The following is a 288,358-nucleotide window of genomic DNA, read 5'->3' on the forward strand; positions in this document are numbered from 1 at the left end:
TGCTGTAAAAAGGGTGTCATGTGAGTAGACCTTGCAGAATAATAGAATGATTTCAGGTTCACTATTGGTAAAACACCGAGATTTGGAGAAAGTCCTTGTTAACATTCTGATTTCATTTTGTTTTTAAGTCTTTGTATTGCTAATTATTTTTAGATAGTACAAATGAGAAGTATGTGTTATTACATGGACGTCACCTAATGAATATAACCGATTTGTCGGTACTGCTAAAACGTTTGGTAAAAACAAATATGTTGAAAGGCAAAAAAATCTTTAATTCAGAGTAACTTTTTCCATGTCAAGTGTTAATTGCAATGCAAAGTAGCAAATATAGGCAAATTCAGCAAGATATCTATATACAGAGTCAATACATTGTCCCCAGGGCAGTGCTCTTTGCACTGCATGCTTCAGAAAAATCGAATCCATTTCATGGTCGAAGACAATGTACTTTTTTTCAGTGCAAGCCTAAGCAAAATACCAGTCCCCATTCATCAACATGACAAATGTTTGGAATGTTTATTGTTCGTTTCTCTTCTGAATCTTGGCTCCTAAGACACTATGAAAACATGGCAAAGAGCACTTCTTTTAAAAATCGGGAAAGCAGGCACAATAAGGCAGACTTTTTATTGAGGCCAATAAAAAAACACTTTGCCACAATCCTTTGCGTACAAAAATGCTGTTTCTGTAAGGCTTGCTGTAAATGACGTTTGTTTCCTGAGATGGGAGACTGGCTCTGGTCTCTCTCTGTGTGTCATCAGTGTGTGTGATCAGAGCTCTGGTCACTGTCATGGCTGTCGTCATGTGTCAGGGAGTCAGCCGTGTGCTGGAGTCCCACTGCGCCGATGCCAGATAGTTCAGAGGGGAGCAGGGTTCCTTTTTTCACGTTCACAAGTTCTTTTTCCCTTGCCGCGGCGCCTTGCTGCCCACCTTTGACTCGCTTCCATTTCATACGACGGTTCTGGAACCACACTTTGACCTAAAAAATAAAGAAATAGAGTTTATAGACAGGACTTGAGATGCAGAGATATAAGGGTTGCACGTTTGCTTTTGAACATAAAACAAATGAAAGTGGAATCCCACGTATTGCTCAGTATGTGTAATGTCCACACAGTAGCATCCAAGCTTGAGCTGCAGGTCCAAGGAGGTACATGAGCCAGGTAACTGTGTGTATAGATCAGTGGCGTAGCGTGGGGGGTGCACGGGGGGCCGGCCGCACCGGGCGCAACATCTTGGAAGAGACTAAATCCACGGGTTAGGGGGCGCAAATTACTTGCCTTGCCCCGGGTTAGGGGGCGCAAATTACTTGCCTTGCCCCGGGTGCTGACAACCCACGCTACGCCACTGGTATAGATACATATATAAAAATGTCCATGTAGGTAAGGCTCACTGGGACTGATTACGAGTGTAGGTGCTATTTAGTGCATTTGATAAATAGCAATGCTACGGGTACGTTATTTATTGGGTTCAATACATAGCATCCATTAAAGGCTTCTGGGAATAACATGCGGATTTGGGTGCTTAGCACACCAAAATCTGCATGACGCGCGCAAACGCCATATTGTCGTGTATATAATTATTGGATATGTTACACTCAACTTAGAATTCGGACCCTTTGCAAACAAAGGGTTTACGCAGGGTTTGGAAAATAACAATTTACTCATAATCACACCAACACTGTCTAAATGAATGACCACATTAGTACATTTAAAAAGCTTTTTGAAATGTCACATTTTACAGGTTTTGGTCGAGTGGTGCTCAGAAATAATTCCAGTGATCAAATGTACTCCTATGCACCAGCATTGACAACATTAAATCTGTTGACACTATTGAATCTGTAGTCTCTGAACTCGTCTTAAAAAGCAGGCTGTTAAGATTAAGAGCCTCATTAGGAGTTTGGCAGACGCTTTTCACCGTCCGCCGAACTTCCGACTAGGAGGTTGCGCTGCACAGGCAGACAGTGAACATTACAATGGTGCTGGGCAGCGGGGGCTGCACTGCCCATGGCAAGTGCATGGGCAGTGCAGGGGCCCTCCTGTGGCCCCCTGCACCTGTTCTCTGTTCTCTGCCAGCCTTTTCATGACAGTGAACAGATGCCCTGGCGGATTAGGATCTCTGCCACCGCCAGGCAGCCGGGATCAAAGATCATGGCGGAGCTGGGGGTCTGACCTCCAGGGTTCTAATGTGGCGGTCGGGCCGCCGCATTGGTGTAAGACCACCACACTCGTAATGAGGGCCTAGGTGTCAATTGGAAATCAGCACATTGCAAAAAGTTAGAAATGTTAAATTAAGGCAGCTCAGATGTTTGTTACCTCATGTTATTCACAATTGTACAGCACACATTCTCCTGATAGAATGGCCCTATAGTACACTTCTGGGGCTTCCCATCTAAGCCTGACACTTTTATGGCAGATTGGAGTTTCAGGCCTCCTATGATGATAATGTTTCGGTAGATGCTTAGCTTTTTCTCAGTTGGGTAGGACTTTTTAGGTAAAGAGTTGTGTGTTTATGTTTTTTTAGGGCCTAGGCCTGTAGCTTGGAGGTATCTATCATTTGCTTATGCATTTCTGCCATAAAAGTCTTGAGTAGCATTTGTTTGTGGGTGGTGTATAGTTTTCAGAAAAACAGCTGAATGCTGAAGGTGATAGCTAAATCCACAGCAGTGCTGCTTTTTGAAGAGTGTATGTGAAGTAATCTTATTGATGTTTGTATTTATCAATATAGGTTTCAACTGCATTTGGGAGCCCTCTGTTAACCTAACACATAGCATATCTGATATGTATTAACTATAGGAAGTGTGAGGTATCTTATGTGTTTTGGACATTTGTGTTATTACTTGGTGGCAAGTAATGTTTAACACGTATGATAGCCAACTATATGGCACATCTGAGATAAGTGAAATATAAGAGAGTGTGGCTGTTTAATATGGTCTGTTGTGCAAGTGTGTTGTTTCTTTGTGACAGCTGCTATTTGGAGCTACATGAAAGCCAACTATAAGCTGTATCTTCGCTGAGAGATGCTTTGCCTTATGTGGTCACCTGGATGTTAGTTCAGATCTTCTTCGTGATAAGTTTCTGTTGGGAGCAATATGTTAGTCAACTATGGTACTTTTTGTGCTTTGTTAGCTATATGTGAGATGTTCTCTGTAATGTGTTTCTGTAGGATTTTGTATTGTCCTATGGAAAGTGCAAACCAAGCATACAATGTCATTCTTACATTATTATACAATTTGGAGTCCCTTTATGTGCTCGACATTATACATACTGTTTTCCTACAACTCAGGACAATTAAAGACTATGCACCATGTTGACTCATAAGCAACATATGACAACTATCTGCCTCTTTTCAGGGAATCTCACTTGTCTTTTTTTTTAAAACACATTTTTATTGCTTTTCATTTAACTACATTCATGCATGACACATGTGGCATTTAATTTACATTTTACATGGGTACATGTAGTACTATTTTACTGGGAAATTAAAAGTAAACTAAATATGCCAAATTAGGGATAAGCCAATGTTAGCATGTTTTCAGGAGTGAGCACTCTTCTCTAGTTGTGGCTAGTGCCTAGCTTAAGGATGACGTATAAGTATTAAAGTATTAAAAAGGAAGGTTTAGGTCTGGCAAAAGGTCTATTCTGTCAGGTTTAAATGGCAGTTTAAAACTGCACTACTGGCTGCAATGGCAGGACTGAGACATGTTTTGCAGTGCTACTCTAGTGGGTGCCACAATGAGTAATGCTGTCCACTAGTAGCATGTAATTTTCCAGCCCTGGTTACATGTGGTACCATATCTTAGAGACTTACAAGTAAATTAAGTGTGTCAATTACGTGTAGGCCTGTTTTACCTTGTTTAAGGATAGAGCACTTTAGCACTGGTTAGCGGTGGTAAAGTACACAGTCCTTAGGCCAGCAAAAGGAGATCAGCAAAAAATGGAGGAGGAAGGCAAAATGTTTGAAGAAGGCCATCCTAATGCTGACAGGTCTAACAGTAATGTATCAACAGCAAATGTGAAACAGTGTTATGTTGATACAAGATACATGGCAGGTTATCTTAGACCGTCTATCCTACAACAGTGCATATTCTTAGTACAGTATAGAGGGATAGTTTGGTATTGAGTGCAGCAGTGTTCCTTTTCATTCATATGCATTATTTCCATACCAGATTCCCTCAAAAGCCCAGTCTACTCTCACACTCTTGCTTTCCCTCCATCTTCTGATGAAAACTTTGTGTCTCTCAATTGGGTGTGCTTGTTGCCATGGTCCACTGTCAGGAGGGGGGCAATTTTCTCCTAGATTTCCAAATCACCCTCCGCATTCCCATCCCTTTTAAAATTATTTTTATTTGAGCATAATCCATCAATGTTATAATTTAGTACAATGAGTCACAAATTCATTTAAGCATTTGCCATCCAGCCAGATGATATGTCATGAGCAATTCATTAATTCTTGATTGTTTCATACAATTGTTAACAATAGCAGGTATGCTAAGCATCCTTAGCAGTATAGAGCACAATGGGCAACCTATATTTTTCACACCCCAAGAGTTAGTCCATCCCTTTACCCATAATTTTTTGCCAACCAGTTGGTCAAAGGGACCAGATCATTATCCCCTGCTTCCTTGCACTCTTCCCCTTAAAATTGTACGGTGCCCTCTTAGTGTTATCCATATTAACTAGCCTAGAAAACCATTGTTGTATAGTCGGTGGCTCCACGTCCTTCCAGGCAGTGGCAATTAATAGGCATGCCACCGCTGTAGACGTAAACAAGTCACCACAGATAGCATAAATTGCAGTGTAAGATAAGCCTTCTACTTCAACAGCTTAGACTTCCAAGCCTCAATACCCTCCCTTAATGGAATCAGTTTGATACATCCAAAGGATCAGCATGGCTATACCCGCATCGAGGACAGTTACTATCCACCCAATTGCCCCAGTTGAACAATTAATCAGGGGTATAATACAGTCTGAAAATTATTTTGTAGTGCTGGGCTTTCAACCTTGCAGTCAAGAGCACTTTCATTGCAACATCTATTGAGGCCCGAATATTGAAGTCCTGACTTCCCAATCAATTTTGCCACCCACTTATCCCCTTAATAGTCTAGATCATCTTTTGCCTGATTGTTTAAACTACATAGGTTTGGCCATTCCTATCATTGGGGCAGAGCAACAAGTCTATCAGAATATTCTTCTTGAATGATAATTGAATACCCAGCAGTTTCATTAAACAATTTCTAATCTGTACGTTTTGAAAGTATGATCCTTTTTCAAGGTCATAATCCTGTGGTAGATCTGAAAATATAGAACCCCCATCCAGATTATCACTGCCTTTTCCCACCTGCTAAAATGTCATCATGAAAAACTGCTGAAAATAGCTGGGAATGCCACAAATGAGTATATTGATTTTATTTACTTATTTCAATCTTTTTTTAACCTGGAACTAAGGGCCAGATGTAGCAAAGGGTTTTTCCCATTCTGTGTCAATGGGAAAATGTGTTCGTACATATGGCCCTAAATTTTCACCACTGCTCCAATCACCATAAACGTTACCTTTTTATAATAACTGGGCTCAATCTGTTTTAACAGACACCCAGCTGCTGCGTCACCCAGAACCAGTTTGTGTATATTCGGGGAGGTGTTATCTGTCAGGCCACTTGAGCAAGTTTGATCTTTATGTATGAGTAGAACTCCTATAGGTTGCAGTAATGAAGCCAAATAATAATAGGTAAAACAGGGCACCGCACAGCCTCCATGATCCCTTTGGAGAACCATATATCTGAAAGCCTGACTAACCCGCAAATACTGACATATAAAATTGATGCTCAGACCATCCAGCTCTTTCAACCACTGTCCTTCAAGCTCTAATTGAATAGTTCTAAATAGATACAGTATTTTTGTTAGCACAATCATTTTTAAAACATTGCATTGACTGACTAGCATCAGATGTAACACATTAATCGTTCCTAAGACCTGACTGGTTTTCCCTAACAGGGGTTCAATGTTCAGTCTGTAAATAGACTCTACTGTTGCTGAGATCTTCACCCCAAATAAGAGGCATTGTCCACCTAGCGATTGTCTACCAGTTCCACATTGCTAGTACAGATCAGCTGAGTCTATCCCCTATTAAGGTAATAGCATCTTTCACATGATCCACTGTGCCCCTTTCTAGGATAAACCATGCTGCCATGGCAAGATGAGCCTGCCTATAACCACCCGCAGGCGTATTACTAAAACCTTAGAGTTTACCTTGGTGTCTGCATTCACCAATAATATTGGTCGATATCACACAAGTTTTTCTTGAGGTTTCTCTTTTTTCCTGAATTCAATAATATTAGTGCCCTGCCAGGAGCTGGTCGGAGCTCCTTCCTGTTGAATCCAACAAATCAGTTCCCATAAATCTTTAACAAGCACAGAAGAAAATATTTTATAAAAATCTACTGGGATTTGGTCTTGACCGGCCGCCTCTCCAGAGGACAGCTTCGAAAGAGCATTCTCTACCTTCTCCATTGTGATACCCATATCAAGAAGTTCCGCTTCACCATCATCTACAATACCAAATTCCCCTGTTTGTAGGAAACCGTTTACTTGTTCTTCAGCAGATTGTACATCTCCTGTGTATACTTTTGTGTAGTACTCCTGAAAAACTTTTGTGATATCTTTCGGTGTAGTAGCTCTATAAAGCTAAAACTTCCTTGCCAAAATTTCTGAATAGTAGCCACTAATCTTAACTTTTTTAATGGTAATCACCTGCTGAATTTCATTCCTGTCTTGACCTGCCTGAACCAGGGCCACATGTTGCGGCTCTAAGCATGCTAAGTCAGTGCTTAATTCCCTTATCTCTTTCTCCTGCTGTCTACAGGACTGATCAAAAAAACTGATTGTATTGCCTTTTGCAGCTGCCTTAAATGTGTCCCAAACCACGCATTTGGGAGCGCTACACCTATTGATATTCATGAATTCCACTATCCATTTTTTCATGTGCTCTACATAGTTCACATCTGGAAGCAAACTTCTATTGAATGTCCATCTACCCTTAGACAACCCCATATCCAAACCTGCAATTGCCAATAAAAGTGGATTATGGTTCTAACAACTGCATTGGCAACTACCTCTACCAAAACCAGAAAACAATCCAGCCAGGCATAGTTGGGCCCTGATTTATACGTTTTTGGCACACTGGGAGCAAGCCCATTGCTGCAAACGTACCTAATCTTCGTGCCCTTCTTAGGCCTGAGTATTAATGCCAGCAGACATTGCATTACTATGGTACACCAAAAAAACATGGTGGCTGCCGACAGAGTACAGCAACCACCGGTAACCAGTAGTCTGACACCCCGCCAAAGACCCAGATCATATGTATAAAGGATGCTGTTGCATCAATGTAACCTATTTCATTAAATCTTTGGGGTGTAAAATAGATCCGGTGTGAGTAGAAGAAATGAGATAACTTAAACTTAGCATTACTGGCCAAGAAAGATAACTGTATGAAGGCATTTTCAATTTGCGTTCCACAGTGCAAATAGATATTGTCGTTCTTTTGCACTTTCCTTTATATGAGAGAGTTTTCACAATAAAAGACCCAACTCTGGGAGCAAAATCTGGAAGCAAGCCTTTTCTTTGGGTGAATACTGTAGTCTATATTGTGAGTTCTCTCGTTAAAAATAAAACAGGATATATCAACTTATTGGAGTCGTAAAATTTTCCTGACATTCATATTATTCCTTCTATTCCAACGCTGTTCTTCAGTGCCAGAGATGTGTTTCTTCGGTTATTTCACTGTATTAATTTGAAATGTTTTTCCTGCTTCAGGTTTCACACATTGTCCGGAATGATACCAAATGTAACGTCCTTAGTCTCACATTAACTATTCATCTTCCTTTCTCAGAAGTTGCCCTTTGCAATTGTCCTGTTTTGCACAGAATAAAGTTTACAAAAAAATAGGACATGTACCCACATTGTTGTCTTAAAAATCACACTGTTTCTTGAAGGAAAATTTATTTCGCAAATAATTTTCATCCTGAAACCTGATAAATAAAAAATAGGGAATACGAATAATGGCTGGCAAACACACATGAGCACTTAGTGCACTCTCCCCTCCTTCCACCTCCTCTTTCCCCGTGGCACAGCCCCACCCCTCCCTGCACCTGCTGGCTGAGCTAGGAGATGAAAAATACTGATGAAAATGTAAACAATAGCAAGCTATTGTTTTATTTTCCTCTGCTGGCTCAACCGGGGGTTGACGCCCCTCTGTCACTGCGGAGGAGCCACCGCTAGACCATAGGTGATTTATTTACATCAGCATTATTCAGTCCCGATCCTCTCAGACTTTCAGGTCACATTCAGCATTGTTCAGCAGAACATTTTCCTCAAGAGGCTGTCTGAGATAAAATTCCAGGTTACCACCTTGGCTGGATTTCTTCGTATTTGTCTGATCGAGTTGAAGCTCTTTCTTACCCTCCTTAATTGTAGTGTTTAGTGTTTCCTAGGGTTCTTCGCCTTATACTGATTTGCTTAATGCCTGTGTTGCACCTTTACCTTCTCTTATTATTCTCTTATATTCATGCATTAAGGCTGGACCTTGTCACTTCTGTTGCCGACTCTGAGGGATCCTTAATTCAAATTGTGTTCTGGCTGGCATGTTCCACAAGTTTTCTCACTGAATGTGAAACATTTCCTACTGGATTCTATTGTTTCACATTTTCAAAGACTGTGTGAAGACTCCTTTCCACATGGGCTTCTAGCTCTCATTGGGTTTCTGACTAGAATATTGATAGTCACCCCCTTCTGTACTTTGAGACTTGTCAAAAAGGTTATTTGACTGTTAGAAATTCCAAAATAGGGTTAAAATCTTTCGTTTTCAAATTATTGTAATGTTTTATAGCTCAGTGTTCTCACTGTGCCTATCATCAGCATGCAAACCAATCTGCTGCTGCCCATTATGGCAGACAGAAAGCGCTCCGTCCATTCTGTAATCTCTCTTTGGGCTTCAAACCACACCCATGTCACCTCAGTCACTTACATTGGTTCGTGGGCTTGCCTTTCACAAATGAAATGCTTGTTTTCTTTTGGGGTTGTCCCACAGGTACTCAACTGCTGAAGGTTTTAACATCTAGTATCGACTTCCTTTTGCTGGAGGACCTTTCTGTAAAATTATGGTGATTTCTTATAATAGCTCAATAGCATTAGCCTTCCCAGCTCTCCTCAACTCTGCACCACGCTGATTCAAAGGAAGGCCCAGGCTGGCCCTACTGGTTGTCGGATGTTTGGCCTGTAGGCTAGGAAGGTGGGGGTTGGCTTTCTGCTGGACAGATCCGATTTTATTGCTGGGAGCTAGGCCAGCCTTATTTCCCACAGGCCACGCTTGCTTCGAGATCATTTGTTTTTGCATTTGGTTGGTTGATTCCTGTCGCCTTCAGGGTCACCGTAAGCAGAGCTGACTTTTGGGTCTTAACCCGGAAAAGGGCTGAGGAGTCTGCTGTTGCTTGTCTCAAAGAGTCCAGTACACGTATTATACTGACAGTGTAATTATTCATATGCATTTTAGTTTAATATGATTTCAGTTTAATATGATAAGTTATACCATTGCAATGAATGGCAGTTTTTAAAAGACATAGGCCCTCATTCTGACCTTGGCGGGCGGCGGAGGCCGCCCGCCAAAGTCCCGCCGTCAGGTTACCGTTCCGCGGTCGAAAGACCGCGGCGGTAATTCTGACTTTCCCGCTGGGCTGGCGGGCGGTCTCGTTCAGACCGCCAGCCAGCCCAGCGGGAAAGAGGCCTCCACGATGAAGCCGGCTCGGAATCGAGCCGGCGGAGTGGAAGCTGTGCGACGGGTGCAGTTGCACCCGTCGCGTATTTCACTGTCTGCGCAGCAGACAGTGAAATACATGTAGGGGCCCTCTTACGGGGGCCCCTGCAATGCCCATGCCAGTGGCATGGGCACTGCAGGGGCCCCCAGGGGCCCCGCGACCCCCCCCTACCGCCATCCGGATCTCGGCGGTCCGACCGCCGGGATCTGGATGGCGGTAGGGGGGGTCAGAATCCCCGCGGCGGTGCAGCAAGCTGCGCCGCCGCGGAGGATTCAATGGGGCCGCGGTACACTGGCGGGACCCCGCCAGTGGTGCCGGTCCGACCGCGGCTTTACCGCCGCGGTCGGAATCCCCATTGAAGCACCGCCGGCTTGTCGGCGGTGCTCCCGCGGTCCTCCGCCCTGGCGGTCAAAGACCGCCAGGGTCAGAATGAGGGCCATAGATTTTAATAATAAACTTAGAAACAGTTTTGCTCCAACTGCCACTGCCCCGACGACAAAGTTCTCAGTGAACCAAGAGGAAGGTCAGTTTTTTTTTTGCCCCTATACATGGCCTATGGTGTTAAAATAAATGGCGCAGCATTATAGTCTTTTGTCTTCATGCAGCGCACACCCCATAATGATGTATTTCAAGATGCTCTGGTGTGATGGTTAAGCAAAAGGAGGCACTGTGTAAATAGTTGCCTAGGATCACACATTCTTAAGCGGAAGGCAGGATTGATGCAAGATTTCCTAGTTTCAAGTTGTGCTGTTCAATTACTATATGGTTATCTCTGTCTCCTGTTATAGATCATAGCTGAAAGCTTTGTATTTAATTTGCTGAGACATTAAATCAGTGCACTATGTTAAATGCACCCAAGCTATGAAGGTATGCAAGCTTCACAGGGATGGTTGGTGATAGTGTTTGGGGAGGATCATGTTCCAGTGCAGAATAGAAAATGAAAACCAGAGCACCCAGCCTTGGTCAGTGTAAAGAGACCGTTTGCTCCATGCAGCTAAAAGTCTTTATTCATTCTCATTGAATGACTTCATCCAGGCAATCCTCCTGTGCATCTATTCATTCATTCTGCCATGCAACCATATCTCCAATCTTCATCTATCCATTCAATGATTTCACAAGGTTCTATGACAACAAATGTGCTACAAAGCTACATTTTATTTTAATTAAAAAAAATCTTTGGAGCGGGCACCCTCAAACCTCCTTTCTACATTTGCTTACTACGAGCAGTGTGATGGTTGGAGTGACAAGATTTTCCAGGGCTGCTTTTGGTTCTCAGTCTGCTCTGTTCAAAGAACCCGAAAAAGTGCTGTTCCTTCTCTTAGCAGGTGAAAAAACTACTTTCTTTCTTTCTATTCGGCCGCTGAATCACTTTGTGCTTTTAAAAAACAATTGATAAAATTGACTTGGAAGAACAATTAAACGTGCGCTTTTCGTTATTATCTAGTTCAGCTTTTGCTAATCTCCTTTCACCAGGTAGCCTTGTTTGGCCAGGAGTGTTCTTTACAAAAAAATCTAAATTCCATTCAAATTTCTCACTTTCATCTTCCCCTAACTACATATTCCTTGATTCCACCATCTTACAATATTTTCACCAGTCACATGCACCTCGGCCTCCTTTTAGCTCCATATGTTCTTTCTCTGCAGCACCAGCTCCCTGCCCTGTTACCTCTCTTTACTTCCCATCAGTCACCGGGCTGCTTGCGTCATGAGTTTGCAGCAATAGCAGCAGTCAGGTTTGATGAGAGAGGGCATCAGATAGCCCTGGCACAGCCACCTCCAGCTCTGATCCACATTGCTGTGCTGGAGAGACCCTTTAAGGAGGAAACCGGATAGTACAGACACACGCTTCATTTTTAGCTCTCACTTGAGTCTCGTTTGTGGCCTGTCCTCATTTTGCCTTGTTTCGTATTCAACAGATAAGGCCCAGTACGTACTAATTATGCACCCGGCCTCGCCTTTGAGAGTTTGAAAGCTAATATCCACAATTACCCTTTTGCTGGGTGTAAATTGTATAATGACCCAAAATAAAGCTTCACTACTTTAATACCATCCACCTTCGGCTATGCAAAAGCCACACGTGTTAGCATTATTATTGTTTTCAAGTTGAAGATAATAGCAATTATGAGTAGCACCGGGTGAGGAAAGATGTCAATCTCAACACATCACTGCTAACACCTGGGAGACCCAGAGAGTAGACCCCTCCTTCTCTCCTCGCCTCCCTCCTCTCATTTCGCACATGCCAACCTAGGCTTGCACTGTCACAACACTCCCCTATGGGCAAGTGCTCTATGCACCTCAACCTCCGTCCATGTTGAATTACCCAAAAAAGCCCCCTGTTGTGAAAGAGGCAGAAACAGCTTGAGACTAATGGTGCTGTGTAAATGTCAGCCATAGGCCAGGATCTAGGGTCTGGGTGGCCTACAGTGCAATGAAGCAGGGTGGGAAAGGGCTGGTCTGACAGGCCAGTGTGTGTGCCAGTTTGCTTATGGGCCTATTTTTTGTCTGTTGGGTCGATTTTAATTGTTGATTTCCCTGATATTACCACAAACATTGTCTGCAGCAAGCACAAATGCATGCCGTTTCCCATGCGGTCCAAAACTCCTAAAACTTGTCTTTCCACGTTGAAAACTTCCTGGATTTGCAAATTAGGACCCCATTTTAGATTTCTGGTTTGCTAATAGTGGGGTACTTATAGTTTAGTGAATATTTAATGATGCCAATTAAATAACAAAGATATACATGGGAATTGGATGATTCTTCCCTATCTCCATGGACAATTTTTATCTAAGCGCAATACGCAAAAACAAATGATGTGTCTGTGGCCACTTCTCATACGTTCAGAATGTCAGTTGGGGTAGACGGGGTCAAAGTTACGACCCCTGGCTCCCCCTTGTGACCTCTCATGCTGCCTTTGCGACCACTGGCATCAGAGGTGGCAAAACCAAGGCCAGCAATACAAAGGCAGTTTGTCCTTATGGACCATTGGTCGAGCCTTCGCTTTCTTTGTTTTCTGTCCATTAATACACGGATAGTGTATAATAGGTTATTCACTATTAGTGTAATAAAAAATGTAGTACAGTTAGATGGAATACGACCCTCTCTGGCAGCTGAGGAAAAATGCTTTTTCATGTGTTTTGTGTGTGTGCCTTCAGGTAAGAGTGTTTATCTGAGAGACAGTCTGTGAATGTGTGTGTGTAGGTGTGTGAGTGAAAGTAGAGGTTAAATGGTACATGATGTCACTTCCGCTACCTCTGGCATTTTCGTGCCAAGAGGTTCAGTCCAAAAAAACTGCCTTGTGTTCTCCCTAAAATGTACCAACATAACTACTACAAAAAGTGGTATATTTTTTGCTGTAAAATGTATATTCTCACTCCTTTAATGGTCACAAATGTGACATGATCAAACTGCATTTTCTTCACACACTTTCTGGTAAAAGGAATTGTTGCTAAATGAAGTATTTTTATCATGGGTAGGAAGCAGAACATGGTAAGTAGGTTGGCATTGCACATTTCTTTATGTGTGACCAGGCTTGGGCAGATGGCAGCAGAGATTAGCAGCACCATGAGAGAAACATGGGCAGCTGCACACTAACCCTACCCTCATGAAACAAGGGCAGCTGCACACTAACCCTACCCTCATGAAACATGGGCAGCTGCACACTAACCCTACCCTCATGAAACATGGATGGCTGGACACTAACCTGGTTTTGAAGAAGGGCGGATAAGTAGGCACAAACTCACCTTTATGTAATCACTACTTTTGACTTTACTTTACCATTAAAATAATGCTACCTTATTTACCAGTACTATACAACCTCCCCTGAAACAGCCAACTGCTATAAAGGACCAAACCTATTGCATTAGTAAGTGCTTGTTTTAAATGAGTGTCATGGGGTGTGCAGATGAAAAATATCACACATTAACACACGCCTAGGGGCAGATTTACTAAGTTTTCATGCAACACAGCACAGCAGCAAAAGTTGCTGTTCTGTGCTTTCTTGCATGAAAGGGATTAGATATTGTGCTCTTTCACCCTCCAGCACTGGCATGGTTTAGGCTACCTTGTGGCAAATCACACACCCTTGCACCATATTATACGGGTGTTTGCTGGATAGTCAAGCATAGGTTTTGTACTGAAAAGGTACACAATACTAAACTTTGACATAGTTTAGCACTTTTCTCACTTTGTATTTTTCTAAGTGCAATACACATGGAAGTTGGGAAAGTCTTTAGAAAAGAAAGCTTTCTCCAACTTTAGGCCTTCTTAATATTCTTGCAAATTCATGTTTAACTTTTTTAGTAGACATTGCTTTGCATCAAAATCCATGAGTGGTGGCATATGAGAAAACATGTCCTTCCCATGAAATGCCCCCTCGATCCAAAGTAGCGCATTGAAATACTTTGCTTTACATTAGGCTTCTTTCCAACACAAATCAGGCGTTGTGCTGGATAGTAACTCCCAATATAAAAATTTGTAATACGTTTTATTCACTTTTATGATGCAGACCAGTGCAACGTGTTAATTCTGCCCTCTAGTTTTAATGCTTGAGTCTACAAATTCGTATGCAATGCTCCTCCTTTTTCTTCATCGTCGTGGGAAACCCGGTGAATGGAAGCGTCTCTGTCCTGTACTTCAGATAGTGCAAGTGGAAAGCTGTATAGTTAAAGAAAGTAATTTAAAAATACATCTGGCTTCCATTGGAAGAATTAAAGACTGGTGTGATGTGTGCTTAACAGCAGAGACCTGAAACTGTCCAAAGTGCTATTTGGATGGTTGCCTTTATCGGAGATTTTCAAGAAACTGTCAATTTTGCATTACTGTGTTCCAGACTGGAAATGGCATATGTTAGTTCATAGTTCAGTTTTGTTATGGATGTAAAAGAGCGAAGATTTTTGCAGATTTAACTGTATTTTTGTTGTGTTGTCTCGGACGCCATTTATCATCAATTTATTATCAACTCGGACGCCAAGAAATCTTGTTCTACTTTTGGGGAAATCCTTTCTCCAGCAAAAATGTTTAACAGTCATAAAGGAGGATTTGCAAAGTGGATAAGGCAACAAACAAGATCAGGAATGTGGGCATTTAAATTGGATAGTTTTAAGAAATAAAAAGCGACCTTGTATTCAGGCACAAAAATATCAAAATAAGTGATGCTTCCTCTCATGTGGACATCCACATATAGAATACAAATAAAAAAAATCACCTCTTTCCGTCTCTCACACTGCTCCCCTTTACCTTTCATCATCGCAAGTGCTGACCAGATTTTCTTCCAGTGTAACATCTAGGCTAGGGAAACAACAATTTCAGACTTACATACCAGAAACAAATTGACACTCAGTGGTTTGTTAAGACTAAACGTTATGTTGAGGTTCCAATAAAAAGTGTATGGCACACTGCCATCGAGGATGAACTGCCACTGCCATGCACAATATGGGAAAACAACCTTTCATCTACCTACTTTGCAAGGTTAAAAAGGTATACCTTGAGGATGTGGCCAAGTCACTCAAGATGGTGGCTGTCCCTCTGTGAGCTCCTGGCTTGCTGGTAGAGACATTACTCTCTCCTTGAAGGAGAGCCATGGATCTCTGTCAACCCCCGATCCCGACGGCACCACCCGCTTTCCCGCTAAGTTATGGGGCAGCATGGGAGGCTTGCAGGCGAGTGTGGCTGAACGTGGACCTGTGGTGCCACTATGATTGCCTACCAGATTCGAATGACTTACAACACCAGCAGCATAATATCCTTTTCAATGAGTACTTTCCAGTGGGGTGAAATGGTTTGATTTGCTCCAAATGTTGGTTTTATGCAGTTTGTAATTTACACTATAGGGGTGAGAGATGCTTTTGTGTTGGAAACGTGGAGGGAGGGCATTGGGGTTTTTGGTTGGGGTGGTTTGTCCTTTTGTTTTTGTATTCCATGCACCATGCCGTTTACACCAGGAGCTCCTGAGGATGGCCATCTTGATTTACAAACGCTTGCCCATGATGGTCTCATCTTATGTGTCAGACTTACAGGGTCTATATATCATGGTGGAAAGGGTGATAAGTGGGCAGATTTATAACCTCATGAGTGTCTATGTCTCGTCCCAGTTGGCAGGTCTCATACTGGACGCAGTGAGGGAGGTTTTAGAAAGCCTTCCCAAGGGTGATGTACTCCGCCTTTGACAGCTCTAGGATACCGGATGGCTCCCCATCTGTGGCCTCTCGCCTGGTGGATTAGGCATCCAGTCTTGGACTCTGTGATGTCTGGCGTGTCTGGAACCCTCTCATACTAGTTTATACCCACACCTCAGTCGACCACAAGACCAGATCGAGTATTGATCATGTATTTATGCCTTCCACTGACTTGCTGCACATCACGGTGTCAGTTATGCTCCTCAGGGGGATTACAGATCACACTCTGGTGGCTATTCAACTGGAGGGGTGCACAAGGATATCACCCTAACTGACGACTTACTGCATGGTGTCACATGGATGCTGATGCCGTTGAGTTTCTACTACTGGAACTCAACACCTTTTTGGCACTGAATGTAGGCTTGGTGAACTGCCTGGGAAAGCTCTGGGTGGATGGAAAGGCTTTCATGAGGGGGACTGCACGTACACTTGTCTGCTCCTGGGGTAAGCAGAAACTATTGCAGATCAAGGGGCTGGAAGCTCGTATAGCCTTGGAAGACGAGCATTCCACCACAGATGAAACTGAACTGCATCAAGTGGCATTGGATAGGCTGGTGAGACAGGTTTCTCTTGACAAAGCCAGGATGTGATTGATGGCATCCTATAGTAAAATCTTTAGTTGTGGGGATAAGTCAAGTAAGCTTTTTTAATGGCTGGCTACTCATGACCTAATGGATAGAGTGGTCCCTAGCGTCTTGGACCCTGACCAGAGACCAGTTACAGAGGCCCATGATATTGCCACCACGGTCGCAGATGAGTTCCGCACTCTAAATGCACATCACCTGAGACCTTCACACTAATGCTCTTCCCCATGGACCTGCTGCTGTGTGCCCTCATAGGCATCTGATGCAAGGAACCTCAATGAAATCGACATGGCCCTATCAGACATGAACCCCAGTGAAATACCAGGCCCAGACGGCTTCCCAGTGGAGTACTACCAGAAGTTCTGGAAATCACTGCTGTCCCATGTACTGCTGCTATATAATGATGCCATAGTGAAGTCTCACTTTCCTGTGGAGCTAAATAAGGTGATCATAGTGGTCCCACATTAGGTGGGTTGGACCCCAGTGAACTGCACATCATATCACCTGATTTTGCTTATTAATTCCAAATGTAAGGTATATGTCAAGGTAAAATCCAACAGGCTTCTTAAGTTAGTCCACCCTAATCAATGTAGGTTTATGCCACACTGCAGAACGTAACAATCTATTCATAGATTGCAGGCAGCTGTGGTGCAGCAACGCTTGCTACCAAGGTCTAATGTTTGTCTTTACAGTCTTCGAAAAGGGCCTTAACTGGGATTTTCTGATGGACCCACTTGGTCGCTTAGGCTTTGGCCCCCATTTTATTTCTTATGTGCGGACCTTTTATGCTGGACCCACAGCTCAGAGATGGATGATTAGGGTCCTCCTGCAGGTGTTTCTGATTCAGTGGAGTTGTCCCCGTCTTCTCTTTTTTTTGCCCTCTCAATCGAGCCCCTAGCAACATGTGTTTGCTGTGATGCACGGGTCTGGGGGTTCTAGTGGCGGGAGGGCCAGGACGAAGATCACATTGCCCTATTTGCTGACAATGTTCTGCTCTTTCTGAACAACCTGGCGGAGGTGGGCCCCAGATTACTATCATGCTGGGCCTATATAGCCCAGTCTCCGACCTGCTTGTTAATCACTCTAAGTCCTGACTTATCCCCCTGACGGGTGACCCACACAATCACAGAGGGCAGGCCCACATACCACTCTGTAGTTTAAGCTTTCTTTACCTCTGCATTCATATTTCACTCCTTCCTTCTATTGCTTGGTCCCTGAACCTGATGCCCTTTGTCACTCACATGAAGAAACATCTGGAGCATTGTTCATCACAGCCACTCAATATTATTGGGAAAATAGCCCTGTTTAAAATGATGGTCTGCTACGGTTCCTGTATGTTCTGCAAAACTTTCCCCTTTCCCTCTCTAGGAGCTGGTTCCCCACCATACAGGCCGTGGTGCGTTCCTTCTTGTGGACTCACTGGGTACTGTGCATTGCCTTTGACAAGTGTGTGAAGCCAACCTTTGATGGAGGATTGGGTGCTGTGGACTTACAGCTCTATTAGTGAGCATTGCAACTTGTGGTCCTGAATGATTGGCTATATAGAGACCAGGACAAACTAAAACACCATGTGAAGCTGACATTTATGTCATAAGAAACAGCTGTAGACCACCTGTATGGCTCACCTTCCCTCACTCTCTCCCAGACCTCACAAGAGTGCTGTTTGAGATGTGGCTGTCAGCTGCAAGGTGGACCAGAAAAGAGGAAAGGCTTACTCTCCTGATTTCCCTTTGGAGGGGCACATGGCTCCGTCAAGTGACTGGCTTGGTGGGGGTTAGGAGGTGGGACTTTATCAGTATTTCCTGCTTAGGTGACATATGGCAAAAAACATATGCTGTCCTTTCTGGATTTACAGTTTGAATTCCAGCTTCACCGCTTCCTGTTTTCCAAATTTCTACAGCTCTGTTATGCCCTGCTGCTCTATCAAAATTAATTCTATGGAGGCCAAGTTACTCATTAGCCCCTATTGCAAGGGACGGGTCTCCCATATTTATAAATCGCTGGTAATCAACTCCCCGAGGTTGCTCTCCTCCTGATGTGCATGCTGGGAATCCTGGGTGGGTAGTCTAGAAGATGGGGAATACAGGGAGGCTCTCAGGGTCATAAGGGAATCGGCTATATTCTCCATGCTATGTTTGATCCAGGTGAAATTTCTACACAATGAGTACTTGACCCCGTTGCAGCTTTGGAAGGCAGGTTGGTTTCCATCATCTGCTTGTCATCGCTGCATGACGGAGGGGTCTAACTTTTATCATGTAGTCTGGCTGTGCCCTGTTGTGCATAGCTATTGGTCCCGGATAATGGGAGTTTTGTCCAATGTGTTGGAGAGAACAGTGGATTGCTCACCTCACATTGCCCTCCTTGGCCTGTTGGAGGTTTTAGGTGGTAGCTGATCTGACAGGTATCACGTGTGCCTGGTGACTCAGCTTGCTAAGCGAGACATTGCCTGGAATTGGACCTCTGCTTCTAGCCTGGAGTTGAACATCTAGTTCAGGGTTATGTACAGGTGGACTAAGATTGAGGAGTCTGTGTACACAGCATGATGCTGCCCCAATAAGCACCACAAGATCTGGGGTATTTAGTGAGATGACTTTGGATGCCAGGGATCAATCTGACAATCATGCCAAAGATGTACAGCTATGAAGTCATGGTTTGGTTGCATTGCTCTGTCATGTTTTTTTGCTTTATGTTTGAAAAATCAATGAAAATAACTTATCAAAAAAGTACACCTCTGCTACTGTTTGAAGCATCGGAAGAAAAATAAATAAAAGAATCCCCTCTCCTGAAGTTGGATTTTGGTTATGAGTACCAACTTGCAGCAGTGATTCACCTGACCTCACTGTCAACCAGCTCACCCAAGACAGCCCTTAGAGAGCAAATAAACCCACTTATTGTGTCCTCCTCTTGCAGTAGAAGAGTTCCCTCCTACCCTCACCTTTTATCCCTGAATACAAAACATACCTGTGAAGGACTAGTCGCCCTCAATCCACAACTATGTGCCCCAGTCATTTTACTATGACCGAAAGAAAATAAAACTGTGGTTACTAACAATCTTCTCTTCATTTCCTGTATCCCTATATTAAAAAAAAAACTTCTAATGGGTTTCTGCCAATAATTTTTCTTGGTCTCATTGTAGTATCACAGAATTATAACTTCTTGCCCTGAGGAATACCATTATAAAAAAAAGACCCCCCACCTCTAGAAGGTTGAAATGTGTTAGGGTATAGATGTGGGTTGGGGGTGACTTGTTTTACACTGGTAGAAAATTGATCTAGAGAAACAATAACTACTGCATATCCAGAAGAGAATTATGTGAAGCTTTTTTGCTACAACTCGCAAAAGCCTGTGGACTTTGTTGTTTTCGAAATAATTCCAGAATCAATATATGTTGGACACTTTTAACTGTTTTTTCTGTGTGAAAAATGTGATGTAGAAATTGGGCTAGTTTACATGTATTTGTATTTGTGGCACCTTTGTTTTCTCTTTATTTGTTTTGTTTTTCATTTGTCACTATATGATTTCTGTACTGTGATCATTTCTAAATGTTGTATGCTCCTAGGATGGTACATAAAGAGATTTGAATAAGCCAATATACAATCCTGATGTTTGTATCATTCCAAGATTTTTTAAACTGAAAGAAGTTAAGCTCCAGAAAAACCTCTAGGATATTAGAGAGATTAAGCAATGTGAAGTTGTATTGAGTAACTGGTTACATATACCCACATTAGGTACAAGGTATATTGAAGATGGACTTGAATTTATGATTGTTGAGGGTATCTTTGATGTGTTCTTTATACTTTTAGAATGTTGATTTTACTTGTTCCAACCAACGGTGCCTTTCTGCTAGTGTCGTGGGTCATATAACTGTGAATAGCTCTGCTGCTGGGCATTGTGTTTTGCTTTGAGACAGTGACGCAAATGAAACCTAAGTTTGAAGGGAGAGGGTCTTGCTGACAGGATAGCTGGAGAGGAGCTGCTCCCTGCGCTGATTGCATTTCAGAGGACCCTGCCTGCAGCATACACAAAGGATCTGTCCCCAGGCCTGCCCTTCCTTTTGTCACCCTAGACCAGGACTTTTTAGAGCCATGATCCAATTTTTAAAACAACAAACTTTTGCGACCTACCTATCTTTAATGGACATGAGGTAGATGATTTGTTAATGTAACTGAAGCACTGTGTGGTATCACTCTGTCATTTACCGATGGTACATTTTCCATTGAAATGGTTATTAAATTTGCACAGACATACAGTTTTACTGATATTGCACACAAATGTTACAGTGTGGAGCTAGGGATTCAGTTAATATTTATCACTGTGCATCCCCAATTAAAGTGTCTTTATACTGTTAAAATCCTATTGAAATCTTTGTTTGCATCACACTTTCTAATAGATGAATGTGTACAGTTTATTTATAGGTATTTACCTTTTGTTGTGAGTTAAAAAATATCTTATAGTTTTTCCTTTCACACTCCTTGTACCCCAGTAAGATTGTCACATGCCTCACTTTACTTTTCTTTTTCTGACTGCAAAGTGAGAGGAGGTTTGAAACACCAATCCTCATGTTAAAAAAACATAAGCACAAATTTGCCAAAAGACATGGCCTGGCACTCAGCCTCAGTTTTTAAAGAGAATCAATTGTGACAAAATAAATACAGATTTTAAAGACATCCTTATTTGTTACTTGAACTTCCACAACCCATCAGAAATCATCTCTCACAGGCCACCAGTTGATCACGACCCACAGTTTGGTAAACACTGCTCTAGACGGATTGGAGACAGAGCCAGAGAAAGGGGAAGAACCTGCCTGGATGTTTGTTAGCCCTGCTGTTGGCCTCTGCTATTAGAAGTCCTGATCTCCAAAAGGTGACCCCAAGGTCCTGGACCCTTGGATGGCATCAATGAGAACTCCTCCTCAAGAAAGATTGGATTCCTCACAACAGTGATGTGACCTCTTTGTCCCAAGAATCCATCACCCGCAAAAACCGACATTGTCACTAAAAACTTTGAAATTCAATAAGTCTGTCTCTATTGATTGGATTTTGTCATTCTGGTATTATTTGATTTCTTAAAATGTGATTGGTTTGGAATTTTTCTTAGGTTGTGATTCCACTTGATTACTGATTGTTTGCTGCATACATACTTTACACAAGGCCTCTAAGTAAAGTCTGACAGCTTTTGTGCCAAGTAATTAGTGACTTTTGTGGTTCACCCTCAGAAGGACTGTGGTTGTTGCTTGAGTGGGGCTTCCTCCCATCTCAACCAATAACCCAATTTTTTACAATTGTCTCATATAATTTCCTGTAAATTGTAATGTGACCCTGAATGCAGTTTGCTTTAGCACTTTACACAGCTAGCTTATATTGGTTTTTTTTGCTGCTTATAGTCTTACGTTTGTGTTCAGGGATGTGACTGATAGCCATTTACTTTCTGGAATTCTGATCATTCTCCTGTGTGCCAAGAGTCTCACATTTGATCTGTGAAGTTCCAATTAGGGTGCGACTGTATTTATAAGATCATCATTCACTTCCTGTTATAGGGATAGTAGGTTTTCTGTTGGGTCCAGTTTTTGATTCTAGGGATAAGCAGACTATATTGTTGTGTCCTCGATGTTCTAAAAAAGGCTAGTCCAAAGTCCTCAAAGGGATCTTGGTGTACAATTTTTGCAGATTTTTTTGTGGGTGTACTAAACAAAATAGGTTATTGATCATACTAATCACATCTAATGGGTTTATTATTATTATATTCACATTTTGCAAGTGCAGTGTGGCAAATGATTGAAATGGTTCTTCTCAGGTTTGTGTGTGCTCATGGTTGATTATCCAGTCTGGACATCAGATAATGAAACAGGTAATCCAAGCGGGAGGGGAGAGCAAATATCCTGATTCAGAAATGGGTTAGGCTTTGCTGTAACTTTGCTATCACCAATCAAAATCTAAACATGGCTGCCAGATTTGTGGTATACTGTAGTGTTGCAAATATTCATACCAGCTTCATGAGTACAAGTAGCTACTTGGAGGTGTAGTGGGCCTGTGCTGAAGGAGCAAATTGGTGTATTTCACATAGTCCAGTCCAGACACTAGTGTACTGCTTTGTACCTTTGCAACAACGCTCTTCCTTGTCCACCATATTTTCAGTTAGTTTAATTGAAATGGTCCATTTATGTGACATGGAGAAACTGCTAGGGATTGTTCTTGCCCAGCTGTCTTGGAAATGTGACCACAAGGCTAATCTATGTTTGAGCAATCATTAACTTGTGTTTCATATGCTAAAGGCTGTGTTCCAGAACCTGTTAGGGACCTCAAGGCTGCCACCTCAAATCTTCTCCAGACCTTCCTAGATTGTCTCGGGCCACAGGCACTATTTGGGGAATGATAAGGGGAGTCATAAGCCATAACTCAGACAAAGGAAAGATGGTCCATTGTAAGATTATCAAAATACCTAGGCCTCATTTACAAGAATCTAACACATCGGCCCAGTGTGTCTGATTTCTTGTGTTGCCCTACGATCCCCTAACAACGTCATGGATGTGCTGTATTTATAATACAGGGCTCCATGGCGCATGTTTTCACAGATGTGTCAGAGATTTAGACGCATCTGTTGGTGCTAAACACACGCATTGCTGGACTAGCATCAAAAAAATGATGCTACTCCAGCAGTGCGAGGAGGCCCCCATTGAAAAAAGCCCAGCATCAATTTTATGCCCACAATTGGCAGCACAATTCTGACACAGTGAAGTCGCAGAATGACGCAGTGAAATATAAATTTTGCTGTGTCATTTCTGCATAGCTCTTCCTGTGGGAACGCCTGCCCAATATACATTAAACCTGGCACAGGTATAATGTTATGCAAGGGATTACAAACTGACGCATTGGGCCCAATGCGTCAGTTTGTAAATCTGGTGCAATGTAGAGCACTGGTAAGGCCACGGCTGCGTTGACAAAAAAGTGACGCAACAGTGGTGAAAGGCCTTGTAAATGAGGCCCTTTGTCTTAAGAAAGGGTGTCTCCTCAGATATATACAGTCTTCCTCAAGAACTGGGCCACTTATCATAACAAGTGAGGATGTTTGCAGTTTCTTGCTTGCTGAAACCGTCATGGTTTACATTGTGGACCTAGAAAGGTAAAATGGCAGTGGGAATGTCATTGGAGGTAATGCCCTAAATATGGCATCCCTTCTAATGCCATTCTTTCTGGCATTGAGTTTGGTAAGAGAATTTTCTCATTGGTGAAGCCTGCAACAAAGTTCCTGCCGGATACACCTCCAGGCCCTACACTCTAAGTAAGGTGGGTGATGCAAAAGGAGGACTGATAGAGTACCTTCTAATTTCTTGGAACTGTCCTATTGCTGCCATTTGTGAGAAAGGACCTCTTCTAACATGGTTAGTCCCCCACATTTTGCCTGATATTTGATGTGGTTTCAAAGTTGTTAGTGCCCAGGGCCCCTTCTTACCAGGTTCCATGGGCCAGATCTCTTTCCCAGAAATGTTGTGATGCATTGGCACAATGGGCAACACCTTTAGCTGCCACTATAAGTCCCTAGTAAGTGATACTTAGGTACCCAGGGCATGGGCCACTGAGGATAGGCCCCTGAGGGCAGCAACACAGATTGTGCCACACGTAGGGACCATGTATCCAAGTGCACCCAGCACTGCCATTGCAGGCTGGATGTCCTGGTGCAATCCTAAAATGCATCACTGACATGGCACACAGTCTGTGTGACCTGTCCACTATACACTGATGCAATAAAGATAAGCCTCTCCTCTGGCAGGCCTTCCAGCCCTAAGGCATGGTGCACTATAATGCATGTGTGGACATAGGTACATGAGCAATATGCCCCTATTGTGTCCTTGCCAAACCTGGGATATAATAAGTGAACAGAACAGCTATTTTAACAGCGTGTGCTGGACACTGGTCATTATGAGTTCACCAGCTACATGATGGCCACTCTGAACCCTGGGTTGTTTGGAAACAAACAGCTAAGAACAATAAATCCAAACTGGTACCAACATTGCATTTGTTGCAAAATGTACCAGGGACCACCTTAGAGGTGTCCCCTGCAAAAGCTAACTAACCCTGGCATGGTTTCTGGCTGGTCCCAGATTCTGGAACTCTGGGCTGAGAACCCTTGCTCTCTGGGTTCAGAAAACAAAGCCCTTTCTGGGCAGAGGTGTTACCCCGCCCCCCCCCAGGAATGTGCACTGTTCTGCCAGCAAGCTTCAAAGGGCTGGCCGCCTTTGAAACTCGCCCCCCAGCCCTGCTGCTAGCAGCAGATGGCTGCCACCATTGCAAACCCTCACTTTTGGCTGGAGCAACAATGGGAAAATGCACAAAGGACAGGAGGAGTGGCCATCCCCAGCCTGCACCACCACTAAGGTGTTGCATGCGAGGTGACCCCACCATTTAATTTTCCTCCATTTTGCATGGTAGGAAAATACCCTATCAGGAATAGGGAAGTGACCTCTGCCATAGTAAGTGGTCACATAGTGGGTGTAGCCACCCTAAGGTAGATGACCCATTGGTCACTAATATGGACTCCCCTAAACACCCACTAATTGCAGTATTTAGTGGACACCCCCATACCTGCATATCAGATTCCAAGTACACAAGAAGGCCAGCAACAAGAAGACCGAAGACTCGAGAACTGCATTCCTGCTGCACATAGAAAAAGCAGCCAAACCCTCCCTTCTGCACTCAGGACTCGACAATCCCCACGGAGGGATAGGACGGACTCTACAAAACCCAAGAGGACCTCCCCCCTTCTGAAAATTGCCAAAGATCTCCCTCCAGAGTGAAAGCATCACTCCCTGCAACAAAGAAGCAAAATACCAGGGAATTATAGTTCACTGACTGGCTGCTGACCAAGGAACCGGACATAGCAGCTAAACCAAATTCCACTCAACAGACCCAGAGGACAAATCCTGCAAGTGTGCCAAGTTTGGTGGGACTGTGACCTCCAGTGGCTGAACCGTGCAATAGTTAGGGGTACTTGATCCCCAACATCGAATACCCAGAAGGAAAGTCCACTCTGGACTCTCAAAGGACCAGGAGCAAGCCTCAGTCAAGAGAATTCAGGACATATAGGAACCATCCCCCAGAGTGGCCCTGCTGACCTGCAATCCTCCTCAAAGTGACTTGCCTCCTGCTTCCAAGGGCACCTTTTTGCACAGCTCCCTGCTCACCTATCTGCACTGCACTGAGCCTTCCTGAGCTCTTCACCGGAGAACCAGCTGCGCTCTAATGGTAGTCTACCCCTTGCAACCTTTACGCTCCAAGGGGACCCACTGGACTCAACTTGAAGTCCGCCTGTGCATTGCTTTTCGAAGTGGTCCCCTGCAGTGGTCTTGTACCATCTCCAAGGACTTTTCAGCAGCTGCTCCCACTGAAACCAGGAGCAGCCCGAACCTTACCAGCTGGTTCATGGGACATCTCAATGACCTTGACCTAAAAATGAAAGGCAACATTGGTAACTGCATTGCCTAATTTTATATGCATTTTAAAAGTTTTCTCCCATTGATTCCTCTGGTGTATAATTACGCACAAAAAGACTACTTTTGGTAAACTTTGAAAAATCATAACTTAAAAAGTACTTACCCGATTTTGATGATCTTGGCCTTAAAATGTTTATAAAAATCTGAAGTATTTTTGTAAATTGGTATGAAGTTACTCTTTTGAGTGTGTGTCCACATTTATTTATACTGTGAGTACAACAAATGCTTAGCACTTCTCCAAGATTGGCATAACTGCTCGACTAAGCTACCATAAAAAGTAGAACATTAAGTGGATGCACCTTCCATCTTGCAGGCGCATTGCCCACCAAACCAAGTGCTGCTGGCTAGGCCTGCAAGCACTTCCCGGATCAGGACCAGGTCAGTTCCAACAGAGGAACATCACCAACCACCCCAGGCCCCACGGGTAAACATTGGTATCAACCCACTTCTGCTCACTCAACCATATCTGCCAGACCAACCCCCGACAGCTAACCATACAAACCCCAGGCATTTAGACAGGATTGTTCAGCCACAAACTGGGGTACGACTTGTTTCATGGAACGTGGCAGGTTTGAAATCTATTCTTCCCCTTCCATCCTTCTCCTCCTTTATTGACGAACATGACATATGTCTCCTCCAAGAGACATGGTCACTCGATCCACTTTTTCAAACAGGCTATACAAACTTCCACATCCCCGCTGTGGCCAGCACGAGAGGCAGGCCCTCAGGGGGTCTGACCATCTGGATCAAAACATCACTTAGCTGCCATATATCACAGCTACCTACCGACTCTCCCGACCTGTTAGGCCTTCGTCTATCCTTTGGGCCCGACTCTGTGGTGAACATCTTTAATATCTACACTCGAAGGGTCAGGGGGGGTCAAGTCTCCAAAACCCTCTGTGCCCTCGTAGCCCTCTTACAAAACTACCCCCGCCATCACAAAACCATTGTGGCTGGGGACTTCAACGTCACATTCGAACCCCTTGACTGGGACGATCTCAGGTCCACCAACGAGGAGGATCAAGCCTGGTCTATCCCCGCCCTGTCAATCCCACCCATCAAGAGATGGACGCAGGTCTCTATCCAGGTCAAATCACTGACCATGGAGTTCGGGCTCAGGGCGTTAAATGGCAGAACCAAATCAGACACCAATGGCAGTCACACGTTCAACAAAACCAACCACACCAGCAGAATCGACTATTGTCTATTCGATATAAGACTATGGCCTCTAGTCATCGACATGATGATCATTGAAAGGACTGAAAGTGATCACAACCCTCTCTCTGTCCACACATTAGCTCTAGGTAATCTCCCGTCCACGTCTAACTCCCCAGCAGTAGCACCCGAGGGTATTAGCCTGGCCAACAATAAACAACACCTAAAATGGGACAAGGTCGTGGCTCGGCCCGCACTCATCAACGCTGCCAATAACACCCTAAAACTCACACTAATGGGCCTACAGGCAGGTGCTGCAATTCCCTACCAGGAAATAAGCCTAATTCACACCTCCTGCTTTAGGGATATCGCAGCCCACTTCTCAGTACCCCCAGCCCACGATGACAAACGACCCACAGGTAGGCACCGCTGGTTCAACAAAACGTGTCGGTCCCTAAACAAGCGCTTAGTTCAAGCCATTAAATCCAAGGACCCCGCCGCCATCCGCGTAGCTAGGAAGTCCTATAAATCTGCAATACGCATAGCCAAGCGTGACCAAGATAATAAATGGTGGACAGCACTCAGTGACGCTGTGCGCGAGAGGAACCATAGTCTGTTCTGGTCCCTGGCAGCGCGAGGACCAGAAACCAGTGGTTTGGACATCACAACCAATATTGCCCAGAGAGACTGGGTAGTTCACTTTAGCAGCCTGTACTCCCCTGATCATGATAGCCCCATCCCTGTTTGCACGGGCCCCCACCTAAATCACCCATTAGCACCCACCACCTCAGCACCCCTGTTGTTTTCCCAAAGTGACATAACCTATTCTCTAAGCACCTTAAAACGCGGCAGGGCCCCTGGATCAGACTGCGTCCCAGCAGACCTGTTCTCAACAGACCTAGCATCTTGGTCAAGATACCTCACCATTATAGCTAACGCAATAGCATCTGGGGCACCAATTCCCGAGTCTTGGAAAGCGGCTATTGTTATTCCAATCTTTAAAAAGGGCGACAGATCACTTCCTTGCAACTATAGACCTATTAGCCTAATCGACTGTGTCCAAAAAGTCTTCTGCCACTGCCTCCTAGGAAAGATCGAAGAATGGATGACTGAACGCGATATCCTTAGCCCCCTCCAAGCCGGTTTCCGGAAGAAAATTTCCACCACTGATCAAGCCCTCAGATTCCTATTATTATATTGGAAAACAGTGTTCATTGGTAAAGGCAGCCTTTATGTAGCTTTTGTGGACCTCAAATCTGCTTTTGACTTAGTACCTCGCAACAAACTATGGGACACTCTCTTTCGGCTGGAATCCTGGAGCACATTCTTGCCATTTTGATACGACTCCACGAGGACAACTACGCACAAGTCAGGTGGGGCGACAAGGGCCAATTAACTGATAGAATCCACGTTTCCCGGGGTGTGCGGCAAGGGTGCGTACTTGCCCCGACCCTCTTTTCCCTGTATATCAATGAAATTGTCCCCTCCTTCCTCAGACTGCAGGCTGACGCACCTTCACTCGGCACACAAAAAATCCCAGTCTTACTCTTTGCCGATGACACTCTTCTGATATCCAAGACCCCTAGTGGTCTAAGGAAACTCCTTGCGTGCTTCGAGCATTTCTGCTCATCACAGGGACTCGAAATCAATGCCTCGAAAACAAAACTAATGACCCTCAATCCCCACAGATCTTTTAAAGGGAAGTTTACTTTAGAGGGCTCCACACTTGAGGAGGTGGGCATTTTCAGCTACCTGGGCATAACATTCACTGACAACATGTCTTGGAAGCCACACATAGGAAAACAAGCCCTAAAACTAAAACAAACAACAGGGGTACTACTAAAACATTTTCAACTCTCACACACAAAACCAATTCGCCCAGCATTACAGTTATACGAAGCCCAGGCCGTTTCCTCAGCGCTTTACGGGGCTGAACTATGGGGCTATACCAAAACCCAAGACATAACCACCGCTGAAAACAACTTCCTAAGAAACCTTGTGTCCCTTCCGCTAAGCACCCCACTGTTCCCCCTTTTCAAGGATCTCGGTATCAAACGCATTGGACACAAAGCCCGCCTGCGACCTCTGCTGTACTGGCGGCGTCTCTGGACCACTCTGGAGCTCGACATCTTCACTGAAGCTCTACAGGTCATCCTAAAAGCCGACCATCTTCACAGAATCCCCTGGCTACGATGCATCAAGGGTTCACTGTACTCACTTGGGCTCGATGATCTCTGGAACTCACCAACCACGTCAGTCTTCCCCTCGAAAAGCGAACTAAAGAAACTATACTGGCAAATGGCAAATTACGAAGACACAAGGGCTGCACTCCACACTACACTATCTTGTGACTTTGCCAATCTAAAAGAGTCATGCAAGTACGAAGCTTTTTGGGACCTAATCACGGCGCCAAGGGAAAGGAAACTGTACTTCCAGCTCCACATTGGAACACTCCCATTAAGACTTCTCACCAGTAGCTGGTCACACAATGAATCAACCGTATGCCCAGCTTGCAAAGCCCCCGTCGAGAATCTCCCTCACGTCCATTTTGCCTGCCCCGCGTACACCGCCCCCCATAGGAAATGGCTGGCCCCGGCATGCAGACTACTGGGAGTCCCCAGCTCTGCGCTAACCCTGCGAATCCTCAGATCAGACACTAGGCCAACGCTAGTGATCGCCGTCGCCAAATTCCTCGGAGCTAGTTGGCTTGTTAGAGGGAAAACCCTTCTAGATAAAGACTCCAAATAAGACTGTCCCATCGTCCTGTGCAGCACATTTTATTCCATTTTTATTCCATTTTATTCCATTTTTATTCCACGTTTTTCCATTTTCTCTTATCTTTTACTCCCTTTTATCATTATATTTACTTGTAATTATCATTATGTGTATTTATTTGTATTTATTACTGCTTTTGCTTTTTTGGCTCTTGTAGCCGCAATAAAGCTCCTTTGAATTGAAGTGGTTTACCAAGGCAGAGTTTCTTGGACTCTCTGCACAGTGCACATCATTTTTGTACACTATATAAAGAGACAGCCTACACCAACTTTAAAAGAGGCCGTAAGTGGAGAGAATCATAGAATAAGTTAAGTTAACTGAATCAAGAAGTACATCCACCTGTCTTCATAATGACTCATTTCTCCTACCTCAAACCCAGTGCTAATAATCTTCAGCGATAATCACCTACATTGTTAAACTGTGCTGCTTATTTCTTACAGATGTATTTCTTTTTTTTCTATAAAAGACAGCAAATAGGGGTCTGTTTGTTCTCTGCTTGGTTATCATGATGCCTGCTTGTGAAAGACTAGATGTGTCTGCACACTGTCAACAGGATGAAGCTGTTGAGGCCTGCTGGTCTACATATTGGTCCAAGCGATCAGTCCTTTTACATATACTTTCAGTCAAGGTTATATTAGTTTCCTACTAGCTGCATTATTTTAACCTTTTGTGCATATTTATAGAAATGAGTGATTTACTCGAATCTGATTCAAACGTTTTGAAAGAATAATGATTCAAACTATTTGGAAACATTTGACTCATTTAGAATAGTAACTCAAAGTAGTTCTAGAGACTCGAACCCTCACTTGAGCACCTCACTGAGATAAAATAACGTGTTGTCTCTTCTTAGCTCAAATTTCAAGCTCAAATCACAGCATTCACCTAAAGAACTTGGGTTCTAACTAACCATTGGAATGCGGAAGTATTAGGATTCCTGCTACTCAAGTCACCTGTATAGTCCTTCAATTAGCTAGGCACCATTGTGGTGACTTTGTAAGTGAACACAGTGCTTGTCTGAGATGTTACGAATAGCAAAGTGGGGAAGGCCCAAAAATATTCTGTATCCTATTATAAATTAAAGGAATAACTTATATCCGGGTGGGTGTACTTCCAAGGCATTGGGGGCATGCAGAGGCCCATGTGTCTACTATAGTTTTGCAAGACCCCACCCACTATATTTACAGATCCTTGCCAGGTTAGTTGGGATCTCTTTGAGAAAGTACTCAGGCTAAGACAGTGACAGCACTTTTGGTGAATGTGTAATTTTGGCAGCACCACCACATGAATGCGCCACTGTGAGTTTTTTTTTTCAGCTCCCATAATGGTTTCAGTAAATAAGTCACATTCATATAGAATCTGAACTGACTGCACTATCTATGGTTTATAAACAAATTTAAGCAAACCTCTGTGAAAAAATGCAATGTGTGTGGACAAATGTTTCATAGGGAGAACATTTCACATACAGAGGGACAACCTCATGTGGCAGAGCAGATTTATTGGTCTTCTTCATGAGTGCCTTCTACGACGTCGAGGTAAAACACAAGCCTTTTTAGACAATTTTGTGGGGAAATATGCGTAACCCAACATGGGGGGCGAGCTGGTTTAGCGCATATCATTTTCTCTTTGCTGTTCAGTTAATTCACCAGCTTGCATTGAACAATACCCATATTAACATATGTATCACTGTTAAAGACCTCAACCTTATGCAAAAAAAGAAAGATCTGGGATTTAAAATAAATGTATAATTTCCCAGCTCACAATGTATTTACAGATAATTATGTTTGCTGCTTTTGCCGGGGACTTCTGGTGTGCACACATTCTGCTGTCTCAAATGAAGGCATATGACTGCAATTGCAATGTCATTAACTAAATTAAAATTAGACATAAGCTATTTAAGTCTGCCCAGCTGCACACATTTTAAAATGTCTATAGACTTACACACCACTCAAAGCAATATGCTACTCCTGCTGTAGGAACACCGAGCAGACATCTAATTTCCATACCTCTAACAATTGCACAGCATACCATTGATGGGATATTTCTGAAATAACTTCAGTGCATGATATTCCTTTGGACTACGGCATCAAGCTATGAGCCATTTAATAAACAAGTTTTTATAAAACCGAAGATTAATAAAATCCTTTGAAGCGAGTACTTTGAGATGACTGGTTAAGGTAAGTCGATATTCTCTCCCCCACGAATTTCATTGATTGTTACTTTGGCCTACACAATCTTTAAAATGGGCAACCTCATCATTTTGACACTAAGCCTAGAAAATATGGCTGAAGCAGCCATATTGAAGTAATGCTCAGTATTTGTCATAGGGAAGTTGAGGCAAAGGCCAGTTAATGTAATAACATTAATTGAAGCAGTAAGGCAATGAAGGTGGGCAGATAATTTACTCGCACTATCTTGGAAATCTTCACTAATTCAGCCATTTGTTCCTGGACCACATCATCTTCTTTATTAGGGGTATTAGGGGTATCAAACATGTACTCTGAGCCCCACCTACCAGGTCCCCACTCTTGTCTCTGCCATGTTATAATACCTGCGGTACTAGAGATGTTTCAGCGCTATATAAATATGCTGATAATATCAAAAACACAATAGTTGTTCAGAACGCTCCCACATTTATTTTCAGGTGAAGAAGGCAATAGCCATCAGGTCACTCATTGTGAGATGCCTCAAAAATGAAAGTTAAGCTACAGTACATGACAAATTGCTTTTGGTAACACTTTGGACAACCAGCTGTTGCAGCTTTTCTACTTCTTGGACACATCTGCTTACCAGTATGATAAGATAACTTCCTCTCCCTGAGTCGACAAGTATGTTAGCGTGTGCATCTCCCAGACTGATGATTAAGCTGTTGCTTAAAACGCTGGAGCAATATATATCCTCGCGCTAGATCCGTCCCCCGGAGCACACGCGGACGGAAAGGGATTTCTCCGGCAGTTTATTTAAAGCCACGCTCAAGAGATCACGGGTTTGAAAGTGAGAGGGGCAGTTTGAGAGCTCAGGTTTCATTCATGCACATAGGGCCTGGAACAGCAAGCCCCAGCAGGAATGAAGACTCTGACCCGTCACCTCAAAGTTTACACAGCAAAGCTAGACTGTTACGTGGCTCTTGTACTCAGGTTCTCTCTTTTGTAGGTTCCTGTACAATTACTGGAATTCTTCGTATTAAAATAAGTGTCCTACAATTAAAATCATAAGTGATTTAAATTGCTCCAAGCACATGATGGCCAGGCATGCGCTTTTTCAACAAATCATTTCATGTGTATAACACAAATGATTATTATGTTCGTCATACCCTGTTACATAATTATTTACTGGTTTTCTTTGCAATAAATAGTAGATTCAGGTTGAAGAAAGGACTTTTGCCAGGGGCGTGTGCTCGCCAAAAGACATAGTCAATAAGGAAACTATACGCAGCCACTTTACATAGATTGCGCAGTTGTTGGCCAATTTGCACGACTTCAAACGCACCCTAACTTGCACCGTTCGGCTTCTGCAAGATCAACATTTGCTTCAGCACAGCAGATCGATGTTTGTGCGTTGGTTATTTGGTTTTTATATAATATTTAATCCTGTCATTCGGTGGTAAGGATGGCGCGAAACTGCACTGTTGCACAATTGACCAGCATCTGAGTAATATGTGCAATCTCTGCCCTGGAAAGTGTAAATTAATAAAGAATTTGCTAATAATAATTTAAATCGGATAAAGTAAAATTACCTAAATTAAGTTCCCAGGTTTGTTACCCTAAAATCTACCGACTTTCATAATTAGTAATGTTCTAAATATGTTATGACACCATGCACTTGTCAAACAAAAAGTAACTGATTTATTGATTTTAAAAATGAGCACCCTAAACTTTCGAAAATGGCTGCGATGCTGTACTGATGACAGTTTGTGTGGTTTACATATTTAAAAAACAACGCCCAAACGACCTATTTGTAAATTAAAATGTTTCTAAATAAGTAATCAATAAAGTTAGCTGTTCTGTGGTCCATTAATTTGCTGTTTGTAATCATTTGCACAAGTTGCAGTGTTTGTTTCATTTATGTGTATTTTCCTCGGAGGTGCAAGACTCGTGACCGGCTGGATCAGCTCAAATGGAAAGGCAGAACAGAAGGTAATAGATTACATTGTATTGAATACTACACCGAGTTTAGCCAATCAAATCCAATTAATATGCTGTATCTCCTATATAATACAAAACGCCAGTACAAATATAAAATGCAGCAGCTGGACTATATAAGACTATAACCACAACGGATATTTCACCAATATTTAGACAAAGTTATACATTCTTAAACACGTTTTAAAAATCTTATTAACTTTACAATACTTCTCTCTGCATCTGCACAAAGAATGTGCTAATTCGTAAGGTTTTGTTTGTAGCTTTAGCTGGGGTCGATGGAAACTTTGTGACTTCATGCAGGTTGCAAAATCTTTTTGCTGGGCCTTCCTGAAAATTGTGAATGTTGCCACAGTTTTTATAGTTAATGCCCTCATGATGATTTGCCTCAGAAACTGATGTATTTCGTTTGTGCTCTTTGTACAGCACACTTTCCCATTTGTGGTTGCCTACGCTTAGGAATTTGTACTGGAAGGTTATGTCTCCAGCACAAATCTGACACCAGACTGTACACTCTCTCGGCTCCACCATGACGTGACCTTGCGTGTTGCACAATGCAGTCTGTGAACCAGCACTAGGGAAGAGTCCAGTAGGAGGGCGATATTTGTGGATCTAGTACCAGGCTGTGTTTTTACCTTCATGCAATTTAGTGCTCAATATTTGGATGCTACCTTGCATTGCATGAAATGTTAGAGACTTTGGGTTGTGTGTTATATTCCTGTATAATCCATAGAATAGGTCTGTCAAATATATGAAAACACCTTTATACATTTGGCTGAGGTTTGGTTAGAGCAAAATAACTCACAACGCCAGAAAAGTTAGTTCACAAACTGTGAAGGCCGTAAATTGTGAATTCACAACATTTCAAAACTTCACTAAAGGAAAAAATGCAATTCACTGATATACATGGAGCTTTTATTTAAATGCTTAATTTGGAATTATAATCCCTGATTTCTATCAGGAAGGATTTTAAATATCAGCATGGCAGCTACTTCTGATTTGGACAACTGAGGAAGATCCAAAAAGATATTTCAAAAGAAGTGATACAAAATCTAGAAACTCCATGACTCCCGGATGCTAACCCACTAGGTCGTCACTTGCATGACTGGGACTAAACACCAATGAAAGTATGAAAAGACGTGGAATTACTTGTAGGGTCCAGCATCAAACACACCAGTAAATATCACATGAAATGTGGAAATAACCTCACCAGCATTAATTTCCACACTATTTCAAGCTTATTACAGCATTAAAGGTCTTACCATATGGAAACCCTGTTTCTGCTGTTCATTTCCACAAATGTTTAGCGGCAAAATCCACCAAAATGTGGTAGATGTGAAGTAGTACCAGGGCCCCATCCCTCCCAGTATTACCACATCTGCTCCTGTTAACCATTCGATGTGTTTGATTGCTTTGGAGAGGAATTTTGGTCTGTATTCTTCATTTTTGGATGTTTTTCCTGGGAGAACAGTCAAATACAGCCACAATTTGGGCTCCAAGTACCCCTGGGCCCCAGTTCCACTTCATCTGCTACACTATTGATAGCTATGCTCCTGTCCACGTTTCAGTGCTTTTTCCACATGTATTCTTGACTGGACCATTCCCCATTCTAAGCTAATTAGCGACACTATTCTTAAAGCTCTCATCGTGCCATAAATTGCATATTTTCTATTCTACGTACAATTTTTGATTGAAAACAACAGACATAAACATGTAATTGTCATGGGACACCAGATTGTGAGTAAACCGTGCTAGTTACACCCTGCCCAGTGTAGAAAGTACCATGCCTCTAGGGCACGATCTCAGAGGGTTCTGTCTCTCAAGTCTTTGAAAGTTGAAAACATTTGCCTGAGTAGCAGCTGTGTTTTTATTCCATATTTTCAGATGTGCACTTATTTGATGTTCACATTCTTCACAGTGAAAAAAAAACACATTTTTGCGGGCTGATAGTAATGGTGGAAAGATGGTTTCCAAATGTGACGTGAAATGCACAGTGAAAAGCAAACTAAATCATTAGCAGGTCCTTTCAATGTTTACGTGGTATCGATTATGTCATCATGTTCAGTTTGTCAGAATGGTGACTCTAACAATTTCTCAGTTACGATCGAGGCATTCCTGATAATTCAATTGACACCCAATCTGTTTGTAAAATAGTCCATGGAATAGTTTACGTGACCCGAATGATCAAGGTACAAATTGCATTGTTTGTTAAATCCATTGTTAACTTTCGTTTTTCTTTTGGGTTATTTTATCCAATATGTGATAATCGTGACTTTTAGAAGTCATGATACAGGAAGGAGACATTTTCGTTGAAAGCAGCACATTTCGAATAGTTAACAACCTGATTGGAACTCCATAGAAAAAACACGATAGTAATGGATGTCGGGATTATACGTGGCAAAGATTGCAAATATTTTACATCATGAACTGGGGCCGAGAGCATTAGAGCGTTATTCAAGGGAACCACACTACCTTACACAGTTTCACTTTTAGCCACAAGGAGTTTAAGTGATTTGTCAAGAGCCAAAGCCTGGATTTGAACCTAGTCCAGGAAACTGAGGCCCATATTTATACTTTTTTAGCGCCGTTGTTTGATGCAAAAGCGGCACAAACTTACAAAATACAATTGTATTTTGTAAGTTTGCGCCGCTTTTGCATAAAAAAATGATGCAAATGCGGTGCTAAAAAACTATAAATATGGCCCGAGTTTTTCAACAAACTCTTTTTAATAGCATATATATATATGGGTAATTTTAGGGTTTAGATGTGGGAAGTGGTAAAGGGATGCAAAGGTAAATTTAGAAGGTGGTTGCACTAGGTAGTTCTGGGGTGATCTGGGGTGATCTATCCGGGGGGGACAAGAAAAAGGGGTCCAAAAAACACATTTTCCCTATTCATTTTTCCATAGGGATTTTGAACAGGAATAGTGCAAAAACTACTGGACGAAATTATACCCAATTTAGCAGGAAGGTATGTCCTGGCCAAAAGGAGAGCATTCTCATTTGGTGTAATTTCTTTCAGTGGTTTTAGAGAAATTAGAGAAAATCTGAATTTGTATATCTAGGGACGCGAAAGATTTGCGACCCATCGCAATCTTGTGCAGACATCTGATTTGCTGATATCACTTCAACAACTAAAGCCATTGAAGTGTTGTCAGCTATCTTGGGACTCAGCTGAAGCTGAGTCCCCAAAACAAGTAAAAAAATTAAAGGAAAGTGGCCAGGGTAGAGACACCCTGATCCCTTAGCTCTGGTGGTGGGGTCCAAAGGGACCCCCATGGGTTAAAAAGGCTTTTTTTTAAATTTTACCAGTGGATTTGTGGTGGATCCACGGATCCGTCGTGAAATAAAATTGTAAAAAAAAAAAAAGCAGAGCCTTGCTTTGTTACTCTAATACTCCCAGGTGGGCAAAGTCCAGGGGGCTTTTGTAAAAAAAAAAATGGGGGAGGGGCTTAGGGCACAAGTTATAGTCACTTGAGATCACTTTAACTATAACTGGTGAGTTTCTATGGTTTGGTACGTTGAAAATGTGAACCTAACTATAACATCCCTGTAGCCTTTGTTTTTTAAGTGAATATATATATGTATATATATATATATATCTCTATCTATATATACACATATACATATGTATATATATATATATATATATACTGTACATTCACATATTCATATATGCATTGAAATAAAAAAAAACAAAGGTTAAAGTAACATCATTATAGTTAGGATAACATTTTAAACTTTCAGTGACAACCTAATGCTTTAAGAATTAAAAACCACTGAAATTCCCAGTTCCATTTATCTCAAGCAACTATTACTCGTGCTCAAATGTTGCTATAATTCACCCCCTCCCACCCTATTTTGTGTTTTTGCTAGGTCTCGATCCTGAGTCCTAAGATGGCTGTAGTATGACGGCTGTGTGAAAAAGGCATGCGTGGTAAAGGCATGTGTTATGTTTATGCACAAACATCCCATTTAAACTGCAGTTTGACAAGACAGCTCCTCACATAACGGATGAGATTATGAAGTGGTGCCTACTTTACTTGGATTTTTATTTGTAATGTAATTCTACCCAGATGCTGTTCCCGATATATTAACCCACTGAGGCCCTATTCATGAAAAAAATTATATAAGTGGGAACGGAAGGTACCTATTCAAAGACATTCCAGGACAGATGCACGTTTCCAGGTATTCTTCTGGGTCCCAATTTATCTCTTCACAGTTATATGTTGAATTCTGCAAAGGAGGCCCTTTGCAAAGGCACACTTTCATTTCCTATCCCTGCAGTTCCCTTTGATGAAAGCACTTCTCCTACACTCCCACACACGAAATCTGAGGGTGACACATTCCTTTTCTCATCCAAAAAGGGGAATTAACTTTTCCACCATTTCCAAGTTTGGAAACGGTTGTTTCACAGTTTGAGAATGTCCTGAATGTACATGTTTGTGAGCGTTCCGCAGCTTCCAAGACAAATCATACCTTGGAAAGACCTCTTAAAATCCACTGAGTGGATTTTACAACTTTGGATTTCTCTGTTGTCATGACCTAGAAAACCACTGTCGTTTATGCATTGATGCCTGCCAGGAATCCTTTTGTGGACTCCTGGCAGGCTTTAATTGTGTTATTTCCACCCATAAATGTACGTTGATCACCTAAAACACCTTTGTGAATAAAGCTGTATGTCTTTAAACTTTCCCAAACATTAGCCCACTGACCTATGATTAGTTTTGAATGTTCATCATCACAACGTCTTTGTTAGATTCAGCTACAGTGCTACTGAGTTGCTTCGAAAAATAATACTTTATATTATTTGTCAAATGTATTTCCTGAAAGTCATATAACATTTTTATTTTATTATTGTATTTATGCTGGAATGTCCCAAACAAACAAGTGTGATAATAAAGCAAATGTTTAAATACAGTAGTATGATTATAACTTGCACTTTTAAGGGACACGTTCCTGCTTTTAAAGGAAAATTGTTATTTTTAGACAATCTAAATTCATATCAGGATATGTGATACAGTATATCATGTGTAGCCTTCCTTCAATATCAATATATCATGTAGCTTACTTACACTGAGCTCTAGACCTGAAATCTATTTTAGAAAAAGACTCACATTGGAATTAATGTTGTTATTCATTTAGAATATGTGCAGTCAATTTTATTTTCAAATGCATACAATAATGCTCTTTACCAAAGCAAAAATAAGTTGAATTGTAAAGGAGAAAGAACTCATTCTATGGTCTTCCGAGAAGGACAAAAAAAAACACACAAATGTCAACTTCTCTTTCTTGATTCTTGGACAAGAAAAGGAGAAAGAGTAAATGAGAAGGATTTTGCTTCACTGACCCTGGTGACAAAAATGAACCATACATTATTTAAAGTCCCACCCATACTTTGAGAAGTTGCTGACCTGTTACAGTTGCTCTAGGTGGAGCTAGACAGAACCTTCAAATATCTAGTGTTAACTATTCACAAACAGTGTTGACGCATAGTCTGTGTGGCACACATTGACTTACTTTTTGATTACTTGGACAAGTTCAAGAATAGAAGCCTGCTACATGTGTTGGACAGTGCAAGAAACAGGGTAATAGTATGCTTTTTCAAAATCGGAGGATATTGTTCATGTTTCAAGCAAAATATGAAGCAGCCATCCACTTTCTGTTTAGGAGAAACCAAAAAAAGATAGAACTCTCCCTCATACTCCCTGTGAATTCCCAAGACACAGAAAAAGTAAGACTACTTGACCCTACTTCAGAGAGGTCACACCGGTAGAATTGCTGAATGCAATACCAAAACTAACCATCCCTGAATTTTACTGAAACATCCCAACATACCTCTCAAAGAAACTGACTCCTCTGTGACTCTTTACTGGAAAACAAAGAACAGAAAAAACAGATGTTCGACCCTGTCCATAGCCCTGTGCACTACGAGGAAGACTACAGCAGTAGTCTATGTTTGAACCAGAAAGTCAAAGCTTCCATTGAACCAATCATAAATATCTCATATTATTTCTGAGACTTATACCTATAAATGTCTTTATCTAGTGCTGTAGTAACCAGTTCATCCGAGTCCATAGTAATTCCTCATTATTGGCACCATGTCTTCCAGTGGTTTTATGGAAAACATCTGGCAGTATAAAATTATTTTCCCATTGCACATGCATTGGTCAAAGTCCCATTCTCCATTTCTCTATGGCAGGGGAGTCCCTCTCCTTCCGCTGAAGAGCAATGTCCCTTTTCATCACCAGTAGGCCTAACCAAAGCAGCATCATCTTATATCTGTTAGTATTTAGATCTATATTTATTTGTAATGTAAGATAATTAGTTTGGGGCCCACTTCCTGCCAAAAGGGGTGAATCACATTTCTCCCAAGATGGATTTTTACACCTAATTCATTTGGCTTTTCCGAGAATGTTTCTTTCCTCGTGATGTCTTTCGAGAATCTGTGTACAGATATTTAAATTTTTGATTTTTTATTATTTTTCGGGATAACATATCCATTATGCCTGCCATGTTTTCAATTTATTGAGTTCTGAGTCAGTTCACCTTATGAGATGTATTGTAATATGCTTGCTGCTCACAACAATGAAATGAAAATATAAATGTTCCTCTGATCTGTTGTCCATTGCTTGTGTTTCCTGCTCAACATCAACAACACAGAAGTAGTGATCTTCTGTAAGAACACCTCACCATGGGACTCCAACTGGTGGCTGGCCGAACTTGGACCCACACAACCCCCCCCCCAAGCACACATCAGGATTCTCAAAATTTTCCTTGATGGCAAACTGGACATGACTGCACAAGTGAACACCATCACTGCAGCCTGGTTTCACACCCTGAAGATGCTGAGGAAGTACTTCAAACACCTCCCAAGCAAAATTAGAAAAACTGTCACTCACACCTTAGTCACCAGCAAATTGGACTATGGGAACACGCTCTACACAGGGATCATCAAACAACTTATTAGAAAACTACCAACCACCCAGAACTCAGCAGGCAGGTTCATCTTCATCCTTCCACAGATGATTCACATCACACCACACCTCAGGGAATTCCACTTGCTCCCCATACACAAACACTCTCAATTCAAGCTCCTTACACACATTCAAGGCACTACACAACTCAGACACCACCGACCTGAGCAGTCACATCCTTCTCCACTAACTATCCAGGCACCTCAGCTGTACAGGACTCCTACCTGAACATATCCCATGCATACACAGAACCAGGAATGGAGGACAGGCATTCTCTTACATCGCTCCTAAAGCATGAAATGACTTCCCACTCCCATCAGAGCTTCCGCATCTCTTCTTGGATTCCGCAAAAAGCTGAAAACCTCGCTTTTCAATTATCCAACCTAAAATAGGCATGGCGAGGCACACACACTTGCTCAGAGCCCGGATGCCCTTGGGGTTTACAATAAGCTTTACAAATACACATAGCATAACATAACAAAACACAATATAAAATTAGATAACATAGCATAACATCACATCATATAACAAAATATCATAACGTTGCATAACAAAACATAACATAACATAGCATAACATAATATAACAGGGTTGCTTGCAACCGGCATAACATAACATGTCTCAGTCTCTGTATAGGTGACTGTATTCAAGTGGTCTGTGTGTATGCATACCAGATGTTCAATTTGCATATTCGCCTGTTAGTTTGCAAGTCTGTTTGCCTGAGGCCTACGGGTGTGTTGATTTCTGAGTTCATGAATACATATTGGAATGTTGCTACTTCTGAGTATATGTATCCCCTATGTCAGTGTGTTTGGATGTTATTTATATGTATGCAGTACGAAAAAGTAAAATAACCGGTTGTTTTCAATGCTTATTTACAGTCAGTTGTTTATAATGAATTAAAAGTTGTGTAGATAATATTGTGGCAGTTCATGTACCCTGACCAATACCTGTCTTTCCGTGAGGTCCAAGTTCACAGCAATTTCATATCTCCTTAATCGCGTTAGGTAGTTATGGTGGGCAAATTCTGCTTCTAGCTCTCTGATTTGTTCTTTAGTAAAGGCTGTTCTTTCTTTCCGCGGTTTACTGTTTACTTCTGATTTGTAGTTTCCTTCCTGTGAATCTGCAGCAATGGAAAAAAATAGTTTTCAGGGTATTTATTATGTGAAAACAGCAATTTTTTTTACACCGACGGGGCAAGTTTGCATTACTTAACTGACTGAAAACATTTGATAGAATAACCATTATCCTGTATTTATTCAATGTACAGCAGCCATTCCATCATTTCAATTGCAGATACCCTGGTAAAGCAGTGTTTTTGGATTTGAATCCTTCATCTGTATCAGCAGTCACATGCCCTAGCCACATTTTCACATGCCCTCGATATTGAAAGAGTCACCTGGCCCACTATTGTGAGTGCCACCCTGCTCACCTTCTACAGCTGGTGAGCCATTGGCACACTCTGAGAGACAGCCAAGCGAGACAGCCACAATAATAGTGTGAAAAATGCACTATGGTAAGCATGCACTGATGCCTTTTCGGTAATTCTTTGGTCTGGAATACTGGGTGGTGGTTGAAGGGCATCTTTTCGGCTAATGGACTGTACCCTGAAGACACACATTTCTTAACACTACTTGCTAAAAAAATAATATTGCTGCTCCCACTGGAGTTGCTTGCATTCATTTGTGTGTTTGCTAGTAAAAGGACCTACTGGATCGATCAGAATCATGCACTTCTTACCAGGAATGGCACTTATTACTAAGTGTTTGCTTGGTGGGAACTTGGCACAAATGTGAACAAGTAGTAGTGATTAGTACCATGTGTAAATTCTAATAGATGTTCAGGCTGCTACAATATAAACTGAATCTTCTCTGCAGGGCATACGTCGAGGGTACACAGGGGTAGATCGTGTCTACCCACTCCTTTCACAGGATGAACGCTGCCCACCCTGCCAAGAAGTTGGGCCCTGTAGAAATATGCTGGACCCGTTCCGGTGTAATTTTCAGACACTGGGACTCATTCAGCAGAGCCTGCACATCATCTATTTTCGCTCCCAGCAGCAACGTGCATGCAAAGAGGCTTTGGTATTTTAAATTCCAGCTGGGCCCAAAACAAAGGCAGAAGTAAAGGGCCTTCAGGCCACCTTTTGGTCGAGAATCCTGGCTGGGAGCTATCTGGAGTCTCTCACCTAACTGAAAATGCAATAGAGGGGAAACAAAGGTTCACAGCTTGTTATCACTTCATAGGTAGTTAAGAGAGGCATGGTTTTGACTTTGTTTCAGTCCCTGTATATAAGAGATATGCATGCATTTTAAGAATGGCAGTTGTCTTGTTCTTGCTCAGTATTTAAGCAAGTAACAATTGAAATACCACTGTTTTGTTTTATATCTTTTATATCACTAGTTATCCCACTCAAGTGTGTTGGAGCTGTTTACATCACAGGGAAACATTATACATTTAGAATAAATCATTTGAGGGTAAATAAGTGTACAGTATGGGTCACATAAGACAGTGAGGATTACAAAACGTAAGTGTCACATGTCCTTCATAGCTCTCTGTGCTGTATTATAAGGATTACAATTTATAAAATGCAGGTAACAAAATAATCTTTGTATTGAAAGCAGTAACCCATTTACCCATCTACATAAAATAAAAACCTGTCATCTGTGTGTCTCATGATGTGCTTTGCAGGAGACTCTATTTTGATTCAAACCTGGGACTAGACAAAACACAGATATCTTCAACAAGTGTTTCATGCTCCAGAGATTTTTAATAATCTGAGATTTAGCGAGCACACAAAGTTCTAGGCAAAAGTTGCCTTAGCCCCATCAGATATTTTAAAACTAAGCACAACAGATTGACTGCCACTTTTCTCCTTGTTGCCAATTTCTTTGTGGCGGAGTTAAAAAAAATAAATGTATAAATTGAGGCCCAGATTTTGTGTCAGTGTTGCATCACCTTTTTGGTGCAACTCTGACACACAATGTAATTTGTTAAATATTTCAATGCACTCAAATGTCCTCCTGATAGACCTGCTAAACGTATGTGTGAGGTCCTAAGATCTGATGTCACTTGTTGTGATGTAACTTCTTATGAGGTCATGGATTGTGATGCCACTTCCTGTGATGTCACATGCAATTCATGCTCTGTGATGTCATCCACTGCAATGTCACATACCATGATGTGATTTTTTGTATACTGCTTAACTTGTTATTCCCCACACTTCTTTTTTTAGGACTTGTGCCCTGCTTCTTCGAAACTGCAGGCTTAAATACACTATAGAAGAGGCATTCTACTTTGTGGTTGTGTGTGATCCTCAACAAAAAATGATGTCTAAAAATGCTAGCATTTTTACTGCTTGGAATCTGTTGGACTTTTGCTTATGCAGGGTCATCCCCAGTCTTTTTCGCCTCCTGCCTCCTATTTTTTTCTGACATGTTGCTGTTGGCTTTTCAACTCTGAGCACGTTACCACTGCTAACCAGTGCTAAAGTGCATATGCTCTCCTGTTTAAATTGTATGTAAGTGGTTTATCCATGATTGGCATATTTGATTTACTAGTAAGTCCCTAGTAAGGTGCACTAGAGGTGCCAGGGCCTGTAAATCAAATGCTACTAGTGGGCCTGCAGCACTGGTTGTGCCACCCACATAAGTAGCTCTGTAATCATGTCTCAGACCTGCCACTGCAGTGTCTGTGTGTGTATTCTTACACTGTAAATTCGACTTGGCAAGTGTACCCACTTGCCAGGCCTAAACCTTCCCTTTCCTTACATGTAAGGCACCCCTAAGGTAGGCCCTAGGTAGCCCCAAGGGCAGGGTGCAGTGTATGGATAAGGTAGGACATATAGTAATGTGGTTTATATGTCCTGACAGTGAAATACTGCCAATTTCGTTTTCACTGTTGCAAGGTCTGTCTCTCTCTCATAGGATAATATGGGGGCTACCTTTAAATATGATTAAAGTGTAGATTCCCCTAGAGAGTAGATGGACATGTGGAGTTTGGGATCCCTGAACTCACAATTTAAAAATACATCTTTTAGTAAAGTTGATTTTAAGATTGTGCGTTTGGAAATGCCACTTTTAGAAAGTGAGCATTTTCTTGCTTAAACCATTCTGTGACTCTGCCTGGTTTGTGGATTCCCTGTCTGGGTCAGTTTGACAGTTGGGTTGTTTTTCACCTCACACCAGACAGTGACACAAAGGGAGCTGGGGTGTGATCTGCATTTCCTGATTAGCCATCTCTGCTAGGAGGGGGGGGTGGAGTGGTCACTCTCATCTGAAAGGACTGTGCCTGCCTCTGACAATGCTGTCTCCAGCCCCCTGGTGTGTGTCTGAGGCCTTGCCTGGGCAAGGCAGGATTTCACAAGAAGGTGTGAGTCCCCTTTGAAGGAAGGTGACTTCAAAGACTAAAATGGGTATAAGAAGGGCACCCAAACTTACAAACTTTAGAAACACTTCTGGAATCAAGGGGAACCTCTGCCTGGAGAAGAGCTGATCGCTGAGGAACAAGTGCTGCCCTGCCTGTGACTGTGCTTTGTGGAGCTTTCCTGCAGTGCTGCTTCTGCCAGAGTAAGAGGGCAAAGACTGGACTTTGTGTGCCTTCCATCTTGAAGAAGAAATCTCCAAGGGCTTGATGTAGAGCTTGCCTCCTGTTGTTGAAGTCTCAGGGATAGCAAAGACTTCTTCCTGCCAGCACCTGGAGTCTCTGGAGAGACCCCTACTCTGCTCTGTGGTGCCCTTCCAGTTCCTGGGACCCTGAAAGGAGAGGCTGGCAGCCTAAGGACAAAAATACACGCACCGAGCACCGTGCGGAGAAAAGATCGACGCGAATCCGATCGCGGCTGAGAAAACGACACGACGCCGGTTCCGCCGCTGAGAAACGACGCCGCAGGAAACGCGACCGAAAAACCGACGCCCGGAGCAGGAGAAACGACGCGCAGCATCGCTGACGGAGGCTGAGAGATCGCACCCTGCGCTGCGGGACTTTCGGATCGTCGTGTGGCTGGCTTTTTCAACGCGCACCGCCGTGCCGAATTGTTTTCGACGCACACAGCCGTGCAGGGTTACTTTCAACGCACACCGCCCGTGCGGGGTTATTTTTGACGCAAACCAGGTACATTTTCACGCTAGCAGCGCTAGTGTGGTGTTACAACTACCTAAAGACTCTTTTTATTTTAAACCTTTAAAAAATCATAACTTGACTTGTGTATGTTGGATTTTTGTCGTTTTGGTCTTGTTTTGTCTAGATAAATATTTCCTATTTTTCTAAACTGGTGTTGTGTCATTTTGTAGTGTTTTCATTAAGTTACTGTGTGTGTTGGTACAAATACTTTACACCTAGCACTCTGAGGTTAAGCCTACTGCTCTGCCAAGCTACCAAGGGGGTAAGCAGGGGTTAGCTGAGGGTGATTCTCTTTTATCCTAACTAGAGTGAGGGTCCTTGCTTGAACAGGGGGTAACCAGACTGTCAACCAAAGACCCCATTTCTAACATTGGTGACCAGCGGTCGGGATTGGACTTGTATTTGTACTTGACATACAGTGATTAAGTGTACACTACTGTTTTGATCTCAGACCACTACGTGACCACATACTACTTGTCTTGTGATTCTGCTTTTTGTTCTCTGATGTCCTCCTGGAAGTATTGATAATATTTTTGGACTTTGTTTTTGGGTTGTGAAGCCTTTGCAGAATGGAAGTCAATTTCTGGCACCTATTTATGTATAAAAAGTGGCAGCTTAAAGCATTCTGCATGGAAAGGGGACTGGCTGTGAACAGGAAATCCAGAAGGGAGGATCTGGAGTCAGCCCTGTTTCAGTATGAATTGAAACGTTGTCAGGCAACACCACCAAATGAGTCTGAGGAGGATAACTACTCTGAGGAGGAGGATAACTACTCTGAGGAGGAGGAAACAGAAAGAGATGAGTGGCTCCTAGCTCGAATCCGGAGTCTGGAAGAGCTAGATGCAGAGCTTGAGAGGGCTGAGGAGGAGAGAGCCTTAGTCCTAGAAAAAGAAAGGATTGCAGCTCAAGAGCTGAGCTGTGAAGAGCTGAAGCTGGAGGCCATGAGGGCTGAGTCCAGTTCAGATGGTGGCAGCAAAAATCTTGTATCCAGTACTGCTGAAGAAGTGCACATGCCCAGAGATGTGGTGCCCTACTTGAAGGAGGGAGTTAACACACACCAGGAGGTTCAGGGGTATGAGGTAGCTCCAGTGATGCACAGGGTCCCTGAGGTGGATTGGGGAACTGGCATGGGGAGTCATATTCCTACTGGTGGGAGGGACACTCTACTGACTCTAGTTGAGAGTGACAGGGAGAGGGGTTCCCCCCAGGTAGAAGTCCTGGTTATGGAGTGTGAAAACATCCCAGAAGAGTGTGGGTTGAGTGTCAGGGACAGTCAGGTACTGTCTCACCAGTCTCAGGAGGGTGATGTGGGGTGCTTTTTCAAAGCAGAGTCACTGGATGGTTGGGTGAAGGGTACTTTGGTTAATTCATGTGAGGGGCTGAGTGATGTAATTGCTGGAGAGCATATGTCTAGTCCTTATTTTCCAGAGCTATGCCAACACCAGGTGGAGTGTGAGTTCTCTGACCCCAGGGAGCTTACAATGGAGGCAGACTTCTGGGTGAGTACCAGAGAGTCTGAAGAGGCATTTGGGGGTGCTCCTGAGAGGAGTGGTCTAGGTAGTTCCCAACCAGGTGAGGTAGGGAAGGATTGTAGTGTCCCAGGTAGGTCCCAGTGTAGTGGGATGGGTGAGGGACCCCATGTCCAGTCTCAGAGGAGAGGGAATGGGGATGGGTTGAGGCCCAAGGTGCCCGAGATCCGGTCCCAGGTCCTGGAGGGTTCCCTGCGGGAACACCAGGAGGGGAGCCTAGCCTGTACCATAGGGCCATCTGTTGAGGGAGACCCCACAGTGTCAGGAGAACTTGGGGGGGCGGCTGTAGCCAGCGTCCCACCAGTTCTGGTGTCTGGCAGTACCACTCCTAGTGAGGGGGTGCAGAAGTCCAGACAGAGGGTTGAGAGGGGGTTGCGGACCCCAGTGGAGAACCTGGAGGGTCAGGGGTCAGCTCTGAGAGCAGAGCCCCCCATGAATGACCTTCGTAAGACCATTTCTGGGTTGGGGGGAATCCAGACTCTGTCAGATGGGCAGAGGTCAGGAGACCTGCGCCAGCCAGACTCTTGTGTGGCCCTTCGGGACAGTGTGTCCCTTGAGGGGGGTAAGTGTGCCCCCCTGGAAGTCCTGGTGTGCCAGGCAATGGTTCAACCGCAGGGTGGTGACTCTGGGTTGAATGATCAGGTTCAGGGGGTAAACTCTGACCTGATGGGGGGTAAGTGTGCTCCCAAGGAAGTCCTGGTGTGCCAGGCAGTGGTTCAACCGCAGGGTGGTGACCCTGGGTTGGATGACCAGGTTCAGAGGGTAAACTCTGACCTGGTAGGGGGTAGGTATGCCCCCCAGGAAGTCCTGGTTTGCCAGGCAGTGATCCAGTCTGTGGGTACAGACCCTGGATTGGGAGGCCAGGTTAAGGGTGTCCCCCCTGACCTGGAGGAAGGGGCTACTGCTAACAGTGCCCCTACCATGTTGTCTTCTGGGGGGGCCACTCCTAGTTGGGTGGTTCAGGACCCCAGAGGAGAGGGCAGGGGGAGGGAAGCCTCACCCCTGGCCCTGGTCCAACCTGAAGGTACAGACCCCAGGTTGGAGGATCAGTTGCAGGTTAACATCCCTGCACTGGTGGAAGAATTGTGCAGGACTGCTTCTACAAGCACCCTGACAGTTTTTGACTCTGGGGGTGCCGCTTCTGCAGGGAGGTTACAGAGCCCCAGAGGGGAGGACCAGGGTCAGGTTGTCATCCCTGACCTGGTGGAAGAGAGAGTGGTCAAAGGGTGCCAGGCACCTGGGGCTACCACCCCCCACTCTCCACAGTCACAGTGGTTAGAGAGGCCTGAGGTCGGGCTCTCATCCCTGACAGTTGTCTGGGGCCACTGTGGCTTGCTGTCCTGGTGGACAGAGTTGCCCCTGGGGGGGGGGAGGACGAGAGTCACACCCCGGGGGTAGAGTGGGCAACACCACTGTGTTGGCCCTGGTGGTACTATCTGCCCATTGCAATACATCTGTGAGCAAAGTAAAGTTAGGTGTTGCACAGATGGTGTCTGTAGATGTGGAGAAGGGTTCCCCATGGGTTAGCTTAGTGGGCCCTGAGAATATGGACAGAGGGATCCAACTGGAGTCAGGAAGGCGTAGAACTGGAACATGCCCCTGCTGTTGTGGGCCTGGGTCCCTGTTCTATCGCCCCAATCAGGGAAGTACATCAAGGTATTGATTGTTCTCCCCTGGCTTTAGGCTGGTAGGGGGTCGTGTTGGACTTTTGCTTATGCAGGGTCATCCCCAGTCTTTTTCGCCTCCTGCCTCCTATTTTTTTCTGACATGTTGCTGTTGGCTTTTCAACTCTGAGCACTTTACCACTGCTAACCAGTGCTAAAGTGCATATGCTCTCCTGTTTAAATTGTATGTAAGTGGTTTATCCATGATTGGCATATTTGATTTACTAGTAAGTCCCTAGTAAGGTGCACTAGAGGTGCCAGGGCCTGTAAATCAAATGCTACTAGTGGGCCTGCAGCACTGGTTGTGCCACCCACATAAGTAGCTCTGTAATCATGTCTCAGACCTGCCACTGCAGTGTCTGTGTGTGTATTCTTACACTGTAAATTCGACTTGGCAAGTGTACCCACTTGCCAGGCCTAAACCTTCCCTTTCCTTACATGTAAGGCACCCCTAAGGTAGGCCCTAGGTAGCCCCAAGGGCAGGGTGCAGTGTATGGATAAGGTAGGACATATAGTAATGTGGTTTATATGTCCTGACAGTGAAATACTGCCAATTTCGTTTTCACTGTTGCAAGGTCTGTCTCTCTCTCATAGGATAATATGGGGGCTACCTTTAAATATGATTAAAGTGTAGATTCCCCTAGAGAGTAGATGGACATGTGGAGTTTGGGATCCCTGAACTCACAATTTAAAAATACATCTTTTAGTAAAGTTGATTTTAAGATTGTGCGTTTGGAAATGCCACTTTTAGAAAGTGAGCATTTTCTTGCTTAAACCATTCTGTGACTCTGCCTGGTTTGTGGATTCCCTGTCTGGGTCAGTTTGACAGTTGGGTTGTTTTTCACCTCACACCAGACAGTGACACAAAGGGAGCTGGGGTGTGATCTGCATTTCCTGATTAGCCATCTCTGCTAGGAGGGGGGGGTGGAGTGGTCACTCTCATCTGAAAGGACTGTGCCTGCCTCTGACAATGCTGTCTCCAGCCCCCTGGTGTGTGTCTGAGGCCTTGCCTGGGCAAGGCAGGATTTCACAAGAAGGTGTGAGTCCCCTTTGAAGGAAGGTGACTTCAAAGACTAAAATGGGTATAAGAAGGGCACCCAAACTTACAAACTTTAGAAACACTTCTGGAATCAAGGGGAACCTCTGCCTGGAGAAGAGCTGATCGCTGAGGAACAAGTGCTGCCCTGCCTGTGACTGTGCTTTGTGGAGCTTTCCTGCAGTGCTGCTTCTGCCAGAGTAAGAGGGCAAAGACTGGACTTTGTGTGCCTTCCATCTTGAAGAAGAAATCTCCAAGGGCTTGATGTAGAGCTTGCCTCCTGTTGTTGAAGTCTCAGGGATAGCAAAGACTTCTTCCTGCCAGCACCTGGAGTCTCTGGAGAGACCCCTACTCTGCTCTGTGGTGCCCTTCCAGTTCCTGGGACCCTGAAAGGAGAGGCTGGCAGCCTAAGGACAAAAATACACGCACCGAGCACCGTTCGGAGAAAAGATCGACGCGAATCCGATCGCGGCTGAGAAAACGACGCGACGCCGGTTCCGCCGCTGAGAAACGACGCCGCAGGAAACGCGACCGAAAAACCGACGCCCGGAGCAGGAGAAACGACGCGCAGCATCGCTGACGGAGGCTGAGAGATCGCACCCTGCGCCGCGGGACTTTCGGATCGTCGTATGGCTGGCTTTTTCAACGCGCACCGCCGTGCCGAATTGTTTTCGACGCACACAGCCGTGCAGGGTTACTTTCAACGCACACCGCCCGTGCGGGGTTATTTTTGACGCAAACCAGGTACATTTTCACGCTAGCAGCGCTAGTGTGGTGTTACAACTACCTAAAGACTCTTTTTATTTTAAACCTTTAAAAAATCATAACTTGACTTGTGTATGTTGGATTTTTGTCGTTTTGGTCTTGTTTTGTCTAGATAAATATTTCCTATTTTTCTAAACTGGTGTTGTGTCATTTTGTAGTGTTTTCATTAAGTTACTGTGTGTGTTGGTACAAATACTTTACACCTAGCACTCTGAGGTTAAGCCTACTGCTCTGCCAAGCTACCAAGGGGGTAAGCAGGGGTTAGCTGAGGGTGATTCTCTTTTATCCTAACTAGAGTGAGGGTCCTTGCTTGAACAGGGGGTAACCAGACTGTCAACCAAAGACCCCATTTCTAACAGAATCCCTCTGGGGAGCATCTTGTTCTGCTGCTTTTAGTTTCCCTGTGACATTAAAGAGAGGGGCTAACTAAATACAAATTGGACCAGAGATGTTTTAAGGTATAGACAAAGTGGACTCCAGCCCTGGGCCCCAAACTTTCAGCAATGGCGGTGGGGGGGGTTTGGGGGAGGGGTGATAGAGCAGATTCTGTTCTGCCGAGATGACCTTCAATAATTCTTGAACAGATATTTTTAAATACTATTACCCTTTAATTTATTTTTAATGTGGATGAATGTGAGAGTCTATTACAGAGATTTTGCAGAGAACTGTAATGTTTAAATGTCATGCAACAGCCATAAAAAAGTTTCTTTTAGATCAAAACAGGACCTTACATATGAGAAATAGGACAGTTACAAAAATTATTTGCAGTAATATTAGGGAGCCATTGCTGTATTACATTATTGAAAAAAACAAATCACTGTCACTGAATACTAAATGTAAACAAATTTAGAATTTGTAACAATGTGCCTTTTGCACTGTCAGTGACCGGCCAAAGAGGGCATGAAAGAACTGAAATTGGATAATAAATTCAAAGCTGTTCCAAAGAAGGGCCTCCAAAATATGTTTGGCCCAGGGTCCCCAAAATGCTTAAGATGTACATGAATCAGACTCTAGAAATTTCAGTTCTCACCTTTTTCTGTCAGATTAACAACAGTCTTAACTGTCTGCTTTGTGAGCTAATGGCATCAACACTGCAACAAAATACAATATATATATATATATATATATATATATATATATATATATATATATATATATATAGAGAGAGAGAGAGAGAGAGAGGGGGCTTCGGGGCAGTCCCCTTTACTCATTGGCTTTCCTGCTTTATTTGTGCATGTCATGGTTAAATTTGCTGTCAGAAAATCCTTTGACGTGTATATGTTTAAATTGTGCCATTGATTTAAAGTATGGCTTCGGTAATGGGGATGAAAGCAATTATTTTGTGAAAATGATGTACATGTAAAGATGGCTGATGTGAATGTGATGGAGTTGAAATGTAAACTTGCAATCCTTTGTTATTTAACAACAAAATAGATGTATATCTATGCTCGAATGAAAGGGTATGCCAATACACAGGTAAATGAGGATGAGCCAGTTAGCAGTGCAGGGCCCATGTGTACATTGGTAACACATCATGTGAGGCATGCGGCTCAGTTTCAACTGACGAAGAGCCGGTATGTATTAGACTACTGTGGGACGTGGAACTACGATGTCTTCTGTGGTGCAGGGGATCCAGTGATGGTGGGGACCCAGCTCCTCTACAACCTGGACCCTGGTGACTCTAAACCTCATGGGTTTCTCTAAGGCATATGGATGAGTTGGCTGTCAATGAATATTTGATTGCAGACTGTTGGCTGTGCCTATGCTGCCTGCTCTATGACAAGCAGACTGACACTGGCATTCAGGTCTCCCAGGCTGTGGGCATCAGGCACTCCCTATCTGCCATGACCAAGTTATTTGCTGATGTTGCCCCTCCTGACCTATTAACAGATCAGCCTTTTTTCCAAACAGAACAGTCTGACATAGTTGGAATCTCCTGCAACACTCTCATGGCAAAGAAAATACAGACTTCTCTCTCCTGTTATTTCCTAATTTTTCCTTCCCGTTTTCTTCTCTCAATTAGCATCCTGCTACTGCCTCACCTAACCTTTAATATATCCCTATTTCCCAGCACAGAAGAAACTGGAACAGGTGGTATTGCCTGCCACTCTGTCACCACAGACACAACAAAGATATATTTCACTGTCACTATCTCATTATTTCTACCTTTTTATTTCCTTTTTCTATTTGTTTACTACTCATCACAAAATAACCCTACATCTTACAAAGTAAAATAGCATGCTTCATGCTTGGTAATCTCATGGATTTTAAATGCATAGCTCCTATACCCACTTCTGTATTAAAATGTATTACATCTCTATGTCATATCTGTTCCTTTAGCCTTAGTAGGCGCCTTATTTCAGGATTGACGTTAGCCGGCGCTGCGGGCTGGTCAGAGTAAAAAAAAATGACTCAAACCAGGCAGCACCGGCGTAGGGGAAAATGGGGGTTGTGCGTCAAAAAATGGTGCAAGTCAGCTTAGAGTCAAACATCATGGCTCAAACCGGACTTGTGCCATTTTTGACGTACAACCCCCATTGACAGGAGTCATGCCCCCTTGCCCAATGACTTCTGTCCCCCCATGCCACTTTAAAAAATAAAAAATAATACTTACCTCAACTTAACTGTACTTACCTGGGATGGGTCCCTCCATCCATGGGTGTCCTCCTGGGGTGGGTGAGGGTGGCAGGGTGTGTCCCTGGGGGCAGGGAGGGGTACCTCTGGACTGCTTCCATGGTCTGAGACCATGGAAGTGAGCCCACAGGTCCCTTAATGCCCGCCATCACCCAGGTGTTAATAAACGGAGCACATCAGGCCGTTTTTTAAGGCCCGCCCCCTCCCGTGCATCAAAATGACGCAGGAGTATAAATAAGGCGCACAGGCCTTAAAGTCATTTTTTGGACGGGAACGCCTACCTTGCATGTCATTAGCGCAAGGCGGTTTCCCGCATCCAAAAAATGATGCACACAGAGGTTTTTTGACGTCCTTGGGTCGGGCGTCATAGTTTAATTATGAGGCAAGGTTTGCACTGAATGTGCGTCAAACTTTTTGACGCACATTCGGCGCAACCAGAGTATAAATATGCCCCTTCGTTTTTCACAGTGCCTGTTTCCTCCCCTACTTCCCCCTTCCCTTATCCTCTTGCCTCCTCATTCCGTCTTTCACATCACTTACTATCTCCCATCTGACCTTCGTGCACATAATTCATCTGGCGGGCAGGCTTTTTCACTTCCCATTTTCATACGCCTAAGAGTGCTGATGTAAGTGGGCACATGAACATGAGTCATGGGTGGGCTGCCGCGTGTCAGTGTTTGGTAACACAGTGAGGGATCTAAATAATTTAGTAATGTGAATGAGCATGAGTCAGTATCTTCAGCAAACTACTGTCATAGGAGTCTTGATGTGGCAGGGAGTGAGTGTGTTGCTTTGAGTGAGGGTAATGAGTCAGCTAGTGTAAGTGTGTGCATGGCGAGACAGCACATACATGAGTGAGGTTCATGTGTATTAAGTGAGCTGATTTTTGTTGGCACTCTGTTAGGCAAAGATTCACGGTGTGAATGTGTTGCTTTGATTGAGTGCATGGCTTGTGCAATGAAAAGCCTGTGAGAACACTGGGGCCTTGTTTACACACTGACTTCCAATTCCTTGCCAGTTGGTCTCCGGTCACACTTAGAGAGCACCAAAAGGCAGGCGAGGATGTGAGTGCCTTTAGTGACGAAGCTATTGCAGCAGTACTACAGAAGGTACTGAACGTGGCTAAGAGGGTGCCATGTTTGATACAAAAAACTTTGCAGAGTTGGTTATTGCAGAACAAAATAACAAAGCACCCCAGGCTTTCTCTATATACATGAGTGGGAAATGTGAGATTTGCTTGACTGTGGCCAACATGTTTGGCACGGCAGTTCTGTGTAGAAGAAACAAATGGTGTTCGCCTTGCCCTAAAGAGCATGGGATGATGGACACTCTGACTCGACAGTCCAGTTGCAGACAAGCCATCAGGTAAGACACTTACACATTTGAAGCCTGTTGAAGCTCTGCCATTGGTAACCCGGTGGTACTACACCTGTAAGTGGGGTGGTGGATTTGTGGGGGATGCCATTTTATGGAATATGCATTATTCTGCTAAACTCAATATGACTCTCGACATCTCTAAAAATAGCAGTGGAAATGTTAACATCTGTATTGCGGGTTTAAGTAAAGTCTTGACTGAACCATGCTCTGGCCCTCCAAGATAAGGTTGCACTTATGTTGCTGCATTACAATATGCTGATGACAGTGTTCCTTTCGACAAAACTATTAGAGGTTTACAATGTGAATTAACCGCTCTTAATTCCTATTAGAAAGCCAATAAGTTATATGTTAACATGGATTAAAGGAATAGTATAGTCCTCTGCATGAAAAAGGTCACAAGCGCCATACGTCCATGTTAGATGATAAAGCATCTTCATCATTTGCTTTATGCAAACGTCTTAAAGGTCTGGGTCATTGCTGCTTCTATTTTAATATTGATAAAGGCACGTTTCTCACATCCTTTAATTATGGCATCAAAGCTTTTCCAGGAAAAGTGGTAGCTGCTGGACAGTAAACAATATGTTAAGTTACTATCTCATTCCTAAATCCTCATCTGAGTCCCGATCAGGATGGATTTGAGTCTTTCTAGACACTCACTCGCATCTGATGCTACTTTACGGTGCACAAGGCATGCAGTTGGTGACAGCTCATAAAAGGCTTCATGGAAGAAAATGCAGAACAGTTCAATTGACTACAGCTACTAAGATGTATCTTTTAAAGAAATTTGGAATCAGTCATCAACTCAATTGATTTTTGATAAACCGTATATTAAATAATTGAGAATCGTCTCAAGAGGAGCTGATCTGCATGGTTCTGCTTATTGTAGACATGAAAAAAACTGTTTGATATCCCTCTGCTTAGAAAATAAGCTGCCCTCATAAGTTCTCGAGTCAATTGCACTCTCTCACAAAGTCGATTATCGTAGACTTCAAATGAGCCTTCTTCCGGTGGGTGAATTAGCTCAATCATGTTAACACCTGTACCCAAGGATTGGATATAGCGTTTATAGCTAAGGGGGAGTGAGTGGTAGATTTTTTTGCTGCTGGTCGCTTTTGCTGAAACCTTCCTTTTTTTAGCACGAGCATAGCAGTGCGCAAGTGCTGCTTTTCTGACCTGTTGCTATGTATCTGGGCTTTTAACCACACCCACTGCATGCCCCTCACTACCACTCATTCATGGGCTTGCACTTCAAAAATATTTATTTTCGTTGGTAAATGTTTTACGTTTGTCCCTTCTTGGGGCGGTTTAGTTACTGCCTTGGACATAGCCCCTGTTACATGGCTATTTGCACTTTTTCCGATACTTTTGATTGTGAGTGAACTTCTTTTTCATTTTGTGTGCTGCTTCACGCTGATGCCATGGCGCTTTGAATTGGCTCGCTTATGTGAAACTGTATTACTTTTCATTTTTAATTTATGTGGCAAGTAAATTCGGTTAGGAGTTTACAACACTAATAGCTCTAACTCGAGCAAATGCGAGACCCATTGCATTGCAAATGCTTGTTACGTCTTGGGTTGCTTTAACAGCAGTGGCATGCATCTGCTTTACTAGGTTCGTAGCTGTGAATAATAGCAAACTTATGGTCTACTTATGCTATTTTTATTATTACTTCACTATGCGCATTTAGGGACAGAATACAGAATATGTCCTTGAGTTTTGTTGAACAAACTACCTTTTTAATGCTGCTGTATAATGTAGTGCGATTAAAATCTTTTTTATTGTATTCTGTATTGCAATGGAATTTTATTATGCGTTTTATCTTTTCTTTTATTGCTAGCTTTTTATTTCTATTATTTGAAATTCAAATTGAGATAGCCCTTATTAACTATTCCATAAAGTTACTTTTGAGTCTGACTGTGTATTTAAATTGTTATAGACTTACAATCAAATACAGTTACTATTTATGCTTATTTTATTAATTTGATAATAAAACGCATTTTCAATAAGCTTTGGCAAACACCAACTATTTGGCAGATAACTCAAAATTGACTTTGCCATTGATCTTTACTATCTGTGAACATTTCTGAATGGAAGAGGCATTCCTAACCCTGGATGCATAGCTCACTGAGCCAATAGCCTCGGGCTGCACCAATGAAGACGTACAAGACTGAGGTATGTCTGGGGCTCTTGTGCAGAGGGGATGTGCTGTTGCAGTTTTGTGGTGGGAACGAGTCCGATTTTCATGAGTTCGCTCGAACCTTAAAACATCAAAGATGTTTTCCTTTTGCTCTCTTTAATCTATAGGTTACAGTTAGAACAGCAAAATCACTGAGTCAATTTTGGTACAACAACGCTCCTGCATCAGTCCTTCTGTTTAGAGCCAGATGTGTTAGTGAGAATGGTTGTTGACTACTCCTCTCTTATGCCTAGGGCAGCAGCAGGACGTTTTATTTTACTGCCTTTCTTCCCAGAGCTCATCTAATTGTTAATGTGTTTTTTTTGAGCAGCACATTTTTGCTATGAATATTCACCATGTTTATGCAGTTTTCACTGGTGGGTGGTAATGAAATTCCCACTGATAGTCGAACACTTGTGTTTATCCTTAAAGTAACTCAGTATAGTGCGTTTTACCGTTGGATGATATGTGCTACATTTGTAAAGGCTTCTTTTTAACTTGCAGATGCAATTACCAAGTTTTGCCATCGTTATACATATCACGTTGATCACAAAGAAATCTGTCCTCCTTTTGCTGACATGGTGCTTGGGAAGGAGAAACTTTTGGGGGCATTTTGTAGGCGTCGGTGGTTTTACGGACCAATACAATAATGATATTTTATGTCTGCTGTGCTGCAATGCATGCACCACTCTCTTTTTCCAGAAAGGAAGTTTCCTGTGCAAAATTCAAGAGTAAGGTCTTGAAGTAGAAATCACTTTAGCACCAAACTCTACTTTCGGTACCACATACTTCTACAACTACAGCACAACTCTAAATTATCACTCAAGAAATCGGAGTATTAGTTGAGTGGGTGAGATCCCACCTCAAATAATAATCACAATCCTTGTCAGGGTGAGCTACTAAAGTCATTATAAAAACCTGTTCGAAGCCCATGGTAACTTGTCACATAGCAGTCAGGCATAACTTAGATGCAGTACTCAAACAGTAATAAAGTGAAAACACAACACAAGAAGCCAATTTAGAAAAAAAGGGATATGAATTTTTAAAGGTTGAATCAAAATTAGAGCTCAAAAGCACAAAGCACTAATCACATTTATCTGGTTGAGTTAAAAGTTAAGACCGACTGCAATGGATCGCTGGTCAGAGATAGAGACCAGGTTTGCCCAAGTGGGACGTTTACCTTCAGACCTAATCTTATGGAGAAAAAAGAGGTTGTTGACGAGTTGTTGGCAGATCAAACTGCAATCTGCATCTGAAGTGGGGCTCAACGATTGCAGGCTGCTAATGAGTTGGGTCCTTGTGCGGTTATCGATTAAGGTGGGTAAATTCAAAGCGAGCAAAATCCAAAGTCAGATCCCTGGAAGGCCTGGCTTGATCAGATTCTGCTTGTCATTAGCCCCGATGAAGTCTGCCTCCGTTTGGACTTAAAAACTTTTCTGGAAGTCAGTTTTCCTTCAGCAGACCTAAGTAGCAAGCTGAGGCTGAACCGTGACTAGATGTTACTATGGCTGTGTCTTTGATGGAGATCTTAGCCTCCATCGGTTCACTAGGCAAAAAGGTGGCAAAAGGTTTCTAAGTCCCACTTCTTGTAGTTTGGGGACAGGAGAAGTACACTCTAACACCAGCCAATAGTCCACGACCTGGGTGGCAACATTTGGGGTTATGACTTACGCAAACAGAGGCCAGCAGCAGGGTCCAGTACCAGTCCAGTTAGAAATGGCCAGCTTGGCAGCTGCAGGACAAAAGGCCTCTTTAAGCATGTTGTGCCCCTGTAACTCAAACAGGAGGTCAGCCCACTGACCATTGGAGTCAATTCTGTGATCTTGAGTTGAAGAACAAGTCGGACAAGTTTTTGATCAAGTTGTTCAGACAGCAGGACAGTCCTCCTTCTGATTCTTCGCTGGTCCAGGAATGTTCTGTGGAGGGTATTGGGATGCCATTTGTAAGCCCATTGCCAGCCTGTGAGTAAGTGAAAACTCTTGGCCACTCCCTAACCAATGGGTTAAAGCTTTACAGGGATGACCCTACCCACGTTTGTAGCACTTCCTGAGTATTTTACATGTGTTATTTATTGAAAACAAGATTAGGTTTAGTGCCCACACCCATGCAAGAATGGATGGTCAGAAAGTATTACACTAAACTGGTTCCAGACCCTTACTTTTCTATTCTATTTTCAGCATGAATGGAACACAGCTTAATGATGTTGCATCTGGGTAATATATCAACAATGGGCAATATACCAGTTTGGAGACACCCAACTTCGGTGTTATGTAGACAATGCGGTCGGCATAAGGAAGATCTTATTCACATAATTTGCATTTGCCCCTGCCTGTATAGGCTCCAACATACATTGTTTAAAAGAAGCTTCAATGTCAGGGTCATTCAGACGTGTAGAGCAGCCATGGTAGCCTGTTTTAATCCATTTAATCCACAGCTAAATTGTTAATTTGTGAGATTTATGCCTCCAGCTTTATTGTATAATTGCCACCTAGTCAGAACTTTAAGGATTACTTTAAGTAAAATAATATTATAATTGCAGGTTGCATGAGCATTTTAGGTCAGCCTGGACTAAGATTTAAAAAATCACATAATTTAAAAGTTAGAATTATTTGAATACAAATTTGATATTGTTGCTTTTGATTGCACAAGCACTCTTGCACGTTAATTAGGTTATGTTTATTAGGTATTTCTGCTGCTGGTGGCCAAACTGTAAAGTTGTTAGTTTTTTTGGCATTAGCATTATGATAAATAATTGCTTCAACTCAATTTAAAAACTTAATGGAAGCAGTGCTGATATTATTGCTACTGGTTGCACAATAACTTGAGGTCTGTCATTTAATTAGATGTTTACACCATTTCAAAGCAAAATTGATAATATTGTTACTGGTTGCACAAGTACTTCAGGCATGTTGTGCCAGTAGACGAAATATGTGCACTGTTCCAATGCTAGCATCATTTTAAAGAATTTGACATAATTGTTGCTTGTTGCTTGTTTTGAGGGTTGGCTCAAAATGTTAGTATAATTTTTAACAAATTTGATGTCCCTGCTGTTGGTTGTAAAAGTACTTTAGGTTAGCTGTGCTCAGGAGGGATTATTGATGCTGTTTGTAAATGCTAATAAGCTGTTTGGAGGTAGTCTTGTGACTCCTTTTTAAAACAAAATATGAATGTCTATCTGGGGACATATAATATGTACTTTATTAATTTTAGTAAAATGTATCTAAGAAATGTGATGGTTATATATTTGTTATGGTTTTAAATAACTGACAAAAAACACAAAATTTTACTTGATTTCATTTGAGTGTTTTACCTTAAACTATTCAAAAGTACTCTTAGTTCCCTAATTCCAGCATGGCTGAACATTTCTTCCCCTGGTCAGAACCCCTGTACCAACCCAGAGGTGTGCCTATGGTAATGAAAACACCCTCCCTGGTGGTCACTCCAAACCAGTGCTGGAGCAGCTCCCTCTCCTACTGCGTTTAGGGACAAGTTGTCTAGGATGACAAAACGAAGGCAGGCTTAGGCGTGAGCTACATCTACCAATGTCAAGGTTGGCATATTTTTAAGCTCGGGTTGGGGCTGGGCAAAGCCCCCAGGCTATCCTGTTCTATAAAGAAAAACACCTCCCAACACCAAAGCCCTTTGTCCACTGTCTGGAAACAATTCACATCATATCACTGGGGCACCATTAACAATCATGTGACACTGGTCGCTGGCAGAAAGGCTCTTTCAGCTTTAGGCAGGAAAATGACAACTTTCTAAAAGTGTAATTTCCAAAACAGTAATACAAAATCCAACTTTATCCTTGAATCATGTTTCGAGTTGCTCCAAAACGAAATTGAGCGCAATAAGGTATACCAGTGTTTTACTATGGGAGAGCCTGACTTGCTACAGTGAAAAAGTAACTTTGGAGTTGTTCACTGCCATGCACCCCAAACTATAGACATTTAGGGCCTACCTTAGGGGTGACATATACGTATATTAAAAAAGTCTGGCAAAAAGGTTTGTTTTGCCAAGTCCAAATGGCAGTTTAAAACTGAAGCCCTAGACTACAGTGGCAGGCCTGGGGACAGGGTTTGCAGTGGAACTTTCATGGGTGAAACAATGAGAGCTACAGCCCACTAAAAACATTTCATTAGTATGCTCTGGGTACAAGTGGTCCAATTGACTAGGGACTTGCGAGTAAATTAAATCTGCCATTTTAGGGTATGCCTATTCTAACACGTTTAGGGAGGATAGTACAAGCACTTTACCACTGGTTATCAGGAGTAAAGTGCTGATAGTCCCATGGTCAGAAAGAATGTGTTCAGCAAAAGAATGCAAACATCTGGGGAATACCATGAAAAAGATGGTACTTTCCAAAAATCACTAATATGTTATGGGAGCATTTTAAGTGTGATGTTTCCATGGTCCATTCGCTGCACATAGCCTGCAACTGCATAAGTTGATCCAGCTTTCCTGTCGTCTGTATGTATTTTTAAGTCTGTGCCTTAGTTTCTCAATGTTTTGTTTAACTCCTAAGTTGGTTAATCATGGTACTCATGGTTTATTTAATTGGATTCATTTTGAGCATATGCATTGATTTTGTGTTTTGTCTGTAGTTGTACTTTAGCTATGGCTTTTAGTAAGAATAGGCTTCAGATTCCTATTTGTTTTCCCTTACTGTATGTCCTAAGTGATAAATGTGTTTTAGGCATTCTTGTGTGCTTATGATTGAATGAGGATCACAATTTGTGATTAAGCACAGCATATTACTTGTACTTATTTCCTTCACAAGTGTTCGTCCTTATTCTGAGGGCTGCTTTAATACTGGCTATGCCACTAATCGGTGCTATCCTCCATATCAGGATCACAAGTTGATTCTTGCAGTCATGGGGGGTTTACTTCACACATTTCTTTAGGTAAAACCTCATGAAATTTGTAGGATTAAAATGAAAGTTTCTGGTATCACCATGTTGTTCCTCAATCAGAATGGACAACTCAGAACAACGGGTAATACTGCGCTGTGGAAAAACCAAACTCCACAGTACCAATATTCCCCAAGGCGTAGTACAAATACTTTATCTCAGCCACAGACCATAAAAGCAATTGCATGAGATAAAATACATCAATCCAATTCATTAATACACTCATTAGAATTTCAAGATAGAGCTTACAGGCATCCTAAGAACTATAAATCAAAACCCCTCAAGAACCAAATCTACCAAACAGCCCTTATTTCAAGCAGTTAGCCACAAATGAATCTGTCCTGAACCCACGGATCAGACTATTTTGTGTAAAGTGCAAACCATACTAAAAACAAACATGCCTGCCTAGAGTTGCCCATATAAAATAACTATTACATCATAGTACATTCCTGAGTGAAAACAGATTATTTGGACACTGGGCATGTCTGCAAGTGTACATGAAAACAATGGTCAGCTGAGCTATAAATAGTCTAAAGCCTTGGGTCAATAGCAGACTTACTCTAAAGCGAAAGACCCAGTCCTTCCGAGTCACACCCACTGCTAATAAAAATTTGCTCAAGCAAAATACCATTAGTCTGCTTGTGTCTGACCTTATAATTTGAAATGCAGATAGGTAGTGCTGGACCTCCAGGTTCCGACAATAGAGTTTCAACCATTTTGCTCTAGCATGAGAATACAATGGGCAACTAAACAAAACAGGTTCTATGTTTTCCACATGATCAAGACATATGGGGAAAAAGTTTTTAACATCAGTAGCTATATTTCCTTGCTCCATTTATAGGTATAGCTATTCAGTGCTAGCACGCCAGGACTGAATTTGATGAAAAATGTTTTGGCCCACTGTGACGTGATCTCATCAAGATACAATTCAAACTGTGGGGAAGGCGTCATGGACAGGAATCTTCCAGTAAGCCTATCAATCCTGGCATTCCACAGCTAGTCTGAATTTATGTCTCTCTCCACCCACAAAAAGGTTTCTTCAAGAGAACCTTTGAAGGTGAGTTGATAGCAGAGGGGCTGATCCACCAATCATCCAGCTCCAACTTGAAAAGCCATTTTATAATGTGCAGTAGCCAAGGAGTTGACACATTCTTGTCCAACTGGATGAGTTCATGGAGGCCTTGTTGATTGGATCCCAATTCCAGAGTTGACCAGATCCGGATCCACTGGACCAAACGTCTCAGAGCTGCTAGGTCACCAATCCAATTAAAAGCTAAATCGAAGTATATAGGAATAAGTGGCATAGCTTGACGGAGGGAAAGTAGCTATCTTATCAAGAGATTTTCACCAGCTGGTAGGGAGTCTAAAGGTGTCATGCCCCAAACCTCTGTCCTGTATAGTGCAGCCAACTGAACAATGGCCTTGTATATTTCTATTGCTGGAAGAAACTGCCCTCTCAGTGGAGGCCCTATGCATCGTCCCAATGGCAACTGCTTTTTGCAAAATAATAGCCTTACACTTCCCAATGTGGGGGGGGGGCAAGCTAGAGTACTACCAAATCGTATACCCAGGTAGTCAAAAAATGTGACTTCCTCAAGTACCATGGCCCCCAGTGACAAGTTCCTCCAGAATTATCTGTCTGATAGTTATGTATTTTGTCTTTGTGGCATTCATCTCTATCCCTCTGTGAAAACAAAAGTTCTGGAATTTATTTAGTAAATTCTGGATTCCAACAGGGGTTCTTCAGATGAGCAAAGTGCCATTTGCAAACAACAGACTGGGTATGGGGACACCATGGATGCAGTCAAGGAGATGAACAAAGGCATCATCATTAATAAAAAGGGAGAAAAGCATTGGTGCAATGATACATCCCTGCTTTACCTCACTTGTAACTTTTTATCCTCTCAGTTAACACCCCATTCCTCCCTTACCATATTTGGGTAAAATTATCCTTGTGCAGCCTCATCAAGATCCCTTCCAAATAGAGGGGAACTCCCGTTTACCTGAGAGAATCCCAAAGACAAGTTTTAGGGACCAAATTTAAAACCGCTCTCAGGTCAATGAAGGCTACATATAAGTGGTCTAAGTATCTTAATTTACTTCCATATGATCAAGAAAAATCTAAGGACTCGGTCCACAGTTCCCACCTTGGATCTAAACCCAGCCTGAAATGGCGAAAGGAAGTAATTATTAGTAATCGATCCATGGAGGTTTAGCTAAAACCTGGTGGCAGAACACCTTCTGTAGGATATTGAAAAGGCTGCTAGACCTATAGTTACTGGGATCCAGTCTAGCACCCTATTGGAAAATCTGTATAATCCAGGAAGAATCTGGTAGAAGAGCACCAGCCATGATTGCATTTTACAAGATGTTATGTGTGGGGTCTAGATCCCAATCTCACAGTGATACAGGAATACAGTCAAGTCCTTGAGCTTTCCTGAACTGCAAGGACATGATCGTTAATTAGTATCTTCTAGGGTATCTTTTAGAGAGAAGGTATCAAACCCTGCCTTCACAGGATCACTGTTGCCATCAAAACAAGGGTCAATTATACTAGATGACTGGTCTGAATATGGTGTTTAATACAAATTGGCAAAATGTTGAACCCATGCCTGCTGTTGTATGTGATGGATTGTTAGGGGTACAAACCTTTAAGCTACCATGGTCAATTATATGCCAGAAGGAAGAAGCATCATTCCTTTGGAAGCCTCCAACAAATCCTGTCATTTTTGTTCATCCCAACATTTTTTACTTGTGTCTAACACCTCTTTGTACTGAAGTCTAGCTTGATGAATTTGCTGTGAATCTAAAGATCTAATGGCTATTAGCAAACTAGTGTTCACCCATCTGAAATCCTTGGTAAACCATGGAGCTTCCTCTCTGGCAGCTTGTTTCGGAGCCTGCCTCGACCTGGAAAAGACTACGTAAAGAGCCAAATAGATGATTATGGATGGTAAGAATAGGTACATCATGCAGATTTGAATCCACATATGGCAAAAGGACTGTATCAAAGAGATTATAACTTTAAGCAAGATGCTTGGGGCAAGTACTAAATTTTGACCACTTGGGAACCCTCCTTGAATTCCTGACAACATCCCCATAGAACCTGGTCCAGTCAGAATGTACTATCAGCTCTTGTTTGAGAGTTAAACGCAGTGGATTATGATCACTCTCTATTCTGTTTGTTACACAGCAATCCACCATTTTGGTCCAAAATTAAAGAGATAAGAGTACATAATCAATTAATCTCTTTAATAACCCTCTTTGAAATGTGAATGCGAAGCAGTAGGTTCTGGAATGGCCATAGCTATGTCTTCCGGTTCGGTTACCAGCAAAATTTAGTCCAGTGTCTCAAAAGTAGTAGAAAAATCACCCAAAGAATAAGCTAAGGTTTATAAGCTAATGCTTCTAGATAATAGTCTAAGGTGCTTAATGTTAGGGAAACACTATTGTCACCCACACTGAGAATGTAGATGTTGTAGATGCTAATGATGGATCCATTACGTGCCTTAACAGTTAGTCCTAAAATATCTCACAACTTGATTATCAATTGCTCAGTAGCCTAATTAAGAGATAATTTGACCCATATCAGAAGGTCCCCAGAGAGAGGGCCAAATGAGGAAGGAAACACATCCACTGCAAAGGTAACAAACACTGACCTATAAGGTGGTTCTAAAGCTCAGATCTCCTGGAACAGACAGAGATGAAAAGAATCAATATAGGCACCCCATAGCATGTCAGCCAGCTTGCTCCCTATTCCGGCAATGTTCCATGAAAGGATGTGCAGCTGTCCCTCAGTACTGGGATAAGCCAACACAATATCTGATGGGTAATCCTCACCCCCTGGGATAATGGTGCCTCAGGGCTAACTGGGATTGGTTCATGAACAGAAATATCATGGACAGCCACAGGTGACAGTCAATCAACACTTGACAAGGGCCTCTCCCCCTTAAAATGGTCTTCCTCTGTGCCTGGGATACTACTATGTATGATGCCACTGGCAAAAGCAGGTTTGATCCCTGTTCCTATGGTATGAATATCAAAGGCTTCTATTGCCAGGAAACCATTTAAGAGTTCTCTAGAACTTAACTCAAACTCAACAATATTGTATGGCTCTGACTCTAAGGAGTTGTGAGAGTGTGCATTTTCTAGTGTGTCTTATTAATAATTTTAATGTATTAACTGTATAGTGAATTAACATGCAAAAACAGGTGACTTTTGAAAATGGTTGCCATAGTTAATTTCTGTTCTTTGTCCGAGCAAAATGCTAACTAAAGTTGTGGTTATTTTCTGTGGTTCAATGCTTACATAAAAGTGTGTTAAATTGTTTAATAGATATGTACACAGCTACCCCTAGTGGATGGCTGCATTATGTCTTACAAGGTCAAGTTTGATAAAGTTCTTGCATAAGTTGAATGTTCTGTTGTCTGAAATTGTCACTAATATGTGATTTCTTCCTCGAGAATGAAAGTAAATTTTACAATGTGAGAGGTTTCTTCATGAGAAGAGAAGTTTAGATGAGATGGAACAATGCAGCCACAGACGAGACGGAAGAGGAAAAGTTACTCTTATGAATGTGCCCTGGTTATCGTTGATGTTTTAACAATTTAAGTTATCAATTGGAGCTACTATTGGTTGTACTGACCAATCATATTTTTTTTTAAATTAGTATAACAAGCTGGGTAGGATATTCTACAGTTGGATTCTAGAGAGGGAGATGAGATTGTGTGTTCAAGAGTTCCTGATGATTCGAGTCATACTAGCAGTTTAGGATTAGATGTCATTAGGCCCGATCTTCTGAAGACTTACCTGATTGTGTCCCTTTGCTGAAGTAGACTGCATGTTGTTGTTCTATGGGTAATGTATGAAACTGCATTGTTATATGTGTCTCTTTTGCTTTGCAGGTACCATCTGCAACATATAGTTCAAATGATGCATATTAACAATAATGTTTTTATAATAACCCAAGGTAATATGTTTTTATAAATGTTTGTTTCTAAATTCTTTTACATGAAGTCCAACATGTTAATGCTAATTTGTGGTTAGTGAGGGTATTAACTTTCAAATGCTCGAGATTTATATTGACACTCTTTGATTGTTTGTACTAATGTAGATATTACCATTTTTACCAATTCTGGTGTTATTCATCAGTGTTATGATATTGAAGATTATTTGCTTAATTGCTTTGATGAAACTCAGATATATAAGACGTTCTAATCAGCCATTATTGATTCTCTATGCTTATCACTTATGTTTGAGAGATATTTTCGTGACATTAGCGTTGTTAATCTAGGGAAATAAATTCATAATTCTTCTTAATAAACTGGTGTGGTTATTGTTTGAGGTTCAGAATTCTAAATATTTGGTATACCATTCATAATCACATTGCCCATTGATGGCATCCCCTCATTCATTTGTTGCATCGGTCCATTGACCTTTTGCACAAAATCCAGTATTCAGTTTAAAGCAATGGCTAGGATTACGTGGCACTGCAGCAGAGTTCATGTGGACACTCAAAATTTCTTTCATGATAATCAACTTGCATTTGTAATTGATCCTTTGCCAATGTAAGACTTTGTTGAATGAGGACGGTACTCTGGAAGCCTGTTTTATCCAATTTGGGAACATTATTCAATTTGAAGTTATAATGACCCTTGAAGGGTCCCGTTGGGAGGGGTTGCTATAGGTAGAACTGCACAAGCCCCTTCCTATTAGGCCAGACCATATCCCGGCTAGGGAACATTCCCACGGATCCTAGAGCAGTAGTTCCACTAGGACACCCTGCGCTGGGGATGTCTAGAAAGTTAAAGGCACATATATAATCCTGCCCTCTACTTATGCCTTGTTGCCTGTCTTGGTGCCCAGTAGATTTAAATGAATAGGTAGCCCACTGCAGCCTACAAATATCCAGGCATTCCTTTTGTCTACACTGCTCCGGGGCTACGAAGATAAGTTGGGCAGGTGGCAAGGAGGGGGCAAGAGACATGGACAAAAGCAGGCTAACTGTGCAAGGCTGGAGGTTAGTGATCTGAACAATCATTTCAGTTGCAGTGTTTAATTTGCATTCTAGGGATTTGGCCATCCCCCTTAGGCCAATTACTTAATCCTGCAAGGCAAGTAACATTTCCCACAATTTAGTTGTGGCATCATATGACCTACTGGGTATGTGCACTCCAATTGTGGTGATGCTTCTGCAGCACTTCCAATTAGTGGTGAAAACCTGTTTGATTAGATCACCACAGGTTCAATGTGTGGAGTAGGACACGTCAGCGATGTGTTTAGAGTTTTTCCAACTGTAGCTATTGTTTGGCAGGGTACAGAACATGCAAGTGACTTGTTACTGCCTCTCCGTATCTTATCTGTTTTTTTGCCAAAGATGTCCGGTATTGTAGACACACTCTTTTCAGGACCACTGGTCCGAATGGGCAACTGATTCAAAATTGTCTTAACCACTTCTATCAAATTGTTAATTTGATTGAAAGTACTAGCATCTCTTCTTTTCCTAATGCACTTGTTAGGTTTGTTGGGGATGGTGGCAACATCAGTGGCCTTCCACTTTCCCATGACAACAGTTTTATTTGCACCCAGTTCAAACCCAATAAATACTGTACCAAACACCCGTTGGCCCAACTAATATCAGCATCTCTTCAAGCGTTAATGTAGAGAAACCTACACAGAACAAGAGGTTTACAATACACACAAGGGAAACATACTAATAACAAATATTCAAACAATTATAGCTGCAAGATCTGTAAGTCACAGCAGTTAAATCATTTCCTTTGACTAGGAACATTACACAATCCAAAGCCTTATACGTGAATGAGACCTTTGGGTCTTCGTGTTCAACCCCAAGATGGTTAATATGGTACAATACAGGAGACCTTCCTGCAAACAAATATGGGCAATACTACTGCAAAATAAAACAACTTACAACAACAGCCTTCTTGAGCAAAAAGTGCAATGATGTAATGCCTAGGATATCTAAAAATAAATAAAATAACAGTATTGACCTTCCCAGTAGCAGGATAAAATGAGGACAAATACACCCAATAACAAGAAGCAAGCTTATATATCAAGGTGAACATTATGATGTTGGCTTTAGCATAACACACTGTCATAGATGGGGTGGAGTAGCCCAACCAAACCTGTGTAGCCGGTTACAAGCAAGATGAAGACTGGTCAGTCAGCCTGGTGCCTTGAGTACAGCGGTACGCCGATCGACAGGTACAGAGTCCCCCACCTTCTGCAAAAAAAGGGGCCCTGGATTTGAAGTTCTATCTCCAGTAATCTTGATGCCGTGGGTCCTGTAGAAATGCTGCAAGATCCCAGCCAAAAGATGTTTGGGCTACAGGTTAGTGGGGTAGCCCAGTCTCCTCCAGGCTCCTCCTTTGGCCTGGGCTTAGCCCTGCCACGGTCCGCATGAATCTCCCATGGTGGGATAACAGAGGCGCTTATGAGGGCATTGGAAGGAGGCCCTGCCCCCTTGGGCACCAGTCTGCAGCTGCGCCTCCCGGCATATGGATCGGCAGGGAATGGAGTCCCCAAGTTCCAGCTGGGTCCATAGGGCTAAGACACCCCAAGACTTTACTTGAAAATGTCCAGTGCAGTGGGATAGCAGAGGCACTTATGGGTGGGTTGGAAGAGGGCCAGGCCCCCTTATGCAGCAGTCTACAGCCACACCTCCTGGCACATGGATCCTTGGGGGATGGAGTCCCCAAGTGCCAGCAGGGTCCATAACGGTAACACAATCCAAGACTATATTTCAAAATGTCTAAGGTGCAATTACTTCCTGGGATTACAACAGCTCTGGTAATGAGGGGCTATACCAAGTAAAACCTGATGTAATTAGTGTGGGGAGAAATTCTCATTTTCGCAGCTCAGAATGAAAACTTTCACTAATAATCCATTATCCTTTTTCTGACCTGCAGAGATCAGTATATGAAGGTAAGGAAACACAAGGGAATAATTTAAGGCAGCAGTATATCTCAGAATGTATTACTTTCCCGGTAGCACCACAGGTACTGTCATGTAACACTAAGGCACTCATCCTAAGGAGGATACAGCTCTGTGCAATGAGTTGCAATGAGTTGTATGTTGTTTCTGGAGTCAAAATTATTGGATCTGGAAACGGGAGATGTGAGGCTGCAAACCGGGGAACAGCCTAACCACCCCGCCACCTTGTCATCACTAGCGGAGCAGACAACGATACTTCCAGAGGCAACCAATTTCCCCCACCCCCTAAATGCTATACTCAAACCTGACCCACCCTGACACCCTCCCACCTTTATCACCTGCAGGTGGAAAACATTTACATGAAAGTTCCTGGAATCATTGAGAACCTGTGTTAAGGAGCCAGTAAGTCTAGGTCTGGCAGGTTAAGGAACTTAGGGGCATATTTACAATGAACTGGCGCAGCTCAGTGCTATGCCAAAATTGGCAGTGCTGCGCTGCGTTAGTTCTGAAGCGCTGGGATGTGCTGTATTTACAAAAATACAGTCCTTCCCTGTGTTTCCCCTAGTGCTGGTACTAATGCACCAATGCAGGCATCCTTGCACCGTAGTGCAAGTGTGTCTGCGTTGAAAGGAAGGAAGGTTTATGTGCAGGAAAGCATTTCTCCTCATTGTGCCGTGCGAACACCACCCCTGGCGTGGCGTTAGTTTTTGGCGCTGCCACAAATGTACAGATTCTTATAAATCTGGGGCAGTGTCAAAAGCAATGGGTGTTGCGGTGGAATGCCCACAGCAACACCCATAGCAAGCCCCTTCTGCGCAAAGTGCTGCGTGACAAGGGGCCATATTTACACACACACATAGAAAGAGCAAATCGCCATTGAAGATTGTTTTTGTGCAGGAACGTGTACTTTCCTGCACAAAAACAATCTCCCCCACAACACAGCCATCCTTGCACTATGGCGCAAGGATGACTGCATGTGCGCAAGGAAGCTAATTTAGCGCCAGCGCAGGGGGAAGCACAGGAATGCACCATAGTTTTGTAAATATGTCTCATCCCTGCGTTTCAGAACTGACGCAGCACGGCACTGCCAATTTTGGAACAGTGCCGCACCAGTTCTTTGTAAATATGCCCCTTTAACTCGTAATCTTCTTTAACTGACAAAGGCATTCCAGCCAGAAATATTCATTCCTGACCCTACAGGAAACTTGTATGGGCGTCCTATGAATCTAAATTAAAAAAATCCAGTCGTTTCTCTGGGGAGAACCTTTCAAAAATATGGGTAATTTTTATTGCATTAAATCAACAGGAAAATGATCTGCCTTTCCAGTCCTTGTTCTGTTGTCTGTTATCATGCCTATGAGCAACTGCTCATCAACGCTTGGTAAAATATCTTCCAAAATCCGCCACTTATGCAAAAGAAGGCGCTGTAAAATGTGCTTTTTCGGTAAATATTAAACGAGAGTCCTCTAAAACGTACAACTTGTAATTGTTTGTATCCCTGCCATCATCATTCTGTAAACCTACTGTAAATTAAAAAGTGATAACGAAGGTTTTTTGGTTTTCACATGATTACTGAAGAAGGGAAAGCTGGAATCGGGTTTCAGTTGATTTAACATTACATTTCATCTGTTCAGCAGATGTTCCAGCTGAGGCAAAAGATTTGCTTTTCTATGCCATTCTGTTCCTGTATTAGCAATGATAGATGTGCAGACAAAAGTCTTGCGTCCAATGGGACATAAAAACCAACATTCTCTTTCCTCTCCCTCAAAGTACATCTGGGATGCAACATGACGCAGAGCACGAATTTCTTCCATTTACAAGACATCATTTTTTGGCAGAAGTACAATTAAATATGAGAATCGCACAACAAAACCACATCGAACGATTTTACCCATACAATTATAATATTATATATTATTTTTCAGACTACAAATATACTGAAGTATGCCACGTCCTTATTAAGTATGTTTATATTGTACATATGTTACAATTCTTAATCGCAGTACCTAGAGTTAAATTGACAGCGGAAGGATGGGGGGGAAAGATGTAAGGAAGGGAAGAAACAAGTAAACAAGGAGGAAAAATGAGAAAGAAGAGGCAAGGACGATCCGAATAAGTAGTTAAGAAGAAAAGGATGGAAGGAAGAAAGGGACGAAGACATTTACGAAGAGAGGCTGGAATGGATACAGGGAGTTAAGAAAGAGGAAAGACCAGTGGCGGCTGGTCGCCTTTAAAACTGGCGGGGTGTAATCCAAGGCTCGAATTCCCAAGAACATTTTGTTGAAGAGTTCTCTTACTCTTTCTTGCACTAAGTTTGCTGTCTCACTCTGACTCACTCAGTCTCACTTGGTCTCAGTAAGTCACACAATCTCACTCATTCTTCTCTGGCCGACTCTGTCTCGCTCAGTCCCACTCATTCTCACTCATTCTGAATTACTCTTACTATGACTCAGTCTCACACATAGTAACACTCAGTTACACTAACTGTAATTCTCTCTGACTCATACATTCTCACACATACTGGTCCTTACTGTTGCTCATTCTCACTCACTGTGACTCATTCCTTCACTGACTTTAACTCACACACATAGTCGCTCAGACTTGTTCACAGTACAGTGCTGGGATTTCACGAGATCTGAGCAGTGTCTCTGATGGCTGGCACAGGCACCTTCATGCACCTGTGTCAGCAATCAAGCAATGCCGCTAGCTGTCTCAATTTCTTGCTGGACCTGAAGCAGGTCTGCATTTTATTTGTATTATTTAAAGAGTTATTCACTCTTGATAAATAAAAATGGACTACAAAACAAGGAGGGTGTAGTGTAGCTGTGGAGCCCATAAGGGAGAGCTGCCACTGGGCCAGGGACATCTATCCGTCAAACCAATTCATCCACTCAATCATCCATCCTTTCACTTAACATCCCCCCTTTCATCCATCAATGTCTCCATCCATTCAATCACCCATCCCTTTAATCACTTCATCTATCCATCCTTTCACTCCATCCATCCATGATCCTTCCTTCGGCTCATCCATTTATCTACTCTTTCACTCAGCCATCCATCCTTACACCCATCCATCTACCCTCCATCCCATTCAAACAGCCATTCGTACATCCCTCCATTTACCCTTTCACTCAGTCATCCATCCTTTTACTCACTCATCCATATAGCTCTCTATGCATCCATTCATCATTTCACCCTTTCACTCATCCATCCTTTCATCCAGATGTCCGTCTACCCTGCCTTTCACTCATCCATCCATTGTTTTACTCATCCATCTTTACATCCATCCTTTCTTTCATCCATCCTTTCGCTCATCCATCCATCTATTTACCCTTCCACTCATCCATCCTTTCACCCATTCTACCACCCATCTATCCTTTCTCTCATCTTCCATCAACCCATCCATCCATCAACCCATCCATTCATCCATCCAGCCACCCTTCCTTTCACTCACTCACCGGCCCACGTTAATTATGAGCTTTTGTCTGCTGAGCTGTAGACAGAAGAGGCCCATCAAGAACCCCGCCTAACTGTAGTGCTACGGGGGGGTAATAAAGCCCCTGATGCAGCCAGAAGCTAAACAGCACACTTACCTTTTAGTCCCCTAAGTGCAATTGTTTTCCGCAGCTGTTTACTTCCCTCTCTTGGGCATCTACAGTCCAGATAAGGAGCACTCTGTCATGCTCAGCTCCATAATGTTTTTTCAAAGTAAAACCAAATGCAGTACTGAACACATGTTATTGCCAGGAGAGCAGCCCCCTTCACCCCTCCTACAGCCTGCTTCTCTGTGCAATCAACACATTGCTGCCACCCACTCCCTCCTTGTTCTTATCCTCCTGCTCCATCCCTAGCCATTGAAGTGAATGGAACTGTGGTAACTCCTCCCAGTGTCACTGATTTTGCATCCCAAAAGCAATCGGATCAATTGCATTGTAAATCAGCCCTCCCTTTCTGATGATGTTGTCTGGCTGGCACTTGCGCAGTAGGACATCTGCAGAGTTCGCTAGAGTTCACCCAGGCGATTTAGCACACTGTCTCCGAGCAGTGATTTATTTTCAGCTGCTCTGTGATTATTTCCCTGTTGTTTCCTATCCACAATGGAGAATGGCAGAGCAATACCTCTTTTGCCTCTAAACACCAGTCGTTCCTGGGAAAGACAACTAGGAGGACCCCACAACTGAGTTAGATACCAGCTCAAGAGAAGAGAGGATGTGGAACACCACCAGAGCAGAGGAGGCGCTATAGGCTTTTCGGATTTAAAAGTGGGACAGTGTTGAAGATAAGAATCAGATAGACCACGAGCATGTTGACCCAGATATGCTCATTAGAAATTATTAATAAATGCTTATATGTTATGATTTATAAAAGTTCATAGAGGAATTAATCGTAGAGAAAAATTAATGTGCATGTTTGAAAATGTGCCCACGGGGTATGTCCGCCATTTATACGAACTTGTACTAAAATAACTAAAAAAGTGTGAAATAATGAAAACGTATAATAATAATGTAGTAATATGTCATATTAAGATGTATGATATATGTCTTGCCTTATATTGTAGAATTAACTTAGTCGAAGTTGTGGCCTAGTTTTGCCAGGCCTCATGCAGAAGCTGAATTATTAGAACATGCTGGAGAGAAGTTGAGAGAATAAACTGACCTTGAACTACCCAATGTTAAAATTGGCTTAGCTAGAATTTTCTGCATTGTACTGAAGAACAGGAGATGATGGAATCAAAATGAAACAATTATGTGAAGAGTCGACCAGATGTACTTTCCGAGGACTTGACCAATAGAAGCACTGACTGGAGAAGAAGATGCAACATTTTCTCTACCTGATAAGCCGGATGATGAGGGCATCGTACAGTGAACCAATCAACTAATTGAGGATGGGGAAATATTAGAACTCATAGATTTGTAAAATTAATATTATAGGTTAGAGTCATATCTGCCGATTGACTGACCGATTAGGAATTAGGGGGATGGACTGAAAAACTCTAATAAAAAGTCATGGCCAGGGACTAAAATTTCAGATGCGAGGGCAGATGCGAGACGCGAGGAGAGAATTGATGATGTCAAGAGTCACGGTTCGAGATTCTGCCATTGGGCTCATGCTCTTGAGAACCTGATGTGTTGCTGATCGATTGATGACCTGGGGACAAAGACTGACTTTTTTTTGCTGTTCCATTTCGTGGATAGGTAGCTCTGACAATGTGACTGATTAACTTTTGTGCCTTTCTTTCTAGGTACCAACTGCACTGCTTTTATAGGTTATCTACTAGCTAGATGTTTTTCAAAATTCATGTTTATAAATTGCTTTCCCATGATATCCCACATGCTAATGCTAATTTGGGTTAGGTAGGATTCTTTGGGAGACATTGACAGTGACAAATGATTGACGGACTGATTGCTGAACTCTGCTACTAATGATGTTATATTCATCTTTGTCGGCTTATGCTGAAGCATTCGAGCATATGTTTTCTCAAGTTCTGATTAGGTTATGTTACTGGTGGTCATTAATGAACTAATTCTGAGCTGATTGAATAAAGTTTGAATTAACCTAATGGCTTAGTATTGTAACTAATAGGGAAATAAAATTGATAAAAAGCATAATTGAGTTGTGGTTATTCATGAAATGTTGATATATTGTCTCATGCTTAATGATTTTCTTAGTGATTGTTGATTGATTACACTGATAATTGATGTTCATCGATTACTACATAGCTAGGATACTCCATGCAATCCAAAAGGTTCATCGCACTATACGCGTCCCTTGTAAGTTTACTTACTAAGGACCAGGCGCGCTAGCAAGCATGAAACAGTGACAATGGATACAAGTCTAGAAACATTCCACAAAGGAATTTATCTAACCACTAACCTACTATCACTCCATTTGGCCATAACTGAGTTTTACTAATATTCATGCAATGCAGTGTTTGTATGCAAATCAGAACCACTGCATTATGTATATGTGAAGATATTGTACTTTGTCAAATTTATCCAGAGTCACATGGCAGTGATATCATCCACTCAGTTCGCACTTAAAAAGCTATGTTAGTGGGATGCAAGGTGTTGCATCACCGAGCCAAAGCATTCCAGTGATGCCTTCTGTGAGAGGTGTGCTTCCGGTCTTCCCTCCAGCACAAATATGAACATGAGGAAAACCTTGCAAGTGTATGCTGAGTAAAATGTATGTTTTGTGGTAATTATACATCTTTTTTGAAGGGAAATCACTAGATACTGTTCTTGGTGATTGTTTGCACCTGGTTTCAAGTAGCTTTAGGTCCTAATGGAAATGCAATGTTTTTACTGTGGGAGCTCAGCCAGTGTAAACCTCAGGACTGTGTACTACCAATCCGATTTCTACAATAATAATTTGGAAAGGCAACATAATTTACCACTGTTTTAACATCTGATAATTCAGTATTTCCTAATATCTTGTGTTATCTATTGAGAATTGGGGAGTGAGATAGTCCTGTATAAAACTCTATGGATACAAGGTCCACAGACAGTGGACAGGAGAAACAGGGGCTGCTGCCAGTGACAGCTGGTCAGAAAATATGTCCAGACAGAACATTGTGCTAAAACGAGTTGAACCAAATTATAGTCTTATCGCCGAAATATAGAAAGGGAAGAAAGATAGACAGGATGACAGTCGTATCCCCGACCACTTAGACAGTGTCTACAGCAGAAATAGTGGTTTGTGCATGATCCAAACAAATAACCTGGGTTTTGCAACTCTGGGCACACTAAGCTCATCCTGTTCATTGGCTACATTTTAGGCAGACTGAATTGCGTTCAGTGTGCTTTGCATAAACAAATGCAGACCGCCCTGTTTGGAAAGTATCCATAGCCTAGTGCAGAACTGGTGAAGTCACAGCTTGCTCAGTCCTCTTGTGTGAACTGTACACAATGCCCCACATCAGTGTATCACTTCTTTCTTTGGGGGTATAGCATGGGCTACATGAGTCTCTGTGGAGAACATAGACTAGCACCCGCCAGGGCCCACCCACTTAGCTGAAGGCTTTGTGTCTATGTGGAGTGCAGAAGACTCCTTCATCTCCATTTCCAGGTGTGACTACAGATAGCTTTTTTATGTCTAAACTAAAGACACATGCCACCCATTCTTCAAAAAATAAAAATAAAATATACCTGGGGATTGAGGGTTGTAGCAGTCTTCTTCAGGCATTGTCTTTCATGGATTTTACATTGTGTGTTATTACTTGGATGGCCTATCTAACAAGGGATTAGTTACTTATACCACTTGTGTTCCCTTATGTTTTGCTGATGGGTCATCATGTACGCCTTATTAGACTAGATGTGACATAATAAGTAATGTGTAATTGAGTCAGCCTACAAGTTTTCTGGTGTACTTACTTTTCTAACAAGATGGCTTTTTAATTGCTGATTTATGTTTGTTAATGAAACGGTGCTATTCACTAATCGCCCTTGTGGGTTGATTGGTTAACTGGATAACACGTTTTTGAATTTACAACTTAAAACTGTCCACACACATAGACTTTCTAGAAGGCACAATGGAAATACTGACCCTTTTTTAAAAGCATCCAGTATGCCATATTTCGCTGTGTCTTCCTTTTATGTTCACCACTGGCAATTTGTCACTCTTTTTCATAACACTTTTCTTTAGGAGTACAGATTGTATTTCCTTATGGGATGCTCTTTCTAGGACAGCTGTGAGACACAATACACAAAATTCACATAACTAACAGCAAACAATTCGCAAAAAAAAACAAAAAAACTATTGTTCTTTTCAATGCTTGTTTGCGGTGGAAAAGGAGTATCATTTTATATTGTGCATCTGCCCTTCAACTTCACTTGTTGAAAGGGAGTTCGAGCTCAGTGTGATCATCTGGCCTGTGTGACTCAGTGGCGTTGCCATGGTGTTTGATGTACTCGACCTTGCACTGGCTTCAGGGAGGAGGCCAGTGTTTAAGCACAGCAAGTAACACACGCTTCACTTCAGCTCTGAAATGAAGGAGGGGCAGTGTGCACCTTTCGTAATTCGAAAATTATTCAAGGAAAAGTAGTAGTCATCATAGTCCTGGAAACAGAGGAACTGAACATTGTACAAGTGTAACAGTGTAACGTAAAGTATTGTTAAAATTTTAAGAGCTTTCATCCACGAAGCACTAACTCTATTTTGAGATCAATACGTATCCTTGCAACAATGATTAATTGATGTTTTCACTTTTGCAACTAACATAAAGTAACAAATAAAAAATATTATATCATATTTGTTATTGCTATATCTGATAAAGTATGTGTTTGTCTATAATGATAAACAATTTTGGAAGAAAAAAACAATATACTGTAGAAAAAGCGTAGTTAACAAAATTAAGTGTAAGCCTCGATCTGCGTCTCAGGGAACTGTGTTCATGCTTGTACCATGCCGAACACATGATTGTTACAAACACCTGCACTTAAACAGAATTATTACAAATAAAGTCTGTAGGAAAGTCACTCCTTTTGGCATGATTACCCCCACTTTTTGCCTGTTGTCAGTGTGCCTAGACTGTTTTTGCTAGGATCCTGCTAACCAGGAGCCCAGTGATAGGTCTCTCTCCTTTAAATGTTGTTGTCTTGGTATCCTTTACACCCCACAATTTATATACTTGGTCCTCAGGGACCCAGGACATTGGTACACAAGGGGTATTTCATGGGCTGCAGCATATATTATGCCACCCAGGGGAGCTCATGCAAACTGTGTTTGCAGGCCTTCCATTTGCAGCCTGTGTGAAAAGGTGCATGCACCCTTTCACTGCTGGTCACCACACCAGGTCACTGTAAGTCACTCCTATGGTAGGCTCCTCCAGCCCTAAGGGAAGGGTGCAGGTCCCTGTATATGTGGGCACCCCCGCATGAGTAAAGGTGCCCCTACAAACTCCAGTTCCAATTCCCTGGACTTCGTAGGAGCGGGGGAGCGATTTTAACTATGTACTGGCCATAGGTTACTACCTATGGTCCAGCTACATCATGGTAACTACGAACCTAGACATGTTTGGTATCAAACATGGCGTAATCATACCCCAGTACTGATGCCAGTATTGGTGGCATGATTCCATGCTCTCTGGGGGCATACCAGTCTTCCAGGGTCTGCGAGCAGCCCACACTGCTGCAGCCTGTCAGACAAGGTTCTGCCCTTCTACTGCTTTACCAGCTCAAGCAGGGGAAGGCAGAACAAAGGGTTTCATGTGGAAGAGGGGTGCAACCTGCTCTCCCTTGGAAATAGGTGTTACATGGCTGGCGAGAGGTAGCCTCCCCACGCCACGGGTTTGCTTTGAAGGCCACATTTGGTGCCGTCCTTGCATAATCCTGTTTGCACCAGTCCAGAGACCCCTGGTCCCTGCTCTGGCTTCAAATTGCAAGGGTCGTGTCCCCAGGACCTTGCTCATCCTCTTCAGCCCCGCAAACCTTCTTCAGCTTCAATTTGCATTTACTTGTACTTGTTGCTGGTCCTCCTGGCCACCGTCCCGTCTGCAATCTGGTGACCATCAAGGGACAGCTTTTAGGTTTCTAGGTAACTTCAGGGACTCATCTGCAGCTCCTGTACTCCCCACCACTGTCGACCAGGATCTTCACCCACAGAAGGGTAAGCATTGCTTCCTGCCTCACCCGGACACTCCTACATTGACTGGGCTCTGTCCCCTTCTTGTACAGGTCCTCTTCATCCGGAATCCACTGTTGGGTACCACCGGCCTGGTACTGTTCTTGCATTACTCCAATTCCAAGTCCCCATGTTAGCCTATGGGACAACCAAGTAACTTATCACTGCTTTCCTGGTTGCTGGGGGTCTTCTAGATACTCAACTCTTGGGGTTCCATACTCTCCCAGCCCTTGGCTAACTAATCCATATCCTCTGGTGAGGGACCCATTCTTGCATTCCACTATTTTAGCATATGGTTTGGCCACCCTATAGGGCCCTTGCTATTTTTTGCTGTTTCTAATTCCTAGTACTTACCTGTGCATAATTCATGTGTACTTACCCCCGTGTCTGGGGGGTTGCCTATAGTAATCTAGCTCAGTGATCCCATAATAAAGTACCTTTATTTTTGCATTTGGCAACATCATTTGGTTCCTTTCACGCGTGATAAGTTACTGTGTGACTATTGTTCAGAAGACCAATTTTATCTCTTAGTACTAAATTGCATCTAGTCCATGATTTTATAGTGCACAACCGCTCTGCCTGATTCGATCATGTACATTAAGGCCGGTCTAGAAACAATAACATTGGATTGGCGTTGATAAAGATGGACCACTTAAAGGGCTCAGTCTGCAAATGAAAGGTGAACAAAAAGTGGCAATACACAAGAGATATACAGCGGACAGTTAGTCGACTTTTCCCTTGGTCAAGACAGCAATGGAATATTTGCTGTATTCGAAAGTCAACGTGAAGGCAGTGTTCATTGATGGAAAAGACCATTAATAGAGAAAACTGTGACAGAAAACTGCGTAGCATTGTCTTTTCTTCCAATTTCCCACCAGTATATGTGAGCACTGGCTAATTTACCCCTAGGGAGATGGCTACTTGTCACTGGCCACATAACATAGTGGATAGCGGAGTTACAACAAGTGGATTGTGAGACAATCTACCAGAGATGCTCTCATAATTCTATCTACCATCATCATTACCTCCCTCACTCTTGACATATTTCCAAAACTTCTGAAGAAAGGCCAGCTTCGCTCACTCTGAAGAAAAACTCTTACCATGATTACATGATGAATCCTAAACAAAGTAATGAGCATAGCTAGCTCAGTCCTCAATTGGTTCTACTTACTTCTTAAAATATGATTTAAATGCACTAAAATTTCTGACTGCACCTCAGCAGAGGAGTGCCTCATGGCTAAGTCTTTCCTCCAAACTATTATTTACATGAGACCTCCTGCTTCCATTGTATTTTAATCAAGCATCTAACCATTTCTATGTGGCTGGCACACAAACCTCACCCTTGCATCTCCAAAAGACACGGAGGAGTTGTTTTTGTACGTTTTAAAAGAGATTCACTCATTGATGTCATATCAACATATGAAATGAATCCTGACAAAATGGAATTCATCCTCAACTTTTCCCTCGAATGAAGACCATCAGCACAAAAGTGTTTGAAATACATGTTATTTCTCATCTGTAGCCTGAGCATGGTCTTCTAAATGACTTGGTTTCATTTAGGCAAACACCTGGATCTTCATATCAATAATATTAACAAAGAGAGCACAATTAGAACTTAAGCTACTCAAGATAATCGATCAATTCATTCCTGAGCATAATTTTGAACATGCTGTGAAGGCCCTATGAAAGTCAGAAATAGACTATGGGAATCACTACTCACAGACATTTCTACATTACACATGACTCCTCTCAAAGTAGCCCTGCATGTAAGCCACTTAACCAATCACAGGATCAGGAAAATAGTACTCATAACTCCCATTCTGATTCTGTTAAATTAGCAAGCACTTTGTTCAAACTGATATGTTTTACTCATAGGGCACTACATGAGGTCATGTGAAACTACCTTACACTCTAAGCGCTGGTGCACTCATCCAGGTGGGGGCATTCATGTTTCCCTCTTAGGATGGATGAAGGTTGCCTAAGTAGAGAGCCAACAGTGCAAATTCGTCTGCATTGTCTGTGTCACAGGAGGGCCACCCGCTATCGTCTTTTGAGGGAAACAAAGGAACTCCTTAAAGTGAATACAGTTTTCAGTGCATCCTCCCGAGTCCTTTTTGGGCCCCATCCCAAGGGGCACCTTGAACTGGATAGCATTGCACGGTTTATGAGAGGAAGAGCTGCTCATGCCTGACATGCACATCTGGACGTCTCGCTATACAACACCACAGGACAAACAGTATATTCTGCCACATGAAAACAAATGCAGAGGACGCCACTTTACATTGCACTTTGCCTGCAAGCAGATAAAATAATTTTCAGCACAGAACTGCGATTTACAGATATATTTTGTACTCATTTCCCTGAACAATAAATCAAGCAGTAAAGATGTCCGCAACAGTTTACAGCCAGACTCAAAACAAATTCTATCTTCCTTACTAACAACAAGAATATCACAACTTCAACAACATGCCTTGTCAGCAGCACAGCCTTTATGAGCAGTCATTCAGCATGTTTTCAACACAGAAACGTCTGCCTGAAGAGGAATAACCCCATGGAGCGTTGACTGCTCCAGGCCAGCAGAGGAAAGACTCAGCTCTGCAAGAATGGCCCACAGAGACCTTACATCAAATCTCGAATCTCGAAAACTCACGAGAGCTTGACAAACCTAAGATCACCCACAAATTTATTTGAGAAGATTGAAATCACCCAGGACTACATGTGAAAATAAGGAATGGGAATGGATAACATTGATTATGTTCCCATGTGGGCAGTGGGGTGTTATGATATCCCTTATCCTTGCAACAGGTAGAGCCCAGACCGGTTTAATCAACTGGAGGAAACATGAGACCCAAGGAAGAGAGTGCTAGGGACTTCCACTTACAGAGAGGACTCTAGGCTTCAGAGCCGCATGTAATTCTGTGAACACGTTGGTCATCTGTTTGTAATGGAACACAGACAGATACATTCATGGTTTTTATTGGACTAGTTTACAATTAAACAAATGTAGAAAAAAATGAAAGTACTTCATATGAATGACTCATCATGTTTTATACTTCTATAAAGTCAACTCAGTATATTGTTAGGATTTTACAGTATAGCTCCTGGGATGCATAGATCACTCGTGCTAATCATGGTTCACGTTCAAAAGCGCCCACACATACAAAGACACACACATGGATGCACACACGCATACAGGGACATATGCACTAATAATGTTTATTGATTAACAAAAAGACTAACAAGCAACATCACTAAAAAAAGAATACACTATTGCACATGCTGACTACATCAATAGGTTAGTGGATATTAATTCATTTGAAAAATACTATCTTGTGCATTGAATCACGTTCTTAAACTACGGTCGTGTTATGCCACACTCTTGATTTGCTTTGGAGCTGAGATCTACCAAATTCAACGCAATCTAATTATTAAAAAGCAAGCAATCTAATTATTATAAACAAACAGGTTTCAACGTGTAAGTCCAAGCTACCCTTTTAAATGCGAGGCAAGTAGCAAGGACTTCCTCGGAGAAAAGTGCATTTTGTAAACGAACAACATCATCATTTAGACAACTTTACAGTTAGAAATTAAGCACATTAAAATCTCTAAATCAATTTCGTGAAACAGGACAAATCTTAATGATCATGTGATACAAAACTGCTGTGCATCTGATTAGGTTCCAGGAGTAATAAACACAAGCATGTTATGACTCTTGAACTAAAAACATCAGAAAAATATTAAACAATGTTCTAAAAAAATCCCCTTAGGACATCAGCACGTTCATTTAAGCACTGAACTAACTAATACTCCCAACAACACTTTTTAAAAGAAAGTCGTTTTCAGCAATATGTCTGTGTCCTTCTAACACTATTTCTCATTGCACTTGCACATTTTCTTTTTTAATAATATCCTGCTGCTTTTGCAGTTTTTGTCAAAAACCAGTCCACAATTTCTATCAGTAGAGACCTACCACAACTTAAAGGAATATTCTATAAATTGTTCACTGTTGCTCCAAATATTCCCAAATTACCTTCATTAATGAAGTTACAGATTCAGGTTGTGAAAGTGCTTCTCACAACTTCCAGTCAAGTCCACAAACAAGTGTCCAGTTGCTGCTGATATGCAGATTTTTTTCCAATCAGTTGAACCTATGCATGTGTGATCACTCACTCTCTGAACCCCGATAGAAAAGTTACACAGGTGGCAGCTCCCCAAACTGGACCATCTCTGTCCCTTTAGGGGCAGAGTGAGATTAGCTTCCCTTGGCCTTGAAGCAACTATTAGATTTAGAGTTTATGGCTAAATCTGGAGACACCTTTCATCGTTCATGCACCAGGGAGGTGGGAATTATTTCTGCAAACAGTAGGTTGCTTCCTTCTCTTCCTCTTTCCTATGCATCGCTCTTCCCAAAATGAGGCTGCAGCAGTTTTTAAAGATTGAACGCAGTTATAATTGTCACCAGCCCCTGAGTAAATCCACCTACATTTCAGCATATCATAATATTACATTTACAGTTAATGTAAATTTTAGGCTTCATTGTGCAGTTTTCCAGCACTGTAGCTGCAAGCCTTGCTTTTTCCCTGTTGCTGTCTATCGTCAAACTCCTACTAAAGTTAGTCCACTCTGGGATCCAGAGAATAAAACAATTATTCAACTCCTTCTGGACACATCACCTTGAATTCCATGGAAATAATAATCGATCCACTATGTCTGCGATGTCTATTTCTTGCAATGGAACAAGGTGTCATAACAGTATTGTAGTATTTTCTAAGATATTTTAGTAACACGATTTTCAGCCACAAATGTCAATTTAGAACTATCACTTGCACACACACATGGCCTCTAAGTCTATGCTAGCCTTCAGGTTGCAGCTAAGTAGGACAGATGTTTTTCTCTTCAAATTTAAAGAATATACCGCTACACATAACTTTTTTATGGAAATGTGCATATGACTTTCAAGAGTTGTAAATTTGACTTAAAAGGTGCAGAGACAACTGTACTTGTGAAAACACAGTTCTGACCTTTACTGATAGATGAGGATGCTTAAACTCGTAGTAGTTGTTGCTTCAAATGTAAGAGGAGTACACTTTACATTTGAAACTCAAGGTTAATGCTTCTTGCACCAATACTCTGTACATTGCAGATGACTTACAAGAATGTCAATTACACCAATTTCATTGCGGAACTGTTTTCGGATTTGCGAGGGGTCGTCAAAAGTTCTATCGTGAAAGAACTATTGTATTAAGACCCAATCAGCATTTTTGATGGCCAGCTGTGTGCAGCATGCCTTTTTAGAAGAGAATCCAGTAGTTTAGCCCATTTAATCCCAGCCTTTCTGTTGAGATGCTCATCACTGATATGTTTTACTACACTTTAACAAGTGTGGTATTCCACATTACGAAATGTTGGTAGTTTCCTACCATATTAACATTTTAGAAGACTTCCATTAAGTGGATATTAATGTCTCATTAGTTTTATGACAGCCCTTGTAAGAAGTTACCTTACTAAATATTGTAAATAGAGCACTATATGTGAGGTGCTGAAAATGGTTTTTAGAATTATAGGACCCCATTGAGTAGTGCCAGCAGTTTACCAATAAACATACAACAACCGAGGTGAGATGTTGAGAAGTGACTAACTCATTTTGTAGATAACATGCTGGGCAAAGACAGCTTCGGCTTTGTCAAATGAGTTTATTCAAAGAGTGGATGCATCTCATTTTTACCATCCCAGTTTACAAGGAATCTGAGCCATCTTTGGATGTTGGGGATGCTTGCTAGTTTGTTAGCTGAGCTTGAATGTGTTCTTTTTTCTGAACCTTAAGGTTAGGGGGTGATGGGTGCAGATAGCTCGTCTTGTGTGCCCCCCTTACAATATAATATGTGGTCAACTTCACTCCTCCCCTTTGGTCCCAGAACTTTAGGTATTTTAGTGGTGTCCTAGTCTGATGTGTGTGAATTGGTAGAAAAATAAAAACTGAGAGACCATATTTGAGGAATCCAAATAATGGAAAACCTTTTAAAAAACAAACAAAAAAAAACAGTTTTAAGGAAATGCAAATAAACTGATCACTGAACGAAACATTTTAACACAAAGATCATTTTTAGAAAAAATCCAAAATTACATGAAGCCTGGCAGGAATTTAAGGATAGTGAATTTTTTGAGGTTCAGTGATAGGTGATATTTAGGGGTGATGAGGGATTTTTTGGGGTCAAGGATAGGTAGAGTTCAGGCATATAAAATGTTTTTTATGGCTCAGGGATGGGAGGACTTTAGGAGTGAGGGTTTTGTAGGTATCAGGAGTTGATGGAGTTTAAGGGTTGGGAAGGGTTTTTATGGGTCACAGATTAGGGGAGATTAGAGATGGCACAAGCTTTTGAGAGTTATGGGATGAGTGAAATGCATGGTCAATGTGGGTTTTGTGTCGTTTTTGGGATGGATGGAGTTAAGGTGTGGTGAGGTTTATTAGTACTCAGGTATGGATAGAGTTCAGGGGTGATGAAATGCTTTTTGGGTGCAGGGACGGGTGGAGTTTAGGAGTTTTAAGGGATTTTAAGGTTTTAAGGATTGGGCGGAGTCTAAGCAAAGGAAGCGGTGTTCTGGGCTCAGGAATATGTGGGGATTAGAGATAGTGTGGAGTTTTAGGGTTCAGGGATGGGTTGAGATAATGGGTCAGTGATTGGTGGTGTGTAGGTTAGATAGGGGTTGTAGAGCTCAGGGATGGGTGGAGTTAGTGGTCACAGATGAGTGTAGTTTAGGTGTGGTGAAATTGCTTTAGGAGACAAGAATGGATGGTGTTTAAGGGTTGTGAGGGTGTCAGAACTGGATGGTGTTTAGAGGTGGTATAGAGTCAGCAAAGTAAAGGCCTGAGAAACACATATCTGAAAGTAAGACCTGCAGCCATGGAATTTACACCTTAAAAATTTGCGTGCCAAGCTAATTTTGTAAAAAAAGACATTCTTTCAGTTGGTAAATCCTGCAGAGGTCCATTAAACAGTTTAGTTGAAATAGTTTCCCAGTAATGGTATTATATGAAGTTGTTTTTCTATGAAATCACTTACAACTATTATAGTGTGACTTTGTTGCGGAAACTTCCCTGAATATGCTGATATAATGCCACCTTGCATAGAGGGTACACATACTTCTATTAACAGACCAAGAATGAGTTTTAATATGATAAATGTGCAGTTGCAAGCCAGTCTCTTCCTTTAAAGAGTTCTTCCATCAAATTTGCCACAAACTTCAATTCAAATAATGGAGACATTTTATGAACTCATTGGATGCCTTCCACCTGATTCACACACTTAGAAGACTTGCACTGCACTTAGATTCTAAATGTTTATGAACTGCCAGGGTGTGCTGTTCACTAGAAAACAAACAGGACTCTGTCCGTGCCCTCATTTTTTATTTTGTGCATATCTTATATGCCTGAGAAGTGAGTAGTTATAACTCTGAGTATACCACCTTAGATAATGTGAACAAGTTGGTAGTCATTCTTTTTGGAACTCACAAAGATAAAATAAAAATACTAGTTAGAGCAAATTTGAGAAAATTAACGAGTATTGCTCTCTAAGAATTAACCTATGAGATGATGCATTATGGAGCGGGTTGTAAGTCTGTTAATATTTTTGCACACTTGCTGGTTACAATCATTTTGTCATGCAACTGATGTACTGATGCACTGCATTATAAATGGTGTGTCTGTTGGAGGTTAGAAAATATTTTGCCTCATTAATATTTAATATTTATGAGGCAGGAAGCATTTTGTAACTCCCTCTACAAATGGTTGAGAGTGAAAGCACAGAAGCCTGTGCAGGGCAGTAGACCTCTATCCCTGCGCTCACAATCCCTGAATGTCAAAATATATATTTTTTTAAAAACAGCGTGTGTGCCTTAAAAGGACAGGTGCACCTTTAAAAAAACAAGAGTGAACATTCAACATTGGGAAAGCATCCCTGCTCCCCTGAGGCTGCCTGCTTAGCTTTTCAAATTAGTCCTCATAGACGGCTTCCCCTTTGCGAATCAGTTACCACAGCTAGTTGTGTGTTGGTAAATGATAAAATTTCAGAACTGGTTTGAGATGCTTTCTAAGCAAGAATGTGTATAACTTTATCTGCTCAATTCCTTATACTTTGAAGATAGATTATTTGGGACCATGACGGTTGGAAGAGCCGTGAACATTAAGTTTGTATCAGTAATCTGTGAAGTACATCTGTGATCAACATTCAGTTACTGTGCTTCTATGTGCATTTCTTGCATGAGTCCTGTGTCCATCTGATGCTGGTAAAACCTATATTGATTTCTAGAAATATACTTAATAATATTTTGAATGGATGTATCTACTATTTGTTGCTGTCTATTATTATTCAAATGGTTGTGTTTGTTGAAACTGAATAAGCACATTTTAGATAGCACCTGTTGCTCTTTCACTTACAGTTTGCATGTAGCAGCAAACATCCTACTGGTTGGCATTAAATCTTTCATATAAGCAATGCTCTTAACGGTAATGTGCTAGTGGAATTGGATAAGGCAGGGAAAGCAGCTACAGTAGTTATCACCATTCCATAACCCACATGAGATCAAGTTCCCTGATGCTATTTTTGGGTATGCCTGATTTTTGTGCTGGCATCTACTCGGTGCACCCATGGTTGATGATAGCATAAGAGTAAGTGTGACTTTGCATTCATGGACTAAGCGGAACATGGTAAATGTTTCCATTTTACTTGTTATTGACTAAATTTAAAACTTTTCAAAAATATGCTGTTACCTTAGATAGGGATTTTTTCATTTAAATAGACTTGGTTAGCCAAAGAAAAAAAGAAAAGACAAAAGCTGATTGCATTACAGTGTATTTATGTGCACACACACACACACACAAACACACTACCTCACTGGTGTGTGTGTACACACATAGATAGAGAGACATACATGGGACTGCTTATTGATCGGATACAAATCTAATAGGAATTGAATATCAGACTGTTTTTAATGGCAAATGCACAAATGTACACTGTTGGACCTGGCCCTTGTGGCAGGTTCATCCCCTGACTTTTTGCCTCTTTCCTCCTATCTTTTCTGACCTCTCACTGATGGCTCTAGGACTCTGAGCACTTTAGAGCTAAAGTGCAGGTGCTCTCCCTTCTAAAGTTGGTATGATTGGCTTATACCTATTTGGCATACTTAACTTACCTGTAAGTCCCTTGTACAGTGGTATCTCCATACCCAGGTCCTGTAAGTTAGATGCTACTAGTGGGCTTGCAGCATTGCTTGCGTCACCCACTGAAGTAGCCTTTCAAACCTGTCTCAGGCCTGCTAGCGCAGGGCCTGCAGGCACAGTTTTCTGCCACAGGGACCTGGCATCGAACTTTACTTGCCATGGCCCAGAACTCCCCTTGTACGACATGTAAGTCACCCTTACGGTAGGCCCTAACTAACACTATGGGAAGGGTTCTATGTATGTAGAAGGCAGGACATGTGCCTTGTAGCCTGGCCTGTCTTGGTAGTGACAAACAGCCTTTTTGGTTTCTCACTTCTTTGAGTGCTGCCTTCTCATAGGATTGCATTGGAAATGCCCTGCCTTATGTGTAGGGGGTATTGTCTGATTTATGAGGGGTAGCGTAGGCATGTTTGGAATGGTTGTAATGGTAGTGAGAAATGCTGCTTACTGGTGTGGGTGGATTTTTTATTACTATTACAGAAATGCCACTTCTAGACAGTGAGCATTTCTCTGTGCTTATGACTCTGGTGTTTTGCAGCTTGACTCCAGTCCACGTCCGGGCAGAGTGACAGTTGGGCTTTGTGCATACTTTTTAAGACAGCCTGTACACCGGGATGGTGGAGGTGTCACTGAGGTGCATCTGCATACTGAATAGTCTTCCTGGGCTGAGAGAAGGGAGGGGGGCACACCTGCATCTGTAAAGGCTTTGCCCTAGCGGAGACATCTTGGAACTGGACACAGAAGGCTGGAAGGACTCACCAGGGACCGCCATGGACTACGGCTGCTGTGCTGACCTGTGACCTGTTTGGTCACTGTAAAGAACTGCCTACATCCCCCTTGCGCTGGCCTGCTGCTGGCCACTGCCACCTATTCTCCTTTTCCCTTAACTTTTTTCCCCAGGAGTAAGGTGCTGTGGCCCCTGACCCCTGCAACCACTTAAAGCATGAGGAGTGCTTCATTTCACCTTATAGCGCCTGGAAGGCGCTTTGCTGAAGTTTGTGTTGTGCACTAGGAGGAGCACTCTGCTTTCATATCTTCAAGCGCCTTGAGAGCGCTTTCGTTTCGCTGGTGGTGCGCTTGGAGAAGCGCTTGGGCTGATTTCAGAATCACCGCCGCGACCCGGGTGTTTTGAGCAAAACGACGAGCGTGTCAAAGCCGTGCTGTCCCTGGGACCCCGAGGGCAACAACAGATTGAAGGAAAGGAGCGAGCGTGCTCCTACCATGCCCCCGGGGAGAAGCGCACTCTGAAGAGTGCCCCAGGGGCACAAGCAGGCACCTACTCTGGTACCTGCTCTCTACTGCGGCCGGGCAGGCTCTGAGCTGCTGGAGAAGGAGACGGGCAGGGTAGGAAGCCTCATCGGAGGCTCCCTGCCTTACCGGAGCCCCTGTTGTGTTGTGGACGGGCAGGGGGGAAAGGAAGCCTCATCAGAGGCTCCCCCTGCCCAATGAAGCCGTGATCTTGTTTGTGGAGACCGCGGGTGGGGCTGAAGCCTTGATGGAGGTCCCCGCACCACAGGTCTCCCTTTTGTGGCCCCCACTGTGGCCCTTGCTGTTGGTTGGCTTTTGCCCCCCCCCAGTTGGAGGGCCAGTTGAGGCCCAGGGGAGCTCCCAGAGATCACAAATCTTCAGAGTGGCCCCCAAAACGAGCACACGGAGTGCCAGGGGCCTCATTTTGTTACTCGTGGCACCAGGAGTGCCCTTTCATCAGGACAAGCAGGTACTTTTAAAAGGCATCCCTATTTCTTATGTTCCTTATATGGACTTTATGGATTTAGATGCTTACCTGTTTGTTTTGCTGATGTTGCTTTTATGGACATGGTCTGCTGATATGTTTGCTTGACTTGTCTAATGTTTTATAATGTTTCTGATATGGGCGTTTATGATATTTCTATGACAAGTGCATTTGTGTAGTAATATGATTCCTGACCACTGCTTATGTTGCAGAATAAGAACTAACCTGTGTTATATGCGACTACTGCTGGTTCTGCAGAGTAACTAATGTGTAATGTTCTGACTACTGCTAAGGTAGCAGGATATTACTGACATGCGGTGTTTGGTCTAATAATTGTGTTGTGTACAATACAGTATATTTTCATATAACTTGGTGTTGTGTTTCCTTTGTGGTGGGGATAGTGCATCACGTGTTTTGTGTGTGTTGTGCAAATGCTTTACACATTGCCTGACTGCTAGTGTCAAGCTACCCTGGGGGTGAGCAGGGGTTATCTTGGACGTGTAACTCCCTTGCCCTGACTAGAGTGGGTGGGTTCTGCCTGGCTTTGGCGCTCCTTAAGGTTTACGAAATCTTGTAATCAGAGGCAGCATCAAAAGCAATGGGTGTTGCAGTGCAACGCCCACTGCAACACCCATTGCATGCCCTTCTTACGCAGAAAACTGCATTGGAGGGGCCCATATTTACAAGGAGACGTAAAGCCACAAAAAGTGGCATTACATCTCATTGTAATTATGGAGAAATGGTTAGCGCCACCTGAGAATCACAAAAAGTGACGCTCCGGCGGTGCTAGAGCCTTCTTAATCTTGCCCTCAGTATTTGCTCAGAGGAATACAATTCGAAAGCGCTATATTTACATAAGAGCATTTGGCTTCATGCTAAAACTGCATTAGAAGTGAAAAAGCCTGGCCCCGTGGGTCAACTTTCACCATGTGAATGGTTGACGGTGGAATTGTGGGCACCTGACACTGGTCTAAATGACCCCTGCGTGATTCCTCTTATGCCATTACATCCAGGGGCACTCTTGTTTTAAAAAAATAGCAATGCAGAGATGTAGGTCTCCTGGCCCTTGTTGGCCTCTAGCCCTGTATTTGCAGACAGTCACAGAGGACATGTAAAATATCTTACGCCTCATATTTATTAATGAATCAGTAGGTTTTGCGACCTCCTGAAAAGTGCATTTTGACATGTGAATGCTTAGTATGTCAGTCATACTGCGAAATATGGCATAGGTCGCAAACCAGTCAAGATACAAAAAAAGCCAAACTAGTTTGCAAACTGTCCATTATGCATGGTCTCTAAGTGATTAGACCTTGATAGTAACAACTGTTGGTAACGAGCTCTTAGTCTCCTAATTGGATTTTGGTAGAACATTGAAATGAACTGTACAGATTCAAGGAGAAAACTATTCAGAAGTGATACTGGAAATATTTAAATAAGCATACATGTGCAAATAGTTTTGTGTCACTGGCCATTGACTCATTTTATAAAAGGAAGGAAACAAGAGACTCAAAAATCATTACCATAAGCAGCTCAGTTTATGATGTTCATTGACTAGCCATAGTGTGTGGCACAGTACTATACTTCTCTTCATTCAATTATTTAAAGGATTCTCATAAAAGAGCATAAATAAACAAGCTTAAAACACAATTAAATCACAGTGAATATCAAAAAGACCTGTAAATACAATAATCATTTGAAGGTTCACAGAGTTACGCCAACATATTGCACTTTTAAAAATAACTGACCATTGTGGGGTAGATTATAGGGTCAGCTGCAATGTGGAGAAAATAAAACGCTAGTCTACTCTGTAAAAAACCCAGATTTTTAAATACAATTCTTAATTTAAAAGGTTCATAGAATTTACAGAATAAGGTAAAGTGCAACAAGGTCTGAAGGGAAACATTGTCACAAGGGCATACAAAAATATTTTGTGGGGCAAATTGGCCCAGCAGAACACAGAGATTACACCTAATGGTGCTCAACCAAAATCTGTTTACAAGTGACCCGTGACCCGTCCCACACTTAATTAATCTGAAAAAAATAGGGCTCTGTACCTTGACAAGTCTTAACCATGACAAAATCTTGCACAGATTGTTTCTCAAATTCCTTTGCTTACCTATTAGCCATGGCTATTTTTTTAACTCACTCTTGGCCCAAGCCAACTCCCTTTTGTTGTGTAGTATTAGTGGTGAACTGAATAACTCTGGTCAGCCTAGACTAATAGTGATATTTCTGATATAATTTAGCCATGGTATTTTCAGACCCCATTCACAAGACAAACAATCAGAGATTATTTTGCTACTGAGGACTGTGTGCTCATTTTCCCAATTGTGTGTGTCTGAGAACATTTGGCAATCCTGAACAGCCAACTACGCCCAAAAGTGTTTATCCCATAAAGCACAAACAACAATGCATTACACTGCAAAATTAATTCTAATTAACTGAAAAGGAACAATCAGTAATTCCTTTGGTTGCAGCAGATAGAGGAAAGCAATGGAGAAAGTAGCATTGTACGACTCCAAATTACCATTACATTAACGAATGAACGAATGTCTATACAATTATAACAGATAATGGCCTATATAGACTGCTCATTCAATTGATCAATTTAGTCTTTAGCAGCTTCTTTTCACACGATGGTTGCTCATTTCAATCAGTCACAGGGCTTTCTTTTTTAAGTCTGGCCTCTATCTGCGTCATGCAACAAAAACTGTCATAAAGGCCTCTAAATATATACATGCAGTGGGTCAGCCCTTTTCACCAGTTGTTTTGTTCAATCGTCATTCACATTTTTCCGTCCACCGCCACATACGGCATGGTACAATGGGTCATCCCCCCTTGGCCATTGGCTCTCTTGCACTGTGAGTGAGGATCTGGCCTCATCAGATATGCACATCTGCCTAAAAAGTAGTGCATTTCAGGAACAAGGCTGAAAGGCCAGTAATTTACTTAGTGTTAGAAATGGGGTATTTGGTTGGCAGTCAGGTTACCCCCTGTCCCAGCAAGGACCCTCACTCTAGTCAGGGTAAAAGAGAATCACCCTCAGCTAACCCCTGCTTACCCCCCTTGGTAGCTTGGCACGAGCAGTAGGCTTAACTTCAGAGTGCTAGGTGTAAAGTATGTGTACCAACACTCACAGTAACTTTATGAAAACACTACAAAATGACAAAACACAGGTTTAGAAAAATAGGAAAAATGTATCTAAACAAAACAAGACCAAAATGACCAAAATCCACAATACACAAGTCAAGTTATCAATTAAAAAGCAAAAAGAGTCTTCATGTAGTTTTAAACACAGACTATCGCTGTTAGCGTGAAAATGTACCTCAGGTGTGTCAAAAATAACCCCGCACGGGCGAGTGTGCGTCAAAAAGGGCTTGTGATGTGTTGAGTTGACTCACGAGCGAGACCTTGCGTTGTTTCTCCTTTCATCAGGTCGGGGTGCGTTGTTTTTTCTCTCCGCAGGAGGAGCGATGCGTTGATCCGGTCAGCACTCTCGGGTCCGGGCAGGCCGTGTGTTGTTTTTGCACGCCCAGTGGTGCTTGCGTCAGAAATCCAGCCGCACGATGATCCGAAAACCACGCAGCGCAGGTTGCGATCTCACCAGCCTCCGTCAGCGATGCTGCGCGTCATTTCTCTAGCTCTGTGCATCAATTCTTTGGTCGTGCTGCAGGTGAGCATTGATTTTCAGCCACGAAGCCGGCGGTGTGTAGATTTTTCAGCCGCAGATTGGATTTGCGTTGATCTTTTCCCCGCAAGGCGTTGTGTGCGTGGATTTCTTCCTCCTAGGCTGCCAGCTTCTCCTTTCAGGGTCCCAGGAACTGGATGGGCACCACTTGGCAGAGTAGGTGTCTCTTCAGAGACTTCAGGTGTTGGCATTGAGAAGTCTTTGCTGTCCCTGAGACTTCAAACAACAGAAAGCAAGCTTTAAATCAAGCCCTTGGAGATCTTCATAAGCAGGTAGACACAAAAATTCCAGTCTTTGCCCTCTTAGTCTGGCAGAAGCAGCAACTGCAGGATAGCTCCACAAAGCACCGTCACAGGCAGGGCAGCTCTTCTTCCCCAGCTCTTCTCCAGGCAGAGGTTCTTCTTGGTTTCCAGAAGTGTTCTAAGGTCTGTGGTTTTGGGTGCTCTTCTTATACTCATTTTGCCCTTTGAAGTAGGCCTACTTCAAAGCAAAGTCTCTCTTGTTTGTGAAATCATGCCTTGCCCAGGCCAGGCCCCAGACACTCACCAGGGGGTTGGAGACTGCATTATGTGAGGGCAGGCACAGCCCTTTCAAGTGTGAATGACCTCTACTCCTCTGCCTCCTAGCGCAGATGGTTCATCAAGAAATGCATACTACACCCCAGCTCCCTTTGTGTCACTGTTTAGTGAGAGGTGCAACCAGCCCAACTGTCAAACTGGCCCAGACAGGGAATCCACAAAAAGACAGAGTCACAGAAATGGTTTAAGCAAAAAAAAAATCACTTTCCAAAACGTGGCATTTTCTAACACACAATCTCAAAATCAACTCTACTAAAAGATGTATTTTGTAATTGTGAGCTCAGATACCACAAACTCCACATGTCTATCTGCTCTCAAAGGGAATCTACACTTTAATCAGATTTGAAGGTAGCCCCCATGTTACCCTATGAGAGGCCTTGCAACAGTGAAAAACAAATTTAGCAATATTTCACTGTCAGGACATATAAAACACATTACTATGGGGGTTATTCCAACTTTGGAGGAGGTGGTAATCCGTCCCAAATGTGACGGATTTACCACCAGCCGTATTACGAGTTCCATAGGATATAATGGACTCGTAATACGGCTGGTGGTATATCCGTCACTTTACCGTCACTTTTGGGACGGATTACCACTTCCTCCAAAGTTGGAATAACCCCCTATATGTCCTCCCTTAACCATACACTGCACCCTGTCCTTGGGGTTACCTAGGGCCTACCTTAGAGGTGCCTTACATGTAAGAAAAGGGAAGGTTTAGGCCTGGCAAGTGGGTACACTAGCCAAGTTGAATTTACTGTTAAAACTGCAAACACAGACACTGCAGTGGCAGGTCCGAGACAGGATTACAGAGCTACTTAGGTGGGTGGCACAACCAGTGCTGCAGGCCCACTAGTAGCATTTGGTTTACAGGCCCTGGGCACCTCTAGTGCACTTTACTAGGGACTTACTTGTAATTCAAATATGCCAATCATGGATAAACCAATTAACCATACAATTTACACAGAGTGCATATGCACTTTAGCACTGGTTTAGCAGTGGTGAAGTGCTCAGAGTTCAAAAGCCAACAGCAACAGGTCAGACAAAATAGGAGGCAGGAGGCAAAAAGATTGGAGATGACCCTGCATAAACTAAAAAGTCCAACACTTAGCCAATGCTGTTTACTTTCCAGCCATTATGTTTACCCTTTTTAAACTTATCATAACGTGTTTAAAGTAGGTCGTCAGGTTACAGTAATTGAAACTCAACAGTACATCTTTTTAGTACCAACAAGAATCTATTTATTTTTTATGTGCATTATAACCAATACCTCCCTGCACCGTCTACAAGTACGCTCCCAAATTGTTTTATTAGAATTACATTTATTGTTATTTTCTATTTCATTTTTTTGCAAGCGAATGTCTATCGCGATTAGACTGTGGAAGTTTCTTCTTTGTGTATATGCTTAAAACGAAAATAAACATTGAACCAGCTTGCCAATGCTTGACATTTGACTTTGCGAGTACTTGTTTGTTAGATGCAGTTACTGACTGACTCACAATTGACGTCTTCTATATTGTTTCATGTATGAGGCTTGACTTCTCTAAGCTATAGTTTGCCAGATTATAAATAGACTCTCTTAGGATACTAAAATAAATATTTCTTAATTATACCCAAACTGGGCGAGTTCTAGTACATCCACTGTTTCTTATAAACACCTACTATTTCTTTGAATATTCAAAAATGGGACTATATTGACACACTGGTGTTCAGAGAAGCTTTCTATTTTAATCGTTGCTACAGGTTAGTGACGTTCATTTCAGTTAAACTCATAGCAATAGTCTAGTTATTTCTAAAGAATGGTTACTTTTGCTTTCACAAGTGGCACCGTTCATTTTACAAGCAACGGAGGAGATCCTTAAATGAGAGAATGGCAAATAAAAGAACGAGCAGAAAATATGTTTACTTTGGCTGTACAGCAGAAGCTAGTATAAAGTAATTAAACGTTAGATGTGCGCAGAACCAAGTGTTAAAGCTTTTAAACATTACGTTACATCAATTTGAATTGGAAGGACTGCAAGTAAAAGGCCTGGCGGTAAGAAATTAAATGGTATAATTAATTCCTTATATGTAGCCTTTGGAAAATTAGCTGGCACCTGACATTCAGTAGCCTATATAACAGAGAGGTCATAAAATAAATAATGTAGGTCAGACTACCGAAGACACTTAAAGCAAGCTTACCTCTTGTGGATTGGTAGGTCCTTTGCATTTTTCTGACCTTAAAGAGAAACAACTGCTCTCATTGCTAAAAACAACAATTCCTGATGGCGAGGTCTCACAAAACCTCCTTCCAACCATATCAAGGAACTATGGAAACCTGTATGTTTTGTTAGGCAATGTAGCCCACAGAGTTTGGACATGAGTAAAACATTTCCAGACATTAAAGTTGTTAAAAATATTGCATGCGCAAGCTCTTTGATACTTATGAAGCACATGATTCTGTGGATATTGATGTAGCTTTTTGTATACCAATTCTAAGTGTAAGTCGATTTATTTAACAGGCACTGGGTGTGGCTTTATTTGCCAACACATTTAAACATAAGTATTCACAAATCATGTTTATATGTGCTGCATGCCCAAGAGGTAGTTACTGGATTACAGCCTGCACTGTTGGTTTTGTCAATGCTAAAAAAAAGTAGCAAACAAGGATTGCTATCTGGGTAGCATCTGTATGTGTTCAAGAATTGAACATGACAAATAGTGTGATGGTTCAGTCTATTTTCAGATGTAAAAAAGTCCCTCATGCTTTGTAATGGGAGTACTATTTGGAAGGAGGAAGGATACATCAAACAGTCAACAGCATAAAGTGAGACGGAGCCATTTCTTTGTCTGGAACCAAAGCCCCTTCTATGTATATTTTAAAGAATTAATAACATCAAGTTTGCCGAGAGCTCTACTGTCAAGCCAGACCCAAAAGGCACTTCCCCTGGTACATATGGTAGCTCTAGCTATGCATGTGCAGCTTACATGTTAGGACTTCCTCGTGGGGGAAAATATTTTCCCTGAGGAGTAGGCCCTTACACAACACCATCATCCATTTTAAGTCTGTTTTAATGCCCTTCAAAATATAGAAAGTGATTTAAGCTGCTCGTGTCATAAGGGCTTTTCCATGGTCTGAATTGGTTGGAGAGAGGATTTTTCAAGACACACAAATGTGTAAGCACAAGGATAGCCCGAACGTTCACTAATTTCCGTGTTAGTAGATTTAATCAGCTGCATATTTTTGTATAAATCTTGTAATGAGTGCAAAATGCAGTTTGGGTTTAAAAGGAGGTTTTACATTTGGCAAAAGGTGTACTTGCATTTGTAAGTCAAGCTTACATATGCAAATAGCTTTATGAATCAGGCCCAATGACTCAATTTGGTGTTTTTACTAAGAATGTACATATAGAAATACCTTTATGTTTTAAAGGGTGTCTCTTTTTTATTCAGTCAAGTATGAGTTTTAGTGGAATATGCATATCTAGTACTATGAACAAGCCCAGACACTTACAATTTGACAGTTGTACATCTTACACCAAACACATTAATTCTTGGATGCAAATAGATGGAGTAGAGGGACAAATTGACTTTTGACTAACATATAAGCAGAAAAAAGTTCTGTTCAGAGAATGGAGAGGGCAGATATTGCCAAACGATTTCTGAGACAGCTTTTCAGGTATCGGGGTTTTCCAGACATAAAATGTGACTGGATATTCTCATGTAAACTTTGTGGTATTTACATCAACATAATCACAGTATGAGAGGTTGGTTCATTTGTGTGATTTTTTTCCGATGGATTTAAATAAAATCCACCAATTAGAGATAAGGGAGGCCTCTGATATTGCCAATCTGCCTCTCATGCAGGGTTACCCAAAGGAAGATGATACATTATTAGGAACGCGTTTCCAACTCCTGAAAGGTTTATTAGGAACATAATTACTAATGTTGTTATTATTATTTGTATTATTATTAGTATTATTATTATTATTGTTAGTTATAATCATAATAATAATAATAATAATAATAATAATAATATTAATATTTGGAGCCTTGTTGCTAGAATAAACTGGTAGAAACCTAGAGCAAGAAAGCCATGGGGATGGGGACAGAACATAAAACCACATGGGGGCCTTAAGTCATTGTTTTTAAGTGCTGGTCAAGACATATATTTGAGAGACTCAGCTGGTCACAACCGTGTTGATTCTACACTTTTCAAGACAGTCAAGGCCTGGACATGGGGGTCAATGGAAGTAAAAATAAACACGCAGGTCACATTAACATTAGTTATCATTTATTGGGTTACACTGGAAACTGGTACTAAATACCACCTGGACTCACAAAGGCTTAAATTCTTCTGGGTGCACATTCATGTGCCAGGACTAATGTTTTATGTGTAGCCTTTAGGTGCAAAAGTGTTGCCATGAAGATGTAGGCCTGATGTGAAGTGTTTAGCATATTTAAAGTGCAGGACTGGAGTTGCAAGACAGATTTTACCAAGAGCAAAATGTGATGAACTCTAATCTTAAACAAGAAAGATCCTAAATGATTAGCTCAAATGATTGAGTTGTCTATTGGATTTGTGGCACAAACTATACATGGTTGACTGCTTATTTAAGCTTTCTAGAGGAAACACCTGAAAAATGACATATAATGGAAGGTACACAACAATGAAAGGCTCTCAACCCTGATACAAATCTGAGTAATAATCATATTGAACTAATGACAGCTAAATATTTCTTTTATAGTGAAGAACCATTTCCCAAAACTTGAGATTCCGAACTTGCTACCCATTCAAATTTACAAATGCCAACATCCCTGTTGGGAAAAATCTGAAGGGCTCACTAGCATCCAAGAGAAAAAGGGATCATCATTCTACAATCTTGCAGATGTTCTTCTACAATCTTGCAAATGTTCAGTGCAATGGTATATGGCAGTGGTTCCCAACCTTTTGACTCCTGAGGACCCCCACTGAATCATTGCTGGAAGGCGGGGACCCCCAAGCAACTTGTACGATTTAAATTTCAAACAATAAAACTGTAAATTGCAAAAAATACACAAACAAGTACACACCAAACAAACGCTCAAATTACTAACAATATAATTATATTATATTGAAAAAAATGCAAAATTGAAAAAAGATTATGGGAAAGTTGGCACTGCATCTCGGCGACTAACTTTTCAATGTTTCGTTTTATTTGGGATAGCTGAATCTTCAGGTCAGATTCTACATTGCCCAAGTGATTCCTGCTTTTATTTTCTAGGTACGTAAGATCTGAGAAAGTTTTTTTACATAAATATGTGGTGCAGAAAGGAAGTAAAATCATAAGGGCCTCTCATCTCTCCTTAGCCTCACTATCACATGTAGTTCATTTGTTTTACAGCACCCCTCATACAAGTGTAAGGTGTCAGAGCATTTTACAGCGGAAAAGAAGATGTAGGATTCATTTCATTCACGCTGGTAGGCATTTTCTAAGAATGCTTGGTCTGGAGAAGCACAAACTCAGGATTCAGAACACAGCACAGTGGTTAGCATTGACTTTAATAATAAGAATGTATTTCTATGCAAGCAAACCTTTATTAACAGCGCAAGGAAAATGAAAGTCTAGGGAAAAAAAAGACTTTCTAATTTGTGCCTTGCAGTTGGCATGCAGCTCCATAATGGCAGTTCATAGCTCACTGTAGGCTAGATTATGATTGTAACTTATGTTCTGCACAGTAACAAAAGAAACAAAAGCAGTAACCCACTGTGCTATGCACATGCAATACTGTTCTTTTCCTGATATCGGTTATGTGCAGCAGGCATATTAACCATCTGTGCTACCTATGAGTCAAAACTGCCTCTAGACAAAACTCCCATCCCTCTCCTGCAGGGACATTAATCACTAGAGTAATCTTGAAGCTTTTACTTTTGTGGGAAAGCTGCTGGCTGGATGTAGGAGGAAGTTTGCAGTGCTTTTAAGACTTCTGAAGGGAAGCAATAAATATGAAAAAAAGAAAGTGTTTGTCAGAGGAGAATTGCCTTCTTCCCGGCCCAGGCCTGCGGACCCCCTGGGAATGTGTCATGGACCCCTGGGGGTCCGCGGACCACAGGTTGGGAACCACTGGTATATGGTGTACAAGTATTCAGAGTAATGCTATTGATATGCAAAGCAGGTAGACACCTCACTTGTATGCTAAAATCATAGTTACAGGTGCCAGGGGTAGAGCAGTAAATCTATAATTAGAAGGGCTAACTTGACCACACCGCCAAACCATAACTGGAGGAAACAGGTTAAAATATAACAAAGACTGTTTGTATATGTACTTAGAGGTCAAAGGTAAGCATACAGCCAATGGGTGACAGGAGAGGTAGATGGGTTCAGGGAACGGAAGTGTATTGCTATTGCATTGTGATGTCTTATTCTTTGAAAAGGAGGATCTTCAGCTCTTTCCTAAATTGGAGCAGTATTTGTGAATTCCTGATGCTTACAGGATATATTGTTCTATATCATGGGTGCATAAATAGAAAAGGCCTGCTGCCTTCTTTTTTTTCTTTTTCTACTTCTTAATCTCCAGTCTTATGCCATCCTGACTGTGGGTATGCTGAGAGTCAGCACCGATGATGAGCTTGTCTGCAAGATATTTGGGAGTCCTGGCCGTGATGAATTTGTAAATGATGCAGCTGGTATTGAAGATAATTCAGGCCAGCAAGGGGAGTTAATGGAGTGCCTTCTGGATGGAGGTGATCATATTTCTTTTGGCCCTGGATGAAACATGCTGTTGCTTGCAGGATTCCCTTAAGGGACACCAATGTGAAGTATGGAGAGCCATTTGGCAAACGGTTACCACTATCCAGATTGAAGAGTACGAGGGCTTCGGTAGAAGCTCTGAAATCAGTTTGTGGAAGAAACACTTTCACTTTCTTTACAAGTGAGAGCTGGTACCAGGTTGCCTTTGTTGTTTGGTAGTGTGGTCACTTTGGGTGAAGTTGGTCTCTAAGCTGAAGTACAGTGACTTGGCTTTCGGTTAAAGTTTGGATTCAACGCTGTCAAGGTTCATGTCACTGAGTCAGGATTGTACAGATTGGCATTGAGTATGTCATTGTTGGTATTGTCTATTACTGTAAACCTGTTGTTAGAAATGGGTCTTTGGTTGACAGTCAGGTTACCCCCTGTTCAAGCAAGGACCCTCACTCTAGTCAGGGTAAAAGAGAATCACCCTCAGCTAACCCCTGCTTACCCCCTTGGTAGCTTGGCAGAGCAGTAGGCTTAACTTCAGAGTGCTAGGTGTGAAGTATTTGTACCAACACACACAGTAACTTAATGAAAACACTACAAAATGACACAACACCAGTTTAGCAAAATAGGAAATATTTATCTAAACAAAACAAGACCAAAACGACAAAAATCCAACATACACAAGTCAAGTTATGAATTTTTAAAGATGAAACTCAAAAATAGCGCTTAGAAACAAAAATGCTTCAATGAGGTGTTAACACGGCGTCGTTACGGAGTCGATCCCAACAAGCCGACACCAGCGGCGCCGGACACGGAGTCACGTAGACCCCCAAGTACAGTACCTTTGGTGAAGAGTGAAAACAAGCTGATGCGCGAAGTCGGGGATTGAGGCGTCTGTGTGAAACGTTGAATCCGTGCACTTTGAGCGGCGTCGATCACGACGTGGTGCCGCGACTTCCACGGAGTCATGGACTTCAGTGAGGCTGCAGTGGCGTCGGGCCTGCGAAGAGCGTCGCGTTCAGGCGAAGGTCACGTCGTCGGGTGCAGGCGGTGTCACCGGATTCAGCAGCGGCGTCGGTCAGAAGTCGTCCGAAGTCGATTTCCTTGGATTTCCACTAGCTTTCCTTTCAAGGGCCCAGGGACTGGATAGGGCACCACTTGTAAGAGCAGGAGTCTCTCCAGAGACTCAAGGTGCTGGCAGAGAGAAGTCTTTGCTGTCCCTGAGACTTCAAACAACAGGAGGCAAGCTCTAAATCAAGCCCTTGGAGATTTCTTCACAAGATGGAAGGCACACAAAGTCCAGTCTTTGCCCTCTTACTCTGGCAGAAGCAGCACTGCAGGAAAGATCCACAAAGCACAGTCACAGGCAGGGCAGCACTTCTTCCTCAGCTATTCAGCTCTTCTCCAGGCAGAGGTTCCTCTTGGTTCCAGAAGGATCCGTTGATCCGGTCAGCACTCTCGGGTCCAGGCAGGCCGTGTGTTGTTTTTGGTGTCAGGGAGTGTGCAGGCGTGTGGGAGGGTGTGTATGCTTGCGGTTGGGTGGGTGTGTATTTCAGGGAGTGTGTGGGCAAGTGGGGGGTGTATGCAAGTGTGTGGATGTCTGGGGGTGTGTGTGCCAGTGACAGGAATGGGGATTCCTGTTGCAAGGTACAATACCGGGGTGACCACCGTAAAAAGACTGGAGGCTTTCAGCCTTGAAATATGGCCGGCAGCATTAGCCATGCCGCTGGCCCGGGGGAGCTCACCGCTGGCCGCGCCGGTCTGACCGCACCGGTGGGACGGACTTGGTTGGGCAGCTTGGCTTTGGCCAAACTGCCAAACATATAATGCGGCGGTCTTTACCGCCGGGACCACCACACTTGTAATGAGGGCCTAAGTCTGATACCAGGCTGTGCAAAGCCTAGAAAAAGGATTTGGTGGGAACCCCTGGTAGGGCCACGAAGAAATATAACAGTCACTGAAGGACCACTATTTTGGCTTTGACTCCCCTGCCCATGGGCAATGGGGCAAATGCATCCAAAAGTGCATGGATTGGCAAGGCTAGGGCTCTTCTAGAAAATCTTTATTCATGGGTCAGATTTTCACCCCGAGATATCAGAAAGTCTTGAAGGACCTGGGGAGACGGCTTCCATCTAGCTAGTTCGTCTGTTCATGTTCAACCTGATGTAGTGAGAATGTACAGGACTTGCCCCCTGTTCACCCTGAGCCCACCAAGTCTGTAAAGCATGAAAGGAGGGCATAGAGGGCTGACAGTGCAGAGGCATGGTTCCACAAGCATATGAGGATGTCATCTATGTACAATGAGACAATCAGCCAAGTTGGCCCCACCTTAACACCCCACTCCTGTCCTTTGGTGTGAAGTATAGCTGCCAGTAGTTCTATGGCCAGAACAAACAGTATCCGGGATAGGGAACAGCCCTGGAGAGTTCCTCTCTTTGTAGGGAAGAATCACAAACTGTGTTGCCTGGTGTGTACCCACACTCTTGGCACAGTGTAAAGAAGTTTAACCCATGCCAGGAAGTTAGGGCCCATTCCAAATGCTTACCTGCAGTAAATAGGGCCAGCTAAGTGTGTCAAATGGTTTCTCAAAGTTTAAGAAGACCAAAACCAGTTAATCGGCCTTCTTGTCCAATGCGCCCATAATATGACACAATTTCTGATAATGAAAATGTGTTGCTCTTTTGGGTACAAAGCCACAATGCTCAGGATGGACAATGCCACTAATGATCGGGAGCAGTCTATTGGTGAGAACATTTCTTAGGACTTTTTAGTTGACAGTGGTCTGTATGAGCTCACCTCCAAGGAATCCCTCCCTGATTTTGGGAGCACAATTATCAGAGCCTCACATAGGGATTCGGGTAAAGCACCTTGACGGTGTGCCCCCTGGTAAACCTGAAGTAAACAAGGAGCTAGGGTGGATCTGAAGGTTGCATAATAATCCATTGGGAACCCATCAGTGCCCTGCGTTTTGCCCAGCGCTATTTGCTGTGTTGCTAAATTAATTTCCTCTATTTGCAGAGGCAGTTCTTGGCCTTGCAGTTGGAAGGGGATTAGAGTGAGAAGCATTCCTCCTTTAAAGTCACCTCCCTATGTCCCCGGAGCTTGTGGTGTGAGTAATAGGGTTGGCAGGAGGGTTTCTAAATAGGCACCTTGGGCATTATGGGGCACATAGAGAGAAATCAGGTAGAAGGGTCACCCTTTTAGGGTGCCCTCCACTATTACAAACTGGCTTTCAGTATCTATCAAGACCCTCAATTTCACAAAGGGGACCTACGTGGCAATCCTAATAAGGACTCCTCTGGAGTAGGGCAAGTACCCTGTACAGTACCCCTTTTCACTCCATCTTCTATTGACTTTGTCTAACCCTGCCATAGTTATGTGGGTCTCTTGGAGACATGCAAACTGAATGTGCTGATGTCTGAGGTAGGCATAGATCTTTTGTCTCCTAGCTGGGGTGCCTATACCGCTGATATTTCACATGAGTGCATTAATTTTGGACCTCTACCCTCACCACCCATCTGACCCCACCAACCAGCCCGTTCCCCCACTACACACAGAATCATCTAGAAACAGAAGGGCATATTTCAGATTCAATTCGAAGTCGGGATAGGCTGTGATCATTTCATTCTTGTATTATCAAGGGCCTTTGATGTATCACCATTGCAGGAGTAGGTCCCGGTAATTAGGCAGGCAGGCTATTATTGGACATGGGGGACAACCAGCACAGGAGGCCCATTCGGTGTTGATGTGCCCACTTGATGGAAAAGAATTTCAATACTTTATTGCAAAAACTGTTTTCAACAGCCAGTTCTTGAGGAATAATTCCATACTAGGGCACTCAACATGTTCAGGGAAGCCAAATAAGCAGATGTTGTTGCATCTCGAGCGACTCTTCACGTCCTCTACTCTGTGGTGTAGGTTGGCAACTTCAGTTTCCACCTGTTCCAATCTATCCTGTTAGTCACATTATGTAGGCCTCACCGTGGTAAGGGTGGATTCTGCTTCCTCCACTCGGTCAACCAGGTGATGGTGGTCTGCTCTCAACAGATTCATATCCAAGAATACAGGGTTGATTCGGTTTTCCAAAGAGGTTTTGCTGTCCATGATGGCTTGGAGCACCTTGTCAAATTGAGCGCAGTACGTCTGGAAAGTAGCTTCAAGTTGCTGGAGGCTGTTGAGCATTTTGTCTATGGATGCAGAGGTGTTGGTGTTTCACCCATGCCTGTAGCAATGTTTTTCAGAGGTCTGGCTTCCCCATATTTGTACCTAGGCACTGGTAGGTTGAAGGGAGTGCAATGGAGTCTGGAGCAGACAAATCGCAAACGTTATGGGGGAGCTTCAGAAGAAACAGTGCAGGCCTGGGGGCATAAATTATTAATGCATCGCAATGCACACAGTGGCATAATATTCACAGGGTACTAATGTTTCACTTCTGAGTAAGCGATGTCACCTTTACTAGGTGCACAAGTTTTGTATGCGCAGAACGCAGTTTGTGGAGCACACATTGTGCCACAGGTTCAGCGCGGACCCCTTTTTCTTCTCAGGCAGTAGGGAAGAACAGGCTGTCTCCCCTTGATGAATGTACGCAGATGCCCTCTTGTTATTAGCGCAGTAGTTCTTTCTCAAAAAGCTAGTGTCCCTTTATAAGCAGAGATGAAAGGCCAGAGGAGTATTGCAGTTTACAATGTCATAGAGGCCCGTCTTATGGCATATTATGCCTGTTCATAATTAGTCAAAGTAGGTGACTGGGACCCACGGGCCCCCAAGGTAAATTGCGCTCATCCAGGATCAGGTGGATGCGGGGCCCATCAGCTGACTCACAGGATTGGGGCCTCCAGTGCAGTGAGCAGGCCCTCATGTGGTTGCCCAGTGTGGCTGCTCCTCAAGGCTGTGGGCCCCCCCACTCCCAGGTCCCGACTCACCACCTGTATGGCTTGGACGAGTCCCCTGAAGTGGCTCTGTCCCACCAAAGGCCAGTCAAAAGGAGCAGGACTGCACCCACTCAGGTCCTTTGTGATGCCGATGTCAGGACCCTGCAGCAGCTGCATCCTTCAGCAAGCATCGAGGGGCCAGGGAAAGTTCACAGGCACCCTTACGGGTGAAGTCTACAGCGCCGGGGTCCTCAAGGTCTCCCAAAGCAGTCGCCCTGCATCCACTCTCTAAATTGGGCCGCCCAAACCATTTTCTTTGGGGCTCTCATGACCCAGTCACTCCTCCTCAGCCCCCCTTCACTGTCCTAAAAGGTCTGCCAAGGTCACTCTCCACTGGCACAACCATCCAGTGTATCTCGTGGCCCTCACAGCCCAATCACTCCTATGCAGCCCCTCATGGCTATCCTCCGGAGTCCGTCGCGGTCACACCTCCTCAAAACACCAGACAAGTTATCTCAACTGCAAACAGTGCAGGTCTGAAATATGCAGTTTTGGGTTGGATGCCACAAATTGTTGTAGGATGAGTGTTGAACTCACTTGGAGCACTGCTCCTATGAGTCTATTGTGGCTGCCGCCTTGGCTGCGCCCCCTTCCCTCCTGAGAAGCAGCTTTATGGGGACCTCTGAACCTTTTGATGACAGTCAATGGTATGTTATTTTATTACATTACTTTATGACATGTTACATTACATTACATGATACAGTTTCATGAAACTCCTCTTGAGGCACCCTGATGGCTCCTTTAATCTACCATAGGTAACTTGTTAATACCATTTATATGCAGGGTGGGAACTAGAAATGGCAAGCTCGCGGTTTAGGGTTTTCTATTTTTTTCCTTTTATAAACATCCTTCAGTTTACTCTATGAAGGAGAAAATCACGAGGTTCCAATACATGTAGCCTTAAAGGTTAACCAACCAAGGGCATGAACCTCTTATTAATAGGAAAAAAACGGGGCTACTTCGCAAATGGATTCATTTAAGCATACGTATTTCACACATATTTGTGTAGCTCAGATTTTTGGTGAAGACTAAAAATCCATATATTCCCATATACCTCCCCAAAAGCACCCCCCTCCCCATGCCAGTGCGCCTTAACAAACTATGGGGGTTATTCCAACTTTGGAGGAAGTGGTAATCCGTCCCAAAAGTGACGGTAAAGTGACGGATATACCACCAGCCGTATTACGAGTCCATTATATCCTATGGAACTCGTAATACGGCTGGTGGTAAATCCGTCACATTTGGGACGGATTACCACCTCCTCCAAAGTTGGAATAACCCCCTATGTTGCTAAAGAAAGCTGTGACAAGGGAAAGAAATGGTCTCATCTCACTCTTACCCTTGCGATCAGCACAATATTACTGCATACCATACACCTATGCAAGCACATCATTTACAAGTCTTTGGCTTATTAGGAAACATTTCCATCTGTGTATAAATTATTATTACATGACATAAACGTAGTGCTTAAATTCATGCCATTACTAACATTGCTATGTTATATTAGTTTTTAAGTCACGTTGTGTTCACAGTGAGCATGGCTTACAGTATACTTTCGGGAGCTAGGACGAATGTTTAAATTATCTTATTAATTCTGCAATAATGCTTTTCTTTTAAATCCGTGTAAATGTCGCATGTTATACGTTTTTATAGAGCAAAACTGTTAACCAAAGGGTGTCTTGGCAGAAACTTTTGTATAAACAAATATTGGAGATGGTCTCCTTATGAAGAATTAATCAATCCATATCATTGGATGTAATCAATTAAAGGTTGAAAATGTTTTAGAGCTTGTCTAAATTGAGATAATTCTGAAGAGGAAAGCCCATCATTGGGAAGGCATCAGTCCCAACCCTCCTGGGACCTCCGAGGATGAAGGTAAGTGTGTGTGTGTGTGTTCTTTTAAAATGAACATTTGTACGTGCGTGCATGTTTGAATGTTATGAGTGTTGTTAATGGATGTGCCTGCGTGTGAAAGAATGAGTGTGTGTGTGTGTGATCTTTTAAAATGAATGTTTGGTGCGTGCGTGCATGTTTGAATGTTATGAGTGTTGTTAATGGATGTGCGTGTGTGTGTGTGAAAGAATGAGTGTGTGTGAGATCTTTTAAAATGAATGTTTGGTGCGTGCGTGCATGTTTGAATGTTATGAGTGTTGTTAATGGATGTGCGTGCGTGCATGTGTGTGTGAAAGAATGAGTGTGTGTGTGCTTCCCGCCCGCCCCCTCCATCCTAAAGCAGCCGGATGCCACTGGTAGTTTGTGGTAAAACTCAGGGAACATGTGACAAACGGCTAATAAATTTGGATGGTACCCGGGTAATGATAAATTCACATGTGAATTTAGTACTATTGTGTGGTAAATCCACGTTAGAACCATCCAATTATACGCTAAACCCTCTGGAATGGAGAATTACTATGTAAAACGATTTTTCTTTGGGGTTTAAAATACATTTACCAGCTACTGTGAGAAGGTGGTATGTATACTTGGACCTCTGCCTGGGGGAAGGGAGGTGAAGGAGCAAGAGAGGGAAGGTCAAGGTATATTTTAAAATGGAGAGCATTGCACGCTCTGCTCTAACAAAAACAACTGGGAATGAGGCTTGGCTGCTGCAGCCAAAGTCTCATGTGATTGACAATAACTATTAAAGCTATGTTTTTCTCTATTCATTTGATTTTTGTTTTGTAAGAACATTATGTGGACCGAGACATAGAAAGACATGGGAAAGACACATTGACAGAAGAATTTGCACAAACGAAATATTGTAGCTGGTCAAACTTAAATGGTAATAAAACAGAGATAATCTCTTTGACTCTAAGCAAAACACAAAAAGGTTAGACGGTGATACTTTAATGCCATCTGTCAGTGGCAAACAAGTTGTTGCTAAGCAGTCAGTTAGGAGTCCTTCCATAAACATGGTTGTGATGGCAGGATTGAATGTCCTTTAAATTCTATGGAATACATTTATGCCATGCTTGCTTCATGCAAGGGTTTCGTTGATTCTTTTTAACAATGGCTACAGCTTAATTACAATTCTGCCCTCCTAGGCTGTTTGAAGAAAATGTTACATTCTTGAGCTCGTGTTCTGCACCATTTGCACTCATTATTTTTTCAGACAAATGCCAAACTGTTTTTGCTTAAATCAAAATTCAAAAGAAATATTGACAAAATGTACAACCACATCAACCATGGATATCTTTTAGACGTGACAAGATTCAAAGTTGTGACTCATGTAATATCCCTGGCAACCCAAATGCACCTAAGTCTATAAAGGCTTGCTGTAGAATTGTGTGATAATGGTAAATCCTTAAGTTACTGAAGGGAGCAATGAACCCGGATGATAATCGACTGAGGAAATTTCAATATTTCAGAATTTTCTCTAGAAATCCCAGATTATTCCATAACCAACTACTCTAAATTAGGTCCAACATTTTATCACTCCCGGCGTTAGAGTCTTAAAGGCATAAGTGTTGATGAGGGCCCTTTTTGGCACAATTCCCCTCACACAACTTTCAGGCATTCTATGACATAGTGGCTGATGTCAGTGTTGTCATTTAGCTATATAAAGTGTTGCAGCTGCATACCCCTGCAGTGAAATGGTTTAAGATATTTAAAATATGGCGTATTAAATACACAATTTTTGCAGAACGTTAGTATCCACCTCCTTTCCTTTAATCAGTTTTGAAGCTGTGTGGTGTTACTCATCATGATTTCATTAGGATGTTGATTTGATGTAACTTCACCATTTCTATGTGTTTGGTTAAAAGATGTGAATGTACATGGAAGCACATCTTTTCAAGGATTCAGACTGTGGGACATACCACATAACTGCAGATCTAAATTATACATTTAGAGGCAAATGTTTAAATTTTTTGTGAAATGCAGCACAGCAATCAGAGCTTCATTGTATCAATGACAAAGACAAAGCAGTGTCATATTTGCAATGAAGTGGCACTGTTTTTCTCTTTTCCGGCAGTGGGGCACTTATGACTGCTATGTGCTGATGCAGATACCTTTGCACAAAAATCAAAGGGTGTGTCTGTCCTGTTAAAGCTAGGTTTTGTATTGGAAGAGGGGCCATTCATTACAAAAGCAATGCTTTAGTACTCTTCCCACTTTGTAAATGTGCGGTATGTTGGAGTACACATGCAAAATTCAAAAGGTTTTGAGAAAAAAAAACTTTTTTCAAACCTTGCACCTGCTTGAGGAGGCATGGCTTTTTTAGTGTAAATCCCTTTCTACAAATATTAGTAGATAAGGGTTTGTATCAAACGCAATGGGTGCTTGCATGAGAATGCCCATGTACCACCCATGGAACACCCTCTTGATGAAAAGTGTCCATCATTACTTTGCGTTACTTTAGGCAACTTGCCTACGCAAATCAGGATTTGCTCTGACCTCTAAAACATGTCAAAATAAGCTTACTCTTAATTGGATTGTTTCACTTTCCTATAGGTATATGGTGTCCCAGAATGCACCCATAGCATGACGATTTAAACATTACCTATGGACCTCGACACTAGTCTGACAAGACAAACATGGCCCCAACCCTACAACTGTAGCCTGGTAGCTGCAGATTTAAAACTAGAGCCTGATGTGTCAACATTTTGCTTTTTGAGAGGAGAAACCCTCCTTTTAAATATGAATAACCTAGACATAAGACAGAGTGCATGGAACCTAAAAGTAGGACATGTAGAAATGTAAACAATGTCCTTACAGTGACTAACACCCAAAAGCTGTTTTCATTGTATGAAGGCTGTCTGACCCACAGAGAATCACTGGGAAGCAATAGTAATTAAAATTCTGCTGTCTCAGCTAGAAAAATGATAAAAAAAATAATTTTAATATTTATTAAATGGACAACTTAATAGTGAAGTTGGATCTTTAATAAGTATTTAGTAAAAAGGGACTTTTAGAAAGTTACCTTTTCCCTGTCTGAAGCTCTTGCAGGTGAATTTGAATTAGCATTCAACTAGCCCTGATTAGGTGTGAAAACTGCTCTCAGAGCAGAGGAAATTATCTGTCTGTTTTTATTTCCCTTCAGGAAGATCAGTTGGGCTGCGCCAAGAATGTAATCTACTTCTAATGAACATTCCCTGCCTCAAGCAGATTTCAGAGGACACCTAAACAGAATAGGAGCTGCTCATGACCCTGGCCACAGTTCTTGGTGGGCAACCAGGCTCTGCACAAGGGGAGAAGGGTTTCTACTTCTTGGATTTAGTGAGTGAGGCGTACAGTGGTATTGTTTGCAGTAGGACACAAAGGAACTGCTGAAAAAGTGGGTAGTGTTACCTTGGGGAACATTTATCTTATTCATTAAGGAGGGGCCAGGAGTATCCCTCACCCACACGCTAGTGACAGGCATTAAAGGAGAACCCATGTGGACGAACAGAAGAAGGACTGCATCTGTTGTTTGAGACCTGTGGAGTGACATGAAGGGCTGAATCTGTCCCGACTTGTACCCAGGGCAAAGAAGTGGACTTTAAAGGCTAGTTGGCTACTGGGACGCAATAGGCTGCAAGAGGCCTTTTTCCTGAAGTGTCCAGCTGACTAGTACCAACTGGACCTAACCTGGACCCAGCTGTGGCCTCTGGTGGAGTGAGAAAGAACACCCAAGTGTTGTTTCTGAGGTCCTGTAACTTTTGACTGTGTCTAAGTGGACTACTACTTTCTCTCCTGAAAGCCTGGGCCCTAGAAAATGTTTGGACTTCAAGACCTTCAGAGGACTGGTATAAACCTACAAAGTCAATCTGCCCAAGGCGTGACCTTGCAGAGCTGAAAGAACAGGTTTCTCCCACCCAGAGCTTTTCCACAGTCACAAATATGTTTCAGTGGGACACAGTGAAAAGGTATCTGGCCTTGTGGAGCCCTTGTCAGACATAGCCAGCAGTGTAGCCCCACCGGAGGATTTCAAGCTCTGAAAAAGCAATTAAGTCCCAGGGCGTGGTCTACCTAAACCATTGGCACTGTTCACTTTTTTGCACAATTTTTACATAAGTCTCTACAAATTCATATCTTCTCGTACTCTCATTAGATTTTTTTTGTCATTTTGATACAATTGTGCTCATTACATTTGTTTAGTGAATTGTACTGGGTATTTTATTGTGTTGTTTTTCACAATTTATCTTTTCTGCTATTATTAAATGCTTTACACATTTTCTCTTAGTTAAACCTGTCTGGTCTGTGCCATAGCTATCAAGGACTGAGCTCCAGTTTAAATTACTGAAACCCTTTACTAGACATTGCAAGATAGTACCTTCATTACTTGTGATAGATGTCAGTTCCCCCAACTATTAAACCATTTTCTCACATATATTATTTATGGAGCAATAATCATCTTAATAGAATCAGTTTACTCCTACTGAGTCAAAGGTAAACAAGGCCATTTATACATTTTTCCTTTAAGTTTTGAGATTATATAGTCACCACTAATGGAGAGAGTATTCTTAAAACAACATTCCAAGATGTTTAATTTTCTTTTTTTTCTGTATAATATTGGTATTACTCTATATATCTGGAGTACATTTCATGGAATTAAGTAAGTTTATTTCTATTTAAAATCTATCCAGTAACTTTAGCATAGCCATCTAATAATCGTAGAATGACTTTAATTGCAATATCAGGACTGTTAATAAATAAAAGTACATCATCAGCATACGTAGATATTTTACCGTTTGTATATTTAATGGAGATGCCATTTTTCCCAAAGGAGTTCATAATCAGAGAAAAAGATTCAATGGCTAATAGGAAACAAAGTTGGGACATAGGGCATCCTTGTCATGTCCCTCTAAACAGTTTAAATGATGTTGAAAAGTATCCATTAAGAAATGGTTTGCTGAAAGTTGAATGTATGAGGCTTTAACCATTTTTATAAAGGTATTACCAGAGTGAAAACTTTCATAGTGTGAAAGAAACCTGCCATGAACTTTGTCAAATACTTTTTTAGCATCAGGTGCACACCCAAAATAAAAGTCTAGTATTACTGACAGAATGCCTACTTTTTATCAATCCAGTTTGTTTGGTATGAATGATATTACAGAGAACCTTTGTTAATTTAGTTACTACAGATTTGGCATAAATGTTATAATCTTGGATTTTTTGTGAAACTGGACGATAATTAAATACCAAAGCATAGTCCAATCACATTTAATTAGTGGTATTATTAGCATGTCTGTAAAGGAACCAGAGACTACATCAGTAGTACTACCATCAGTCAACAATGTAAATAAGTAAGATTTGAAGTAAATTCTGCTGGTATCCTATCAGGACCAGGAGATTTTTTCAATTTCACTAAGCTCAATGTGATAATTTAATAATTTTTTATAGGAGTTTCAAAGCTACATTCATCAGACTGAGATCACATAGGTAGGTTACAAGATCTTAAAAACGAATCTATTTAATTATTACAAATAGCTTTAGATTTACTAAACAAAAAGTAGGAAAACATTTTAAACGCTTTGACAATATCTGAAGTAGATGAATTGCCTTTATTTGGGATGTGTCCATTTTTTATTCAAAGATAGTTAGGTAATAGTTTGCAGATTTACTTGAATTAAAATAAAATGTCACTTTGTCACTTGACATGTGAAATACAATCCTTTAATTAAATAAGGAATTATGTTCATACTGAAGTTTCTGCAACTCCACTTAATAGAAATTGTTATTAGAAGTAATACAAAGTAATTACATTTTAGTGATTTGCATATCAAGAGCAACACTTTTAGAATAAACTTGTATATTTTCAAAAGCCATCAAAGATATTGTTGTACATCCAATACATGTTCAATTAGCAATATATTATTTTTGAAGTTTTATCTTCTTTATTGCAAGCAAATTATTTTGTATGGCAGACAATTTATTCTACTTTTTACCATCTCTAAATGCAATGTTGACAATCATTCTTCACCTGGAATCAAAAATAGAAAGATCTTTTAGTTTTAAAAACATAGCATTGTCTGATTTGTATAATTGTCTGAGTTCAGCAGGAGAGACTTAATATCACCAACATCAATACAATAATAAATAGTGCATTCAAGAATGAGAAAGATGTGAGTTATATAAAAAAAAAAAAAATAATTTGTGTAGGAAAATGTACCCTCCAATAATTTATAACGTTAGTATTTTCTTTTTTTTAAAAAGGTCTTAAAGGTTTAAAAAGACTTCTGTGGAGAGTCAGAAGACAATCTATCAAGAAACAGATGTCTTATTAAAAACACCACCTACAATTAGAAAATTATTACACAATTTAATAGTTTCAACAGTGACATGTTTCCAAAAGATTGGATCATGGGGAGCTGGACCATAGATATTAATCAGATTTAGAATGTATTTATTCAACTTAACTTTAATATAAATAAAGCTATCATCTGTGTTAAAGTAGTTGTCTAATATTTGTAATTGGAGTTGTTTATTGGAACATGATAGCAGTTTCATTTTTCTTTCTAATGCCTGGAAATGATACACACTTTCCAAACCATTCGTCATTCATAGATGTTACCATCCCATCACTAATATATATTTATGGGAGTAAAAATATGCCTGGTGAAATAATCTAACCTTTTTTATGTTTAACCTATCCATGATGAAAAAAAGAAAAGTAAAAAAGTAAAACAGCATATAAGTGTATAGAAATATTTGACTAAAGTACAAACAAAATAATACAGAACATATAAGGGCCACATCAAAAATACATAATATTTTAAGGGCACAATAATGCATATCCAAGACTAACCAACATTCCAATGCCCACTATATATTTCTGTAATCAGAGCATAAATCAATAAGATGCAGGTAAGATGTGTAGAGGTTTATTATATATTTAAGGGTCAGTATAATCTTGAGTTTATGTGGATATAGGGTGGAGCTGGTCCACATATGCTTTCAGTTCCACTGGATATTTGAATGATTTTAAAATATTGTTTTTCCAAACTCCATGGTAGAAGAGACCATGTTTAGAAAAAACTCTTTAAATCTACATCTCAAGGCTGCAGAGATCTTGCGAATGACAACTCTTTCTTTTGCAAAATTTTGGTGAATAAAACTGTTTTTGTGATCAATAATCAGAGAAGACATTTTTCTAGCAGCTTTCCTTATCATAATTATATGATAATGAAGAAGAACTTGGAGGATAATTTGCTTATGTTTAGTTGTTCATTTTGCAATGTGAGGAAATGCAGTGTGCCTTACCTTTCTCTCAAATCTCTGTAAATTTCAAATGGTTTAGGCACCATATTTTGCAGGTTTAACCTACAATATATTCCTCCTATGTTTTCTAGTACATTAAAGAGCCTCAAATTGTAATGCCTTTTTGTATTCTCCAAACCAAGAAACAATTTCTTTATAGGAGGAATTTGAAAGTAACTGGAATTAATTGGTCAATCGTGGTGTTATTGTATATAATTTTAATTTCATTATCACATACTTTGATCAGTAAACTAGCCAGGTAACTTTGGATAGTTTTAACAATCACACTGAAAGTAGCAGTATGATACCAAATAGCATGAATTTCTACCACAAGTTCACTTAGTTTGGCAGACTCTACAAGATTACATTTTATGGGGGGAGGAGATCTGTCTGTTTCCTTTTTTTTGAGTGACTAGATACATTTGTTTTATCTAGAATTAAAGCTTTTAGCTACAGAAGTATTTAGAGCATTCAATAGAACAGTTTTTAAGCAAAGTTAATAAATAGATAATGAAAAGAGTAAAAACACATGATATCAAATCAGACAACATAAGCAGATATTTTAAGAACTTGTAACCCAGCAAGCAGATCAACAAACAATGTATTTCTGACAGTGCAACTGCTAAAACAGTCTTAGAAGGAAGTAGACTAAAGTCATGCCTCTCATGTCAAAGTCCCCTACTTCTCGTAACATGAACAAATCCGTGATCCTGAATTGCACTCATATGAGCGAAACGTCTTGGAGCCCCAAACAACACCAAAATCACTTCCAGGCAGTAGGTTTGAATACTGTGCAAGGAGCTGATTAACAACAAAAAAGCCCTGTTGTCATTAATAAAACCATCAATTAAGTGGCAAGTGGACTCACGGGAAAGGTGACCATCTTAGAATGTGCATTCAAGCAAGTAAGCTGTATGTGAATTTCTAATGCATAAAAAATATGGATGCCTAAATATGAGGTACAGCAATGGTATGTCATTGCACTTTTACTTTCTTGATTAACATTGTGTAGTAAATGCATTTATGACCAGTTAACATGCACAAAACTCCATCAGCAATGAAGACAGAGTCCACGTAGGAGCACTAAGCACACTAAGAAGTGAAAGCAGATAGAAAGGAAGGAGTAAGGTTAAGTTCTTGGTGGGGTTGCCTTTGGACTCAGCTCCGCAACTGCACTCATTTTGACAGGAGTTCGAGAGGACTCACCACACCACAGTTAAAACAAGTGTTGAAAGTGCACCAAACAATTCAAAAAGCAGTTAAGGCAAACAACTGACAGCAAATCCAATTCGGTCTCCACAATTATCAAAGGGTGCACATTCTGAACAGCACTAGCATAAAGAACAGTGAACATTTATCAAGGAGCACTCAATGTAAGTCCAAAGTTTCAAGGAATCACACAATTAGAAGAGTCAATGAGTTCTTAAGTAATTTTTAAAGGAAACGTTCATAAAAGCAATACAACAGCCTATGCATTTCATTCTGTAGAGAACTTAGGGGCATCAGTATGTTAATACATTTTGGCAAGTTCAATCTGCAGGCACGAGCAATAGTACAATTTCCAAAACGTGTTCAACGTGTTCAATGCTAAATGGCAGTTGTTCATATACATCTGTCCAAATGGCAGAATCAGTGGCGGTTTGGTTTGGTTTCATTTGATCAAATGCCATTCTGGAGAGACAGTATCAGTCACAGATTCAGGTAGTCACATCTGCCATTTGGACTGGTGAATATGAACAAATGACATTAAGGGCCTCATTATTAGTTTGGCAGTCGGACAAGCAGACAGCCAAACTTGTGGGGAGGATGCCACGGCCATGACAGTGGCGCCCTCCAAGCATACTACAATGCTCCCACCGGGCTGACCAGCAGAAACATTATACCACACTGTTCCCGCCGGGTTGACCAGTGCTGCAGTATTTGCCTCAGCTCCCTTAGAAGAGCCGAGGCCAATACCGTAGCACACCAGCTCTCCTGTGGCCCTTCGCACTGGCTTTCTGCCAGGCTTTTGTTGACAGGGGGACCACCATGGAAAGGCTGGTGGAAAGCTAAGTTTTAATCAGCATGGCGGTGCTCAGCTCAGCACCACCATGGCTGAGTGCAACTCAGACCACAATCAGCCCATCGGGAAAGATGTTCCAGGCAGTGACAGGGGTCCCCTGGCTGGTCTGCCCATCAGGATTGTAATGTGGATGTCAGACCGCCTCGGACCGCCACACTACTAATGAGGCCCTAAGTGTCCAAAATCTTCCCTGTGATGCAAGAATTCATTGGTATTTCTGGTCTACTGGCTTCATCTGGTTTTCCAATCTGTCCAGGCAGTAGGAGTCAAATTTCACAGTAAACATGTGCTTCTACACAGAGCATAGTCCAAACATGTTTGTGCACTTACTCGAAAGTCTGGCTTTCTCAGCTCTTGTAGGAAAGCATCAGAAAATGGGTGCAGTGTAAAGGATGCATCAACTCTACCTGCTTTCATTCAGCAGCCTAGCAATTACTCTTCTCCATGTCTGGTATGGTTCTGATGTTTCAGTGAACATAGCATACATTCTTAAAGGGTAAAATCAGAGGGCCTATGGCAAGCACCCCTCAATTCATCCATAACTAGGCCCCACAGTACTCAGTCTCACTTTCTTAGCAGTGTGAACTCTTTCCTGTTCTCACGAGCGGCTTTGTTGAAAACAAAATATTGCTGTGTTGCAAGCAGGTGAAATCCAGCAGGGCAAGACACATCTTAAACAAGGAAGGTCACTGTCTATCCCCTAGATCCATTGTTTCAAATCCAGTCAAGCCCACTCCATTGCAAAGTAATTCATTTGGTACTGACATCAGTCATTTCAACAGTGGCTAGGAGATCAGGAGTAGAGAAGCAAGGTTATTAAGTTAAGCTTTATAGGGCATTCTCATCATAGATGGAAGCTGCACTCAACAACTTTATCAGAATCCTTTGACTAAAAGGCAGCTGCAGATGTTTAGCTAGAGATATTTTCATGTGCTAATTGTTTTGCCCTCTGCCTGAGGAGTTTTCATTATTTGCAAACATGGCAGACCAGTCTGTTGTCCTTTACAATTACAGGTGGAAAAAATAAATTCAGTTTTCAGCAATGCGTACAATATACCACCCCGTTTTACAAACATTTACGTAACAAAAGGAACACACAAGGTTTTGTTAAAACCGCCACTTTGATTTTCCCCAGAGCACATATTAAGTTAACCCTAAATGTAACTGCCTAAGATCATCAATCTTGCAGTTAATTTTGTAATAGCTTAACTTAGTTTGAAACATCTAGAATTATAAATAATAATGACAAAACAAATAATAATGTCATTTTGGATATTCTTTATTGACTGACCACTAACAAAATGGCAATGCAAAACCATCATTTGAAAAAATACAGCGTTGTTATTCTTTACCGTGGAACATACTAACAATTTGCCATTCCAGTCTACCATTCTGTCAGTGCAGAACCTGAGGAAGCTCTTGTTAATCTTTATATCCAACCATTACCTATCTTTGTTTAACAATGTGATGCTAACATTTATTTTTGTGGGGATAATCACAACTGGTCAATTTAATGCAAATGTTTATTTTATGGGGATAATATTCAGATTGTCATTAACTGTAAAGATGACCCCATGAACTACTTCTCTGGTCTCCCAAACCCACTACCATCCATTTCACCCTCGATAAATTTTAAATTCCTTAAATTTAAATGTCCAAATTTGACATTCTAACCATCTTCAATAATATCAATCTTTGGGAAACTTCTCTCTGGTATGCTAGCCCAGGCTTTTTCCCCTCATACACAACATTAGCTCATAAGTTAGTAGCTTATATAGATATCAAACTGAATCATGTAAAACAAGTTGTTAACATTGCCAAGTCTTGCTTTGGGCAAATCCATGCCACATGCCACATCATGCATTTTCCTTCATTATCCCATAAGATCATGATTGCCAATGTGCTTCTCCAAGTCTGCTTAGACTCTCGAAATTCATCCTATTTAAGCCTTCATCAAAAACAACCTGAGCTGTCACCAAAACATTCAAAATGCATTGGTCAAGTTGATCTTCATTCTGAAGAAAGTTGAGTTTGTGTCTGTGCCAGCTGCACTGGCTGCCTGTGAAGAGGTATATTCTCTTTAAATTAGCCTGTCTAATATTTCATATTTTCCATGAGTCTGCTGCAAATCTCTTGTTCTGTACATTAAAAGGCACATCACTATTAGAACCATCTGATTCCACCATAAGAACAACTTTGGTTTCCTGTGATTCATATGCATAACATGGGGTGACACAGCCTTCAGAACTCAAGGAGCTTTACTGTGGAACCAGATCCCCTCCGATATCAGAGCCCAGATTCAGCTCCTAAAGTTCAAAGACTTTGAAAGTATGGCTCTTTATGCTGAAACGTGCATTACCTATGTTACTTCAAGGAAATCTAAACGAAAGTCCCAAGAGACTCCTTTAGAGTGATTGTTGCACTATGTAAGCTTTGATAAAAATATAATAAAACATGGAACAGAGAAAGGCAAGAAACCTAGAATCCTTCAACGAGTATTTGGCATGGACACACAACAAAGACATTGCCAATTTGCAAAATATGTGAATTATGCAGTCAAATACACGTTTAATTATAAATTAGTTTTGTTGGTTTCATTGTGTTATCTTAAATGTTGAACTCATCTGTGGTGAGACCTGCAAGTCTTCATGAATATAAATAACATATGCAAATACATTTTCACTGGCATCATTTCACCAAAAAACATAGGGATAGTTAAAGTGACAAGCAACACCCTTCTTATCTTTAAGGACCTCAAATGATGTGATATGACGCAGCTTTTGAACTTGACAAGATAAAAATGAGGGAAAAGAATCATTTTACTATAACTGTTAAAAATATTATCGACATTTGACAGGAGCATATTTAAGGTATGTTTTGCGACACTTGGAAATGCTGGCAGTCAGAGTTGCAAACCCTAATGGCATTTTAATAATTAGCATGTGTTTAGATAATGTACAGCAGAGTGTCAAGCTTTCCAATCAATCAATCAGCGATTTGTAGAGCGTGGCTAATCACTCATAGGGTCTCAAGGCACTGATTGTGGGCATGCTGCCCTGTAGAAGAGTCAGGTCTTGAGGTCCTTCCTGAACTGCTTTAGTGATGTGGTCTGCCGGAGCTTGAGAGGTAGTGTGTTTCATTTCCGAGCTGCTAGGTAGGAGAAGGATCTTGCCCCGGCTGTGCTTTTTTGTGGATCTTGGGGAGGGCTACAAGGGTGAGCTGGGAAGAATGGAGATGTGTGTTCGGTATATAGAAGGTGAGGCGGTGGTTGAGGTATGCTGGTCTTATTTTGTGCAGTGCCTTGTAGGTGTGGATCAGAAGTTTGTTTGTGATGCGCTTATTGACTGGGAGCCAGTGTAGGTCTCTGAGGTGAGAGGAGATATGGCTGTGTTGGGGGATGTCCAGGATGAGTCTGGCTGCTGCATTCTGGATTCTTTGTAGACTTGATTGAAGTTTCTTAGTCATACTGGCATTGAGTGCATTGCCGTAGTCTAGTTTGCTAGTGACAAGTGCGTGAGTGACTGTCTTCCTCATGTCGGAGGGAATCCACTTGAAAGTATTCCGCAGGGGTCGGAGGGTGTAGAAGCATGATGAAGAGAAGGCATTGACTTGGTGGATCATTGATAGAGAGGAGTCCAGGGTGATGCCCAGGTTACGTGCGTGGCTGTGGGGCATTTCCCGGTGAGGTGGGCCACCAGGAATCATTCCAGGCGGAGGAGGTGGAGCCGATTATGAGGATCTCTGTCTTGTCTGAGTTGAGTTTGAGGCAGCTGGCTTCCATCCAGGCGGCGGCTGCTGTTGAGGATATTTCTCTTGGCCTTTTCAAAGTCCTCGGACAGTGAGAGGATCAGTTGGGCATCATCGGCATAGGAGACTATGTTTGGCCCGTGTTTTTGATGATCTTGGCAAGCGGGGCCATGTAGATGTTGAAAAGTGTCGGGCTGAGTGAAGATCCTTGGGTCACTCCGCAGCATGTGTTTTTGGGTTCTGACGTGTATGGTGGTAGTCTGATACTCTGTGTTCTTCTGGTAAGGAAGGACCTGAACCAATCCAGTGCTTTATCCTGGATGCCGGCGTTGTGTAGTCTGTCTCAGAGGGTGAAGTGGGACATGGTGTCAAATGCAGCAGAGAGGTCAAGCAGGATGAGTGCAGCCGTGCCTCCATGGTCAAGCATGATGCGTATGTCGCCGGTGGCTGCTGGGAGTGCGGTTTTAGTGCTGTGGTTGCTTCTGAATCTGGATTGGGGTGAGTCTAGGATTTGGTGTGTCTCGAGGAATTTGCTGAGTTGCTGGTTGAAAGCCTTCTCTGTTACCTTGGCTGGGAAATGGAGCAAAGCTGTGAGTCTGTAGTTCTTCAGCTCCCTTGGGTCGGCAATGGGTTTCTTGAGAAGCACGTTGATCTCAGCATGCTTCCAGTCTGATGGGAAGGTGGCGATTTTGAAGAATCTTTGATTCCTTGATAGTTCCCCTTCAGCAGCAGTTCTTCCATACACAGAGAGTCTCACATGTAAGAATGTGTACAATCCAATTGCAATATATGTCGAATATGCAAGATACCCATGTTTCCATTCTGTTTTCAAATAACGGTTTGCAAGATAGAAAATAGATTTATGTTTCTAAAGTTGCTTATCTCTGTACTAAAAGTACATCTTGTCAATTAAATACATTCACCGTTATGTATTTGATACATTCAGACAGCAGGAATCGAATCGAGGTGTGTGATATCACTATACACTGAAATACATAATTCAAAGAAACTTATTATACATAGATCAGAAACATCCAATAGGCACTTGCAAATAGATGGAAGCCTGAAACAGAAAGGGATTTAAGCAAGTTTTATCTGTGGAATAGCAGTGATCATTCTTAGTTCTAATGAAAGACAGATAAATCTTAAAAGAATTCAGCCAGAATCATTCAAATTAATTATATATTTTAGTTTTAGTTGTATTATCCTTTATGAATTTTGCACAAAGCTAATCCCTGCTTTTTAACCAATTTACTCCCCATTATTCTGTTTATCTAACAGCTTAAATTACTAATCATTTATACAAATGTTTATTTTTATGCCAACCTTGTGAAAGCCTAATTTCTAGAATTGCATTCTGTTTGCTGCCTAGCAAATGTAATATGCGTTTGATGTTTAAACCTATAGGTTAGTACTAGAACCACTTCTTTAAAGCTCTGTATCAGTACTTTCAAGGATAAGTCACTCACTTTTACAAATTACACTTGGCATGTTGGGTGCAATATTTGAAGCTAACGACAAGGAAACCTCCTAGCCAAAGAAATTAAATGACATACCAGGTAGGGTTGTGGCTGTAGCTATGCAATTAAAATATGTTCTTTTGTAGTTACAGTTCACACCCGTAATTGAATTAGTTATAGATGGCACAGAAAACAGTAATACACATATACATTGTTGAAGGTTAAAGTTGTGTTCAATTATCAAGATCCTTAGGCTATACTCTGATGTATGTACAACATTAATAAATTCACTGACTTGGCCGTGGCGAGGACCTGTAATGACATAGTAGACCTTCTTTTATCAGGTAGCATGTAGCAGTCAAGTGAGACTGCTCATCACTTCCCACAACACAGGATACAGGTTACTAACTTACCACCGGTGTGGTGAGGGATCCTGTATCTAGTGGGGTGTAGGAGGGAGGACTCAATATTGTCTGTGTGCCATGCACCCAAGGAAAATCTGTGTTGGCACAATGAAAATATTTCCAGCTCACAGGAAGCCTCTAGCACGTCTGTCCTGTTATCATATCTTTGAGCTGAGATTCTGTAAGAAAGACTTGAAAAAGTGGGCTCTTGCTAGGAGAATCACCCAGTTGCTGCTTGGGCTTAGGTAATTTGATCTTGTATTGGCAGTCTTTGCTAACTGAGGAAACAGGTGGGAGTCAAAGCCAGTACTCCCATGTTCCACCCTGAGTAGTTACATGTTTTTAATTTATAACAAAAGAGTATTGTGTGGCCTGATCTACAAGGGAACTGAAAACCTATCAATGAGCTTGACTGCCTTATGTGCCCCCTCACGAGTCAACACATTAAAACAACAAATGGTGATGGGTGAACTGCTTCCAAATGTTTCGGCCACTAGCAGTTACTTAGGATGAATTCCAGCCCATCATTTCATTTTCCCAGTACACCACACTAAATGGGAAGTGCTGCAGTGCAAATCATACATGCCAAGTAATAATACAAATTAACTGAGAAAACATGCAACTGTGCCCAGGTGCAGATGGCCAGGCAGTCCTAGACTAAAAGAGTGATGGGTTTTATTGCTACCCTGTGTGATTGTCAATGGCTAGATTTATTTCAAGTGTTTCTCTGATCACCTTTTGTGTGTTTTATATGTCGCTTTAATAGGCAAAGATAATGCCCATATGCAGATCCCGTGGTCACTGTGCCACTGGAACCAAGTTACACCCTACTGACAAGCCTTAATCAGAGAGAAAATGGGCTTGGGTTGCCTGTGTTCTGATTCAGTGTGGACATAGTATGGCAGTTCGAGCTTCACTGTTCACATTAGAATAGGGTTAAGACTGATTTGCATCTGATGAGGCCCAAACTGAGATTGAATGGAGTCTAAAAGAACAATGAATTGGAATGCTACCTTGAGCAGTTGCCTGTGGTTAGACGTATTGCAAGAATTTCTCCCATCACCCTTTGTGTATATAATATTAAGGTTCCTTGAAATTAATATGTGTTTTTGCCTATTTTTTACTAAGCAGAATTAGGACCCTATTGTTTTTGGTACTGTTGTTTGTATTTCCTTAGTTGAAATAAAAATAAAATTGGTTTGAACATAAAAAAAGAAAATGATGTACATGATGTAATATGCTGATTTGTTTGATTTGAGTCACTGTTCATTCCTCGCCGTTCCCAAAGTGCTACAGAACAGGAAGCTCTACTTAGAGATGTACATTGAATTTTTTCTCAAATTTTGCAATGGACATGGCTATAGCTCGAGCAATCTAATACTTGCAACATATGATCATTCACACACTTGTGGACTTATACCAGCAAAAGGATATTTTTCTTATATGAAAAGAGCTATCACTATGAGAACACACCTGCCTTCCTCATCCGCTACTACAGACTGTGGGTTATTGCTCCTTGTAGCAAAATGACAAACAAGAGGCCAGATTATCCTTGTGCCACAAGTCGATGCAGGGCAACTCAAGTGCTGAAGTGTCAGTTACAAAGCCATGCAAATTGATATTCACGTGGTCTTCTGTTACTTTTCACCTGCAAACCCTGCAGTACCCTGTCTCAGAGAGGCCTTATATTGGTGGGGCATGAGCGTTACCATGCATTCATAGGTATTTGTTTATGCAAACCAGATTTAATAAAGTCAGTAAACTTTGTGCCATAATGGTGCTCCTACCCGACCTTGGTGTAACAAGTAGAAATATCCATCTATATTTCTTCTTGTTATTTCATTTTTGTGTGTGCTGCAAACTGTAAGGACATCTCTTCATGCACAAAAACTACCCTGACCACAATCAAGGCACGCTTGTTCAATGGCACAAAAACTACCCTGACCACAATCAAGGCACGCTTGTTCAATGACACAAGGATGTCTGCATTGCGCCCAACTACCACTAGAGCTAGCACAAGGAGAAAGCAGAAGTGCACCAAATCATAATAAGGCCCATATTTATACTTTTTTAGCGCCGCATTTGCATCGCTTTTTGACGCAAAAGCGGTGCAAACTTACAAAATACAATTGTGTTTTGTAACTTTGCGCCGCTTTTGCGTCAAAACATGATGCAAATGCGGCGCTAAAAAAGTATAAATATGGGCCTAAATGTGGGGCATTTCTGCTCTCTCCCTTTCATTCAAAGTAGATCATCAAGTTCCTTTGCTGTGTTATGTCGGGTCACATTTTAGTAAATTTTAGCCACATTTTGTTTATGTCATCAAGGGCAAATGGCACAAAGGGAAAACAATTCCATCTTCCGCCCAGCATGATAAGCAATTTACCTAGAAATGTGCTCTTCAATCCTTGCATAAAAACAATTTGTTGTTAGCCTCACCGGTGAAGTTCCGAAAGTAGTGGCAATTTACCATGCCTAGTTCTTTAGGTGTGTTTTGAAATGCATAAATATTCCAGGAAATATGCATAAGGCCTCTGCGTAAAAATAAATCATGTATACAATAAAAAAAATTACTTTCTGGAAAGAATACACTTAGGTTAGATGGAAGTGTTATTGTAAATCGTGCTATTTTCAGTTTTTCGTATATATGTAACACAAAATGCCCACAAGGGAAATCCTAGACACCCCTATTAATTATGAAGAAAAAAAAACTGGTGTGCTATAGCGATTCTAGTGAATGTTTTTCCTGAGTCTGTGACATTTTGTTAGATACTGTCACACACACTCCAAGGTATCAGTGTCATCTTTCGATTTGATAAATCTTGAAAATAACCAAAATGTTCAGACAGCATATGACTATGAAAGGGGACATTTGGATTTTCAAATGTTGAAGTCATATCTGTAGAAAAATGTGCTCAATTTATGAGGGATGCGTGTTCCAAATTTTAGGTGTTCTTGGTGAAGGGATTCATCTTTACAAATCTTTTTGCTGAATCACTCTCCACCACATGCCTCAAATTCACTCATTAATTTCAGAAATGGCACTTGGTGCCAGATTTACAAGGCCATAGCTCCAAGAGAGCATCGCTTTTAGGTTCGCTCCTGTGGTGCTTTTTACTGCACCATATTTATAAGGAAGCATTAAACCACTTTTTGTCGCTTAACCCCTCCTTGTAATTATGGGCCTCTTCGAGGCAGTTTTCTGCATCAGAGGAGCATGCAATGGGTGTTGCTGTGGGTGTTCCTCTGCAAAATCCATTGCTTTTGACGCTGTTCCAGATTTACCAGAAGGAGAAAATCTGCAGCGCCAAAAACTAATGCCACCCCAAGAGTGGCGTTAGCATGGCCACAGCGAGGAGGAATAATTTAATTCCTCCTCGTATTTTGCTCTTTCTATGTGTGCTGCATTGAAAGAGCAAAACGCCAAGAATGATTGTTTATGTGCAGGAAGGTGTCCCTTCCTGCACATAAACAATCATTCCAAAATGACGCTTTGGTACTTCTATGTACGCTGCATTTTGCAGCACACATAGAAGTGCCAAATCACCATTGTAGATTGTTTATATGCAGGAAGGAACACCTTCCTGCACAAAAGGAACACCTTCCTGCACATAAACTATCTATCCCCTCAACGCAGACGCCCTTGTACTATGGTGCAAGGATGCCTGCATTGGACGCCGGCAGCTTAATTCAGCATCGGGGGAAACACAGGTGTGCGCCGCATTCCTGTAAATACGGCGCATCCCTGTGCTCCAAAAGTGGCACAGCGTGGTGCTGCTATATGTGGTGCAGCACCACTCTTTGCCACTTTGTCATAAATTTAGGCCTTGGTTCGTACCTCAGCCGTTTTTTTCAGTCTGCTCTGTTTCTTTAGTATTTAAAACTCTTTGGCACAGATTTACAATGCTAGGGCCTTGTAAATCTGGCCCTTTGTATGGTATATTCAGCCTTCACTGCATGTTCAAGTGTGTTTAGGATTAATTGGTTTGTTCGAGTTTAGCCAGACTTTCTCGTCATGACCCACAAGAAGCGAAAAGGTAATTGGAAGAGTTTAAAATCAAATGAGGTGCTATGGAAGGAGATGATAAAGATAATACTTGCACCACAACTACTATACTGCTACTGATACACTACCTCCACTGCTATTACTAGCACTACTACCACTCCTACTAGCACTACTAATACTACCACTACTACTACAACTACCATTGCTACCACACCTACTACTACCACTACTGCTGCTACCACTACCACTACCTCCACTCCTAATACCACTACTACTGCTACCTCTAGCAACACTCCTACCACAAACACTACTACTACTACCTCCACTACTACTACCACTACCACTTCTACCAATATTACCACTCCTACTTCTACTACTACTACTACCACTACTGCTGCTACCACTACTACTGCCTCCATTCCTACTACCACTAGCAACACTCCTACCACTAACACTACTACTACTACTACCTCCACTACTACCACCACTACCACTGCTACCAATATTACTACTCCTACTTCTACTAGATGGTCGTTAGAGTCTAGTCTAGAGTCCAGAGTTTTATCTAAGCAAGCCAGATCAATTTCAGGATCACTGGATATTTATGTTGCTGTTGCCATGAAGAGACCAGGAATCCCACCTGCCAAGTATAATGAATCGGGTTTTGCGGAGGTCTTGGACCTGTCCTGGAAAATGCTGCTAAAGTGGGTCTATTTTGTTTAAGGTGTGGGGTGATACCATTGAAGGAATACTGTTTTGGGAGAGCAAAAGGTATGATGGAGCAGTTATGCCAGGTCTGCGGAGCATCTTCTGAGTCTTTGATGCACATGACCTGTATCTGTGTCCCTCTAATGCCACTTCGAAGATATTGGCTGCGACCACACTTCCTGCAACTAAACTTGAGATTTTGGCAAAATGCAGTTACGTCCTGCCAGTCTAAGAAATTCCTGCAATAATCAGCTCACTACCTGAAATTTAGATGTTATGCAGTTAAACTCTTAAATGAGAAAACCTTGTAAGCAAGTGTTCCTTGCCCAAGCTCTTGGATATGCGTGGTCTCTCTTAACTGTAATGTAGCCCTTAATTGTTAAATTACTGTTGGACCTGACCCTTTTACAGGGTCATTCCCCAGACTTTTTGCTTTTGCCTCCTTATTTTTCTGACCTTTGTTGGCTGACGTTTTGCCTCTGAGCACTTTTTCACTGCTAACCAGTGCTAAAGTGCATGTGCTCTCTCTTACAAATTGGGTATAATTGGATTCTACCTGATTGGCATATTTAATTTACCTATAAGTTCCTTATAAAGTGGTATCCCTATACCCAGGGCCTGTAAATTAAATGCTACTAGTGGGCCTGCAGCGCTGCTTGCACCACCCACTGAAGTAGCCTGTCAAACCTATCTAAGGCCTGCTAGCGCAGAGCCTGTGTGCGCAGTTTTCTGCCACAGGGAACTGGCATCTAAATTTAATTGCCAGGCCCAGAACTCCCCTTTTACTACATGTAAGTCACCCCTGAGGTACGCCCTAGCTAGCCCTTTGGGCAGGGTGCCATGTATGTAGAAGGCAGGACATGAGCCATATTGCCTGGCCTGTCCTGGTAGTGACAAACAGCCTAACTTGGTGTCTCACTACTGTGAGTGCTGCCCTCTCATAGGATTGCATTGGAAATGCCCTGCCTTATGTGTAAGGGGTATTGTCTGATTTATGAGGGGTAGCGTAGGCATGTTTGGTATGGTTGTAACAGTGGTAAGAAATGCTGCTTACTAGTGTCGGTGTATTTTTTATTACTATCACAGAAATGCCACTTCTAGAAAGTGCGCATTTATCTGTGCTTATAACTTTGGTGTTTTGCGGCTTGTCTCCAATCAACGTCTGGGCAGACTGACAGTTGGGGCTTTGTGCATACTTCTCAGACAGCCTGAACACAGGGAGGGTGGCGGTGACACAGAGGTGCATCTACATATTGTAAAGCCTTCCTGGGCTGAGAGAAGGGAGAGGCGGGGCACACCTGCATTTGTAAAGACTGTGCCCTGGCCTCACACAATAGGGTCGTTAACCCCCCACTGATGTTTGGAGCCTGTGCTGAAAGGAGAGGGGGCACCCACAGAACCAGTTGTAACTGGCTGGAACCTCCTCTCCCTACCTACCAGGTCTTGGACCTGTCCTGGGAAATGCTGCTAAAGCGAGCTCCTTCCTGTTACTCGGCAGGACTAGGGGAAAGCACAGAGAGCGCCCCCTTCCCCAGTCGCTGCACTAGGAGCAGAACGCTCCTAGTTTTGGGCATCATTTGTTTTCCCTACTCTCCAGGGAATCGGGAAGGGAGACCTCGCCGGAGGTCCCTTCCCGCCTTTACGCCGTAATTGTGGCTGGGCCACGCCCGGCCCCCACCCCACGGACAGGGTGTGAGGAGGCCGAGGCAGACCCCCACCATGAGGGAGGCCCCCCGTTTTGCGCACAGGAGCGCCGGGGGCCCCCGTGCCCGTTTCTAGGCACTGGAAGTGCCTTTTCCACCAGCAAGCAGGTACTCTTTAGAAAATCTAGGCTTTAGGAGCCTAATACAGACTTACAGATGTTTGCTATTTCCTACCTGTTTACTGGTGATACATATATGTGCTAATGTTCCTTTTCTAGGCATGTCTAGCTGATATGTATTAATATGACTTGTGGTATATTCTCTAATGTTCCTTTTATGGGTATTTACGAATTGTTCATGACAAGTGCATATACCTTTTACTATAATTCCTGACTACTGCTTATGTTGCAGAATCCTGAGTACTTACGTGTTCTAATGTGACAACTGCATATTCCTGCAGAGTATTAGTAACTTGTGTAACATTCTGACAACTGCTGAGGTAGCAGGGTACTATTCATGTGTAATGTTGGTCTAATTATGTTTTGTGCAATACAGATTATTTTTACATAGCTCCGTGTTGTGTTTACTTTGTGGTGTACACTTTGCGTCACGTGTGTGGTGTGTTGTGCAAACGCTTTACACATTGCCTCCAGGTTAAGCCTGACTGCTCGTGCCAAGCTACCAAGGGGATGAGCAGGGCTTATCTTGGACGTGTAACTCCCAAGCCCTGACTAGAGTGGGTAGGTTCTGCCTGGCTGAGGTGCATACCCGAGCCAACCAGAAACCCCATTTCTAACATTGGTTGTCAGCGGTGAGGATAGGACTTGCGCTTGCAGAATACCTTGTGACTAATTTTTGCACCGCAAATTGCACTTAGACCATTACATGTTTTAATTCTCTTTTCTTAAATTATTCTCCTGTTCTCTCAAACTAGTCATTTTATTTTTACTCCTGTGTTGTATACTCGCACTTTTGACTCTTGTGTTTACGCTAGTGTTGTGCTCTTAACAAAATGGAGTCCACCTTTGACATGGATGATATGTTGTATTACACTCTAGAAGAGTTAAGGGGATTCTGCAGGGAGAGAGGTATACCTTTTAAAGAGGCTGAAGCCTATGAAGGGACCCTCAGGAGAGCCCTGTTTAAGTTTGAGGAGGCAGACTACATAGCACAAAAAGAGGCCCAAGAGAGGGAGGGTTCTGAGGGAGAAAATGACTTGCCAGAGACGCCAGTAGAGAGAGAGGACCCCATAGATAGGGAGTCCCTTACTGGGTCCTTGCGTAGCAGCAGCGCCACCTCCCATTTCCTGTCACCTAAGGAGCTCAGAGATAGGCGGGAAGAGAGGGACCTGAAGCTGCAGCTAGCTAGGCTGGCTGTAGAAGAGAGACAGGCCGAGGTTGAAAAAACCTTAGCCCAGGAGAGGATGGCAGAGGCTGAAAGGTCCTTTACCAGAGAAAGGCTCGCTCTAGAGCGCAGTCTTACAAATCTGGACTCACCAGTAATGCAGGTGGAGTCCAGTGGTGGCAGCATTTTTTGTGCTAGGCACAATCCTTACCTACCCACAGAGTTGGTACCTGGGTTCAAGGAGGGAGATGACATACGTCAGTGGCTTAAGGGGTATGAAGAAGCTCTAGTTGCGCGTCGGATTCCTGAGAAAGATTGGGGAACTGCCCTAGAGAGCTATATTCCTGAGGTGGAAAGGGATGTCCTACTGGCCCCAGAAGGGAGTGACAGGCAGGGGTATCCCCACATCAGAAAGGCCCTGATAGAAGAGTATGGTCTCACCCCTGAAGACTACAGGTTGAGGTTCAGAGGCAGCAGGAAGCGGTCTCACCAGTCTTTGGAGGATTTTATGGGGACTTGTTGCAAAGCACTAACAGGATGGGTGGAGGGTAGCAGAGCAACCACTTATGAAGGGCTGTTTAGTCTCATTCTAAGAGAACACATGTTGCGTTGCTGTTTTTCAGAGCTATGCCAACACCTGTCTTACTGTAAGTTCTCTGACCCCAGGGAGCTTGCAAAGGAGGCTGACCTCTGGCTTAGTGCCAGGGGAGTTGGTCAGACACCAAGGGCTGTCTTAGGTTCACCCTGGGAAGGTGTGGGGGAGGTTCCGGGTAATTAAGGCCAAATTCTGGGCGGGGAAGGTGCAGGATCCAGATGGACCTGTCTTCTTATGCATGTCTTGGAAGGCACCCAGAAGGGGCCCCAAGGCTGGAATTTAACTGTTCCAGGTAAAGTTTTCAGTGGGGAGGAAGTAGGATTGTTAAGGACCTGTCCTCTTACGTATGCCTTAGAGGGCTCCTTGCCGGTGCACCGAGGCGAGAATTTAACCAACCCCGACAACGTTCTGAGCGGGAGGGTGCAGGATCCACAGGGATCTGTTCTCCTCCGCTGGTCTTGGAAGGTACCTGAGAGGGGCCCCAAGGCGGGAGGGTAGTCGTTACCGAAGGCCAATCCTGTAAAATGGATGCCCTAAAGTCTGAAGGAAAAGGGGGGACACCAGGGAACAGGGTTGCTCCAACTCTGGAGATCAGCAGTACCAACCCGCAGAGGGGGGTGCAGGTGCTTCCTTTTGAGGGTTTGAGGGAGGACACTCCCCTGACCCTGTCCAGCAAAAGGGTATCATCCCTAGGTTGGAAGACCAGATCATGGGCAACCCCCTAGATCTGAAAATAGAGACTGCTGTAACCAGCATCTCTACTGATGCATTCTCTAGGGATTCAGTTCCTTCAAGAGGGGATTCACGGGAAGACACTTCCCTGACTCCTGCCCAGCAAAAGGGTAACGTCCCTAGGTTGGAAGAAGCATGCCCTAGGGATTCAATTCCTATAAGGGAGAGTTTGAGGGCGGGCACTCCCCTGACTCCTGTCCAGCAAAAGGGTATCGTCCCTAGGTTGGAAAACCAGATCATGGGCAACCCCCTAAATCTGAAAATAGAGACTGCTGTAACCAGCCTCTCTACTGATGCATTCTCTAGGGATTCAGGTCCTTCAAGAGGGGATTCACAGGAAGACACTTCCCTGACTCCTGTCCAGCAAAAGGGTGACGTCCCTAGGTTGGAAGATGCATGCCCCAGGGATTCAGTTTCTGTAAGGGAGAGTTTGAGGGAGGATGCTCCCCTAACTAAAGGCCAGCCCAAGGGTACCATCCCTAGGTTGGAGAATCAGGCCAAAGGTACCGTCCCTAGGTTGGAAAACCAGGTCCAGGGTAGCTCCCTTAACCTGGAGGTGGAGAAGGCTGTCCCCAGTCTCTCTACCATTACTTCTGGGGGTGTCACTCCTGATGGGAGGGTGCGGAACTCTAGAAAGAGGGGCAGGAGGAGGAAAGGCTCCTTCCTGACCCCAGCTCAGCCAGAGGGGAAGGACCCTGGGTTGGGAGACCAGTTACAGGGGGGATCCTCTGAACTGGTGGGTGAGCTGACCAGGACAACTGTAACAAGCACCCTGGCAGTTCTTGATTCTGGGGGTACAACTCCTCCTCGAAGGGGACGCAACCCTAGAAGGAGGGACAGGAGGAGAGATTCTCCCCTGGGCCCTATTCAGGCTATGGGAACAGTCCCTAGGCTAGAAGACCAGTGGCAGGGGGTAACTCCTGAACTGGTGGGAAGGAGAGTGGAAACAGGATGCTCTGCACCTGGGGCTCCCGCCCCCCACTCTGAGAGGTTTCAGAGGCCAGTGGCCCCGGGCTTGCCTGGGACCTGGCTCTGGCCTCAGACAACTAGGACGCCTCCATGGGTTAGCTTAGATTGTCTTGGGAGAATAGACAGAGGAATTCAACTGGGTTCAGATTAGCGTAGAACTGGATCATGTCCCTGCAGTTGCGGGCCAGGTTCCTGGTTCTATCGCCCTAATCAGGGAAGTCCATCAAGGTATTGATTGTTCTCCCCTGGCTTTGGGCTGGTAGGGGGTCATGTTGGACCTGGCCCTTTTACTGGGTCATTCCCCAGACTTTTTGCTTTTGCCTCCTTATTTGTCTGACCTTTGTTGGCTGACGTTTTGACTCTGAGCACTTTTTCACTGCTAACCAGTGCTAAAGTGCATGTGCTCTCCCTTACAAATTCGGTATGATTGGATTCTACCTGATTGGCATATTAAATTTACCTATAAGTCCCTTGTAAAGTGGCATCCCTATACCCAGGGCCTGTAAATTAAATGCTACTAGTAGGCCTGAAGCGCTGCCTGCGCCACCCACTGAAGTAGCCTGTCAAACCTATCTAAGGCTTGATAGCGCAGAGTCTGTGTGCTCAGTTTTCTGCCACAGGGACCTGGCATCTAAATTTAATTGCCAGGCCCAGAACTCCCCTTTTACTACATGTAAGTCACCCCTAAGGTACGCCCTAGGTAGCCCTTTGGGCAGGTGCCATGTATGTAGAAGGCAGGACATGTGCCATGTTGCGTGGCCTGTCCTGGTAGTGACAAACAGCCCAACTTGGTGTCTCACTACTGTGAGTGCTGCCCTCTCATAGGATTGCAGTGGAAATGCCCTGCCTTATGTGTAAGGGGTATTGTCTGATTTATGAGGGGTAGCGTGGGCATGTTTGGTATGGTTGTGACAGTGGTAAGAAATGCTGCTTACTAGTGGAGGTGTATGTTTTATTACTATCACAGAAATGCCACTTCTAGAAAGTGCGCATTTATCTGTGCTTCTAACTATGGTGTTTTGCAACTTGTCTCCAATCAACGTCTGGGCAGACTGACAGTTGAGGCTTTGTGCATACTTATCAGACAGCCTGAACACAGGGAGGGTGGAGGTGACACAGAGGTGCATCTACATATTGTAAAGCCTTCCTGGGCTGAGAGAAGGGAGAGGCGGGGCACACCTGCATTTGTAAAGACTGTGCCCTGGCTTCACACAATAGGGTAGTTAACCCCCCACTGATGTTTGGAGCCTGTGCTGAAAGGAGAGAGGGGGCACTCACAGAACCAGTTGTAACTGGCTGGAACCTCCTCTCCCTACCATTGTGAAACACTCTAAGAACTGACTATAAGTACAGGTTAATTTCCCCCACAATTTGAACATTCTTGGAACCGGAAACTGGACACAGAACGCTGATGAATGGACTCACCGGGAAACCACCTTGGACTGCTGCTGTGGTGCTGACCTGTGACCTGCCTGGCCACTAGGAGGAACTGCCACCATCTGCACCCCTTGTGCTGGTCTGTAGTTGGGTCCCCCAGCCCTGTGCTCCTTGGGCTCCTGATTGCTCCCAGGGGCAGGGTGCTATGCCCCTGACCCCTGCACCGATATCTTCAGCGTTTTCTTAGCGCTTTGGGAAAAGCGCTTTTCTCTTGAAATAGCTGGGAAATCTCACAGCCGCAGCCCGGGCTTTAACTTTGTCCTGAGCGCTCTAAAAGCGCTTTGTCTTTGCCCCAGGACACAAGTCCTTTCAGCGCTTGGGAAGCGCTTTATTTATTCCCCAGAAGTCAACGTCGGAGCCCGGGTTGCTGGGCTCTAATCAGCACGAGATCCGCGCTACACTCAGTGCCCCCGGGGCACAAAGACACTTCACTTGGAGCCGGCGTTCTCCTAGCGGCACCCCCGGGGCACGGTCCGCTCCTAGGAGCGCCCCCGGGGCACTAGCCGCCTGCGTCCCTACAGGGAAGCCTCCCGATGGCTTGGGAGCGGCTTCCCCTGACTCGCGCACCACATCGGGTGCGGGCGAGTCTTTCCTTCGGGCCCCCGGAGGGGTCCGAGCTCCTTCCTGTTACTCGGCAGGACAAGGGGAAGGCGCGGGGAGCGCCCCCTTCCCCAGTCGCTGCACTAGGAGCAGAACGCTCCTAGTTTTGGGCATCATTTGTTTTCCATACTCTCCAGGGAATCGGGAAGGGAGACCTCGCCGGAGGTCCCTTCCTGCCTTTATGCCATAATTGTGGCTGGGCCACGCCCAGCCCCCACCCCACGGACGGGGTGTGAGGAGGCCAAGGCAGGCCCCCACCACGAGGGAGGCCCCCCGTTTTGCGCACAGGAGCGCCGGGGGCCCCCGTGCCCGTTTCTAGGCACTGGAAGTGCCTTTTCCACCAGCAAGCAGGTACTCTTGAGAAAATCTAGGCTCTAGGAGCCTAATACAGACTTACAGATGTTTGCTATTTCCTACCTGTTTACTGGTGATACATATATGTGCTAATGTTCCTTTTCTAGGCATGTCTAGCTGATATGTATTGATATGACTTGTGGTATATTCTCTAATGTTCCTTTTATGGGTATTTAGGAATTGTTCATGACAAGTGCATATACCTTTTACTATAATTCCTGACTACTGCTTATGTTGCAGAATCCTGAGTACTTACGTGTTCTAATGTGACAACTGCATATTCCTGCAGAGTATTAGTAACTTGTGTAACATTCTGACAACTGCTAAGGTAGCAGGGTACTATTCACGTGTAATGTTGGTCTAATTATGTTTTGTGCAATAAAGATTATTTTAACATAGCTCTGTGTTGTGTTTACTTTGTGATGTACACTTTGCATCACGTGTGTGGTGTAAACGCTTTACACATTGCCTCCAGGTTAAGCCTGACTGCTCGTGCCGAGCTACCAAGGGGGTGAGCAGGGGTTATCTTGGACGTTTAACTCCCTGAGGTGCATACCCTAGCCAACCAGAAACCCCATTTCTAACAATTACTATCTCGTTAATAACTGCATATTTATTTTAAAATGATTAGGGTTTTAGATATTTATTTAACTCATTGAGTTCTAGGTACAGCCTGGCAGATCCTAGCCACAAAAAGTTATTTTTAATAATCTGCCACTGTCCTTGGTTAAGGCCTAGAAATGAGGGATTGCATTTAGTTTTGAGACAAGGGGCAATTGTATAATTGCTCTAAGCCCCCTTTAGACATTTTCTTATTTCCCTTCAAGTGGCTGAGATGGCTAAGTTATTCACCGTTGTATGTCAGTGTATAAGATTTTATACGAGGAATCGTGATGTTTTTCTTTACTCATTATTGTTTTTAGTATTTTTTTACCCATTTGTAAAGGTTTTAACTAACTTTTTGTTTTACTTACGGACACAAAACAATTGAAAATTAGTTGATACATATATCTTTTTAGTTATTATTATAAATAATTATTATAATAATAATAATCATAAGAATAAAAATACTAATAATAATAAATACTATTATTATTATTATTGTTATTACCATCATCATTATCATATGTTAAAAGAACAAATTCCCATTAGTATAACAGCATAATAATTTATTCAATAAAAAGAAAAGAACACTGCCCCTACATGTAAAATATCATCCTTCTGTGTTACTGCAGACAATAACTTTTGAAGGCAATCAAATGTACACGTGTATTTCACACTAGGGAAAGATAACCTTTGTTGTCTCCAAGTATTCCAGATGTTAGACGCAGCTGAGCATTATACAAAAGGGATATTGTTCGCTCAGGACAATAAAAGTTTTGTTTTGAGTGGGTTGTCAAATATTATTAAGTGCTTTAGGAAAGACTTGAGTCATTGTGCTCTGATGATGACATTCAGAGGGAAGAAGATACGTGCTAAGTGGACTCTTTAGACATTCCATAACAAGGGTATTGGCAAACATATTTGAGACAACATATCCATCAGTTTTTAGTTTCCAAATTTAAGGTTGTTTGAATCTGTATTTTATGTATTATCCTTAATCTTCACAGGTACAGTTATTACAAATAATCTTATAAATGCGAAAGGAGTTTGGAACTTTCCGAGGCATGCCCATTGCTTCTATTGATTACCTCTAGCCAGTGTTATCCTTCCACACCTGAAGTAGCAATCACCTCTGTTTTTGAATACTTCACCAGTTTTTAGATATTGACCAAATGGATGATAAAGCAGGTGCCACACCCTGTGGAAGACACTTTGTAACTCCTTGTGCCACATTATGCCTGCGCCAGACATAATGTATGCAAGGGGATGTTTCCCCATTAGGAGGTCCTAAAAAATGCTGCAGTGAAATTTACAAGATGTCACAGTGCCATGTTTCCATTATCTTTAACGCCTGCTCAGGTCAGGCATTAAAATGACGCACCCATTGAAATCACTAGGCCTCCTTGTGCTTTGCTGCACTAGCGTCAAAATATTTGACACTGGTGCAGCAAAGCGCCACAATAGTGTAAAAAATGTTGACGCTATTGGCCTAAGGACCACCATGGTGAGCCATACTGTAAATATGGCACGACTATGGTGTCATCAGGTGGCGGTAGGGGCACAGAAGAAAAGTGGCACATTGGGACCGATACGCCACTTTCTTGTAAATATGCCCCTAGGTGTTCACACTTTCTCTGTATGCCTAAAGAATCATTTGTCAGGTTATTCACACATTTTTCAAGACACACAATCCCAAATGCAACCTTTTGGCACTTAATATGATATATTACAAGTAGTTTTGAAATAAATGTTTATTTGGGGATACCTAAATTGAACAATACATTAGAAAAATCAGAATTTCTGAAAAAAAAATATTTGGGGCGCTTGTGGGTACGAAGGTCTTGCCACTGTATGTGAATGCTAACATTTTTCTCCTGTTAGATTTTTGACACATCACGTGTTTTGTTTTCAGCAGATGACGTAATATCATAAGCCTAATGAAGGAAACAACTTGTGTTTGTACACTCCTCAGCTATGACGAATGGTCTGATGCACTTGGGACCTTTACAGTGCACCCCCAGCTACTACGGAGGGTGGATATTTCCCACTCATTATAGTATGGACAGAGTAATGGAGGTTGGTTTGAGCCTGGTTTAATTGTCCAAGGAAATTAGCATTTTCTGGTACACTTTGGAGAGAATATTCTCATTAAAAGTAGGGTTGCCTCGCTCCCACCCCCTACAGCTGGGGTCATTGACTTTTACAAGAGTGCAGGTTTTCTGATTTTGCTTAAGTATGGCATGCAGTGATGTGGTATTCTGGAATTCTGTCCTCTTTAACAATAAATTGCACACAACACTAGATGGTTGCTCCTACCTCACTGATAAGGTCATTCAAGTTCCTTTGCTATTTTCCCAGGTCCAGGTACCTGTCTCTTATAAACCAACAACGGTTTCATCGTTCTCTGGTTTATGAGCTGAAATCCACATTCAGCCCACAAAAGTGAAGCTCGTTTGTCTCCTTTGGAGTGTGACTACCAGATCTGCTCACCAGCAAACTGGGTTGATGACTCCAAATTCTACATAATGAAGACCATTTGTCTGTTCCATCCCCTCTGTTAGGAAAAGTGAGGTAAAAGGGCTGTAAAGCTGCTCCCTGCGACGTTTGACCGTGGCTATGGATTTTGAAGGTCTGTCTTCCCACCAGTATCCTTGGTTAACCGACAGACTGACCCTTTTGATTAATCTTGAAGAGAGCTCTCTACCACTAGCTTAGAATAGGAACTGTACTAAGCCTAGACGTTTTAGTTTCTATTCCCTGGTGATAGAATGAAGCCTAGATCCAGAGAAGAAACCCCTGCTGCGATGCCATGATTGGAGGAAGAGATGTTGTTCTACTGGTGCATCATTTGACCATGGGGTAGAATCAAGGCCTACTGGCAGAGACCTGCAATGAAGCCTGTTCTCATAGATATGCTTCCCTGAATCCAAGAGGGCTATAGCTCAGCTAATTTTGCCAAACCTGAGAAGCATCTTTCTAAAATCTGACACCATAGGCATATTCCTGTGGGAGAGCCTTCACTGGTCTTTTTTTACTGGCCTCCTCGGCATTGATCTTTCAAGTGGTAAAGACCACCTTAGTCTGTAGCCCAGAAGTGTACTGGAGCATTTCCTACAAACTGTCAAGTTGCCCACTCTTTACTTTTTTAGCCAACTGTATAACCATTCAGCATCTTAAGAGAAACGTTTTGGTTTACACCCTTTTACTTTGGACCACATCGGTGTGCTAATTTGATTAATGACGAAAGCCCAAAATTCATGGCCCATAGAATCAACATGATACAACTTATAGCTGTCAAGGTAAGACAGTTACAAATTCCATTTATAATCTATTTGTAGATCATGGTGCCAGGCAATCTAACAAGGGGCCATGGTTCTGTGGCTCCGCCAGAAAATCTTTACCTATTCGTCATTGCCAGGTGTTTGTGATGACCATTAAATGCCAACCAAACAGTGCAAATCTATATTCCAACACAGTGAATCATTCAAAAAACAAACTGGAGTCATTGCTTGTCCACTGAACACTGGTCCGTAACCCACATAATGTGCACTGGTGTTTGGAGGCAGTGGTATAAAACTCTTTGCCAACAAGTGGACCTGTTGACCATGCGCCATTCAATTGGTAATCTTGCCAGAGCAACCCTAGTAAAATAATAATTTGATTTGCTCTACACAGTTTTATATTTCTGCCAAAACAAGATCCTCATATGTAATATCAAGAGTTCCCATCCAGTGAATGAGCCCATGCAGACAGAACAAATGTGATGAGGTAGGCCCGATGATGAAGCATGTAACAAAGTGCAGAAAATGGCTATTTCGCTCAAGATACGTATGGTTCAAGTTACATAATTTGTTGCTTACATCTCATTGTGTTTCTTGTGTTTTGTGATATTACTAAGGGGAGAAGTATTAGAGAGTATTTTCTCCCCCCACGTATATTTTTGTGGTATGATTTATTTTTCTGTTCTTGCTTTCAGTCAAATTCAACGTATGTAGACATTTGACCACAAGATGAAAAATAATGTGAAAAACAAATACTATACACATCCTTTTGTTATTTTGCTACGCTAAACAACCATAAGGTGCTTCCAATGTCATATTAATGTATTCATACTTTAATTTGAGAGGGATTCTTAATTGTATGGTATTGGCAGCTTATATCACACTAAACCTCTTGTGCTATGGCGTGGAAATAAATCCATATGTCGGTAGCTTGCTCCATGCATGCTAGGCACTAAGGGAATGGTCCGCCATACCCACTGAGGCACTTCGACAGACAGATTAGGTTGCTGGTGGTCGGACCACTACAACACCACTGACACCTCCAGGATCATAGATCCAGCGATGCTGGCTGTGCAGAAAGCAGTGATCAAGCATGGCAGTGATGCTGTCGGCACCTCCATGTTGATCACGACTTTCCTTTTCGACAGCTTTTTGATGGCATTGTCACTGCCATGGAAAGGCTGGCGGAAAGGCAGAGTTGGGCCACAGGGGATGCTCCTGGACTGCTCACAGCTATGTTGTGGGCAGTGCAGGAGCCCTCCTGTCAGCACACTCTGGTCTGGTATTGGGCTTTTACTTAATGACTCTCCACATTCTGGGTACTGTATGCTTTGCTTGCTACAGCTGAACCACGGCAACTGATAACAACGATTTTCCAGGAGGACACCGGTTAGTATTAAAAGATGAAAGGTGTGGCATGCATATGATTATTCCAAGACAGACCAGAATTGATTGGACTTGGCCTGCAATGTTAACTACCTATGATGACTCGAAAGAAGAAAAAGAGAGGAGACGCATTGAAAATGAAGTATTCCAACAACCATTAAAAATTATTTTCCAATGGAGAGTACAAGGCTTAACTCGGGTTTAACATAGTTAGTACTTTGATTTTGTCAGCAAAAGGATAAACTTCAAGCAAATATGAAAACTGTACTGACTCGTTCTGCATCCATCTGTCCGTGTGTCTTATGTGTGCTTATGTGTGATTTGTGCCTGTATCTATGTTATGTACGACTATAGGTGGCTTTTTGTTTTTATCGGTGTGCTTCCTTCTTGTTGGCCAGATGCCTAAGTTATGTTACTACCACTCGATTTTGTGAACCCTTGCTTCATTCACAAGACTTCTACCTCAATCCCTCTCTTGTTCTCTCCTTTCCACTCTCCAAACACCTCTAGCACTCTGACATTAGATATCCAATTCAGTACTTGCTTTATTCGGCACATCAATAGCCATAAGAGATACATACAATAGGCACACAACAGCTTGAGAAAAAAACAGTAAACAAATGCATAAAATGCATGAGAAATACACAATTTTAATAGCAACAATCCCCACGCTTAACCCTGGAAGCCACCCAAGCCAAAATCTACCATAGTCAGGAAATCCAAAAGCCAGTGCCCCCACAATAAGAAAAGAATACACCACCTAACCCTGCATTATTCTCCTAGATCCCACAGCTGCTTTTAGGAAATGAGGTGGGTCTTTGCGACCCCATTGCGAGTTGCAGAAGGTGTCTGAGACACCTTTCTGCATAGCAAATTGCGAGTTGCAATTTGCGAGTCGCTCGGACTCGCAAATTGCAACTCGCAATTTGCTGTGTTCCTACATCTGGCCCTTATTCATTTAATTTTCAAGTCTCTGAGAGAGACAGACAGAAATCTACAAACAATGACTACCTTCTTCTTATCAGATTTCCTGATATTGAATGGCGAATCAAACAAAGTTAGTAAATTAAGTGCTTCACGTGTTTTATGTACATAGGCCAGCCATGGGATGGCGAGGCTCCTGTCTAAACTCAGGCGATCCATAATAATTTCCCTGTTCACACTTGCCTCGGTATTAGACTGCATATTAACATTAATCCCAATATAAGATGTGCCAGCATAGCCAAGCCACCCATATAGCAGAGCCTTAGCTCCGAATGTAAGATTAAATGAGAGCTCGTAGAAGGTAAATGCATAATCCACCTACAAATACCGTTTTCCTCAAACTGAAGGGGTATTGGTGTTTCCATAACCCCAAACCCGTCCCATAGAGAGCTGCAGAACACACTGCACATTATAGATGTTGAGGATTGGGAAAGCTGTGTTCTTTCGAACACCATGAGGTAAATTAAAAATGGCTCCAGCTCCTCTACTAATCTTTAATTTAAGCATGAGTTTCTGATATGTGTAAGCTGTGAAAGGTAATTCTCAAGTAATGAAAATCATTTACACTTCCTAGTGGGTTCCCCTTAGCCATTAGTTTAGTCATAGATTACTTACCTGGTCCACAAGATATGATGTGTGATTCGCTATAGTTTGTGGCCAGGTTCAAGTTCCTGATAAAGGAAGCAGAGGATTCCACCATCAATCACAAGGTCCCTGGTGTCTGCACCATAAATACAGCGTTATTTGCATAAAGCAGTGCTGGATCTTCAGAATGTCACTGGTGACTGTCGCTAAAGTGGAGCACAGATTATTAATGTACATCACTAAGAGAAGTGGGGCCTCAATACAACCTTGGTGCATCCCCGTGCAAGTGTAAAAGGATCAGACAATTTTCCTGCCTTTTCAAACTGAGCCCCTAATGCCCGGTTCCCAAACAAGGAGTGCAAAAATTCACTAACTCCAACTCCACCCCTAAATCCAACAACATCAACCAGAGTTTAGGTCTGTTGACACAATCGAAGGTGGTTGACCAAACTATAAAAGTCAGGTACAGTGAACAACGCTTAGCAATGGTTTATTTACCAATAATCAAATTCCAGTTTAGACAGTGTTCCACTGTATCTAGGCCCTGACGAAACCCAAATTGATAGGGGCACAAGACATCATTAGAATTCATCCAGGATTTTAACTGATTAACTATCACCCATCCAATGATTTTAACTGAACTATCTATAAGAAAGTTGGGGAGGTAGCAATTAGGTGAGCTGCAATCCCCTTTCTTGAATATATACACATTAGTAGAGTGACCAAAATTAGTAAATCTGCCTGCTAGCATGCTGCTAAATATTTTCATTAAGGGGCACCCACAACTCAGTATTACACTTAATAAGGTCCTTGGGGACCCATCTGGTCCCGCTTAGCAATGGTTTATTTACCAATAATCAAATTCCAGTTTAGACAGTGTTCCACTGTATCTAGGCCCTGACGAAACCCAAATTGATAGGGGCACAAGACATTATTAGAATCCATCCAGGATTTTAACTGATTAACTATCACCCATCCAATGATTTTAACTGAACTATCTATAAGAAAGCTGGGGATGTAGCAATTAAGTGAGCTGCAATCCCCTTTCTTGAATATATACACATTAGTAGAGTGACCAAAATTAGTAAATCTGCCTGCTAGCATGCTGTTAAATGTTTTCATTAAGGGGCACCCACAACTCAGTATTACACTTAATAAGGTCCTTGGGGACCCCATCTGGTCCCGGGCTTTACCACCGGGGCTTTATCTGATAGCCAAGGTTACTTCCTGAAAAGTAATTCCCAAAGGTGGAGAGTCTAATATTTGGCCCTAGCCCCTCAGACTCTCATCATTAAGTAGGTGAGAAATATTTTTTAAATGTGAAACACATTCAGATCTTTAGCCACTGCATCTTAGAAGAGGCCTTGATGGAGCTTCCCTAGAGTGGATGCTATTCACCATTTCCCCAAAATGCCTGCTATTCTTGGAGGATGGTCTATGTTCCAAAAGGTTCCAATCGCTACGATTCAGGTCTTTTTCCCTTTATCTTTCGGCATATTCATATTCCCTGTAATGTAATGTATTGTAATGTAATTCAAGATTTATAAAGCGCGTTCCTACTCAAAGAGCATCGAAGCGCTGGGAAGAAAGCACGTAGTAAAAAATAGACAGAGGATAAGAAAAATAACAGAAATAATGAAGATAGAAAAACATCCATTAGAAGAAACAGAAACAAACTAAATCAAAGACCCTAATCTTGATGTACCAAAAAATTAACGAGGAAAGAGCCAAGTTTTCACCATTTTCCTAAATTTCATATAACCTGATTCTTGCCTAATATTCTGTGGGAGAGAGTTCCATCCTCTGGCTGCAGCTACTGTAAAAGCTTTGTCTCCTCATTTGGCTTTATGTGTGCAAGGGACCTGAATCAAGTGAGCTTGGGAAGACCTCAAGCTTCTTTTAGGTACATGCAGGAGGAGTCTGGAAGTCAGGTACTGTGGTCCTATTCCATGAACTGCCTTAAAAGTAAGACAGAGCGACTTAAACTGAATACGCTGCGCCACTGGTAACCAATGTAATTTCCTGAGACTCTCTCTAACTGATATACATCGTGGGAGATTAAGAACCGCTCTGAGAGCGGAATTCTGAACTAATTGAAGTATTTTGATCAGCCCCTTATCCAGATTAAGGAACAGTGCATTACAGTAGTCTTTCTTGGACATTACCAATGCCAGGATAGCAGATACTCTCCATTCATGTAGCAGATAGGGGAAGATTTTTCTGAGCATTTTAATTGCCCATAAACTGATGCTTACCACATGATTAATCTGTTTTTTTAAAAGACAGATGTTCGTCGAACAAGATGCCTAGGTTTCTAGTAACAATAGTGGGCACAGGTCAGTTACCACATTCAGAGGGCCACCACCGTGAGTTCCATAAATTCTTTCCAGGTCCAAAACATAAAACTTCAGTTTTGGTGGCATTCATTTTTAGCCAATTGGTCTTCATCCATTTACTCACTTCCACCATACAATTACTGAACCGATCTGCAACCTCCTCCCATGGCTGATTAATAGGAATAATAAGCTGGGAGTCATCAGCATAGGAAGATGGAATGAAACCAAAAGTACCAATTAGACTAGCCAAAGGCGCTACATACACATTAAACAATGTGGGGCTGAGGGAAGATCCCTGCGGAATCCCACATGGCAGAAGATAAGGTCTAGATTTGAAATCACCACAGCTAACTGTGGTCCATCTATTTGTAAGAAAAGACTTCAAAAGTTTAAGCGCCTTGTCCCTCAAACCCACATGATGCAAACGGGACATTAATAGTGTGGGAGAGATAGTGTCGAAGGCAGCGGATAAATCTAAAAGAGCCAAAACGGCCCCCTTGCCTTCATCAACCATCCTTCGAATAGTGTCAGAGGATAAGATTAGGGCAGTTTCAGTACTATGCCCTTTTCTGAACCCGTATTGGGAGATATCAAGAGCATCCGCTTTTGTTAAAAACTCGATCAATTCAGAGTTCAAAATGTTTTCTAGAATCTTTGCCAAAAACGGGAGACGTGCTATTGGCCGCAAATTACTCATGTCCTGATTATCCCCCTCTGTTTTTTTCTTGAGGGGTACTACTATTGTTTCTTTCCAGATAGATGGGTACTCCCCAGACATAGCTACCTCTTGGTAAATGGGGACCAACATCTGTGCCATTAAATCCGGAACCAAGTGAAAAATGGAAGGAGGACACGGATCCAGAGGGGAGCCGGATTTAATTTCAAGAATCTTCTTTTTAATAGTATCCATGGAAGGGGTTGGAAATATGACATTAGTGACTGGCCAACTGCTGTAGCACTCTCTGTTATCATGGGGGGTAATACTTCGGGAATGATCTGGGTATCAAAGTTGCTATGTATTTGCAATATCTTATTTTCAAAATGAAAAGCAACTTTGTCACAGAAACCCTGAGAGTTTTCTAGACCAGCCGGCTTCATGGGCACAGTTAGGGCCTTAATAGTCTTAAAAAGTTCCCTGGGGGCATTAATAGCCTCCTTTACTTTGGTAGTATAAAATTTAGATTTGGCCATAAATTGTGCTGCTTTATAAGCCTTTAGAGTGGACTTAAGGGCCACCCTTTCCTCAGGTACTGGATTAAGTTTCCACCGTCTTTCCTGCTGTCGATACTTTCTTTGAAGGAGTTTGAGGTCTTTTGTAAACCAAGGGTGACCTGGTTTCTTCTGACTATTGGGCCTTCTAATTACAGGGGTTACCATTTCTTCCATGGTCATTTCCACTCTTTTCAGGAAGCTGTCAATCAGGGGCAAGGCCATGGCTTTAGCCTTATCCCAACCAGCTTCTAAAGCTGGGCCTAATTCCTCTACTTTAACCTGTTTCCATAACCTGGCTACCTTGTTTGTTTCCACGTTATCAGCCCCAACATTCTTTGAAGCGAGTTTAAATTTCAGCAGATGATGATCCGTCCAACTCAGCTGTATCATGGTTACCTCCACCTGTTGAGTAGTTCGTGCAAACACCCCATCCAGAATATGCCCTGCAATATGGGTGGCCGACGAGACTCTGGAGGTCCAATCCAGGGCCTCCATAAAGTCAATGAATTCACGGATCTTAGGAGTTCACGTCTCATCAAAGTGCATGTTAAAATCGCCCAATATCGCAGCTTTTGCAGACAGAACCATAGGTTCTATCAACTTAGGTCAAGACTGTAGAAAATCTTTAGTCGGTCCTGGTGGACGATATATCAACAGCCCCTCTAGTAGTACCCCACTGTTTTGAGAAATTGTAAATATCATTGCCTCACATGAATCTGTCGAAGAACTAATGCATGTGCATGCCAACATAGACCTATAGATAATGGCCGGACCCCCCCCCCCTGTTCTGAGCTCTATCAAGTCTGTTGAAGGTAAAACCTGGTGGAGAGGCGACAATAAAGTCTGGTTCCGATTCTACTTTACTCCAGGTTTCAGTAATAAATAGACAATCAATCTGCCAATTATCAATCATTTAGCAGATTTCCCGTTTATGTTTGGGAAGGGACCTAGCATTTATTAAGGCATACTGAAAGCTGTAATTATAAAATGCCTTCTGGTTAATTTTTTTCTCTCCCAACCCTGCTGGCCTAATGTCTTGGTTTCTTACCTTTGTTGCCTCTATAGGGACTTGAATAGCCCAATTACAGGTTTCACAGGTCCAAATAGATCCACCCTTCCTTAAAGGCTTAGATACTACATTATTAGTGGGATTAGGCAATGGTTTACTGTAATCTTCCTCTCCCCCAGATACTGCACAGCTATGAAAAAGGGCAGCATTTCTGGCCCCGGGGTCCAGTCGGGCGCGGACCACGCCAGCGGCGCGCCCGCTGCCCGGTCGCTCGCTGCGCGGTCGCTCGCTCCGGCACATTTATGCCTGCAGGAACGAGGCCCAGCCCATAATCGGCTCCCTAACACTAGACCGCTAACTTGCGGTCCCAACAGGAAGGAGGGCTCTTACTGACCCTCACTTCCTGTTTAATACAAGAAAAAACTATTTCCACTCCCTCCACAGGCTATTTTAACTAAACTCCTCTTCCTCAAACCCCCAGAACATTAAAAATACTCAGAAATAACTTTTGCACAATTTAAAAATGTTAATTTTTTTTTAAAACACACATTGATTAAAAAACGATTTTCCTTATTTTTCTACTCTATTTTCCTCTTTCTATTAAAATACTAAAATGTAATACATCAAAGCCACAGCAGTTATAAAAAGCAGATGTCACCACACAAACCTTAAAACAGCAGAAGCTAAAAAAAAGTACTTTCTTCTCTGTGAGCCTCCCTTACCACAACGGGATTCTTAGGGTTAGCCAAAAGGGCTTTACGTAGCTTATGGTTGGCTACAGAATAGCAGCTATCGAACAGTTAGGTGTCACCAGCCTTCACCTGGCTGACTGCTACAAAGACTGCCTAATTCCTAAATGTAAATAATTAAAGTTATTAATCATAGTAACTCTTGCACGCTACACAAACATAACATAAAGGTTTAAAGGTGGGATTTCAACATGAAGGTTAAAGTTGCCCCTGAGTCTTTCAGGTGCCACACCACCCTTAAACCACCACTGATTAGATATTCATTTGAGCAGAATGAAGCACTACACTTGAATGAGACAACATGCCTGGTTTGTGTACATGTGTAGCAGATTTTCTGGTCTGTGTGGATTGAAACCTATTTGCTTGCTAGTCAGTGTCTATGATTGTCAGAAAGCTTGTGCAACTGCATGTACATGTATGTCTGTAGAAATTTTCTGAGTTACATGCAAGCATGATCTATGTAATCGAGTGTCTTTGTGCATACACATGCAACTTACTGCTATTGTCAATTCTTGTCTGGATAAGTAGCTAATTCAGACTGAGGTGTTTTATGTCTATCACAAAGCATCACGCAGAAAGTATCTTAAACTAGCCACAGTCACTAAGGAAATACAATTTTAGAACCCCATACAAAATTACAGGGAATAGGAGCATTGCTCAGTCGCAACGACATAATTAAAAACACGGTTGTTGTGCGGTGAATAAGCAGTGATTTACTGGTACCATAGGTATACATAAATGTAATTATTGTTGACCTTGCACAGTTCCAAAAACACAATACTAAATCGACAATCTGTCCATTTTGCATAGTAATTTAAAGACAGGCATGTTTTGAAATCTAACTTCAATGAGGAACTGCATCGTCGTAGCAGGTTAATATATATTGCGCTATATTTCTGAACAATCTAAGCTGAAAGTGACTATTTTAAGAAAACTTTATTTCAGAATAATTTTAGAGAGGATGCTGTCAGTCTGCATTTCAGACTGAACATTACCTAGGTTTTAATTGCTCTATTAGCTTTTGGATATCTTTCAATATCCATTCCAGGTATATTAAGATGTAGAAATTAGTGTCAGTATGACTGCCTGCTAACTAGGGAGACTCCTTTGACCTCAAGGAGGCAAGGTATGGGTGGGTGGTACCAGGTAAATGACTTCATATACAAGCATTGGCAATGACAATTGGTCTGGCTTTAAAGGATTGTTGTATAGTAATGTGAAGCATTACAAGTAAATGTCATGGGAATGCATACTTATTTGTGTGGAAGCAAAGGACTGCAGAATTATATTGTTGTAGGTTAAAAGGTCAGATGACAGCTGCACTGTCCAGTCAGACCTAATAATCTGCATAGGTTAATGAATGCCCACCTCCCATCTGTGCTGCTTCCTGAGAAAGACAAACACCATGAATTATCTTGTTATCTAAGACACCTTTACAGCATTCCAATGTAATATGTGCCCCTGAAAGTTCATGCTCAGCCAGCTGGATAAATAAACAAAATGATCACGTCTCTGAGGGCAAGCCCTTTTTTTGTGGAAGGACACAACTTCTGTCCAATCAAAACATATGCCCCTGGCTCCCAACATGTGAGCAAAGCCACAGCCTCTGTCCAGTAATACTCATATAGTTGTCTGTTGACAGCTGCTCTGTCATGCCAGACCATACAGACAGGCTGGAAAGAGAACCAAATGCAACCCACTGAGTGTTTTAATAGTAATGACCATCATATCGTGCAAGAATAGCATAAGACGTCTGTCTCTTTGGAGGGGAGTTAAAGCCTGAATAAGTGGTAACATTCTCCAAACCTGAGCAGTGTGACCAAACCGGTACCACCCCCTTTCCCAAATGTAATTATTCCTGATGTGCAAACATCCACACACCTGCTGCTCCAGGCGTGAACTCCAAATGAAAGAATACCATAAGATTATGCACCATCAATAAATGTCCATAGCTCAAAAGATGTCAATTTTTGGAAGTTCTTCTTTTATCAATTTTTAATTTTAGCAGATTATGCTTCACATACAAATACATAAATTTACTTCCTTCCAATGGATTTTGAGTATATACAGCAAACATAGCTAGACAACGTGGTTTGCGTACTACGTGTAAACTGCTTCAGGGCTGTAACATTAACAAAACGTAGATTTATAATCCAAAACAATTCAAACCATATTATATAATATACCTTGATTTATTTACATACAGGCCACAAGAGCCCAATAGAAACATACCACATAATGTTGCTGGTCCACCAACCCAAATATACTAATCCATAATATAAAACAAACAAACAAAAGAAAAAGAAAGTTAAAAGTGTTCACCAACATAAACAAATGTTATATATATAAAAATAAAGTGCAGTTTTAACATATCGGGCAAATCCGTAGTGGCACAGGTTAATCCATATTACAGAGGGTACAGTACCCAAAGACATTTCATCATTCACATAACCCCAGTCATTGAGGTCTAAGAACCAATAGAGGGGAGTATTGTAAATATTCTAAAGAAAGCCCATTACAAACATTATACTGTGAGAACATCTAGCATTAATTAAAATAGTTCTACATACCCTTATTCCAACAGAAAGTGATTTTTCAAACATAGGTAAATCACATCTCTCACAATGTTGAATTCGCTCATATCTCCTGCGGGGCATGTAGTTGATTCCAAGCAGCAACCAGCACCAAAATGTATAATCCTTCAAATTGGATATCCCACAATGGCACCTTTAAATATACCACAAAAAGTGACCTTCAAAAATGGCACTTTAAGAAAAATAGTAACTAGCCCTTCTTTTCATTCAACAGTTGGTCAACATGTCTCGCTTTGCTTGGTTCAAGATTTCATTCAACCTAATGACTCATATTCATTAATGCTATTTCATGTAAACAGTCAATACCATAATTAAATCAAACTTAACCCCATCGGTGTGGGCGTCGGCCACTTGCCGACGCCCACCATCCCTCCCTGGTGTGGGTCACGACCAGTGACCGATGCCAGGGAGTGGTTTGAAAACTTCTTCGGTGCGTTGCACTGGAGGTTTCTTTTTTATTCAAACCCCCCTCAGAGACACGGAAGAGCTTCTGTGTCTCCCTCTGAACCCCCACCCGCCCCTCTCCGTCCCACTTCGTTTTCCCCATTGGAGCAGGAAGCACCAGGTAAGGCCGATTTCTGCTCTGGTGGGGAAAACGAGCACAAAAGGGCCTCCCAACATTGCCAATCCACCGCCAAGAAACCCCACTAGACACCAGGAATAACACTTGGGGGGTTGGCTCGCTCTGAAAATGGGCCTGTCTACCCCCCTCCCCAATCCCCCCAGGGGCATATTTAAAAAAAAATGCTAGCCTACCCCTGGGGGGGCACAATCGCGCCCCCCGGGTAAAAAAAAAGTAAAAAAATAAAATAAAAAAGAAACTGACAGGAAATCACTCAGGAGCAGAGCTGACCCCCTGAGGGGGCAATTTTTTTTAAAATAGCTGTACCATTTCGCTGGGGGGCCACGATCGCCCCCAGGGAAACCAAACAGCTATGTATATCTATCTATAAATGCAATGTATGTGTGGTTTCCCTGGGGGCTTTGATCGGCCCTCAGGGAAACCACACCCACATATAAAAGTGATCTCTTTATATATATATATATATATATATATATATATATATATATATATATATATATTCGCCACCAGTTCTCTTGGAGCTTTCATCTTCAAAGCAATTCACATACTCCAACTGACACGTTTCACCTGTAGCTTTTAGGCAGCAATAACAAAGTTAAGCCTACTCTTGTGATTATGTTTCTGCTAGAAAAGGATCTGACTTTAGTCTTGATGCCTTAAAGTAGCACAGAGGGTTTATATGCCTTCTGCAAAGATCAAATCTGTATTTTATGTGAATAGCTGAGTGAATTAGTAAAGCCAGCCATTACTTGCGCTATAATACAATTTAAATGTATGTGCGAGGGGGGCTATGGAGAGATGAAGGGCACTTCTGCTGGGTGGCAGTGAGGGAATCCGAGGAGGAGGTCATGGGAGTGGATGCACCAATAATGACTGTTGGACTGGGTGAGAGAGGAGCTAAAGACTGTGACGATTGGTATGTGACAAGGTTAAGTAATAGTGTGTCTTTTTGTCTTTTTGAGTGTCTTGACTGATTGAGGAAAGAAGCGAAGGTAAGGTGACCACACATCACACACACACACCCAGCAGCAATTTTGTGACTGTCTACGTATGCTAGTGTTTTAGAGCAACAGTTTAGCCAGTAGCAGAGATGGCGTCTCGTTGGATGACTGCTGCTCAAGACCTAACTCTGGTTATAGAGGACAGCTCTGACACAGGATCAGAACTGAGACAGCAGATACTGAGACAGTGTTGGAAAATGGGTTATTGATAGGGCAGGTAGGTACCTACACCTAGCAACAAGCCACAAACCTCCACAAAAGTACAGTTAGGTCTCAGTAAATTAATCCCAGCTCTACCCTTGGTAGCTTAGCATCGAGCGTCAAGGCTTAACTTAGGAGACAAAGTGTAAAGCATTCAAATATCACAAAACAGTAATTAAATAAAACACAGGAAACAGTTTAAAAATCCAAAACCAATTTATAAAAATAGCTTATATTTTTATCTTTAAAATGACACAAAAACGATTAAAATCGGTTCAGGGGAACCGGAGATATGAATTTTTAAAGTATTATTATTTTCTAGCGCTCAGAAACGAAAAGCGCCAATCGGGTCATCTGGTTGCACCAGGACCGGGGCAAAGTCAAACTTTCAGGCCGACCGCGATGGAGCCCTGCTCGGCTACAAGTCGCGGGAGGCCTCGGTCAAAAAGTTACCTTCTGACTTAGTCTCTTTTTCGATGTTTTTCTTCCCCGGGACGAACCTGCCAGTTGGATCCGACCTCCTGGAGCCCTTGTCCGGATACGCGAAGTCGGTTTCCTCGGTGGTGATTTTTACCTTCGGACTTAGTCGTTTTTTTGAGATGAAAATCCTTCGACCGGGGTAAACCTGGATCTTGATCCGACGTCCGTGGAGCCCTTCTCGGATACGATGGCTGGAAGGTCCCGGTCAACTTTTTACGTTCGGACTTAGTCTCTTTTTTGGATGTTTTTCTTTACCGGGACGAACCACGAAGTCAGGCCGGGTCGCGGTTGAGGCAAGCCGGCTAGAATTTCCGCGTCGGGTCGGTCACTTTATGGAGCTTTTTTTCAAAAATTCTCCAATCTTTTCCAAACTTCTGGGGCTTCACCCAGATGTTCTTTTAAGGTTCTTTTGGGGTCCACAGCTCACCCCAAGGGTCCAGAAGTTCTGTGATGGTCCTTGGGAAGTGCGGACTTCAACTCCCAGAATGCACCTGGCGCAAACTCCTTTTTGGCCACTGGACAGTGGTTAGCTGGTCACTTTTTCAGGAGTTGGTGCAGGGGACTCTGGTTAGCAATTTTTCACCTGTAGCAAACAGGGAGTCCCTCCTTGAACCAGTTGAAGCCAGGCAAAGTCCTTCTTGTGGTGAAGCCCAAGTGTGCAGCTGGTGCAGTCCTTCTGAGTGCAGGTTCCAGGTGCAGGCCAGGGGTCCAGCAGGGCAGTCCTTCTTCTCCTTAAGTTCTTTCTTCTTGAAATTTGGTGGGGATCTGAGGCGTGGGTGCAGGTCTGCCAGTTTTATCCTTGCTCCTGGGTGAAAAGCAGGGGGGCCCTGGTCCTCCAATCAGGGACAGGGTCGTCCCCCTGTGATGACCACTTCCTGGGAAGTGTGGCAAAAATCCATCCCAGAAGGCAACAGTCTCTAAAAATCCAAAATGGATGAATCTGATTTTTAGAGGAGAGATCTGGCTGAGCCCACCCACTGGTGTGGCTAAAAATCATAAACACACCCCTCTCCTGCCCTCTCCTAATCTAATCAAGGGGGCACCTAGCTGTCTGGGGTTGCAGGATGTGGGGGTGTTGCTGGGTGCTCCAGATGTCCTTCTCTGCCTTTGAAGACCAGTTTGGCAGCCCTCCCCCTTCCTGCTTCCCCATCTGCTGAGGGGAGATTCTCTCCCCCAAGCACATTCCTTTGTGTAAAGCCAGGCCACTTCACACCTCATTAAAGTGGCCTGGCAGAAGCTGCTGCAGGCTGGCCAATCAGAGCACAGCAGCAAAAACAATGCAGAGCTGAAATTGGCAACTTTTTAGGTAAAGTCTAAACTTTTTACCTGCACTAGTTATATTAAATCCAACAACTGGAAGTTGTGGGATTTATTATAACAATCAATTTGATACCAAATTCTTGGTATGTAACATTTAAGGAGACTTTAAAATTTAAAATAAAGTCTGCCCATTCTAGCCTATGAAGGCCATTTACTTCAATGAGGGAAAAACGAATTTGGCTGTTTTTACCTCACCAGGGCTTATAAATCTATTTTTATAAAGTCCCTGCTTATAGTTACATGGCACCCAGCCCTAGGGGCACATAGGGCACACCTTAGGGGTGACTTATATGTAAAAATAAGGTAGTTTAAAACTTTGGAAGTACCTTTAATTCCAAAGTCGAATTTGCATATAACTTTAATTTAAAAGCAGCCAGCAAGGCAGGCTTGCTTTTAAAATGACACTGGGCACCTCAGCAATGCACCTAGGTGTGCACCACCTATGCTGTGGTCCCTAAACCTACATGCCCTACCATATACTAGGGACTTATAGGTAGGTTTACTTAGCCAATTATAATTAGCCTAATTTGCATATCCATTTTACACAGAGCACAGGCCCTGGGACTGGTTAGCAGTACCCAGGGCACCATCAGAGTCAGGAAAACACCAGCATAAAGTGGAAAATGGGGGCAAAAAGTTAGGGGGCCTCTGCAATCAGCCCCAGTTTCTCACACAACCCCCCCCCCCAGCCCACACGCCCAGGAGACTCAGCCCAACCCTGGGAGAGTCTTCCTGACTTGTTAGGCGAGGAAGACAGTGAAGAAAACTGGCTGTCCCTTTGCAGGGCCTACTCTGCCTTACATCCTCCTGTCAGGGTCTCTCCCTCTGGGTAGTGAACCCACCCCAACAATGAAAGGACCCATTTCAAACTGAAACTTCCCTCTAGGGGGGTCTTCCTCCTCTCTCTCTGCCAACTTGGGTAGTGAGGTGCCCACCTCCCCTACTCCTAACTTTGCTAGGGCAACACCTAGCTTACCCAAAGAGGTCACCCAACACTTGAGCAACCCCACCATGACCAATAGGGTCAGGGGGCCTACTTTGCTATTGGCCCTGGGGTCTGCCTCCCAGGCCAAGTACAGTGCTGCCAGGAAGGCTAGCACCCAGCAGAGGCTACTGACAGCTGTCAGTACCCAGAACCACACCCTAAGCTCTCCACTGACAGGTGGCTGAGCTGCTTTAGGGGCATCTTTGGGGTCCTGGTACCCCTCTTGCTGTCTAGAGTGGGGGGCTACCACCTCCTGTGGCAGACACCCTCCTTCCACTCTCCCTTCTGTCAGTGCAGGGGCAACACCTTGCATCTGGACAGCTGCCTGACTACTCAGGACTTCCTTGGGGTCAGGTGAGGCCTCACCAGTGCCAACTCTGGGCTCCCCCCCTACTGGGGCAGAAGGCCTTTGGCTCCTTGGAACTCTCTTTAAGAGTGGCCTACCCTTTCTTTTCTTCTTTCCTTTTCTTGGGGACCCCTGTCTCCTAACTGTAGGGACTGACTCCCCAGGACTTTGGGTAGGGGGGGCGCCCTGGGCGACCACCCCATCTGTGACCAGACTCACCTCTGGGAGGTCATTGCCCAGGATACAATCTAGGGGAAGGTCAGTACTGACTACCACCCTAATCCAGTCAAGGATACCCTCCCTCTCTAGGGGCACTATGGCTACAGGTTTGGAGGTGACCTCCCCTGTGGCTATCCTGACTTTCTTTGTCTTTCCTGGGACATACATGTCTGGGGTCACTAACCGGTCACTCACTACAGTGTGACTGGCACAGGTGTCTCTCAGGCCAGTGGTAGGGATCCCATTCACTTGAATGTGGTGGAAGTGCCTACTCCCACCCTCAGGGATCACCAGCTTACCATCTGGTCCTGTCTCCCAGCACAATGCTAGGAGGACTTCATCATCTGAGGAATCCTCCTCTATGGCTACACTGGACAGCCCAGTGCTAACCACCTTCTTTGGACAGGCTGCATCTCCTCTGAAGTGACCTGTCTGCTGACAGTCAAAGCAAGCCCTACTGTCCAAGAGCTTTTTTAACCCTGGGTCTCCCTGTCTCTGCATGTCAGAGTGGGAGTGGGATTTACTCTCCTCCTTCTTAGGGTTCTGGGGTACAGAGGGAGTCTCTGTGGTGGGCTTACCACCTCCCTCCTTAGGTTTTTGGGGACCTGTCCCCCCCTTCTTGGAGTCTCCCCCCTGGGACTTGACAACCACCCTGGTTCTCAACCACTCATCAGCTGCCTCCCCTAGCTCTCTAGGGTTGGTCAGCTTAGAGTCCACTAGATGCTGGCGTAACCTTTCTTGGATACAATTGGTCAAGATGTGCTCTCTCATGATCAGATTGTATAACCCCTCATAAGTATTTACTTTGTTGCCAATAATCCAGCCCTCTAGTGCCTTTAGTGAGGTGTCCACAAAGTCAACCCAAGACTGGGTACTGACCTTCTGGGTGTCCCTGAACTTCATTCTATATTGCTCTGGGGTCAGACCAAACTTCTTGACTAAGCACCTCTTCATACTAGGGTATGAATCTGCCTCCTCCCCCCTTAAGGTCAGAAGCCTATCCCTCCCTGAGTTGGGGACCAACTCCCACAAAAGGGAACCCCAGTATTGAGGCTTAACCCTTCTCATTTGGAGTGCCCTCTCAAAGGCCCCTAGCCACTTATCTATGTCATCCCCCTCTATATAAGCAGGAACTACCCCCTTGGGTAATCTGGGGCAAACTCCCCCACCCATGGACACCTCAGCTTCTTTATCGCTGCTTCCATCTCTTTTTTCTTTGTATGCCCACTTTTTCTTCTCTAGGGCCAGCTTCTCTGCTTCCAAAGCTATGTAGGCTAGCTGGGCTTCCAGCTCTCTTTCCCTGATGGATGGGTTCTCTCCTCCTGAAAGGACCCTCTTCCTACCACTAGCTTTGGGTCTGCCCCTAGTGACTGTGTCCAGTGAGGACCGTTCCTCCTCTTCCTCACTTGGGGTCTGATGCCTTTCCTCCCCTGACTGGTTAGAGTTAGCATCATCCTCTTTTGGTTCCTCCTCTGGAGCTTCCTCTGTCTCTACCTCTTGGGCCTCAGCCCATGCTGTCAGGGATTTAATCAGGATTTCCTTCCTGAGATTAGTGGTTGCAGGCAACCCCCTCTCAATACACAACCCCCTAAGCTGGACTACTGTCAGTGTGGGTAGGCTAGCCAGATCAAGCTCCATGGTTCCCTAGTTTTGTGTCAACAAAAACTTTTTGCAAAAATTGGAAACAAGAATTTAGAAAAATTACACAAATTCAATAATTGAAATTAATCCAAATTAATTTAAAAAAAATTAAAAATTAAAAATTAAAAACAATTTTTGCACTAGGACAATTTAAAGGATTTTTAATTTGTTTTATCTAAAACTGTAACGTGATATTGAACACAAGTACAGGATCCCGTCGCTGCTTCCAATTATGTTGGAAAATGGGTTATTGATAGGGCAGGTAGGTACCTACACCTAGCAACAAGCCACAAACCTCCACAAAAGTACAGTTAGGTCTCAGTAAATTAATCCCAGCTCTACCCTTGGTAGCTTAGCATCGAGCGTCAAGGCTTAACTTAGGAGACAAAGTGTAAAGCATTCAAATATCACAAAACAGTAATTAAATAAAACACAGGAAACAGTTTAAAAATCCAAAACCAATTTATAAAAATAGCTTATATTTTTATCTTTAAAATGACACAAAAACGATTAAAATCGGTTCAGGGGAACCGGAGATATGAATTTTTAAAGTATTATTATTTTCTAGCGCTCAGAAACGAAAAGCGCCAATCGGGTCATCTGGTTGCACCAGGACCGGGGCAAAGTCAAACTTTCAGGCCGACCGCGATGGAGCCCTGCTCGGCTACAAGTCGCGGGAGGCCTCGGTCAAAAAGTTACCTTCTGACTTAGTCTCTTTTTCGATGTTTTTCTTCCCCGGGACGAACCTGCCAGTTGGATCCGACCTCCTGGAGCCCTTGTCCGGATACGCGAAGTCGGTTTCCTCGGTGGTGATTTTTACCTTCGGACTTAGTCGTTTTTTCGAGATGAAAATCCTTCGACCGGGGTAAACCTGGATCTTGATCCGACGTCCGTGGAGCCCTTCTCGGATACGATGGCTGGAAGGTCCCGGTCAACTTTTTACGTTCGGACTTAGTCTCTTTTTTGGATGTTTTTCTTTACCGGGACGAACCACGAAGTCAGGCCGGGTCGCGGTTGAGGCAAGCCGGCTAGAATTTCCGCGTCGGGTCGGTCACTTTATGGAGCTTTTTTTTAAAAATTCTCCAATCTTTTCCAAACTTCTGGGGCTTCACCCAGATGTTCTTTTAAGGTTCTTTTGGGGTCCACAGCTCACCCCAAGGGTCCAGAAGTTCTGTGATGGTCCTTGGGAAGTGCGGACTTCAACTCCCAGAATGCACCTGGCGCAAACTCCTTTTTGGCCACTGGACAGTGGTTAGCTGGTCACTTTTTCAGGAGTTGGTGCAGGGGACTCTGGTTAGCAATTTTTCACCTGTAGCAAACAGGGAGTCCCTCCTTGAACCAGTTGAAGCCAGGCAAAGTCCTTCTTGTGGTGAAGCCCAAGTGTGCAGCTGGTGCAGTCCTTCTGAGTGCAGGTTCCAGGTGCAGGCCAGGGGTCCAGCAGGGCAGTCCTTCTTCTCCTTAAGTTCTTTCTTCTTGAAATTTGGTGGGGATCTGAGGCGTGGGTGCAGGTCTGCCAGTTTTATCCTTGCTCCTGGGTGAAAAGCAGGGGGGCCCTGGTCCTCCAATCAGGGACAGGGTCGTCCCCCTGTGATGACCACTTCCTGGGAAGTGTGGCAAAAATCCATCCCAGAAGGCAACAGTCTCTAAAAATCCAAAATGGATGAATCTGATTTTTAGAGGAGAGATCTGGCTGAGCCCACCCACTGGTGTGGCTAAAAATCATAAACACACCCCTCTCCTGCCCTCTCCTAATCTAATCAAGGGGGCACCTAGCTGTCTGGGGTTGCAGGATGTGGGGGTGTTGCTGGGTGCTCCAGATGTCCTTCTCTGCCTTTGAAGACCAGTTTGGCAGCCCTCCCCCTTCCTGCTTCCCCATCTGCTGAGGGGAGATTCTCTCCCCCAAGCACATTCCTTTGTGTAAAGCCAGGCCACTTCACACCTCATTAAAGTGGCCTGGCAGAAGCTGCTGCAGGCTGGCCAATCAGAGCACAGCAGCAAAAACAATGCAGAGCTGAAATTGGCAACTTTTTAGGTAAAGTCTAAACTTTTTACCTGCACTAGTTATATTAAATCCAACAACTGGAAGTTGTGGGATTTATTATAACAATCAATTTGATACCAAATTCTTGGTATGTAACATTTAAGGAGACTTTAAAATTTAAAATAAAGTCTGCCCATTCTAGCCTATGAAGGCCATTTACTTCAATGAGGGAAAAACGAATTTGGCTGTTTTTACCTCACCAGGGCTTATAAATCTATTTTTATAAAGTCCCTGCTTATAGTTACATGGCACCCAGCCCTAGGGGCACATAGGGCACACCTTAGGGGTGACTTATATGTAAAAATAAGGTAGTTTAAAACTTTGGAAGTACCTTTAATTCCAAAGTCGAATTTGCATATAACTTTAATTTAAAAGCAGCCAGCAAGGCAGGCTTGCTTTTAAAATGACACTGGGCACCTCAGCAATGCACCTAGGTGTGCACCACCTATGCTGTGGTCCCTAAACCTACATGCCCTACCATATACTAGGGACTTATAGGTAGGTTTACTTAGCCAATTATAATTAGCCTAATTTGCATATCCATTTTACACAGAGCACAGGCCCTGGGACTGGTTAGCAGTACCCAGGGCACCATCAGAGTCAGGAAAACACCAGCATAAAGTGGAAAATGGGGGCAAAAAGTTAGGGGGCCTCTGCAATCAGCCCCAGTTTCTCACACAACCCCCCCCCCAGCCCACACGCCCAGGAGACTCAGCCCAACCCTGGGAGAGTCTTCCTGACTTGTTAGGCGAGGAAGACAGTGAAGAAAACTGGCTGTCCCTTTGCAGGGCCTACTCTGCCTTACATCCTCCTGTCAGGGTCTCTCCCTCTGGGTAGTGAACCCACCCCAACAATGAAAGGACCCATTTCAAACTGAAACTTCCCTCTAGGGGGGTCTTCCTCCTCTCTCTCTGCCAACTTGGGTAGTGAGGTGCCCACCTCCCCTACTCCTAACTTTGCTAGGGCAACACCTAGCTTACCCAAAGAGGTCACCCAACACTTGAGCAACCCCACCATGACCAATAGGGTCAGGGGGCCTACTTTGCTATTGGCCCTGGGGTCTGCCTCCCAGGCCAAGTACAGTGCTGCCAGGAAGGCTAGCACCCAGCAGAGGCTACTGACAGCTGTCAGTACCCAGAACCACACCCTAAGCTCTCCACTGACAGGTGGCTGAGCTGCTTTAGGGGCATCTTTGGGGTCCTGGTACCCCTCTTGCTGTCTAGAGTGGGGGGCTACCACCTCCTGTGGCAGACACCCTCCTTCCACTCTCCCTTCTGTCAGTGCAGGGGCAACACCTTGCATCTGGACAGCTGCCTGACTACTCAGGACTTCCTTGGGGTCAGGTGAGGCCTCACCAGTGCCAACTCTGGGCTCCCCCCCTACTGGGGCAGAAGGCCTTTGGCTCCTTGGAACTCTCTTTAAGAGTGGCCTACCCTTTCTTTTCTTCTTTCCTTTTCTTGGGGACCCCTGTCTCCTAACTGTAGGGACTGACTCCCCAGGACTTTGGGTAGGGGGGGCGCCCTGGGCGACCACCCCATCTGTGACCAGACTCACCTCTGGGAGGTCATTGCCCAGGATACAATCTAGGGGAAGGTCAGTACTGACTACCACCCTAATCCAGTCAAGGATACCCTCCCTCTCTAGGGGCACTATGGCTACAGGTTTGGAGGTGACCTCCCCTGTGGCTATCCTGACTTTCTTTGTCTTTCCTGGGACATACATGTCTGGGGTCACTAACCGGTCACTCACTACAGTGTGACTGGCACAGGTGTCTCTCAGGCCAGTGGTAGGGATCCCATTCACTTGAATGTGGTGGAAGTGCCTACTCCCACCCTCAGGGATCACCAGCTTACCATCTGGTCCTGTCTCCCAGCACAATGCTAGGAGGACTTCATCATCTGAGGAATCCTCCTCTATGGCTACACTGGACAGCCCAGTGCTAACCACCTTCTTTGGACAGGCTGCATCTCCTCTGAAGTGACCTGTCTGCTGACAGTCAAAGCAAGCCCTACTGTCCAAGAGCTTTTTTAACCCTGGGTCTCCCTGTCTCTGCATGTCAGAGTGGGAGTGGGATTTACTCTCCTCCTTCTTAGGGTTCTGGGGTACAGAGGGAGTCTCTGTGGTGGGCTTACCACCTCCCTCCTTAGGTTTTTGGGGACCTGTCCCCCCCTTCTTGGAGTCTCCCCCCTGGGACTTGACAACCACCCTGGTTCTCAACCACTCATCAGCTGCCTCCCCTAGCTCTCTAGGGTTGGTCAGCTTAGAGTCCACTAGATGCTGGCGTAACCTTTCTTGGATACAATTGGTCAAGATGTGCTCTCTCATGATCAGATTGTATAACCCCTCATAAGTATTTACTTTGTTGCCAATAATCCAGCCCTCTAGTGCCTTTAGTGAGGTGTCCACAAAGTCAACCCAAGACTGGGTACTGACCTTCTGGGTGTCCCTGAACTTCATTCTATATTGCTCTGGGGTCAGACCAAACTTCTTGACTAAGCACCTCTTCATACTAGGGTATGAATCTGCCTCCTCCCCCCTTAAGGTCAGAAGCCTATCCCTCCCTGAGTTGGGGACCAACTCCCACAAAAGGGAACCCCAGTATTGAGGCTTAACCCTTCTCATTTGGAGTGCCCTCTCAAAGGCCCCTAGCCACTTATCTATGTCATCCCCCTCTATATAAGCAGGAACTACCCCCTTGGGTAATCTGGGGCAAACTCCCCCACCCATGGACACCTCAGCTTCTTTATCGCTGCTTCCATCTCTTTTTTCTTTGTATGCCCACTTTTTCTTCTCTAGGGCCAGCTTCTCTGCTTCCAAAGCTATGTAGGCTAGCTGGGCTTCCAGCTCTCTTTCCCTGATGGATGGGTTCTCTCCTCCTGAAAGGACCCTCTTCCTACCACTAGCTTTGGGTCTGCCCCTAGTGACTGTGTCCAGTGAGGACCGTTCCTCCTCTTCCTCACTTGGGGTCTGATGCCTTTCCTCCCCTGACTGGTTAGAGTTAGCATCATCCTCTTTTGGTTCCTCCTCTGGAGCTTCCTCTGTCTCTACCTCTTGGGCCTCAGCCCATGCTGTCAGGGATTTAATCAGGATTTCCTTCCTGAGATTAGTGGTTGCAGGCAACCCCCTCTCAATACACAACCCCCTAAGCTGGACTACTGTCAGTGTGGGTAGGCTAGCCAGATCAAGCTCCATGGTTCCCTAGTTTTGTGTCAACAAAAACTTTTTGCAAAAATTGGAAACAAGAATTTAGAAAAATTACACAAATTCAATAATTGAAATTAATCCAAATTAATTTAAAAAAAATTAAAAATTAAAAATTAAAAACAATTTTTGCACTAGGACAATTTAAAGGATTTTTAATTTGTTTTATCTAAAACTGTAACGTGATATTGAACACAAGTACAGGATCCCGTCGCTGCTTCCAATTATGTTGGAAAATGGGTTATTGATAGGGCAGGTAGGTACCTACACCTAGCAACAAGCCACAAACCTCCACAAAAGTACAGTTAGGTCTCAGTAAATTAATCCCAGCTCTACCCTTGGTAGCTTAGCATCGAGCGTCAAGGCTTAACTTAGGAGACAAAGTGTAAAGCATTCAAATATCACAAAACAGTAATTAAATAAAACACAGGAAACAGTTTAAAAATCCAAAACCAATTTATAAAAATAGCTTATATTTTTATCTTTAAAATGACACAAAAACGATTAAAATCGGTTCAGGGGAACCGGAGATATGAATTTTTAAAGTATTATTATTTTCTAGCGCTCAGAAACGAAAAGCGCCAATCGGGTCATCTGGTTGCACCAGGACCGGGGCAAAGTCAAACTTTCAGGCCGACCGCGATGGAGCCCTGCTCGGCTACAAGTCGCGGGAGGCCTCGGTCAAAAAGTTACCTTCTGACTTAGTCTCTTTTTCGATGTTTTTCTTCCCCGGGACGAACCTGCCAGTTGGATCCGACCTCCTGGAGCCCTTGTCCGGATACGCGAAGTCGGTTTCCTCGGTGGTGATTTTTACCTTCGGACTTAGTCGTTTTTTCGAGATGAAAATCCTTCGACCGGGGTAAACCTGGATCTTGATCCGACGTCCGTGGAGCCCTTCTCGGATACGATGGCTGGAAGGTCCCGGTCAACTTTTTACGTTCGGACTTAGTCTCTTTTTTGGATGTTTTTCTTTACCGGGACGAACCACGAAGTCAGGCCGGGTCGCGGTTGAGGCAAGCCGGCTAGAATTTCCGCGTCGGGTCGGTCACTTTATGGAGCTTTTTTTTAAAAATTCTCCAATCTTTTCCAAACTTCTGGGGCTTCACCCAGATGTTCTTTTAAGGTTCTTTTGGGGTCCACAGCTCACCCCAAGGGTCCAGAAGTTCTGTGATGGTCCTTGGGAAGTGCGGACTTCAACTCCCAGAATGCACCTGGCGCAAACTCCTTTTTGGCCACTGGACAGTGGTTAGCTGGTCACTTTTTCAGGAGTTGGTGCAGGGGACTCTGGTTAGCAATTTTTCACCTGTAGCAAACAGGGAGTCCCTCCTTGAACCAGTTGAAGCCAGGCAAAGTCCTTCTTGTGGTGAAGCCCAAGTGTGCAGCTGGTGCAGTCCTTCTGAGTGCAGGTTCCAGGTGCAGGCCAGGGGTCCAGCAGGGCAGTCCTTCTTCTCCTTAAGTTCTTTCTTCTTGAAATTTGGTGGGGATCTGAGGCGTGGGTGCAGGTCTGCCAGTTTTATCCTTGCTCCTGGGTGAAAAGCAGGGGGGCCCTGGTCCTCCAATCAGGGACAGGGTCGTCCCCCTGTGATGACCACTTCCTGGGAAGTGTGGCAAAAATCCATCCCAGAAGGCAACAGTCTCTAAAAATCCAAAATGGATGAATCTGATTTTTAGAGGAGAGATCTGGCTGAGCCCACCCACTGGTGTGGCTAAAAATCATAAACACACCCCTCTCCTGCCCTCTCCTAATCTAATCAAGGGGGCACCTAGCTGTCTGGGGTTGCAGGATGTGGGGGTGTTGCTGGGTGCTCCAGATGTCCTTCTCTGCCTTTGAAGACCAGTTTGGCAGCCCTCCCCCTTCCTGCTTCCCCATCTGCTGAGGGGAGATTCTCTCCCCCAAGCACATTCCTTTGTGTAAAGCCAGGCCACTTCACACCTCATTAAAGTGGCCTGGCAGAAGCTGCTGCAGGCTGGCCAATCAGAGCACAGCAGCAAAAACAATGCAGAGCTGAAATTGGCAACTTTTTAGGTAAAGTCTAAACTTTTTACCTGCACTAGTTATATTAAATCCAACAACTGGAAGTTGTGGGATTTATTATAACAATCAATTTGATACCAAATTCTTGGTATGTAACATTTAAGGAGACTTTAAAATTTAAAATAAAGTCTGCCCATTCTAGCCTATGAAGGCCATTTACTTCAATGAGGGAAAAACGAATTTGGCTGTTTTTACCTCACCAGGGCTTATAAATCTATTTTTATAAAGTCCCTGCTTATAGTTACATGGCACCCAGCCCTAGGGGCACATAGGGCACACCTTAGGGGTGACTTATATGTAAAAATAAGGTAGTTTAAAACTTTGGAAGTACCTTTAATTCCAAAGTCGAATTTGCATATAACTTTAATTTAAAAGCAGCCAGCAAGGCAGGCTTGCTTTTAAAATGACACTGGGCACCTCAGCAATGCACCTAGGTGTGCACCACCTATGCTGTGGTCCCTAAACCTACATGCCCTACCATATACTAGGGACTTATAGGTAGGTTTACTTAGCCAATTATAATTAGCCTAATTTGCATATCCATTTTACACAGAGCACAGGCCCTGGGACTGGTTAGCAGTACCCAGGGCACCATCAGAGTCAGGAAAACACCAGCATAAAGTGGAAAATGGGGGCAAAAAGTTAGGGGGCCTCTGCAATCAGCCCCAGTTTCTCACAGACAGCATCTGAGGGATAGGACAATGGTGCAGACTCTGGGAGTGATTTTTCAGTCGGAGGAGTCCCATCTGACAAATACTCTGGTCCATTGATTCTGAGGGAGCTGATGAGAACAGTCCTGCTGTCCCTTCGCAAGCACAGTCTGTGCAGTGGGACAATAGCGGGGTAGCCCAAGCCAGAGAGCAGGTTCAGTGGTCTATTGGGAGCTCCCGATTTAGTTCATCCCCAAATTCCATCACCCAAATCGTATTGTGGAGACATCAAAATTATCTATCACAAACAACCTGCTTTTGTAAGGCGGGCACATGTGTTTTTAGTCCTGGACTTGGCGGCCATATAAGGAAACCTACCAAACCCAGACAGTTCTGGAACCTAGACACCCAGGGGAGTCCACTGAGGTGTGGCTTGGGTGGATTGCCCAACGTTTTCTTACCCAGAATACCCTGCAAAGTTGAAATGTTGAATAAAAACTCTATTTTTTCTTGCATTTCTGTCACACAAACTACAGGAATATGCTGGGATCCACAAAATTCCTACCACCCAGTGTTTCCTCAACTGTCCTGATAAAAACGCTACCCCACTTGAGTGCCTGTACATAGTCCATAAACCACTGGAAGTGTGAGGTCGGAGAGGAGGGTGCAGCTGGATTAGTGCATCCTCAGATACTCGTACCGGTTAGGTGTAGATAAATACTAGATGGAGGTGTGCGTGAAAGGATAGCTATGGTGTCTCAGAAGAGGGAGTTCCCTTTACGGACTAGGTAGTCTCACACACATTATAGTGTCATGCTTCATCATTTGACCACCTAGCCCCACCTAGCCCCACCCAGGTAAGATAGTACTACCTGGGCGGACTCAACCTCGTTGTTAAAGGAACAGTCGAGGGAGTGCTGAAATAAATCTTACTGGATAAATAACAGGGATCCAGATGAGGTTAGGAATAAAAATACCGTACGTATCACCAGTCCTGGTTGGGTATTTTTAATACAGGTGTACGCAGGTAGGGTTAAAATGGAATGGGGACTCAGTTGAGTATTAATGTCTCGTAGAGTCTAAAAAACAAGGACCTGTACATAGTGCCTGTGTCAGGAATGGATCACCACAGGGTCAACAGTTGCCCTCATGTAAGGACTTTCATTGACCATTGTGTGATCCATACCTGACACGGGCACTAGGCCTACCCACCCAAGTGAGGTACCATTTGTATCAGGAGACTTGGGGGAATGCTGGGTGGAAGGATTTCGTGGCTACTCTCAAATTCCAGAACTTTCTATTACCGAAATGTGAGGAGAAAGTGTTTTTTTGCCATATTTTGAAGTTTGCAAAGGATTCAGGGTAACAGGGCCTGGTGAAAGTGCCACAAGTTACCCCATCATGGGTTCCCCTAGGAGTCCAGTTTTCAGAAATGTCCAGGTTTGCTAGGTGTTCCTAGGTGCCATATGACCTAGAGGCCAAAATCCACAGCTAGGCACTTTGCTAAAAACAGGTCAGTTTTTATAAGAAAAATGTGATGTGTCCATGTTGTGTTTTGGGGCATTTCCTGTTGCGGGCACTAGTCCTACCCACACAAATGAGGTACCATTTTTATGGGGAGACTTGGGGAAATGCTGGGTGGAAGGAAATGTGTGGCTCCTCTCAGATTCCAGAAATTTCTATCACTGAAATGTGAGGACAATTTGTTTTTTTGCCAAATGTTGAGGTTTGCAAAGGATTCTGGGCACCAGAACCTGGTGAGAGCACAACAAGTACCCCATCCTGGGTTTCCCTAGTTGTGTGGTTTTCAAAAATGCACAAGTTTGGTAGGTTTTCCTAGGTGCCGACTGAGCTAGAGACCAAAATCCACAGCTCCACTTTCCAAAATGTAAAAGCGTGATGTGCCCATGTTGAATTTTAGGGCATTTCCTGTCACGGTTACCAGGCCTACACACTTCAGTGAGGTACCATTTTTACTGGGAAACTTGGGAAAATGCTGGGTGGAAGGAAGTGTGTGGCTCCTCTCAGGTTCCAGAACTTTGCAGCACCGAAATCTGAGGGAAAAGTGTTTTCTTGCCCAATTTTGAGGTTTGCAAAGGATTCTAAGTACCAGAACCTGGTGAGAGCCCCACATGTCACCCCATCCTGGATTTCCACAGCAGTTTAGTTTTCACATCTGCACAGGTTTGGTAGGTATTCCTAGGTGCCGGCTAAGCTAGAGTCCAAAATCCACAGCTAGGCACTTTCCAAAAAACACGTGAGATTTCAATGTAAAAATGTGATGTGCCAATGTTGTGTTTCCTGTCGTAGGCACAAGCCTACTCACACAAGTGAGGTACCATTTTTATCGGGAGACTTTGGGTAACACAGACTAGAAGAACAAGTATTATTGCCCCTTGTCTTTCTCTACATGTTGTCCTTCCAAATGTGAGGCAGTATGTGAAAAAGAAGTCTATTTGTGAAGTGTCCTCTAATTCACATGCTATTATGGGGACCCTAGAATTAAAACATGCACAAATAACCAGTGCTTCTCAACACATTGTCTTATGCCCATTTTGGAAATACAAAGGTTTCCTTGATACCTATTTTTCACTCTTTATGTTTCACGAAATGAATTGTATACCCGATGTACAATGAAAACCCATTGCAAGATGCAGCTCATTTACTGGCTCTGGATACCTAGGGTTCTTGATGAAACTACAAGCCCTATATATCCCCACAACCAGAAGAGTTTAGCAGATGTAACTGTATATTGCTTTTAAAAATCTGCCATAGCTGAAAAAAGTTATAGAAGAAACGTGGACAGAAATGGCTCTTTTTTCACCTCAACTTCAATATTTCTTTTTACTTCAGCTGTTACTTTCTGTGGGAATACCTTGAAGGATCTATACATTTGACCTCTTGCTGAATTTAGAATTTTTGTCTTCTTTTTAGAAATGTTTAGCTGTCCAGGATCCAGCATTGATTTCACACCCATTTCTCTCATTAACTGGAAGGACGCTGAAAGCACAAAAAATAGTAAAAATGGGGTATGTCCCTGTAAAACTGTGTTGAAAAATGTGGTTTTCTGATTCAAGTCCGCCTGTTCCTGAAAGCTGAGAAGATGGTGATTTTAGCACCACAAAGCCTTTGTTGATGCCATTTCCAGTGAAATAACCACATGCTTTCTTCTGCAGCTCTTTTTTCCCATTTTTCTGGAAGAAAAAGGAATTTTAGCTGTATTTTGGCTAATTTCTTGGTCTCCTCCAGGGGAACCCACAACCTCTGTGTACCCTTAGAGTCCCTAGGATGTTAGTAAAAAAGGACGCAAATTTGGCTTGGATAGATAATGTGGACAAAATGTTATTAAGGCCTAAGCACGAACTACCCCAAGTAGCCACAAAAAGGCTCAGCACTGTGGGGTGGGATTGAAGAAGGCCCATCAGCTAAGGGTTTAATAACAAATTGTGGCAATACTATAAGTGCAGCAAAACAATTGCTTACACTTCACAGAGTCACACAATCTTTGAAGGTGAGATTGAAAAAGAGGAAATAAAGTAAATTACCACATGCATTCCTAGTGCTGATGGAACTAATAGGTTTGGTGTGACATTAAAAACCCTCTTTAATAGTAAAGTTGGATTTAAAGTCACAATTCTGAAAACACCACTTTTCGAAAATTGGCATTTTCTTATTTCAGCCGGTATCCTATGTCACATGACTAGGTGTAGCTGCCAGACTGTCTTCATGTATTACTCTCAGGCAGTAAGATAATCCTACCTCAGCACACTCACAAATGGTTTCACACTAGTCTTTTGTGCCCCAGACAAGATGGGGCAGGAATTTAGGAAACTGCAAACACTTTTGTGGTAAAAACTTCCACAACCTTCAAATACTTCCAGGCTGGCACTAAATATAAATATTGGACTCTCAGACCCAAGATTCAGAAGGACTGCTGTACTACTCTGCTGCAGGAAGGAATGCTACTCTCCTGCCCTTCTACCTGAGTGAAAAGGAATAATTCTGCATCTTGAACACAAGACCACCAGAGTGACTCCAAGTGCAAGTTGGCTGGTCTCCTGATCAGAGCCTCCGGGACAGAAAAGACTCCAGCCACCTTGAACCCAGCATCTGGACTCTGACAACTGTTGGCCTTCCCTCCCAAGTGGTACCATCCTACTTTAGACTCTTGGAAGATGCTCTGTCAGCCCAGCTGCAGTCCAAGCAGGACCGACGCAGCGGCACACATCGCCTCGCAGCCTCTCATCGGCAGTACCATTGCACAATGCATTCCCAATGAAGGACCTAGCAGCTCCTCAGAAGCAAGATTGCATGATGCTTCCTCAAAGCAGGACCATGCACTGCAGCCCCAAATTATTGCTGCATGACACATCCTTGACGTGGAGCTTTGCATCGCTCAGCAACCAAAATTTAAGAACCTTTTTGCACCAGGTCTACTTTGTCTCTGTTTCTGGCCAATGGAACTTCATGGTGAACTTGTGACTTTGTCCCGGTCTGGCAGAGCCAATAACCACAGTTAGCACTCTGTGCCTTTAAGCACTATATTTTTTGCCTAAATATTTAAATTTGCATATCCCTAGTTCTACTGATAGAATTTTTGTTATTTTGGACTCAAATAATTTATTACATTTTACTCTATTTTCCTAAATTGGTGTGAGAGTTTTCTTGTGTTCTATTTTCACTTTATTACTGTTTGAAGTGCTGCAGAAATAATTTACACATTGCCTCTAAGTTAAGCCTGACTGCTTTTGTGCCAAGCTACCAAAGGGTTAAGCGCAGGTTAATTTAGGGTTTTGCTTTTGACTTTACCCTGACAGGTAGTGTGGTTACTGCTTGATTAGGGTTTCACACCCCTTCACCAGTAGCCCCATGCCCTACAATTAGCCCGAAACCCTAATGTTGCACCAAAATCAAAGCCATGTTAGCTGACTCACAGTAAATTGCTGTTACTCGTTGACTGGATGAACAAGAATTTTCTTAAATATAAATCATCAAAAACAGAGATCATCTTGTTTGGTCAAGAGATGGCTGTTAGTTCTGAGATATGGTGGCCAAGTAAGCTAGGCTCACCACGTACACTCTGTGCAGTCCTCAGAAACGTAAGAATAAAATTTGATTAAATTATTTTAAGTTGGCTATGGCGGGGACATATTTTGTTTGTTACAAGCACCTTAAAGAAGGTTTTAGAGTTTGTTCCTTCTGATATTTGAAATTTCCATTATCATCTGGACTGAACTATGACAACGCACTATTCCTAGGTTTTATCCATCTATTTAGTGGATCATTTAAAAATTGTCCAAAATGCTGCAGCTAGACTCAGTTTAGAGTCGCGCAGGTGTCAATCTGTTGCTGCCCATTTCAAAGCTTTGCATTGGCTCCCCATTAGGAAGCACATCATTTTTAAGGCCTTAGTTATAGGGTTTCAAGCATTCCACAGGATTGCTCCCAAATATCTTTGTCAGGGGCTTCTTCCTTATTATACGTCTCGACCTGTTAGAGTTGGAGAGTTATCTCTCCTGAAGATACTGAGGCTCTGCCTCAAAACCTAAGTTGGTAGATTATTTACATACTGTGCATTTAAGTGCTGGCATAAGCTTCTCCTCGAACTTCAGGTCAGGAAGGAACTGAAGACCTGGCTTTTCAGAGCTTGAGCCCTGGTGACACACTTGTCTGATTCTTGCACCAAGATGCCTAGTTTTGGCTGCCAAGCGCTTTATAAATTGTATTCTTATTCTTATAAACAAAGACTGGAATTTACAAAGAGATAATATTTACTTAACAGTTTGTAAAGCACTCGTACTAAAGTATGAAGGTGGCTTATGATTAGACAACAGATACAAGGATTTGCTTTAACATATGGCTAAGTTAAGGGCCGTAAGGGCTTAGGCAGGATAACATAATACATTCTTTTTAAGGTACAATAACAAATATGAATATAGAAATGTCAACAAATGATATGAGTAACAGTTTAGCCTATGGTTCCACAGGAAGAGAGTTCTATAAAGAGGTTGCAGCATCAGAAAAAGTTCCACTTTGGGATGGGACCATTTAGAATCTTCTGGGTGCAAATTGTTCCTGATAATTATGGGGTATCTAAATTGCATGAAAGAAAAACTGATCTAATAGCATAGTAGAAAAACACAAATCAATTTGCTTGATCTCACTTTGACAGATTGTTATGTCAAATGCTTTCCACACCAGGCTAATAGAGTCAACCTGCCATTTTTTAGGGAATATAATGTTATTAACCAGGATCAAGCTCTCAGCTTGCTGGTAGATATGAGATTCATGAACGTGACATGTGCTTTAGGCCGATTTTTAAATGAAATAGGAGGATCCTTAATGGGGCTCTCTGAAGCCTTGCAAAGAGTGAGAGTGCTGGTACGCAATGTTTAACTAATCAAAGGTAGTTTTACAAGAATCAAATTGTTTTTAATTATTATTTATATGGTAAGGTATATTCAAGTGTTATCTAATATGTATTTAGGATTAGGAAGGATCGCACCCCCAAGAAATGCAATTAGTTGCATCTTTGGGTGACACGAGGATTGCTGTTGTACTGTATGATGCTGTCCTGTATGTTTTATTAGAATCATGAGATGATGACACTCCTATTTTTATACTTTGAGTACATGGTGTTTTAAGTAATGATTTAATTGTGATTTAAATTGACTTGTGCTACGTTTTAGCGCTGCAGCCGAATAAAACTTGTTTTTTAAAAAAGTAAATGAGTCAACCAGTGTTCTTCATATATCAAACTTACAGCACCTCATTGGTAATATTGCAGCTATTAGAAGCTGCAGAGAACAAAATATCAATGACCTCCTGAAAGAAACACTTCAGAGGCCCAAATCAATTAAAGCTTTCTTGACATTCTATAGCAGGTGCAGACAGAAGGACATCTTTCACAATCTTTAAATTCACCTTTTTTCAGCAACGTTGCCTAACAATAGAATGGATGACAGTCAGAAGCTGGAACCCCCAAGTAAACCAGGGCATCCAAATGGACTGTTAGAAAACGGGATACATGTACTTTCAGACCAAAATCCAATCTGCAATAAAACTCAGTCCTTGTTTAACAACTGTATAAGGCTTATCACAAGGGGAGTGTCTAAATGGGAAGCCTGAAAGCCCCAGGATGTGCTGTAGTGCATAAGCCTTCAGTGATTAAGAGAAGATTATGGCCTTACTTATGTTGGGGCGCAGCACTTAAAATACATAATTAGAATTAATGGGCCACACAATTCACCACGCTAAACTATGAGAACATCAACCTGCCAAGCTTTTTTATATGATCCTTGCTACTACTTTCCCTCTCCTCTAGAATGAAGCTCTTGTGTGGTGATGTGTAATAATGTGTCTCATCACTTTAAAGTAAAGCCCTACCCTAACAATACCTACAACAATGGCAAACATTTCCTATGCATGTGATTCTTGAAAATTAAAATATATGATATTTTCCCGTAATATTGATCTTTCTTTGATTCAGTTCCTTTACCTATGTTTTACCCACATTTTTACATACAGATTGAAACATATGTGAATGTAAATAAAAAGTGAACCCTTTAAGTGATTCCTTGGTTAGGAACATCGGTAACCTTTTGTTTTCCTAAAATAAGAAGAAAACAGGACCTCTGCTAGTGGCGCTGGTAGAGAGTGGCAATACGAACCTCCAACCCCTGTTTATCTTTCTCTTTTCCTCACATATTACCGGTTAGGAGTGAATTTATTCTATTGCTTGCATTTTTTAAATTCACCATTCTTCTTTATATATTTACCTTGTTATGGAAGTTCCAGCTCGTATAAATTAAATCCAACATTCGGTTCATCAGTCAAACCCTTCTTCCTCCCTATCTCTTTCGTACTGTGAATGCTGCCAAATACTTATTTAACTTCCCTATTTGTTTAGAGGATTGTTCTCTCCATGTAAATATGTCCATGCATAATTAGGAGTAATATTATTCTGAACATTTATGCCCACTGTTTTTTTTCTCCTCATAATTACTCTTTTCCCACTTTTGATATATTTTCAACCCATCTGCAATCTAATTACCGGTCTTCAACAATTTTATACAAATACATTCTTCAAAGCATTACATGAAAATAGGGCTTTCACATCTTGTGATGCATGTTGCTGTTTTCACTGACTAAAGAGGTTAGGTGTTAAGGTAATGTTAATATGCATAAAGAATAGACATAGGAAGTGCCTTTGTCAATGTAGGAGGCTGGCTCTCAATACAGTGTACCAAAATTATGTGCACTCTGTAGAAAATCCAAGCAACCCCACCTTGGTTTCCAGAGGTAAAAGCAAACCACCTAATGCTCTGTTTTTGTGGTAGTGTGTGTGAGCAGTAAGGCTTATCTTGGAAATGTGCTAAGCATTTGTTGTACGCACAGTATCAATAAATGTGGAGTCACACTCAGAAGAAAAACTCAAGACCAATTTACAAAAAAACTTCCACGAAGAAGGGGACCACTTGGAAACACACTGCACAGATGGACTTAAAGTTAAGTCCATTGGGTCCCCTTGGAGTGTAGCGGTTGCAATGGGTTGGGGACCCCTAGAGCACAGCTAGTTTGTCCATTCAGAGGCTGGGGAGGCTGGGTGCAGTGTGAATTGGTCAGCCAATGGTTGTGCATCCTAGGGTCCTTGGATCCAGGCGCAGGTCAATTGGAGGGTGGACTGCAGATCAGCAAGGCCACTCTAGGGGGTGGTTCTTGGGTGTCCTGAAGTCCCTTGACCAGTGCTTCCTTTTGCTCCTTTTGGAGTCCAGAGTAAACTTTTCTTCTGGGAGTCCAATGTTGGGGGTCTAGTACCACAGGTATTGGTACAGCTAGGGCCCTGAAAGTCACAAAGACACCTAACTTGGCAAACTGTAAGAATTTGTCCTTTGAGTTTGTCGGGTAGAGTTTGGTCAGGCTGCTGTTTCCAGTTCGTTAGTTAGTGGCCAGTCAGTGAACTGGACTTCGCTGGTTTCTTGCCTTCTGGGTACAGGGAGTGGTGCCTTCACTCAAGGAGATTTTCTTGATGATTTTCAGAAGGCTGGAGGTCCTCCAGGGTTTCCTAAAGTCCTTCAGTTGTCCAGTAGACCCCTCAATGGTAATTGTCGAGTCCTGGGTGCAACAGGTAGGATTTGACGCCCTTTTCTTCTTGCAGCAGGGCTTCTGTTCTCTTGCCTTGGGTCTTTTTTCTCACTGGTCTTTTTGTGGTCTTTTTGTGTCCATTGAATCTGATCTGTAGGTCCAGGAATTCTCACTAAATATTGCATTTAGTGGGCATGGGGGGGGCTGGTAGTGGCCAATGGCCCACTGACCTTAGGGTGGCTAAACCCACTCAGTGACCACTTCCTGTGGGAAGGGGTCACATCTCTAACCCTCATTGGCTATTTTCCTACCATCCAAGATGGACAAAAATGAAATTTAGTGGTCCCCTCACCTGCCACACCTGTGGGGTGGTGTAGGCTGGGGGTGGCCATTCCTGGCATCAGTGTTGGGTTATTATTCTGAGCTGTTTGATACCATACAACCCAGGGTTCAGAAAGGCCATCATGTAGCTGGGGAACTTGTGATCACCGGTGCCCAGCACATGCATTTGCTGTGGCTTCCCTGTTCACTTACTATGTCTGAATGTTTTGCAAAGACACAGAAGGAGCATATTTGCTCATGCATACATATAGCCCCACATGCATAATAGGACAGTCTGCATGGGCCTCTCAGAGTGGCATAATTGGTGCTGCAGCTCTAGGGCGCCCTCGCCAGTACCCATGCCCTAGGTACCAAGTGTACCATTTACTAGGAACTAACAAAGGTGGCTGAAGTGCCAAACATAGCCCAGTTTGGGAGAAATAAATCTGGTCCTGTGAACCTGCTTAGCAGGGGCCCAGGGCACTTACAGTTTGAAACCACATAATTTTCCAGGCAAAAAGTGGGGGGCTACCACGTCAAAAGAGGCCTTTCTCATAGTCTGCAGCAGGAACAGTATAACCTACATATTGAATGATTATTCATATAGTCTGTTAAAGTGGTTCATGCTCTCCCACCATAGTGGTGGTTCACTATGCATGTCAGTTCCCATTTATGTAGCAATAATCACAAAGCAAGGACTAGTTCAAAGGATAACACAATTTAGAAAAAAGGAAAATATTTTACAATTCCTATTAAGGGATGATGTTTTGAACATAAACTTTACGCCTAGTCAGACACTTTTATACCATCTGAAAGTGAATTAAAAAATTGGTAGGGCTGACCCTAACAACTTAAGAAGAAACAATCTTATTAGGTCACAGCAGGCTTGCTGAATATCTCTGTCAAACTATGGCACAAATAATAGCTGATTATATGTTATATGTTATATTATATGAGAAGTATAAAACAACACTGAAGTTAAGCAAGCAACACAATAAAGTTTCCATTTGGAAGTTAGAAAAAACAAGAAAAATGTAATAGCTTAAATGACACCCAAATGCTCAAAACCAGACTGATAAAACTAGAGCCTGTTTTTTTATGGCAAGAAGCCATTTTTATGTTAGGAAAATAATCTAGTATTTAAATCATATCCAAATTTATTTCAAAAGAAATAGATGTTAAGGCTATTGGTAAAATGACCCTGAGTTTAGAAGCAAGTACCATGAAACTGCAGTCTCTAACCATACTTTTGAAAAGTGTAGGTGTGACCAAAATATTGGCAGAAGATGAACATAAGGTTATTTAGGCTAATAAATAGAACTTTCTGGAATACCCAGAGTGAGTAGCAGTATCATGCCTCAATAGCGATCAATGGAATATTGAAATAATTGCATGACTAAAAGTACTAAATACTAAGGGGCAGATTTATGAAAAGTGGTGCTGCACTTAGTGCAGCACCACTTTTCATGCACCCCTTAGCGCAACCCTAAAGCCACCATCAGTGTGTTTTATTTACTATATGGTGCACCATGGCAGTAGTCAGGGAACTAGCAACAGAATTTTTATTGCTAGTTCGGCGCTTTGCAGGATGAGCTTAAATGCTTTTGACGCTAATCCTGCAAAGCACCCAGAGGCCCATTGAATTCAATGGGAGCCTCTTTTTACACCTGCTCTGAGGAGGCATTAAAAGCCTGCTCAGAGCAGGTGTTAAATACCATTTTTTGAGCCCCTCAAACAGGGGAACACCCTCTTTGCATACATTATGCCTGGTAAATTTCTCCACTTTGTAACTTTGGCGCAGTGTTTGTGGCCTCTTTAGGCCACATTAGCATTAAATAATGATGCTAATGTGATGCAAGGAGTTGCTAGGAGCTTTTAAATCTACCCCTAAATGGGAAGATTGAGTCAAATGCATTCTATGAATTACGAAGTTGGACACGCCAAGGTAAAGGGAAGAAGGAATCATTTAGATGGCCCTTTTCCCCCAACAATTGACATAGGAACTGACACTTGGCTGGATCTAGAAAGATCTGCATTAAGTTTTACTCCCTGCCTTTTATGTTCACACACATGGGTAAGGACAGGACCCCATTCACCAGACCAGTAAGTATCTAAGAAATACAATGGTGCCAAAGAAGGTCAAAGTTTGTGGTACACCGGGACAGAGGCATAACTTCAGGAACATCAATAGAATCAGTAATTGAGCCACTTTGCGGTTCAAACAGATCAAACATGTTTCTTTTCTCTATAAGCAGGTGAGAGCCCCTAAAAGCTACAAATGCTGTTATCAAGCTATCACTGAAGTCTTCAGTTTTGGCTCCAAAAGCTCTAAGTGGGACAAAGTTGGGTATCGTAGCCACCAAGGTTTCTTTGCCCCTGGGATGAAATTGTGCCTTGTCCGAGTGTAAAGTCTTACATTCAAACTTAGGGCCTGATTTAGATTTTGGCGGATTGGTTACTCAGTCACAATAGTGACGAATATCGCATCCACCAAAATCTAAATTCCATGCGATATAATGGGATTTAGATCTTGGCAGATGGGATATCTGTCACCACTGTAACAGAGTAAGTCGTGCACTAACCTCTAAATCAGGCCCTTAGTGAATTGTGCTCCTTAGATTTTCACAAGAGGGCAATGCAGGATACTTTTACATTTTAGGGCTCTGCTGGGTTGAATACTTCTTTTCAGTAGTTCAATGGTAGACTCTAACACATTTGGAAAAAATGTCAAGTGGGACAAACCATCAACCAATATCAAGCTAGGTTGCATTTTGCTCAGGATGGTTTTGTGGCTTATCCCAGGACTCCAGAAGAAAGGAAAATATCTACATTCAAATATTTCTTAATGCTGATAAAGTCCCTCCTTCTCTCTACTGCAGATCCCAGGTGTATAGGGTAGGATATTAGATTAAAGGTCTATCTCCAATGATGGCTAACATGTCGTCCAGTGTGTGGTCGCTCTCAACTGAGTTGCTGTTTTTTTCTTGTATCATGTCTATTCAGGATGTAGCCCTTCATCCAACTTTTATGTCCCTGAGGCAGACATCATGAGACCAGTCAGTTGATCCTTGGAGCATGTCTGTCCATTCATACAGCAAGTCTCAAAATTGCACATTGCACATGTGCTTAAAATTTACTTTAAACTCAGTGTTGCCTGAACACGAGTCTCTAGGGGTAGCAAACAAGGAGTGTATGCAATAACATAACACTATGAAGCTCATGTTTTACTTCTGCCTCACGTTCAATCTCTCATCATATCAATGATCCATTGTGGGACCATCTTGATATCCATCTGCTACCCAAACAGAAGTGGTTTATAATATGGCTTACATGATATGTTAAGTGAAATTACCATACACTGTCACATGTTTTCTTCTAGTATGCTCTAGGAGTGAACTCTTAACTAATTATGAATAGTTTATATGTACTTGTCATGTATTTGTGTATCATATAAATGTTAAACATTCCTTTATGTGGTGAAAATAGTTCATTGAGACAGGAAAAATAGCAACCATGGACATAATTCATATGTAACATACAGTAATGATAAGGTTGATGTGAGATACTCCTACAAATGACGTCTATGGTTATCATCATTCTGCACTCAATAAAATATTGTTAGACCTGACAGCCTTAGGGTGGTCTTCCCCCAACTTTTTGCCTGCCCCACTGCATTTTTAGGAACTCATTTTTGCTGGTTCTAGGACTCTTCACACTTTACCACTGCTGACCAGTGCTGAAGTGCTTGTGCTCACTCCACGAAACATGGGAATATTGGCCTCTACCTATTTGGTATATTTAATTTGCTTAAGTCCCTAGTAAAGTGCACGATGTGTGCCCTGGGCCTGTAAATCGAATGCTACTAGTGGGCATGCAACACTGATTGTGCCGCCCACTTAGGTAGCCCCTTAACCATGTCTCAGGCCTGCCATTGCAAGACCTGTGTGGGCAGTTTACTGCCACCTCCTGGACTTGGCATTTAAAACAGTTTGTCAAGCCCTAAACTCCACTTTTATTACATATAAGTCACTCCTAAGGAAGGCCCTATGTGGCCCACAGGGTAGGGTGCAGTGTATTTAAAAGGTAGGACATGTACTTTTGAGTTTTACATGTCCTGGTACTGAAAAACTCCCAAAGTCATTTTTCACTATTGTGAGGCTTGCTCCTCCCATAGGCCAGCATTGTGAATTCCTTTATTTTTAAGCTGTAATTCCTGATCGAAAGGGGTAGTTACATCAGGTTTCACATGTTTGGTTTAGTAATGATAAATCAATTTTCCTGGTAAGGTAAGATTTAGCATTATTATTTTAGAAATGCCACTTTTAGAAAGTAGACATTTCTCTGGTCTCAGTGCTGTGTGTGCCATAGAGCCTGCCACCAATCACGTCTGGACTAGGTGACAGTTACACTTTGTGCATTCCCTCCAGACAGCCACAAACACAGGCATCTGCATTCATCTGCATACTGATGGGACTTCCTGGGCAGGACAGATGGGAGGGGCTATCACTTACACTTCAAATGATAGTGGCCTGACCCCATACAAAGGACTGATTACCCCCACAAATAGCCTGGCAGACAGGACTAGGTTGAAAGGAATACTGGTGCATTTCAAAGCCTTTCTTTGAAGTCACCCTCACTTCAAAGGCACTTTTGGGTATAAGTACTGGGTCTCTGACCCCCAAAACTCAGAGACTCCTGGATCTTGAATTGAACCCCTGTCAGAAGGACTGCTATACTGCTCAAAGGACTCAACGGGACTGCTTTTCTGGATGGACTGCTTTTTTGCTTGTTGCCCTACTGCTCCCTGACTCTGGTGTGAGGACGCTGCCTTCCCTCCAAGTGATCTCGAAAGGCTTGCTGTCTTGCCTCTTGTTGTCTGAAGTCTCAGGGACACAAAAGACTTCCTGCAATACTGCTGGTGCTACTGGACTCTGCCTTCTGTGAGTTCTATCCTTGCCTGAAGTGCCCCCTCCTATCTCTGGGCTTCAGAAGTGGATTTCTGCAGCTTTTTTCACCTCAAATTCAACGCATCAGGGGCTCTGCACTGAACGGAGCCAACTCATTGCCCTCCACTGGCAAAGCAGGGGCTGCTCGATGACATTGCTCGATGACATTGCCTCGACGGACTGCACCGCTCGCTGCAGATGTTACATCACAGCTCGACATTGATGCAGCACCTGCATCGTAAAGGGATTTGACACCCAAGCCTTCATTGACTTCACGGATCAGCGCTGATACTTTTCCTCCATCCACAGGATCGAATGACGACGCAACACCTCCTTGACTCCTCACATCAAGTCTTCGACATTGACTCTTGCACCATCCAAGTTACGTTGTCAGCAGGACATGTCTGGGTGTTGTAGCTGGCCTACCTTCCATTGCGGTGGGCCTGAACTTTGGATTTGCAACGGTTCCTTGCGACCTCAAGTAACCTTTTGAACGATAATGACTTATAAACACTACTTTGAGTGTAAACTTCTACTGATTAGATGTTTGCATATGTCTATTTTACTCAGATAAATATTCTTTGTTTTTCTAATCTGATGTGGAGCCTTTTTGTGATGTCTTCTCTGTGTTACTGTATGAGTTATTGCATAATTACTTTAGACACTGCCTTTGAGGTTAAGCCTGTCTGCTCTCTGCCAAGCTACCATAGGGTGGGCACAGGATAATTGGTCCCTCCTTGGACAGAGTGCATACCTCTGCCAACTAGAGACCCAATTAATAACAAATATTATTCGTACAGCCAGATGGGATGATTCTCATAATATAAATCTGGTGTCCTTTGTTATTCTCACTTCTATCCTTCCGTGCTCACATTTGTTTTAGCCTTCAAAAAATGACAAGATGGCAAAAAACATGTGTTGGCTGAAATTATATATAATTTGTTCTGATTGGTTCTGTGAATGCTTTGTGCTTGTAATAAATATAATCTATTTATATATGTTGTGATTTCCACAACAATAGACAAAATTCTGTAATATTGGAATGGAAATTGAAACATTGGTAGAATATGAAACAAGAGAATAAGAAATAAATAAATATTTTTAAATTCTGTGAGTTCCCTTAGTTCTACCAGAAGCATTTTTTTAATTGTTGCTGCCTTAAGAAACTGTTTTCATTTCTACTTTAAAATGAGTGAGGGATAAGGTGCTATGCCAACATCACTATTGAGAAGAAAAGCAGTACCCTCTATTGGTCAATTACAATACAATCTTTATTCATCAAGATGTTGCTAAGGAAACAGTGCCCATACACAAGGATTTTATTGCCCTACATCCAAAATTTTGAAATTATGATTTTAAGTATAGTTTGTTTGATCCTCTGACCATGCATATCTGGAGAGATGACAAGACAACTGCCAAGTAATTTCATCATCCAGAAGACTTTCAAGCTTTTTTGGATCATCAGTTTCCTCGCTCCACAGACACACAAGAAACTTTCACATGATGTAACAAATGGACCTATTATGGTCATTTACTGAATAGAATAATTAGTTACAGGTTGAGTAGAATATTGAGTTACAAGCTGCCTACTCGTGTGTATGTGCGTGTGTGAATCAATTTACTTTTAATGTTGTTATTGGTTATTTTATTAGTTTATGTGGTCTTTTGTCTGTTTGGTGTTCCCTCTATGTTTTAATTGTCTGAGGTACTTCAGCATCTTGGACTTATTCACATTATGCTGTCTATTCCTAATGATGCTTTCATTATCTCTCTTTATGCTTTGAAATATGGATACATCTAATGGGACTAAAATTGTTTATTTTAATGTTAAAAGTTTAAGGCATCCATTTAATGCATGAAAATATTAGATTGTTTGTCTACGTATAAGGCGGATATCTGTTTAATCCAAGAAACTGATGTAGCTGACAAAATGTTATCTAATTTGCAGTAAAACTAGGTCAAGACCATTCTTTCTACTTAGGCATAAGTAAGAAAAATGGAGTGACAATGTTATCATATTATCGTCTAAAAACTCCAAGATTTTAGATAAACATTCTGATACGGATGGCAGATTTTTACTTATTAAAGTCAAACGTGATACCACGGTGATACATTTAATGAATATCTATGACCCAAAAGCCCATGATCCAAATTTTTAGAATAATATAAACTTGGTAATTTCCTCCTCATTGTTGGTGGTGCTTTTAATATAATGTGTGGCCCTCCTCTAACTAGAAATTTTGAACATTTCTGGTGCTGGATGGGATACCTACAAAATGTTGTAAAAACATTTTCTGATAAAGTCACTCCTTGTTTATTTCACTTATTTACTAACACTTCTGCATATGCAGATGATGTTTCATTATTCAATAATAACCCTGAAACTTCTACACCTAACATTATTACCCTTATCCACAATTACTTTCATGTTTCTGGTTATGCTCTAAATACTGATAAAACAGAATTTCCTTTGAACATATTCTTAAACTAAATATTTAAATAACATTGATATCAACTGTAAAAAGAGAAAATAAAGTATTTGGGAATTCAGTTTTCACATTCTATTAAACAATTAACAATCATCCCACTAAACTGTGATTCTTCATGTTCTAAAATTACAGATAAACTATGGAACTGAGCACCCATACATCTTTTATAGTGGAGTAAAATTGAGTTTATTTAAAAGGTTGTTGCTGCTCTAATATGCTACACTTTAAGTTTCCAAACCAATTATCACTCATATTTCATAAGAAATTGGACAGAATTATATCTCTGTTTATCTGGAACTATGAACCCCTTTATAGGCTATGCTAAGCTCAAAATGACTGTAAACATTGCACTTGTACAGCACACAACTCACACACTAGGGTCTCAAGGTGCTGTATGCATACCACAGTGGAACCCCTCCTGGCTTTTCCGTGTGAAGTGCCCACTCCTGGACAGCCCCAGCATGAAGCCAGGGATCCAAGCACTGTGAGGGCCATTGTGGAGATTAAGTAAACTTTTGCCCAGAGTTGGACCCATTTATTAGATTAGGCACCAAGGCGAGAACTACCTGGTTGAAGGGAATTGAGCCCAAGACCCACGTGGTGGGAATTGAACTCTGGTCCCAGGTCAGATCTCTGCATCAGGGTCTGCTGCTCTAACCATTGTGCAATGGTGGGCTTGGCTTACGAGGTTTTGTTTTAAATACCATAAAGCATTTATCTTAAAACAGGGCTATTTCTATTTCAGACTGATTGACCCAACTGACAAAACCAAATGGCTTCAAGTGGAACAGCAACTAGTTTTATCCTTTCCATTTCCAACATTATTTTCTATGCCTAACTCTAATAAGATTGTAAAATTGTCAACAATTTTTAAATCCACTCAATTAATTTGAAAATATTTTGACTCAATCACCTATCTCTGCAGCTGCTAAACTCTCTTTATGGCATAACCCATCACAAAATATTATCATAATATCAATCTCTGGAAATCTTTGATAGGTGCTGGTATCTTTTATATCGGTGATATTTGTGATAAAGATTTTTTTTATGATTTTCACACCTACAACATATGTTTTCTTTACTTTTGGCAGATGCCTTTAAATATGAACTTCAAAATAATCCATACTTACTTTTTTTCTACACACTTTACCCAATATCATAATTTCTGATTTGGAAATATGCATGATTGCTTTAAATGCATCTCCACATGCAGTTTCCAAATTGTACAAAAAGCTACATAATATAGGTTAGACTAACTTAGTCTTTATTAGTGATTTCTGCAATACAGAGCTATCCAGATCTATCTTTCTCTCTGGAAAAAAGGAGAAAAGTATGGTCCTCAAACATTTCTGAATGGCTTCCTGTTTCGTTATGTCAAACAAATACTTTTGTCTTGTTTAACTGTTTATGGACCACTTGTAAATTATTTAATGCCAAATGTTTACCCTCTCCACTATGTTGGCTTGCAAAAAGGCAAATACGGGGTCATTATGACCCCGGCAGTGAGTGTTAATGTGGCGGTAGTACCGCCAACAGGATGGCGGTACATAATGCCACATTATGAGAATGGCTGGTTGGCTGCAGCCAACTTGCCACTTTTCTATTCATACTGTCATGGCGGTATCAGTCGCCGGGCCGGAGATGTCAATCTCTACCCCGAGCGGCCGGCACAGTACCGCCGCCGGTATTATGGGCCTGCCTACCACCATGGTTTTAAACCATGGTAGTAGGCCCTACCGGTGACAGAGAATTCCTTCCCTGTCTCCGATAGGCGGCTCCCTCACCCCCACAACACTCATCAGATACCCCCACCCCCTCCATGTAAACTCCCCCTCCCACTCCGATCAACACACACGCCCACCCCACCCGTTCAGATCAACACACACCCCCCACCCCTCTGATCAACACACACCCCCACCCCCTCTGATCAACACACACACACACCCACCACCTCAGATCAACTCACACACACACCCACCCCCCATACACGCACACACCCGCAGACACGCACACACCACACAACTGACCCCACAGCCAAACACACACACATCACCCCCTCCCCATCCCCTACTAGTCACAGCACCCCACACCACACCACCCCTCCCTGAACACACGCACACACTCACAAGCACCGCACATATACCCATTCACTAACACTGCTATACACGCATTCATACACACACTGCATACACGCATTCATACATGCATACTTACAGACATACTGACAAACATTCTTACACAATCACACTGACATGCAGACACACACTCACTTCACCATTCTTACACACATTCACTCCCACGCATACAAACACGCAAACTACACAACATACACAGATGCATTCAAACATGCACTCAAACACTCAGACACACACACAACACCCCCACCCTCCCAACACACTCCCCTGTCGGAAACCAGACTTACCTTGGTCAAGGAGTTCTTCTGGCAGGAAACGGAAAGGGGCACTGCTACCGCCAGCAGTGCCCCACCAGCAAAACACCGCCAGCCTGTATGAATTGTCATTATACGACTGGCAGCGTTCAACTGGGGTGGTGGTGCTGGTGGAAGCAGCGCCAGCTTACCACCGTCCGCCAGCATGATCACTGCCGGATTTTCGCCCTTCTTGTGGCGGAAGTCTGGCAGTGATCATAATATGGCGGACGGATGGTAGCCGCGATGATGGTATTTTGGCAGCAGGTCACTGCGGCGGTAGGCGATTTTTACCGCCAATGTCAAAATGACCACCATAGTTCTTTAAAGTATGTTTTATTGCAGTAGTTTCTCTATGTTTTGGAAAGTTGTTTTTGGAATATTATCACAAAAATGGTTTACATTTCTGTCAATCTTTCTTCTGAAAAGCTTATCTGTAAACACATGACTTTACCTTCTAAATATCTCACATTCATATCAAACTATTTGACTTTCTGTTACCTTCAAATATCAAATTATTTATGTCAAATTGGTTGGAAAAATGCATCTTCATTATCAACTCCTACTTGGTGGTCCTGGACTATTTTTACTAAATAAGGAGCTCTTTTATCTCTGGCTGGTCTCTGTCATAATTCCTCCTCTTTTCAGTTGCTTTGGAAACCAGTCGATTATTATATTGTATTGAATATGAAATGTTTTTTTATTCCATTTGTACACATTTTTATTATTATTATTGACCACTCCTCATTCAGGAAGTAGCATCTGTGTGTTTGCTTATTGTTACGTTTTTATTTACTGTTTTCAATACATGACTATTTCACTTTTTTACAGGTAGGTGAGCGTTGTTTTAGGCGTAATTCATCCCACTTTGCACTAAAAAAGTATTTTACAAAAAAGTTCCAAAATTGTGTCATTGAAATGTTTAATTTCACTCTTCTGAATTTACCTTAACTGTAAGGAGTGAATATGATTGTTACTAGTTTTGTCACAATTACATTACCTTGACTTAAATCTTATTATTTTTACTTTAATTGTACTTCACTGATTTCAGGCCATTTCCTTTTTCTTACCTATCATCGTCCTATAAATAAAACGGGCAAACTTCAACATAAAATATTGCTAATAATGTGGATTACAATAGAGAACACGTGTATCTTTGCCTGTCCTTAGTTACAGCCTTTGTTTTATTATGTGTACCTTATTCCTCGCGATATTCTTGAAAAATGGGCCCACACAACTTGATAGTTTTCATAATATGGGATGTGCTTCACAAAGTTTATTATCATTGTTTCTAATTTTTCAGCAGCAATCCATAAATCAAGACATATCCTTAGCACGCAGGAAACACTCTAAGTTATTTCCTCTTTTAAGCACTGATGCTGTAATTATTATGAAAATAAATGCAGAGAAGGAAACATATTTTATGAATGCAATTGTGCAGGTCGCTGGTTACAAAAATAAGCAAGGGTGCATTCCACGCATAGCGTTTCACTGAAGGAAGGTTTCAGTGCCCCATATTGTTCCATAATCTGTGCATGAAACAGAAACGTGTGAAACGTGTGCCAATTGCATATTTTTTTTAACTCAGTAAACTAGTTTTTAAATACCGCATGCTTTGTGAGACTGTGTATTTTATTGTCACGTTCTAATCTCTTGAAATGCTTTAAGTCGATATTTATTCCAAAAAATATCTTGAAACATTCACCAAATATAGAAAAAAATAGCTGTAATCTATTATTTGAATGAAAGACCATGCTGAAGACAAGCAGCGCACATTCATATCAGTCAGTTTCGAACTAGAACCCTTGGCCTTCTGGACTTATTCAATAGTACGTAATAGTATTTTTATTGATAGTCGAAAGCTGCATTCTGGACGTTAGTTTGCATATGTCCACATTATTGTTCGTTCCCAAGTGACATCTTCCGTCACAATGGTAGTCATCGTTGTAAATGTTTATTTACTGTTTATTTTTCTACACATCCATAGCACACACGTAACTCTTGACACGTGTTTTGCTCTGAATATACGTCATTTACGTAGCATAGCAGTTGCTAACAATTTACTGTATTGCTATTTTATAAATACATTGAATGGCCAGTGCTAAAGTATCTGTTTTTTTTAATTACAGGTAAAGAAAAAATTAGCGGCAAGGTGGTCCTGCCAATCTCCCACTTTGAGTTGGTACAAGGCAACATCACTTTCTTTTCTGTTCAATACTAAAACCTTAGGTCACCTGCATCCTAACTGTGACGCACCAGGAGAGATATTCGCGAAAGACAAAATGAAGGGCATGTGAAGTTTTGTACTTGATGAAAGTACATTTCAGTGTATTCGGAGCATGCTGCCTTGTGGCTGTCTACGAGCATTTAATATGCCTTGATGGGACTGGGATACTGTCATGGCTCCACTGCTCTGTCCCATTGAAAATGTGACATGCCCTCTGAGATGTGCTTTTACTGTTCCAATACAGGACAGTGCTGATACTGTCCAATTACAGAAGTAGCACCAATTGTCAGATGTTTGGTCGGTCCCACTTAAAGTATTGCCAAGCACTGCAGAATTTGTGCCAGTGTTTGCCAGCGCTTGGCACTGGCACCCGTTTCTAAACACCACCACTTATTTATGACAGCCAACCACATGGTGGCGCTGTCTATTTTTGAGCTGAGCAAAGAACTAGTGATCAGTATACTTTTAAAAAGTAAACTGCCTCGCGAAGGCATCAATACAGCTAGAGGTGACCTGGAAATACCTTGGGTTCTGGCATTTATATTTATAGAAATAACACTGTGCTGTTGTTACTGTCACCAGACGTACAGGTAGCTTTTCAAACTGATTAACAGTGCCACTTCCCTGTACACGAGGGGCAAAGAAAGGGCAGACACCTTGTTCTTTCTATCTCTTGCCCTCACTGCTGAGGCTAGGATAAGTTAAATTGCCCATTTCTACTTTTTGTTAAAAATACAGTTCTAACACTGTCATATTCAAGGCTTTTCAAAATAAAATATTTAATTGCTGTATAGATTTAAATTTAAACCTGTGCATTTTTTTAAAAGAAAGGTAGTAGTGTCCACTGGAAAAATGATGACTAAAGGTCAAATGTGAGTGGTTTATGTCGATTATAATAAACATCACTTGAAAATTCAAATAAAAAAGTTGCTTCAGTATACACCATTGGATAGTATAAATTTATTTTATCAAACAAAAGAAGTAGGAAATGTGAAGAGGAAGGGACTGAGAGGGGGAGTTGTGTCCAACATATTTAGGGACTCATAATGCAAAACGCCTAAATCAGTCTTTTATTTTTTCAAAATACAATTTCTGTCAGTTTCTTCCATCTTTAACAGCATAACGTTACTACTTGGCAGCTGTCATCTTTCTCCCACTTTGCTTATTCATTGTCAAATTTCAAGAAGAAAAGAATATGTTACTTTGTGACATGGTTTGGGTCACATGTGTCCACATAAAGTACCTGTCAGGAAGTGGATTATTAATTTGGAAATGATAGGTCCTTACTAACTTTATAAACACCCTATTAACATCTCAACATAACTCTAGGAAAATTTGCTCAACCACCTGTGGTTATAGCAAAAGCAATTAGCCAGAGCAATGAGCATTACGTTCAAGCATGATCAATAATTTTAAAGTCAAGAACACAACTCAACAACATTTCCAAACAAAAATTCATACGGTAGAAGGCACAAAATCAATTCAAATCAGCTAAGGGGATGTACAAATGTAATGTTTAGAAAACTGTTAAGGGGAAAAGTACAGTCATTTGAAATATATCAATTCATGAGTAGCTAGTTCCTACGTGTAATTTCAGGCTGATCTCAATGGAGCGTAGGCCAGATACAGCAAGCAGATTCTCTCGATCACAGATTTTACCGTTTAACTTATTCTACTTTTTTTAAGTAAATCTCCGCCTGTGGGGCAGGTTCTAAGACTGAAGTCAAAGAGGCTCTATTGAAGTTGGATACATTTATGTTGAGCTCCCGATTAAACTGTTGGTTTTGATACCAAAATCTCTTAGTCAAACAAAGATTTAGGGCATGGTTACAACCTTAGCAGAGGGGAGTACTCTGTCGCTAACACAATGGATATCCCATCCACCGTATTACAAGTTCCATAGGATATAATGGAACTTGTAACATGGCCGGCCGGATATCTGTCACATTTTTGTTGGAGTGATCGCCTCCGCCAAGGTTGTAATCAGGCCCTTAGTAACTTTTTTGGTTCTCCTTACTACAGTGGGGTATGGCCAGAAGCAATAGCAAGAGAGGGCTCTTTGAGTCCAGATACATTTACTGAGAGGTCCAGCTAAATACATTTTCAATGCAGCAAAAAGCTTTGAGTAGGTCAAATCTTCTTTTCTTGCCCTCCTTGGGAGCTCCATCCTTGGGCAAGCCTCAGCCTAGGAACGTCTAGGAAGAGCCATGGCAATGAATGGGTGTTGATCCTGTCTGTGCCATTTGAAAGCTCCAAGTCAAAGGCTTAAGTAGGAAGACTGTCTTTTGTTCTGCCAACTGTTCCTGCCCCATCACTGATGACTAATCGTGGTGCCAGTTGTTGACATAATCCCTGCTCTCCTGGGCTATTAGGCCTGGCTATTTTCCTTTGGAGAGCAGGGACATTTCAACTAGGAATGTGTATTGGCCTCTGGGGGTGAGATGAGTGACATAACACATTCTAGGCCAATTTTGGCTCAGCCAGCACAAAGTAAAAATTTAAGGACTCGCTTCCACTAAAGATATCAACAATCTGATTTCACCATTGTAAGAAAGTGGATTATTATTTATGGTGGGAAGTCACCCATCTCAAGGAATAATAACAAGAACTAATCAGGGTAACCCCCAAAAGTCACTAAGTTAACCTGAGCTCAACCCCTGGTAGCTATGGCACAGACCCAGAAGTTTTAAATTAGGTCAATGAGTAAAGAACGTATGCAGTACCAAAAGAGCAATAAATATAAAACACCAAGCAATAAAAAAGCCCCAAACCAATCTAAATAAATAGAGTAAATTGCAATACAAAGAGTGCTATCCAAATTATTAAAATCCAATAACTGGAACTGTAGTTATGAACTGATAAAACTTTAAGTAAAAATAGTGCCAAAAAGCACCAAGCACCAATGGAAGTAGTAGACCACTACCGAGGCATAACTGAAGCCAATGAAGCATGTTAGATATGCCGAGTGTATTCACCCCAAAGATTTTACTTATTGACTTTTTATAGAGCTCAAAGTCCTCCAGCAGGGTAAGCCTGAGTCTGTATCTGAAGTAATTGCATGGAAATCCGACACCTTTGCCACAAAGACCTGCTGATGGCCCCGGAGGCCAGGAAGTTCAAATGTTTTCTAATTTTCAACTTGTCAGGGTTTCTGTAGCATCTCCTCTGGGTCACTTCTAAGGGTCCTGGGACCTCAGGCACAACACTTATAGGCTAGGGCTCACACCAACAGAGACCACCAACAAGTTTCATTCTAGATACATACAATTGGTACTGGTCAACTAATCACTTCAGGAAGAAGGCCTCTTGCAGTTTGTTGCATCCTTGTAGCAACACAAGAGGTCAGCCAACTGACCCTTGAAGTGCACTTCTTTGCCCTGGGTACAGGAGGGAGCAGGTCTAGTCCTTTGTGGTTTCACTCAGGTCACAAGCAGGTGGCTCATTCCTCCTCTGATGCTCTGCAGGCCAAGACAATGTTCAGAAGAGGGTTCCTTAGTGTGCCATATTTATAGTTTGGTATAGATAGTGGGTGAGGGTGAGTCTCTGACACTCCCTAGCTAAACATGAAAAAATCTCAAGACAGCTTTGCTCCTCACTTTTGCAGCAGATCCTGATTGCCTCAACAGAAGTTGTCCCATGTTGCACCATTTGAAAGGAAATCCAAGATGGTACAGACTCACTACCCTCAGAGGGACTGTGTGTGCCAGTTAAGGGTGTGTTTAGGAAAGTGAGCAGTCCTTTTAACTCTGTCCACTCAAAACTGGTTCTAAGGTTAGCATGTCTTCCTCTGAATTTGCAGTCAGCCAGGTTTGTGTAGGCCTTAGGGGCTCTCCTCACACTAAACTATTACTGCTACTAAAGTTCAAACTTTATCAATAATTTGGAATTTTAAAAGATCTCGAACAACTCTTAAGCCATTTCTTGTCAAAAGTTGCAGATTAAAGTTTCTAATCTGTGCTTTCACATTTTGTAGGATTGAGCTACAGCTCTGCAGTGAAAATAGCTTCTAGGGCTAGTCACTGGAGAAAAATGACAGCTTTAATTTTGTACATATTCTACTTTAAGATATTAGGCAGCCTACTTTGTGGCAGTCAAGAAGTATTTAGCTGTAACTTAATCATACTTTAAAGCAGGATTTCCCACCTGTCAAAAAGGGTTACTTTGAAACGGTAGCAGGTTTAGGCTGCTGCAGTGAGGCTACAAATAGCAGACCTGAAGCCTTGTTTTACAGCCAAACTAAGGATGGTACAATAAGTGCTGCAGCCCACAAGTGGTATTTAACGTTCAGGCCGCGGGGGCATTTTCTACACCATAACTAGGAACTTACTGGTAAGCTAAATAGGACAGCCAGGTTCAAGCAAATGTAACCATGTTTGACATGGGAGTCCAGGCACTTTACTTCTGTTTAGTGGGCCAAAGGGGAGCAGAGTTTTAAGGCCAGAAAATATAGGTACTAGAAAAAAGTGAAAGGTCTGAAAGGCTATGCAAAAAAGAGGATTTGTTACCAACATTAAATTAGATTTTTAAAAGAAAGTTGAAAATAATGGAATCATTTTTCCAGTATTTTTACAGTTAAAAATAGAAATTAAGTTAATTTTATCTTGGTCAGTTTAAGGAGATTCTAACTAAGCATAAAATGTATAAACAACTCTTTGGCATCTAGGGCTCAGTTATGAGTTCGGCAGACGGGAACACCCGTCCACCAAACTTCCAACGGGGTGGTTGCCTCTTGGCTGGCTACCTCCCCGCCAGCCCCGTTAAGACTTTCCCACTGGGCTGACCGGCGGAAACCAAGGTTTCCACCGGTCAGCGCAGTGGGAAAGTGGTGGCAGCATTGTTGCCAGCTCATAATCGAGCAAATCGGTTATGCTGCTGCCCGCAGTGGGCACCAGCACCCTCTTAATGCACACTCTCTGCACAGCAAACAGTGCACAATACGAGGGTGCTGGGCAGGGGAACCTCTTCACTGCCCATGCCATGGGCAGTGCAGGGGCCCCTCTGTGGCCCCCTGCACCTGTTCTACACCGGCTTTTTCATGGCGGTGAAACCACCATAAAAAGGCTGGTGGAAAACATGTTGTAATCAGCAGGGTGGAGCTGAGTTCCGTGTCACCCTGGCTGATTCCAACCTGCACCTTCCTCAGCCCGTTGGTATCTTCGAACGCAGCGGAGACAGCAGTAGGTTGGCAGGGCTGCCCACCAACATTGCAATGTTGCAGTTTGACTGCCACAACCACGGCTGTCTGACAGCCATGAGAGAGCACACTAATGAAATATGAAATGTGCCTCTTTTAAGTGTTAACCATCCAGCACTGTCAGCTTAAAAGACACAATTTAGGGGTGATTTATTAATATATGAAAATAGATTTCCCTACTTGGTAAAGGCATTTTCCCTGTCCATGTGTCACTGCAATGTTTTAAACTGTAGCCCATTCAGATCAGAGTGGTGCACCTGGCAGTCATGTATTTCTATCATAACTGTAGGTTGTGTAGGAAATTAGGATTATTAGTTGTAGTGGGGGACAACCCACCTCAAAGAATAATTACAACTCTTGTCAGGGTAAACCCTTAAAGTCAGTAGCTTAACCTGATCTCAACCAGCTGGTAGCTATGGCACAGAGCAGACAGACTTAACTTAAAGCAGTACATTATTTACGCAGTGTTAGACTTTTGCTTATGCAGGGTCATCCCCAGTCTTTTTTTGCCTCCTGCCTCCTATTTTTTTCGGACCTGTTGCTGTTGGCTTTTCAACTCTGAGCACTTTACCACTGCTAACCAGTGCTAAAGTGCATATGCTCTCCTGTTTAAATTGTATGTAAGTGGTTTATCCATGATTGGCATATTTGACTTACTAGTAAGTCCCTAGTAAGGTGCACTAGAGGTGCCAGGGCCTGTAAATCAAATGCTACTAGTGGGCCTGCAGCACTGGTTGTGCCACCCACATAAGTAGCTCTGTAATCATGTCTCAGACCTGCCACTGCAGTGTCTGTATGTGTAATTTTACACTGTAAATTCGACTTGGCAAGTGTACCCACTTGCCAGGCCTAAACCTTCCCTTTTCTTACATGTAAGGCACTCCTAAGGTAGGCCCTAGGTAGCCCCAAGGGCAGGGTGCAGTGTATGGATAAGGTAGGACATATAGTAATGTGGTTTATATGTCCTGACAGTGAAATACTGCCAATTTCGTTTTCACTGTTGCAAGGTCTGTCTCTCTCATAGGATAATATGGGGGCTACCTTTAAATATGATTAAAGTGTAGATTCCCCTAGAGAGTAGATGGACATGTGGAGTTTGGGATCCCTGAACTCACAATTTAAAAATACATCTTTTAGTAAAGTTGATTTTGAGATTGTGCGTTTGGAAATGACACTTTTAGAAAGTGAGCATTTTCTTGCTTAAACCATTCTGTGACTCTGCCTTGTTTGTGGATTCCCTGTCTGGGTCAGTTTGACAGTTGGGTTGTTTTTCACCTCACACCAGACAGTGACACAAAGGGAGCTGGGGTGTGATCTGCATTTCCTGATTAGCCATCTCTGCTAGGAGGGAGGGGTGGAGTGGTCACTCTCATCTGAAAGGACTGTGCCTGCCTCTGACAATGCTGTCTCCAGCCCCCTGGTGTGTGTCTGAGGCCTTGCCTGGGCAAGGCAGGATTTCACAAGAAGGTGTGAGTCCCCTTTGAAGAAAGGTGACTTCAAAGACTAAAATGGGTATAAGAAGGGCACCCAAACTTACAAACTTCAGAAACACTTCTGGAACCAAGGGGAACCTCTGCCTGGAGAACAGCTGATAGCTGAGGAAAACGTGCTGCCCTGCCTGTGACTGTGCTTTGTGGAGCTTTCCTGCAGTGCTGCTTCTGCCAGAGTAAGAGGGCAAAGACTGGACTTTGTGTGCCTTCCATCTTGAAGAAGAAATCTCCAAGGGCTTGATGTAGAGCTTGCCTCCTGTTGTTGAAGTCTCAGGGATAGCAAAGACTTCTTCCTGCCAGCACCTGGAGTCTCTGGAGAGACCCCTACTCTGCTCTGTGGTGCCCTTCCAGTTCCTGGGACCCTGAAAGGAGAGGCTGGCAGCCTAAGGACAAAAATACACGCACCGAGCGCCGTGCGGAGAAAAGATCGACGCGAATCCGATCGCGGCTGAGAAAACGACGCGACGCCGGCTCCGCAGCTGAGAAACGACGCCGCAGGAAACGCGACCGGAGAATCGACGCCCGGAGCCAGAGAAACGACGCGCAGCATCGCTGACGAAGGCTGAGAGATCGCAACCTGCGCCGCGGGACTTTCGGACCGTCGCGTGGCTGGCTTTTTCGACGCGCATCGCCGTGCCGAGTTGTTTTCGACGCATATAACCGTGCAGGGTTATTTTCGACGCACACCGCCCGTGCGGGGTTATTTTTGACGCAAACCAGGTACATTTTCACGCTAGCAGCGCTAGTGTGGTGTTACAACTACCTAAAGACTCTTTTTATTTTAAACCTTTAAAAAAATCATAACTTGACTGGTGTATGTTGGATTTTTGTCGTTTTGGTCTTGTTTTGTCTAGATAAATATTTCCTATTTTTCTAAACTGGTGTTGTGTCATTTTGTAGTGTTTTCATTGAGTTACTGTGTGTGTTGGTACAAATACTTTACACCTAGCACTCTGAGGTTAAGCCTACTGCTCTGCCAAGCTACCAAGGGGGTAAGCAGGGGTTAGCTGAGGGTGATTCTCTTTTATCCTAACTAGAGTGAGGGTCCTTGCTTGAACAGGGGGTAACCGGACTGTCAACCAAAGACCCCATTTCTAACATTGGTGACCAGCGGTCGGGATTGGACTTGTATTTGTACTTGACATACAGTAATTAAGTGTACACTACTGTTTTGATCTCAGACCACTACGTGACCACATACTACTTGTTTGGTGATCTTTTGATTTTTCTCTTAAGGACTCTTTTTATTCTACTTCCATGATTTTGCTGATCCCTTGACTGATTCTTTTTACTTCATTGGGAAATTATTTTTTCTGCCTTTGGAACTTTGCACTTGTGACCATCATGTCTCAATCTGGAGATGCAACAGCTGGAGCTGTGTTTGAAATGGAGAAACTGAAGGAGTACTCAGTTGCTCAATTGAAACAGTTCCTTAAAGATCTTGACTGTCCCACTGAGAGCTCCACCAGGGAGGGGGAGCTGCAACAGGCACAGAGGGCTTGGGTGACAATCAAGAAGGCTGGAGGGCACACAGAGGAGGAGAATATGGGTGGGGAAGTGCAGAGGATACACAGTGGTGTAGTGGAGGAACCTGTTACACCTGGGGGGAGGGTCCCCAGGAGGGATGGCAGGGTGTCACCCAAGGGTCTGACTCCTGAAGAGTTACAGGACAGACAGGCAGAGAGGGAGTACCAATGGGAGCTGAAAAAGCTCGATTGGGAGTTGGAAGAAAGGAGGAGGAATTTAGAGATTAAAAAAATGATTTATGCTTACGAGCTTAAATTGAAAGAGCTGGAAGTCATGAGGGCTGAGTCCAGCTGGAATGGTGGCAGCAACAATTGTATATCCAGTGATGCTGCAGAAGTGCACATGCCCAGAGAGGTGGTGCCCTACTTGAAGGAGGGAGTTAACACACGCCAGGAGGTTCAGGGGTATGAGGTAGCTCCAGTGATGCACAGGGTCCCTGAGGTGGATTGGGGAACTGGCATGGGGAGTCATATTCCTACTGGTGGGAGGGACACTCTACTGACTCTAGTTGAGAGTGACAGGGAGAGGGGTTCCCCCCAAGTAGAAGTCCTGGTTATGGAGTGTGAAGACATCCCAGAAGAGTGTGGGTTGAGTGTCAGGGACAGTCAGGTACTGTCTCACCAGTCTCAGGAGGGTGATGTGGGGTGCTTTGTCAAGGCAGAGTCACTGGATGGTTGGGTGAAGGGTACTTTGGTTAATTCATGTGAGGGGCTGAGTGATGTAATTGCTGGAGAGCATATGTCTAGTCCTTATTTTCCAGAGCTATGCCAACACCAGGTGGAGTGTGAGTTCTCTGACCCCAGGGAGCTTACAATGGAGGCAGACTTCTGGGTGAGTACCAGAGAGTCTGAAGAGGCATTTGGGGGTGCTCCTGAGAGGAGTGGTCTAGGTAGTTCCCAACCAGGTGAGGTAGGGAAGGATTGTAGTGTCCCAGGTAGGTCCCAGTGTAGTGGGATGGGTGAGGGACCCCATGTCCCGTCTCAGAGGAGAGGGAATGGGGATGGGTTGAGGCCCAAGGTGCCCGAGATCAGGTCCCAGGTCCAGGAGGGTTCCCTGCGGGAACACCAGGAGGGGAGCCTAGCCTGTACCATAGGGCTATCTGTTGAGGGAGACCCCACAGTGTCAGGAGAACTTGGGGGGGCGGCTGTAGCCAGCGTCCCACCAGTTCTGGTGTCTGGCAGTACCACTCCTAGTGAGGGGGTGCAGAAGTCCAGACAGAGGGTTGAGAGGGGGTTGCGGACCCCAGTGGAGAACCTGGAGGGTCAGGGGTCAGCTCTGAGAGCAGAGCCCCCCATGAATGACCTTGGTGAGACCATTTCTGGGCTGGGGGGAATCCAGACTCTGTCACATGGGCAGAGGTCAGGAGACCTGCGCCAGCCACACTCTTGTGTGGCCCTTCGGGACAGTGTGTCCCTTGAGGGGGGTAAGTGTGCCCCCCTGGAAGTCCTGGTGTGCCAGGCAGTGGTTCAACCACAGGGTGGTGACTCTGGGTTGAATAATCAGGTTCAGGGGGTAAACTCTGACCTGATGGGGGGTAAGTGTGCTCCCAAGGAAGTCCTGGTGTGCCAGGCAGTGGTTCAACCGCAGGGTGGTGACCCTGGGTTGGATGACCAGGTTCAGAGGGTAAACTCTGACCTGGTGGGGGGTAGGTATGCCCCCCAGGAAGCCCTGGTTTGCCAGGCAGTGATCCAGTCTGTGGGTACAGACCCTGGATTGGGAGGCCAGGTTAAGGGTGTCCCCCCTGACCTGGAGGAAGGGGCTACTGCTAACAGTGCCCCTACATGTTGTCTTCTGCGGGGGCCACTCCTAGTTGGGTGGTTCAGGACCCCAGAAGAGAGGGCAGGGGGAGGGAAGCCTCACCCCTGGCCCTGGTCCAACCTGAAGGTACAGACCCCAGGTTGGAGGATCAGTTGCAGGTTAACATCCCTGCACTGATGGAAGAATTGTGCAGGACTGCTTCTACAAGCACCCTGACAGTTTTTGACTCTGGGGGTGCCGCTTCTGCAGGAAGGGTACAGAGCCCCAGAGGAGAGGACCAGGGTCAGGTTAACATCCCTGACCTGGTGGAAGAGAGAGTGGTCAAAGGGTGCCAGGCACCTGGGGCTACCACCCCCCACTCTCCACAGTCACAGTGGTTAGAGAGGCCTGAGGTCGGGCTTTCATCCCTGACAGTTGTCTGGGGCCACTGTGGCTTGCTGTCCTGGTGGACAGAGTTGCCCCTGGGGGGGGGAGGACGAGAGTCACACCCCGGGGGTGGAGTGGGCAACACCACTGTGTTGGCCCTGGTGGTACTATCTGCCCATTGCAATACATCTGTGAGCAAAGTAAAGTTAGGTGTTGCACAGATGGTGTCTGTAGATGTGGAGAAGGGTTCCCCATGGGTTAGCTTAGTGGGCCCTGAGAGCATGGACAGAGGGATCCAACTGGAGTCAGGAAGGCGTAGAACTGGAACATGCCCCTGCTGTTGTGGGCCTGGGTCCCTGTTCTATCGCCCCAATCAGGGAAGTACATCAAGGTATTGATTGTTCTCCCCTGGCTTTAGGCTGGTAGGGGGTCGTGTTAGACTTTTGCTTATGCAGGGTCATCCCCAGTCTTTTTTGCCTCCTGCCTCCTATTTTTTTCGGACCTGTTGCTGTTGGCTTTTCAACTCTGAGCACTTTACCACTGCTAACCAGTGCTAAAGTGCATATGCTCTCCTGTTTAAATTGTATGTAAGTGGTTTATCCATGATTGGCATATTTGACTTACTAGTAAGTCCCTAGTAAGGTGCACTAGAGGTGCCAGGGCCTGTAAATCAAATGCTACTAGTGGGCCTGCAGCACTGGTTGTGCCACCCACATAAGTAGCTCTGTAATCATGTCTCAGACCTGCCACTGCAGTGTCTGTATGTGTAATTTTACACTGTAAATTCGACTTGGCAAGTGTACCCACTTGCCAGGCCTAAACCTTCCCTTTTCTTACATGTAAGGCACTCCTAAGGTAGGCCCTAGGTAGCCCCAAGGGCAGGGTGCAGTGTATGGATAAGGTAGGACATATAGTAATGTGGTTTATATGTCCTGACAGTGAAATACTGCCAATTTCGTTTTCACTGTTGCAAGGTCTGTCTCTCTCATAGGATAATATGGGGGCTACCTTTAAATATGATTAAAGTGTAGATTCCCCTAGAGAGTAGATGGACATGTGGAGTTTGGGATCCCTGAACTCACAATTTAAAAATACATCTTTTAGTAAAGTTGATTTTGAGATTGTGCGTTTGGAAATGACACTTTTAGAAAGTGAGCATTTTCTTGCTTAAACCATTCTGTGACTCTGCCTTGTTTGTGGATTCCCTGTCTGGGTCAGTTTGACAGTTGGGTTGTTTTTCACCTCACACCAGACAGTGACACAAAGGGAGCTGGGGTGTGATCTGCATTTCCTGATTAGCCATCTCTGCTAGGAGGGAGGGGTGGAGTGGTCACTCTCATCTGAAAGGACTGTGCCTGCCTCTGACAATGCTGTCTCCAGCCCCCTGGTGTGTGTCTGAGGCCTTGCCTGGGCAAGGCAGGATTTCACAAGAAGGTGTGAGTCCCCTTTGAAGAAAGGTGACTTCAAAGACTAAAATGGGTATAAGAAGGGCACCCAAACTTACAAACTTCAGAAACACTTCTGGAACCAAGGGGAACCTCTGCCTGGAGAAGAGCTGATAGCTGAGGAAAACGTGCTGCCCTGCCTGTGACTGTGCTTTGTGGAGCTTTCCTGCAGTGCTGCTTCTGCCAGAGTAAGAGGGCAAAGACTGGACTTTGTGTGCCTTCCATCTTGAAGAAGAAATCTCCAAGGGCTTGATGTAGAGCTTGCCTCCTGTTGTTGAAGTCTCAGGGATAGCAAAGACTTCTTCCTGCCAGCACCTGGAGTCTCTGGAGAGACCCCTACTCTGCTCTGTGGTGCCCTTCCAGTTCCTGGGACCCTGAAAGGAGAGGCTGGCAGCCTAAGGACAAAAATACACGCACCGAGCGCCGTGCGGAGAAAAGATCGACGCGAATCCGATCGCGGCTGAGAAAACGATGCGACGCCGGCTCCGCAGCTGAGAAACAACGCCGCAGGAAACGCGACCGGAGAATCGACGCCCGGAGCCGGAGAAACGACGCGCAGCATCGCTGACGAAGGCTGAGAGATCGCAACCTGCGCCGCGGGACTTTCGGACCGTCGCGTGGCTGGCTTTTTCGACGCGCATCGCCGTGCCGAGTTGTTTTCGACGCATATAACCGTGCAGGGTTATTTTCGACGCACACCGCCCGTGCGGGGTTATTTTTGACGCAAACCAGGTACATTTTCACGCTAGCAGCGCTAGTGTGGTGTTACAACTACCTAAAGACTCTTTTTATTTTAAACCTTTAAAAAAATCATAACTTGACTGGTGTATGTTGGATTTTTGTCGTTTTGGTCTTGTTTTGTCTAGATAAATATTTCCTATTTTTCTAAACTGGTGTTGTGTCATTTTGTAGTGTTTTCATTGAGTTACTGTGTGTGTTGGTACAAATACTTTACACCTAGCACTCTGAGGTTAAGCCTACTGCTCTGCCAAGCTACCAAGGGGGTAAGCAGGGGTTAGCTGAGGGTGATTCTCTTTTATCCTAACTAGAGTGAGGGTCCTTGCTTGAACAGGGGGTAACCGGACTGTCAACCAAAGACCCCATTTCTAACACGCAGTACCAAAACAATAATAAACTTAAAATACTAACCAATTAAAATCCCAAACCAGATTGAAAATGTAAACCATATAGTAAAATATGATAAACAAAATGACACCAAAATTACCAAAATCCAGTTACAGGCACTGGAGATGTGAATATGTAAAGTTTAAACTGGAAAAAGCAACAAGAAAAAATAAAGCACTAATTATAGTTAATGGTCGTGGTAAACCACAACTAGGGTGCAATTTCTGACCAACCGTGATGGAGCCTCGATTGGATACATCAGGGGCTATAGTCACAAACGTTTGATGCTGGCAGCACCACAAGTCTTCTTGCTGTGCTGCCCTGAATCAAAAGGAAAGGCAGGAATGTGCCATATCTACAATATATGGCACATTCCTGTCCTTGTCCCATGCCTGGAGCACAATGGGCTGCCATGCACCAATGCAGGCACCCTTGCACAGTGGTGCAAAGGTTTCTGCGTTGTGGGGATGATTGTTTCTGTTCAGGAAGTGACACCTTCCTGCATAAAAACAATCATGAGAGGCACACAAGGAACCAGGCAAATGTAGAAAAAGGAAAAATGAGAAGAAATAAAGATATTTCTCCTTGTTGCGCTTCCCTTATGCCTTCCGGGGGATACGTAGGCTTTTGCCGCATTCCCTGGTTTACAAAACCTTGTAAATCTGGGAATGTATCAAAATCCATCGGTGTTGTGTGGGAACACCCACTGCAACACCCATGGAATGCCTCCCTGACGCACAGTAGGGTAACGCAGAGACTTGCGATGTGTTGCCTAACTCCATAACTACAAGGCCATGAAAAGCCACGCAAAGTGGCTTTGCATGGTGCTGTAGGTATGGGCCTGCGCCATTGGTGCATCAATAAAAGTGACACACGGGCTGCGCAAGCTACTTGTAAATATTGCCCCAAGTGTATTGGTTCCAATGGAAGTCTGACAGTCAAAAAGTTTGAGATATTTTCCCATTGGTCTTGAGGAAAGGTTGTTAAAAGTTTCCAAACTTTCTTCTGATGCCCACACTGCCGCAGGAGTACACTTCAAAAGCCCCCAGGCTTTTGGGGGATGCACATAGAGACTCTCAGGGTGTCAGTCAGAGGACAATTGCAATGTATAGTTTAAGCACAGTTTCATAGGACAGCCAGTTACTTCCAGCAAAATGCATCTTGTAGTTTGTTCTGTCCCTGTAGCCCTCTAGAAAGTCAGCCAACTGACCCTTGGAGTCAGTTCTTTGTCTTGGGTACAAAGGTGAACAGGTCCAGTCCTTCAAAGCGCTTCACATGTCACAAACATCAGGCTTAGCCTTCTTCTGTTCTTTTTCAGGTCCAGAAAGTGTTCTATCCAGGTGCTTTGAGGTGCCACATTTATGCCTGGTAATAGCCGGTGGGTGGAGTGACTCCTGGTCACTCCCTAACCAATGTGGCAAAAGTGCCAGCTGGGACCCCATCAACCTTTTCAGTAGTCTTTGTTTGTCATACTGCAAACAGGTCCACAATGTAATGTGTGAGCTCATTTTCAAGATGGCAAATATTTTTGGCCACACTAAACTTGGGCCCAGGGGGTTGTGTGTGTTGAGGGGAGAGTACAATGGTAAATACTCGTGTCCTCCCACTTCTAACGAAAATACAGTTTGAAGCTGGAATTGTACTTTAAACAACCCAGCAGACAGACATCTGGTAGGAAAACTGAAGGGTCCTTCAGCAACCAGACAGGAGATATCCAACTATTGTGAGGGCATCTCATTCTTTCCCTTTGAAGTGCACCAAAGTTTTACATGTGGTTGAACCCACCTGCAAGGCAGGATTTGACACTGTTGTGTCAGCAGAATTCCCACATCCCTCACCCTGTGTACTCTGCTGAGTTCAGATGAATCATTTCTGCTTATTCTGGTCAGCCTATTGTGTGCTTCTGGGAGGAATATCACATCTCTTTCACACACCTCTCCCTGGTCTGAGCACAGTCTGGGATTTGCTGGAAAGCTAATGCAAATTAACCTCCATGAACTCCAGGCAAAGAAAAGGTAACTTTTAGTAATTCATTTTCTTTAGGATTTATTAAACATCCGACTTCACCATGGAATTGAATTTTAATAACTTTTTTTTAAAAGCTGTTTAATTATTAATTATTATAATATTTTTTCTACCTGGTACCATTCTGGAAATACAGTAGTAGTATTTTAATCTGTGCTTCTATTTTTTACATACGACAGCTAGGCCTCCTACAGTGAAAATAACTTTTAGGGCTTTGTCACTGTAAAAACATGACAACATTATTTTTTTACCTGTCCCACTTTTACATACTATACACCTAGCCTTATGGACCACATGGCCCACATAGGGGTCACCTAATGCTATTTAAAAGAGAGGTCTCTGCCTGCCAAAAACTGATATTTTGACAGGTTGCACTCCAGTTTTACACTGCAGCAGTCAAGTTACGTGCGGTATGCCCCTAGCTATGTTTGCACTGCCACTGTAGTCAACAGCACTATAGGTACTGCACTCAAAAAGTGGAATTTAACTTTCAAGACCTGGATGCACTTTTTACATCATTTACTAGGGGCTTACAGGCAAGTTAAATGCGCCCATTAAGAATAAGTGAAATTAACCATGTTAGAAAGGGGGGCAGAACCACTTTACTTCAGATTATAAAACCAGCAAAAATATAGTCCAGCAAAAGGCAAAAATCTGGAGTGACCATGCAGAAAAAGCATGAATCCTGCAGATGATGTACATACATGCTGTAGTCACATATCACATTTAACTTCCATGCAAACGATGCATTTTCTGTGCCATGTACTGTGGCATTACAGGACAGTTATTTGGGTGAAACCAATTTTGACAGTTTAAGCTAGTCCTAATAATAGCACATAAGGCTCCAGAAAAAGGCTAAAAATCCAGAGTAAACATGCAGACAAAGAGGATTTCTTGCAGGAAGAAAGTGGCGAGCCAGTATTACAATTGGAACGCCCGAAAAGAAACAAGGAAGGTAAGAGATGGTAGTTTACCATGTCTTAAGAAACAAATGTTAAAGTTTGAAAAAGTGATAGAAGTTACAAGTATATAACTAAAATGACTCAGATGTGGTGACGTTCTGTAAATGCGGGGTATGTGCTCTTTTTAATTTGTTAGGAGAAGAAAAAGACACCCACAGTTGTCTAGAAAATAGTTTAAAAGTTAATTCATTAGAAACACCAAGTACCTGTTCAGAATCAACCAGCACTCACAACAAAATATTGCCAGAACAATATATATGCCAGGGCAAAGATGCAGTAAAAGTAAGATACCCCTATATTAACGGAATGCAAATATTCAGGATCTAATTGAGACTTCGTTCTCAAAATAAAAACTGTGCACACCCATAGCAAGCATAATTGTAGGAAAGGTTAGGACATTTAGACATTAGTTACTTAATATATATGAATATCATATTGTTGCAGTTATGCAAAAGTTACAACTGAATACACGTTAATAATGCGTAATGTATTATTAAATTATATTTTTATAGTGGTTGACCTTAATCACTTGGCAGCATTATAAATGTTGAATAATGTAATTCAAATCATGCTTCTAGAAAATTGACAAAGAAAACACAACACAGTATAGCATTACTGACAGTATCAGTGGTTTAACGAGACAATTCCTATTGTAAAATAAAAGCTGTTATTGACGCTCTGTACCTTGAACTTGATTATAAGAGGTTTTGAAACTGGGCTAAATAAAGCAGAGTCCTATTACATGAAACCCGTGACCGGGCACCCTGATTTCTTAGAGAGGCACATAGCTAAACCTGATGCACATCAAGCTGTTAATTTAAAAGGTAGCAAACTATCCACGTATATATGTTGAGATTATGGAATACCAAGTTCACACCTTTAAGCAAAACGTTTCCAAATTTTTTGTAGAAGATAAAACGATTAACAGTTAAATGGCATCTAATTTCTAGGGTGCACTGCTCTACTTAGTCTCCACTACTAAACAATACACTCCTTCCAGGAGCATACTGGGAGAGAAAAAAGGCCTGGGCACCAAAGTAGGCGAGTGAACCTCAAAAGTGAATCAGGTAATCAGCTAAAAAAATGGCCCATATTTGCAAATCAGTGCAGCTTTAGGCTTGCAAAGACAAGCTGTACAGAATAGGGGTCAGATTTACCAAAGGATTTCATTGCCTTTGCATCACGAAGGGTGTTGCAAGGGCAACAAAATCCTTAAGTCAGATTTACCAACCCAAGCAAGTCCTCCTTGTGTTGCTCTGCATTGCTTGGGAAATCTGTAGCAACGCAAGGCAACAAAAGTCACTGCCTTGTGTTCCTCTGTCCAGGGAAGACGTTACATGTGTGGAGTGTGGGTGCTCCCACATTCACCATTGTATTTTGGCACACTCCAAGATTTATCAGACTGGTAAACCTGGGAATACATAATAATTGTACGCCTTTCCAACAGAGGCGCAATGAGGAGAAATGTCTTTTTTTCTCTTTGTTGGTTCCTCTTTCCAAGTGTGCTGCATTTCGTGGCACATTTCGAAAAAGGAAAATATCTCTATGGATTTTTTTTTGTGCAGGAAGATATCGCTGGAGTACCTTCCTGTACAACATACAATCCTGCCTGCAATGCAGGCACCCTTGAACGATAGCACAAGGGTGACTACATTGGCGCTAGGCAACCACTAATGTGCCATTGAGAGCAGGAATGTCCTTCATTGTGGTAAATATGGTTCTTTCCTGCCCTCTACATTTGACGCTGGACAGCATAACAAGTCCTGCTGCATTGCGCTGCATCAAAATTTGATATACCTGGCCCTGGGTGTTTTGCAAATTATTGTAGAACGTATGCATTTATAATTGCTACATGCAAAGTTTGTGGTAATATTGGAGAAATCAACAATAAACCCCAGCCTATAAGACCATAAAACTTGCCCAAAACCAGCCCATACTGTGATCTGTCAGTCTAGCCCCTCTGGCACTGCCAGATTGCCCTATATGCCACTCTGACCCTGGCCACATGAATGACATGATCTGGCCATTAGCCCTTTTCCCTCACTTTGAATGATCACTACATCATTGCCCCTTACATAGCCTGGGATCACATCATCAAAGGTACCTTATATAAAATACGTGACCCAAAAGAGTTATTTAACTGAAGACAGGTTAGGAGTAACACATTTAAAACAGGGGTTCAGTAGAAGTTATTTAATTGAAGACAGGTTAGGAGTAACACATTTAAAACAAGGGTTCGGTGGAGTCCCCCCAAGATAAAGTAATGTCAGAAGATATAATGGAAGCGATTCAGTGGTTGGTAAAGTAGTGCCAGCGGGTGTGCTGAAAGACAAACATCTATTATATGAAGCATGCAACTATTTCAAGGTGCTCAGAAATCAAGTTTAGCCAACAAATATTTTACAGAGCTGAGAATAACAGAGCCATTGAGTATGATTCAGGTGAGAATAAGTCAATGTTAGACAAAATACTGACATGTAGAATCAAAGAATAAAATCACAGGTAGTAAAAGTAGTTGCAGTCTTCATTGCATAGTACACAGAAATATAAATTAGAGATCGGGCTTAGACAAAACCCCAAGATATTCTGCAAACAAGTATGTAATTATATTGTATTAAATGTATTGAATAATACAGAAGAGAAACTTGATTGATAATGATATAAAAAGAGTGCAGTATATAACAAAAAGAGATAGTTGGAAAGTACGTCACAATTCAATTGTTATTGGATAGTTGAACAAAAAAAAGAAAGATAACTAAAAAAATAAATATGGGATATAGTATGACTCATGGCCATTGATGTGTGAGAGACCATGAAGATCTTTAAAAAGAGACATCGTGTGTACAAACAGTAACTTTCATGAGATGTATGTTTTGCATTCTGCTTAGAGGGAACAATAGCTGTTTACGTCTTACCGTAGGTGTGGCAAAATGCACACACAATTTAAAATGTGAATTATGTGATAGTCTATTGGATGCTAGCACATTCATTGGCTTCTTATTATTCATACCGACCATATAGTGCGAAAAAGAAAGGAAAAGTGTGCATTGTATCATTAGTTGCCTAATAAAATACAATGCCCTACCACATTCTCACTGTTAATTCCCAGTGGCAGGCATTGAACACTCAATCAGGCCACCCTCTCGATATACGAATAAAGTTAGCAACCCCTGAATGGTTGATATTCTCACCCTCTTACTGAAGGAGGTCTATATCACAAATGTACAAAGGTGAGTTATTCCCTGAATGCCTGGTCCACTACCTCCCACCACGTGGTTCAGGGGATGCACAGCACAAGGGCCTTGGGCCAAGCCGGTAGCCCACTTGAATGGTGGCCACATTCACTGCATAGAAGAAACAGCAGATGCCTTTGTTTTTATCATATGAACCAAACGCTTACAATGTTTTCCTTTGGAAAACTATTTGCTGGCCTTAATTTCAATGGATTGAAGTTAATATGGCGAAAGAAAGGGCAATATTCAAGGTATCAGAAATGTGATAAATGGGATACTCCAATGCAAAATTCAAGATTTGCGAACCAGAAATATCTTCTTATCTTATTATTTTTATTACATAAGCGCAATATTGAAAATCTAAATGGGCCTTGAACTGGTCATTTTCTAATTCATCTGGCTCTAGTCTTTAACTGTGCTTTGGTCACTTACTGTGATCAGCACTGTTCAACCTAAAGTATACGAAGCAGTACTAATAATACAGATATGTCCACTTTCACATTACTATACAATATGCAACCTTATGAAATAGTCAAGAATGTAAAATATTTTGGTGAACCACTTTGGAGAACGCCCCCACCTATCCAGCTTGATCATGCAGCACATGACTAGTCATCGAGTAGGGTGGGGGTTCATTGGAGTGTGTTCCCTCCTTGAACTCTTTCCCATAATTGAACAGGATATGACATACTTGATACTGGCTTGTTTACTTAAAGTGGCATTCATAAATAATACTAAGCACCCAAATATTAAGGTAATGTGCACGGGTTTTTGAAGCATAAGACCTAACAAGATTAGTAATCTAACATGTATAGGTATCGTTCAGGCACCCTAATTTCTTTAATTATCTACCTATGTATTAATTAGTTTATTTATGTATTTATTTATTTGTTTATTTATTTTTACATTTATGGCAATAGTTCTGTGGTTCAAACACAACAGTCAAGCTTTCCCCTGAAACATTTACTGGATGGAGAATGTGTTAAAATATACATAGACACAAGCACGTAGATTCCACCAAGATTTTATTAGTTTTCAGTGCTTTGCAGGCCAACTTTGCTTGCAGGCCATGCCTTTTCTTTCCTATGGACTTTATTGCCTTCTGAGTGTCTTTTTGAACTGAAAAAGACATCTGTTAGAGAAATGTACAATTTGCTCAGTGTCTCCTTTTGCTTAGACATTTGCACTTGGCCTTATTATCATGCTTTACTTTTATTTTCTTTATTTTTTTTACTATCTGTTTTGCATATGCTTTTCTAATTGTGAAGGAATGCCATACCCCGTAGGCCGCTGTACACGCTGAAGCCTTGATATGAAATTAATCATAGGAAAGAGACCAATTGACCTTCCCCTACACCAAAGGAGTTAGCTACAGAACAACTAACAACCACGTCTGCTTTTGATTACTGGACATTTAACTGTGCATTATTTAGATTTTGTACTAATAGTATCATAGCCTGTAGACTGGGAGGGCAAATATGCTTAGGGAGTGAGTTATGTAGTGGTTCTCCGGAAGAAAGGGGGTTGCGTCCATACAGAACAATATGCAAATCTAAAATGCAAAAATCAAGCGAGAATTTTAAAAAATGCGCTATTTGTCAAACGCAAGGAACGGAGGACCAGTTTAAAGCATATCTATCTTCCAAATTGCCTTCATTATACCTAGGTACATTAAATAACATTAATAATGGGTGAGTAACCATTTATAAATAATATATCTGTCAACAGATGTGGCATCAGAAAATCAGATTATAACTAATATACGTGTTCACTGAGGAATAGGAGAACCTTGGAAATGTGTTTTCATTTTTGCTATCTGCTTGTGCAATTAAAATTTTAAAGGCGGTAACCTGTTTTTTTCTTTCCTACAACACAATGTTTGGTTTGTTTCCCAAGAATCTTCACACCAGTTCAAGATGATTTATTGCTAAGTATGTGGTTCAAGATTGTAAGGAAGTTCTATCCCACAAACAGTCAAGAAGAATAGCAGAATGCATCTTTACTCATGGGTAAAATATTGCTTAGTGACAAAGTAATTGTTCCTTACTAGCAAACCTGCTCAGCTCACGGTCGTTTTGTCCACAAAAGGGTTCTTCTAAGGAAGATCTGGCTACAGGATGTATAGTTAAGGGGCATCAGCCCTCTATGTGTAAGTTTGCAATGTGCAGAACCAGTATTTAGAGACCCATTGGTTCTCACCTTCCAAGGGCATGGAGGGACAGTAGGCTTCTCACCCTCCACCCATGTAGATCATGTGAGAACACGTTGAAATGTGCTCTTTTGTATTTCCACACCTTAATGAAAGGTGACAAAGGAATATGCATGGCTAGAGTAATGCAGTGCGTGCCCCGGTCAGCATGAAAAGCAGAAGTCAGATGTGGCCCCCTTTCTGCGTTTCTCATTGTCCTGCACCTAACCTTCATAGGTCATTCCAAGCACAGGGAAGGAAGGGCGAACAGAGGCATAAGTCTTTGTGAGCTGGGATGTGCTCACACATGATTGGCCGTGACTGGTGGCATGCCTGCTACCTGGGCCCATCTGCAAACTTAAGGAGCTGGTAAACACAGTGGGTGCTTTTGAGAACACAAACATAGGGTGTGAGAAGTTGCAAAATGCTTTGCTTGCAAAATTCTCAAATTCCTTGTGACTAATACAATTACTAACAATAACCCATAGCTTGCAAAGTTTTTTTTATCATGTGCTTTTTCACATTAGAATTGAACCTTTACGCCACTTTTTGTTTTTTCAAGAGAAAAAAGATCTCTAAAACCCAGTCCATTTTCAAGGTGCGAGGAAAAGGGTCTTAACATTAACGTGTGAGAAAACTGTCAAACTACTTTGTGATCAAGTGGAGAAATCTATTGAAGTGCGTAGTAGACCCTGTGAAATCGGAAACATGCCGAACTATAAATAACCGAGTTAGTGAGACGTATGCACCGCGTTGGTCACTAATAGAACCCTCTCACAGCCCTACATACAAACCTACTTCTCAAAAAGACTTGCACACATGTATCCATTTATTTGACTGTTCATGGGAAATCCAAACACCAGCAAAACATTTATTTTATCAATTGCCACCTTTACTTTGACTAGATTTGAGAACTGTTTTTGGTCCAAGTAAGCTAAAGTCCTCCTAGTACTTGCTTTGTAACTTCAAATAAACACCATTAACCTCTACCACCTTTTGAGTTAGGAAACAGCATATAACCACTTTAAACGTTGGGCACAACTATGTATTTCTTTTTTACATTTTTTCCTTAAAAGATTAGGTGCCCGCAATAAGAATCAAGGACTACTTTGAAAATGTGAGAAGTCCTCTACTTAAATACCACACTGGCTGGGTGAGTCCTTTCTGCTTGTTTTGTTTGTTAAAAGACTCAGCAAGAAACACTACCATAAAACAATCACGATATCACATTAGATAAAAGGTATTTCCAGAGATTACTCAAAGTCATAATTTTGCACGAATACATATGTAAATGTTGAACTAAAGAATTGTAAATTGTTTAAACATTGCAGATTAAAAACTATCAAATGAAAGACTTTGTTTGTTTCCAGGATTCATAATGAACAGTCTTTAGAGTTTAAGCTTTAAAATAGGTTGGCGGTTCAATTTAAACAAAGTAAAAGGTCAGGTTATTTACCCTGCGTATTGCACCCCTGGTCTGTGGTCAGAACATATGAACATGCTACTCTTTACTAAACTGACGTCTCTATAGCAAAGACTGACGTTGTCGGAGCATGCTAGCAGAGTACACTTCAATCTGCTCGGTGTGGAGTGGACGGAGGCAATATTCAGTTCCTTCCGGATATAGTTCTTGACTTAATATGCCGCCCACATACATTATTCAAATATCTCCACACCCAGCTGCCTTACCTGCACTCTTCTCAGATCTCATTTCTACTTTAGAAGGAGAATCTCACACTTGGCTAATTATGTTGCAGGCTCATAAAATAGCATCTTTATGTTCTGTACTTGGATACATTAACCCTATTTAAAAAAAGGCGCTAAAATAAAACTGCTGCCAAAAAGGAATCAATTGTCTTGTGCCTTGATTTGGGTAATATGTATTGTTAAACTATTAGATCTATATTTCATTTAATTAATTATAGAAATAATGTTGTAAATGATGCTCATGGTTTCCGGAGGGATAGATTATGCCATGGACTACAATAATACTCAAATGAACAGTGACACTAGGATTCAGTACACTGGTGACTTAAGTCTTGCAGCACTGAAGAATTACAATAAAGGTGTTAAGTCACTTGCACTGCACAGTTTCTCCACTACTTGGGTCATTACAATTTACATTTCCAAAATACAATTCCTCTTTTTGGACGCATACTTTCATCTCCACTCCAGATGTGCTTTACAAGGAGTGTTCATTCAGGGTGGCCATACACTGGGGTGTCCGCTGGACTGTTTGGGTGGACTCTTCCACTGGGATACAGTACGTGGCTACCTATCGCTTTGAGAATAAAATCTAGTATTCACAGGCTGGTGATGGTTGCCCTGGCAGCCAAATATTTTGCCATCTCTGATTGCACTGATGCACGCCTGTGTGCTGTTATACCCTCCTATGGCCTTTGTTGTAATCAATGACGCGTACCTAAGGATTGAGGTAGTACGGCCACAACGGCACCTCAGTCAGAAACAGTTCAAAATTATTTAGTATCATAGTTTTCTATAGAGTGTTCCTGAATTAATGGGGCCAAGGGTGACTCTGGCTCTGCTAGGCCCAGAGCAATCAGCCACAAACATTCGAAAACTAGTTGCACATTAGGTAATACAGCCCCCTTGTCATGTTGGTCACCACAATCTATATTATGGGAATTATTAAGAATCACTGAAGACCAAAACGTGATCATCAGAAGCTTGAACTAATCCCAGGTACTTGTAATCACTGTAGGCTGGATTCACTTGCATCATTTTTATCTCAGTGTGACACAACAGAGACCAGTCATATACAAATCAGTCTTGGCCTCATCCCCCAAAGGGCAGTCTAGTCTGCCATATCCCTAATATATGGAAGCACAAGCAATCCCAGACATGTTTTAGCCTAATTGGATCTTCTGAGCGAAGAAGAGAAGTGTAGCTTGAGTCCTAAAACACAGCACAATGTGACATAAATTCAAGCTAATTTGTCAAATAGTTAGAGGTAGGCCTTGACTCCGTTGTGGGGTGGATCCTGCAAAAGAGAAGAGAGACAAATGACAGTTTCTGCAAAGCCTAGCGGAGCAATGACTACATCAGTGTCTCTCTTCAGATTCTGGAAGCACTGCTAGAAATGCAATTCAGTAGCCATCCTCTTTTCCCTGCCGGATTGCACCAAATCCCATACTACATCTCTCAGAGCTTTCTGTGAACTCCATTCGCTTTTCACCTCGGTCCCTTTAACCAAATTACGAACATGTTTGTAACAAATATTTCTATGGGTGTCAAATAATTTAATATGAATGTTTCAGACACTTCAATGTGGTATTCAGATCTTTCCTTCTGCTAGATCTGTTATGCAATTATTTATAAATGTAGGTTGTATTGTACTTCCGCTGCACTCTTGCAAAACTAACCCCCTAAAAATGAAATATTGTATGAATGATAGAATGTGATGTGAGCATAGACCACAAATATGGATAGTCTTTTAATATTTAATTATATTGCAATTGTCTCAATAAGTGATTTGGTCCTTTCACTATTCAGCTTAATTTCACAAACATCTGTATACATTCACTAAACTTGAAACTGGTGACATTCAAAATTTGACCAGGAATTTTAGAAGGGAGTTGCTACAAATGTATTTTAACCATTGCTTTGAAAGGTAACTATCCTGTTGAAAGCCTTCAGTGCTAACCCGTGTTTTCTGAAAGCAAATGTTGGTGTTAATTTGCAAGGAGCTGCTTTTTAGCACGTATGTGGGTGGTATAACGGTTCAATTGTTTTGTGCAAAGTACTAATATTTATTTTTGCAGTGGTGAAAGAACTCTGACTGCACAAAATACAATTAGGTAAAAAAGCAGACTCTTGCAATCCCTAATAATGTGGTAGAGAAAGGTTCATGGCAAATAAGCACTTGACAGAACATTTATGTATTCCAGATTAAATAAAAGGGTGATCTTGTTAAAAAGAAATTTAAGTGCCCCATTAATTAAAACAAGTTGTTAGAACAAATATCACACCGAAAGTAAAAAAAAATGTAAACATGTAGTGTGAAAAGAAAGTAACTGATGTAAATGAAACTTTTTAGAAATATCATGACTGAGGAATCTGATGCTCTGTGTAATAATAAGTAAACCACAGTGTTTGCACATTGGTGTGAAGCATTCATACATTCTTATCATTAATCAAATGACCGAAGTTGAGTGATGAAACGTGGACATCCCTGAAGCATGAAATATTGTTTATTTATACATTTGACATACTCCTTCTACCAAAATGCGACATAAAATAATAACGTCAAAAGGACCTTAAAGGTAAAGAAGTGAGATAATATAGTGTAGCTACTTTTTGGGGTTGTAAGATGGGTAGACCTGGGCAGATACCCAAGGGGTGAATGTTCCATGGTACAGGGGCAAATAGACTAAAGGTGTGAAATCCCTTAAGGCCTCAATGAGTTGAGGGGCGGCAAGAGAGGAAAGTTATGGAATGCTTTGTCTGGAGTACATTTAAAATGAAGGCAGCTAAAGCACAACCTAAAGTACAAATAGATAGGAACCATCCAAGTGGAAGGGTGTGTTGTTGGGTGAGGAGTTTTTAAAGAAACAGAGAGCAGCACCATTCTAAAGGGATTGGGAGGAAGACATAATGAAATATTCAACAGCAGTCAAGGCATGGATAATAACAAGTTTGCTTAGGTAGGAAAACCCTTTTGACAGATATTAAGCGCTAAGAATCCAGCATCAGGCAGAATTAGCCCTAGTGGATGGGTGAAAGATGCTACGGAGTTGATGGTCAAATGTGAAAGGGAGGAAATGATGGAGCTGAGAGGGGGAGGACGGGAGGATATGAGTGCAGGAAAAACAAGAATTTCAATTTTTCGGAGTGAAGCATGTGTTCATTCCAGACTGGAGACAGGTGCAACATTTAGATGGTGGAAAATGCGAAGAACAAGAGCGAGAAACATGTCTGAGTGTCATCAGTGTTGAAATAAAAATGAATGTCGAAGTAGGAGATTAAAGAGTACATAGACACAGAGCAGATAGAGAAGACACTCTGAGGCCTGATCCATGGGTCCCACCAGAAAGGGGGTGAAGAAAAGCGAAGCAGAGGCCAGACCACTGAGCTGATGAGCTAAAATGAGCAATTCTGATGGATCATCATTAGACATTAATATTTCTTAATAGTTCTAGCTATAAATATCAATTGTTTAATGCTAAGAAGTCAAAACAAACAGATATGAATGGGATTATAAATTATTTTTAAACACAACTATACCTATAATCAGTGATGGGAAATTGAAGAACATGGGTACAAATCTGAAACTTGAACAGTAAGGCGTCAGAACAGAACTTTGTCATAAGGCGTACTGTGCCTAGGCACTCTCTGATTGTGCTGATTGTGTTACCAAATAAAAATAGACAACCCAGACACTAACCTGATGTGAATTCACCAAGTATTCTATGGATACTCATGATCATGAGGTGAGGGTATCATAAAAAATGGACACAAATCCTTAATCACCAAACTATGTGGCATTCTTCTTCCTTGGGTTTGCTCCACATCTGTCGAGCATTATTAGCGGGGGGATATGCTCGCAAATGTTTGGAAGTACCTTCAATAAAAGTGTTAATAGTCTCTGTGATCAGCTCCAATGATTGTTTACAATGTGATTGGACATTGCACTCCAAACCACCTGCTTTGCCATCATTCTTTCTCTGTCAAGTGTTTTTTCTTTCTGGACATAATTTCTTTTATTATGCATAAACACATATTTCTTAGTGACAAGTGCAGTTCTTTCCCAACTAAGGGCATTGAGAAAGTTAAAAAAGCTAGTGACAAGTAGCCACTTGATAGACCTTGAACGAGATATTGGGGAAATGTTGTGTTTGTCTGATACTTGTAAAAGATTACTTGCCATTATACTGGGTTTCATATTTGCCTTCTTATAAAGTATATCTTTAGCAATACACAAGCTTTACCAAGTGTAAAAACTGTTCCATTAAATGAAATTACACTTTTTTACAGTTCCTGACAAAGGGTTAGAATAATTAAAATGAGGAAATGTGTCGGTTCTATGAAAAACAGATGTGCAACATCTTGTAAACACTGTATGTAAATAGGGTAAAAACAGTACTACGTTTCTAAGTTTTGAGTTGAAAAGAACAAACTATATGTGCATCAGCGTGTGAAACAAATTTAGACTTCGATAGCAAGAGCATTTTCACACCTAACATCAATGATGTTTAACTGAATGGCAACGCTTGATTATTGTGGTCAAGTATGTCCCTATGTTCCTATGCAGACCTATGTGTGCCAGGCAAGCTCTTTACAAAGTAATTCAGCTTCTAAGTGGCATCCAACGAGTCTGGAACATGGCTACTAAAATGTGGTTTTACTTTCGCAGGATTCCTGTCTAGCATACTGTGCTTGGTTCTTTTTGTGAACAATTAAGCTATGTAATTTATTCAAGTGATATAATTTATTTGTCCAGCTATGTATGTCAGTGCGGAGGTTGACACACAGTATGTGAACATCCGGGGTTTGATTAGTCTTTTTACTTTTCAGCAGGGTCAGGGCGGGATAGAAAAAAGGCCAGTCAACCTAATTAAAACTGGCCCGATTACTGCATCAGATGCCGTAGAACATGGCCGACATTTGCAAATCGGGGCAGTTTTGACCTTCTAAAAAGACGTTGTATATGTGTTTTGCAAGGTGTGGAGGACTAATGCATTTGGGCTTGCTGAAGGCAGTGTTTGTGGTAATATCAGGGAAATTAACAGTAAAATCAGGAACATTAGTCCATAAAAAGGCCCACAAGCAGGCAAAAAAACAGCCCATACATTGATCTTAGAGACTACATTTAGGCACTGCCAAATTGCCCTGAAGTCGAACCCTTCTCTTTTGAAGTAGTCACAAATATTTACTCAACAGATATGCCGAAGTTCATTGGTGGGATCAACTTGTGTTGATGAATGTGCTCATCTCACTCATAGTACTCCTTGTAGAATGAAGAAAATAAAATAAAATGCCCAATCTGGATGAACCGTTCAAGAAATTCCATCTTGTTTGGGGCGTGAACCCTGGTCAGCCCACCTGAATGTGGGGCTGATAAAACAAAGCATTGGCAATTTGAAAACCCTTTGTGTACATCACAAACGGGGAACCTCAAGCCAGACTCGCAGGTCTTCAATCTTGTCCAAGTATTCCATGTAAAGTAAAAGAATAAGATCATTTCATGGTCACTAAAATCCCATTATATATTGTAGTTGGATTGTTTAAGTTCCATCACTGAAATAATATTGTATTATAAGGGCTCAGAGTAAAACTTTATCAAGTGCACATTTTGTGTTGACGAAAATATCCTCAAAAACTGGGTTAGGCATTGTGTTAAAGAACTGGCTGAAAGTTGATTTAACATGTAGCTGATGCCAAATCTCAAGCTGCACCGCTTTGCCATTGTAAACGTAGTTGTCCTTTTTTATATAGTTTGATGTTGACATCCTCCACAATTGATGGCTAGGAAAATGTACAATTAAAAGCAATTGTCTTTGGCAATTCACTGGTCATTTGTGGACAATGCTGCCTGTCATCTTCAATGAGCACTTTGCATTCAAACACTGACCCTTTACATAATCCTATCATGAATAAATCAATCACGTTGTATAACGTAGAGAACACGATTGAGATGCGGTTACTGGGTAACAATGAAGGGCAGTGCTTCAACCTCCCAGCTTTTTGCCTGTACCACTGATTATCAACATATGCTCACCATGCTCCTGACACCACCTACAAGAAGAACGAAACCAGTTCTCCCCAAATAGCTAACCTTGCACAGTATTTTGGAGTGTACCTAAAGCTCTCACTCACCTTCATGCATGGCTTGTACATAAAATGTCCTAAAATTAATTTAAGGTGACAAGTTCGGTGCCCTAAACCACAAAGAAACATGTTCACCTAAGTGAGCATCAGCAGGATGGCAATGTCTAGTTATATGTTTATTTGTGTTTCCTCGAGAAAATCAACACAGTCTTTCTTCCCATGGGGGGTAATGTGGTCTGGAAGTCACAACCTCAGGTTTATTTCTGAAAGACAAATTTATGGTGGGTCAAGTTCTAGAAGAGGCTTCTCTGCGTGTCTCGCTGGTAGAGTTATCTGGTTCAAGACCTCTGATTGTAAAAGTCAGTGGATTGTCTCTCACTTCAGTTCAAGCCTGTCTTGACAGCCTGAAATACTGCTTTTTCATCTTTCGATGCTCATAAAAAACATTTTTCCTTCAATGAACTTCAAACAGTGGAACAAACAATGATGCTGCTAAGACTATGGAGAGTGGTTCACACGGGGACCAGGGAGACTGTTGTAGCACCAATCAAGGCTCAATTTATACGGGACAGGCTGATTTTAGAAATCTTGACCCCTAATCCCTTCTGAACCAGGTACAAAGGCTTCCCAGTAAGTGCAGAATATATATGAAAAACCCATATGTTGTATTCGAGTTATCCATTGTGGTACCCCTTCACGTGTAGTTGGCCAATCTATTGTTTGGTGAAACTGCATGCCCCTACAGCAGGATGCCAATGTCTGTGGGACATTAAAAATAGGATTTGCACTTTTCTTTCTGGCGCCGTGGTTGGACTTTCCTGTGGCCGGGAGAGTTGCACCTTTCTTTGTGTATTTTAGTAAAGTGTGTAAAACCCCAAACCTTTAAAGGCTACTTGCCACATAATTTGGTGCTAATGTTTGAATTGATGTGTGTAATGTATTATCTCCGAGTGTGAGAAGGGGCAAGGGACGTGTTGATTCAGTAATATTCCCTCTTTGGGCCTTGTTGCTTTCTTTATTGGTGCTTTCGTGCCAAGAAGGAAAGGTTTCAAATAGAAGAGCACGTTAGTAATTAGTGATTGTTCTTCAAAAATAAATCGTCAAAATACGACTCATCAATATTTGCAGGTTATTTTATATTATTGCAATAAGCAACTTAATCATCCATATCGTAGAAAGCAGGTGGGGACGGCAGTCCTGGGCCTGGTGAAATTGGGATAAACAGCAAGAATTAATGGGGGGGAGTACCTGTGCTAGCAATGAAGGGGTCCGGGGGGAGGGCAGGGTAAAAAACAAGAAAGGGGCAGTCTAGGTGCTGAACACCCAGCAAAGGGAGAAGACTGTATTGACTCATAAGTAATATATGGCAGAAGAATAATGATGATGGTGATAGTGATGATGATGATAATAATAATAATAATAATAATAATAATAATAATAATAGTGGCGATGGTGAGAGAGACAAGACGAATAGTTGTAATATAATAATAATAATAATTATTATTATTATTATTATTATTATTATTATTAGTGTCACTACTACTAAAACTACTATTGATACTATTAATAATGGTAAAAATGTAGGTACTGCAAAGTATGATGTTAATGATGAGACTACTATTAACGTTAATGCTACTCCTACTAATTATAATAATAATAGATAAAGTCGTATCACGAATAATAATAGTATTGTACTTGAATTATTATAATGTATACAAGTTTACTAATAATAATTATAATTGTCAGCAAACATTGATATTACTTTTATTAACTGACATACAATGTAGTTTTAATTAGTTATTACTCTGTTAAAAGTAACTGATATTGGAGGTCAATGATGAGAAGAAAGTGACGTGAATGCGTGTGTAAAGCACGGCTACAGCACCTGCCGTGTTAGCCACTACATAGCACAGTAGGACCACGTTTGTCGCGACACGGACGTCACTGAGCAATGAATGGAATAAATCCCTCTTATATCATCTGGTAAGAGAACTGCAGGTTAATAGGAATACTCTCGGCAAAAGCCGAGGTACGAGTCCTCGTGTAAAATGCCCTCTGTAAATTCGGATATTGTTGCTAATCACGTTATCACTTGATGGGTAGACGTTGCTGTATACTCAGAAATGCCGCCTAGGAAAGAAGGCTGGGCTGCCTGCAGCTCGAGATTCACTAATAACATAGTAAATGCATATTTCACATCTCGGGTCCCGGGATGAGGATCATTAAAAAAACTGAACCTCCCTCTGATTCGATGTCAATGAAGCGAAACCTCCGCGTAGACTGTGAACAGCGCTGCGAAGAAGGCGGGAAGACAGCAGAGGGAGTGTGTGCTAAATCATGGGGAGTCCAGTTCAAGACAAATATAAAAGGCTATTGGTGTCTTTATTGCGTTCGTATTACACAGAATAAAGTATCCCTGGTTTGATAAATCAACGACTGTACAAAGTCACTTTGTAGCGCCATGATCTCGGACAGCAGTGTCTTACGTGTTTGTACAAATACTGGTACAGCTGTCAATACGGTTTGTGGCGAAGTGTATATAATTACTAGCAGTCATAAATTATAATGAAGTGGATGGGCCGCTTTGCTTTACACCGCCGCCGCCGTCGAAATGTTTCACACCCTCAGCTGAAGGGAGAAGGCGTCGTGGCGCTGGTCCTGCCAGGCCCGGTGCATCCTTGGGGTGTCTACAAAGGCTTTCGCTTCCATTCGTGGATATAATATAATAATATGGTAAGTGCGTTGTTTTTTTCCCCATGGTGCAGGGGGAGTGAAAGTGTAACTGACATAAATGACAACGATTCTACAATGGAAATCTGTCCAACGCCTCATCAGGGGTAGTAAGCGCTATATGAATACGTAGCGCTTTGCCACAGTTTCGACTAGTGCTGTGTTGACACATGATTTTCAAATGAGTCAAAGATTACATGCTGTGGCGAAGTTATGTGCCTTTTACTGTATTACTTGAAGTTCTCAAGTTTACTTTTCAGAAATGGAGCATTACTTCAAAGGAATTTATAATGAGCAAATGTTCATACCGCTTAGTACAGGTGCGTTTTACTTGCGGCAGAGACACACGCATTAGTGGGCAGATGTGCACCCTTGTACAAAAAAAACCCTCATTACAAGTAAGTCAGAATAGGGTGCAGTAGATCCCGCAAGTGTAAAAATATACCAGTAGCCCATGGTGAGTTATTTGCCAAGTGTGGTAAATATCTCCTATTGGGAGTTCTCAGTCTGAAAAGGAGGCACTATGTGCACAATTAGCTTTTAGCAAGGCACGTCTTGCCTTTCATCCTTGCATTTCAACCCATCTTTAAATATTTAAATACTGGCTGATTTGACCTGTGGGGAATTACCAAGGGGAAACTGTAAGTTGTGTAGTTCCAATCACTGTGAGGTCAGAATTTAGCCCTGAACTTGTAATGAGGGCTTCCCTGTGCAGTCTCACAGTGTAGACCTCATACTGAGTGGCCACATCATTTGGGTAAATGCAGTAATTACCAGAATCATGAGCTTAGCTCCTAACACTGCGTCACCGCAGTTTCCCAGATAGATTTTGGGTCAAACCTGCTGAAACGTACTCGTAAAAAATGGTAACTTTGGCATGGTAAGCAATAAAATGTGTGTGTTGTTCCCTATTATTAGGGCCAAAGTCAAAATTGCGTGCAATTTATAGCCCCCAATGAATTCGGTGTCATCTTGAGGATTTGGGGGCTCCAAAAATGTTTGTGGTCCCCTGGTTTAAAAAAAAAAAAAATGATTATTATTACCCATTTGCTGCTAATTTAGGCCCGCGTTAGGGCAAAGAAGCTTTCAGAAACAGAGACTCACAAAATAAAAGTTAAATATGACTTTGCGTGAAATGGGATAGGCGGAATCCTTAAGATGACCCTGGGCAAAGATAAACAGACTTAGAGAAAGGCAGAGAGAAGAAGAAAGGGTGAGATAGGGAAATGAGCAGGTGTGACATAAAGCGAAAGTTCACTTTCTCGGGGGTGGTGGTGGTCGGGGGTGGGGGGTACTTTACTAAGAGTCATAACGAGGATAGGTGAATTCGATCCCATTGGTCTCCGGTTTCATCAGTTGTGATACTTATACAGGCCCAAACACCGAATCACTCGTAATGAGTGGCTCTGACATTCGCCCAGAACGGAAAATATCTACGTATTATGTTGAAACCAGAGGCATAAGATTTGAAAGTTCTGAAGAAAGGGTAAAACATATTTTACCAATAAAGTACACATCACGTAATGTACAGTTCTTAAACGGTGTCTCTGGACTGTGGTGAAAATGAAGTTAATTTGTCAGACATTCTAACACCGGCAGCAACAGAATAGTTTTGTAGTGATATCGATCACTTTAAATTATTTTTTAACAAAATGAATTTACACGTCTGCGGTCCGGTATAAAAACACATGGGACTTTACAATGTGCTCAATTAATTTCCTGGAGCAATGAAAACCGGGGCTCTGGAGTAAACACAAGAACCAATGACAAAATCGTTCTTTGAAAAAAGGCGAGATTTTGAACGTAGCGAATGATCGGACATGATCACTATTTTGCAGTAACCTAAGAATATGTTCCTGTAAAGTTAGCGTTGAACGTCCCGCCCCAAGTGACAGACAGCTTCAAACGTCCCTGGGCCAGCGGCAGTGCGTAAACGTCCTGCCGCAGGTGCTAATGTTTAAAGGCTGTGCCTCAGGTGGCAAGAGTGACGTAGGGGTGACGAGGAATCGGGCCAGCGGAACCTTACCTGAGCTGTCACTCTTCCTCTTGCCCGCCCTCTTCTCCGTGTCCGCTGGGGAGAGCGCCTGCCTGCTGTAGTCTCCCGGCACACAGGCCGCTCCAGTGGGGGTGCTGGAGCCCAGGCTGGGCGAGCTGGAGCACAGGACGGGGGAGCTGTTTCCCAGCTCGGGGAGTCCCGAATCTTGCTGCAGGCAAAGGTTGTGCCTGGCAGCCACGTGTGGAGAAGCCATCTGAGGAATGTGCCAGTTGGACTGGATGGGCTGGTGCTGATGGTGCTGGTGGTGGTGATGGTGGTGATGGACACGGTGGTGCTGGCTGCTGAACATCCCCTCCTCGGTAGGGTAACCAGCAATTATGCACGAAGGGGACGACGTGGACATTTCGGGATAGGACATGTGGTCAGACCTGCCGTGAAGGGCCAGCGGTGACTGCGAGAAAGGGTGCAGGCTCTGGGCAGCTGCATGAGGGCTGCGTAGGCAGCCAAACAGAGTGTGATCCATGGCACTCGCGTCTCAGGCTCCAGTCATAGGAGGTTTCCCGAAGCAGAGGTCCAGCCCGGTGTGCGCCCCCGATGATCTGTGAACGTGGGGTCGGCTCCTGAAGGGAGAGTGCGCGGTGCTAGAAGTCCAGGCCGGTCCGCGGGCCAGTCCCGCCCTGCTCCAGTCCTGTCCCTAACCGAGATCACGACACAGCGGAGCGCTCGGATGTCAAGTGAGGGAGATGCTAAAGCCAGTGGAATATGGTCCCTGAGCACTGCGCTAAGGGGGAAACAGTTCTGAGAGGTTATAAATAGCGTGTAATCCGAGCCGGGGGCTGGTTTGGGAGCGCAGCGCTGACCACATGTAACTCCCTCCAAAACTCATGCCTAAATTGCACACATTACACAAACACGCATACAAAATGCATGCAAACTCCATAATAGAACGGCGTGTTTGATATATATATATATATATATATATATATATATATATATAGTGTCACACATAGAACTTATTTTGTTCTTGGCACATTTTTCACAGCCCAAACTCAAATGGTCTTTCCGTAGTGTGATGACGGTCCTGTAAGTTCTATAACAAGACTCGCCTGCTTCTGTGTAGGATCACCCACAACCAATAAATGTACCTGGCAAATGACCACCTGTAACATTTCCTTACCGAGGAGCAGTGTTGTTCCCCTGTTACTGCATAACACAGCACACCAGAGGAGGCAGGTTAACTTAATTAAAAGAATATCTCATGCACACTTAATTTGTCAATGAAGATGATGCAATATGTTCTTAATTATGTTTTTGTGTAGAGCTCACTCCAGTGGTAATATTCATAAAAATAGAATTGGGCATAGAAATCAAGCATGCAAATTAGATAGATGGGCGTGGCGTTTGTTTCAATTATAATGCTCTTACTCTATAATGTTTATGCAAGGTTCTGCAATTAGAGGCCCCCTAGGGGGTAGGCACTGTAAACAACATATATTCTGGGCCCATAAAATGTTCAAATATAGAGGGTTTGTGTGTAAAAAAGTTTTTACCACTGTTGAAGTATAGTGTTAGGCCTGCACACCACATCTGCAATGGTGTAAATAAATGCTGCAATACACACATTTAACCAATGTACAGATGTGCTAAATAGCATTCTCACCAACAAGTTACCAAATTGTTAGTGTTATATCACTGGTACAGATTGGTGTTATGTCTTACAAGGCACACTGGTGATAATGCACAGTTGTCTCTGCCCAAGTGCCTCTTTCTCGAACTAGAGGTGGTGGCAGGGTGGGTGGGTATGTGAGGGAACCACTGCACACCTACAGCTGCCACAGTTCTTAAAGTAGAGGAAAAGGAACGGTTTCCCAGTCTTTTCCTCTGGCTACCTTTTTCTGTTTTGGACCAAGAAAGTCCAGAAGTAGTCACGTCACACTGGCAAGGAGACCAGGCCTAGGAAAATGATAACAGTTTCCCAGATTCCATCTCAATCATGTGCAGTTGTGTGATTGTCAGGATGCCTTTTCCAGGACATTAATCATTAAGTGTTCAGCTGGTGGAGGAAGACAGGGCATGAATTGGCACTTGGTCCACTTAAAGTACAGTGCAGTCCTGTAATCTAAGAACAGGATGGGACAAGGCCCCAATTGCTTGTGGGCCACAACTAACTGCCCTTCATCTCTGACTGCCAAGAGCATGATAAACTGATACTTACCATAAGGATAGCAACCACCACCCCCTCTGCCCACTGGATGACAAGAACCACTCCTAGGGGTATCTGCAGCAGAGGATCTGGTGTATCATGAGATAATAGTAAGACGTTCCTGCAAGGCAATAGTTTAGGGTTATAGAGAACATCATGATTACATTCATGCTGTTCATGCAGGATCCTGTGACGGCCCACTGTCCCTTTCACACATTCCCCTTGCATTTGACACTAGGCCTAGCAGCTAATTCTACAAAGTATGATTTACAGAGTCTGCACTTTCTGACCTTCAAGCAAACCTACCTTCTGCTTTAGCTCACAGCCTCTACTTGCCCCATATGCCTTCCAAGCTACCTTGATTCAGATTGGTGATGTAGAGTTGTAGCCATTCAGACTAGTCACCCCTCATTTTTTTCTAGTACCTGGTTGCATTCGTGGCTGTACTTTATTTACACCACACAGCATAGGCATTTAGCCCTTTGTCTAGGGCTCAAGCCTACTTGGCCTGGTCATAGCTATCCTTACCCATATTGCACCCCTGAAGGCCCCAAACGGTCACCAGACTATCAACCTCAAGCTCGAAACCCATATTTACCATTAGCGATTGCCACTCAGAGAGCAGTTCTCCCTCCTGTCCTTCTTCCTGGCTTGACGTTGGTTCTTTTCTTGCAGCAATCTGTGACTTGTCACCTGGTAGAGCATCATCACCCCTTCATAAGAGCCTCCACCTATTCCCACCAGCCACTTGCACGCTACCATGTTTTTAGCACTCACAGTAGACAACAGATCAGTGTTTCCCTCCATCATTGCTATGCAAGACTCAAGCCCATTTCCATACATATTCCTCTCATTCATCAGTAATGTAACACCTTTTGCACTTGTGGAAGAACAGCAGAGAAATTCATTTTTCATAATATCTGTTGCTTGTGAAAAATTGAACAATGAAAATGGTATTTGCTAAGATTTGTAGTGCTCACTTATTAAGAAATGAAGAAGATGGACTATCTCTACTTATTCAGGACCGGAACCTGGCTGAGGCAAAGACATTTTATTCCATTTTGATTTGCGGAATTAGCCAAAATAATGCAAAATCGTCTTTCTGCATTCCATATTACACGAGCAGCGAAATTGGCACAAACGAATAAGCATTATCACAAAGCAGTACACAAAATTTCAACAACTATGGACTTTTTCAGACAGGTTTACTATTTTTGATTTTGAGAATGGTAGTTTAGGAAAGGAACAATTTGGCATGTACAGTACAACTAGATATAACACAATCTATGGTACACAAAATGCATCCTACTTTTGAAAGTTGGCTTAATTTTCTGAACCTTTCTGGTGTTCTTTGATTCCAAAAGTGATGGAATTAGGGGTTGGTTTAAGTTATCATTGCAAGGTCTTGTTTTGCGTCCGTGCCCCCCTACCCCCTTTAATTACCACTAGGTCAGACTAGGAATGTTGTCCAGATATATAAAAATTGCCTTCTATAGTGAGTGTCCCAAATATGTGAGTTAGGGCCAGATGTATCAAAGGGTTTAACCCATTCTATGTCTATGGGAAAATATGTTCGTACATATGGCACTTAGGGCCATATTTATACTTTTTGACGCACAACTGCGCCAACGCAGTTGTGCGTCAAACAATTTAACGCCGGCTAACGCCATTCCGAAGCGCCATGCGGGCGCCTTATTTATGGAATGACGTTATCCGGCGCAGCTCACCGGTGTGCGTCAAAAAAAATGACCCAGACCAGGCAGCGCCGGCGTAGGGGAAAATGGAGCTTGGGCATAAAAAAATGGGGCACTCAGGTCTGAGGCAAAATATTGGCCTCAACCCGATTTGCGCCATTTTGTTTGACTCCCAACCCCCATTGAAATGACTCCTGTCTTAGCACAGACAGGAGTCATGCCCCCTTGCCCAATGGCCATGCCCAGGGGACTTATGTCCCCTGGGCATGGTCATTGGGCATAGTGGCATGTAGGGGGGCACAAATCAGGCCCCCCTATGCCACAAAAAATAAAATAAATTACTTACCTGAACTTACCTTAAGTTCCCTGGGATGGGTCCCTCCATCCTTGGGTGTCCTCCTGGGGTGGGCAAGGGTGGCAGGGGGTGTCCCTGGGGGCATTGGAGGGCACCTCTGGACTCCTTCCGAGACCACAGGTCCCTTAACGCCTGCCCTGACCAGGCGTTAAAAAATGACGCAAAAGCGTCTGGACGTAATTTTTTTTAACCCGCCCACTCCCGTGCGTCATTTTTGCACAGGAGTTTAAATAAGGCGCACATGCCTTGGAGTCATTTTTTAGACGGGAACGCCTACCTTGCATATCATTAACGCAAGGTAGGTGTCCACGCTAAAAAATGAAGCAAACTCCAAGATCTTTGGCGCTAGACGGGTCTAACGCCAAAGTATAAATATGGAGTTAGCTTTGCGTCGGATTTGCGTAAAAAAAAACGACGCAATTCCGGCGCAAACAGAGTATAAATATGCCCCTAAGTGCGTTGTCTGGTGAGAAAACTGCAGTGAAAGACAGAGTGGTAGTTTAAACTGCTATAGAATGTTCCACAGCAGATAAAGTTTGGTCTGCAATTATAGGGGAAGAACTCTTTCAGTGTTTTTTTTGGTCACATACAATTAGGTATTTCTTGGATTCCCAATGTGTAATTTAAACTCATGAACTCATCATTGGCTAGTATTATTCGTTTATTTTTCACAAAGTACAGCATTCAATATACTGCTACACCTAGAAACCTTGCACTGTAAAACAGATTGCTGAGGCTATCTCATATTTAGTTACTTTTTTATGTAAAACAAATGTTAATGCACCAAAAAATCTATATTTCATTTAACTCGCTGTTTACCATTTATAAAACTGCAGGAAAAGGCAGTTTATTTCCCTTAATAAAACAAAATCTCTATTTTATTCCAGAAATGGTGCAAACTTCTAAATTTTCTGTTTCAAATTGAGTAGACTTTGAAACATTAGTATTCTAGCTTCTGGAGGATTTTGGATTATTAAAATGGACCCCCATCAACTTAATAATCGAATATCCTGGTAGGTCTAACTGCAGTTTCAGAAGCATAAGTAGACGAGATTTCTGCAGAAAGATTTGTGTTTAGGTAAGCACCAACACAATTATACTAAAGTCGGAAAACCAATGTACAATGTTCCTCAGCCAATTTATTTTAATGATGTGAGAAAGTGGATTATTAGTTGGAATGGATGTGAGTCCTCACCGTGTGATAATGTCACAATTCCACCCCAGGTCCACTTAGGTCTCAATAATTTAAACCTGAGCTAATTCCTTGGTAGCTGCAGCTCAAAGCAGACAGGTTGAAGGTAAGATAATGTGTAAAGTAGTTATCAGGAAAAAAGTTAAAAGTTAGAAAATACAACACAATACAAATTCCACTCACATTTATAAATGTAGAGTAAAATTTAATTAACAAATATACATCAAAATTAGAATCATTAGATTTAGGGAACCACAGAAATTACTTTTAGAAGTTTTAAGTAAAAAAAAATGCCTAAAAGTGCATACTGCCAATTGTGGTTGTCTGGTTGCGCATGACTGGGTCCAAGTCAAAAGTTAAGGCCAACTGAGAACTATTACTGGTCAGAAAAAGGGACCAGTTTTTTCCTAGTGGAAAGTCTGCCTTCTTAATTAGAAGATTTTCTGGAGAAAAGTCCTTGTCGACGGACTGTCATTGGGTTGGTCTTCAGACTAGGTCCATAGGACGGCTCAACAATGGCAGCCTGGAAAAGCGTACGTCCTCTGTGGGAGCTTTGGCTCTGTGGGGAAGCTTGGTGCAGTTGACACTGACGGTGGGAAGCTCAGAGTGGGTGTAGGCTGGAATCCATACCCAGGAAGGTCCCGTCAGCTGGTCGGATGCTGTTTGACATTGGCTTGGTGAAGTCCATTTATGTTTCCAAATGTCCGGTTTTGCAGGTTTTATGGTCTGACTTTACCACCAGCCAAGTGTCCAGGACCTTGTGAGCACCACTTGGGAGTTAGGACTCATTCTTTCAGATGACACCAGAAAATCATGTTCTTGCACCTTTTGTGGCCTTGGAACCTAATAGGAGGGCAGTTAACTGACACTTAGAGGCCACTTCTGTGGCCTGGGTACAAATGGAAACAGGTCCAGCCCTTGGGGTCTCTCTGTCTGCAGGTTTACAGCAGGGGTAGTCCTTCTGTCTTCCACAGGCCCAGATATGTTCTGAAGAAGGTATCAATCAGTGCCTCATTTATGCCTGGCTCTAGTCTGTGGGAGGGGGAGACTGTCTGACCAATAGAGAAAAACTTCCCACTGGCAAGCCTACCCATTTGGACATAATTCCCTGGGAGTTTGGCCCTAAACAGTCCTGTAGTTCACTGTTCTGTCTAAATCCAACATGACAGAACTGTTTTTCTCCTGGTAAGAGCTCTGGGAATGCCCCTGAGGGGTGTCTAGGGAAATGAGAAACCCTCTTGCGAATCAATTCAGAAACAAGTGGACACATCCCACAGGGCATCCTGTCAAGAAGAGGTCACAGCACACCACACCCAAGGACACTCTGGTCCCTTTCCTGGGAACCATTTTCACTTCTTTGTATGGGACCAGCAGGCTGCCAGGTGGCAGATGGGGAGTTATTCTTGAAAAGGCTACTAAAGAATTTAGGACAAAAAATAGTGACTTTTTAAAAGTCTCTATTTACGATGTAGTTGAACAGAATTTAACTTTACCAATAAGGTAGATATTGTGTGACTAGGAAAATGAGAGTTTGAAGTATTTGTTTAGCTAGTGACAACCCAAAGGTAGCTTTATTAAGTGTAACAAAGTAACCCAGTGTGTTCTATGTCGCAACCAGCCTTGCTGCAGGGAAAATGGGTTTGTTGCATTTCTCACTGTAAGAACTTCTAAAAACATTAAATATGTTGTTGGAAATGACCTTTCTTGTGTGTTATGCTCCCAGATATTTGCCTTCACCACCCTATTTTTGTTGAACCATTTTTTGTTGGTGTTTGACCATGCCCTTCTTGGATGATCATTCCCAAACTTTTTGCCTCCTTCCTTCTATTTTCTGATCATATTTTGTTGGCTTTAGGACTCTGGGCACTTTACCACTGCTAACCAGCGCTAAAGTGCATGTGCTCATTGTTTAAATTGTATTGGTGACTGGGTTATCCATGATTGGCATATTTGATTTATTAGTAAGTCCCTAGTAAAGTGAACTAGCGGTGCTCAGGGCCTGTAAATCAGATGCTACTAGTGGGCCTGCAGCACTGGTTGTGCCACCCACATCAGTTGCCCTGTAAACATGTCTCAGACCTGCCACTGCCATGTCTATGTGTGCAGTGTTGCACTGCTAATTCAACCTGGCAAGTGTACCTACTTGCCAGACCTAATAATTCCCTTTTACTACATGGAAGGTACCCCCAAGGTAGGCCCTAGCTAGCCCCATGGGCAGGGTGCAGTGTATTTAAAAGGTCGGATATATACAGATGTGTTTTACATGTCCTGATAGTCAAATACTGCCAAATTCAGTTTGCACTCTTGCAAGGCCTATCTCTCCCATAGGTTAACATTAGGACTGCCTTTAAATATCTTTTAAGTGCAGTTTCCATTTGGGAGCAGTTAGAAATCTGGAGCTTGGGGTCTCTGAACTCACAATGTAAAACATATCTTTTGTTAGAGTTGTTTTTTAGATTGTCAGTTTGAAAATGCCACTTTTCGAAACTGGGCATTTTCTTGTTTAACCATTCTCTGCCTCTGCCTGCTTGTGGAATCCACGTCTGGGTCAGACTGACAGTTGGGGTGTTTGTAAATGCTCTCTAGACAGTGACTCAAAGGGAGCTTGGAAGTGTCCTGCATATCCTGATGAGTCTCCTGGGCTAGAGTGGGAACGGAGGAGCTGACACCTGAAATGGCTGTGCCTGTCCACACACAATGCAGTCTTCAACCCCCTGGTGTGTGTCTGGGGTCAGGCCTGGGTAAGGCAGGCTCTTGTAAACAACATAGGCTTTTCTTTGAAGTTTACCTACTGCAAAGGCAAAATTGAGTATACGTAGTGGACCAAAAACCTCAGACTTTTAGATTACTTCTGGATCAAAAGGAACCTCTGCCAAGGAGAAGAGCTTGATGCTTGAGGAGGACCTACCACTCTGCCTGTTGCGTTACTGTGCTGGCCTGCTGCTAGTGCTAATAACTAAGAAAGAAAGGACTGGACTTTGCTTTCTGAAATCCTGCTTGTGAAGTGTCTCCAAGGGCTTGGACTGAGTTTGCCTCCTGTTAAGAAGGTCCAGGGACAGCAAAGATTTCACCTACCAGCCTATGGGTCTACTTGCTGTGTACCCCAACTTGCTAGGTGGTGCCTAATCCAGTCTCTGAGCTCCTGGGAGTGAAAGCTGGTTGAAAAACATGAAAAACCAGTTGCGCTGACTCCAGACGATGCCAGGACCAAAGCCACTGCCTGACTCCACGACGCCGCCTGCACCTGAAGCCGTGGTCCATGCTGGAGTGCAATGACCATGACTGACTCCGCAGGCCTGACGCTGCATCCCCGCTAACGTCCTACAACTTCCTAAATCCCACGTGCCGTGTCACCGACATCCGTGACCCCTGAATCTGCTGTGGCACCTGCAGCCCGGTGGCATGACCGCGACCCTGAGAGGTCGCCCACCACGTCTTGACCCGCTGGATAAATTGACCCCACAGGAGCGTAAGGAACCAATGCTGCACACTGACGCCACATCACCTTTCTTGCTGTGCAGTAAGGAACCAACGCCACACCAGATCCAGGGACGTCTCACGTCCCGACTCAGTGCACCAGCTTGTTTTTACATTAACAAAGATACTGTACCTGGTTGTCCGTGTGACTCCTCGACTGGCACCATTGGCATCGTATTGTTGGTAATGACTCTGTCAATACGCCGTGATAACGCCAAATTTAAGCTTTTGTATTTCTAAGCGCTATATTGAAGTTTAAATTCATAACTTTGCTTGTGCATGTTGGATTTTTGTCGTTTTGGTTTTGTTCTACTCAGATAGATATTGACAGATAGATATTGGCTATTTGTTTAAACTGGTGTTGAGTGATTTTGTGGTGTTTTCACTGTGTTACTGTGTGTGTTTTGTACAAATACTTTACACATTTCCTCTGATATAAGCCTGACTGCTTGTGCCAAGCTACCAAGGGGATGAGCAAGGGTTATCTGATCTGTGCATCTCCCTTACCCCGACTAGAGTGAGGGTCCCTACTTGGAGAGAGTGCTGTCTGACTGTCAGCCAGGGACCCCATTTTGCATTAGGACTCTGCACACTATGCTCCTACTAACTGGTAGTAAAGGGTTGTGTTCGCCCTTCAAATATGGTAAAATTGGCATCCCTTGATTGGTACAGTCCATTTACATATAGGCCCCTAGTATATGGTACTGCATGTATCCAGGGCATATAAATTAAATTCTACAAGCGGGCTACAACACTCATTGTGCCACCCATTAAGATAGCAGTGTAAAACAAATCTCAGGCCTTCCACTGCAGCTTATAACGGAGTTTGAAACTGCCATTTCCACCTGTCAAAGTAAACATCTTGACAGACCTAAACCTCCCTTTTTAATATTTATAATTCACCTTTAACATAGGCCCTAAAGGCATGTAGGGCAGGGTGAATGGTATTTAAAAAGTAGGACATGTGTATTTAGGTTTTACATGTTCTGGCAGGGAGAAACCCCCAAAGTAGTTTTCATTGCACTAATGCTAGCTCTGGCACAGACAAACACTTTGTTACCTTATTACATTTAATAAGTGGTAAGTTCCATTTGAGATGAGGTAGAGAAATATTTATTCTACTCATTTGAATTGTAATTTAAAGTTTTCTTCAGTGGTAAAGTCGGATTTTATATGATTAATAATGGAACTTGTAGAGTGCACTATACCCTGAGGTTTCAAACCGTGAGCAGAAAGCACGCAGTATCACTGAAGGAACAGAAGGGGCTCAAACATTATGGAAGGTAAAGAGTTAAAAGCCATGTTTTCAGCTGTTTTTTAATGGCACAAGGGAGTGAGCTTCTAAAATATGGACAGAGTGATCCAAAGTCTAGCAGGAGCCATTGAGAAGGCCTGACTTCCCCACCAGGCCTAGCGGAATCTAGAAACCCGCACCAGCTTACCAGAGGAGGATATAAGCAACCTACCCGGGAAGTACCAGTGGAATAAAGAATTGAGTTGACTTGAGCCTTTTTGATGCAGTGAGAGAAAAAAAATACAGAGAGTCTTGAAGATAATCCTCTTTTTGATGAAAATCCACAGGGGGAGGCAAATACCTTCTCTGACTGGCACAAGCCCTGGAATGTTAAGGATGAGACGTGTAGCTGCATTCTGGATAACCAAAAGTTTATTGACATAGAACGCTTTGATGTTGATGCAAAGAGAGCTGAAGTAATTTATTAGCAATGCAATGAGTGCTATATTGACTGCTTGGCGCATATTCTCTGGGATATAAGGAAAGATCTTTCTCAGAGTCCTGATGATGAGAAAGCATGTACCAGTGGTGCAGCTGACCTGACTGTCGAAGCTCAAGGTGTTATCAAATACGACACCCAGGTTTTTGGCTAATTTGACTGGAGTGGGAAGAGGTCCACATTCCATCAGCCACCAGGTGTTAGACCAAACAGAATCCTGAGTGACAAAAGCTGAAACCTTTGTTTTGTCAGCATTAAGTTTGAGGACATTGTCTTTCATCCACCTACTCATGCTAGACCTGCAGTGATTGAACTTCTCAGCCACAGAGGTAGGGTCATTGGAAATGGCCACAATAATTTGAGTGTCATCAGCGCACAACATTACTTTGAACCCAAAGGAGTGCACCAATGCAGTCAGAGGTACAACATATATGTTGAAAAAAGCTGGACTCAGGAATGAGCCCTGAGGAACTCCACAAAGAAGGCTTAACGCCTCCACCTTAAAACCTCAGCAGTTGACCATTTGAACTCTGTTCATAAGAAAAGAGGAAAGAAGCTTAAGAGCAGACACTCTAAACCCAATATCCTGCAGCCCTTGAATCATCCGTTTAGGTCAGACATTATCAAATGCTGTGGACAAATCAAGCATCAGCAAAATGGCCACCCGCCTGGTCAACCTGGCGGTGTATACTGTCTGCCTCCACAGTGAGGGCAGATTCTGTGTTATGATCAGAAATAAAACCATTTTGCAAAGGATCAAGAATGTCATGAGCCGCGATGAACATAACAAGTTCCTGATTAATGAGTTTTTGGAGGATCCTAGACAGCAAATGAAGTAGGGATTTGGGGTGGAAAGTTTTAAGATCCTCAAGCTCCGCATTAGGTTTTTTAATTGCAGGATGACAATCACTGCCTTCCAAGAAGAGGGGGAAAACTCTGGATTGCAGAATAAGGGCAAACATGTTCTGCAGGAAATCAGCAATGGGTTCTGGATCCAGATTAAATATTTTAGTGGGGCAGGGATCAATTGAGGATCCCGATTTGACACTCATCATTAGCTCCTTTGTTTGCTGAAAAGAGATGAAAGGAAACTCAGTGAACTTTTTGCCCTGAATGCCTGAACAGATGCCTTCTGGCAGTAATCCACTGTCCAAAGGCAAACCAAAAGAGGAATAGATATTCAGAAATTTGTCCCCAAAATATAGTGCCATTCTGTTATTGAAATCTTTGGAGGAGGGGAACAAACCCTGAGACAGGGAATAGACAAACCATTAGCTACTTTAAAAAGTAGCTTAAAAGAACTATTTGCTGCCCTAATTTATTCAGAGAAATTTAATGGCTAGCTTGTAACACAAGAGAACCTTGTGCTTTTTTCCACATCAAGGTTAGATCTCCAGCTACGGTCCTGTCTTTGACAGTCTTGTCTAAGTGCTGTGAGTTCAGCCAAAAGCCAGGGTGAGAAGGGTTTACTTCTAGTCAACATTTTGACCTTAAGTGGAGCTATACTGTCCAGGGAGGTCAGTACACAGGTTTGAAATCCTTCACAGAGAAGCCCAAGGAATCAACACGGTTGTCTCTGGAAAAGTTAAGTGCCTGTTCTTAGCCAAAGTTATTTTGATCAGATTTCTGCAGGCAATGGACTTCTAACTCTAGACTTAGAATGAGGGAGAGGAATGCTAAATGTGATAGCCTGATGGCCCGTCTAGCAAAAGGAGTGAGCACATTCAGCTGTCAGATCTACATGGTTAAAAAATATGACATCAAGAGTGTGACCAGAGAAATGAGTAGGCATATCAACCTTCTGGGAAAGCCCTACGCTCAACATTGGTTCCAAGAAAGAGGCCGTATCCTTACAGGGTGGGTCATTCAAAGGAAAATTACAAATTCATCAAAATAATGGTATGTTTCTGACCTAGATAAGGTTCAATCATCCGGCCCTAGGTCTCTAGAAAAATGGCCCCTGAGCCAGACAGCCAATAAACAAGGACGCCAGAAAAAGTCTCATTAGTCGAGACCCGAAGCCTAAAAAAGGCAGCTTCCATAGTATCCTTCCTATTTAGAGCTATGGAGTTTAAAGTACAGCTGAGCTTATCCCATGCTATGACTGCCTACCCACCTCTGATGTGACCCTGGCGATCGAGTCTAGAGATGGTATTACCTGGTGGGATGGCATTAACCAGGTCCGGACCAAGGTCCTCTCTCACCCAAGTTTCTGTAATAAAGAGGCAGTCAAGCTTCAATGCTGAAATCAGCTCATGAGCTTCAATCTTGAGTTCAATCAGAGAACGCACATCCAGCAGAGCACCGTGGAGCCTTTCCTGGTGTGCAAGGAACCACTGGCCCCTTGTCCATAGTAAAATTAATATTATAGCTCAGGCAGTGTTTAACATTATGGTTACAGACACCTAGTGCAAATTGGCAAGTTGCTTTGGGTACCAAATGCTGGAGATCCAGGAGCTGGTAACAGGAATAACATCTTACCATGGCCAGGCTTTGCTCGAGCACAAAACCGGCAGCATCCCTAGCCCCTGGTGCTGTACAGGTATAGATGGGTGCAGATGGGCTTGCCATTGGTGCCCCAGCGATGTACTATTGGCACACCCGCTGCACACGTCCACAGTGCCATGCACCTTAAGTGGGTGCTGAGCGTGGGAACTACACAGCAACTAGCCCACTAACCACCAAAACGGCAGTGCATTAATTGGGAAAACCAGAAGTGAAGAGACCAGATTTCCAAAAGAATCCTGGGAACCTCTTCGCATTTTTGTCTAAACCAAATGTGCCTTTCCACAAGTGTCAAGGGTTCCATGAATGTGAATAGCTCCTGTGGTGTGATGTGTATTACTTTCCGACAGAGGACAAAAGCAACTTAGATATGGGGAAAGATGTTCCTCTGCTGAGTAAGATGGCCTGGGCTTGTCCTGGGCCTGTCTGCCCTTAGTTTTCTTAGACAAATTGGAGCCTGAACCAGGGAAAAGGAAAGAAGTGACCAGAAGCAGTTTAGGTTTAGGCAAATAAGGTGCTGTCCACACACAGGTTGACAGTAGTTATAAAAGAGGCACCAACAGAACCTCATATTAGACCAATACTGGACTTGTGGGGACCTGAGTGACTGCCCTGCTATCTTGCTTGCCATTAATCCAGGACCTCAGAAGTGACTCCAAGGGTCAGTTAACTGACCTTCCATCTGAGCTACAGAGACAGAACAAGTTTCCTGAGTCTTTTACTGCCTCTGCTGGCTGGCCAGCACCAACTGAACCTGCTTGAACCCTGTTGCTGGTCTCTTCTGCTGTGTGTCCTAGCTCTCAAGAGGTGCCCTCCCAAGATCCTGGAACCCTGGCTAGAATTAATGGGTATGCCTCCAACTCTATACCTGCATGAACTGGTATTCGGGTGAAAACCCAGAGGCTCTGGGCTCTCCATGTCAAAAAGAACTGTGTTCAGTCTCTTCATGAATGTGAGTGGACTTCATCAAGGATAACCCGGAAACCACATCCAACAAGACCTGCCCAGATACAGACCCTGGACTTTACCACCCAGAGCTCTTCATATCGATTATGCCTGCCTATCTTTTTGTGAAAATGCAAAGTCCTGATCATTGACTAGTTCTTTGTACCAACAACGACCAAACTGCTAGCTTGAAGAAATTGAGGAAACTAAGGTAAGAAACGCACATGAAACTGGACTACGTCAGAAGGTTATCATTCAACTGTGATGAAACTGGTCAATGTATCTGACCCATGCTCTATCAAGTTTGGCCTTGATGTTCGACTTTGATCCAGTCCAGTGCAGCCACATAACTCTGTTTGGCACATTTTGCTTTTTGTACTATTTCTACTGAAAGCTTTGCAAATTCATTTCTTGAGCTCTACGTATTCCATTAATGTCATTTTGAAGTCATTTTATTTATTAAAATGTACTCTATTTATCTAAATTGGTTTGGGATTTGTCACGTGTTATGTTGTACCTTTATTACTGTTTAAGTGCTGCTTAAATACTTTCCACAGTGACTCTAAGTTGGGCCTGACTGGATCCACTCAGTGATTTGTATAATACCAAAATCCCTTGGTCAATCTGACATCAAAATCAATTTTCTCCTTTATTTTTAATTGGGCAAAGTTTCCTTTTTTCTAAATTTCACTCCTTTCCTATATTGTGTGCCTTTGATTTTTTCAAAAATCGAGGGAAAGTTCAGCAACATTGAAGGCTTCATTGTGCCAGATGTAAAAAAGTTGTTTGAGGAAAGGGGGCTTAAGATAGCAAAAGTCTCAAAGCAACTGTGAAGAGGTCTACCTATTACAATCGGTATCACAGAGAATGGAGGATGATTCAGCAGAAAGTGAGGATGAGGTAGAGGATGAGCAAGAGAATACCATGGAAATGGACCCAGATCCAAAGGCTAGAGGAGGGCTCACAAGAGTGATGTCACCTACTAGGTCCAGGTCAGGCATCAGTGTTCTCCCGCAATCTGAACCCTGATGAGTTAGAGGACAGGTACGCTGAGAGAGAGGTGAGGCTGCAGCAGGCCCCTATACGCTTCGAGGAGAAAAATCTAGCAATGAAGGAAGTAGCTGCACAAATGTCCATAGGAGAGAAGAAGTTGGCCTTGAAGGAAAAGAAAATGTTGTTGCCTCATTTTGTGAGCCAGAAATAACTGGACGTGAAAGCCCGGAGGGTCACAGAGTCCAGTGTCAGTAACACACAGGTGCCTTGAAGAGGTAAAAGAGTACCCCTCCCCAAATACCTAAGGGCATTTTCATTATTATTTCACTGGAAGTGGTGCATCAAGTGAGTTTGCTGTGCTGTGTTAAAGGGAGTAAGCAGAAATGCTACATATTTACATAGATATGGAACATTTCAGCTCTCTCTATGCCCTGGGGCACTGTGTGCTGTATAGCACCAACACAAACCCCTTTGTACTATGGTGCAAGATGCCTACATTAAAGGCAGGATTGTTTTTTTTGTGCAGGAAGAGATCAGTGGCATAACAAAACTTGATGCCCCCTCCCCCTGCAAAATACAAGGAGGGCCCCCCTCCAAACTCACTCATGACCTCTCAGACCAGGGTACTGAGCTGAGGAGGACCACTGGGGCTCGGGGCCCCACCTGCACCTGTTACACAACTGGAAGAGATACCTTTCTGTACAAAAACAGTCCAAAGAGAAAGGAACAAGGAGAAATAAAGATGTTTTGCCTCATTACACCTCTGTTGAGTAGGCAGACCACTTAGGCCTAAACCAGAGTTTAAAAGTCTTTGTAAATCTGGGTTTGCCTCAATATACATAGGTGGATGCATGGGAATGCTCATGCTCCACCCATGTAATGCTTACCTGATGTTGTGTGCTGCTCCGCTTTACTTTGTATTTACTTAACCCCACAAAACCACACAAAGTGGCTTTGTGAGGCTTAGTAAATGCAAATAACAGTTTTGCATTTATTTGCACAGAAGTGACACATCTCCAGTGCAAAGTCATAGTAAATGTACTCCCTGATTCGTAGTTTTGCAAAAGGGATGACATTGACAAGTGGTTTATGGCTTATGAGATAGACTGGTACATGTTTAAATGCCCAAAGGAGGATTGGGGCCTAGTGTATGGAAGCACATGTCAGTTACTGGCGAGGGATAGCCCATTGGCCCTAGATAAAGCTGACAGGATAAAGTATGACCTCATGAAAGAAGCCATTGATGTCAAGTTTGGTTTACCCCGTGGAAATACTGCTTGAAGTTTGGGGAAAGCCAGAAAGTGTCTAACATGTCCTGGGTAGATTTTGTGGCTTATTCCAGTAAGGCGCTCTATGGTTGAGTGAAGAACAGCAACAAGAGGGACTATGAGGGGCTGTACAATCAATTCATGGGAGAGCACATGTTCAGTAACTACTTTGAAGAGTTGCATCAACACACCAATTGATTAAAAGCTCACTAGAGTTTGCAAAGTGGCTGATTTCTGGGTTAGTAGCAGAGTGTAACAGTAGGCACAGTGGGGCAGACTCAAAGAAAGGTGGACAGCGTTTCCACCTACAGAAGGAGGGGGTAACAAGGAAAATCAAAAAGATGTCTCTAAAGGTCCCAAACAAATTTCCAGGGGAGGGAATCCCAGTCAATCCTGAACAGAGGAAGGGTGAATTTAATAGGATGAAGTCCCAGTGCTACTTCCAACCCAATTGCCATGAATATTACCAGTATGGGCACATGCAGGGGATGCCACCCAGACTAGCAGGAAGCAACTCCCTCCAGGTGAGCCTACCCTGGAAATGGCCAGTGTAGTGCTGAGAGAGGAGGATGCCCCATATAGTTTTAGGGTGAGAATAGAGCTTACTCTACAGTCCCTCGATGACAACGAGATGGTTTCTAAGGCTCACATGCATGACAATACTAAAAGGTTTAGGTAGTTGGTTACCACCAATGGGCAGAGGGTGGAGGTTCTGAGAGACATAGGAGCCAGTTTGACCACTGGTAAATGTTATCTGGTATCCTCAGGGCAGGTAGTCCCTGATGTAGTCCACCTGGTTGTAATAGCAGATAACAAGGTGAGGCATTATCCAATGGATCTACTTCCCTTTGAAAGGTGTTGAGGTCTAAGGTTCTGTGAAGGTAGCTGTGAGTCTGGCCATACCCACTGACTGTCCCAGAGCACACAATTTGGAGGAAGGTGGAGCTGATGTCTCATTTGGGGATGCAGGAAATGCTCAAGTAGGAGTCCTGACCACATGGTTCATGGTAGCCTGTCAGGGAAGCCAGAACAAACTGGAACCTAAAAAGGGGGCAGGTGCCTGCCAAGACAAAGACGGGCAGGGGGCATGGGAAACCCACCTTTGAAAATCCCCAGTGTCAGAGTCACAAGGTCCTTGGGGTCTGCGCACGTTCCCAACATGTCCACCACAAGACAGCTCCAATACTCTGATTAGAATGTCACAGAGTCTAAGAAAGTCCAAGTGGGGGAAAAAGGGATTAGGTAGGCAACTGCTGGGAGGAGACCTGTAGGAATCAAAAGGTTAAAACACACAATATCAAGATTATATCATATTATTCTTTACTAGAATATGATTTCTAAGCATTGTCATACTGTAACCATGGATAACTTAAGCATGGTCTGAATAAATAGACCTCAAGATGTCTGGTTACCTGGGAAGGAATTAAAACTGATTTATACAACTTCTCAATGAATCTCTTAATGAAAATGTTACACATTGACTAGAAACATAAGAACCCTCTAGAATTATGTTTTCAAAATCAAACATAGTCTTTTTTGCATGAGGACAAATAAATAATCTGAACTTTTTCTGGAACACCATTGGAGTTGTATCAAGGGACTTATTATGCACATATAATGTAACATTTAGAATTCTAACAATTTGTTAATGCAGAAACATGAATTGCGCACATTGCTGATTTCAACAAGAATATGCAACTGCCCTGAAATGGTCGCGCACACTGCAAACGATCTGAAACATCAAGTTTAATTGCGGGAAATGAATTGCGAGTCTTACCGATTAGAACGTCACCCTGTAAGTGTCAAGAAATGGTTGCGCGCAATGAGCATCAAGAGTTACACACAAGAAAATGAATCGTGTGTCTTGCCGATTTGAATGCCACAATGTAAATGCCATGAAGTGGTTGCGCACAATGAATATCATGAGTTAAGCACAAAAAATGAATCGCGCGTCTTGCCGATTCGAAAACCACCATGTAAATGCCATGAAATGGTAGCGTACAATGAATATCAGGAGTTAAGCACAAGAAATGAATCGCGCGTCTTGCTGATTCGAAAGCCACCATGTAAATGTCGAGATACTCTCTAAGAACGTCATTCAGGAAAAATTGAAATGCTGCTGGAGCATTGCACAGACCGAAAGGCATGACGGTGTATTCAAAGAGGCCATATCTTGTCTTGAACACTGTTTTCCATTCATCACCCTCTCTCTTTCTGACCAAGTGATAAGCACCTCTTAGATCAAGCTTAGTGTAGATTTTAGCTTCGTTGCTTGTTCCAGCAAGACCGGAATCAGGGGTAAGGTGTATTTATTCTTGATGGTGACCTTGTTCAAACCCCTATAGTCAATACAAGTTCGAAGATATTCATTTGCTTGAGGGACAAAAAACAAAGGAGAGGCTGCAGGAGACTTAGAAGGGCGGATGAAACCATTCTCCAAGAATTGATCTAGATACTTTCGTAAATGTTGGTTTTCATGTTCTGACAGGGCGTAAACACGATAGCTGGGAAGTATCGCCCCTGGGATTAGATCAATTTGACAGTCATAAGGTCTATGAGGAGGAACATTTTCTGCTTCCTTTTCATCAAATAGATCTTCATAGGATGAATACTGCTTGGGCAACTTAACTTCTTTCTCCGCTGCAGTGGCTATGTAAGATTTGCCAACTTTGGTTACTTGAGACTTTTGGAAGCATTTTTCTTTACATAGAGCTGAGGAGAATATGACCTTTCTTTCTGCCCAATTAATCTCAGGGTTGTGATGAGTTAACCAGGGTAAGCTAAGGATAATTCCATACTGAGGAGCATGGATCACGTCAAGGTTGAGTATCTCTTTATCTTTGTTTCTTTGGGAACAGTCTGAAGAGTTACTGAGCCTCCTGTCAAGAGTTTTCCATTGACTGCTTGTATTATTTCAGGAGTCTTCTCGATGCATGGGATCCCCCATGCGAGGACCAATTGGGCGTCAAGAGAGTTTCCGGTAGCCCCAGAATCCACGAAGGCCTTCTTGAAATAGTTATTTTTCTTTACTTGAACTTTTATGCCCAGCTTGAGATGTCTAGATTGTGAAGGGTCCACAGTGACACCCAAGGGCAACCCTTCTTTACATCTTGTGTTATTTAGTTTTCTGGCTCGACTTGTGCATTGGCTGCAAGTTTCTTGACAGGACCTCGTTTGCTCTTTGGTTTGATTGGACATTCTTTGGCAAAATTACCCTTGCGTCTGCAATAAAGACATTGCCCATTCTTTCTACGTAAGTCCTTTTCGTCTTGGCCAGAGGCCTCCTGATTGTACCAATTTCCATAGGTTCTGGCGTTTGTTCTTTCTGAGTCCTTGATTCTCTATTGTCGTGAACACGCCAGGAATATTTCTCAGTATTTTTGCGCGTTCCCCTTCGTTCCGCTAAATGATGATCCAGCCTTAAAACGAGGTTTATCAGGTCTTGACAGTCTGTAGGCTACGGGTCTATTTGAGCTAGAATATCTTTTAACTCCTTCTTGAGTCCCTTGTAGAACAAGGCCGCTTGCTTTTCTTCAGGCCAGGATGTCTCGGCTACCAGCCGATTAAAGTTAGCTAAATCTGACACTAGATCCTGGTTACCTTGTCGCAAGTCTAATAATTCACGATCTGACGACAATGTCACAGTTCTACGATCAAATACTCTTTCAAACTCACAAACACATTTTTTCCAGTTGTAAAGCAGGGGACTGTCTTTACGCACAAGAGGAATAGCCCAGGTAGCTGCATCCCCAGACAGGTATGATAACAAGAAAGCTACTCTGGATTGGGCATCAGGGAAAGTGTGTGGTCGGCAGGTAAAAAGCAGTTTCACTTGAACCAGGAAAGATTGTGCTTTCAAGGGGTCGCCTGAGAAACGTTCTGGAGGAGCTAGAGGAATGGCCGAAGGAACGTTGAGGGAAATGTTCGTAGGAAGATTACCTCCAGAAGCCTGAAAAGAAGGACCAGGCCAAGACGCACCTAAGGGATTTTGTTCCTTCTTCTCTACCTTTTCCTGTGACTGAGTCACTCTCTCAGCTAGGTGAGCTACTATATCTTTTGAGGACACCACTTCTGCTTGGAGCTGCCTGATAACCTTGACTAGCTCGTCCAAGTTGGCCATGCTGAGAACACATGCAAACCAGGAGGATAATTAATTTGTGGGCTCACTATTCTGTCAGATCCTCGGGGTCTGCGCACGTTCCCAACATGTCCACCACAAGACAGCTCCAATACTCTGATTAGAATGTCACAGAGTCTAAGAGAGTCCAAGTGGGGAAAAGGAGATTAGGTAGGGAACAGCTGGGAAGGAGACCTGTAGGAATCAAAAGGTTAAAACACACAATATCAAGATTATATCATATTATTCTTTACTAGACTATGATTTCTAAGCATTGTCATACTGTAACCATGGATAACTTAAGCATGGTCTAAATAACTAGACCTCAAGACGTCTGGTTACCTGGAAAGGAATTAAGAATGATTAATACAACTTCTCAATGAATCTCTTAATGAAAATGTTACATATTGACTAGAAACATAAGAACCCTCTAGAATTATGTTTTCAAAATCAAACATAGTCTTTTTGCATGAGGACAAAGAAATAATCTGAACTTTTTCTGGAACACCATAGGAGTTGTATCAAGGGACTTATTATGCACATATAAGGTAACATCTAGAATTCTAACACTTAATTTGGAAATGCAGAAACATGAATTGCGCACATTGCTGATTTCAACAAGAATATGCAAATGCCCTGAAATGGTTGCGCACACTGCAAACGATCTGAAACATCAAGTTTAATTGCAGGAAATGAATTGCGAGTCTTGCAGATTCGAACGTCACCCTGTAAGTGTCAAGAAATGGTTGCGTGCAATGAGCATCAAGAGTTACACACAAAAAAATGAATTGCGCGTCTTGTCGATTTGAATGCCACAATGTAAATGCCATGAAATGGTCGCGCACAATGAATATCATGAGTTAAGCACAAAAAATGAATTGTTTGTCTTGCCGATTCAAAAACCACCATATATATCCCATGGAATGGTAGTGCACAATGAAGATCAGGAGTTAAGCACAAGAAATGAAACGCGCGTCTTGCCGATTCGAAAGCCATCATGTAAATGCCATGAAATGGTAACGCACAAAGAATATCATGAGTTAGGCACAAGAAATGAATTGCGCATCTTGCTGATTCGAATGCCACCATGTGAATTCCAAGAAATGGTAGTGTACAACGAATATCACAAGTTTAACACAAGAAATTAATTGCGCGTCTTGCCGAGTCGAATGCCACCATGTGAATGCCAAGAAATGGTAGCGCGCAATGAATATCACGAGTTAAGCACAAGAAATGAATTGCGCTTCTTGCCGATTCGAATGCCATCATGTGAATGCCAAGAAATGGTAGCGCACAATTAATATCATGAGTTAAGCAGAAGAAATGAATTGCGCGTCTTGCTGATTCGAATGCCACCGTGTGAATGCCAAGAAATGGTAGCACACAATGAATATCATGAATTGAGCACAAGAAATTAATCACGCGTCTCGCGATTCGAATATCAGCATGCAAATGCCAGATAACACCAAGCGTACATTCACACGCACAAGGTAAAGTCTTTTATCATGCAAATTAGGCCCAAGAACTCGAAAGCCTTCGAGAAAGGGATCGGTGGCCCAGCCTGACTTCCGTCTTACCACCCTGCTCAAGGATCACCAACACAGTGAAAGGCAAGGCCTGGAAAATCAAAGTCGGCCTCCGGAAACAGGAGCTCAGGAAGTTGCTGCTTCTCTGCACCGGGACCTCTGAATAGTGAGCAGATGGAGCTGGGCTGTCTCCCTTATATAGAGTCTTGGCCCAGCCCACAATCCACACCCAGTCATGCTGCAGAGCAAGCTTCTAGAAGGCCCTGGAAAGGGACCACTGAAATCCTGCAGCAATACATTGCAAATGAACAGTATTTATAAGCACCTTGAATATAAGTCTTCAGGATTAAATTCTGTAATGCAAAAGGTTAAACAACAGCACATCAGCATAATGCATGAATTACGTTATCTTGGAAGTGCTGGGTTTTTGCATTCCAGTCGCCCGTAGAGCGCGCACTGCCCTGATGTTGACACCCAGTCTATAAAGAGGCTGAACCTGAGGGAGACACTCGCACCTACACTGGAAGTCAGCTGCCTTAGAAAATGTTCTTGAGTTAGCTGGGTGGCAAACTGAAGGGGGGGCATCCCAGGCAGAGTTCTTTAAGGCACAAAGTGAGTGCCCCACTCTTGAGGACCTACAGAGGCCAAGGCAGTTGGCCTGAACTCTATTGGTCACCTTATTTCTTGGGAGAATGATCTCCTCTATAGTGAGCGTAAGGTCCCTGAGCCTGTGTCAACCAGTATGTTGGTGGTTCTTAGATCTACTGGAACTTTGTAGTGGAGCAGGCTTGAGACTACTCCCTTGCAGGCATCAGGACATCTGGGGCAGGCCAAAACCTTTGCCTCATTGACCCAGGATGAGAATGCATTCTTCAAATCCTGCTTACCCTTCCAGGCCAGTGGAAAGTCTCATGTAAAGCAATACACCCGCTGTTTCACTCTCCTGTAGTGAGAACACCCTTTAAATGGTGCGCATTGACATTGTTGGAACTCTGGACCCCAAGACGTTGTTAGGCAACAGGTTCATCCTTGCCTTGGGAGACAATGCTACCTGGTACCTGTGAGGCCATTCCTCTGAGGTCAGTAACTGCACCCATGGTGTCCAGGGCACTAATGAGGCTATTTACCTGGGTGGGTTTGCCTAAGGATGTTGTGTCTGACAAGAGCACCAACTTCATGTCTGCTTACAAGAAGTAAAGTGGGAGTGGTGTTGTGTAACCTACAAATTCTCCACTCCATACTACCCCTAGACCAATGCCCCTGTTGAAAGAGTCATCAAGTCCATTGGGGCACAGGTCCACTGGGGCATATGTAGACTATAAGTGGGGCCTTCCCCTGCCTGCTATTTGCATGCATGAAAGGAGTAAGGTTCAAGCCCTTTCAAATTCTCTTTAGCCACCCTGAGCATGAACCCCCTCCAGATGCAATGAGCTACATATTAGCCCGGAAGACTCGGATGAAGTGCTTCTGGAAAGAGGTCCCTGAGAACTTGGGGGGCAGTCAAGAAGTCATCAAACACTGGTGCAACCAGAAGGCCACTCTAGTTGAGTACATTACCATTAGACAGCTTTATCACCCCGGTACCAACACGAATTACCTGCAATGGTTCTGAAAATGTAGATTCTCCAGATTTTACTATTCTGCATTCCCTTACTCTGACTCAATCATTCACTTGAATATCCCAGCTGTTTGTTCTCTTAAACCTCTAAACCTGCTGTCATATTTGCTAAAACAAACATTTTTCCCTTGTGAAGTTATTTACTTCTCATGTACACCATCGCCTTGTACCTTTAACATCCAATGCTGTATTGGGTTGCACGTAGTTATCCTACCTCTTGTCTTTTTGAAGGGGGATCTGCCATTGCAAGTGTGTTGTGTGGTACATCCACAACAGCTCTTTGGAGGCCTCTGACCAAGTCTTCCTGTTGGCCAATGCCAACTATAGCCCTTCCTTTAAAACACGTAGCCGCCTCTCATCAATACAGATTCTGTGTGGGAAGTAAACCAAGGTGTAGGCATGATAATATGGCATGTTTGTCTAGTAAGATTTCATCTCTGTAGAGGTGAGCTGCAGGCCATTAACCATTACTAAGAAAACAGGAAAACCTTGTTTTTCAAAAATTTATTTCACAACTTTTATGACATTGTGAGATATTCTCTGATACAAAATGTTTAACTTGGGCCACTGTGAGTAATGGTTTACCACTACAATTAAGTATTTCAGATCAACTGAGATGCACATGGAACCCGCAATGTCTAATACCCACTCTCTCCCATACTTTACTGTGCCAGCTCATATTTTCAAGGGGCTCTTTACATACTTTTTGTGACACATCACTGATAGTATAATCTTAAAAAGATTAACTCTGGTGCAACACGAAAGAAGTACAACAATTTCTCATATGTGTGTTCCTTACTACGCCAACATGAGCAGATGTAGTGCATTTCACTCTGAAATGCACTATCCTTGAAGATCCCTAATCTCGACTCATCTTTTGAAATATGTACTTCTTACACCTCGTATTTGGACAATAATATATCCTTAAAGCGTTCTTTTATCTCGAGCTCTAGTTTCTCAATCACCAATATCGATAAACAATACACTAAAACATTCCTGGAATATATTCAACATGAAAATTTAATTCCTGTAGTCTGTATTGCCCTTTTGCCAGGTTTGGCGTTTCTCCATTGCAAGCTTCAGCAGTGAACAAATCAACCAATGGATGATGGACGGTTTGTACTACAAATTCAGAACCATACACAATATTTCAGAAATATTCAATACTTCACTAGGACACTTAATTAACTTTCTCTAATGTTGAGTAATTACATTTTGTCACTTTCAAGTATCTTGCAGAATGTCGTACTGATATTGTCCTGTTACCTTGTTCCTGGGATAATATTGCACCAATTCATACATTGCTTGCATCAGTAAGTATGATGATTTTGCTCCCATTTGCAAATGGGCTTAATATAGGTGCAATAATAATTGTTTTTTTAATTGTTAACAACTCATTCATGCATTCATCACACCAAACACATTTCTCAATTTTCTTTAAAAAGCATCTCATATGTGCAGTTTTGTCAGCCAACATTCACTTATATTTAGTATAATACTCTGCTAACCCTAAAAATGATCTTAGCTGACCTTTGTCTATTGTTTCCGATGCATCCTTCATAGACTTAATCAATTTTATTTGATATAGCACCATCCTTTGAAATGCATTGACTCAGATAATCTACTGACTCAACTTCAACTTTACATTTCTCAGTGTTGATTGTCAAACCACTTTCTTCCAAAGCAGTAAAGGATATACATAGTGTATTGTTATGTTCTTTCCTGGATTTTCCAAATATAACTATATCATCCTGGAAATTTACAACATTATCAATACCTCTGAATACTTTGTAAATGCTACTTTGAAACAATACAGAAGCTGATATCATCTTAAACAGCATTCTGATATATCTGAATGGTCCTTCTGAAGATATGAACAAAGTAAGTGGCTTGGAATCACAATGTAATGCCAGTCTAAGATATACTATGGTCAATGCCAGCATAGTAAGCACTGCACTGCATCCTTTTATGGTGATAACATTTCCTCTATGTTGATCCACCCTTACACATTACTTAATTCCCTCAAATCTATGCCATACCTGATTTTCTCATTCATTTTGTGCACAGCAAATACTGAGGATAACCATTGAGAAGACTCTATTACTTTTATTATGTTTTCAGCACTAAGAGCCTGATTTAGATCTGGATGGTATTATCTGCAAGCCACCGCGGCAATGGGCCAGAGTCAAGCCGATGGTGGTACGCCCACCATATTTAGTTGTATTGCGGCTGAGCTGCTGACACCCACATTGAAATGCACTTCCCAACTGTCAGGCTGGTGGATTCCCGCTAACCATATTTAGATGTTATAGCTGTATGCCTATAATGGCAGCAGATCGCTGATGGAGAGAGGGCATTGTGGGACCCAGTGAACATTGGACAATGACAGTGGCTGTGAAATGGAGGTAAGTCACACACACACACTGTACTTTAGCCATATGTGTACCCTGTACAACACAGTACACAAAACACCACATACACACTGTTATCAATTGCCAGTTCACCACAACACAATACATACATGCCAAAAACACACATTGCCATACATTCATGCCACTACAACAAAACACATATTCATATAAAACTCACTTAGAAATAATTGTTGTACTGTAGCAGAATATTGTCTTACTACTGACATAATCATTCAAAGTATTTTTCAAAAATGAAGACAGTAAGGCCCATATCTTATACCTTTTTAGCTCTGCATTTGCGTAATTTTGTGACACAAAAGCGGCGCAAACTTACAAAATACAATAATATTTGTATGGGCATAAATTTCCTGTCAAAAACCATAATGGTTTGGTCCAATAAACACCAGTACCGAAGCTTGTAGGACATAATGTACTTTTACCATTGTAGAAAACCATAGTCAGAGCATATAATGTTCTTTGTGTAATCCAAATGCAACAAAGTGGTCAGAAAAGAAGAAACAGTGCACCAAGGATGAAAATGTGTCACCACATCAAAATAACATTATAAAAAATAGCTGGTATTTATGCTGATCTCTGGCGTATCTCATAAGAACAACCTTTTTTTTAGGGTTGACATGTTGTCGAAAACTAAATGGGACAGACCTCTTTGGCTCAGAATGATGTTAAAACATTGTATGAACAATATATCTCCTAATTGTAACAAGAGGTTGTTCTTATGAGATGAGAAAGTGAAAAAACACCAAAGCCGTTTTTCACTGTGGCAAATTTGTCTCTTCCATAGGAAAATACTGGGTTACACCATAACAACTATAGCTTAGTTTCAATCAGTTAGGGAGCAGGTGAAGAATGATTCAATGACTCATTTCAATAGCAATTTAAAATCTAACTTAATAGTCCAGTTGGATTTTGGATTACTTTTTTGGAAAGTACACTTTTCAAATGTCTAAGTAAATAATAATGGACCTTAAGGAGTAATATATTCTATGAACAGAGTTGTAGAGGGTTATTAATACCATGCTTAAATATTCCTATATGTGAGACAATAAATGGAAACATACCCACAAAGCAATTCAAAACTGTTTTGTATTTATTTTCACTGATAATTACCTCATTACAGAATTCATTAAACTTCATAATTCTCAGTCCATAACTTTTCCAATACATAATTTTTTTCCAAGTAATACACTTTACTCATAAGGGCAAATTTGTTATATCCAGTTCATTGTCATCGAATATACAGCCTGCAAAAGCCAAGATATATTTGTTATATCCAGTTCATTGTCCTTGAACAAACAGCCTGCAACAATACTCACATGTGTAGCAGTTACCTCAATGTTTCTTGAGGTTTAATAATGAAGTGCAGTTGTTTCTGTGAAAAAGTAGATCCCTGATAAGATTGCTTCAAGAAACTCTTCTCACAAGACCCATATGTCATTACAGATAAACGCAAAATTGATGACAATAGAACATCATAAGGTTCCTGTCTATGCCCTTTTTATTCAGGCATTTCATAATACATAATTTCACCAGTGGTGGCTCCTCCATGGGAGTGAAGAAGCACCCCCTCCCCTCCCACACACACACTGCTGTGCAGAAAGCATGAAAAATGAAATGGTAATACAATTATTTTATTACCATTTTTTTTCCTCTCGGACAGTAAACGGGGTGCTAGGGCAGGCGTGACCAGTGTGTCACGGCTGCCAATGATTAGCAGCAGTGAGTAGTAGCCATTTAAGTTTGAAGCGCACATGTTGGTTTGGCTGGCTACCTTGCTACGGTCAAACCAACATGCACAATTCAAACCTCTCAAACGCGGCTGTCTTGGACAGTTGGGATGGAGAGAAGCACAGACCTCCAGTGCCTTTAGGAGCATAGAGCATGCCTGCTCCAGCCAATCAAGATGCTTCACTTGTGCCGCTTAACAGCATGAGAACAGCGTCTTGAGTGGATGAGAGAGTGGGCTGTGGGCTTCATGCTCTGAAGATGTGCTACAGAGCAACGAGGACATCCTACAGAACATCGAACCGCAGTGTAAGGTAAGTGATTTGTACATTTATGTTATTGTGTATATTATTATGTGTAGTTTTTTATGTGTATATTTTTTGCACCCCTTTGATGTGATTTGTAACCAACAGCCACTGCAGTGCACCTTCGAGGATTACATAATTTGGTCCATATCAAGCCTCCAAAATGCTGATATTTTATTTTGATTTTCATATCCACCAGTCTTCACACAGCTCCATCCTGTTACTCATCAAACACTGAATCAGCTATTCAATTATTGAATGAGAAACGTTATGCAGCTGTTGCCTCCTACCCATTCTCATGTAAAGTCTGTATACATTGTGTATAGATCTGTTTATAATAGTAACTGTTCTATTTCTACCTATTTGACTAATTTGAATGTTTCAATTGAACACCTTTCAACTAGTTTAGATGAGCCTACTATTACGTTTGGTAAATATATGCAGATAGTTACACAAACTAAGAATGCATCTAATATAACTGGGCCCACTGGAATTATGCAATTGTGTGGCTGTGGCATTTTTCTCATGATTAAAGATTTGACCAGCTGCTGCATTAACTGCAGAATTTAACATAAAAATGTTTTCTAGCTCACATGGTTCAAAAGTTACTAAAAACGTAGTGCTGCTTGTTTCTCCGCAGTGGAAGGCCCTTCGCAAAGGTTGACTGGTCACTTTTCTGCTACTTTGTGCCATATTTGGGTGCAAAAGTTGTACTAATGAAGTGCAACCTGTGCCCAGACATTGTTAAACAGTGTAAAAATTCAAAATAATAGAGTAATACTGGTACAAAATGTGTTATATTATGCCAGATAATTTGTACTGTGTAAGTTGTTTTTAAATGTGCAATTGTTGTGGTACTACTGATTTTATGATGATTTTTTGTTGTATCGGATAAATTAATCATATTGCAGTCGAACCAATTTTGCTAAAATATTCAGAAGTGTGTTTATTTATGAGTTAAAATTGTTCAACATTTACATGAAGCACCATTTTTATTCAAATGGATGTAGTTTTCTGATGTTTTATTCAAACTGCTCCTGCTCATTACCCTGCCCAGTGAATGTTCCCTTGTATATCATCTCTCCCTGCTGTTTCTGCAGTATTTGCAGAGTGCAGTATACTGTAGCCTAACTAATTATTTTTCTTCAAATGCAATGTACTGTGGATGAAACTTTTTTTCATGTGTTGAAAGTAACCACTTCAATGATGTGTTGCTGTACCTTCCTGAGGATGAGCCTCTTGGAGGACATCGGGCTATGAGCTATTGCTCAATAACTTCTTTCTAAATGTTGTTCATCTCCGGACAGCAACAGCGCAGAAGCTGCTGGAGGCTTCTGGTAAGGTGTATTGGTTCATATATGACGTGTAACTCTTTCATTTGTTTAGAATGTGTTATCACTAGTCATACCACTGTGAGTTTGTGGTTTATGATCATCAGTAATGTTAGAAATGTGTATAAAACCCCCTAGTTTGGGGGATGAGCCAGAGAGTTGTATTGTTCCTCGTGAGACTATCCATTTGTTCAGGGACTTTCACCTGTTGCTAGATTTGCTGTTGTTTGCCTTTGTGATACTTACAATTATAACATAGAGATTTTTTTGTTCTCTTGGGGACTCTGTACACTCTCTAATGACTTTGATTAGAATTACTTTAATTTCTGATTATATACTCTGCATGTATGTCTTCATGGCATTTAACACATATTGTGAACCACCTGATTTTTAAGATTGAGTAATAAAATTCTTTAACTTTTCCCCTGATCTCAAACTCATGTTGAGTGGACCAAGTTATTTTATTACTCTGGTAAATTTGTTTGGCCTGATGCTGAGGGGGATGGTGACTCCTGTTGTGAGATCAAGAGTAGTGGAGTGGAATCTCTGAGGTAAAACTTGGGGTCATCTAACATATTGGGTTGCATAGAATATTGAGGTTCAGGACCTACACCATCGAAGCCACATACATTGATGTTGAATTGCTGGTTAGCCTCAGCTTGCTGGTTTGCCCTGCTGAAGGAAATTTGACTTTCGCAAACATTTCTAAGACCGCACATAGAGGGCTTTGCTAGAACCGATGTTGATCAGCAATCTGTCTATCTTGTGGCCTTCCTGAGAACAGATTTGGGACTTCTCCCACTTGGTGCTTTCCCACTTTCATGGACGACACACATGGACCCTGGTCTTCAGCAAACCATCATAATTGAGCCCTCTTTGGATCCATCTTGCATTGTCAACAAGTCCTGAACAGTCCCTTTATCTCTATAAATGTCTCTAAGACCAAAGGTAAATTTTCACCTTGACGACTCGGGTACCTGTGTCCCACCAGCACTCCATTTTGGTTGGCTTTAAGTTTAGACTTTGACTTGATCTACCATGACAGCATAACTGTAAAGGGTGCTTTGTGCTTTTCAGAGCTATTTTTAATTAACATTTTCCAAATTCACATCTCTGGATCTACTTATTGGATTTCTGTCATTTTAGTCCTTTTTTGTTTATTCAAATTTAATCTGCTTTCTAAATTGGTTTGAGATGTTTTGTATAGTGCTTCTAATTTGTTACTGTTTGAGGTCTGCATAAATACTTTACACATTGCCTCTTAATTAAGCCTAAGTTTGTGTAAAGCTACCTTACTGCTAACTGCTTCTGGGGACGTAATGGTTATGTCCTGAGGCACAGCGATCCTGTGCCGAGGATGTAACCATTACGTCCCAACACCGGACGCGGAGGGATTGCTAGCGCTCCCTCCGTGGGCTTCCCGCCCACCCCTCATGGCAGGGCTGGAAGGGGAATCGCTTCCCCTTCCACCCCTGAACCCCCGACCCCTCCAGTGACATCTGAAGACGTCAGCATGCGATCGCGTGCTGACCTCATCAGAGGTCACCTCCCATCGCGCTATGCGGAAGTAGGGGGCAGACAGAGGCATGAAAGGAAAGGAAAGGCATTTCCTTTCTTGCAAGCATTTCTCGTGATCAGGCATATAAAATGCCCACTAGACACCAGGGATTTTTTTTTTTTATACTTATACATAAGGGGAGTGGCCTCTTGGGCAAGGCACGCTCCCCAGGGTGGCAAACTATTTTTAGGCCTTTTCTGCCCCCCCGGGGGCAGATCGGCCTATTATAATTAGGATGATCTGCCTGGGGCAGAAACCTCTAGACACCAGGGATATCAATTTTTTTTTTTTATTTACTTTATGTTTTTATGTATGGGGAGCGACTCCTTAGGCAAGGGTCGCTCCCCTGGGGGGCAAATTGTATTTAGGCCTTTTCTAACCCCCTTGGGGGCAAATCGGCCTATTTTTATCAGGCCATCTACCCCCCATGGGGACAGAAACCATTAGACCTAAGGGAATTTTTTTTTTTTATACTTGCGCATTAGGGGAACGGCCCCTTGGGCAAGGGCTGCTCCTCTGGGGGGCAAAATATTTGTAGGCCTTTTCTTCCCCCCCTGGGGGGCGGCAGATAGTCCTATTTTTATTAGGCAGATCTGCACCCAAGGGGGGCAGAAACCACTAGGCACCAGGGATTTTTATTTTTTTGTGTCAATTGCACGCAATAGGAGTGACTCCTTAGGCAAGGATTGTTCCCCTGGAAGGCAAATTTATTTTAGGCCATTTCTGCCACCCCTAGGGGGCAGATTGGCCTATTTTTATTAGGTTGATCTGCCCCCATGGGGGTCAGAAACCACTAGGCATCATGGATTTTTTTCTGCATTAATTTCACGCATGGGGAGCGACCCCTTAGGCAAGAATCGCTCCCCTGGGGGGAAAATTTATTTTAGGCCATTTCTGCTCCCCTTGAGGGCTGATCCGCCTATTTCTATTAGGCCGATCTGCCCCCCCCCCCCCCGGTGTGGGGGGCAGAAACCCCTTAGGCACAAGTGATTGGTGTGTGTGTATGTGTGTGTTTTGTTTGGGAGGCAGCCCCTTGGGCAAGGTTTGCTCCCCATGGGGACACATTACTGTTGGTCATATCTAACCCCCCTTGGGGGCAGAGGGGCAGATCGGCCCATTTTTGGAAGGCCCATTGGGCAGAAAGCCCACCAGGGAAGATTTGTTTTTCAAAATAAGAGGGTGGGGGAATGCCCATACACCCACCCCAAATAAATGGGGCCAAAGTTGTTGTGCCCACCAGAGGGCAGATGGGGCAATTACCCCCGATCCAAACCTAGGGGGGCTCAGAAAGTCTACTAGATGCCAGGGACTTAAAAAAAAATAGTGGGGTGGTGGCTACCGACCAGAATGGGCCTAGTTATGACCCCACCCCAATTGAAGAGGGTAACAGTCTTTCAACCCTCAAAGCCCTGCAAACCTCCAACTTTGCTGGAAATCACACATTTTTCCCACGGTTTTGTGATGGAACCTTCTGGAATCTGCAGGAATCCACAAAATTCCTACCACCCAGCATTGTCTCATCTATACCGTTAAAAATTCTGCCCCACTTGTCAGCCTAAATTTTTTTTTTTTTAAACTGCCCTTTTGGACCCGATTTGGTTCCCCCTCAATTTTGACATGTTTTTGGCGCTTGCCTGTCACAGGCACTTGGCCTACCTACACAAGTGAGGTATCATTTTTACCGGGAGACTGAGGGGAACATTGGGTGGTAGGAAGTTTGTCCCGGTGTGGTGATCCCACACAGAAATGTGTGAAAATGTTGATTTTTTAGCTAAATTTGAGGTTTGCTGAGGATTCTGGGTAAGAAAACATTGTGGGATCCACGCAAGTCACACCTCCTTGGACTCTCTCGGGTGTCTAGTTTTGAGAAATGTCTGGGTTTGGTAAGTTTACCTAGATGGCTGGACCAAAAACGCAGGTGACCCACCCTCCCCCCAAAAACAGGTAGTTTTGTATTTTATCATTTTGATGTGTCCACATTGTGTTTTGGGGCATTTCCTGTCGCGGGTGCTAGGCCTACTCACACAAGTGGGATATCATTTTTATTGGGAGACTTGGTGGAATGCTGGGTGGAGGGAAATTTGTGGCTCTTCTCTGATTCTAGAACTTTCTGTCACCGAAATGTGAGGAAAAGGTGTTTTTTTTGTCTAAAGTTTGAGGTTTGCAAAGAATTCTGGGTAACGGAACCTGGTGAGAGCCCCACAAGTCACCCAATCTTGGATTCCCATAGGTGTCTAGTTTTAAAAATGTGCAGGTTTTGTAGGTTTCCCTAGGTGCCAGCTGAGCTAGAGGCCAAAATCTACAGCTAGGCTCTGTGCAAAAAACACGCCAGATTTCAATGTAAAAAATGTGATGTGTCCATGTTGCGTTTCCTGTCGCGAGCATTAGGCCTACCCACACAAGTGAGGTACCATTTTTATCGGGAGACTTGGGGGAACACAGAATAGTAAAACAAGTGTTATTGCCCCTTGTCTTTCTTTAAATTTTTTCCTTCCAAATGTAAGATAGTGTGTAAAAAAACGTATATTTGAGAAATGCCCTGTAATTCACATGCTAGTATGGGCACCCCGGAATTCAGAGATGTGAAAAAAAACACTTCTTCTAAACACCTTGTGTTGTGCCCATTTTGGAAATACAAAGGTTTTCTTGATACCTATTTTTCACTCTTTATATTTCAGCAAATGAATTGCAGTATACCCGGTATAGAATGAATACACATTGCAAGGTGCAGCTCCTTTATTAGCTCTGAGTACCTGGGGTTCTTGATGAACCTACAAGCCTTATATATCCTCACAACCAGAAGAGTCCAGCAGATGTAACAGTATATTGCTTTCATAAATCTGACATTGTAGGAAAAAGTTACAGAGTAAAACGTGGAGAAAAATGGCTGGTATTTTTCACCTCAATTTCACTATTTTTTTTATTTCAGCTGCTATTTTCTGTAATAAAACCTTGTAGGATCTACACAATGACCCCTTGCTGAATTCAGAATTTCATCTATTGTTCAGAAATGTTTAGTTCTCTGAGATCCAGCATTGGTTTCACACCCATTTCTGTCACTAACTGGAAGGAGGCTGAAAGCACAAAAAATAGTTAAAATGGGGTATGTCCCAGTAAAATGCCAAAATTGTGTTGAAAAATGTGGTTTCCTGATTCACGTCTGCCTGTTCCTGAAAGCTGGGAAGATGGTGATTGTAGCCTGCAAACCCTTTGTTGATATCATTTTCAGGGGGAAAAACACAAGCCTTCTTCTGCAGCCCTTTTTCCCATTAATTTTTTTTTCTCTATTTTGGATAATTTCTTGGTCTCATCCATGGGAACCCACAAACTCTGGGTACTCCCTATGATGTTGTAAAAAAAAAAGAGGCAAATTTGGATAGCTTATGTGGACAAAAAGTTGTGAGGGCCTAAGCGTGAACTGCCCCAAATAGCCAAACAAAAGACTCGGCACAGGAGGGGAAAAGGCCTGGCAGCGAAGGGGATAAGCACAGGTTCATATAGCAGCTATTGTGGTTCACCCTGACAAGGTTTGTTATTGTTCTTTAAGGTGAGTTATCACCCCCGTAACTAATACTCAAGTTCCTCATAGTTGGTGGTCTGGACACTCAAGTAAGAAGCTGGTACTAAATGGCATGAGAAATCCTCTAGTTCTCTGTTGTCGTACGCAGGCTAATCTTTTCTCTTATTAGTTATTTGTTTCCTCTATCCTTTACTTCTCAAGACCAGCATGCCAAGTACTGAAACACAGTTGTGCACTGTGACCTTGAATTTTATGGATCTTGGTTCTTTTAATTGTGCAAATGTATTTGAAAGACTAGAAAATCAGCTTGAGAACTAGGAAACATTTGGGCACAGGTTAAGGGAAGAAGGGTCAACCATCAAATTTGCACATAATGCACTGATGTAAGCAAATGTGACTCTCTAAACAGCTTAAGGAACATCATAAAACCCGCCTGTGGAGATCACTAGAAGAAATAGCATAAAGAGTGGAAGGTAGCTTGATGAGAGGGCTAGGAGGGGGTGTTCTAGATCAGAGGCAAACACTTTTTTTTTTAAAACAACACCTATGAAAGCCCTCAAGTCTAACGTGTTGAATAAAAAAAATAGCAAGCAGCAAAGCAAATAATTATAACAAGGAATGTCATTTCAACAGACTGGAGCTCTTGCTAGAAAAGGATCAGTTTGAGCATAATGTGAGAATATGTGAAATGTATGACAGTGTATATTCGTGCTTTCCATCAATTCAGTTCTAGGGTGCCTAATCATGTGACAGAAACGTGTTATTTTCAATGAAAACGTATCTAATGAGCAGATGGCAGGGTGTTCTGCTACAGGAAGCATAAGACGTTCTTGAGGAGAAGATATCATTCATGAATAAACTACCTAGTTCATTATTCTCCTGTATTCCCTCTTCAAGTTGCCAACACAGAATACAAGTTATGCTTTGCAGAAAGAGGCTTCCTGTAATTTAAATTTGTAAACCATAGTAAAATGTGTAGGAAAGAAAGGTCCTCTTGGTTCCATCCAGCAGCAACAGATCTTTTTGTCCTCAGGACTTCCTCCAAACTACTCAAATGAGATGGCCATTTGAAAAGAGCAATTAGGAGAACTATCTAATTGGAACTGGTTGACTGCTTTGTCAATGTTACCAAACAAATCGTATGAGCATTTAATAAGTAACATGCTTATGAAGTAATTAATACCAGGGGTAAGGCTCATCTTATTCAACTCTGTCTTTCGCCACCAAGTGAGCAATTTTGATGACCCTGACTCACTGATCTGAAATACATTCTTAAGCACCAGATTCTCATTATGAGTTACAGATTATTTTATGTCATTGTTAAATTTCAGGTCTAAATATTTTAGAAAGTCTGATTGGCATGTCAATCCTGAGTTACTCGGCAGATTTTTATTTCAGAAGAAATTGAGAGGCTGGACCTCAGATTTCTGTTTATTAAGAGAGTAGCCAGCTCTTCTAACATATGTACCAATCGTTTGGATAAGTGGATGGATGAATCAGCTTGTTCTATAACAATCAAGACATCATTGGCAGCCCTAGCTTTAAAGCTATTATTTTGAATTTGAATGCCCACGATATCTGGATTCTAATTTATTGTTAATAATAGAGGTTTAATGGTTAATAAGAACAGAGAGGGCCATATTGGTCATGCTTGTCTATTCGTTTACTTTAATGTCAATGTATCTGTAAGGGTGCACCGACTTCAACTTTTGCACGAGTTGGAATACAGTACCCGGTCACTTTTATTAATTTATCTCCCAAAAAATGTCCTAAGTAAATTATTAATGAATAACCATATGACTTTACTGAACGCCTTCTCGGCGTCGAGTGCAATTAGCACTGCTATATATGGTCTGTATTTAGCAAATATAATGAATAACCTAAGGTCCTCATATGGTTGAAAGCTATACTACCTTTCATTAACCCTGCTTATTATAAACAAATTCTTTAGGATAAAAATGTTCTTGCCTTTTTGCCAATATTTTTGCAAAAATCGTACAATCGAGATTTATTAAGGATATTGGCCTATAATTTGCTGGTAAGGTTATATATTTCACGTCTGCCAATATGACAGTCGTAATTGCTTCAGAAGTTGGCCCTGCAATTTTTCCAGACTGCTCACATAATTTGAAGAGAACAAATAGTGAATTGTATAGTTCTTCTGAGTAACCATTATAAAATTGGGTTTTCAACCCACAAGACCAGTGGCTTTCCCTTCTTTGAGTTCTTTATATATCTGGTAAATTTACTCCAGTTTAAAGTCCCTATTTATGTAGATTTTTGATTGTCTTTGAGTTTGGGAAGATTTATATTACTAAGTAACTAATAGCTTCTTTGGGATCAATTAATTTATTCTAGTCATGCAAATGTCTGTAAAACTTGAAAAAAGATGTGTGAAATGTTCCGAGGATCTGAGTGTACTGGGCCATCTTTGTATTGTAAGAGCTCTCATTCATGTCTTCAAACACTAACTAAGCCTGGGTTATGTCAATATTTCAGAATCCATGTCTTAGTGTTTTGAGAAGAGGTGATTTCCAATTTGGGAATAAATTAAATACAAAGAAACTATTAATACAATGAGCTGTACACAAGCAATTGGTACTTTGAATAATTAGTTGCCCAAATTGATGTTCAAAGCCATAGTTTTGTGATGGTTTTCCTACCTAGGTGGTCATCTTTGGCAACCTGTATCAGGATCCAGCAGCACATTAGGAAAATAGACTGTTATACATAGCATCCTTGCAATTCTTAATCTGTTAATTTAACATTTCCAGATTATGTTATTGCATTCTTTGGATAACAATATGCAGTGTGATACAGCGGAGTGTGTTTTGTGGTTGTCACTACATAGAAACAAGTGCATGTGTTGAATAGGCTACTTATAAAAGTTATGTTATGCAGATTTTTGGAGCCTACTGTTGCCCAAAGGGCGGGGGCGTAGCCTGACGCTGTAAAACAGCAGCAGATTCTGATGATATTTTGATGGTTATAGAACAAGCTGAATCGCCCATCCTGCTGAGTATCAAAACAAGCGATTATGTGACAATCAAATATATTTAAATATGCTTCACATCACCTCGACGCCATAAATTTGAAAGACCACTCAATATACCAGACCAATGGATCATCCAGTGCATTACTTGAACCTGTCATTGCCTCAAGTTAGATTTAAGAGGCATATCAGCACGGCAGCGTCGCTTGTCGCAAATGCTTCACTTAAAGGGCCATCAGCAACTGCTTTTGCTCGACTCTTATACTGTCAGGAGAAGGGAGGGGATTCAAAGATCCCAGCTGGAACCGAACACCATCCTGCAGACTCTTGAAGAAAGGGCTGAATGAGTGACAAATTATTGTGCATGTTAACATGCAGAATTTTTGGTACGTCTGCAAGTGTGTTAGCAAGACTTCTGCATACGTGTTCTCTGCTGCGGTTTCCGTTCTTCAGAGACACCCTGACTGGCAAGGAATCTCTGTAACACTGAGGCTTCTGCTGGGTTTTAGGTGGAAAACAAAACTGGGTTTTCGGTGATGTGCTGTGGGTGCGGCTGATGTTTGGCATCTGCTGTTCTTCATCAGTGCATGCATGGCGAATCACGGCCACCGTTCCACTGTGATCTGGTGGAAGGGGCCAACCCGTGGAAATTGTTTTATATATATATATATATATATATATATATATATATATATATATATATATATATATACATGTACAGCCCCGAGGCCATCTTTTCCGAGGTTGGCCACCTAACGGAATTAAATTAGCCGTACTGTGCATTATGTCATAACGATGCTCAAATCTCAAACAGACGTCATCAAATCAAGATTCTGGGATACTGTTTTGGCAGTGGTTGTTTGCAATTGAGGGCCCGGTAAAGAAAGGGAACACACATTTTCTTTACCGGGCCCTCAATTGCAAACAACCACTGCCAAAACAGTATCCCAGAATCTTGATTTGATGACGTCTGTTTGAGATTTGAGCATCGTTATGACATAATGCACAGTACGGCTAATTGAATTCCGTTAGGTGGCCAACCGCGGAAAAGACGGCCTCGGGGCTGTACATGGAGTAACCTGCCTTTGACCACCTCCGACTTCGATCATACTAGATGCCGGAGTCAGAGTGGACTGGAAGCCACGCCCTCGTGTGCGTGCGTGAGACTTCTCCGTTTGAATGCGACCCCCGATAGGTGTCCTGTATAACAGGTCTGAAAACAAAACCTTGTCCATCTGAGTGACTGCGGGATGTGTGAGTCTTTTACGTATTGATGTTGTTAGTGGGTGTGCAATCCCTGTGTCCAGTGTCTTGCGTGTGCATTACAATAGTAGGATTTAGGGCTGCCTGGACATGCACTCAACCCACACGCAAATATTATATTTCAAACATTATTGATGATCTCTTCGGCTCATTTGTATATTGAAATATGAAACGGTCTGAAAAATTGCATATTTTACCTGTAGTGTTAACCTCAACTACTGATTAATTTAAAAGCAAATCCATTGAAAAAATTCAGAACTATCAGTGTGAAAAGCAAACACGTTCAGAGCACAGTGGGAGAGTGTAAATATTAAGTAATGAATGTTAAAATCATTAGACGATATTGCGCCTTTATCCAGGACAGCGACCACCCAGGGTCAGACCACGGAAGGTAAAGACGGTCGCTGCACAATATCTCAAAATCTTCATCAAAAACGTACAAAGAGCCCCACACTCACAAAAGAGCAGACCCGGTGCCCCCTTCAAACCAAAACGAAAGTACAGATGCAAATCCCATATAAAGCTATACTTTGAAATCGCAATTAAAACGGGGAAAATGAGGATCTCCGCAGGCTGAAAATGACACTTTTACGCGACTTGAGTGTTTTCCAGGGGAGCACGCTTTGCAGCTCGTAACATCTAGGAAGATTCCGGGACGCCTTGTACTTGCATTACTGAGAGGTGTAACACACGAACACTACTGACATTGTAATGATGTATAACTGATTTTTTATTTGACCGCTCTTTCTCTGGAAGATGCTGGAACTGGGGAACAATAATGGGTTCAGTTGTCACAGAAGCGGGTGTGTACCCAGTGGGCACGAGTGTGTCGTCTCCTCTTTCAGAAGGTCGGAGGTTCTTTTTGTTACTTGCTGGGACAGTGACAGCTCCTGTTACCCAAAAGTAAGGCACCGGGTCACAGGTCACTGTCCTTTCCGGGAGAAAAGAATCCTCTGACAACAGACGCAATGTGTGACCTTGAACAGTTCATGTATATACTTCTAGCCACAGACCGGAAGCTGTACCGACTTGTAAAGTACGCCTTCCGCCACCTCCATCTGTGGTGGTGTTTGTGGGGGTGCAGGGGGTGGTCGGGTGCAGGAGCGGCAGGGTACTGCAGTGACACCTGCAAGGTTCATTGAGCAGGTGTTACCAACTGATGCGGAGCTGTGCTGCTCCCCTCGCACTGCTAATAAACCGCACTTCAAGGGGTCGCTGCGAAGCACGCGACTGCAGCCTGGATACCCGGTGCCTGCAGGGCCTCAGGATGTGGGGGCTGCAGAACCCGACATCTGCAAAATCACTTACTGCATGCGCACTCGTAGCGGCAGCAGTGTGCGTGCACAGGCCTCCTCCGTTCACCGGGCCGGGAGGGCGAATATTTACTGAGCAAACGAGAGAGAAGGATACACAGCCAGAAATGTGCATATATATCCAGTACTACTGCGTGTATTCTTGCAGGAGTTTGCTGTGGGTCACTATTCTTGTTGCATAACCTCTGCCACCGCCGTGTAGAAGAGATTGTTCCTCAATATGGCACGTCATAACCGGTATTTTAAGAGATGTGAGTTTAAAAGAAAACATTCTACTAAACATCGCAGTGCACTGCAGGTGTCATTGTTTATCTCGTGTGAGTGGTAAAATGACTATAACGCTCAGTACTTGGTGGGGGTACACGCAGCGCACATTTAATTGCAGCAGTGCGCCTGGATTTCTGCAGCAGCGCCTGCTCATTGTTTCTGAAAACAGAGGCCTGCTCCGTGACGTCACCACTTTGGAATGCCCTAGCCTCAGACCAAAACATTTGAGGTTGAACAATATTGAAGGGACTAACCCGGGCCGAAGTAAAAAAGGTTAAAAGCAACTTTTTAAATCTATTCCAGATACATTTTCAGTTCTGCAAAAATTACTACGAATTTAAGTTACAGGTTCATATAATATTCACACATTCTGTCCCAAAGTACCGATTTACACCTCGGTTCCCATGCGCCGTTTGCTGGGAAGCATCTAGTTGTGTAAAAAAAGAAAAATAATCGTGTTGACTTTGATTTGTAAAATGAGATTGCACACATGTGATGCCCCAGAAATAGCCACGTTCGCCTACCATATTTTTCATCGCCTGGCACTCATGGGCACCCGCAGGAACTTCAGGTATAAATATCCAGCGAAGGACCTGCTGACAACCTGCGGTAAAATATTTTTTCCCGACTCGTATTTTCCACACGTTATGGGTGCAGTCATAAAATAAAGTACGGCCTGAACGACTCAAACGATGCGCCTTAATGACATTTGAAACTGGGTATCAATACAGCACCCAAAGGATGGGTCCGACAGGCATCAAAAGTCAAGAATTTTCATTTTTTAACTAAACCAACATACACAATAGAGTTAATCTGGTATGGCGGTATGGCCACATACGTGTGTTTCAGGAATATGTCAAGTTGAGAAGCGCACCATAAGCATCTCATTGACGTGGACAAACAGTTTCGGTGGCACCTGCGAACACACACACTCGCGCGTTCAAACAGGCACAACAGGTGCACACCTGTACACAAGCACACATACAGAAAAAGGCGCAAACACATCCACAATCACACGCACAACTCAGTACAATCGAAACATGCACAAAACACACACATGAACACAAAGGGTGCACCCCAGTGTGCAAGCAGGAATGCTGAAACACACACAAATACATCCACCAACACGCGCATTCAGTCACACAACACACACAATGCAAGAGCAGGTAAGGTACACATATACACAAACACACACACATTTGGTTTAGTAAATATACTCCATCCAGTTACGGTCAGGCGTACACTTCCGGGTCAATGTGGCTTGGAAATGTGTCTGGAGAAGCAAGAAGCCACGTCCCGGTGAGCATTAGGTACAGTATCTCATTACAACTAAAAAAGTGTTTTTATCTGTCTGGAGCTGCGTCTGAATGGCCCACTTGTTTGGTAATGAAAACTCGAGCTTTCCGAAAAATGTGGAAAACTCCTGCCTCATACGGAAAGTGAGCGCTTCTGGGGCAAATGACTTTTGCAGATTTTCTCCAAAATGGGAAAGCTTTTGTGCGACAGCTGCACAGCATTTCTTTCAGTCGCAGATTGCGCTCCCACCGCAGGACAGTACGGCTCCCATACACGTCCGACCTGCTTCTGGTGGGATGGAATACACGGCTTTCCCTGCACATGAGTGGGTTCGTGCTGCGCACACGCGGTACACGCGAGGACGTGACGTGGAGAGGCGCTTGTACGGTGATGAGGAAGGTGTGGACATGTGTGGACAGGTGGTGGCGGGCCTGTGGTATGGTGGCTACAACAGGCTGTTTCAGACATAAATATACCCGTCAGTATTACAGAAAAACTCTCTCCTTTGAGAGCTTCTCATGTACTTCGTTGTAAATGCCACTTTTTTTCTTTTTGCTTTGCCACGTACACCACAACGCTGGTGATTTAAAAAACAGCGAAGACCATCAATCCGCCCTTTACCACTGTGACTGAAGGCAGCAACGGGCAAGAACACGTTTGGACAAGCCATCCAAGCGTTCGAGGGACTATGTCGAAATTACGGTCAACCCAGGAAGTGTCATATATTGTTTTTTTTTGTTTTGTTTTTATTTGTTTTTATTACCAATTGTTTTCTTTTTTTGGTATTCATAAGTGGAGACATACTGAGCAGCAAAAACGGTACGCAAGCCAACGAATCCAGGTAATACACAGCTGACAGCGGTATGAGAGGTGTGAATGATTGGTGAGCGAGTGGACAGGCCCCGGGGTGGCTCCTCGCGGCACCGGTGACTACTTCTGCAGTTCTCCGACTTTTGTTTCAAAATTTGATGAAAAAGTCCACCGATCAGGACTGGAGCACAGAAGGCGCAGCGGCAGGCCCCCTCCCCGCATGAAGTTATTGCTGGATGGGTACCTGATGCGAGGGTGGATGGTAGTGTGCTTTCCTCCAAGGGCGCGGAATCTCTCACTGACAAAGTGCACGAAGCATCTCACCTGCAGTGCTCACACTGCACGCACTGCATGGTGCACTGTCCCAAAACGCGTCCGCTTATTTGTTTTTTCTTGCCATGCCAGGTGGCAATGCGGTGAAACGTCCTATCAAGTTGTTCCTGTCAGTTACTGCTGGAAATACTTCGTGGGGCAGGATGCCAGCAAACGAACCCCCGTACTGGTGTGTGCCTGTGATAGCCAGGACAAGCCCTATATAATATTACCACGATGTACCCCACGCGTCCCCGTGGCTCATCCTCCCTTCTCTGTCTCTGACCATTTCTTCGCTCTTCTCGCCGTTCCATTGGACCAAACTGTTTGGTCCTGTGCGCAGTTAATATGGCTGCTAAATTGGGACCTTCATGAATATCTATCTATCTATCTATCTATCTATCTATCTATCTATCTATCTATCTATCTATCTATCTATCTATCTATCTATCCCTAAATATATGTCCATGTTGTTCCTCCAACCTGCGTATTCCCCTGAATCAACCAACCAATCGGTCAGTCCACCCACCCATTCACTCATCCATCTCCATCCACCCACCCGTCTCCTACCTTCCCCTGTGATTTATCTATGTTCAATGACAGTGTAACACAGTCATTTTAAATTTCCATTTTTTTAAAATACTTTTGTCGTGAACTTAAACTCCCACAGTTGTGAAATTGACAAGCAGAGCTGCATTTCACGCTCACTAGTTGCTGGGCGTGCATTTGGTCAGTGTGTGTTTTTCGCTCCCTGTCTTCCTTACCCTCCAACATGTCAGGCGGCCGAGCTATTATTGACTGTTTTCCTGTTTTTACCAACGTTAAAAGTAAAGGAGACGCCTCCCTTCTGCGTAATTTTGGTCTTTATGCACACGAGTACACATTAACCACACTTTTTTTTTTAAATGAAAAAGTATGGCCTGTAAATCATAAGTTATTTCGCACGTCATCGCAAGAGGAGCACACAGTTGGGCTATTTCCGAGTCGTGCTATAATTTAGTATTGCGCTGCCGCATAATTCAAGTGCTCCTGCCATTAGGTTAACTCACAACGCCCTTTTCCTTCAATGCGAACCTGCAGCAAACCTGAGAGGGACGTCCGATGTTTACTACCTTACTACCCCCATTCAGAACAGAGTAGCGCAATAAAAAAAAATCAGGCGTTCACACTGCACCCAGACTATCCTGAGCTGCAGATTTCAGGTTTTCATGGAGGTGCAGCAATTTCCAATTGACCAATTATCCTCGTTTACATTTCCACTGATTTTATAAGTGAATTGTGACGTAGTAAACTTATTTGATGTGTTGGATTTTACCATAAATATGTAATCACGGTTCGGTTGGAAACTTCAACAATCTGAATTATGCCGCAGTGTTTACTGAATTAAGTGTCAAAAAGACAAAATATGTAGTATTTAGTATGATAGTATTGCCTCATTATTTTGTCACTTTTTTTGTAACTCAATACTATATGGGCAAAGGTTTCACCTCAAAAGAACCAGTCCGTCACCCAAATACAGCAGTGAGCAACAGAAAAACAACCAGTCAACCTTTGAGGGCTTTCCACTGCACCACAACACTGTTACTGTGTATATAGTAACTTTTAATTACGTTGATCTCGAATTGTTTTTGGAAATCTGAATATTATGCAGCAGATGATGGGCAGATGTGGCAAAACCGTATTTATGTGGCAAATCCGTAATTATGTGGAAAACGTTGCAGCCTAAATTTCGCATAATTCCGGTGGCCCTGCCTCTAGTTTCTGTGGAGATTGGACATTGAAAGTAAGATTTACCCGAGAAAATTTTCTAATTTAAAGTGTAAAATCGTGTTTTTCTATAATAACGAAATGTGAATTTCCACATAAAAAGTGCTTTGCTCACATATAAATTGGCACAGTGTGGTGCAGCTTTACTTATGAGAAAATCTACTCCGAGGGCAGCAGGTGGGCATTCTGTCACGGAAATGACTTGAAAAGTAAGTGAATACCCACACACTTGAGTTCGTGAGAATTACCAAATACTGCGTGGCCCATCCCAACTCAGAATATCATTGGAGATTTACTTATTTTAAATACAGAAGATAATCTGAAATCTGCTCCCAGGCTTGGAAACGGACAAAAATCCTGTGGAGAAAAAAAGTTTTAAATTACTAATGCGCATTTGCACGATATGTATGCATATGTACATTTTCAGATGTTGTGTTTATGTAGGTAATTATGCTTTCACACGAAGGGGCTCGGATTTCAGAAGAGGATTTGAACCATAATCCTGGGAAACTGTATATGTCGAAACCTCCGAGTACAATTAGAATCCTCTGTCAAAAATAAACTTGAAATATGTTTCAATTGTAGGTTTGGGCCTATCAGAGCTATCTCTTGATTTATTTAGAAGTAGGCCCCGAGTTTATTTCTCAATAATCCATCAGCTAAGCCATGAAATACGAAATGTTTTCTCATGACTCTGGCAGCCAGAGGGTGAAGCGAGCGGGGAATAAAAGTCCCACTAGTTTTGCTGTTAAAAAATCCATTACCATTAAGAAAAGAGGGCATTCTACAGCTTCCGGGGTGGATCACAAGGAATTTTGGACTGCCACTAAAACATGTCACTGGTGGCAAGCAAGGCAGTGCTGAGAGTAAACACCTTCAACCAACATGTTTGTTGTCTTGCATTTGGTTGTTGCAGTGATGGCATATTGTTTGTGCTGCTGTTTTTTTGTGCTGCATTATTGCAATGTGTTGTTCCTGTGATGTACAGTGGCTGTTGTTCTGGTTTGTCTATTTTTCTTCTGTGCACTTTAAGCTGTATGTTTTTTTCTGAAGCGCCCATTATGTGTTTTGTTCTTGTGCCATGCTGGGTTGTGTTCCATTTTTCCGTTGTGTTTTATTGTTTATGTTTAAAGGTGTGAATAAATTCAGATCCATTTCCAGCTATAAGCAACATGGCCTTCTACATTTCGAGTGAAAACTATTTACTATTGTCTAAAGAGGTAGAGTGACATTCCTTCAGCTCCTCATCTCTGTGTGACACCAGTTAGTCTCAAACTGTGACAAAGAGCGGTGTTAATTTACCACGGACAGTGCTCGGTTTACGTGATATGGCGTCTGATTTCACTCATCTCTCCACGACAACATATCTTCTACGCAGCCGATGGTCACAAGTCGTCATCTTTGCCACAGGTGGATATCTCCACCCCGCACTTCAAATATTGCAGATGCTTCGTTTGTTGTTGAGTTTTGAAAATGTTTTCTCTGTATGTGACTTCCAATTATGATGGGACTTTTAGAATATGTTGTGCAGACCGTGCTTAGTTTGTAAAAGTATACGTGTCGGTGCCCAAAGATTTGTTCTGAAGCCCACGACCAACGAAACAACTATTGGGAACTGGGGTGCCTAGTACAACGACTGCATAGTCTTGATTCCACCTCAGTCTTTTCACCAGCAGGCCCTCCCCGCCTCTTTATCTCACTCTCCAGATTTTCTTACATCCCTGCTTTTCTATCCTTCTCTTCCTCCTTCTTTCCTCCTTGTGTTTCTCTCTTTTGCTCTTGGTGTAAGTCTGATGAGGAAAAAGAAGTGCGGGTTCCCAATAATAAGTGCAGGTGGGCAAGACCTGCAACCACCGGCTCAAATTAAGCACACTAGTAAAAGATCGCATGGTATCGGTGGGCGCTAATATTACGTGCAGAGTTTACAGTGGAAATGGGAAGCGTGTGGCATATGATACACACTGTAATCGGCTTGTTCCTCCACTCCCTCTACACAGGTTACATTAAAAAAATTATTTCTGTTATATAGTATCATTTGCATTTTATTACATGAATATATTGATGCATTTATTTATGTGCTCTTACATTTAGATCAAGCAGAGGACATCTTGCCAATTAAAGGTCCTCTTTTAGTCACATCTTGTGTGGACATCGTTACCGTTTAAACAATGTGGGGCATATTTAAGAGCCCCTAGCGCTACTGGAGCATCATTTTTCGTGACGCTCCAGTGGCGCTAACCACTGCTCCATATTTACAAGGAGGTGTAACTCCACTTTTTGTGGCATCACGCCTCCTTGTATATATGGGCCCCTCCGACGCAGTTTTCTTCCGTCAGGGGGGCGTGCAATAGGTTTTGCAGTGGGCGTTCCACTGCAACACCCATTGCTTTTGGCGCTGCCCCAGATTTATGAGAAATCACCACCCCTGGGGTGGCATTAGCATGGCATAACAAGGAGGAATGCTTTTATTTCTTCTCATTTTTTGCTTTCTATATGTGTGCTGCAGAATCAGAAAAAGCAAAATGTCATGGATAATTGTTTAGGTGCAGGAAGGTGTCCCTTCCTGCACTTAAACAATCATTCCAAAATGACGCTTTGGTACTTCTATGTGTGCTGCATTTTGCAGCACACATAGAAGTGCCAAATCACCATTATAGACTGTTTATGTGCAGGAAGGGACACCTTCCTGCGCATAAAAACTCTATTCCATCAACGCAAACACCATTGCACTATGGTGCAAGGATGTCTGCGTTGGTGCAGGCAGCTTAATTCAACACTGGAGCAGGGGAAAACGTAGGGGTGCGCCATATTCCTGTAAACACACATGATTTCTGCATACTACTGTGCGTGATCTTTGGACCGTTGGAAGTAGCAGCACGAGAATGAGGCAATAAACTTAACGTTCTCATATTTAGTAAACTATTATGGTGCTTCAAAAACATTAAAAGTGGAATTTGCCGATGAGTCAGTTCCAAAGATAACTGTGGTCTGCAGTATTCAGACATATGTGTTTTCAGAACAGTAGCTTTTAGAATGTTTACTTGCTTAGCATCCACAAATTCACAGTAGCCTTTCACTGAATGATAAAACACATATCAACTAAAGAGGGCCCCCCGTGGCTTTTTAGTATTTTCCTCAATATGTTTCAAAATTAAAAGCAAACTCTTTATCAGGTTAAAAAAATATTCTCCTTTCATATAATAGAATCAATAGGTAAGTGAAAATATATATTTTCTCCAGGAAATCTGGCTTTTTTTAGTGACAGCTCATAAGCCTGTATGTCAAGTATATGTAATGCATTTTTATATGAGATGCCTTCGGATAAGGCAGGAGCAGTATGACCTTACTCTGAAGTGTGGGTTGATACTGAGAGGTACTGTCACCTGGGGAAGTAATTACTCCACACGTTTTGTTTCATGGGTGGAACATAAGAATTCTGCAGGTCGGAATGCGAAGTAAGGCAGTAATACAGATCGTCCTCACCGACTCCAAGCTGCACGACGGAGTCTTGCATTTTTTTTGCATTATTTGGCATCATTTGTGCAGAGAAACACAGCAAATGAGTGCGAGGTCCGTGCTCTACTTGTAATGCTGATCTGGGAGCAAAATCCCATTTGCACTCGATTACTAAAAATAAAGTGTATCCTCAGAACAGAACTCTGGAGAAATCACAGTAAACTATTTCCTGGGGTTGGGAGAACAACGAGGCACTAAAAAAAATTAACTAAGACTTCAGTCAAGCAAAGCTGCTTGAAATCGAGGAGCTGACGGCCATCTTGTAGCGAGATATGCTCTCTGAGCTGAGGTGTGAAAATCTGCTCCTCGTTTTGCCGTTCTGGAAGGTGCGGTATCTTTTGTTGTGCAGGAGAGCCTGCTATAAAAGTTTCCGACCAGTACTGAAGTGCTGGACTCCATTTGATGGTTGAGGGCCATCATAGTGGTACTAATTTTTTACGTGGGAATGTTTCATAGCCAGTCACTAATGGTTGGTAGCAGATGATAATAGATATAAGATCCAGGCCTTTTTACTTGGATCCATGAGGGGACTGCTCATGGCTCTCTCTGCTAAATCTGTGCAGTATGCCCTGGCTTCGGGTCCTCGTTCCTCGTCATTGCAAGTGAGGTTAGGGTCCCTCTGCAGTCTGATTTTGTCCGTCCATGCAATCAACGATTGCCAGACGGGCCTGTAGCTGAAGTGAGATTTGATAGTTTTTTATCTGTTTACCTAATATGCACCCCACCATCCGCCCACCTGTCTGGGATGGCTCAGTCATTGCCACACTACTCAAAAGGTTGTAGCCACCTTAACTCACACATTCAAGCCAGCTCATTGTCATGTATATAATGACTATTGTCCGACTTGGGCAAGCAGAACTTGACATGCACCTCCCACCATCGCAGGCCTCTGGGTTTGACAGGTAGACCTCAAGTAGCTGCTGCTTTAGAGCAGCAAAGATTGCTCTTTTCATAGGGACAGAACTAGTGGGCTTGGGAGCCAGCAGCCATCAAAGTGGTTTAGTTTTCGTACCCCAGATGACTGGCATTGGAGCATGAGTTTGCAGCATCGACTATACACCTTTGAATAATTGAGACACAAAATCCAACCCAGGGCCTAGGTCACAGGACCGACCAGAGCACCTGGATTATCCCCACAGTCAGATCCTGCGTGCATCCACAGCTTTGTCAGTGCTTCCCAAATTCCATCTACACATACCCTGTGGTCAGATACATCTGGCAGTGTTACTCTGCCCTAACGTATAATTAATCTGTGTACTCATTGGTATTGCAGTGTACTTGCACCATTCTCCACACATGCACTGTGAAGACACACCTCTACAATAGCTCGTTAATTCTCCATATACTGTTAACACCTGTGCATATACAAAACTACCGGGACATCCCACCCATAACTTACACATGATTTATGATCATCACACAGCTGTGTCATAGCTGTGTCAGCAATCCTCCACCCTGACCTACAAAAACCTTGGTGGACAGCCACCATTGGTTTTGGCAGTCATTCCCCAAAGTTTTCAAAAGCAAAAAATACACAAAATCACAAAGCAGGTTTTGTTTCTGAAAAACCAAAAACTGTGCCCCCTCCACACCCTTGAAGCTTTCTCCTTGGATATGGGGTCATTATTGTTTTTTTTGTCCCTCACTGCCAGGGCTTTCCACCTTAAATAGGGCAGGTAGTGTAATTTCCTTCCTCTGGCAACCCCTTGTTCACTGGGTGCTGGAGGAAGCTTTCACTTGACTCAGCTAATGTGGCTTCCATTGATAGAAGGCTGGCAGTCTGCTTGACTCTAAATGAAGCGGCCATCTGGGGACTTGGTGCACAGGGTCATGTTTGCGACAGAGCGCCCTCTCTACCAAACTCTAAATCAGACTCTAAAAGTAAGTGTAAGCCTTGCAAATGTGAAATTAATAGTGCTTTTGTTGGCAGCTTGAGAGGTAAGTTGGTGCTTTTGAGATCTAGTAGTGAGTAAAGGCCAAATGTTCGGCCTTTTGTTTTGCGACTCACAATTTGCGATCTGTTTGGGAATCACAAATTGTGAGTCATAAAACAAAATGTACAACTGTTTTAAGTACACTGTTTGAGATGCCCAATGGGGTCGCAAATGACCTACCTCATCAATATTCATGAGGTTGGTCGTAATTTGCTACCCCATTGGCAATGACCGCACTCACAGGGATGGTGGCCTGCTGGGGACAGCAGGTCTCCATGTCTGTGACTGCTTTTTAAATAAAAAAGTTTTTTTTAAATACAGCTCGTTTTCCTTAAAGGAAAATGGGATTCATTTCAAAAAGAAAAATGAAAAGTTTTCTTTTCATTTTTTCAGAGTAGGCAGTGGTCTGTGGGACCACTGCCTGCTCTGACAAAATATTTTTGTTACCATTCGCAAAGGGGAAGGGCTTCTTTCGAGACCCCTCCCCCTTTGCGAATGGGTTAACACCAATTTGAAATTGGTGTTAATTGTGACTGTTTTGCGACCGTATTCATGGTCGCAAAAATAGTCATACATACCATTTAGGTTCGGTATTTGGAATGGACGCCCTGAACACACCCCTTCTTAATACCAAGTTACAAAACACAAATTGCGATTCGGTAACAAGTTACCGAATGACATTTTGGGCTTTGTACACCCCAAAAAACATTTTTCTAGTCTGAAACGGGCCAATTCTTTGAATCAGCCCGTTTGTGACTAGAAAAATGCTTTGTAGATGTGGCCCTTAGTACCTAAAAGCCTTATTTTGAGCAGAGGGCAATGGAAGCAGAGTAAATGCAAGCTTCGAGAATCTCATGTTGAACATGATGCTCACTGACCTGGCCAGTGATGCTGAGTCTCTGGGTAAAAATAAACAAGAGTTACAGGGCTTAAGGCTGAAATGGAATATCAAGGAACCTGAGGCTAGGCAAGATTTCAAGGGCACCCAAAGAGTGAGCCAAAGTGTCTGAGGACCACCCTATGAGCTGAAGCTTCATAGATATGTATCTGAGCTTTTCTCTTGAGAGTACCGGAGAATGGAAATGAAGCTAAAGTTCTGAAGGCAAAGTAGGTAATTTGTGGTCCATCTGATAGAGAGCATAAGCCTAAAGTACTTAGGATGAGCATGGCCCTTGGTTCTCTGAAAGAGCGCTTCAGACTTGATGACGAGCGTGATCCTCTGAGGTCCTGTTAATCTGTGGCAAGTGAGGATCCCTAAGAATCTTGGGGGCAGATTTATGGAAAGTGGTGCTGCATCAAGTACAGGGCTACTTTCCCTGTGCCCCTTAGTGCCCCCCTACCGCCACCATGTATGTGCCGTATTTAAAATACGGCACACCATGGTGCAGGGTACGGGTCAATAGCGTTATTATTTTTGATGCTATTGATGTACTCTGCAGGAAGAGCGCTAAATCTAAAGAATGTAAGCACCCTTTTAACGCCTGCTCTGAGCAGGCGTTAAAATTGCCGTAAAAAATGGCACTAGGAAATCTCATAGATTTCCTAGTGCATTTATTCACCCCCCCAACGGGGGAACGCCCCCTTTGCATACATTATGCCTGGCGTAAGCATAATGTGGCACAAAGGATTACAGAGTGGCCCAATGTCCCGAGGGAGTAGCAAAAATAGCTACGAGGAGCTGGCTGGGGCTGTGGAGGCCCCGGGGCTGCCCCTAGGCCCTGGCAGAATTATAATTCTGTCTATGGATTTGACGGAATTTGGGTAACTTCGTCTTATGCTTGTAATATGGAGTTCCTGGACAAATTCAGTCAATCAAGTTGTTGCATTCAAGTAGATTTTCTGCCTCTCAAGTAGATTTTCTACATGAGCTGCAGCAAAATCAACTTGAATGGCTGCACGTTCTTGTGCAACACATGGTGCTGTTGTGGTGATTTTCACGCTGCTCGCACTACTGGTAAATTGTAGAGTGAGCAGTGCAAGCAGCATAGTTTTCTCTTGCTGAATCTCACAGAGATATTCTATAACCCTGCAGAACTCTGAGGAGTGAAACTCCATGAGTTCCACCCACCCTTACTCCACCCACGGACCCCAACATTGTGTATGGTGGGTGCCCTGTGTGGGAAACATGACACCCTCCTATAAATGATGGAGGCCATGGTAGGTGGGGTCCATAGGGCCACAATAGGCTATGGGAGGGGGGCCATTTGGCTCCCCCTTAAAAAATGGGCCATGGGGATGGGGTACGCAGGGACTAATAGGGCTCAGGGAGAGGGGCCACTTGGCCCCGTCCCCTTTTAAAATCATAAGGCCCAGGGTGTTGGAGTCCCAGTGACCTAAAAAGGCTTTGGGAGGGGGACAATGTAGCCCACCCTCCCCTTTAAAAACAGGCATGGCTCCCCTGTTCCTGATGGGGCTTGAGAAGGGGGCTCAGGTGGCCCTCCTCCCCTTTAAAAAACATAAGACCCCAGGAGATGGGGTCCTTAGGACCTGGTAAGGCTAAAGGAGGAGTGCCGAGTGGTCCCCTTCTCCTTTAAAAAAAAGGCCCTGGGGATCCGGTCCTCAGGGCCTAATGAGGCTTGGGGAGGGGGACAAATGTCCCCCAGCCACTTTAAAATACATCTCTGGGTGAAGGGGTCACCAGGGTCTAATGAGGCTTGGGAATAAGGCTCCAGGAAAGGGGCTGCTTGGTCCTCCACTCTCGTTTTTATTGTACTTGGCCCTGGGGGATGGCTATGTGCAGTGTGGGGTTGGCAGCCTCTTAGTGGTTTGGCTGCAGGGCCTGTCAGCAGGCTAATTCTTGTGATCAACCTCTGCTATGCACTGGTAAAGGCTGTGCACAGCTTGGGGTTGGCTACCTGTGGAGAGTTGGAAGCAGGGTCTGGCTGCAGCACAGGCCAAGTGGCTAATCCCATGCCACTCATGAGCAAAGACCATGTATGACCTAGGGTTGGCTACCTCTGGGTGGCTGCCTGTGGCCAACCCCAAACCTCATGTGACAAAAGGCTGTGTGCACTGTGTGGTTGGCTGCCTGCAGAGGGGTCAGCTGCCTCAGAGTGGGTTGGACCCAGGTCCTGGTCATAAGCAGTGCATTACTTACTTGAACTGGTGAAATTCTGTGTCCTTTTCTAGTTCAAAACTTTTATGTTGTCAAGGATATCTGCTCCTAACTATAACATTAGTTTTTTTTCAGGGAATATATTATGGGATCCCTGGGGCCTAATAAGGCTTGAGGAGGGGGCTGCATGTCCCCCTCTCTTTTTATTATATTTGGCCTTGAGTGATGGGGTCCCTGAGGCCTATTAGGGCTCGGAGAAGGGGATTGCATGCAGCCCTGTCCTTAGAATGTAGCCACATGGGATGGGGTCCTTGGGACCTATTAAGGCTCTGGGAGGGGCAGGTTACCCCTTTCCATTTTACGTTGAATTTGACCCATGGGATGGGGTGCTGGGTGCATTATTAATGCTTGGGGAGAGGGCTGAATGTTCTCCTCCCCTTAATATATCTGTTTTGGCCCCAGGGGAGGGGGTCACTGGAGCCTAAAGGCCAACCTGAAGCTGTGTTGATAAAAACGGTGTGCATGTCTTGGGATTGGCAGCCTATGAGGTGGTTTGACACCTTCAGATGGTCTGGTCACGGCCAGGCCCTGTTGCCAAATCTGTGCTGGTCATGGTCAAAGGCCATGTGCAGTGTTGCTTCTGGGTAGGTTTGCCACAGGGCCTGGCTGCAGGCCAGGTCCTTTGGCCAACCCCCTGCTGCACATGGCTGAAGGCAATACACAGCCTGGGATTGGCTGGTTGCAAGGCGGTTAGCTACAGGGCCTGCGGCCAACCTCAGGCTACGCCCAGCCAAAGGACTTGCACAGTGTGGGGTTGGCTGTCTGTGGGGGGGTTGGCCACAGGACAGGCCAATCCGTACAGCCGATCTCCCACCATGCACGGCCAAAGACCATGAATGAGGGGTCTAGCTTTATGTATAGTAATAAAATAATACTTAATGTAAAAAAAAACTTGAAAGTCACTGATAAAACAAAGGTTAAAGTAACATTAAAATGTTGAATAGCACCGTAAAGACTTAACCTAAAAAACCCACCAAACTTCACCATTATTAGTTATAGTTATCTCAGGTAGCTATAACTCCTGCCGTAAGGTAACTATAACCCGTGCCCTCACCATGCACTGGTAATTACTCAGTATACTACATCGCTCATGGTTTCTTCTATGACATCATTGATAATATCACTGTAGCAATAGCAATGAAATTATTGATGGGACAACTGTGCATGGGAGGAGCACCAATTATAGTTACTGTAAGAAATGAGGTTACTGGTTGAGGGGGTTAAAACATTTCTGAGGAAGCAACCACAATTCTTCTCAGGGTAAAATTACAAATAAAAAATTAAGCTGTGCTCAGTCCTTGGGTAGCTTGATCCAGAGCAGTCGGGCTTAACTTAGAGTTAATGTGTGAAGTATTTGTGCAAAACCTTAAACAGTAATACAGTGAAAACACCACAAATGGATCCCACACCAGTTTAGAAAAATAGAGTAATTTTTAATAAATAAAATAAGATAAAAAAAACAAAAATCCAATCAGAAGAACTTGATATATGCAATTTTAAAGATTTTAGTGAAAACAGCAGCAAAAAGCATGAAGCACCAACTGTAGATATCTGGTCACGCCGGACTGGGACAAAGTTACAAGCTCAGGCCGACCATGATAGAGCCAAGGCTGGCAATTGATGCCCAAGCTGAGCAAAGTACTTTCAGTCCTGTCATCCGGAGCATTGCAAGGATTCGAGTCAAAGATGTGTTGTGCAGCTGAAGCGATGCATTGGTTCTGAGGTGCAGAGTGGCTGTGTTAGCAGGTCCTGTGTCATAACTGAGGATCCTATTGACGAGGGCTTGTGAAGCCAAGTCTGACATTGAACAAGTGGCATGCAGTCAGGGTGATGCATTGGTTCTGATAGATGTGAGGCTGTTATTCAGAGTCTGGCATCATTGTCGAGGCTGCAGTCTATGAGGAATCCGTAGGCATGCACCAAGACTGCATCACACAGCAGCGGTCCCAAAGAGGGTGTGGAGGTGATGCGGTTTTTCGTGACTGTCCAAACCATGCTACAGCGGGGATGCACCGGTTGGCAGGGTTTGCTCATAGATGACAGAGTCTAGCTGCCAGATTCAACATTGTTGGAGCATTCTGTCCCTCAGGATCTAGCCAGGAGGCCTGCCAGCTAGCCCTTGGAGTCACTCTGATGGTCCTGGGCTCAACAGGTGCAGGTCCTGTCATCTCACCTAGGCAAGAGGGCAGTAGGCATCAGGTCAGCACACCATGGCAGTAGTCCAGCAAGACAGCAGTCCAGCAGAAAGCAGACCAGCAGAGTGGTGGTCCTTTGGTTGCATAGCAGTCTTCTTTCCTGGAAGAGTTTCTCACAGGTCCAGAAGTTTACTGAAGAGTTGGTGTCTGAGATCCGGTATTTATAGCTATTTCTGCCTTTGAAGTGGGGGAGAAGCATCTAGAATCTACAATTAATTAAACTCCTCCTGACTCTTAATAAGATGTCCAAAACAGTGACCACTCATGGTATGCTACTTCCCAAGGGGCCCCCTGAATGACGAGGGATGGGCGACCTTTTTGTTCTGATTTTTGACAGACAGTTCACTTGAATGTAAGTGACTGCATTATTTGTTTTTGAGTCAGGAGGAGTTTTATTAATTGTTGGTCCTGAAGAAGCATCATAGGATCTGTATAGACCAACGTACGCGAAACATGTTGACTATATTGTAGGGGATTGGCGATAATTTCCCATCTCCAGCTCTAGGTAGAAAGTGGTTGAGCATGCACTCTCATTTTCCACTTTCCTTGTGTTTTTAATCTTGGTCTTAGCCCTGCCATTTCGATATATTAAATAATACTGTATTTAGTGGGGTTGAGAACTAATTTTAACTTATTACTGTCCTGCCAGGAAAAGTGCCTGACCCTTACAATTTCTAGTGAGTATTTATCACTACGGCAGCCACTTATAAAAAGATCTCCGGCAAAAAGCCCCCTAACAGGGAGCCCGTCAGACATTGCAGCGCCGGTCTGACGAGGAGCAACCCGATGAAGCATGACATCCTATCAGGATGTGTGAGGGCTCTTGCTCCTGAACACTAAAGTTCCCTAGTCATATTCCTTCCTGGAACAGAGTACACATCATTTGTGTTACCAGTCATTTGGGAGACCGTACACTGGACCATCAACCTCCCAGTCCCTCTTATTGTCGGCACTAGTGCTATATACATACAGTATATACATATGTGACTGGAATAAATTATAGTGTTGTCCTAGAATAATTATCCTTTTGGATATCCACATCCACATTTACCCAAGTTGTAAACCGGTCCACAATTTTATGGTTTGCCGAAGTTTCGAACCTTTTGTAGAATTAATCAATGCAGGGTCATCATCAGAACGAACATTATCTATGTGGAGACACCAGGAATTGGCATTGTAAATCACCCTTCGTGGTCCACATGAGGTCCAGAGGAAAGCGCGTTCCCGCTATTAAAACGAGCGGCAATCGTTTTTCAAAAACAATTGAATCAGTTGGGCAATGGGGCGATCAGACCCCGCAGTGTTAACAGCCAAGCCGTGACCATCTGTTTTCTGATATTGTGTATACCCGGGTCCCTGCGTTACAGGTCACTCCCCCATTTTGTAGATAGAATTCAACCTAGATAATCAGTGCTAAACCCAGCCATAATGCCACATGTTCTCTCCTTGTTTGGTGTAGAGTGTACTCCTCCTGCCCTAGCCTAAAAATCTGTAATTGAGAAACGTTTTACTAACTTTTTGTGTGGAGAGCCATTAAATGACCCTGACATCTGCTGAGGGTACATTGCTGGTTTGCCTGAATTTGTCTCAGTTACTACTTTGCTCTTCTTCAAAGAAGCAAGTACAATTCAAGTGACATCAGATGATTTTGAACTCTCTTCAGCCACAGACTGCAGCCTTGCCCTGCTGAGGAAATCCGACTTCCAGAAAAGAGTTGAAAAGTGCAAAGGTAGAAGTCTTCACACCAGGCCCAATGCCGAGCAGCATCTTATCAACATCCACGGCTTTTTGGGCATGAACTCTGGACTTTTCCTACTCAGAGTTTTCCCCTTTTTTGTCAACGGGTTCACCGAGACCTTGCCCTTCGCCAACCTGTCACTGACAAGCCCATCCTCAGATCCAGCTTGCACCCTTGCCCCACTGAGTTCTCTAACTTATTGAAAAATGTCTGTGTCCAAAGGTAACACTGTGACTGGGACCATCCTGGTCCTCGCATATGGCCCACGCTGTATTGCAAATGGCCTCAAACCTTACCCTGGGCCTGGTCTAGTGTGACCAGGTGCCCCTTGTTTGTGCTTTGCACCTTTTTACACTATTTTGATTTTAAATTGAAAAAAATCATATGCCTAGTTCCCCTTATTATATATTTGCCAATTTAATGTCATTTTGTTCATTAAAATGTTCCCTATTTTTATAAACTGGGATTTTTAATGTTTTTTGTTTTCAAATGTTTAACTCATGTGGAACTTCTAAATGTTTCACACATAATCTTAAGTGAAGCCAGTCTGCTTTGTGCCATAGCTACCAGGAGTTGAGCTCAGCTTCACATTACTGAAACCTTTACTGCACTAACAAGATTAGTTACTTAATTAGTTGAGGTGGACTGGCATTCACGCCACATAATAGTCCAATTTCTCACATTGGTGTTCAGCAGGGAAATCCAAAACTTGTGTTTAGCTCTAATACTCTGGTATTAACTTGGACATTAATGATAATCCATTTTCGCATATTGCTGCTCAATGGTGGCATCCAGAACTTGTGTTTAGCATTGTCACTTAGCTAATTAGTTAGACATTAAAAATCCCTAAATTGAACTGAAAGCAAAATTCATCTTTGATTTGTAATAGGTATTATCTTTTCCATTGGGTCTTTTTTTATTTTTCCAAATTAGTTTTGTTTCCGAATTTTGTGCCTCTTTAAATTTTAAAGGAACAGGGAGCTGGATCTGTCTACTTTGACAACTCTCAAAGTGATGGAGATTAAGGCCCTATTCAATGAAATAAATATGACATCAGCCCAAACTGCCAAGAAGGTGGAGTTTTAGAAGGCCATCAGGGCCTGGGAGGAAGCCTGCCAAGCAAATATCCCCTCTGATGAAGAGATAACTCCAGAGGATGAAGGAGAAGGGTACAACATATTCCATGTTTTCTTTGGTGTACCATCTAGGACTTTAAGTGAAGTGGGGCCTGCCAACACAAACCCTTCCAAACTGGCCATCAGTCAGTTAAAGCTCAGTGACAGGCAATCTGCACGGAAGCTGGAGGCCAAACTGGCAGCCACAGCACTGGAAGAGAAGAAACATGATATGGACTAGAGGAAAAATGACTGACTTTGGGGATTAGAAGGCCATCATCTATGTCTCTTATGAAAGGGCATTTAGAGTGCACAGAGTAAGTCACCAGCAGTGGGGAGCCTTACTATAGGAGTTAGCGCTAACAATGGGGAGAGATACACTACTGCCTCAACAAGAGTGGATAGTAGACAACTCACTTAAAGGAGGCCCTTGTGCTGAAGTTTGGGCTACCAACTGAGGAGTACCAGAAGAAGTTCCGGGACCCACACATTGAAACACAACAATCCTGGGTTGACTTTGTAAGTGTCTCTCTAAAAAGCATTAGAGGGCTGGGTAAAAGGCAATACAGTCACTACTTATGATGCTTATGATGGGCTATAAAACCTAATTGTGAAAGAGCACATCTTAAATACTTACTATTCAAATTTACATTAGCATCTAGTAGATTCTTTGTTGTCTGACCCCAGGTAGCTTGCTGAGGCAGCTGACATTTGGGTGTGCATTATGGTATATAAAAAGTCCTAGGGGTGATGCTACGAAAGAGGGTTCAGCCCACCTCAGGGGATGGAGTGGCTAAACAAGGATAACAAGAAGTTCTGAAAAGGGCCCCAAAAGTCCACTCAACAGGGGGAGTTTGGTGCTGTTTTTCAAGTCCAGGTGAGGAGGGGACAAGGGGAAGAAAGCTTTTGACCTCTCAAAGACTGGGACGTTCACAAGCCAAGACACAAAAAGGGAGCCTCAGTCTGTTCCAATTTGCCCACCACAGATGGAAAGTCCCAAGGGATTGCAAGTGTAAGAATTGGGGTGGAAGTTTGACTGTGGAAACCAGGTGTGGGACTGAAACCAACTTAGTCTATATGGGTGGGGTGGATGTTAAGGTTTATGGCCAATCTATCAAATTAAAAATATCGGGAGACAGAAATATTAGAAATTGAATATTGTGAAACACAAATATCATCATGCACAACTATTGTTGACAAGAATATAATTTTTTGAGTTAAGTAATATCTTTTTAAATAATATTGATGTGTAATATTAATTTTCACTAATATAGTGGTTAAATATATAATTTTTGTAATTATTTAAAAATGTTTTAGTTTATATATTCATGTTATGTGTTCCTACTGTCTTAATTATAAATCTTATTAATTGATTTTAAAGTATAGCCTGTAATTTTAAGTGACTTAGAATTTTGTAGTTATTTTTTAATAATAACATAGTGTTGTAGAGAGTTGTTGGGTTTGTAGAGGCATAGGGTGGGAATTTAATTAGGTAATAATCAATTCAAAATTATTTATCACATTTTATTTAATTATAGGTTTGACATTTATTATGTAATTTATGTAAAAAATGATTTGTCTTCATCATGTGTTGTTTGGGGGCTGTTAGGTGTGCAGGGGTGTATGGTGGAAAGTTAATAAAGTATTAATTACTTAATAATTAACTATTAATTATTAATTAATTGTTTAATTGATTTTTTGTTATGTAAGTTATGGAATATTTAGTTGTTTTACTGATATTTTAGTTATAGGTTGCTAGGTGTGTGGGGGTGTAAGGTGGGAAGTTAGTTAAGTCATAATTAATTAACAATTTATTATTGCCTATTAATTATTTATTTGATTTTTAATTACGTAAAATATAGACTACTGATTTATTTTACTGATAATTCAGCTGCAGGAGGCTAGTTTTATATGGGTAAAGAGCCAAAAGGTAATTAAGTAATAATTAATTATCTATTAATTATTATTTGTAAATTAATTATTTAATTTAATTTTAAATATGTAAATTGTGAAATACTTATTTATTTTCTTTTCATTTTAGTTGTGTCATGCTAGGTTTGTTAGGGTCTAGATTCGGAAATTAATTAAGAAATAATGAATTAACAATTAATAATTAAAGTTAATCATCTAATTGACGGAATTACACCAAACGTTTCAAGTATGGAATAGTTATTTTATTAATTATATTCTATGTTTGAAGGGGTACAGGCTCAAAGTTAATGAAGTAGTAATTGTGTATCAATTAGTTTTTATTGAATAGTATTTATGTAAATTGATTAAATGTTACTAGTTTTTTAAACTGATTTATATAAATATATATATTTTGGTAATTCATATTTTTTACATTAGCAGTTTAGTATTTTTTCTACATTCATATCTGTAATGTGTTTGAAGTGAAGTACTTTCCCTACTCTTGCCTATACTGCAGTGGGAATAGTAATATTACCTCTTTGAAGTTCTACACTTTCCCTACTGTTGCACTGTTTGGAGTGGGAATAGTAAATTTCACCCCTTCGAAATCAAACGTTTTCCCTACTGTTGCACAGACTAGTATGGGAATAGTAAACTTGACCGCTCCACAGTCTAACACTTTCCATACTGTGTTTGGAGTGGGAATAGTACATTTGATCCCAAGAAATTCCAGGCTTTCCCTACTTTTTTCCTGTTTGGAGTGAGGATAGTATATTTGACTTCTCTGAAATCCAACGCTTTCCCTACTGTTGTACAGGAGTGGGAATAGTAAATTTTACCTCTCCAAAGTCCAATACTTTCATGTCTGGTGTGGGAGTAGGACATTTTACCCATCCGAAATCCAATGCTTTACCAATGTTGCCCTTTGTGAAATCAGAATAGTAAAGTCAACCCCTACGAAGTTAAACATGTTTCCTACTGTTTTATTGTTTGGATAGGGGATAGTAAATTTGACCCTTCTGAAGTCCAACACTTTCCCTAGTGTTACAAAAATTTGAGTGGGACTAGTAAAGTTTACCTCTCCGATGTCCAACACTTTCCCTAATGTTGTATTGTTTGGAATGGGAGTAGCAAATTTTACTCCTCCGAACATCAACACTCTACCTACTGTGGTACTGTTTGAAGTGAGAAAAGTAAATTTAGCCCCTCAAAATGAGAACACTTTCCCTACTGTTGCTTAGATTGCAGTGGAAATATTAAATTCAACCTCTCCAAAGTCCAATGCTTTCCCTACTGTTGCACTGACTTGAGCAGGAAAAGTAAATCTAACCCCTTTGAAGTCCAATTCTTTCCTTATTATTGTGGTGACTGCAGTATAAATAGAAAATCTAAACCCTCCAAAGTCCAAGTCTTTCCTTACTGTTGCATAAACTAGAGTGGGAAGAGTATATTTAATATTCTTAGACTCCAATAGTTTTCATAATATTGGTTCAATAGATTTTATAGCATTCATTGTTTTATTTTGTAATACTTTATATATCTCATTATTTGTTTTAGTTTAAAATTTATTTGAATGTTTATAGTATTTGTATTACTTTTTTATTTGTATGTTTTTAATATTATATTTATTGTCTACATTAATAAACGCATATATATATATATATAACCCCTCCTGGATCTTTCATATGCCCTGGGGACCACAACCTCCCTGGGGCTAAATTATACATTAAGGAGCAGGGCCGCATGAACCACCACCTCACTGGGGCCGGCTGTGCAAAAGAAAGGAGGGGGCCTCATGCCCACCATCCTGGCACCATTAATTGCCCTGGGGACCACCACCCCCCAGGGATGGCTCCTGCTATCTCACAAGGTGCCTATCCTTGGGAGATAGCTGTTTGCTTTCTCTTGGCAGGAGCTGTGACCACTTCCACCAAGTGAGAGTAAACCATTTTCACTGCCATCAAGAGGAGCTGTCAAATTGCCCCCATTTGCTGGGAGCGGAGTATTCATCTGTTACCCTGCCCTCCATCATTAGTGTGTGCACAGTCTTCCCACCTTTCTCCAGGGTGATGGACAGCTTACTAGAAGGCCCCCCAGGCACATTTCACGTGGATTTTGGAGACGGGTTCTTGATGCAGAGAAATATTATCACATCTCCACCAAACAAAGAAGCACATACTTCTATACAAATCATCTGAAATCTTCCCAGGAAGGGAGGCCGTGTGTCACCCCTCCCTGTTTAAAATTTGTTTTTGGCCCTGTGGAGGTGATGGTCCTGTGGCCTGGGTGTGGTTATAGGGGATAGGCTGCAGGACCTGGTCACAGGTCAGGCCCTGTGGCCAACCTCTGCCGCACACAACCTTCAGTGGTTGGATTAACATAAAGTAATTAAAATTAAAAATATAGAAATTCACTGAAAAGCCAAAGGTTACAGGGACAATATAACCAATCCCCTCCAACGCCTGGCATGCACAGCTGAAGGCTGCGCATGGCGGTGGTTAGATTAATGTAAAGTAAATAAAACTACTTAGGTGGTCATTTGGAACTTGGCAGGTGTGGCCTGCCATGCCGGCGGTGGCAGGTAAACCCGCCAGCCGGCATGGCGGGCCACTCCGACACATAAACAACACCATGAGGGCCGCCATCGGCAGCCCTCACTCACCGCCAGGCTGCCTCCGTCAGGTAGCCTGGCGGCGGTCGGAATCATTATCCGACAGGGCAGCGGTGCTGCCCCTTGGATAATGATTCCTCAGCCTCCAGCCTTTCCCTGGTGGGTTTCCCAGGGCACCCCTGGGGGCCCCTGCACTGCCCATGCACTTGGCATGGGCAGTGCAGGGGCCCTTGTGCAGTGCCCCATTGTGCAGGTCACTTCCCAGTGATCTGCGCGACGAGTGCAGCTGCACCCGCCGCACAGAGGCATTGGCGGCGGCTCCTTGTGGAGCCGCCATCAATGTCCCGGCCAGGCATTCCTGTGGGCCGGCGGGCGGAAACAATGGACGCTGGCGGTCAGTGGTTTGACCGCCAGCATCAACACTGCGGTTGCGACTGCCGTGTTCATAATGAGGGCCTTAATGTTTAAAAACCATAGAAATTCAATGACAAAACAATTACAGGGATGTTATAGTTAGGAAATAGAATAAACAAAATAATTAGAAATGCACTTAAATAAAAACAAAGGTTACATGAATGTTTTAGTTAGGTTCACACTTTACTTGCACAAAACCACAGAGATTCAGCAGTTATAGTTATCTCAAATAACTATAACTCACGCCCTAAGGTAAATATAACTCAACCCTTACCATGCACTGTTAATTACCCTAGACATTACATCACTGAGGACATCTTCTATGACACCACTGATAATAGCACCGTAACATTTGCAGTAATATTATGCAGGAGAAAACTGTGCATGGCGGGGGCATGAGTTATAGTTACCTTAGGGTGCAAGTTATAGTCATTTGAAATAAGCTTAACTATAAATACAGAATTTCTATGGTCGTCACTAGGTAGTTATAGATAGGAACTAGTTTCTAGAGAAAAAGCATTTTTTGTTTTGATAAGAAGTTTGGCACCGTTTGATGACTCTTCACAAAACTTTCCAAAAATAAATGGTGCTCACTTCATTGGCTGTCTGGAAAGTTTCGGGATAATCCGTCAAGCGAGGGCTGAGAAGAAGGGGGGAGACGGGGGTCCCCAATGCATTTTCCCAATTCATTTTTCCATTGGGAATTTGAACAGCGATAGCGTTGATGCCACTGAATGGAATTACACCACATTTGCTGACAATGTGGCTTCCTCCCCGCCAGGCCCATTACGAGTTTCCCGCTAGGTTGGTGGCCGGAAACCTGAGGGCTACCCAGCCCCACTGCAGCCCCAGGGACCACCACCTCCCCTGAGCTTAAATGTAATTCACTCCAAGCGTCAGTTGGCTCACTTCTTGTTAAGCTACAGGGTCACCCAAACGGTCAGAATCCCACTGTCCTCACATAGCTCAGCTGACCAGTTTCAACTGGACCTGACCTGGATCCTTCTGATAGGTTGTGGAACTCTTGCTAGTGTCAGAGCCTACCCCTCTTGCCCAAACCTAAAAAGCTCAGACTGAGAAGCTTTTTGCTAAATTTATGCCTTGAGACCCGTTGAGGGACTGGAGCAACCTGGCAGTTGATCCACCAAGGGTGCATTGCCAGTGGGCCTAACTTTGCTGCAGCTCCCGCCATGTTCTTCCCTGCAGCTGCAAATCTAATTAAACAGGCCATACGCCAACCAGCATCCAATAACTTTGAACCCTCTTTGGCTGCAGCCTTGCCTGTTGAGGAAGTACGACTTCCAGAAAAGAGTCTAAGGGCCTCATTACTAGTTTGGCAGTCTAAAAAAGACCACCATTTTGGTGGTCTTACAGACCGCCCGCTTATGAGTTGCACAGGCAGGACTGCGACCGCCAAACAAAAAAGGCAGACCACCAGTGGCATGGAGGCCTGGAAATAGGCAGTCCGACATCCAGCACGGACAGCACCGTGACCAACCACTGACTGTATTACAAGCACAAAGTCACTGTGGTGGGTACCCATGAAGGCCAGCCAATGGCAGTCCAAACCATGGTAGTCCATGGTCAGCAAAGTAATACACAACGGCACATTGGGTGAATTTGAAAACAACACAGCTGACACACATTGCCAAACTGGACACACCTGCAAAGGACACTATAAACCCCCTCCCCCGCACACACCACAGCCCTTTGCATTTTCACAGCAAGACCCAGCGAGACAGAGCAATTTTACTAATCCACACACCATAAATTAGGCACTCCTTTTTTCATTATCCCATACAACACCCTGCACACACTTCACTCCATTCATACCCTATTGCACTTCCTCTGTTTAGTAAGTCACTTTTAACCTTTAAATTTTTTTTTTTTTTTTCCATCATGTCACATTAAAAAAATTCCTTTTTTTTAGAACATGAGTTGAGAGTCATGGTAGATGAAATCATAAGAGTAGAGCGACAGGTGTTTGGAGCACAAGTCCAGAACACTCCTCTCAATAGGAAAATGGTAATGTGGGAACGGATAGTTGACTGAGTTAGTGCTTTAGGCACCACCCCGTGCACTAGGTAGGACATTAGGGAGAGATGGAATGACCTAAGGGGCAAGGTCCATTCCCTGGTCTCCAGGCACCAGCTGCAGGCCAGAAAAACTGGCAGTGGCCCTCCCAGTGCCCCAATATAGCTCTATCCCTTGGAGGAGTGTGAGGAACACACATACATAGGCACACATTGTCATTAATTGTGCACTGCATACTTGATTGTAGGGACTCAATAGAAACATGTTCCTGACACATCTTCATCTACACCTCCATGAGGGAACAGCATTTTTCATGTGTATTTCTTTCAAAATGGTCACATGCATAGGTGCTTTATGTGGAAAATAGGGCCGGTATTGTGCACAATTTCTTTTTATAGATGCGTAGTTAATGCCAAAATGTCTGCCCCCTGTAATCCAGGCCTGTTGTTTTGGAAGTGACCTCATACCGCTAGCGGTTGACGTAACAGCGTAAGGCGGTGTTTACCGCTGTTCGCACTGTCATTGGTTAACATGGATGCCAGTGGGGAATCCTGGCATGTCATGATCGCTGCCGGCGGTGACAGTGCACACCGCCACTGTAGGTATGCAAATTTGTCATCTATACTTCACTTGACTCCCTGATCTCATGCGAACAGGTACTCCACTGTGTGTACTGCTGGGTCCTGCCTCTGGTCATGGAAGTGGCTCGTGTTGCAGGGGAAAGGGCCCCAGCCTTCACACAGGAGGGACTGGAGAGGCCACTGGACGGGGTCCTGCCCCTGTAGGCCAGAGGTACAGGTAAGTCGGGGTTTGGTGTGCACTGTTTGGCTGTAATGGATGGTGTTTTAAGGACATATGTGTGCACCTCTGAGCCATGGGCATGGTTCATGGCATTCTGCGTGCGTATCTCCTGTAAGTCTGACAGTACTGTCCGTCCCATAGTGGACGAATAGCCTGCTGTACCTATTTTGCAATTGCCTGACCTCTGTGTTCCATTTCTGTGTCACTCTTTTAGGTCAGTGCCCACCAGAAAAGGGCACTTTGGCATGCCATCGCCAAGGATGTGCGGACAATGGGGGTCTACAACCGGCAGAGCACTCACTGCAGGAAGAGGTGGGAGGACCTGCAGCGCTGGGCGTGAAAAATCTGTGAGGCCCAGCTGGGGAAGTCCTCCCAACATGGAAGGGGTCCTCGTCGGGCACTGACCCCCTTCATGCAACGCATCCTGGCAGTGGCGTACCCAGACTTGGATGGGAGCTTGAAGGCTGCACAGCAGTCACAAGTACTCATGTCACAATCTTAAGCCTGGATGGATGTCTGTGTGTGCAGTAGGGTTCATGCTGCTTAGATGATGGCTCCCGTACGTTTTAGGGGTGTCTTGGTCAGGTCTCCCACACGTCGGGTCCTTAGGTAGTTCAGGGGATGGGTGTAGAGCAGGGTTCTTGTCAGTAGTCAGTGGCATGGCCATGGGCATAGTGTGTGGTGCTGCCTGTTAGGGGTGTCTTCTGGGTGGGTGTATGTTTGGCCACTATGCACCTCCATTCAGCTATTTACAAGTGTCTCTCCTGTTTTGTTTCCCCATCCCTCTTCTCTTGTATTATTTTTGTACATCAGCAACATCTGGCGAGGGAGCTGAGGCACCAGCAAGTGGGGAAGCAGCGGCCCACGGATCCTCGGGGGCAGAATCATCTGACGTCAAGGGGACCAGTGGGTGGGAGGGCGAGGGGAGTACCACGGGGGAGGCAACTACCACTGGAGGTAGTGACTCCGATACCTCCTCCGATGGGGACTCCCCGGCGGTGGCGGACGCTAGTGGCCACACCACTACAGTGACATCTTCTGCCACCCCGACCCCATTACCACTCTCCCTTTTGCTCCCCACCGAGTTGCCCGTGCCCGCTCACCCAGAAAGGTGGGTGTCTCCTTTCGCCCCAGGCACCTCCTCCCCTGCCCCAGTCAGCCCTGCAGCCCTCACAGAGGAGGCTATTGACCTCCTGAGAACCACCTCTGTAGGGCAGACAACCATCATCAATGCCATCCAGGGTCTAGCATCAGAGATGCAGCAGACCAATGCCCATCTAGATGGCATTTACGGTGCTGTGTCTGGCCTACAGAGATCTTTTCAGGCTCTGGCCTCCTCTTGGACGGCAGCCAGTTTTCCTGGTCATTCCGCCCCCCTCCAACCTCCTCTACCCCTTCAAGCACCCCACTCCCCTCACCCGTCAACGCACACAATCTGACACGCAGTCAAGCACCTCAACACACAAGAAGCACACTTCTAAACACAAGCACCACACGTCCCACCACAAGCATTCACTCAGCCAACATACACATTCACACACAGCAACATCCATTTCCCCCAGTGTGCCCACCTCTTCCGCCTCCCTGTCTGTACCCTCTACATGCACACCCCCATGCACTGCACCTTCAGTCACTGTTGCTGCTCCTCCTACTGCAGTCACCACAAAAGCAGACATCCATACATGCACCCCAGACACTGCAACTGCACTCACCACAACTACTGTAGTTGACACATGCAGCACACTC

At 42.8% G+C, this 288,358-nt stretch overlaps 1 protein-coding gene across 1 annotated transcript; it reads right to left on the reverse strand.

Moving 5' to 3' along the window:
* Window positions 1–251: 251 nt before the first annotated feature.
* Window positions 252–221,484, reverse strand: MEOX2 (mesenchyme homeobox 2). The gene is made up of 3 exons (XM_069211801.1): window positions 220,745–221,484; window positions 42,039–42,211; window positions 252–973 (listed from the first exon to the last, which is right to left on the reverse strand). Exons 1-3 carry the CDS (start codon window positions 221,235–221,237, stop codon window positions 752–754), a joined length of 888 nt encoding a protein of 295 aa, XP_069067902.1. The 5' UTR covers window positions 221,238–221,484; the 3' UTR covers window positions 252–751.
* Window positions 221,485–288,358: the final 66,874 nt, after the last annotated feature.

The sequence above is a fragment of the Pleurodeles waltl genome, chromosome 10, assembly GCF_031143425.1.
Source record: "Pleurodeles waltl isolate 20211129_DDA chromosome 10, aPleWal1.hap1.20221129, whole genome shotgun sequence".
NCBI classification, from domain to species: Eukaryota; Metazoa; Chordata; class Amphibia; order Caudata; family Salamandridae; genus Pleurodeles; species Pleurodeles waltl.

Bases quoted from the DNA above. Each gene is read 5' to 3' on its own strand.
- MEOX2 (XM_069211801.1), bottom strand. From the start codon at position 221,237: ATGGATCACACTCTGTTTGGCTGCCTACGCAGCCCTCATGCAGCTGCC. The intron at 42,212-220,744 runs GTAAGGTTCCGC...CCATTGCTGCAG, and splicing joins GAGGAAGAGTGACAGCTCAG to ATTCACAGGAAGGAAACTAC. The intron at 974-42,038 runs GTATTGGTCAGG...TTTATTTTTTAG, and splicing joins TGGACCTCACGGAAAGACAG to GTCAAAGTGTGGTTCCAGAA.